The following is a 288,358-nucleotide window of genomic DNA, read 5'->3' as shown; positions in this document are numbered from 1 at the left end:
CCCAACCTCCTCCCTTCACTTGTCACCCATCCCCATGACCAACCCTCTCACACACCCCAAATCCCTAGGACTAATCAATCCCCCCTTTATCCCCTGATTATCTTACTCAGCTACTATGGCAATTCATACAATGGTGAAAATATAGAACATGCTGCTTGGAGGTTGGTAGAGAAAGGTATTCTTGCAACATTTAAGAAACATGGATGAGCTCTTAAAATGTGAGGGCATAGGAGACTATGGCCTAAGTGCAGGTAAATGGGATCAGTGCAATTTGGTCGAAGATTGCTGGGGCCTTGACAGAGATTTTTAATACTTCACTGGCCACATATGAAGAGCCAGAGGATTGGAAGTAGCTAACATGATTCTTTTGTTCATTAAGGGAAGCAGGGCAAAGCTAAATGATTACAGACCAGTTAGTCAGACATCAGTGGTAAGAAAGTTAATGGAAAATATTCGGAGGCATGGTGGCTCAGTTGTGGGGGGTGGGGGTGGGGGGGGGTGGTTGGTTGCCATACGGTGGCTCAGTGGTTAGCATTGCTGCCTCAGAGTGTCAGGGACCTGGGTTCGATTCCAACCTCTAGCAATTGTCTGTGTGGAGTTTGCACATTGTCAGGATTGGAAGACCCGGCCAGAAATATGGAATTTAATGGTAGTCTGAAAAGGTAGAACCTAATTGAGATTACTAAATCCTCAATAACAGATACTGAGAGTACAGCCTTCACTTGGCCATCCTTTTCTATTTATATGTGTACATTATGTATTGGACCTGTCACCTGTCCGATGCACTTACCCAGTCTGTAGCTGAGCCCTGTGACAGTCTACCATCCCCCATTGGGGGATTCATTATTTGTTTTCTCTTATCAACTTGCGACTGTGTTCTGGACATAAATCATAAAACACAGTTAGTTACTTTTACTTTCACATTTATTTATAGATGTTCAATTTTTTTACATTTAAGTCATTGAAATAATATGATCCTCAAAACATCAGTACACTAGGGAAATACTAAGCAGGGAAAGCTCCCCTAATTAATCCAGCCTGTCTATATATCTCTGCTGAATTCAGAAGTGCGGTATATAGACTTTTCTGATGGTCTCTCACATTAATGCTTGGAGACTTGAAGAAACAGATCAATTTCAGGGAAAGTAGCTCTTGTAATTATGTTCCTGAACTTTTCAAGCGATTGAAAATGTATCAGGACATCACTCTGATTCTAAGTCCATGTAATATGCATTAGTTACTTTTCCATTCTGACCTTGCAGACACCAACTGAACAGAGAGCAGTGGATCCTGGTTTCCAAAATTCGCTGGTCCAGATCTGGACCTTTATCTCCTTTCCAACATTCATTGTTGATTTGAGACCTGTGGGTATGTTTTCCAGATTCCCATGTCAGTGTCATTATATTTTTGACAAAAACTGTTCAAATTTAGTTTTTAAGGTGCCAGTCATAACATCCTTTAATTCACTGGGATTTGATCCCACTTTAATTTTGTGTATATGACCTTTGTGGTTATGCTTCTGGATTCATTTATCATCCAGGGGCCTGGTGACTTGATTTCAGTTCCCATAATGGCATTTTGCAAATTTGAATTCCACTAATTAAACAGATATTGGGATAATGTTCTGTGTCAGTAATGTTCACCTTGGAGTTTAAAGATTGTTGCGAAAGCCCTCTGATTAATGAATCTCCTTTAGGGAAAGAAACATGCATTTGATCCAATCTATTCTATGTGTGACTGGAGACCCACTCTAAGAGCTAAGGAATCCACACTATCATACAAAAACCTACTTGTGGAAGTGATAAAGAAATAATATTGCCTGAACCACTCAGCCTTCAACTGGGTATCAGATTTGGACACCATAAAAGTATGCACAATTTGGTTGACCTTGAAAGTCCTCCTCTCAAATAGCAGCCTGCCAAACCTGGGAGAGCAACAAACATCCTGACAGTCAGATTTATACACACTGAAAACAATGAATGCTGGGAATCACAGCGGGTCAGACAGCTGCTCTGATGAAGAGTCATCTAGACCCAAAACATTAGCATGCTCTCTCTCCATGGATGCTGTCTGACCCAGTGTAACCTCCAACATCTGTTGCTTTCAGTACAGATTTCATCATCTGCAGTAATTTGTTCCTACAGATTTATTTACATATGGCTCCTAGGAACAGGAGTAGGCCATTCAATCCCTCAAGCCTGTTCTGCCATACAATGAGATCAAGGCTGATCTGTGGCCTAACTCCTTTGACCTACTTTTGACCCATAACCTTCATTCAATACCTTTGCTTAACAAAAAAATTATCTCAGAGTTACAATTAACCTATCGAAATTAAACTTATTAAATTGACCTAGCATCAACGACCATTTGTTGAGGAGAGCTCCAAACCTCTACCACCATCTGTGTGTAGAAGTGCTTCCTAACATCTCTCCAGAATTGTCTCGTCCTAATTTTCAGATTATACCCCCATGTTATGGTCCTGTAGGGTCAGCATAGTGTCACACAGTCAGGAGGAATGACCCCAGAAGATGTTAACATTGATTTTGTACCTCGTGATAGGATTGAGAACCTAGATAATTGAAGAGGTTTTCTGAGCTGTAAACAGCAGAATATGATACTGTGCCATGACTTTGTGAGACTGTGTTCAAATAACGACCAAAATCGGTGAGTGGTGAAAAAAGCCTTCTTTATTCAGCAACGAGAAGTAGCACAAGTTCAAGAGGGCAATAGAATCCTGAAATACAATTCGTTCACTACCTTTTTTGTACAAAGTTCTTACATATATTAAAATTCCAATATTACGGAGTTACATTGTTTTAACTATAGTACACAAAGGTTTGAGGGGTGTCTGTCCTGGGAAACAGGGGTTGGGTTAACACATGTGCTCAGTGCTGGCTGCTACTCCTGATAGGATTAAGCATGTCTGTCCGGTCTTAAAAGGTGTCGGTCCCTTTGTCTTTTAAGTTAGTGAATGTTAGTAAAAAATACTAGGCCTATATGCTCTAAGTAAGTGAAAATTTGTACCTGTACTTAAAAGAATAAAGGGTATTAAACTGATTAACGCAGCTGGTTTGTGAGATTTGTTTACTATGCGCCAAAGTGAGTTTCATTTATTCATGCAATTTCACATAAGTGTTGTTTTGACAGTTTCTTAAAGGGATAACGGTCCAGTTAAAGGTATTTAATAAGTACATGATAATTGGGGAAACTGTTTGGTGTTCTGTAATGTATTCACGTCTGAGAGATGGTTGCTAAGGGCTCATTAATATTATAATGTTTTGTGGATGCTTGATGGGCATGGTATTGTTTATGATATTGACATCAATTCAGAGGTAGTTTTGATGTAGAAATAGGCCTGAGGTTGAAAGAGATGTATTAATTGTTGTCTATGTTGTAATAGTAAAATATATTACAAAACATTGTCTTTGTAAATGAATGAATGAAACCATGTTATCGTAAATAACAGGTTAGTAAAGAGTTATGAATGAATGAATGAATGAATGAATGGAACCCGGTATTAATGAATATAGTGAGCTGATGAGTTAGTAAAGATAATCTAAAACACAATATCCAACAACTTCACGATCACACATATCTGGAAGCTGCATAATAATGGTATCACGTGGCATTCGACTTTTCACCAATGCTCAATGTGGGTTCTGCAAGGATGATTTGGGCTGAGGTCTTATGAAAGATTTGCTTCAAACATGGACATAAAAAGCTGAACTCCAAAGGTGGTGAGAGTTGCTGCCCTTAATAGCAAGGTAGCATTTGCTCAAATTTGGCAGCAAGGAATTGGCAAAACTAGAGTAAGCGGGAATCAGGGAAAAGATCTCCACTGGCTGGAGTGAGAGCAAGTATGCCCGACTCCAAAACATTGTTCCAGCAACTCCTCAGGGCAGAAAGTGGGATGTTACTGATAATTGCAGTGTTCAATTCCAAGTTCAATTCCATAGATATTGTAGCAGTCCATGCCTCCATCAGCAAGCCCAGGAACATATCCAGGCTCAGACTGATAATTGCACCTAACATTAAATCATGGAATATCTAGCCAATTACTATCTTTAACAAAAAAAAACTATCTCTTTTCCCTTGACATTCATAAGCATTATCTGACTTCACTAAATTCTCCCTCAAGAACTAGTAATAGCAACAAGTAAGAGACTAAGTATTCTGGAGTGACTGATATAGCTTCAGACTGCGCTGAGTCTGTTCAACAAGAGGGCACTTCAGAAATGCTCTCTAAACATGCCTGGATGAATGCAATTTCTACAACATGCAAGAAGCTTATCACTATTTGACACAAAGCAGTCATCTTGATTGGTATCATATCCACGCCTTCAACGATTCACTCCACTCCCAGACCTGATGCAACATGGCAGCAGTATAAACAATTGAGAAGATAACCTGCCTCAGCATTTTACAGTTAAGGTTTAATTGAAAGTATCTTGCAAACCTGCAAACTCAATCAATAGAAGGAGAGGGGTTGCAGTTTCAGGACTACAATTATTTCCTGCTTTCCCTCAATGCAAAATGCCACTGAAATTGGAAATATATCTTAGTGCCTTCATCAGGAATGATTAAAAATCTATGAATATTCAGAGTAAACACCATATTCCGAAGGACAACTACAAGGCAGGCAATAATTGCAGACTTGCTCATAGCTCAATATTCCGTGATGAAAAAGAGTCATTTGCTGCTGCAACATATGGACTATCTCATTGTGGATTCTCCTGCCTGTTGTGTTCCCAACTATACTCAATATGGTATAACATGAATCTTTTGTTCAAGAACCAATTGGAAGCATTCTGGGAAAAGTTATCTAAATCACCTCGGGACAGGGTGGAGTTGGGAACCTGCTTGATTCAATTCCGATACGGTGGTTCAGTGGTTTGCATGGCTGCCTCACAGTGCCAGGAACCCAGGTTCTATTCCACCCATGGGTGATTGCCTGTGTGGAGTTTGTACATTGTCCCTGTGTCTATGTGGGCTTCCTCTGGGTGGCCCTGTTTTCCTCCCAAAGCCCAAAGATGTGCAGGTTAGGTGGAGTGGCCATGCTAAATTGCCTGTGGGTGTCCAGGGATGTGCAGGCTAGGTGGGTTAGCCATGGGAATTTCAAGCTGTTAGGGTAGGGTGTGGATCTGATTGGGATGCTGCTTGAGGTGTCGATATGGGCTGAATAGTCTGCTTCCATGGAATGGATTTTGCACTGGCTGTTTAACTCAGCCGTGACATTAACCACCTGACAGACATTTCCTGACCACTCAATCAAGTTGGCCAGATTGATGCACTGAATTTGTCAAATATTTCTCAGGAATCCTTCACGTCAGGTCATTGCTGAAACCTGCAGCAGCTGGACGTCCATGCAGCCTGTCTGAGTTTAGAATGACTGAACCATTGATTCCTGAGTCTGCAGCCATCACAAGAATGAAGACAAGAACAAGGCAGTTGTCTCATGGTACACAGCTGGAGGTTCTGCTGTGGGACCTGAGTGAAAGGATTGAGTTTATGTTTGCCAAGGACAGGAGGAAAAGGCAGCTTACGACAACGAGCAGCAAGAATGTCCTCCCAGTGGAGAGAACAGAACTGAAGAGAGAGGTTGACAGCCTGGGACAGGCTGAGTAGTGACAGACTCACTTGTCCATTGGGAAGGAGGTCTTGCACTTGGAGGCTGCAGATGTCAGCACCGAATAGCCATAGAAGACTGAGCCTCCTGACATAGTGGGAATCAGAAATGTTGAGATAGCTGACCCTCTGCATGGAAGCCCTGTTTTGGAGATCTTGCCTCTGGCCAGCAGGATTTCATCAGCTCTGCACTGTAGAGTCCCACGTGGCTGAGGAAGAGTCAGTTAATGCTGCTGCTAGACTTGTTCCTACTGCTGCTGGTGCTGCTGGCCTTGTCGCTGCTTCTCTTGTTCCTCGTCAGAAGTTCAATGTGGAGCTGCTGAAGCTGTTTCATGCGGTGGTGAAAGCTGACAGCAAGGAAGGCCATATCCCAATGAGTGAAGTGCAAGTCAGGGGAACAGAAGTTGGAGAACTGGGATTAAGCTATCAGGTAATGGAAGGTCACTTGGAGAAGAAGGAAACTTCAGCAGTGTAACACTACATTGTGAGGCTTATTCATTAGACGTAGTGGTAAAACTGACCTCAGGAAATTCTCCAAATCATTACCTTACTTTCAAAACCAAATTCTGCAAATATTCGTAATCTGATCGGGATTACGTGTTTCCCAACCATACTGTATTTTGATCACTTTTAGGGTTTAGCACAATTTAGGGCACCCATCATTGATACATCCATATTGCTACAATGAGAACATATGTAAAGCAACCACACCCCCAAGGCCCAGGAGACACACGTGACACCAAAACACTGTTTTGTTTGGACAATATACAGACATTTGCAATGGATCACCTAATACAGGATTGGGACTCCACATTCAGAATCAATGATGCACTGAACTAAAGATTTATTGCTGTGGTGACAAATGGTGAAGACAGATATATTAGAATGAAGAATAAAATTAACAGAACTAACATACTGAAGTGAACATAATCCAAGAATAACAGGTTACTAATGGTATCTACTGGAGATATGAGGATAAAATTACATTGCCATTGATATTAAATGCATAACATGTTACTTACCTCATGATAACCTAATAACTATTCCAACTCTACCACATGGACAGAATCATGTACTTGCAAGTTACAGCTCTAATATAAGAAAAACAATTGGCTCATCATTAGCTAAGTAGACCATCGTACTGTTACTTAATATGTTAGTCAAGCAGGACCAGCCATCATAAACAGGAATAAAAGTTGGTCATGTGCTAGGGAAAATTAAAATCATTCCTGAAGAAGGGCTCATGCCCGAAACATCGATTCACCTGTTCCTTGGATGCTACCTGACCTGCTGCGCTTTTCCAGCAACACATCTTCAGCAAAATTAAAATCATGTAGATTCTACGTCAAGAGACAAGGTTTTCTCCAATGTGCCCTGACTTTAGACTGGCAACATTCAACATGAGGGAATTCTGAGAAACACGGTGTGCAAGGCCAGTAAATTATCAACTGCTGAAATGAATGATAGTACTGGACTACCTCACTGTGGATCATCCACAGGTCTGGATGGATTACAGAACCATGATTCTGCTGACTGTAGAGTTCCTCACTCTGACCCAGTATGACAGCAGGAATCTCATTCCATGATTCAAGCACCAATGGGAAGGATTCCTGTGGCTCTTTACCTCAGTCTCAAGTATACGGCCAAACTCATCCATGCCAACCAGGTTTCCTCAATTGTACTAATTCCAGTTACCTGGCCCATATCCATCCAACTCTTTCATATTTGTACCTGGCCAAACGCCCTGCAAATATTATAATTGCACCTGCCTCTACCTCCTGGCAGCTCATTCCATAAATGAACCACCCTCTGCATTAAAAAGATCTGTCTTAAATATTTCCCCTCTCACTTTAAACCCATGCCCTCTAGTTATGGATTCCCCTATCCTGGGGAGAATGACCTTGGCTTTTCATCTAATTATGCCCCTTGTGATTTTATAAACATCTGTAAGGTCACACACAGCCTCCAATGCTCCAGGGTCAAAAGGCCAAGTCTATCCAGTCTCTCCTTATAACTCAAACCTTCTAGTCTCAGTAACAACTTCGTCAATCCCTTTCTTGTACTTTTTCTATTTGAATAACATCCTTGCTACAGCTGGGTGACCAGAAATGTACACAGTACTCCACATGCGGCCTTATTCATGTCTTGTATAGATGTAACATTACATCTAAACTCCTGTTCTCAATCCTCTCACTGATGAAGGCACTATTTTGTTTAATTGTGATGCCACTTTCAAAGAAATATGCACCTGCACCCATAGGTCTTTCAGTTCAACAACACTCTTCAGGGCCCTATTATTAACTGTTTAAGTCCTGCACTGATTTGTCTTACCAAATTCATAATCTCACATTTATCTGAAGTAAACTCTATCCGTCATTCCTTGGTCAACTGGCATAGTTGATCAAGATCCCATTGTACTCTTAGATAACCGTCTTCACTGTCCACTATGGCACCAAGTTTGGTTTCATCCACAAACTTACTAACCATGCTTCCAATATTCTCAACCAAATCATTTATAGATATAATCAACAAAAGTAGACCAAGCACTGATCCTTGCAGTATATCGCTGCTCACAGGCCTCCCCAGTCTGAGAAACAACCCTCGATCATGACCGTCCACCTCCTACTGTCAAGCAAATTTTGTATCTAATTGGCTGGCTCTCCTTCGATTCATTGTCACTTAACATTACTAACCAGTACTTACCTTGTCAAATTCCTTGCTAAAGTAGATGTAGACAAAGTCTACTCTTTGTCTTTATCTATCTTCTTGGCCACCTCTTCAAGCTCTCAATAAAATTTATGAGATACGATTCCCCTTGCACAAAACTGTGTTGACTATCCCTAAGCAGCTGTTGTCTGTTGAGTTCCGCACTCTGACTCAGTGTGGCATGGTAGCAGGAATCTCACTCCATGATTCAAGTACAAATGGGGCGCATGTGTGGAATATTTTCCCGGAAGACGTGCAGGCAGTGGGGAAGTCGATAACTGTTTAGGAACCTGTTTAATTCAATGAGTGCATTTTGCTGTGGCTTTTTACCTCAACCTCGGGCCTTTGGTCCAACTCCTGCACACGAACAAGGTTTCCTCAACTGAACTAAACACATTTACCTGCATTTGGCCCATATCCCTGAAAGGTAAAAACAACGACTGTAGATGCTGGAAACCAGATTCTGGGTTAGAGTGGTGCTGGAAAAGCATTGCAGGTCAGGGAGCACCCAAGGAGCAGGAAAATCGGCGTTTCAGGCAAAAGCCCTTCATCAGGAATATAGGCAGAGTGCCTGAAGGGTGGAGAGATAAATGAGAGGACGGTGTGGATGGGGAGAAAGTAGCATAGAGCACAATAGGTGAATGGGGGTGGGGATGGAGATGATAGGTCAGGGAGGAGGGTGGGGGAAGGTAGCAAAGAGTACAATGGGTGGATGGGGGTGGGGATGAAGGTGACAGGTCAGAGAGGAGGGTGGAGTGGATAGGTGGAAAGGAAGATAGGCAGGTAGGACAAGTCATGGAGACAGTGCTGAGCTGGAATTTGGAGCTGGGGTGAGGTGGAGGGAGGGGAAATGAGGAAACTGGTGAGGTCCACATTGATGCCCAAGAGTTGAAGTGTTCCGAGGCAGAGGATGAGGTGTTCTTCCTCCAGGCGTCAGGTGGTGAGGGTGTGGCGGTGGAGGAGGCCCAGGACCTCCATGTCTTCGGCTGAGTGGGAGGGGGAGTTGAAATGTTGGGCCACGGGGCAGTGTGGTTGATTGGTGCGGGTGTCCCAGAGATGTTCCATAAAGCGCTCTGCTAGGCGTCCAGTCTCCCCAATGGAGAGGAGGCCACACTGGGAGCAACGGATACAATAAATGATATTGGTGGATGTGCAGGTGAAACTTTGATGGATGTGGAAGGCTCCTTTTGGGCCTTGGATGGAGGTGAGGGAGAAGGTGTTGGTGCAGGTTTTGCAATTCCTGCGGTGGCAGGGGAAGGTGCCAGGATGGGAGGGTGGGTTATTGGGGGCATGGACCTGACCAGGTAGTCACGGAGGGAACGGTTTTTGCGGAAGGTGGAAAGGGGTGGGGAGGGAAATATATCCCTGCTGGTGGGGTCCGTTTGGAGGTGGTGGAAATGTCGGTGGATGTTTTGGTTTATGTGAAGGTTGGTAGGGTGGAAGGTGAGCACCAGGAAGGTTCTGTCCTTGTTATGGTTGGAGGGGTGGGGTCTGAGGGTGGAAGTGCGGGATGTGGATGAGATGCTTTGGAGGCATCTTTAACCACATGGGAAGGGAAATTGCGGTCTATAAAGAAGGAGGCCATCTGGTGTGTTCTGTGGTGGAAATGGTCCTCCTGGGAGCAGATACGGCGGAGGAATTGGGAATACGGGATAGCATTTTTGCAGGAGGTAGGGTGGGAAGAGGTGTAATCCAGGTAGCTGTGGGAGTCTATGGGTTTGTAAAAAATGTTGGTGTCAAGTCGGTCGTCATTAATGGAGTTGGAGAGGTCCAGGAAGGGGAGGGAGGTGTCAGAGATGGTCCAGGTAAATTTAAGGTCAGGGTAGAATGTGTTGGTGAAGTTGATGAATTGCTCAACCTCCTCGCGGGAGCACGAAATGGCGCCGATGCAGTCATCAGTGTAGCGGAGGAAGAGGTAGGGAGTGGTGCTGGTGTAATTATGGAGGATGGACTGTTCTACGTAGCCAACAAAGAGACAGGCATAGCTGGGGCTCATACGGGTACCCATGGCTATCCCTTTGGTCTGGAGGCAGTGGGAGAATTCAAAGGAGAAATTGTTAAGGGTGAGGACCAGTTCAGCCAAACAAATGAGAGTGCTGGTGGAAGGGTACTGTTGGGGACATCAGGAAAGGAAGAAACGGAGGGCTTGGAGGCCAAGGTCATGGCGGATGGGATTGGATATCCATTGTGAAGATGAGGCGTTGGGTACTAGAGAAACGGAAGTCTTGGAGGAGGTGGGGGGCATGGGTGGTGTCTCGAACGTATGTGGGGAGTTCCTGGACTCAGGGGGGATCGGACAGTGTCGAGGTAGGTAGAGATGTGTTCAGTGGGGCAGGAGCATGCTGAAACAATGGGTCGGCCAGGGTGGTCAGGCTTGTGGATCTTGGGAAGGAGGTAGAACCGGGCAGTGCGGGGTTCCCGGACTATGAGGTTGTAAGCTGTGGGTGGGAGATCTCCTGAGGTGATGAGGTTCTGTATGGTCTGGGAGATGATGGTTTGGTGATGGGGGGTGGGGTCATGGTTGAGGGGGCAGTAGGAGAAGGTATCCTCGAGTTTGCGTCTGGCTTCAGTGGTATAGAGGTCAGTGAGCCAGACTACCACTGCACCCCCTTTATCTGCTGGCTTGATGGTGAGGTCGGGATTGGAGCAGAGCGAGTGGAGGGCAGCGTGTTGTGAGGGTGAGAGGTTAGAGTGGGGGAGGGGTAGACAGGTTGAGGCGGTTAATGTCCCGGTGGCAGTTGAAAATGAAGTGTTTGAGAGTGGGTAATAGGCCAGCATGGGGTGTCCAGGTGGATGCAGTGTGTTGGAGGCGGGAGAAGGGGCCCTCAGAAGGTGGGCGGGAATCCTGATTGTGAAAGTAAGCTCGGAGGCGGAGGCGGTGGAAGAAGTGTTCGACGTCAGTGCATGTATTAAATTCATTGATGCGTGGGCGGAGGGGGATGAAGGTGAGTCCTTTGCTGAGGACTGATCTTTTGTCCTCAGTGAGTGGGAGGTCTGGAGGGATGGTGAACACTCGGCAGGGCTGGGATCTGGGATCTGGTGTGGGTGTCAAGCTGGGAGTAGGGGCGGAGCCTGTAACTAGAGTAGGTGTGATGTTGGGGGAATGGGGATGGAGTCATGAGCAGGGGTGGTGATCCCCTCAGAGTTCTGGGGGCCGGGGATGGTGACAGTGGGACCTGTGGAGGGCATGTCAGCAGAATGCAAGTGAGTGGCGTTGGTGGGGGTGGAAGTGGTGTCAAACACAGCAGTGGGGGGGGGGCGGAAGTCACTGAACGTGTGACATCGGCGATGATGTTAGGGGCGGAAGTGATGTCATATGAGGTGCATGAGGAATTGTGAGGGGCGGAAGCGGCTGTGATGTGGGCGGAAGTGACGTCATCCATCACCATGGGATGGTAGCTGCAGCAGCTGCATGGCTAATAGCGTCCGAGCAGTTCCAGAGGCTGGGGGAATCTTCTGGAATGTTTGAGGAGTGCTGGTTATGGAGATGGGTAGATAAAAGTTTGTTGTACTTACAGTTTTTGATGTTTGAGACGGAGTTGAAATACTGTTTGTTGAGAGTTGAATTCTCCTGAGGATATAGTACAGAAAGGGTCCTTTGCAATTCTGAGAGAGTGTGGCCCTCAGCTGAGGTAGGGCTGACTGTAGAGTGGTTAGGTGTCGGCGCATTGCTGTGAGCGTGGAGTGGAGGATCTTGAAGGAGAACCGTTGCTGGTGGTTTTGAATCTATAGTCTGTACTGTTTGTCCTGTTCGGGTCCGAACTCTGCTGGTTTAAAGGTGGTCCGGAGTCCCTGTGGGATGAGTTGGTTGCGGAGGCAGGCACTGAGAAAGCAAATGTGGATGTGGTAGCGATTCTGTTTCAGGACATGGTTGAAGAGCTTCAGAACAGAGGAAATTACCTGGGAGTTGCAGTGGGAGAGGGACTCCCTGAGATTCTTGTAGAGAGAGGAGGAAAACTTCTTCAAGGCAGGCATCCTTGCAAGAGGATTCGCAGTAGGGTTACAACTGTAAGTACAACACACTTTTTACCTACCCACCTCCATAACCAGCACTCCTCAAACATTCCAGAAGATTTCCCCAGCTTCTGGAACTGCTCGGACACCATTAGCCTTGTGGCTGCTGCAGCTACCATCCCCACTGAGAATTGGTAGTCTGGTGCACTGACCTCACCCTTAACAATTTCTCCTTTGAATTCTCCCACTTCCTCCAGACCAAAGGGGTAGCCATGGGCACCCGTATGTGTCCCAGCTATACCTGTCTCTTTGTTGGCTATGTAGAGCAGTCCATCTTCCATAAGTACACCGGCGCCACTCCCCACCTCTTCCTCCGCTACACTGATGACTGCTTCGGCGCCATTTCGTGCTCCCGCGAGGAGGTTGAGCAATTCATCAACTTCACCAACACATTCCACCCTGACCTTAGATTTACCTGGACCATCTCTGACACCTCCCTCCCCTTCCTGGACCTCTCCATCTCCATTAATGACGACCGACTTGACACTGACATTTTTTACAAACCCACAGACTCCCACATCTACCTGGATTACAACTCTTCCCACCCTACTTCCTGCAAAAATGTCATCCTGTATTCCGAATTCCTCCACCTCCACCGTATCTGCTTCCAGGAGGACCATTTCCACCACAGAACACACCAGATGGCCTCCCTCTTCAGAGACCATAATTTCCCTTCCCACGTGGTGAAAGATGTCCTCCAACACATCTCATCTACATCCCACACCTCTGCCCTCAGACCCCACGCTTCCAACCGTACAAGGACAGAACCCCCCTGGTGCTCACCTTCCACCCTACCAACCTTCGCATAAACCAAATCATCCTCCAACATTTCCGCCACCTCCAAACGGACCCCACCACCAGAGATATATTTGCCTCACCATCCCTTTCCACTTTCCGCAAAGACCGTTCCCTCCGTGGCTACCTGGTCAGGTCCATGCCCCCCCAACAACCCACCCTCCCGTCCTGGCACCTTCCCCTGCCACCGCAGGAATTGCAAAACCTGCACCAACACCTCCTCCCTCACCTCCATCCAAGGCCCAAAAAGTGCCTTCCACATCCATCAAAGTTTCACCTGCACATCCACCAATATCATTTATTGTATCCGTTGTTCCCGATGCGGTCTCCTCTACATTGGGGAGACTGGACGCCACCTAGCAGAGCACTTTAGGGAACATCTCTGGGACACCCGCACCAATCAACCACACCGCCCTGTGGCCTAACATTTCAACTGCCCCTCCCACTCTGCCAAGGACATGGAGGTCCTGGGCCTCCTTCACCGCCACTCCCTCACACCTGACGCCTGGAGGAAGAACGCCTCATCTTCTGCCTTGGAACACTTCATCTCCAAGGCATCAATATGGACTTCACCAGTTTCCTCATTTCCCCTCCCTCCACCTCACCCCAGCTCCAAACTTCCAGCTCAGCACTGCCCTCATGACTTGTCCTACCTGCTTATCTTCCTTTCCACCTATCCACTCCACCCTCCTCTCTGACCTATCACCTTCATCCCCACCCCTACCCACCCATTGTACTCTTTCTATTTTCCTCCACCCTCCTCACCAATCTATTACCTCCATCCCTACCCCCATTCACTATTGTACTCTATGCTACTTTCTCCCCATTCCCACCCTCCTGTCTTTTATCTCTCCACCCTTCAGGCACTCTGCCTGTATTCCTGATGAAGGGCTTTTGCCTGAAACATCAATTTTCCTGGTCCTTGGATACTGCCTGAACTGCTTTGCTTTTCCAGCACCACTCTATCCCATATCCCTGAAAATCTTCCCTATCCATGTACCTGTTTAGACATATACTCCTATACCATTTCCTCTGGCAGCTCATTTCATATATGCACCAACCTCTGTGTTAAAAAAAGATTCCCTCAGATTCATTTCCAATCTTTACCCTCTCACGTTAAACTTATATCCTCTTGTTAAGGACTGTCCTACTCTGGGAATAGACATTTGCTTTACACCTTATCCGTGCCCCTCAGGATATTATAAACGGCCATAAGATGCCCGTCAGCCTCCAATGCTCCACGACAAAAAGTCCCTGTCTAACTAGCCACTCCTTATCACTCAAACTTTCCAGACTTAGTAACATCCTTGTAAATCCTTTTTTTAGAACATTTCTTGCTTAATAACATCCTTGCCATAGCAGGGCAATCAGGATTGTGTGCAGGACGCCAAATGTGGCCTTATCAATGTCTTGCAAAATGACCTCCCAAATCCTGTAACCCATGTTCTGAACAACGAAGGGAAGTGTGCCAAATCCCTTCATCACCACCCCCTCTTTTGAGGAAATATGCACCTGCACCCTTAGGTCTCTCTATTGGATAACACTCTTCCAGGCCCTAACATTAATTGTCCTGCCTTGATTTGTCTTATCAAAATGCAAAACCTCATATTTACCTGAATTGAAATCCATCTGCCATTTCTTAGCAGACTGGCCCAGTTGATCAAGATCCTATTGTACTCTTAGATAACCATTTTTACTCTCCAATATACCACTGATTTTGATGTCATCCACGACATCAACATGTCTCCAGTACTCTTATTCAAATCCTTTATATGCATGATGAACAACAGTGAACCCACAGGCGCAACACTGGTCACAGGCCACCAGATGGAAAAACAACCCTCTACCACCATCATACTGTCAGGCCAAATTTGTATCTAATTGGCTAACTTTCCCAGGACCCCATGTCATTTGAACTTACCATTCATCATACTTTGTTCCTCTGTTTGACAATACCCTTCGATGCTGGCCATTAACTCTGTAACTCCTCCCCTTGTTTGCCTTACCAAAATTCAAAACCCTGTAACTTATCTGAATTAAATTCCATCTGTCATTTCATGTCACAATGGAGCAGTTGATCAAAATCGTGTGTACTCTTAGATAGCCTTCTTCTCTGTCCTATATACTAACAATTTTTGTGTCATCTACAAACTTAATAACCATGCCTCCAATATTCTCATCCAAATCCTTTATATAAATGATGAAATAAGTAGTCCCAGCACCGATCCTTGTGACATTCCGCTGATCATAGGCCTCCAATCTGAAAAATACTCCTCCACTACTTCCCTCCATCTCCTACAGTCAAGTCAATTGTGTATCCATTTGTCCTGAACTCCCAAGATGCCATGTCATCTAATTTTACTAATCAGTACTTACCTTTTCAGAGTCCTTGCTAAAGTCCACAAAGACAATGTCTACTGCTCTGCCTTCACCTTTCTTCATTAGTTGCTTCTTCAAAATGCAATCAGATTTTTAAGACACGATTTCCCATGCACAAAGCCAAGCTGGTTATCTCTTGGCAGTCCTCACCATTCCAAATGCATGTAGATCCTATCTCTTAGAAATACCGACACCACCCCCCCCCCCAACCAACAACTTACCCATCACTGACATTAGGCTCATTGGTCCTTTGTTCTCTGGCTTTTCCTTGCTAATTGTACAACATTAGCCACTCTCCAGTCTTCTGGCTCCTCATCAGTGGCTGTTGATAACTGGCATGGTGGCTCAGTAGTTAGCACTGCTGTCTCACAACACCAGGGACCTAGCTTTGATTCCAGCCTTCGGTGAGTTTGTGTGGAGTTTGCACATTCGGCTTGTGTCTGTGTGGCTTTCCTCTGGGTGCTCCAGTTTCCTCCCACAGTCCAAATCTGTGCAGGTTAGATGGATTGGCCATGTTGAATTGTCATCCAGGGGTGTTTAGGGTAAGTGGGTTCGCCATGGGAAATGCCTTACTGGATGGGTAGGTGGGTGGGTCTGGGTGGGATGCTCTTCGTAGGGTTGGTGTGGACACAATGGGCCAAATGGCCTGCTTCCATACTATGTGGATTCTATTCTATGAAAAATTTCTGCTTGAGGTTCCATTATTTCTTCCCTAGCTTACCACCATTTGCTGGGATACTCTTGATTAGGTTCTGTGACTATAGCTAACTTGATATGTTTTAAGATCTCCATCACCTCCTCTTTTGTAATGTGGACTTGTTTCAAGTCATCACTATTTACTTCCCCAAGAGCCCTAGTTTCTATGTCTTTCTCCATGGCAAATACAGACAAGATATATTTGTTTAGGCTCTCACCCACTTCCTGCGGTTCCACTCAGATGGCCTACTTGATCTGTAAGGGGCTCTGTTCTCTCCCTTGTTACTCTTTTGCCCTTAATATACTCAGATATATATTTGGATTCTAATTTATCCATTGCCATCTCATGGTCCTTTTGGGCACTCCTGATTTCCTTCTTAAAGAACTCCTACACCTCTTATACTCATCAAGCGATTCACTTGATCTCAGCTGTCTATATGACATATGCCTCTTTCTTTTTCTTGACCACTGCCTCAAAATCTCCAGTCATTCAGCATTCTCTATCCCTGCCAATCTTGCCCTTCAGACTAGCAGGAACATACCATCCCTGAACCCTCTTTCTCTCACTTTGAAAGCCTCCCACCTTTGGAGTCCCATTAGGAAGATCTGCTTCCAAATAAAAGTTGAAAATTCCTGCCTGAAATCATTAAAATTAGCCTTGCCCCAGTTATGAACTAGATCTATTGGAATTGACTTATCCTTTTACTTAATTTTAAAACTGATAGAATTGTGGTCACTGGTCCCAAAGTGGTTCTTGACTAACACCTTAGTTAATCCTTCAGTTATATTTCACAAGAAGAGATTGAAGTTTAGCCCTTCTCTCATACATATATCTTCATATTGATTGAGAAAATTTTCCTGAACACACTTAATAAATTCCACCCCAAACACACCCTTAACTCTTTGGCAGTCCTGGTCTATGTTTGGAAAGTTAAAATTCCCTGCTATTATATCCCTTGATTTGATTGTGAGGCTGATTCATGGGTGCGTTGGCAGAACTGACCTAAATATTTTCTCCGAAGCATCAACTCACTTGCAAATTCTGTTAACATCCACAATACAAGAGAGATGACATGTTTTCCAACCACAAGGTATTCTGTTCATTTTTTTTAACATTTAGCATACAGTAGTGCACCAAGTATTGAGATATTAGCATATGCTATAATGAGAAACAGTGTAAAGCAACTACAAGTCCACAAGAACACCTAACTCCAGAATGCTGTGTTGCTCAGAAACTATATTTTGCATGCATCTCTTTATAAAGGGTCAGTGCTAGATTTCAGCAATCATTTTGCCTCCTCACTCTCCATGGGAGTCGTACCAGAGGATTGGAAGGAGGGGAATGTTGTTCCTTTTTTTCAAGAAGGGTAATAGGGAAATCCCTAGCAATTACAGACCAGTCAGTCTTACGTCTGTGATCAGCAAAGTTTTGCAAAGAATTCTGAAGGATAGGATCTATGACTATTTGGCAAAGCATAGCATGATTAAAGGCAGTCAGCATGGCTTTGCGAGGGGCAGGTCATGCCTCACAAATCTTATTGAGTTCTTCGAGGAGGTGACAAGACAGGTCAATGAAGGTTGAGCAGTGGATGTGGTGTATATGGACTTCAGCAAGGCATTTGATAAGGTTCCCCATGGTAGGCTTATTCATAAAGTCAGGAAGTATGGGATACAGGGAGATTTGGCTATCTGGATTCAGAATTAGTTGGCTGACAGAAGGCAGAGAGTGGTTGTACATGAAAATTGTTCTGCCTGAATGTCTGTGTTGAGTGGGGTCCCGCAGGGCTCTGATCTTGGCCCTCTGCTCTTTGTAGTTTTTATAAATGACTTGGATGAGGAGGTTGAGGGGTGGGCAGATGTCACAAAGGTAACAGGTGTCGTTGATTGAGGGCTACTGCAGGCTGCTGTGTGACATAGACAGGATGCAGAGCTGGGCTGAGAAATGGCAGATGGAGTTCAACCTGGATAAATGCGAAGTGATGCATTTTGGAAGGTCGAACTTGAATGCTGAATATAGGGATTAAAGACAGGATTCTTGGTAGTGTGGAGGAACAGAGGAATCTGGGTTTGCAAGTACTTAGATCCCTCAAAGTTGCCACCCAAGTGGATAGGGTTGTTAAGAAAGCATATGGTGTTTTGGCTTACATTAACAGGGAGAATGAGTTTAAGAGCTGCGAGGTTTTGCTACAGCTCTACAAGTCCCTGGTGAGACCACATTTGGAGTATTGCGTTTAGTTTTGGTCACCCTACTATAGGAAAGATACAGAGGCTTTGGAGAGGGTGCAATGAAGGTTTACCAGGATGTTGCCTGGACTGGAGGGCTTGCCTTTTGAAGAAAGATTGAAAAAGCTCAAACTTTTCTCTCTGGAAAGAAGGAGGAAGAGAGGAGACCTGATCGAGATGTACAAAATAATGAGAGCAATAGATAGAGTCAATAGCCAGAAACTTTTCCCCAGGGCAGGATTGACGGGTACGAGGGGTCATAGTTTTAAGACATTAGGGGAAAGGTATAGAGGAGACGTAAGAGGTAGGTTCTTTACGCAGAAAGTTGTGAATGCATGGAATGCGTTGCTAGCGATGGTGGTAGAAGCAGAGTCATTAGGGACATTTAAGCGCCTGCTAGACATGCACATGGAGAGCAGTGAGTTGAGGGCTGCATACGTTAAGTTATTATATTTTACAATAGGATTAAACCTTGGCACAACATTGTGGGCCAAAGGATCTGTTCTGTGCTGTACTTTTCTATGTTCTACAATACAAACTAACCCTCTTTTGCTGTGGTGACAACTGACAAAGGCATTTGTGCCAGAATGAAGAATAAAATGAACAGAACTTACATACTAAGTGAGCATAATCCACGAATAGCAGGTCACTAATATCATCCACTAACTAATCCAGCTCTACCACTTGGCTAGCATCATGTACTCGCAAGTTACAGCTCCAATATAAGACAAATCATTCACTTCTCGTTAACTGAACAGACCATCATACAGCTAAAAACCTTTTAGCCAAGCAGGGCCAGCCATTAACATGACTTAAAGTTGGGCATGTATTAGGGTAAATTAAAGTCATGGAAATTTCATATCAAAAGGCAATCTAAACTCTAATGTGCCCCTGTGTTCAGACTGGCAGTTTGCAACACCAAGGTGTCTAAGAAGCACAGTTTACAGGGTCAGTAAATGATGAACTCAAACAACATGCTGGTGCAATGAGTGATAGCATCAGGACAGCCTCAGTATAGATCACTCACTGGACTGGTTGGATTACACAGCCACTGATGCTATTGACTGTTGAGTTCCTCACTCTGATTTGGCATGGCAACAAGAATCTCACTCCATGATTCAAACGCCAACATGAAGCATTGTGTGAAATCTGATCCTGAAAGACCTGCCGTGAGGAGGTCAAGAACCGTTCCGGAACCTGTTCGAATTTGGAATTAATTTGCTGTGACCTTTTACATTGGCCTTGGACCATCAGTCAAACTTATCCATGCCAATCAGATTTCTTCAGCTGAATTAAACCCATTTGCTGTGTCTTACTGACATCCCTTCAAGTTTTTCCTATCGATGTACTCGTCGAAACGTCTTGTAAATATTGTAATTTGGACCCTCCTATACTACTTCCTTTGGCAACTTCTTCCATAAACGTACCATTCTCTGTGTTAAAAAAGGCCCTCAGATTCCTTTCAAATCTTTACCCTGTGACTTTAAACCTATGCCCTCTCGTTATGGACTCCCCTAATCTGTAGAAAGGACATCGACTTTTCACCTTATTCTATGCCCCTAATTATTTTATAAATCCCCATAGAGTCAATCCAAAGCTCCAGGGTAAAACATCTCAGTCAAACCAATTTCTCCTCATAATGCAAACCTTCCAGTCTCAGTGACATCTTTGTTGATTTTTTTTGCCCCTTTTCTTACTTAATAACATCTTTGTTATTGAAGCTCGACCAGAATTGTGCACAATACTCCAAGTGTGGCCTTATTTACGTCTTGTAGAGCTGCAACATGACATCTCAAATCTTATACTCAATTCTCAGAATGAGAAAGGGAAATGTGCCAAATGCCTTCTTTGCCACCCTGTCTAACTATGAGGCCATTATCAAGGAAATATGCACCTGCATCCCAAGGTCTTTCAGTTTGACAACACTCCTCAGGGACCACAAATTAAGTGCATGAGTCCTACCTTGGTTTGTCTTATCAAAGTACAAAACCTTGTATTTATCTGAATTAAACTCAATCTGCCATTCCTTAACCCACTGACCCAGTTGATCATGATCCAATTGTTCTCTTAGATAACCATCTTCACTCCACTATGCTACCAATTTTGGTGTCATGCACAAACTTACTAACCATGCCTCTAATATTCTCATCCATATCCTTTATATAAGGTGCCAAATAAGTAGACCCAGTACTGATCCTTGCAGCACTCCATTGGTCACAGGCCTCCAGTTTGAAAAACAAACCTCCACCGTCTCCTTCTGTTTCCTACTGTCAGGATAATTTTGTATGCAATTGGCTAGCACTCCCTGGACTACATATCATTGAACTTTAATAAGCTGTACTTACCTTGTCAAAGTCTTTGCTAAAGTCTGTGTAGACAAATTCTATTGCTCTCCCTTCATCCTTCTTCATTGGTCACATTTTCAAAATACAACCAAATTTGTAAGACATGATTTTCCATGCACAAAGCCATACTGAATATTCTCAATCAGGCCCTGACTTTCCAAATACATGTCTCTGAATCCCCTACCACAATGTTCCTACTAGTGACATTAGGTGCACTAGAATGTGGTTCCCTGGCTTGTTCTTGCAACCTTTCGTAAACAATAGCACAAATTTAGCCATCCTCCAGTCTTCTGGCACCTCATCTGTGGCTGTTGATGAAACAAATATTTCTGCTTGGGGGCCCTGCTATTTTTTCCCTAGCTTACAACAAATAGCTGGGATGCACTTGAGTTGAGCTGGAAAAGCACAGTAGATCAGGCAGCATCCAACGATCAGGAGCATTGATGGTTCAGGCAAAATCCCTTAATCAGGAATGAGGCTGTGAGCTGAGGGGGTGGAGGGATAAATGGAAGGGGGTGGGGCTGTGGGAAAGGTAGCTGTAAGTGCCATAGGTAGATGGAGGTGGCGGTAATAGTGATAGGTCAGAGAGGAGGGTGGAGTGGATAGGTGGGAAGGAAGGTGGACAGGTAGGACAGGTCATGAGGGCAGAGCTGAGTTGGGAGGTTGGATCTGGGAGAAAGTGGGGGTAGGGGAAATGAGGAAATTGGTGAAATCCACATTGATGCTGTGTGGTTGGAGGGTGCTGAGGCGGAAGATGAGGTGTTCTTCCTCCAGGCATTGGGTGGTTAGGGAGTGGCGATGGAGGAAGCCTAGGACCTACATGTCCTTGGCAGAGTGGAAGGGGGAGTTAATCTGCTTCTGGGGATTTATCTAACTTTATGCATTTTAAGACCTCTATCACCTTCTCTTTTGTAATGTGAACACTTTTCAAGACATTATATTTATTTCCCCAAGATCCCTAGTTTGCATGACTTTCTCCATAGTGAAAACTGATGAGATATATTTATTTAGAATCTCATCCACCTCTTATGGCTCCACACACAGGTTGCCTCGTTGATCTTTAAGGGGCCCTATTCTCTCTCTAGTTACTCTTTTGCTCTTATTATACTGTAGATTTTTTTTGATTCTCCATTGCCTTATCTGCCAAAGCTATCACATGTCCCCTTTTAGCCCTCATGACTTCCAACTTAAGTGTTCTCCTATGCACTTTATACTCATCAATTGATTCATTTGATCCCAGATGTCTATACCTGACATATGCCTCCTTCTTTTTCTTGACGAGTGCATCAATATCTATAGTTTTCCAATGTTTCATGCTCTTTCCAGCATTGCTCTCCACACCAACAGGAACATGCTAGCCCTGAACTCTCATTATCTAAATTTTGAAAACCTCCCACTAAGTTGACATCTCATTACCTGCAAACACCTTCTCCCAAATAAATGTTGCAAGTTCCTGTCTAATGCCATCAAAATTGGCCTTGCCCCAATATTCAACTAGAACTCAACAGATCTATTCTTTTACATAATTGTTTTGAAACTAACAGAATTATGGTCACTGGTCCCAGAGTACCCACCTCAATAACTCCTCAGTCACTTCCCCTGCCATATTTTCCAAGAGGAGATTGAGTTTTGCCTTTCTCCAACAGGGCAACTACATATTAATTGAAAAAGTTTACCTGGACACACTGAACAAGTTCAACTGCATCTAACCTTTCCCTACCCCAGCATATTCTGATCATTTTTAACATTTAGCCCACTGTAGATCATCAATTATTGACACATCAGTATAAGTTACAAAGAGAACCTACAGAAAGCAACTGGACTGCACAATGTCCAGGAGACACATGATGCCAAAATTCAGTGTTAGTTGGAAAATATACAGATATTCACAATGGACCTCTTCATAAGGGGTCAGTGAAGAATGACAAATGAAATGAACAGTAGCAACATGTTATAGTGAGCACAATCCATGAATAATAGGTTAGCAATGATATCCACTGGAGATACGAGGAATAAATTACATTGTCAATGTCCATAACAGTGATTTTCAATGCCCAACAAATTGCTTATCTCAGTTCTATGTTATAACCTCATTAATATTCCAGCTCTACAACCCAGCTAGCATCATGTACTCGCAAGTTCTAGTGCCAATATAAGACAAACTAATCACTCATCATTAGTTGGATAGACTGTCTATAAAGCTATTCACCAATTTAGCCAAGTAGGAACATCCATTATTACCAGGAAGAAAAGTGCATGTGTTAGCGAAAATTAAAATTGTGTAAATTCCACATCAAGAGACAAGGCATTCTTCAGTGTGCCATGGAGTTTGGACTTGTCACATTCAACATCAAAGGTATCTGAGAAGCATGGTTTGCAGGGCCAGCAAATAATGAACTAAAAGCACTTTGCTACTGCAATGAATGATAGTATTAACATGACCTCAGTGTCGATCACCCACTTGCCTGAGTGGATTACAGAGCAGCTGATTCTACTGACTGTTGAGTTCCTCATTCTGACTCAGCGTTGAAGCAGGAATCTTACTCAATGATTCAATGGGAAGCATTGTATGGAATCATATCCTGAAACACCTGCTGGCAGTGGAGAGATCGTTAACTGTTTAAGAACCTCTTTAATTCTGGAGTGGATTTTGCCTTGGCTTTTTACCTCAGCCTCAGGCCTTCAGTCCAACTTGTCCACACGAACCAAGTTTCTTCAACTGAAATAAACAGATTTACCTATGTTTGGCCCATATCCTTCCAAATCTTTCCTATCAACGTACCTGTCCAAATGCCTTGCAAATATTGTAATTGGACCTGCTGGCACCATTTCCTCGGGTAGCTCATCCGATAAATACACCACCTTCTGTTAAAAAGATACCTTCAAGTTCCTTTTAAATATTTACCCTTTCACTTTAAACCTATGCCCTCTCATTTTGGATTCTCTGACACGAGAAAATAACTTGGCCTTCTGGGTAAAGAACCATCTGTCTTTATAACTTAAACATTGCAGTCTCAGTAACATCCTTGTCAATCTTTTTGTGCACCCTTGCTAGTTTAATAACATCCTTGCTACAGCAGGGCAATCAGAATTGCACTCAGTACTCCAAAATTGGCTTTACAGGAGTCTTGTACAGTCGAAACATTGATGTCCCAGATCCTGTACTCATTGCTCCGAATGACTAAAGGGAAGAGTGCCAAACTTCTTCTTCACCACCCTGTCTACCTGTGATGCCACTTTCAAGGAAATATGTGCTTGCACCCCTCAGTGGTTCTGTGTGAGAACACTCCTCAGATCACTACTATTAACTGTATAAATTCTGCCTTGGTTTGTCTTATCAAAACACAAAACATCATATTTATCTGAAGTAAACTTCATCTACCATTCCTTAGTCCACTTGCCGAGTAGATCAAAATTCTATTGTACTCTTAGATAACCATATTCACTGTCCACTATATGACCAATTTTGGTGTCATCCACAAACTTACAAAACATGCCTCCAATATTCTCATCCAAATAATTTAGATAAATGATGAACATAAGTTGACCCAGCAGCACACTGCTGGTCACAGGCCTCCAGACTAAAAAATAACCCTTACCATCACTCTCTTTCTTCTACTGTTAAGGCAATTTATATAAAAATGGCTAACTCTCCCTGGATCCCAAGTCAACTAACCTCAGGAATCAGTACTTAACTTGTCTCTTTGTTCGACAATATTCTTCAGTGCCCTACCATTAACTGCACAAATCCTACCCTGGTTTGCCTTGTCAAAATGCAATACCTCACATTTATCTGAATTAAATTCTCTTTGCCATTCCCTAGCCCACTAGCTCAGTTAATCAAGATCCCATTGTACACTTAGATGACCGTCTTCACTGTCCGCTATACCATCAATTTTGGTGTCATCTGTAAACTCACTCTGTAAATGCCTCCAATATTCTCATTGAAATTATTTATCTAAATGACAAACAAAATTTGACCAAGCACAGATTGTTGCAGCACACTGCTGGTCATCGGCCTCCAGACTAAAAAACAGCCCTCTATCACCACTCTCTGTTTCCTACTGTCAAACCTTTTCTGTATTCAATTGGCCAGCTCTCCCCGAATCCCATGTTTAGATTAGATTAATTACAGTGTGGAAACAGGCCCTTCAGCCCATCAAGTCCACACCGACCCTCTGAAGAGCAACCCACCCAGACCCATTCCCCTACATTTACCCCTTCACCTAACACTACAGGCAGTTTAGCATGGCCAATTCACCTAACCTGCACATTTTTGGACTATGGGAGGAAACCAGAGCACCCGGAGGAAACCCACACAGACACAGGGAGAATGTGCAAACTCCACACAGACAGTTGCCTGAGGTGGGAATTGAACCCAGGTCTCTGCCACTGTGAGGCAGCAGTGCTAGCCACTGTGCCACCATGCCACCCAAAAGCATTTTATCTTACTAAGCAATACTGGCCACGTCAAAGTCAATGTAGTCAAAGTCCACTGCTCTGGCTTCATCTATTGTTTTGGTCACTTCTTCAAAACTCAATCAAATTTGTAAGGCACAATTACTCATGCACAAAGCCACGCAAACTAACCCTAATCTTTGCCTTTCCAAATGCATGCAGATTCTGTCTTTCAGAATCCACTACAACAACTTACTTACCCACTGATATTAGACTCATTGGTTTCTTGATGCCTGGCTTTTCTTTGCAGCTTTCCTTCAATAGCCACCCCTCCAGTCCTCTGGCTTCTCACCCATGGCTTTTAATGATAACAAATATTTATGCCAGGAACCCCACTATTTCCTCCTTAGCTTTCCCAATATGCTGGGATACAATTAATGACATCTAGGATTTTTATCTACCTTTATGCATTTTAAGCAGTTCCTCTTCTATAATGAGGACTCTTTTCAAGAGTCCGATTCTACCTCCTACCCAAGATGCACAAACCTGACTGCAACCATCGACCCATTGTCTCAGCCTGCTCCTGCCCCACCAAATACATCTCTGCTTACCTTAACATCGTCCTGTTCCCCCTTAGTCCAGGAACTCCCCACCTATGTTCCAAACACCACCCATGCCCTTCACCTCCCCCAAGACTTTCATTTCCCTGGCCCCCCATGCCTTATCTTCACCATGGATATCCAGTCCCTGTACACATCCATCTGTCATGATGAAGGTCTCCAAGCCCTCCATTTTTTCTTCTCACGCGATCCAACCAGTACGCTTCCACCGACACTCTCATCCGCCTCGCCAGACTGGTCCTTACCTTCTCCTTCCAGTCCTCCCACTTCCTCCAAATCAGAGGGGTAGCCATGGGCACCCAAGTGGGTCCCAGCCAAGCCTGCCTCTTCGTCGGGAACATGGAACAGTTCATTTTCCGCAGCTACACTGGCACCATTCCCTACCTTTCCCTCAGCGACATCGATGACTATATTGGCATTACCTCGTGTTCCCATGAGGAAGTTGAACAATTCATAAACTTCACAAACACCTTCCACCCCGACCTCAAATTCACCTGGACCATCTCAGACACTTCTCTCCCCTTCCTGGATCTCTCCATCTCCATCTCCAGCGACTGATTAAATACGACATTTACTACAAACCCACCAATTCCCACAGCTCCCTGGTCTACACATTCTCCCATCCTGCCTCCTGTAAAATTGCTATCTGTTATTACTAATTCTTCCACCTCTGCCGCCTCTGCTCCCAGGAGGACCAAATCCACCATAGAACATCCCAGATGGCCTCCTTCTTCAAAGACTGCAATTTCCCCTCCCACATGGTCGATGATGCCCTCTAGCACATCTCCTCCACTTCCCGCCCCTCTGCCTTTGAACCCCACTGTTCCAACTGCAACAAGGACAGAATCTCCCTGGTCCTCACCTTCCACCCCACCAACCTCCAGATACATCGCAATCCTCCATCATTTCCGTCACCTGTGTACAGACCCCACCACGAGGGATATATTTCCCTCCCCACCCCATCTGCATTTCGGAGAGACCATTCACTCCGCAACTGCCTTGTCAGATCCAAGCCGCCCACCAGCCCATCCCCCAATCCTGGTACTTGCCCCTGCCACCACAAGAAGTGCAAAACCTGCGCCCACACCTCCCCAAAGGATCTTTCTGCATCCGACAGAAATTTACTTGTACTTCCACACATGTCATCGATTGTATCAACTGCGCCAAATGTGATCTTGACTACATCAGGGAATCAGAACGCTAACATGCGGACTTTTCAGAGAACATTTCTGAGACTCTTGCACCAACCAATCCCACTGCCCCATGGTTGGACACTTCAACTCTCCTCCCACTCTACCAAGGACATACAGGTCCTGGGCCTCCTCCATCGCCAAACCCTAACCACCTGATGCTTGGAGGGAGAACGACTCACCTTTTGCCTTGTGACCCTGCAACCACACCGGGCCAATGTGGATTTCACCAGTTTCCTCATTTCCCCTCCCCCCACCTTATCCCAGTCTCAAGCCTCCAACGTGGCAGCGCCCTCTTGACCCGTTTCTCTTCCTTCATACCTGTCTGCACCACCCTCCGCTCGGACCTATCACCCATACATTCATCTACCTACCACATTCCCAGTTACATTCTCCCCAGCCTTCCTGGCCCACAAGCTTCTTTCCTGATGGAGGGATTATGCCCAAAACATCGATTCTCCTGCTCCTTGAATGCTGCCTGGCTGCCTGTGCGTGTCCAGCACCACACTCTTAACTCTTTTCAAGACATCATGATATGCTTCTCCGAGTTCCCTCGAATCTACGCCTTCCTCCATGGTAAATACGGAGGAGAAATGGTGTTCAGGATCTCTCTGATCTCTTGTGGTTCCACACATAGACATTCCCGTTCATCTTTAAGAGGTTCTATTTTCTCTCACATTTCTTTTTTGCCCTTAACATACTTGTAGAATCTCTTTGGATTCTCCTTTAACTTTTCTGCCAAAGTCATCTCATATCCCCTTTTTGTTCTCTTGATTTCCCACTAAGGTGTCCTCCTACACCCTATATACTCCTCAAGGGATTCACTTACACTCAGCTGTCTATATGTAACATATGATTCTGTCTTTTTCTTGAGCAGAGTCTCAATATCTCTAGTCATCCAGTGTTGCCAATGCCTTCCAGACTTACTCTTCACACTAGCAGGAATATGCCAGACCTGAATTCTCTTTATCTCACTTTTGAAAGCCTGACACTTGCCAGATATCATCCTCTCCCAATCAACTGTTGAAAGTTTCTGTCTGATATCATCAAAATTGGCCTTGCCCAAATTTACAACTATAACTGGTGGGCAAGACCTATCCTTTTCCATAACTATTTTAGAAGTAACTGAATTATGGTCAGTGATCCCAAAGTGCTCCCCCACTAACACCTCAGTCACTGCCCCTGCCTTATCGCCCAAGAGGACGATTGAGTTTTGCCCCTTCTCGAGTGGGGCCATCTACATACTGATTGAGAAATGTTTCCTGAACACAACAAATTTCACCCCATCCAAGCCCTTCACACTATGGCAGTCTCAGTCTCTGCTTGGAAAGTTAAATTCCCTCTATTATTACAACACTTTAATTGATTGTGAGGCATACTCGCCGGATGCAGTGGCACAACTGACCGGAGGAAATTCTCCACAGCAAAGCAGGCGGCACAGTGGCACAGCGGTTAGCGCTGCTGCCTCACATGCCAGAGACCTGGGTTCGATTCCTGCCTCAGACAACTGTCTGTGTGGAGTTTGCATGTTCTCCCCGTGACTGCATGGGCTTCCTCCAGGTGCTCTGGTTTCCTTCCACAGTCCAAAAATGTGCAGGTTAGGTGAATTGGCCATGCTAAATTGCCCATAGTGTTAGGTGTAGGGAATGGGTCTGGGTGAGTTGTTCTTCGGAGGGTCGGTGTGGACTTGTTGGGCTGAAGGGCCTGTTTCCACACAGTAATTAACCTAATCTAAAACCTCACTTTCCAATTCTGAAAATAACCACAATATGAGAGCGATGACATGTTGCCCAATCACACTGTATTCTGATCATTTTTAACATTTAGCACCAATTGTTGACACATCAGTATATCCTCCAATGAGAAACTACATAAAGTAACTGCACCCAACAATAAACAGGAGTCAAATGTGGCTCCAAAATCCTATCTTGCTTGGACAATATACAGCAGTTTGCAATGGATAACTTTATAAGGAATCTGAGCCATCATTCAGGAATCACTGCAGAAACTCAGAATTAAACAATTATTGCTGTGATGACAAATTGAGCAAATTCGAGCTGCATTCAATTCTGACTCCATTATTATCCATGCTGTTTATTTGAATATTTTCCAACAAGTCAGTGCACAAGAGACAAGCAATGATTGATAAACCAGTTTCTTTAAAATCTCTAAATTCCTTTAAATGATTTGGATGTGAATGTAAGAGGTATGGTGAATAAGTTTGCAGATGACATCAAGACAGGTGGTGTAGTTGTGGAGTTTAATTTAGATAAATGTGAGGTTTTGCATTTTTGTAAGGCAGACCAGGGCAAGACTTATATAATTAATGGTAGGCCGTGGGGAGTGTTGCCAAACAAAGAGACCTACGGGTGCTGGTATATAGTTCCTTGAATGTGGAATCACAGGTAGACAGGATAGTGAAGAAGGTATTTGGCATGCTTGCTTTCACTGATCATAAAACTGAGCATAGGAGTTGGAATGTTATGTTGCAACTGTGCAGGACATTGTTGAAGCCACTTATGGAATATTGTGAATAATTCTGATTGCCCTTCTATAAGTGAGTTGTTGTTAAAGATGGTACAGAAAAGATTTACAGAGATGTTGCCAGGACTGGAGGGTTTGAGGTATTGGAAGAGGCTGAATAGGCTGGGGCTTTTTTTCCTTGGAGCATCGGAGGCTGAGGTGTGATCTTTTTGAGTTTAAAAAATAATAAGGGGCATGGATAGAGTGAATAGCCACAATGTTTTTCCTCGGGTTGGGGTAGGTCCAATACTAGAGAATATAGGTTTAAGGTGAGAGGGGAAAGATGTAAAAAAGACCTGAGGGGGAACTTTTTCATACAGAGGGTGGTGCATGTATGGAATCTGTACCATCTTGAACAACAATTTACTTATAGAAGGGCAATCAGAGTTATTCACAATATTCCATAAGTGGCTTCAACAATATCCTGCACAGTTACAACATAACATCCCAACTCCTCTTCTCAATTTTATGACTAATGAAGGCAAGCATTCCAAACACCTTCTTCACTATCCTGTCTACCTGTGATTCCACGTTCAAGGAACTCTATACCAGCAGGAAATGGTGGAGGCTGGTACAATTACAAGGCATCTAGATAGGAATATGAATAGGAAGAGTTTAGAGGGATATGAGCAAAATGCTGGCAAATTGAACTAGGTCAGATTAGAATGCCTGGTTGGTGCAGATGAACATAGAACATAGAACATAGAACATTACAGCGCGGTACAGGCCCTTCAGCCCTCGATGTTGCGCTGACCTGTCATACCAATCTGAAGCCCATCTAACCTACATTATTCCATGTACGTCCATATGCTTGTCCAATGACAAAATAATTGTACTTAAAGTTGGTGAATCTACTACCGTTGCAAGCAAAGCATTCCATACCCTTACTACTCTCTGAGTAAAGAAACTACCTCTGACATCTGTCCGATACCTAACACCCCTCAATTTAAAGCTATGCCCCCTTGTGCTCACCATCACCATTCTTGGAAAAAGGCTCTCTCTGTATGCCCTATCTAAACCTCTGATTATCTTATATGTCTCTATTAAGTCACCTCTCAACCTTCTTCTCTCTAACGAAAACAGCCTCAAGTCCCTCAGCCTTTCCTCATAAGACCTTCCCTTCATACCAGGCAACATCCTCATAAATCTCCTCTGAACCCTTTCCAAAGTTTTCACCTCCTTCTTGTAATACGGTGACCAGAACTGTACACAATACTCCAAGGGCGGCCACACTAGAGTTTGGTACAGCTGTAGCATAATCTCATGGTTCCAGAACTTGATCCCTCTATTAATAAAAGCTAAAACACTGTACGCCTTGTTAACAACCCTGTCGACCTGGGTGGCAACTTTCAAGGATCTGTGTACCTGAACATCGAGATCTCTCTGCTCATCTACACTACCAAGAATCTTACCATTAGCTCAGTACTTTGCATTCCGGTTACTCCGACCAAAGTGAATCACCTCACACTTGTCCGCATTAAACTCCATTTGCACCTCTCAGCCCAGCTCTGCAGCTTATCTATGTCTCTCTGTAACCAACATCCTTCGTCATGATCCACAACTCCACCGACCTTAGTGTTGTCTGCAAATTTACTAACCCACCCTTCTACGCTCTCATCCAGGTCGTTTATAAAAATGACGAACAACAGTGGACCCAACACCGACCCTTGCGGTACACCACTGGTAACTGGACTCGAGGATGAACATTTCCCATCAACCACCACCCTCTGTCTTCTTTCAGCAAACCAATTACTAATCCAAACTGCTATATCTCCCACAATCCTATCTCTCCCCATTTTGTACAATAGCCTACTGTGGGGAACCTTATCGAATGCCTTGCTGAAATTCATATATACCACATCAACCGGTTTACTCTTATCTACCTGTTTGGTCACCTTCTCATAGAACTCAATAAGATTTGTGAGGCACGACCTACCCTTCACAAAACCGTGCTGACTATCCCTAATCAAATTATTCTTTTCTAGATGATTATAAATCCTATCTCTTATAACCTTTTCCAACACTTTACCAACAACTGAAGTAAGGCTCTCTGGTTTATAATTACCAGGATTGTCTCTACTCCCCTTCTTGAACAGGGAACCACATTTGTTATCCCTCAGTCTTCTGGCACTATTCCTGTAGAGAATGATGATTTAAAGATCAATGCCAAAGGCTCGGCAATCTCCTCCCTGGCTTCCCAGAGGATCCTAGGATAAATCCCGTCCGGCCCAGGGGACTTATCTATTTTTACACTCTGATTTTCACAACTCTGATGAGTTGAATCTAAGGGCCTGTTTCCATGCTGTATAACTCTCTAACTCTAAGATTGCATCTAATCTGTGGAATATTCTACACTGAACCGTGGTAGATCTACCAATGATCTAAAGCAGCTGTATCCAGTTACAGATCAGGGCATGAGCTCAAAGTCAGATTGACACTGAGACAGTATTTTCAAAGAGAATGGGGCTCATTCATAAAGAAAAATCAGACACCCTCATTCCTGATAAAGAGCTTATGCTCAAAACATCGATTCTCTTGTTCCTTGGATGTTGCCTGACTGGCTGTGCTTTTCCAGCACCACACTCTTGACTCTGATCTCCAGCATCTGCAGTCTTCACTTTCTCCTGGACACCAGGGATTGGCTATCTGAGCAATGGGTTGGAAGATTTACAACTTTTCCACCTTAACATGCAGCTGTATTACTGAGTCTGTTATGAGTCTCATTACAATACAAAATAATCATGTTCAGACAAACCTTTCTCGAACCCAATGATTGATTATGCAGTCATTTTTCAGTCTCTCTTCACAAAGTAAACTTGATTAAATCTTCTAGGCGAAAGTGAGGACTGCAGATGCTGGAGATCAGAGTCGAGATTAGAGTGGTGCTAGAAAAGCACAGCAGGTCAGGCAGCATCCATGGAGCAGGAAAATCGACGTTTCGGGCAAAAGCCCTTCATCAGGAATGTTCAGATCTTCTAGTCAACCACATTCATTCCTAGTTAGATCAGCAAATGAGTCACAGTTAATGCACCTCAGCTGCATCATTTACACTGCTTATGAAATCTGCTGCCTCAAAATTACTGTTTACAAACTGTTGTGATGTCTGTTATCGTTGAGATCTTCATTGTGAGGGAGACAGCTGGACTGTAACATAAAAGCTGACCCCTCAGCTCTTGCTTAAACAGGAACTTTGTTTTATGGGAACTAATCAAACAAAACAAGTCTAACAGACAGTAATGTTGCATTGTGAGTGGACTTAACAGTGTGACAGTGGGATGTCTGCCCTGCAGTATTATTTCACTAATTTTCCAACAAATTGCACTTTGCACAAATTTCCATAAACTTCTGTTTTCAATAATCTCCTTTGTGAAAACATAAATTCCTGATATAGTCCAAATAGGTAACATCTATAGACACATCCCCTCTCCACCATTGCTAATGATGAGCTCAAATGTCTTTATGAGACTGCTCTGATATGATCTGTCATTTACAAAGTCAAGCTGATTTGACCAGATGGTTTGACTTCTTGTCTCCACTGTGTCAACTTACCTTGTGTGCACATATGCAGTGCCATGGAAGATCTAATCATGAACAGAATTTCAGTAAATGGATTGCTGAGAGAGTGAGCACCAAACCCGGAGCCCAGCAGTAGCTGAATAGGGATATAGATGTGCAGACACAAATCCAAACCACTAGGCCAAGGCAGGTGCATTCTCCCTGACCTGTCAAAGGACAGCTTTAACTCGACCAAAGATATCCAGCAGATCCTGAAAGAAGACCGAATGAATAGAGGTGAAGATGCTTTCTGACTATTCTATGGAGACAAGAAGTCATACAGTTTGGTGTCCAAACCAATGTGTTTGTCTACTGGACAAAACTGTGACAACAGTTATTATTTCTGGCTTTTGAATGCCTATTTCAGCAAGAAGATATATAAAGTATTGAGATCTGTGGAAGATGGGAATCACAACAAATGCCATTGGATGAGAAAGTGTTTTGGGGCAGGTGGGCAATGCGCTAACTAGTCTCTGTCTCGCTAATGAGGAACATTGCAGCACTCTGCTGAATGTATAAAACCTCGAGCACAATAGCAATCGGTGTTGGTCCTTACGGTCAATCTCCTTCTTTGTTAAATTCACAAAAACCTGTCCTATTGGTTCTTTTAAGATTGTACTGCATCAACGGTTAAATACTCACTCTACTGGCAATTATTTCCTTTTCAAAACACAAAAATGTTGCAGTCAAATGGGGAGAGGACAAAGGGAGAGTAATTTGACCTCTACCCACCTGGTTTGTTGTAATAAAATGGATAGCAGCTGCTTGCAGCATCGAGCCCCGATCATCCCCCAGGACTCTTCACAATATGTTGGTACAGATTGTTGTATTGCTGTCACAGGCTGCATATTCTTATGTATACCAGTACCTGCAGCCATGTTGGCAGCAATCTGATTGCCTTAAAGCCATTTAGAACCTGAATGTTCCAACACCTTCCACCACACTATCAGAAAGAGGGTTCCAAAGATTCATGGCCCTCTGAGAGAAGAATTTTGCCTCATCTCTGTTTTGAATAAGCAAAGCTTAATTTTAAACAGTGATAGCAACTGAAAGGATCCTTGTGGCTAACTTTCTCTCAAAAGAGGAAACAACTTCTCCCACATCTATGCTGTCAAGACTCATTGGAATTTACATGTTTCAATCAAGTTGTCTCTTACTCTTCTAAACTCCAGCAGATACAAGTCTATCCTGTCTGATCTTTCCTCCTAAGGCAACTGTATCACTCCAGACATTAGTCAAGTAAACTTTCTTGGGATTGCTTCTTATACATTTACATCCTTCCTTCAAAAAAGGTGACCAATATTGTAGACAGTACTCCAGATAGTCTCACTGATGCCCTGTACTGCAGTGTTCGGTATCTCACTTTTATGCTCAACTGACCTCATGATTTATATTCACTTTCTGTACCTGTATACCTGTTCTAACCTTCTGTGATTCATGCATTAGGACAGCCATATGCCTCTGATTCGTAGAGCTCTACAATCTCTCATATTTAAATAATATACTTCTCCATGTTCTTCCATTCAAAATGAACAATCTCACATTTCCCATATTTATACTCCATTTGTCACATCTTTGTCCACTCACTTAACCTAAGTATATGTTTTGTAGACTCCTTATGTGCTCTTCATAATTTCTGTTTCATGTTAGCCAACAAACCTTCTATTCATGTTAACGTGCCAGTCCCTACACCATGACCTTTTACTTTCACAATAACCTTTCATAAGACACTTTAATAAATGTCTTCTTGAAATCTAAGTACAGAATAGCCACTGGTTTCCCTTTATCTGTAGCACATGTTACCTCCTCAAAGAACTTGAACAGATTTCTCAAACATGATTTCCCTTTCATAACACCATGTTGACTCTGTCCAATTGCACTTGATTATCAAAGTGCACTGCCGTAAATTCTGTAAAAGTACAGAATAGCCACTGGTTTCCCCTTATCTGTAGCACATGTTACCTCCACGATGAGAGATGTTAAACTGACTGGCCTGTAGTTTCCTGCTTTTTGTCTCTCTCCCTCTTTGAATGAAGGAGTTAGATTCTAGAAGAACACAAGCAATAAGGCTGAAAGACTAGATTGTTTGTTTTATGTTATTCAAATGGTCATTAAAGAGTTGGGAGATAGACAAAGAAACTATAGATCAGACAATTTAACATTGGTAGTAGGTAAGTTATTCAAAGTATTATTAGAAAGAAAGTAGACTTTCATTTGGAAAAGTATGGTTAATCACCAGCAGCAGGAAGAAGTTGTTAAAGAAATATTATGTTTGAACAACTGGATTGAATTATTCAATAAGTTAGCAGAGAACCTTGATCAAAGTAATGCAGTAGATGTTATATAATTTGGACTTTCAGAACTCACTCAACAAGATACCACCGAAGAAGATTAATTGGCAGGTATAAAGTAGTCAGTGATACAATACTGGCACAGTGACAGGAAACTGGTAGGTGGACTTTTTAACGTTGGGTTATAGTTTTCAGTAGTGTTTCCCAACGATCAGTCCAGTTTTATCAATGACTCAAGCTAATGTTTAGAAAATATCATTACAAGCTTTCAAGATGATTGAAAACTTGGCAATGTAGCAGATAATGATGAGGATGGTTGGAGGCTTCGAATTCTTGGCTTCCAGACTAGCGCTAAGATGTATAACTAAGCCTGACTATTTTTTGAAAGAGGCAGTGAGGTCTGCAGATGCTTGATATCAGAGTTAAGAGTGTGCTGCTGGAAAAGCACAGCAGGTCAGGCAGCATCCAAGGAGCAGGAAAATCGATGTTTCAGGCCGAAGCCCTTCATCAGGATGCCCTGAGGATGGGCTCTGGCCCAAAACATTGATTTTCCTGCTCCTCGAATGTTGCCTGACCTACTGTGCTTTTCCAGCAACACACTCTCAACACTGTTTTTTGAAACAGCCAGTACAGATATAGCAAGAAAAATGGACTCATTCTGTGTTGTAATTTCCTATGTTTCTACGACTTCAGCAGAAATTAAAATGGAACAGTAAATCAGGCAGCTGTTCTGATCATGGCAGGTTTTTGCTGGGAAATTAGAATCAATTAGACCGAGGAAGTCAATGATAACTTTTATGACAAAAATATTTGCATACAAGTGATAGATGATTTTTTTAAAGCCTGGAAATGATCTGATATGCCATTCCTTATTAATATTTATTCTAGTTACACAACTGAAATTCATGAACATCTCACACAATTAGTTGATTTATCTGATAGTTTAGTTGAAATATTCTGATGACTCCAGTTTGAACACATTTTAAAAGGAACAGAATTCAATTTTGGTTTTAATGCAACAAAAGCTATACAGAATTATCAACCAATACACCCAGTTTTAACAAGATGTCATTGACTTGGAACATTAACTCTGACCTCTTTTCTGCACAGAAGCAACATACCAGCAGAGAGGTGATAGTGTCGTGGCAATGTCAGCAGACTAGTAATCTAAAATTTCATGACAATGTTCTGAGAATATTGATTAAAATCCACCATGGCAATTGGTGAAACCTGAATTTAGTGAAAACTTGGAATAAAGAGTTAGCCGAATGGTGACAGTGTAACTAATGCCAATTGGCCACACAAAAAAAAAATTAGTTCACTTTAGGAAAGCAAATCTGGCATCCTAATATGATTTAGTCAACATGTGACTCCAGATCAATGTGAGTAACTCTTAATTGCTGTCTGGGTAATTAAGGATGGGCAATAAATGCTGATCTAGTCAGTGACACCCTCATCTCACAAGTAAATGAAAATAAACTTCCATTCTTTGTTTCCACATCTATTGCATTTGACTCTGATGTACTTGTTTTATATTTGTACCATAGCTCAAATTATGTGAAAATGTCAGTGGGTCATAAATCCAATTTATCATCAGTTCACTTTCCTTCCATGTGCTGAATAAAATTCACAAACATTATGAAGTTTGTAGATGGTCAGCAGATGGCCCTTACAGGCAATATGATTTAAAGGGTCAGTTAACAAACAAATGATGTTACCTTCCTTTCATTTGAAGGAGTTTTGGATTTGATTCTTATTCACTGAACAGCAAATATAGGCATAACTAAATAGCTTCACCGAAGCAACTTGTAGCCAGTCCACTAACTTCAAAAACAGCATGGGTAAAGGTTAACTGTTGTTGAAATGATCGTTTGCTCATTCCTTTTGCAGCCCAGATAAACTCCAAGCTCATATTTCCCCCATGTGGATGGAAAGACTGCAGTGGATGATAACCTAAAGCTGGTGGAGCAGAAGTAATTGGTGTGCCCTTTCCTGTGCCCAGCAGCATACCACTAGCCCTATAGCGAACCAAAACTGTGGATTGTGCTTTGATTGCATTTGAGAAATTGTAAAGTTAAAATGACGGAAATGACCCTAGTGCACGGATTGCTTCCAATATTTATTTCATGTCTTTCCTTCGCAATCACACACACTCCTCTATTTCCAGTGACATTCCAATATACTCAGTTTTGCTATAAAATTTATAACTTTGCTTGTCTCAGGCAGTTAGAATAATTGGTAAAAACCATACAACTCCATTTCCCAAAGAGCTTTATCAATATAGCAGAATGATTATAGAATCAACATAAAGCATCTCCAGACTATTACATAAAAACTGTGTTTAGCCAGCAGTTCTGGGCTCTGCACAGAAATTATAGTTCAGGGGAGTCTGCAATCCTGGAAACATTAATAAGTGAGTCCAGTCAGAATGATTTGAGCAAATCACTGTAAGCCACAGGAGTGCCAAGTTGATGCTGTTTTCCAGCCGTAGAGACATGCCCCTTTTCAAAATCACAACGAGATTGACATTGGCTTAACTGTAGTACATTAAATGCTATAAATCTGACAGTTGAAAATTATGATCTTCCATTCCCTGAAAATACAGGCAACAGGGGGTTGTTGCATTTTATGAGAGGCCAGTATGTGGTAAATTCACTAGGTTTAAAGGTGGACTTTATTTCCAGTCAGGGCTTGTTTTAGGAGGGCTAGCACAATACCTAGTCTGATTCAGCTACCAAGTAATAAAACTATAACTGAGAGGGGCAAAACAGCTAAGGTTTCTCACTGACTATGATTCTGACTTGAAACTATATTGCTGTTCTTTCACTGCCGTGTAATGACATGTAACTGAATACACACAGGGTGACTACCTACATTTGTCAAGCAGGCAATGTCAAAGACAGCTGAGGTGCCATGCCAGTAAATCACTGACCTATGTCAAGCCCAGCAGGAAGACCTATAGCTCTTGGAACAGGAGGCATTTTTTTTCAAATCAACATCATCTTGTATTTCTGCACAACTGGGTTGTTCAGGGAGCACAAACAGATACAGATTGGGAATGCATCAATGTCATGTTCGAAAACCTAATTTTAACTCTAAAAGGGTCCCTGATTTCAAATGATTCATCGCAGACTCTGAGAGCCAGAAAGCCAGAGCTGTGGGATTCTGTTCCATTGCTGGATTTTCACAGGTACAAGGGACAATTGACAGGCAGCAGAAAAGCCAACGGCATTCACAAACCAAATCATTCCATTAATGTGCATTGAGTTTGTTGGGATCAAAAGCAGATCCTGCAGCTGGGCACTTGGTTTCCAGTGAGCTCTCATTTCTTGTACATTCTCATCCACTCAGGTGCCACTCTGTTTCCTCCCCCTGAATCACTGCCTGGGGATGATTCCTGCATGACAAGAATTGCCTTCAACATTCTGTATAAAACCTACAAAGCTGACTCAAGGAGACGTCCAGTGCCACCCATTCCTTAGCAAGGGCAACAATGGAATAGATGATTAGGATGCTAAAGGTGAAAGCCTGTCGTTCAGGCAAAATACTGCAATATGAGCCACACAGAGTTTCAGGGATCATAGTGATCTAGTGTCCCCTACTGGGAAGGTGGATGAGTCAAATTCTTCCCCAGGCCAGGGTGAAGGTGAGAGATCAGCAGACAATAAGGTTCCCCATGGTAGGCGCATTCAGAAAGTAAGGAGGCATGGGATACAGGGAAATCTAGCTATCTGGATACAAAATTGCCTGGGTCGTAGCAGAGCGAGCATGGTAGTAGATGGAAAGCCTGGAGCTCGGTAACCAGTGGTGTTCTGCAGGGATCTGTTCTAGGACTTCTGCTCTTTGTGATTTTTATAAGTGACTTGGATGAGAAAGTGGAAGGGCGGGTTAGTAAGTTTGCCGATGACATGAAGGTTGGTGGAGTTCTGGATGGTGTGGAGGGCTGTTGTATGTTGCAACAAGACATTGACAGGATGCAGAGCTGGGCTGATAAGGGGCAGATGGAGTTCAACCTGGAAAAGTGCGAAGAGATTCATTTTGGAAGGTCAAAGTTGAATGCAGAATACAAAGTTAAAGGCAGGATTCTTAGCAGTATGGAGGAACAGAGGGGTCTTGGTGTCCATGTCCATAGATCCCTCAAAGTTGCCATCTAAATTGATAGGGTTGTTAAGAAGGCATATGGCATGTTGGCTTTCATTAACAGGGGGATTAAATTTAAGAGCCATGAGGTTATGCTGCAGGTCTAGTTAGATGACAATTGGCATATTGAGTTCAAATCTGGCTGCCTCATTATAGGAAGGATAAAGAAGCTTTAGAGAAGTTACAGAGGTAATTTAGCAGAATGCTGCCTGGATTGGAGGACATGTCTTATTTAGAAAGGTTGAGGGAGCTAGGGCTTTTCTCAGTGAAGTGAAGAAGGATGAGAGGTGACTTGATAGAGGTATACAAGATTATGAGAGGCATAGATAGAATGGATAGCCAGAGACTTTTTCCCATGGTAGAAATGGCGATCATTAGGGGGCCTAATTTTAAGGTGATTGGAGGAAAGTTTAAGGGAGATGTCAGAGGTATGATCTTACCACAGAGAGTAATGGGTGCGTGAAATGCACTACCAGTGGTGGTGGTAGAGTCAGATATATTAGGGGCATTTAAGTGGTTCTTGGATAGGCACATGGAAGGTAGTACAATGAAGGGTACGTCGGCTAGTTTGATCTTAGAGTAGGACTAAAGGTCGGTTCAATATTGACGGCTGAAGGGCCTGTACTGTGCTGTACTGTTCTATATTTTATGTTTTATGTTCATAATCATGTGGCATTTTTTCCTTGAGTACATCACCATCATTATGCATTCTCTTGATGTCTCATAACTCTATATTTCTCACCAAGTCTTTATTCTCCTTATGACTATGTTCTCCTAAAAGACTCAGACTTTACAGGATCAGTCTTCATGGTGTTTTTGTCAATCTCTTGATCTATTTCCTGTCGCATCTTGACTGCTAGGATGTTGTGCACTCTTTCTGTCTTTGTCCTGAACACTTCTGTTCCTAATAGTTTTGGAACATTCTTGTTCCTCTTTGGTTTCTGAGAAATAGTTCCATATTTCCATTGATTCCCTGTTCAATTAGATCAGTTCATTATGATTTTGCATATTCCATACTTGTTTTGGAAGGTCCTATGATGCACTGAGTAATACTTCTGATTCTGAGACTGAGGTTTCGGGTTCAAGTCCCACTCCAATCTTGCAGCCCATGCAGGATGCATTTGTAATATGACCAAACAGTTTGACTGTCAACCTGTGAAATCCTTCATACACACCTCTGGTAAGAGACGGAGGTTCCTTAGATTGCATGCATGTACAATATCTGTTAGCTGGTAAGGATTATTCACAAATAAATCCATGCTTTCCTCAGGACTCTGATTTCTTTGAAAACTCTCGTACATATTGAATAGTAATACTTCTGCATCTGATGCAGTGCTTTCTCAACGCTTGATTTTGCAAATATTCGCGATGGTCCCCATTGCATATAATGTACTGACATCATCCTTTTTCAATGTTTTTATCTAAGTCTGAAGCTATTCTATACCTTGCATATATTTTCTTCCAAATCTCATATTCCTGAGTCTGATGCCATCCCTTAATCACCCAGAATTGCTTTGGAGGTGGAAGATTAGTGTTAGGGCTGCATATGACTGAGCAGCACAAAATGGCCAGCAGTTGCCCATGGCTAATGCAGCAAAACTTGGCTGACAGCAATTAGAGAGCTTAGGAAAATATTTGCTTAATGTAGTCTTCACAAGTAGAACAATAGTAGCTCTGTAGACTTAAGGTCACCAAACTGCGATAGAATATGCAGCTGCAGTTTCTTTCAGAAGACATAGATAAGAACATTTCACACTACCTCTCTTGAATTATTTGATGAATCTGTTACAATATTAAGAGTAGGTTTTAGTTAAGATCTTTAAAATAATCATAGATATCGGTTCCAAAGTAGTTTTAGATTCACCTATATACAAAAAAATCACTAAAAGCATTAGAGGAAACAATTCAAACCAGTCTCAGACAGTAAAAGCAGGGACAGGATCATTACAGGGAGATAATAGAGTCTGATAACATCATGAAACCATGAAGAATCAGGAGTGGACCACAAGCCTGCCCATCTCTGTCGTTCAGTGAGATGATTAGCTTATGGAAAACCATTGAAATTACTGAATGTGGCAGTACCTCTTTCAGGTTAAGGACTATCAGCAGTTACACTGTGTACACGCCAGCAAATAAATTGCTGAGGCAAGCTTGAACGGTCTACGATACTGTACCACAGATCCAATTACAAAGTGATAACTTGGTGTTGCTGACCAATAGTAAACAAAGTGAGGGCACATGCACTCTAAGCTTGATCTGTATAAGTTAGGACATTTCAAAACTTCTTGTGTGCCTTATTGCTCAGGAGAAATGAAGCTGTACTGAAAATAAACCTGCAATTAAAGTTACCTCAAACCACCCCATGTCTCGGATCCTCATTAGAAACTATGAGATTTAACAATTAGTCTCCATGCCTTGCCTGAGAGCTGGAGATGCTCCTTTGTCTGTGATTGTGCTGGCCCCACTACTCAATATTATAGGCGATGCTTAGTGTTTTTTGCTCTTCAGGTCCATATTTAAGCCATAATGCCCCACCATTCTAATCATTCTTGAAAATGTTCTCTTTTTCTTCTTGACCATAAGGTTCACTTCAATAGCTGCATTTGATGCCTTGTGTATTATTTTATCAAGACATTTTCCACGTTCACTGTGTTTTATCATTCTAACTAGATTTAGTCTTCCAAAGTGCTCTGCCTTGCTGCCTGGACCTCTCTTTATCCATTGTCTACTGCATACACACTCTCTTTAGACTCTGGTAGAGCTTTTGGTCTCTTTCAGTTCTCTCTACATAATCACGAGTCTCTATACATCATTATACATGATTATCATTATTCATTCTACTCCAGTCTCATTACTCTACACTCACTCAAGATGGTTTGTAGCAGGGTTTCTGGCAGCCGTTCCCACCTGCTTGGGGCTTGGCATGAGCCATGTCTCCAACAGTCCTCCACTTGTCAGAAACCTGGTCTGTTATATCCTCCATCAGCTGCCTAGACAGTTTTGATATTGTGACCCCAAGCCTAATCATGTATGTACATTCATGGAAGTGACTATTTCTCTGCACTAATGGAAGGTAACAGTGCATCCATAGAGTATAAACATTCAGAGATGAAAAAGATGGGACATGGAGTACTGTGGGATGCATGCCTTCCAGTTACAAGGACTCACAGTGAAAAACATTCAGAATTAACTTACGGGTTATGCAGTATTCCATATCCCAGTGTAATGCCCTGTGTGTCTCCTAGTTCTCAACACTAAGTTGAAGATTTCTTACTCTGTTGTCTTGACAGATAGACCTTGCCAAAAACTGAATGTTTGGCCTGCTCCTCAGCTGAGTAGTCCACCTCCTTCTCTTCAGAGTGGATGTCAGATCAGTGAAACTAGGCTTTGAACACTCTCTGATATTATGCATGCTTTTGCCCTGCAGGCAGACAGAAGGGTTGAGTATCAATTTAATTGACAGCAAACCCCTTGAAAAGCATGCTTGATTATGACAACGAATACCATCTCCCATTCTATGCTACAATCTCCTGCAACTTGTGCAACATTCACAGCATAAATTGTCTTCCACACATTCAATCCACATCTTACATTAGGTTCAAGTTCTGAAGAAAGAGTTTTGTCCTCACACATTATTTCTCTCTCTCTCATGCACTCACACATAAGCTACCTGGACTATTCCTAACATTTGTACCCTTCAAGGGTCCAATGGAGGCTCCTCCAAAAAGAAACAAATTTTACTTCCTTTAAGAAATTGTGTGACTGAGAAACAATCCATATTCAGTTCATAGGAACACCTTCTGGTGTGCTGTAAGGTCATTCTGGTCCTTCACCAACATTCACTAATGTCTCTAACAAGGCTTATCTGACACACGGCTGAGAGCACCAGCTGGAGAACGTGTTGCATTGGTAAAGTAGTGAACAGCAGTGGAATTATCTGTCCATGGCCCTCTATGGAAGTGAGTGCAGCAGAACACTCAATTCCAGAGAAATGTTCCCCTGATCACAAAACGCATAATTCTGTTTGTCTCTTCGTAGATTCTGCCAGATCTATTGAGTCTCTTCTGCACACTCTGTGTTTTTGTTAATGCAATGGAATGTAGAGTGGGTACCACTGGTGCATTGCCAAGTAGAGAATGTCCCGTTTGAACTTTGTGGAATGGAAATGTAAAAGGTCTTTTTTCTCACAAAATACAAATCCTGACCATTTCCCCCAATGATCTATGTGAAAAATGCAACGACAGTAGTGGAGCATCAACAGATAATTTATATTAACTTTGCATATTGTGCTAAGATGAGGAACAATATCATTACAGGTCATTTTGCTATAATGCACGTTTTGTTAATGTGAATTCACTATAATGCAAATGATGAATTGGGACACTGTTTTTAAAGTAAAAACTTTTCAAACATGTGTTGGCTGTGATGCGATTACATTGGCAACACTTTACTTGCTGTTTTGAAAATGCAAATTTTTCTACAACATGATGTTGCACAAGAACACAACTATCACATTATAGAAGAATTACCCGTACAGCATTCATAAACTGTGAACATAAAACTAGAGAATTTTTTAAACGTTCAGTTGATGAACTGAACTCACACAATAGGGTTGAGTCTCCAAAGCATATTCTTTGATGTTTGTTATTTTATGAAGTATTATTATAATGCACATAGCATGTGGAATTTCCAACTATGTTCTTTTACAACTTTTATTATCAGCGTGGGGCCACTTGCAAATTTTTTTGGCCACTCTGGAGTCTGAGAATGTGGCTGATACATTCCCATAAGACTATTAAATTGCTTCATTGTTAATATTTTTACTGTAGATGTAGTGGAAAACAAATTACAAGAGATTACAGAAAAATTCAACAACTGCACCACTTCCTACTCTGCTAATAATTAAAGGGTTTGTGCTTTGACATACAGAACCTGAGGGCTTTCACTAGCTTGTGCTGGTACAATTTTGGAAATATGTCTGAAATTAGCAAGACCAGTAGAAGTGATCAAGGAACTGTATAGTCAAATTGCATAGCTGAAGTGTATCAGTCACAAATCGATTTTCTGCAAAATATCACTCAAAAAAATGACCAGACCATAGATTGCATTAATCACCATGATGTGTTTCCTGAAGTTGCCCCATTTCTGGGGCCCTCATGAGCCTCTAAGCCTTTTTTTAGATGCAAGGAGTTAAATGGTTAGCACTGTCGCCTCACAGAGCCAGGGACCTGGGTTCAATTCCACCCTCAGGTGACTGTCTGTGTGGAATTTGTACATTCTCCATGCGTCTGTGTGGGTTTCCTCTGGGTGCTCTGATTTCCTCCCACAGTCCAAAGATGGATTGGTGAATTGGCCATGCTAAATTGCCTATAGTGTCCAGGTTTGTGTGGATTAGCCATGTGGGGTTTCAGGGGTAATGTAGGGGTCTGGGTGGGATGCCACCACACTTTAGGGATTCTATGAAACAGTTAGGCACTTTTGAAAGCTTTCCCATTTTTAAAAATTATCTAAACAGCCGAGTAATGCACTGCACAATGACTAGCGAAAGGTTCTCCATAGACTTGCAAAATTATACACAATTATTTGAAATCGGGTCACCTACTCGTGATGGATGCACTCCACACTCACATGGAATGTGCATCCTTGCAACAAATATACTTTCTACTATATTCAACGCTGAGCATCAGATTAACACATAAAAGAATAACTTCAGTATAAAGATAAATCAAATTCTAGAACATTGTTATATTGCGCTGGTTCATTTTAGGTTTGCCAATGGGTTTGAGCAGAAACTTGAGCAAAGTTCCATGTTGTGTGACTCTGTGCACTTCTGAGCAGCTGATTATGCCTAAACCACAAAGTGTTGGATTAATATCTGTTAAGGTAGGCACACGAGAACCAGACTTCTCCTTCAGTCATGAGGTAGGAAGATGGATCCTGCTCGAAGGGTTAGAAGTGGTGCTTGATTTAAGGATGCTGCTCATTAGATTTATTCCATTCCCAATACCAACTTCATTTTCCAAATATTTTTAATTAACTGAATGTAAGCTCACCTGCAGCTCTGGTGGAATTTTATTTTATGCCTCTGGATCATTTGTCCAAGCCCTTTGGATTACTAGTCCAGTAATCTTGTCACCATCTTGCCAAACACATATTTCACGATATTATGGAATTGCAACGATTTCAAAAAAGCCCATTACAGTGGTAATACTCAGGAACTTGTGTATGGAAACAAAATTAATCTGTTTCTTCATGATACATAGGAATTACATTTAGTAAAATGTTTTATTTTACTGGCTGCAACTCACATTACAAACAAAAACAAACTGCTGTACGCTTTCATCCAGGAAATGAGGAAAACAAATCCCCCGTACAATGCCGTTACTTCTTTTACATGTTGCCTCCTTTCAATAAACACATTACCTTCAAATAATTACATTAGTATCAACACTAGATTGCTCAAAGTGAGTAGTTTGTTATTCAATCTGCAAAAATGGGTCAGATTTTCCATTAAAAATACTGAAATAATGTAGTCTACAACATACAGTTTGCAGAGAGGAAATTTGTTTGTCTGCCTGGCTTTTTCTCTTTTGTTCTGCCCAACCAACCATTCACCCATCCATCGCAGTTTCATCTCTATTGTCCATATTAGGATTGCCAAGCAGTTAGAGAATTGTTAAAAAGTTGCCCTGCTTTTCTCATTCGTAATTAGGGTTGAATAGGTGAGTTGTGGGCTAAAGATTGGATCGACTGGGCTTGTATTCACTGGAATTTAGAAGAATGAGGAGGGATCTCATTGAAATATATAAACTCCTGATGGGACTGGACAGTCTAGCGGCAATACCAATGTTCCCAATGTCGGGAATGTCCAGAGCAAGGGGTCACAACTAAGAATAAGGGGTAAGCCATTTAAGATTGAGATGAGAAAAATGTTCTTCATTTAGAGAATTGTGAAGCAATGGGATTTTGTCTCACAGGAAGCTGTTGGGGCCAGTTCATTTGATATATTCAAGAGGGAGCTGGATGTGACCCTTGCCGTTAAAGGGATCAAGGGGTAAGGGGAGTGGGTGGGAATGGGATACTGAGATTGCATGATTGTATTGAATGGTGCAGGCTCGAAGGCCCAAATTACCTCCTCCTGCATCTATTTTCTATGTTTCTAAACAGATATTCGAAAGGCTTGCTCAATCAGTTACAGCAATTAAAAGTAGAATATAGGGCATGGATAAGGTAGCCAGGAAGAAACCTGTTCCCTTCGTGGAGTGATCAATGACTGGGGGCACAGATTGAAGTTTAGGTGCAGAAGGGCAAGAGGAGATTTCAGGGAAACCGTTTTCCCCAGAGGTTGGTGGGACTCAGAACTCTGTATGGGTGGGAGAGGCAGAGAACTTCATAACATTTAAGAAGTAATTAGGTGTGCACTTGCAATGCCAAGACATTGAAGACAATGGGCTAAGTGCTTGAAAATGGAAATGAAATATGAGATGGTTGTTTCGGACCAGTGCAGATGCGATGGGCTAAGGAGTCTTTTTCTGTGCTGTAGATCTATGATCCAGGATTCTAATATGTCTTTCAGCTATTTGATTTGTGATGGTGTGGGTACATAGAACATAGAACACTACAGCGCAATACAAGCCCTTCGGCTCTCGATGTTGCACCGACGCGTGGAACCAATCTGAATCCCATCTATTCTACACTATTCCATTTTCATCCATATGTTTATCCAATGACCATTTAAATGGGCTTAAAGGTGGTGAGTCAACTGCAGTTGCAGACCAGGCATTCCACGTCCCTACTATTCTCTGAGTAAAGAAACTACCTCTGACATCTGTCCTATATCTATCATCCCTCCATTTAAAGCTATGTCCCCTCATGCTAGCCATCACCATCGGAGGAAAAAGGCTCTTACTGTCCACCCTAACTAACCCTTTGATTATCTTATATGTCTCAATTTGATTATCTTATACCTCTCAGCCTACTTCTCTCGAATGAAAGCAGCCTCAAGTCCCTCAACCTTTCCTCATAAGACCTTCCCTCCTTACCAGACAACATCCTAGTAAATTGCCTCTGAACCCTTTCTAAAGCTTCCACATCCTTCCAATAATACGGTGATCAGAACTGTACACAATACTCCAAGTGTGGCTGCACCAGAGGTTTTTACAGCTGCAACATGACCTTGTGGTTCCAAAACTTGATCCCTCTACCAATAAAAGCAACACACTGTATGCCTTCTTAACAACCCTATCAAACTGGGTGGCAACTTTCAGGGATCTATGTATATGCACACCAAGATCTGTCTGCTCATCTACACTGCTCATCATCAGCCTAGTACCCTTTATTCCTGTTGTTCCTTCCAAAGCGAATCACCTCACACTTTTCCACATTAAACTCCATTTGCCATCTCTCAGCTCAGCTCTGCAGCTTATCTATGTCCCTCTGTAACCTGCAACTTCCTTCTGCACTGTCCACAACTCCACCAACCTTAGCGTCATCCACAAATTAGATTAGATTACTTACAGTGTGGAAACAGGCCCTTCGGCCCAACAAGTCCACACCGACCTGCCGAAGCGCAACCCACCCATACCCCTACATGTACCCCTTTTTACCTAACACTACGGGCAATTTAGCATGGCCAATTCACCTGACCTGCACATCTTTGGACTGTGTACGAACCCATCTTTCTATGACCTCATCCAGGTCATTAATAAAAATGACAGTGTACCCAAAATAGATCCTTGCAGTACACTACTCGTAACTGAAATCCAGGATGAACAGTTCCCATCAACCACCACTCTCTATCTTCTGTCAACTAGCCAATTTGTGATCCAAACCACTAAATCACCATCAAACCCATGCCTCCATATTTTGTGCAATATCTTACAGTGGCAAACCTTATCAAATGCCTTACTGAAATCTATATACAATACATCAACATCTTTACCCTCATCCACCTGCTTGGTCACCTTATTAAAGAACTCAATAAGATTTGTGAGGCACGACCTACCCTTCATAAAACTATCCCTAATCAACTTATTCCTCTTTAGACGATTATAATCCTATCTCTTACAGCAAGACTTTATCCATAACAGAAGTAAGGCTCACTGGGGTCTACAATTACCAGGGTTGTCTCTATTCCCCTTCTTGAACAAGGGGACAACATTTTCTATCCTCCAGTCTTCTGGCACCATTCCAGTAGACAATGATGACATAAAAATCAAAGCCAAGGGCTCTGCAATCTATTCCCTGGCTTCCTAGAGAATCCTAGGATAAATCCCATCCGGCCAGGGCACTTATTCATTTTCACACTTTCCAGAATTGCTAATTGAAAATTGCTGAAAAATGACACATTTTATCAAAGCTTTCATCTTGAATGCATCAGGACAATTTGCAAGAATGACCAACCAAAAGGCAAAATGGAAATTTTATTTTCAAAGAAGTGAGGGTTGATTAGTTGCCAAGTGAAGGCATTGCCATGGAGAATAAACCAGTTGAATGGCAGTTAACTGTCCAAGCTCTGTTTAAATTTTAAACCAGATAAGTTGATTCTTATTGGTCAAAACACTGCCACACAGAATTAACCCAAACAATGGCGTTCACATATTTTGTTGAGTTGATGCAGTGTGCATACATGTTCTTTCTGCCTGTAAAGAACAGGGTCTTCTGTATTAATACATGTACCTTCCAATAAGCACTAATGTGCTACACTGTCAGACTGTCAATCCTAATTAGTTGGTCTCTTGTCAGCAGTACTCAAATTCTGTACTACCAAATGATTATATATAAAGTTTGTACATAGTCTGACTATATCTTTATCTCAACATTTATCAGCTCTCAGGCTGTCTAGTCCAGACTTGTCCTATCCTCCCATTCATTTCAATCTCTGGGACCACACTAACTTCCAAATGTTTTATTCATTTCATTATTGCTTGTTAATGGCTTGGCCTGTTTATGACGCCCACGAACAAGAATTCACAATGAGTGAGTGCACCTGTTTTTACCCTTTACCAGCCCGATGAACTAGCCTATTGTTTATTGCAGTTGTGTGTGATGTTCCCATATACTAATATATATATGTATTTCACAAAACATCTTGGTTAATCCAAATTAAATGAAAAGCCTAGCATAGCTTCATTCTTCTTGCTATCTCTTTTAATAATGGATTTTTGTTCAAACAAACCAACCTCATGATTTCTTCAGCTTGGTTTCCTTGCCGGAGAAACATTAAGCAATTTCCCATAAAAATGAATTTAAAACCCACGAATGTTAAATAAAGTACACTTCTTCGCCTATTGCAAACTAATGTTATACGTACAGATATTCTAACTTCTAATAAAGTTACTTTTTCTAACTAATTCTAATTTCTAACAACCTCATACACACCACTTGTATCTGAACCAAATAGAGAGCATTGGGTGTTACTTTAGCTATACCATTTAATAGCTAGCCCTGCAAACTCAGCACACTTTTGCGGTCATACCTATTCACATGGAGGCATTAGATGTTCGACTAGCTAAAGATTTGCATCATGTACGCAAATTGTAATTGTTAATAGATCTGTAGTATTTAAATTCAGACAGATCTCTTAAAAATGATTCAGAACAGTAACATCTGGCATACTTAGGCTCTGCAGGACAGACATGAAAATGAGATACACATTGCTGGGTCAATTACAAAACAACCTTTAACCTTTCCTTCTCCATTTATGTAATTCAGTATCACCAAAAAAAATGATGCTGGGTCGAAGGAATATAATAATCCCTGCTGAGAAGAAACAATAAATTCCACTTTTCCCTGACAGATTAAAACCAGCTGTCTGAAAAACTCTAAGGCTTAACTGTTCATTTCTGAGGAAAGACAATCACTGTAATTTGGTGCTGGGAAATATAACCTCTAAAAATTGGTTATTTCTTAGATATTAAGGCTTCAGATAGACATGCTATTAGCTATCATAGAATATTTCATGCTTGTAGCTGTATAGTGGGTTAGTGATGTGCTTTTTTGGCCATTGATCATTAATTTCCATGTTGCATTCACCAGAAGTATTTTTGTGTTTGGTGGTGCCTGGGCACACCTTTTTCTCCTGACATAGTGTGAATCCTGGTGAAATCACAACTGGATCTCCCAGGGCAAGAGTTTAGTCTATGGTCAGACAATGGTCAAACATGGATGACCCACAGTCGGAATCTGAGGTGTTCCTTATTTTCCACTTGTGGAGCAAGAGGCCACACTGTCCCTGGGATCTTATAAGTGGTCAAGAGTAATCTGCGCCATGGAATGTATTTTGTTATCTGTCAGTTGGTGGTGTTCTTTGAGGAGGATGTTTCTGCTATGGCGATCACAAGGTTCAATGTGTGCTAGCATGAGAAATCTCTCATGCTGTGTTGGTTTCATGACCCATAAATAATCCTCATGGCTTCCATGAAGTAGTTAATTAATAGGGTTGTGTTGCAGCTCTAGAGCTTTGACATTGAGTAAAATACTCTGGATAGTTCAAGCTGTGTGTGCTGCTTCAAGTGCCTGGTAGTTTCTGTAAGCGATTCACTCTTGCTTTGACTTTAGCTCCTGTATTCTGGAGCCATTGCAATAGATCAATGCATGGTTAAGAGTGATGCCAAGATGGTTCAGATTGGGTCATGTGTGAATGGTTTGCCAAAAAAAATTCTTCTCTGACCTTTAGGTAGCTCAGGTAAAATATTGAAACTGCTATCTCAGCAGTATCTGGTTGAAGTCTCCATTTTCTGAAGTAGGTTTTCTGATGATGCTGAAGACCTAACATCAGATTCACAAAGAGAAATTACTGGAGAAACTCAGCAGACCTGGCCGCACCTGGAGAGAGAAAACAAAGTTAACATTTCAGCTCTAGTGGCCCTTTCCCAGAACTGATAGCAGCTCAGAAAAGATAGTGTAAGTGCAAAGAGAGAGGGCATGTGGTGCAGGGAATAAAGGAGCAAGTGGATTGGCAGTGATCGAGCCCAGAGAGAGAACATCAATTAGGTAGGCCAAGGCATGGATGATAGTATGCCAGGGAGAAAGCGTAGGTGATAATGGGAATCATAAGTAGTTGAGAATGGGTTGGCCGTGCTGAAAGCAGCTCATGCGTTGGCTCTGCTGCAAAAACACCAAACAGAGAATGAGATGCTGTTTTTCCAGGTTGCGCTGAGTCTTCCTGAAACATTGCAGCAAGCCTGAAACATAGATGTTGGCCAGGGAATATAATGGTGTGTTCAAGTGGCAGCTTGGGTCATTTTTGTGGACAGATCATAGGTGTTCCATAAAGCTGTCACTTAGACTGCACTTCATCTCCCCAGTGGAGAAAAGATCCCACTGTAAGCAGTACATACAGTAAATTAGATTGAGTGCAGATAAATCATTGCTTTACCTGGAAGTTGTGTCTGGAACCTTGGCCAGTGAAGAGGGGGTTGGTAAACCACTGAGCATTGTACCTTCTGTGATTGAATGGGAAGGTGCTGTTAAGGTGTGGGGAGATGTTGGGAATGAAGAGGGAGTGGGGGAGGAGTGGACCAGGGTATCCTGGAGAGAATGGTCCCCACAAAATACTGATATGGGAGGAAAAGGGACAATGTGTCTTGATGATGGAATCCCACAGGAGGTGATGGAAATGATGGCTTTTGATTCTTTGGATGTGGATGCTGGTGGGGTGGAAAGTAAGAACTGGGAGCTCTATCAATTCCCCCTGTGGAAGGGAAGAGAAGGGGCGATGGCTGGTCAAGCACAGTGGTGGGGGATCCTCAGTTGAGGATAAAGGTCAACATTTCTGAGGCTCACCCTGTGAAAGGTGGCTTCATCAGAACAGATGCAAGGGAGATGGAGAAAATGGGAGGATGGAATAGAGTCTTTACAGGAACTAATTTGTGAAGATGCACAGTCCAGGTTAATACGTGTTTCTCGTGTATATCAATGGACAGGCTATCCCCAGACATGGAAACAGAGATGTCAAGGAAGGGAAGGGAGGGGTCAAGGATAGAAGAGGTGAAGGTTAAGGCAGGGTAGAAATTGGAAGCAGCATTGATTCTTTTTTTCCAAGTCTGAATGAGAGAAGGAAGTAGCATTGACCATGTCATCGATGTACTGGAGAAAGAGTTGTAGGAGAAACCCAAAAAGGATTGGAACAAGGAATGTCCCACTTATCCCACAAAGAGACAGGCATAGCATGGCTATATGCAGGTACTCATGGCAACATCTTCGACCTGAAAAAGTAAAAGGAGTTAAAAAGAGAAGCTGCACAAAGTGAGGATGAGGCAGGCGGAGGAGGAGGGTGGTGGATGGGATGGTTCAGACCTTCTTTCCAGCAAGATGTAGAGGGCCCTGAGACTATCCTGATGGGGATGTAGAGGGACTGGAAGTCCATGGTGAAGAGGAGGCATCTGGTGCCTGTGAACTGTCACTTCTGAAAATAACGTAAAGTATCAGAAGAATTGTGGATCTAAGTGGGAAAGGACAGGATAAGGGGAGAAAAAATTGAGTCAAAGTAGAAGTTCAGTGGGATGGGAACAGGCAGAAACACTGAATCTGCCCAGGGAGTGATGGCTGAATTGTGAGAGATGGGTCAGACTGGGCTGAGTAGGTGACAGACACTTTCTTCCATGTCCTTACCCACCCCCCATACACCAGGCCTTGTTAACACATGGTCTACTATTACACACTACCCATTGTTAGCCACTAATAGTCGCCATTAGCAGGTATTTATTCTCCTTTATCTTATGCGATTTACCAGCAATTTCATAGAATCATAGAAATCCTACAGTGTGGAAATAGGCCATGTGACTCAACAAATCCACACTGACCCTCCGAAGAGTTACCCAGCAAGTTTTGAGAAGATTTGTAGCTTAGGTTGAACCTCACAGCTCAGCGAGCAAACCTATATCCAAAAGAGTAACTCACCCAGACCCATTCCCCTACCCTATACTCTGCATCCTCCCTGACTAATGCAACAAGCCTATACATCCCTGAACACGATGGGCAATTTAGTGTGGCCAATTCACCTAATCTGTACATTTTTGGACTGTGGGAGGAAGCCGGATACATAGAGGCTACCCACATGGGGACAATGTACAAACTTCACGAAGACAGTCGCCTGAGGTTGGAATTAACCTGAGTCCCTGGCGCTGTGAAGCAGCAATGTTAGCCACTGAGGTACCATACCACCCAATTTCTATTTTTGTTTGCAAAGTTAACAATTTGGGATTTGCCAAGCTCATACACTCAAATGCCCAAGTATATTTACAAAAACTGGTCAAGCCATTTTCATTTCCATTTCCTTGGTCTCTGATCTGCAGTCTTTTGCTCCCTGATGAATCAAGAGTGTGAACTTTTTGAAATGATTTGAAAAGTCCAGACTCATTCGTAGTTAGTGGGCCTATAACTGGATAGAGATTTCCACTGGGCTGTGCATGTAGTCAAGCTTCTAACATATTTATAAAAATACATTTATGACCTTGCTCCAAATACCATCGGGGGAAATCATTCTACATCCACTTAGAATCAGGTTTCCTCAGTTAATTAGCTGTGTTCCTGTTTCTCTTTTGTTGACGTGGCAAAGATGTCTTCCTTACTCCCCCACCTTCCATCAATGCAGGATTTAATTCATTGAGATTATGTCATCTCTACTTGGTCATGAGAACATAGATCACACAAATTATAAGCAGTAATAGGCCATTAAGACCCCCAAGCCTGTTCTGCTATTCAATGTGATCATGCCTGACCTGATTCATTTTAATTCCACATTCCCATCTGCCTCCCATAGCTCTTGACTCCTTTATCTACCTAACTCTGTCTTAAATAATTTTAATGACGACTTATAAATAAAATTCCACAAACTCATAAAGCTATGAGAGAGAAAAAAAACAATTCCTGACTTAAAAGAAAAACATTTTTAGTTTTAAATTGTGTCCTCTAGTTTCAGTCTCCCTAGAAGAGGAAACATTCTCCAGCTAGCCACATTATGTCCCCTCAAAATCATGTTATGTTGTCTTTGTTGTTTTGTCAGTTGTAAAATAAAACATAATATTTTTAAACTCGTAGAATTTCCTGTTACTGTTGTCTGCAAGAACATTATGAACTCTTTATAAGGACTGAGATTTTGATGTTCTTACAGTAAATGCACAATCTTTCCCCAAAGAGGTGAGAACGGTTTTGAATGCTGCACTTGGTAACAGGATGGTAACATAGGTCACAAAGATTTCTTCCATTTCATGTTATTGTCAAAATCATTAAGATATTACAAAGAATATGCATAATTTAGGTTTGGATATGCAGATCATCTTGCAATGTCTAATTCCAAACATTGAACAGAAATGCTAAATCACCAAAATAAGCACTTTGGAGATGCCATAGGATATGATCTGATTAAAATTTACAGAAAATTGAATGGCCTGGACAGAGTGGATGTTGGCAAGATGTTTCCATTGGCAGGAGAGACGAGGACCAGAGGGCACAGCGTTAGAGTAAAGAGAAGACCCTTTAGAACAGAGATAAGGAGAAACTCCTTTAGCTGAAGAGGGGTGAACCTATGGAATTCTTTGCTACAGAAAGCTATGGAGGCCAGGTCATTGAATATATTTAAAACAGAGGTACATTAGTTCTTGATTGCCAAGGGGATCAAAGGCTAAGGGGAGAAAGCGGGGAGAATGGGGTTGAAAAACCTATCAGCCATGATTGAATGGTGGAGCAGACTCGATGGACCGAATGGCCTAATTTCTGCTTCTATGTGTTATAGTCTTATGAGTTTCGGATAGAACTGTCCTCAGCCTGAAAGAGTCTTGGTTGTTCTTGGTAGTAGCAGAAGGAGGGATGAGGATTTGTGTCCCTTCAAGTAAATGCTATTTTTGAATTTAATTTTTGAATTCACCATCTCCTCCTGTATTTGGAACTGTACCTTGTTCCTCATACTCCTGATGAAGGTTTATGATGGCTGTATTCTGATACCTATTTGCCATTTTTGTTTCTTTTTTTCATTTCAGAGGTGTAAGCATAGGCAAAAAGTGAAAGCGATACGCGGTAGGGCCATGATTTAGCGTGGGGAAGTGGAGGAGAGATTAATGAAAGCATGCAATTACATCTCATCCTTACCAAAAAATAAATGTGTTTTATCAACCTAATTGGACATAACAAAATACATTTCTGTGCTGGAACTTGAACCCATAGACTCTTTGACCCAGAGGTCAGGACACTACAATATGCATTTGCATGACATCTCTCATTCCTACCAGATAGTGACGCATCCATTTGCACAATCCAATAGTTTTACATCAGTTTTACTTCCCAACTGATGATTATTCTTGACCAGCTTCAGCTATTCTACAAGTAGTGTCCCAAACTGCCAACTAAAGAGTTAACCAGCAATTTTCACTCTTTTTCATATTTGTTTATTTTATTCGTTTGTGGGACATGGGAAACGCTGGCGGGCCAGCACTAATGCCCTTCCCTAGCTTTCCCTGAGAAGGTGCTGTTGAGCTTCCTTCATGTGCTGTAGGTAGACCCACAATGCTGTTAGGGAGGGAATTCCAGCATTTTGACTCAGTGACACTGAAGAAAAAATGATCTATTTCCAAATCAGGATTGTGAGTAGCTTGGAATAGAACTTGCAGGCTGGTGTTATAATGTATCTGCTGCTCTTTCTAGAGGGTAGTGTTTCTTGATTTGAATTGAATTAGCTTTATTGTCACATATATTGAATAAATACAATAAAAAATTTATACATCACCACTTACAGTGCCATCTTTTGTACAAAGGTACCTAAGTATAGCTTCTTTAGTTACGGGATCTTAGAAAATAGAGAAATAAAGTGTCATCATTGCAGAAATAAAAGTTCAGAACAGCAGTTTTCCAACTTATACCAAGCTGGCACCAAGCTGGAAGGTGCTATCTAAAGATCTGACAAATTCTGGAGAGTAGCAACTAGTGTGTATATGCAGAATAATGAGACTTCAGCAGAATATATAATGATGATGATGACAATTTCACACCATAATGTAGAAAAAACTGGAAAGAGTAGAGGTTCTACCAGGATTTGAGAGAATGTGTGTTTGCACAAGAGACAAATCTGTAAATAAAGCCCTTGAAGAAAATACAATAGAGTCAGGCAGCAATGCTTGTGGGATCAATTAGAGTTATACACATGACAAGAGTCATAGAAATAAGAAATATTGATAAGAAACTGATCTTAATAATTAAAAGGTTGAGAATCTCTGCCAATGAAATTCAAAGGCTTGAGATCACTACAATCCAGCTCCATACTTCTCAAAGGACACATTTTCCATTTTTGTTGGATTTCTGTTTACTTTACTTTCTATTTATGCTCTTGACTTGCCCCTCATCTGTATTGCAGCATTTTAACAAGCTCTCCCTGCTAATTAGGACAACTGGAGGTTTTACAAGTTTTTTTCACATATGCAGATTTTTAAGGCAGGCTACAAATCTGTCATCTCATTTGAGTCTATTGCAAAAAACCTGAAAGCAACAGCTTCATACTTCTGCTTTTCTAGTCAATTGTCACTGAAAGCTCTCGGACAATATCGTGACACAATTTGACTCAATTCCCTTGATGATTCTTTGAGCTAAATTGCCTTCACTTTATATTTTTTGTTATCATGATGTAATTTTTAGCGCACTGTCAAAGTCTTATGTTAGAACAATGTGTAGTAATATCAGGCAGAATTGAATCCCCTCCTCAGGGCGACCGGGGCTTAAAATCTGGCATCAGGGTTCATGGGTTGGGACTCTGATGCCTTTCTAAAACCATTCCAATTAAGCCCAAGGTAGGAAAGTCTCTGAATACCCTTCATTCCCCATTGCCAATTAAAGCTCTGAAATGGAAAATTAATGTCCACATACAGTCCTCATCCTGCCTCCACTAGTATTAACTGAGGTGCAGGCCAGGGACTCATCATATCAGGAAGCATGACAACTAAATCCATACAGGCTTTGTTGTGGTATCTCAGTGGCTGATTGAGTGACAAGGAAGTGATAAGGAGGAGCTCAATGAGAGACATCCCCAGTCCTTACTGTTGACACCACTCACCACTCTTTATGACCCCTTTCTACCATCACTCCTCAATGGCCTCCAATCCAGCAATGATACTAGCCCTAGGGACAGGGCATTTGTGGTGCAGTGGTTGTGTCTCTACTTATGACCCCAGAGCCTGACGATAAGTCCCATCTGCTCCAGAGGTTTCTCATACCATCTCTGAATTGACTGAGATTCAGAGGCCTCAGATACATTCCATACTAGCACCAGCCACTTCTTCCAGAGGGCATGGCACTCATAGATGTACTACCTAATTCTTGGCAGCTGTGACTTCAGCTCTTGGGGTCCTTGATCCTTGGAAGTCGTGTCAGTGCCCAGTTAAGAACCTGATTGGAAATTAAATCTGGTGAGCCTTGTCAAAAAGAGAACACAGAGCTCTTTTTGGATCTCCAGTTGATTACCAAGATCCTCATTAAATATAGCACATCAATTCCATCATGTTATGAACACTGCTACTACTTACCTCTATGGGTGGTGAGCCGTGCTGCTTCAGTTGGTTTCACTGGCTTCATGCTGAGTTTACTTTGTGCTCTTTCCTCTTATTCCACGGTAAAATTGTGACTTGGTCACTTTTTCACATTTGTTTCTGCTCCCAGAAACATTCCATTAGCAGTCATTTGTCATATGTTTAGTCAGATTAATTTATTACCATTTTGTGCTAATGTGGAACCACCGCTTAAGCTCATGTCTTGTGATAGGCAGATTTTTAATTAGCAACGGGTTAAATCGCTACAGGCAGCAAGCAAGAAGGTGGAGTTGAGAGGTGAAAATGAGATTAACTATGATCATCTTGAAAGGGTAGTTGATGAATGGCCTATCCTGCTCCAAGTTCTTACATTCTTATGCTCTTCTTCGAGATACTATAGAATTACTGCGTGGAAGATAGGATGGGAATGGTGATTTCAAGTTGCAAGATTTTAATTTTTGATATTATTGGATGTTTTGTGACATTTCCCATTTTCGTTTTCCTGGCTGTTTGAACAGTGGTTCTGGTTTCAAATAGCTAGTAATGGATATTGCTTTGGTTTATAATATCTGGCTGCTCTGCTGGTGCTAATTAAAATTACGCTGTGTAAATTTTGTGCTTTGCGGGTGGGGAAAGGGAATGCCCTGTTTTTCATTAAAATATACTTCTGACTGGAATAATACACCTCCCCCGGCTGTATGTGTGCTATGCATTAGTTTTATTGAATATTTTGGCACTGACTTTACTGATTCAGATTTATATAAAAAAATTCTTTACCCAGACACAATGGTTTAAATAGTATATATTGCATAATTGGCTTGTGATTATGTGTCCTTAGGGATCTGTGGGCTTTATGATATTTGGCAACTCTGACATTGATTGGACAGGACTGACAGGATTAAATGCAGTGATTTGCACATTGGGATGAAACAAGAGCAGATGTGAAAGAGAATGGCATCATGTCGTTACAGTTGCTGTCACATCCTGCAGCTTTAATGTCTCTTTGAATCAACAATCCTATTTATTTTCAGGGAAAAAAAAACAGCTGTAAGAGGCTCAGAAAGCCCATTGTACTTTCTTCGATCAATTGAACTGCTTGAATTATCATATTTTCTTCACCAAAAAAATTGAATCTTAAATGCTTGTTGACCCGCACAGGTTCAGGCAATCACAGACATCATTCCTTAAAGGCAATTGCTGTCTTTCCAATTATTCCTTTGTACCTTTATTTTCTTTTTTTTTTCATTTTAAGTCAGTCCACCTACACGGTTTACTAACCACACATACAGCAAGCTACCAGTGTAAGTGTCTTCAGTACCAACCAACATGGAAGGATGAAAAGAAAAGGCAGAGTAGAAAAAGATCATTGGATCCCTCAGTGAGCAAAGTTAAAGATTCACAACAGTGACAGTTCTGATATTTGCTTGCTGATCATTGCTTCATATTGAGTTTTCATTTTAAGTGTTGAATTGCTTGTGTCTCTAACACTGACATTTTAATTGGGAAGTTCTAACATTAGGAAAAAACAGACTTTCAAGCTGACAATTCTGATCGATTTGTTCTGTGTACAGAAAAGAGCTCATACTAAGCACTGACCCAGATTCCACCTCACAACTCAGCAGTGTACAAAGTTGAAAATGTCATCATACATAATTATTATCAACACAAGTTTACACAATCTTCAATTTCTTTGCTTCAATTAATTGTATCCATAGGATAGGAATTTTCACCATAAATGAACCAGGACAGCTTTCAGATATGGGGGAGAATTGAATTCAAAATTTTTAATTGTGAAGGATTGAAATTTTATATAGTAACTTCTTTATGAAAGCTGTGGTGTTAACACTTATGTCTCAGCCCCTCTGAAAAGGGCCACAGGGTACAAACATACTGATACCATCTTGGTCAGTACCAACAAAACACATGTCATCTTGGGCTGTAAAAGGTTGCCATAAATGCTTCCTTCCCTAAACCCTTACTTGCAAGATGATGATATAGGGGCATACACTGTCTGAGGCAAAACTTCTATTCACTGTTTTAGCCTGGCAATGAATCCTTCGCAAATCTGACAGCTGGTCCCAATAGAAGTTTAGTGTGGTACTTTATTGTTTTAATGCTGAACACAATAAATCAGATTGATCAAAAAATACACTTAATTTTTAGAAGATTTCAATCTTGAGGGTGCTGTCCCAGACAGGAATCAATTTCCCTGGAATTGTTTTCCATTAAATTCCACAGTGGAACCTATTTAAGCCCAAAGCTAGAATAACAACTGCACTCTGCAGACATCAGGACCTGTCAGTGTATTGGCAGCAGAGTTTGCAGAGAAGTTCGAAAGCAAACATCAAAATGTCACCAAAATATTAAGAGCATAATTAGAAGCAGTATCCAATCTCAATTATTCAAACTATTGTCATTCTTCTTGAATGGGGCAGAAAATCAGGTTACACGTTGTCTTCTGACCCCTACCACAACTACACTAGTATTCAACGTTGTAGGTAAGATGTATAAGTGCATTAAGCATTCTAGCATCTAGACTAAATCCTTCTTCAATATGCCTTTTAAATTTGGATTAGTACCATAAGCAAAATCTTAAAATAGTACACAAATAAGGGGGTTGTTCAGCTGATTTACAAGGCAAAGTAATGGTAACAACATGGGTTCAATTCCTACACTAGCTGAGATTACCTTTCAACCTTTCAACCTCATACTTGCCTGAGGCATGATGACCCTCAGGTCAAACCACCACCAGTCATCTCTCTGGGGCAGCACGGTGGCTCAGTGGTTAGCACTACTGCCTCACAGCACCAGCACTGGGCGACTGTCTGTGTGGAGTTTGCACATTGTCCCTCTGTCTGTGTGGGTTTCCTTGGTGCTCTGGTTTCCTCCCACAGTCCAAAGAAGTGCAGGTCAGGTGAATTGGCCATGTTAAATTGCCCATAGTGCAAGATGCATTAGTGAGAGGGAAATGGGTCTGGGTGGGTTACTCTTCAGAGCGTCGGTGTGGACTGGTTGGGCCGAAGGGCCTGTTTCCACACTGTAGGGAATCTCATCTAAAAAAATGTTCTTTCCCTTCAGCTGAAAATCCAGACATCTTTTAGTCTGCTGATACAGCTGAGACCCTAGGGAAAACATTGCTTGAATAACAGGTCTTTAAAGAGCTGTCACATGCTTGCAGTTTTCGCTGATACTTTAGATGGTATGATTGACTGACACTTAGATAACAACTGAAGTAAAGGCACATTTTTAAAGAAAGCAGATGATGCTGTTGGTTTCATTCATTCATTTTGTACAGAATGACGATGGGTGTAGAAGTGCCATCAGTTGGCATGGACTGAATAAAGGTCCAGAGTGGAGTGGGGTGGGTTAGTGAAGGGTCATATCTAGCCATGGAGAGCTAAAGTGGTCAAGAGCGTTGGGGGGCACAGGTTGGGCATGAAGGATATGAGATGCCACGTGATGGTGAGTGGGAGAGCAAAGGAGAATTTAGACAAAGTAAAGCCAATAGATGGAATCTATTTGGATTTCCAGAAAATCTTTTCCAAGGTGCTGCACAGGAGGACTCTAAACAAGAACTCAAGGTGTTAGGGTATGGTACAGGCATGGATAAAGGACTGGCTGACTGGCAGAAGGCAGAGAGAAGAGATAAAGTGGTCTTTTTCAGGATGGCAGTTGAAGACTAGTGGAGTTCCACAGAGGTCTATGCTGAGGCTACAGCTATTCATTTTATACATTGATGATCTGGGCAAAGGAACTGAGGGCATTGTTGCTAATTTTGCACATAACACAAAGATAGGTGGAGGGACAGGTCATGTTGAGGAAGCAAGGAAGTTACAGAAGGATTTGGACAGGCTCGTAGAATGGGTAAAGAAGTGGCAGGTGAAAAACAATATGGGGAAGTGTGAGCTTATGCACTTGGTGGGAAGAATAGAGGAATAGACTATTTTCTAAATGAGAAGAGGCTTTGGAAATCTGAAGCACAAACAGCCTTGGGAGTCCTAGATCAGGATACTCTCAAGGTTAAAGGAAGGCTTAGTTGTCTGTTATGAAGGCAAATGCACTGTTAGCATTCATTTCAAAAGAGTTAGAATTTAAGAGCAGAAATGCACTTCTGAGGCTGTATAAGGCTCTGGTCAGATCGCCTTTTGAATATTGTGAGCAGTTTAGGGCCCCTTATCTAAGGATGGATGTGCTGGCCTTGGAGGGAGTCCAGAGATTTATGAGAATGATCTGGAAAATGAAGGGCTTGTTATAAGAGCAGTGGTTAACAACTCTGGGTCTGTACTTAATGAAGTTCAGAAGAATGAAAGGGGGATCTCATTCACACTTCAAGAATATTGAGAGGTCTGGATACAGTGGATGTGGAGAAGATGTTTCCACTGTTAGGAGAGATTAGGTGTTTTCACAGTAGGAGAGACTGTGCCAAGGACACAGGTTCAGAATGAAGGGTTGACCCTTGAGGACTTAGATGAAGAGGAATTTCTTCAGCCACAGGGCGTTAATATGTGAAATACATTGCCACAAAGGATTATGGAGGCCAACAAATTGAGTGCATTTAAGACAGAGACAGATAAAAGTTCTTGATTGGCAAGTGAATTAAGGGTTACCGGAAGAGGAATGGGCTTGAGAAACATATTAGCCATGATTGAATGGTTGGAGACAAAATAACTACAGATGCAGGAATCCAAGGTAGACAAGCAGGAGGCTGGAAGAACACAGCGAGTCAGGCAACATCAGGAGGTGGAGAAATTGACGTTTTGAGTGTAAACCTTCTCTCGGGCTGGAGGTGGGGTAAAGGGAGCTGCAGATAAAGGGGGTGGCTGGGAAAGGGTAGTGAAATGGGGATAAGTGAAGACAAGTAGAGGATACCACCTGATTGTTGAATGAGAGGAATGAATCCTGTAGGTGGCTGGGAGGAGTGAGTTGAGGGTGGTGGTGTTGTGGCTGGGAAGGGAGTCAGGGGAAGGAAAGGGAGGTTATGTGAAATTGGAGAACTCAATGTTGAGTCCTTCAGGCTGGAGGCTGCCCAGGCAGAAGATGAAGTGTTGTTTCTCCAATTTGCAGTTTGGTTTGTTGTGGCAATGGAGGAGGCTAAGGATAGTCATGTCAGAAAGGGGAGTGGGAAGGGGAATTAAAATGGGTGGCGACTGGGAGGACCAGTCAGCCCCTATGGGCCTGGATGAGATGCTTGTTAGACTGTTCCTGAAGTTTACGTTTGGTCTCCCCAATGTAGAGAAGACCACACAGGGAGCATCTGCTGGAGTAAACTAGGTTGGAAGAGAACCTCTGTCTCACCTAGAAGGACTGTTTGGGGGCCTGGATGGAGGTGAGGAGTTTGCTGTACCAGCAGGTTTTACATTTTTCTGGCTGCAGGGGAAGGTACCTGGGGGTTGAGGATGTTGGTGAGGAGAGTGGTGCAAATCAAGGATTGGCGAAGGGAACAGTCCTTGTGGAAGGCAGCGAGGGTTGGGGAGGGGAAGATTTTCTTGGTGGTGGGGTCTAATTGGAGTTGGCAGAAGTGGCTACTGATGATGTGTTGGATATGGAGACTGACAGGGTGGTAGGTGAGGACAACAGGGATGTGTCTTTATTGCATTTGGGGGGGATGGAGTTTAGAGCAGTGGAACCGGGAGTGGAGGTGGTGTGGTGGGGGGCTGCCTGGATAACAGAGGGAGGAAAAGCACGTTGTTTGAAATAGGTGGACATCTAGGATGCTTGGGAGTGGAATGTTTCCTTGTTCGAACAGATATGGCTGAGGAATTGGGAGAACGGGATGGAGTTCTTGCAGGATACTGGGTGGGAGGAGGAGTAGTCCAGTTAGTTGTGAGAATCTGTGGATTTGTACTAAATGTCTATCTGGAGACTAGAATTATAGGGGGTCAACTTTGAACAGAAATGAGGAGACATTTCTTCAGCCAGAGAGTGATGGGCTTGTGGAATTCATTGCCATGGAGCGCAGTGGAGGCCGGATGTTAAATGTCTTCAAGGCAGAAATTGAAAAGTTCTTGATTTTGCAAAGAGTTAAGGGCGACAGGAAGAGTGCGGGTAAGTGGAGTTGCAATGTCCATCAGCCATGATCAAATGGCGGAGTATGTCTTATGGTGTGATGGTCTTATGGACTGTCACCGGAGATGGAAATGGAGAGTTCAAATGGGAGGGGTTAAAGGAAAAAACGATTAAGGGTGAGGACCAGTTCGGCAAGATGGAGGCGGGCATTGGTGGTGGGGGACTGGGTGAGTCTGCTGAACAGGAAGAAGTAGAGGGCCTGGAGACCATCTTGGTGGGGTATGATTGAATGATTGAGCAGACTCGATAGGCTGAATGGTTGAATTCTGCTCCTATGTCTTATGGCTTGGCATGGAAAATATGAAGGATGGAATTGTAGAAATTGAATTTTATATAGAAGGCTTTTTAAATTATAGGAACAGCATGTAAAGATTTCTGCTATGATTAACTTTGTTGTCCTTGTTAATTCTCTGCCAGCCAAATGCAGGCAGACTGGTATGTGTTCCATATCAGTCACAAAGGTAACTGTTTGGAATTAGATTATGCTTTCGACAACACAGTGAATCCTTAGAGAAGTGTAATACAAAAACTTCTGAATCACACAAAATACACCCAATGGCCTATTAAAGGAACTCCAGTGAAATTGACTTCATTTTGTAGAACAATGATTCATCAAAGGTTAACAGAACAGCCATCTTAAATTTGATTTTTATAAGACTGTGAAACACCATATTAAAAATGAAATTCTCCAGAAGGTCTGAGACAACATGCTCAGAGAGAAAAGTTCACAGTTCAAGACAAAAAGGTCAAGAAATCAGAAATCAATCTGCTGAAAGAGTTAAGGCAATCTGCAAGTGTTGTAAACATAGAACTGATGAGGAATAAAAAAAACCTTCTCTCTCTTAAAAATCTGCTCTATTCACTAAGTGTATGTGTGCAAATATTTGTCAACTATTCAACTACAAAAGCCATCACAGCTGCTGAATTCTGAATTCAAGTCTTCAATCTCTTCACCTCTGAAAGATAAAGTTTTAAGCAAGAAATGCTTCTGCAATGCCAATAGACTAAACTGACCTTAATCTTTATAAATGTCTTTTATACACAAATATATTTGATTTTTGCATCTATACTTAATCAGTGGTTCAGTGGTTAGCTCTGCTACCTCACAGTTTTAGGGACCTGGGTTCAATTCTACTCTTGGGTGACTGTGCGGAGTATACACATTCTCCCCATGTCTGTGTGGGTTTCCTCCCACAGTCCAAAGATGTGCAGGTTAAATGGATTGCCCATTCTAAATTGCCCATATTGTCCAGGAAAGTGCAGGATAGGTAGGTTAGCATAGGAAATGCTGGATTATAGATATAGAGTGGGTCTTGGTGGAATGCTCTTCAAAGAGTCGATGTGAATTTGATGGACTGAATGGCCTCCTTCCACACTGTTGGGTTCTTTGATTCTATTTTATAACATTCAGCAATAGATGTGGAATAAACTAATCTTTGACCTTGTTTGAAGTTTTGCTATAGTTTTTTGCTATAGTTTCCAGCCTTGGGTGACTGTCTGTGTAGAGTTTGCACATTCTCCCTGTGTCTGCATGGGTTTCCCCCGGGTGCTCCGGTTTCCTCTCACTCTCCAAAGATGTACAAGCCAGATGAATTGGCCATGCTAAATTGCCCATAGTGTTAGGACAATTAGTCAGAGGGAAATGGGTCTGGGTGGGTTACTCTTCGGTGGGTCGGTGTGGATTGGTTGGGTCAAAGGACCTGTTTCCACACTGTAGGGAATCTAATCTAATCTATTGCTATTTTTTAAAAAATGGATTAACAGGGACACTGAAGTGTGTCTTTAATAAAGCTAAAGTAAAGAGAGAAATCTCTGGTTACTTAACAGACAAAGATTAATTGGTTTCAGTTTTGGTGATACGAAAACAATGTTATCAACTCATGGAGTGATGCTACCATTAGATACACTTTAAATGTTCATCTGGCTATGCATCATAATTCTTCAATATTATATATATTTATTTCCTCAATTTTTTTGTTTACTTGTCGGCTGTGGGCATCACTGGCTGGGTCAGCATTTATTGCTTATCTCTAGCTGCCCTTAAGAAAGTAGTGGTGGGCTGGCTTCTTGAAATGCTTAAGTTTACATGCTGTAAGTAGACTCACAATGCCATTAGGGAGGGAATTCCTCTATTTTTTTAACCAGTGTCACTGAAGAAATTGTGAAATATTTCCAGTGAAGATGGTGAGTGTCTTGGAGGGAAACTTGCGGGTGGTAGCATTCCCATGAACCTGCAGCTCTCATCCTGCTAAATGGTCGTGATTATGGATTTTGAAGATGGTGTCCAAGGACCTTTGGTGAATTTCTGCTGTATATAGTACATACTGCTGCTACTGAGCAAAGGTGGTAGAGGCAGTGAATATTTCTAAATCTGGCACCAATCAAGCAAGCCACTTGGCCTTGAATGGAGTTAAGTTTTTGAGTGTTGTTGGGAGTTGCCCTCATCTAGGAAACTGAGGGGGATTTCATCATACTCCTGACTTGTGCCTTGTGGATGGCATATGGGTTTTGGGGAGTCAGGACCGGAGTTACTTGTTACAGGATTCCTGGCCTCTCTCCTGCTCTTGGAGCCACTGTATTTATATGACTAGTCTAGTTTAGTTTCTGGTCAGTGGTAACCCCCAAGTTATTGATAGTGGGGGAGTTAAAGATATTTTTTCTGTCCATATCTGTGCTTTCTCTGATCCATCTGAAATAGTTCCTTCTTTATCCAAAGGAATTGTGCTATTATTTTGTTTAGAAAAAACATTGGGTAGCAATTCTGAAGTATTTCAGGGCTGGGGGCTATTCCAGAAATATTTCTAAACATGGTTCCAAAAGTATGGAAAGAACCAGGGAGCTTCACTTGCCAGTTCGAAAACTGCATCATTGTGTAAAGAGTAGCCTGTTCCTAAAGGGGGAGATCTTTCAGTTACCCATCAAGATGGGAAAAGAAATGTTCATGAATTAGGACATTATATTTCTCAGGCATAACCAAATTATTCATATCATACATCACTGTTGAACAACTTGTGACTTTTTACCAGCATGAATGTCTGTGTCTCAATTATCGGGCAAGATGTAACTCCCAATTAATGCAGGCTGCTGAGCAAAACTGCAGTTATTCTTGTGGAATAAAAGACAATATGACTGTCATTTTGGGACAATTATAAACATTTTTATTTCAAACTGAAAACAAATAAAGAGTTAAGTGTTGCAAGCATACAAATCATTTTGGGCCTACTGAAAAGCCTAAGTGAATTCTTCCTCCACTCTCAATTTCATTAATGGCATACATTGACACTATATGCTCCACAGGATGTGTACTAAACTAAGCACATAGTACTGCAATCAGATTTTAGCTACAAAAAAGTTCAAGAAAGAGCAGTGCTTTTATTTCACAATTAGCTCAAATGATGAATGAAACTGGAGAATGGAAGGAGAGCTGCCATCAATGGAACAGTGCAAAGGCAGGAGATAAAGGCAACATTGCAGAAAAAAAATCAAGGTAATGATGATGTTAGTACTCCTTTTACAAACCATAGCAAGTTGGCAATATTGAGAGAAGACAATGAGGCAGTGGAATTGTGACTGGACTAGTGATCCATGGGTTTAAAGTACATGCTCTGGAGGACACACCCGTTTAGATCTTACCTTGGCAGCTGGTGTAATTTGAATTCAAATTAAATCAAAATTAAATTGAATTTAAATTAAATCGAGAGTTGAAAGCATATTTCATTATTGGTATTTACGGCAAACATCATCAACTGTTGTAAAAACCCATCTGGTTCACTAATGCCATTTTCTGAGGTATATCTGCCATCCTTACTTGGTCTGACCTACATGTGACTCCGGACACATAGCAATTTTCTTGGGTCACAGAGTGTATCCAAACCGTTCCTTTGGATTCAGTTAAATGTAATTAAGAGAAGGCTCGAGAACATCAATTTGTTGAATATGAACATGAATTGAGTAATAATAAAAGATGAAAAAAAAGCAAGGAACATTTATTAAGTAAATAAAAGGAATGAAAAAAAGAGAGAGAGAAATGATAAGCCTCATGGCTTTCTGCCCACCGGTACCCCTTGATTGATGACTGGTGTGCAGCCTGAAGTTGTTCCTGGTACTGTTTGTGATTCCAGTCCAAGATGAAGTCCAATGACCTGGAATGAAACTCTCTCTCTTATACAGTGTAACAAACAGCAAGGCACAGAATACAGGAACAGAAGACAAAACTGCTAACTCATACAGAAAACACAGCTACAGAAAAACAAGCTGCAGCTGCCATCTGCAGCACATCAAGGAGCGTTCACAGGACTCATTCAAGGTCATGCAGCTTATCACATATTTTAGCCCTTCAGCCCATCCTATACAATCTATTTTCCCATGAAGCTGTCGAATATCATCATTAACTTTAGCCCTTCGGCCCATCCTACATAGTAAACTGCTCCCTAAATCATGTAGCAATTGTATTTAGGAATAGACAGTTCAATAGTATTTAGGAATAGATATCAAAACCACATCCTATGAAATAATAGAGTGCTGCAGGGAGGAAAAAGGGGCATGGGACTGCCAACCTAGAAGGAAAATAAACTAAAACTGGCAATTGAGATAAATTTGCCTGAACCATCTTATGTTCTTCAAAATTGGCCTCCAGTTTGATTGTACTGTTAATTTCCATATATCTTTTTAAACTTTTTTTTCTTCTGTGGTAGGTTAGCATGGAAGGTATAAGAAGCCCTGGGGGACATGAGATAGCATGAGTTAGCATGAATGAAATATTGTGAGTATGTGTGTAGGGGGTAAGAATAGGAAGATATTTCTTGTTTGGATTTTGTTGCAGCTGGAGTGAAATCACAGAGCATTGAGATAGGTCATTTTGGGTCTTTTAAATGGCCAAATTCAACACTCAGTAGCCCCAGTGGCTGCCTCTGAACTCTCCTCAGGGAAAGTGGGCCTGACTCCCACCAGTCTTTCATACCACTGCCAACACTCCCAACCAAATAAACAAAAATCCTGCCTTTGTTGGCATTTGCACACCAACTCCTCCCAGTCCTCCGCAGGTGAGTATGTGTTGAGTCCAGAAATTTGTTAACTCCCACTTCCTGTCTCTTGGAGGAAAGTCCAGCCCGTTGGTGTAAATTTCCCTACCATGCACTCGGTTTACTTTCCTTGACAGTTGTTTCCCTTTGCTGCCTAACCCTATGCTCTCTACATTTACTTTACCTCTTTTGCTTTCCTTTAATGTTGACAGTGTTCAGATGCATGTCAAACAGGCTAGTTCTTGATGAAGCAATGATTGAGGTCATTAATCTGCATTGGGCACAGATCAAGGACTGCAGTCTTGAAATGAGAGCCATATATGTATATAAAAATCAAGGCTAACTCACACTTCAATATCACAGACCATACATGCACACAATGTAGATTAATGGTCCTTGTTATTACCTAATCAAAACCTAGCCTGTTAATCATTCAGCTGTACATTATATATAAAAGGAACAGTCTGCTGTAAGAATAAATGTCATGTTTCAAATGACTATACATTGAAATGAGGCGTATATTTAACAGGGATAGAGGCAGGCTGTAAAAATTTGAAGTAAAACAGCAAATGTTGCAAACATGAGCCTTGTTGAAGTTACATCAGAAACACTGGTCAGCTCTTTCTATTTTAGACACTGATTGACATGTTTCACCTCATTTTGTTCTTACTGTGCTCTTTTTTTCTGTATTGGGATTATCACAACACCAAACTGTTTGTTCCTGTTTTCACTTTAATCTTACTTTACATGTGCAGATTTTTGCTCGCCTTATAAATGTCTTACTTCTTGTACACTATTTTAATTTGCCAAACCCTGAACCTACACATATCTGAAGTGCTGACCTTTGCAGTCTCGGAGCAGAATACTAAAGGAAAAATCAGTTCATTAGTGACAGCACCTCTGTAGTCTCATTCCTCATCCTTGGAAACATGCAAACCACCTGCTGAGTACAAACATAGTGTTGACAGTTTTGAACTGCAAAGTGCCAATGAAGTCTTGTACTGATTACTCTGCATATTGTTATGGCAGAGCAAGTATGTGTCAAAATCCCCAGTAGAAAACCACTCAATCCTCAAAATTGTAACGTAACACTATTGCCAGACCACAACACTATATTATTCTACTTTTTTTAAGTGCTTGTCGAGGTTTAAAGGCATTCATGAATTGCCAAAGGAGTCAGTTCGGCATTTTGCAGTATGTATACCAAGACATTATTGTCCGAGAGCAGTGATATTTCTTTCAACGATAGCACCCATTTCCCAAATCTGAGAACATGTTGGGCTTGAATAATGGAATCCTTTTACTACCAAGTTGTCTTGATAGCATGTCAATTTTTTCCCTTCCTGAAAATGGCTCCTGACTGGACAAGGTCATGGGGTGGAATATTTATTTGAGTCATCCAACCCCAACCCTCAATCCAAGCGCATTCCTGCCTCTTTTTGATTTTAACATTGTTATAATCCCAGGCTAAATTATGTTATGATCTGGCAAGGATATTTTACTTTTAAAATAACTAAAGATGAGACCCAGGGATCTTATGTAGGGACTAAAGCTCCAAGATTCCATGGTTTTGAACAAACAACAGGAATTCAGTTAGGAAAGTTAAAATAGTCGCACAATTGACAATACATGTACAATTTTCTTCTAACACCCAGAATTGATATGTGGTAATTATGAGTAATAGACTGTGATCAAGCACTCACAGCACATATCAAATAGATAATGCCAGTAGATTGCACGGATTTCTCATTAACTCCCCCCGCTAAATGTAATCACACAGTGATCATCAAATCTCATTCAGGACATGATTCTTTACTTTCGCTGACCCAACTTTGAAATCTTCACCGAAGAGCCATTCCGTTATGGATTGCCTCAATGACTGCTCCCATTCTGACTGATCACTTCCTGTCCTGGGTGCCTTCTCCCTACATTCTGAAAACTAGTCTCACAGACAGAACTTCACCAGCAATTTCCACCTTGATCATTTGCGCCAATAATTACTGTTTATGGGCTTTTCAAGTTTCACTCTCAGCTGCACTGACCTATTAGTGACATCCAGCTTCTTGTGAGCTACCAGAACTTCCAAACCCTGACTACCGCAGCTCACTATCTAACAATTCTTAGAACTTGACCTGATTCTAATACTATGGAGATATCTAATTGCTCTTGGGGTTTAACCTACTGACCCCTAAACAGAACCCATTTACTTTGGTTAAGTAAGTGTTAATAGCAAAATAGAAGCCACCTCTGCTGACAGCAAACAAACAAACACACAAGAAACTGGAGTCTTGCGGGTGGGATCAGAGTTCAGAGTCTGAAGTTACCAAACTCAATATTGAGTCTTGAAGATGGAATAGTGCCTAAATGGAAGAATGAGCTTGCAGAAGTTTTACTGGAATACTGCAGAGGCCTGGAACAGAATGGTTAGCATCAGAGAAGGATAGTGCATCATGGAAACTGACCAGTAGGATGTGGTTATACTTGTGGACTTTTCTGCCAAGTGGTCACCCAATTTATATTTGTTTCCCCAGTGTAAAGAAGACCACATTGTGAGCAGTGAATGCAGTTGACTAGATTGAAGGAAGGACAAGTAAATCACTGCTTCATATGGAAGATATGTTTGGGGATGAGCTAGTTTATATTGTGCTATTAACACCTATTATTAACCCCCTATCCGACAAAGAGGAGTTAACTTGTCTTCACCCAATATGTCTTTTTCAGAGTGCGACAAGTAAACTCGTCCAAAACATATAATTTCAAAAACAGCCACAGACAAGTTTATACGTCAATTCTCGGCATTTCTGGGCCCTTCTCAGCTAGAAACGAGTATACTCGGTGACTCATACATCTGATAGCTGTGTCTCTTCCGCCTCAGGCATTGCAAGAAGCGTCGACACACCGCTTTTGGGCACACACTGTCATTCAGTTTTTTCTGTTTTTTTTTACAAATTACACCCAGGTGTTGAGCTCAGAAGATGAAATGAGTATGACCTTCTATTAGAAGCTTGGATACATCAGATGAGAATGCAAGCTTGTCTGATAATGGCTATTCTCTCTCAAGTGAAGAGGAGGAGGAGGATGGACGAATTTGGTGTCGACATGTGGTGTGCATGCTTCCTCCACCACCGCGCTTCCCATTCACTGGAAATCCTGGAATATCAATTGATCAAGACACAGCTGATATGACTCCTTTGGATTCTTTTAGTCTTTTATGTGACAGCAGAAGTATTGATCGAGTTATGGACAAAACTAATCGCTTTGCTGAACAAACTGAAGAAAGAGATTGTATGTGGCGCCCTGTAACAAAGGCAGAAATTTGTGCGTTTTTTGCCTTGAAAATGCTTGGGGGTATTGTGAAAATGCCATATCAAGAAATGAACTAGTCGAAAGATGAACTACTTGAAAGACCAATTTTTCTTTGCCGAAAATGGTATCTTCAGAATAAAATTTCAAGTAAAATTTTGCAAATACATAAAAACAAAAGTTATTTCCATAATCAGCATTAAAAATACTATAAAAAAATTTAAAAATTCGTCTGAAAATGAAACGTTTTCTCCAAAATAAGTCGCCGGGGAAGGGGTTAAGAGCCACACCAGGTCATTATCTTTCCTCTACAACCATTGCCACTGTCTTTGCATTTCTATCATGTCTTTCCCTCACCTTCCCTTTTGTTCATGTGTTCTTCCCTATCTTTCTCCACAGTATAAAACCCATCACTCATCATCCTTCAATTTTGAAAAGCAGTCATATTGAAGTCAGAATGTTAACTCTGTTTCTCTCTTCATAGGTCGTGCCAAACCTGCTGAGTTTCTCCAGCATTCTGGGTTTTTATTCAAGAGACCTCAGTCCTGCTTCTTAATGCTTTGGTTACTTGCATCCACATCTGTTTGGTTAAGAATCTGACCTCTGTCTATCTATCTTCCCAACTATCCGGGAACAGGGTGATGTGTTGAAGTGGCAGGCAACTGAAAACTAGACACTTGAGCTTTCTGTTGCTTGCCACTTCAACACATCACCCTGTTCCCTCACCAATATGTCTGTCTCGGGCTTGCTGCAGTGTTCCAGTGAAGCTCAGCATGAGCCGGAAGAAAAACACCTCATTTTCCACTTGGGCACCCTGCAGCCTTCTGGATTCAAAATTAGGTTCAATAACGTTAGGGTTGGAATTCTCCTATGTCCTAGCCCCCACCCCCACATAGCAGGGCCTTATTATCACATAATCTGCTATTACAGAGGAATCTTGATTATCCGAAAGACATGGGCAGGCACTATTTCGTTCGGCTAATTGATTATTCGGACAATCAAATTTAACCTTAAACAAGGGAAGCCATGCTGATCTAATGCTGTGCTCTACGGAGAATTTGTTTAAATCTATAATTTTGATGTATCGATCGCAAGAGGACACAGATGTCACATGATGAACATAGTAAAACAATGATAACATGAGGAATTATTTTTAAAATGCAGCAGTAGTTAGCATTTGGCAAGGAGTGGTGAAGACAGCATTAAACAAGGACCCAAACAACTTCTATGATCGCAAGAGCAGTTGTCAGTTTGCAGGAACTTAGCCTCGCAATAAAAAGACAGAAGCACTGCCTCACGCATGCCTTTATATTCTCAGCCACTTTTTTCATGAATGACCTGGTAAAGTGATGGGAATACAGTACTGAACTGAAAAACACTTACTTTTGCAAAGGGCTGTTTTGCAACCCTTACCGAAAAATATCTAATTGCTGATGCTTGAGCTGCTTGTGTTCCTTTGTTTTTACCAGCGTTTTTACATTCTTCAGTACAGGTAAACCAAATACACTTACCTCTTTAATGTAATGTTTTTGTGGGAGCTTGCAATCCTTTTCGGTAAATCCGAAATTCGAATAATCAATATTCAGATAATCGAGGTTCCTCTGCACTCATTGCTAGCCACTAACAGTTTCCACTGATAGCTTTCACCCACCTAGCCAGGTCATTATCCACGCCTTTGTCGGTCTAACTGTTTTTCTCCCTCTTTGAATTCTATCCCCACCTATCATTTATTCCTGACCCTCTATCTCCACCCAACCTTCTGCATAACAACCAACATTTTCGTAGCTACTATCACTTCTGGGTAAGGGTCACTGAACCTGAAACATTAACTCTGACTTCTCTTCAGATGCTGCCAGACCTGCTGAGCTTTTCCAGCAATTTATGCTTTGTTCTGATTTACAGCAGCCACAGTTCTTTTTTTCTGATCAAACAACTATCAGGTTCCTAACCCTCTTCTAGCTACAGAACCTCACCTCCACTGTGCACAGTTTTCTCAAAATGAAATACCATCCGGTATTCTGTAATAGATTTAACAGTTTGGTTAATGCTTTTGAGAAACTGGTTTGGATTAATATAATGGAGGTTAGGAATGTTTCATTGAATAACTCCTCTTGTCAATGTGTGTAGCCAAATTGTAACGTTTTTAAAACATGCGTAAGGTTAATCTCCACATCGATGATTCTGGTATACAGGGCAACCAGAGTACCCTTCTATCTTGATGACAGCAAAAGCAATCTCCTTAAAAACCCAGATCACAAGGCAATGGAGAAAAGAAAATGATAGGCTCCCTGAGGTTGAATTTCAGTAGTTTTTTGTTAACTTTCTGTAAGCAGCTAACTGGCATGGCAACATCCATTGTCATTTTAGCAACATAAAAAGCATCTAGAGCATATTCTGGTCTGTTTGATATGGTAGCTGTCAACATTCTGATGGTTCTGTCAATACTAACCAGGCAATGATGCAGCAGGCAAGTACATTACAGTATACGAGTATGACTGCCATTCTCTGAAATCAGACTCAGGAGTTTGCCCACAATTTAATTGAGTCTAAAATGATCAACTTATGAATGTGGCGTTTGTGAAAAGCATAATTGTAAGTAAATACACAGCAAAAATATTTCAGTTTATAATGCTATTCTACACTATTGTTCAAAACTCTGAGATAATTTCTCACTGTTAAATAAAAGCAAGGCTGAAATTAACTTAAAATATCATTTGTATTGTTCTGGTATTGGAATGGAAGGTGTATCATTGTCCATGAATCTATACATGTATATTGTTAACATAAACAGCGAAAGTAGGGATGCAGCAGGAATTGCATTTTTAATGTCATCAGGCCATCTCAGGAGATGATGGATTGCACCCAGAGTCTATGACAGGCTTGAATGGACACCATCTGTTGCAGCTCTAGAAGCTACTTCATGAGTGGCAGTCCCTCCTGCAGCTGATCCAGATGAATACTGTCAGCCCGGGTGGACTAATATTTTTATACCACAATAGTCTCTCTCTTCTGCCCTCTGGTCATATGTTCTTCACAGCATTTCTTACCGGCCACTACAGTGGACAGCTCGAACTGACAACCGGAAGCGGCAGAGACAGGCCAGTATAAATGCCGGAGGAAACAGCACAGAAGCGCTTCACAGGAGGCTCCCAAGCACTGAGGATGTCACCTAGACAGGGGACGAAACGTTTGCAAGACAAATTCCCAGCTTGGCGAACAGAACCACAACAACGAGCACCCGAGCTACAAATCTTCTCCCAAACTTTGAGCATTTCTTACTGCTTATGTCTAGACACTTCATTCAGTAGCTAAGACTCGCCATCCCTTGACTCAGACCCTAGTCAACTTCAGGTCTCGCTTACTGACATCCTTGTACAGGTAGAAGATCTTTTATCTGAACATCCAAAAACCAAAAAATTCTGAAATCCGAAGGTTTTTTTTGTGAAGTTTTTTTTCTCATTAACAAGTTTGTTTGGCGTGCAAACAGTTAACCCAAGTCGCTACCCACTCGATGCGTGTCGCTCAGATGTGATGTGAGGGAGCGTGGCCAGGCACCGACCGTCCTGTTCTTACTTAGAAGTCTGCTCCTCCGGTAAGAGTATTAAAAATTTCACCATTAAACTGTCATTTATTCTGAAAACAAAAACATTCGAAATTCCAAAAAAACAGCTGGCCTTGAGCATTTCTGATAATGGATCAGAAACCTGTATCACAAACGTGGGCAGCCTGTTGGCCTTACAGCTATAGCAAGCTCACCAGGGAGCATGTTTTTGGGGATGAAATTGTCATTCATTCAGTTCTCATAACATCTTTAACACAGGGCTGAGTTTACCCATTTTTAGGCTTTGTTATTTTTGAGGACTATTAATGGTGGGGTGACCTATCATGGCTGATGGTAACTTCTCTCACATTGTCTTCCAATCCTCACCTTTTTAACTATACAACTGGCCGATTTGGCATCCTTCATGTACAATTATGTGACAGAGGAGGCTAAATTCCTGCTGCTCATAGAGTCATTGAGAGTAATAGAGTCCTACAGCATGGAGACAGGCCCTTCGGCCCAAACTGGTCAATGCCAACCAAAATGTCCATCCACGCTAACCCCATTTCCCTGCACTTGGCCCATATCCTTCTAAACATTTCCTATCTATATATTTTTCCAAACGCCTTTTAAATATTGTAAATGTACCTACTTCAACCACTCTCACTGGCAGCTCATTCTATATGTGTACCACCCTCTGTGTAAAAAAGCTGCCCCTCAGGTTCCCTTTTATTCCTTCCCCTCTAATCTTAACTGATGCCCTCTAGTCCCTGATTCCCCAACCCTGGGAAAAAGACGGAGTGCATCACACTATCCATACCTCTCATGATGGCTAATTAATTGGAATAAGACAGAAAGTGCTGGAGAAACTTAGTGACTCTGGTAGCATCTGTGGAGAGATAGAGAGGGGGGAGAGAGAGAATGCACAAGAGAGAAAGAGAAAAACAGAGTTGATATCTTCAGAGCAATATGACTCTCTATCAATTTGTTGTGAGTCTCAGGGCACCTGTGTCGTGAAAGATTGATACCCCCTTCTTGTAATTTCCCACCAATCTCACACACACACACACACTCACATACACACACACACACACACACACACACACACACACACACACAAAAATCCTGCCCAACCTTTCACCCTTCTTGAAACCTTCCGTAAGCATCCCAATTCCCTCCTGTTCAATATGTGCATCCTGGATCCACTTTGGTTTCTTTCTGAGGCCTACCTGCTGTCTCAGTGGTGTCCACCACTGAGTTCTGACAATGTTTGGATTGGCAGAGTTGTTGGTCATTTGGCTCCTTAGGGCAACTCCAACAGAGTATGTTCTTGTTGATGGTTAGATTTGTTAAACTTCAGTCACTTTGTCACGGGCTTTCTGTTGGATGGGGGAGAGAAGTGAGCAGTACACAGCCCCCAGTACAATTCAGCTCTTGGGTTTTCCCCAATGGATATCCGCTTTGCTGTGTTACTGGAAGAAAGAGAGATTGATAGAAGGGTTACATCAGGTTGCAGCAGAGATATTCTGCACTCATTCATGTGTAGTTACCTCCAACACCACCGACAGAGGTGCAGTGTCTGTGGAGATTTTGATTTACTTGAGACGTACTGATTGTGCTTCAAGCTAATCCTCTGACATTGCACTGTCATTGGCTGTCACAATCACAAATGCTCTCGTTCTCTGGGTACACTTCAGGCTATCATTGAGAACAGCAGCAAAAGAAATTAAATGGCCATGCATTGATGGCTAAAGCGAGTGACTGATAGTTTGTTTGCTTAAGCGAGCAATTTAATTTATCTCCTCATAGAAAATCAATATGTGTATGAAAGAGCTGTGCAATTTTTCAGAGGATTTCAAAAATGTAAGAGATCCAGGTAGTCCCTGACTACCTATATGAATAAGAAAATAAAAATCACCATTTAATACTCAGTGTCCATTACATAACTGACATTCTACCAAATCCTTCTTTCTCTTCAATTTCCTCTAGTCACAACCTTTCACCTAGTCCCTCCCCTTGCTTTGTATTCACAATACTCTTGTACCTTTATTGCTTCATTTTGAACAATTTGTACTTGGCAAAGGCTTCAATTTCATCCCTTTTTCCACCACCTCAATGTATTCCACAAATTGCTGAGTTCTTCTCCTGTAACCTTTATAACTATGCATTTCTTTTGACCAGGAGTCTTGACCCCCTACACAGCAAACCTTTTAATCCATCTCCAATATCCTCAGTCCACCTAACCAGTCTTACCTTCTTCTGATCTTTTCATTAAGACTACATTCTTGATTTCAGCCAGTACAATTTCTCTTCTCCTCTCACTCACCCTAATCTGTCTCTCTCTCTCTGAACTGACAGCAGTGTTCTCAGGTACAATCCTAACATCCTTATCAACCACGTCTTATGGGAGTGCTTCAGGTCTTTGAAGCAACTTTATGATGATGTCACAGAGCTGCACATTATTGTACAGTGTGAGTGGGGTTAGAACAGATGAGGTTAGCCTACAAACCACACTGTACAAGTAATTATTCTACTCTCTAGAATGAGGAAGAATATTAAGAACGCATGATCATGAACACACACAGAAGATGGATTGTGTTAACCAAATATAACTAGCAGTCAGAGGCTGGTACATCTAAGGTTACCATATACAAGAGAGCTTAATAATAATTTTTAATAAAAATTGCAATTTTGAAGTCTAAGCCTGAAGACAATGATTGATTTGCCTTCTCTTGAGTAGACTCATAGTTGTGGAATGAAACTGCATAATAAACACTGTTTGACAAGGGTGGCACTATTGTTGACTGTTATGCCAACCAGTAACTAGTCAACTCTCTGACACTGCCTCCAGTACTCCCCATTGGAGCATGGTATCATTATTGAACAACAAACTATTGTTGCCAGACTTGTCACTGACTTAATCTCCTTTGAGGACCATCTCTGCATAAGGTCTTCAAGTTCATAGTCTCCCAAACACAAATCATCCTCATCAATCGACTTCCAAAGATCTAAAGATCATGGTTTTCTTAGCATGCTCTTGTCTGATTGAATTGATTTATTCTTATCTCAAGTCCTTTTTTTTCTCTCTGTCCAGTCTTTTTCCACTTACATCGATGACCCTTCAAATGCACTTTGTAACTTTATAAGTTTCCAATTTCCTTTCACCATGGATGTCCAATCCCTATCCAAATCCATTTCCCACCCACGGAGTTCTTTCTTAAATAAAAGGCAAACCGATACTCATCCATCTGCCTCTCTACCTGGCTGTGTTTGTTCTGACATTGAACTTATTCAACAGCACTCACTTTGTCAACTTCTTTGTTCCAGTCTCATTCAGAACCTTCGTCTCCCACCTCTTTTCCTGGTACATTAATGACTGCAATGGGATCAAATCCTGCCCTCTTTATCAATTGGAAAACTCAATCAACTCTGCTTCCAAATGTACACTTCTCTCAGTTTCATATTATCCATCTCCAACACTTCTCCTCCTTTACATTCACTTCTGGAAATAGTCTGTCAACAAGTATTCATATAGGTTCACTGACTCACAGAGTTATCTTGACTACCCAAAATCCTGGCATTAACATTCACACGCCACAAGTGCCAGGCAATGACCATCTCTAACAAGTGAGTTTCAGCCATTGTCCCTTGATGTTCTAATGGTATTCCCATCACTTAATCCCTCACAATCAATATTGTGGTGGTTACCATTGATCAGAAACTGAACTGGACCAACCATATAAGTGCTATGCCTCTAAGTGCAGGTCAGAAGTTGCCCCTAGTTAGAGTTCTGTGGTGAACCATTCACTCTTGTTTCCTCAAAACCTGTATACTATCGACAAGATATAAGTCGGGAGTGGAATATTCTCCAGATAAAACAAGACTCAAGAAGCTTGACATCATCTTGGACAAAGCAACCTGTTAAGTTGGCACTCCATCCTGAACCTTCAACATTCAGTCCCTTCACCATTGACATTCAGCGACAACAATGTGTGCCAGCTACAAGAATTTAGATTAGAGTGGTGCTGGAAAAGCACAGCAGTTCATGCAGCATCCAAGGAGCAGGAAAATTGACATTTTGGGCAAAAGCCCTTCATCAGGAATAGAGGCAGAGTGCCTGCAGGGTGGAGAGATAGATGGGTGGAGGGTGGGGGTGGGGAGAAAGTAGCATAGAGTACAATAGGTGAATGGGGGTGGGGATGGAGGTGATAGGTCAGGGAGGAGAGTGGAGTGGATAGGTGGAAAGGAAGATAGGTAGGTAGGACAAGTCCTGGGGACAGTGCTGAGCTGAGCCATCTACAAGAAGCACTGCTATAGATCACCAAGGACCTTTTAACAGAATTTTCCAAATCTGTGACCCCAACCACTGGGAAGGAAAGAGCAACAGGTGCATGGGAGCATCAACCCTGTAAGTTCCCCTCCAAGCCACTTACTATCCAGACTTGGAAACATATGGCCATTCCTTTACTGTTGCTAGATTGAGATCCTAGAACTCCCTTCCTACTGTCACTGTGGACATCACTATACCCCAGGACTACAGCAATTCAAGAATGCAGCTCTGGACCACCTTTCTCAGGGCAACTAGAGATGGGTAATAAATACTGGTGTGCCCAGTGATGCCTATATTGCATGAACAAATATAAAAAAGTTGCAAGTGATGCATGTCGAGAATATTTTCAAAATGCTTTTCAAAAGACAGGCTTTTATTTGCAAGCTTTAGGGTGTGGCTGCATTTCACTGCAGAATCTATCATTAGTGTGATGGCTGACAATGACACTCAGCGGTTATTCTCTATACCTGCTAATGTTTCTCATTTTTACAGCAAACTAGGTGGAATCACAGAATTATATCCCTCAAACCACGTGTCAAAATCTATTGACATTAAATTTGATATAATTGACTTGGTAAGTCAGTGGCTCTGCAGAGCACTAGGACAGAGGCTGAAGGCTGCCCTGGGTTGAGTTGAAAAATGCGTCAATATGCCACAGTACAAGAGGCAACAAACTCCATTGTTGACCATGTCAGCCAATGAGGGGCTTTTAACACAGAAAGTTCAGTGTCTTATGCAGTAACTGACAGTTTTGCCACATGTTGCAAAGCTGAGAATAAGCTCTAACAGTTGTTCCCTGGCAGCCATCTATTTAAATTCAGTAACTATTTTCATGTAATCTCACAGGCTCACTGATAAGTCTCTACCCATACCTGGGGCTTTGTGAATCTCACTTTGAGAATCAGTGGTATGTTCTTCACAGTTGTTATTATAGTTGGAGAATTATACAATTCTTATCGTTGGAGAATTATTATGCTTTTGTATGTGCAAGAAAGAGATATACAAAACGGTTATCGGTGCACACTTGAGTACAGAGTATACTCTCGGAGAAAATGAGGACAGCAAATGTAGGAGCATCAGAGTCGAAAAGTGCCACACTACACAATATACTCTATATCATTACAGCACATGGGGATTCAAGATTGTGCATCTACACGTTAGAATTGACGTACTTTCCAGATTGACTAGTGGCTAGGCCCCAGAGTTGCCAGATCTAAGGGAGACAGTAGGTAAGGGAGACCCAGGTGATAATTCGGAGGCACAGGCTAGAGCTGTGAGGACATTGGTTCAAAACACACTCCAGCAGCTGGTAGAATCCAAATTCAGTTCAGAAATAAAGTCTGGAACTGGAAGTTAGTATCAGTAATGGTGATCATAAAACCATTATAGATTGTTGTAGAAACTCATCTAGTTCACTAATGGCCTTTAGAGAAGCAAAACTGTTGTACCAGAATATGATGCAGTTAATACTGAAGAGTGCCTTAAGCATAGAGATTTCATATAAGCCTGGTGTGAGAACAGCTTAGGATTTTACAGGAGTAAGTACAGAGAGGCGATGACCTAATGACATTATCGCTAGGTGATTAATCTAAAAACCCAAGTAACGTTCTCAGGACCCAGATTAGAATGCCACCATGGCAGATGGTGGAATTTGAATTCAATCGAATCTGGAATTAACTGTCTAATGATGACCATGATACCATTGCTGGAAAATGTATCTGATTCACTAATACCCTTGAAGGGAGGAAATTACTGTCCTTACCTTGTCTGGCCTACATGTGTGACTCCATGTCCACAGCAATATGGTTGCCATTAACTGTCCTCTGGATAATTAGGGATTCACAATAAATACTCGCCGATGATACCCAAATACAATGAATGACTAAAGTAAAAAAATCTTATGCTTATTCAGTATGGGTGTTCCTCATAGTTTCTGGAACAAAGTCTATTATATGAATGTAACTTATACGTAAGGATTATCATGTAATAAACTGTATCTTATTTAAGATAGCAGCCTTTTCTCACTAGTGGTTTTCCAAGTGGTTTTCCTCTTCCACACTAAGCCAAGCTACTCCCATAGATCCCTACCAGGAAAGAGGGTAGCTCAGAAAGTTCATGCAGTGTGGCAAGCAGTGGAATACATTGCTCATACAATACTGTCCTTACTTGTATGGCCTAACTATGTGTCACTCTATGCCCACCATAATGTGGTTGACTTTTAACTTCTCTCTGAAAGGGGGGGGCTCTCAGATGTCCAAGAGTAATCAGAGATGAGTGATAAATGCTGGTGTTGCTAACAATGCCCACATCACATGAAAGAATAAAGAAAATGTCTACTGTGACTGGGCCAAACCTGTGACTGCTGAAGGACAGTGGTGTTCTATGGGGATCAGTTCGGGGACCTCTTTTACTTGTCATTAATATAAATGATTGGAATGAGAATATAGAAGGCCTGTTCGTAATTTTGCAGATGACACCAAAATTAGTGGCTTGGTAGACAATGAAGAAGGTTTTCCAAGATTACAAACGGATCTTGATCAAATGGGTCCAAGTGTTAGAAATGGCTGATGGAGTTCAATCTGGATAAATGTGCGATATTGCATTTTGGTACAACAAACAAGGGTAGGGCTTATAAAATTAGTGATAGACCTTGTGTAGTATGTAGAACAAAGTGATCTCGGGGTGCAGGTACATAATCATTTGACTTTTTCATCACATACAGACAGAGTGGCTTGCCTTCATTGCTCAGTCATTTGAGTATAGGAGTTGGGAAGTTATGTTAAGGTTGTACAGGACATTGCTGAGGCCTCTTCTGGAATACTGTGTCCAGTCTGGTCACCCAGTTATAGGAAAGGTATTATTAAGGTAGAGAAGGCCCAGAAGAGATTTACCAGGATATTGCTGGGTATGGAAAGTTTAAGTTATAAAGAAAGGCTAGATAAGCTGGGACTCTCTTCACTGGAGTGAAGGAGGTTGAGATTTGACTTGATAGAAGTTTATAAAATAATGTTAATGGTAGTTGTCTTTTCCCTAGAACGGGATATTTCAAGACTAGGGTGCTCATTTTTAAGGTGAGAGATGAGAGATTTAAAAAAGACATGAGAGGCAAATTTTTGACACACAGGATGATTTGTGTGTGGAATGAACTTCCTGAGGAAATGGTAGATGTGGGTGTGGTTACAATGTTTAAAAGATAGTTGGGTAGGTACATGATTAGGAAAAGTTTGGAGGGATATGGACTAGGAGCAGGCAGGTGGGGCTAGTATAGTTTATGATTATATTTGGATGGACCAGTTCCATGCTGTATGACTCTATAGTAGTTGGTATTATGAGGTGCACTAAACATGGAAGGAACAGGGGTGGAGATATAGAGGCTTTCCATACCCCAGCATTAATGTTTGGGATGAATCTGTCTCCGGTTGGCCGATTGACCTTTAATTATCATGAGGCAAAAATTTTATAATGAATTTATGTCTCCAAGAGTATCCTCCAGATCTCTGGCCTACCTCAGCAGTGACCACCTCTCCTGGCAGAATTGTCAGTGTTATAAAGCAGCTGCCTTTGAGATTGATTCGGCAGTATCAGGAGACCACCTGCCTCTTACCAAATATAGGTGAGCGCAGATGTGGCCAATCGGAGGCTGCCTCCGGGAAAATAGGTCCCTTGAGTCTGGCTTCCTCCATATTTGCATTCTGAATAGATGCCAAGAACTCAGATTTCCAGGACAATCTTTTCTGAGATCTTTGCTTAGAAGAAGCTAGCTCCCACCAAAAAAACTTATATTGCCTTATAGCTCTGGTAGCTGCAGCAATCATTCATTTTAGCTTTCCTGGGGTCAGTGGCACTCAGTGAGAAATGGTGTACAGGCTGCATTATAAAAACAATGATTTTAACTTGGCAGTGATTCAGTTAGTTAATAAAGAATCTTATTCTCCAGATTTATCTTGTCCCTCACTAACAGTTAGTCATGTTCCATCCATATCATCACATGCACACTGCTTTATGTTGCCCTGCTTCTCCAGTCGACATTAGGTCTGTACTAATGCACACATAAGTTTATAGTCTCCATTAGGTAAAAACAATGACTGCAGATGCTGAAACCAGAGTTTAGATTAGAGTGGTGCTGAAAAAGCACAGCAGTTCAGGCAGCATCCGAGGAGCAGTAAAATCAAAGTTTTGGGCAAAAGCCCTTCAGGAATACAGGCAGAGTGCCTGAAGGGTGGAGAGATAAATGAGAGGAGGGTGAGGGTGGGGAGAAAGTAGCATAGCTCTATGCTACTTTCTCCCACCCCGACCCTCCTCTCATTTATCTCTCCACCCTTCAGGCATTCTGCCTGTATTCTTGATGATGGGCTTTTGCCCGAAACATCGTTTTTACTGCTCCTCGGATGCTGCCTGAATTTATAGTCTCCATTGCTTGATGCAGGCATTTCTGTACCAACACAATGTCTGGTGTTACGAGTTATAAAAGTCATCTTATTGACACCTCTCATTGACACCACAGCTTTTATCTTCTTTTGTTTTCACTGGAGACAATTGCCAAGGAGAATCTTTGAAACAAGCACCATGTTAAAAGTCTTTGAGAAGGTGTCCGATTTATGGAAGGAGTGCCTATGAGCCCCAACTCCTGTCCAGCTCTGACCTCAGGCAAATTGTGCAGGATAGGTGACGGGTGTGTGTGTGTGTGAGAGAGAGAGAGAGAGAGGGAGAAAGAGAGAGAAAGAGAACTAGCTTAAGGCAAAGTCCCACTTGGAGGAATCTGCATTCTGACATCAATAATTGGTTCATTTTTTCAATAAAACACTGGCCTCCAGCTGCTTCTGGCTGAAATCAATGGCTTACCTAAAACATTACAACCAGCAAGTTTGAAATTGATGTTTGTGCAAATGATTATGGGTTTTGACCTTTTGGGACAAATAAGTGACTGATGTTGATAAAGATGGACATTTTAAAAAGTGTGTAATGTACTGTGTAGAATTACTGCAGGAAAAAATAATCAATGAATCATTTTTTAGAAGTCAAGGTGTTAATTTTAACTTTTGGGAGACTGACTACACAGCATCACTTATTCTGACAAGAAATATTCCTCACTATTTTGAGACCAATTTGTTCCCCTAACTAAATAAAAATATGCTGTCTTTTTGTAACACTGGGTAAAGGATCAACTTTTTGCTGGTCATGTTTCATGAGGTAGTGTTCCAGCCTCTACGTCAGTGGTTTCAGGTCCCACTTCTGAAAATGGTAATAATCTAGACCAACGCTCATTGCAAAGTGTAGGATTGAGCAAAAATCCCCGTCATCCAAAATACTGGACAAGACCCAGGACTTTTCCAATATCTAAAATGCTGGACAAAATCCTGGACTCAGACTGCATCAAACACATAACAAAGCCAGAGTGATTTCTGGCTGGGACCATTACTCAGCCTGGAATTCCAATTTACATCTCCATTCTAAGAAAATAATCAACCAAACCTAATACTCTAGACCGAAACTAACTTTCACACCTTAGGCTACCCAGCTCAGACAGTATTGGGACCTTACGGAGATACCAAACATTTCAACTTCAATCAAAATCCATTCACTGAGATATCGGGCATTCCACTTCAATCAAAATACATTCAAACATTCTCTTAATAATCATAAAACCAATTAACTTCACAAGAAACACCAGAAACATAATGGAACACACATAATCGGTGTGAAGATAAGGAGCCCACAATCAATATAATTGCAGGCCTCAATCTTACCTGAGACAATTATCCAAAGAGCCACTCCTAGCTGAGTTCCAAACAGCTATCTCGAGAAGAAGAATTCCAACAGCTATTTCCAAGAGCTATCTCCAGAAGGGGGATCCCAAGAGCAATTCCAAAAGCTACCAACACAGGCTTGCTCTAAACCAAGAGAACTAATGTCCACCGATCATGACCAGCAGACCTAAGAACTCCCAAACTCTGAAAACCATCAAAGCAACTGATAGCACAATGCCTCAGACACATCCTGAGGTGAAAACCAGGTCCTGCAAGACCAAGCATCTACCCAATAGATCCACTACGCACCTTACTGCATCAGCAGACTGGACCCAAACTGAAAAAACCTATGCAGCCCAAAGTCTTCTTCCAGGCTCCTGGGTATGGCAAGTGGGACCAGCCAACAGTACTTCAAAACTGTGTTTCCTCAGTGGTGACCTGAAACTCCCTAGACACCGAAGTTTCCAACCTAGCTAGCAGGGAGGGGAAGGCAAGTGGAGACAGTGCATTGGGACCCTAAGGGCAGGAAGCCTGCCTAAACGATTCTGCAATTAAAACTGTTGTCCTTAGATTCTAATAGTATTTAATCTAGCTAATAGTATACTTAATAGTATTATTGTCCTCTGTATAGCTGATTCTGTTAATTTCCCTGTTTATTGCAGTTATCTATATTTCTTGTGTTATACTTACCTTTTGTGTTGTAAATAAATGCAGCGTTTTTTGCACTGAAATAGCTATCTACTACCTTCTTCATTTCACATAAATAGCTGCAGAGTCTAGAACCAGCAATGCAGGGGCGATTTGAACCACTTAAAAAGCAGAAAATTACTGATTGCAAATCAAAATCCTACAAATGCTGAGGGAATGCGGCATTGTTGCAGATATTATCTTTCAGGTGCCAAGTTAGGTATTTGCTTTCTGTCTTAGTTTAAAGTCATGTGATTATTTGAAAGGGAAAGTATCACTCAAACAGCATTTTATAAAGTCTATCTGGTCATTATCACAGTCGTGGGAGTTTGCTATGTGCACATGAACTGCTGCATTTCATACATTTCAATGGGAACTACATTTGAAAAATATTTCACTGGTTGTAAAGTGCATTGGAATGTCATATGGTCATGAAAGGTGTGGTGTACATGCAAGATCTCTCTGTTCCTTTTTTCTATTAATGTTTTACAAGTTTAGGCCAGTTTAGTTCTAAATGGCTGAGAGCAATATCATTGGAGAGTGACAGAAGAGCAGAAAGAGGCCACAGTGCCCATATTTTCACCTTCAGTTTCTCTGAATGCACAATTTTTTCACGCCATTTTCTTGCCTTTTTGCCACAACAATGCATTTGTTTTTCTTTTGCAAAACATAACAATGGGACAAAGGCAAACTCTGGCAATAATTGCAGGGAATTTATTGCTTTTGGCATTGGATGCGTTATTGTGACAAGAGGAAGGCCAGATGGGAGAGGCAGATGATAATGTTAACCAGTGCAACACCTATTTGCAAAGCTTGAAATAGATGTGAAGGATGCTTTGATGATTAACTTTATTAGACAAGACCTGGGTAAACATTTAATTAACAAGCATACTGACGTTAATAAGGATAAGTACAAACATACATGATCAAACACTTTCTAGGACACTGTGGGTTCTAGCCCTGTTGGAAGTTGGAATTGTGGAATGTGATTGGACATGGTGAGTTGAATGGCAAAGTCACATTCTCCAGAAATACCTCAACATGAAAGGTTTGTGTGTATGCCCTGGCTGTTGATGCTCTGCAGCAAGAAAATAACAGTATATGCATGAGTGTTGGTTTATATGATTAGCCCACACACAGCCAGGAGAGACTGATGCCTTTTGACACTCTGTATCAGTCACAATGCAGAATGAATGGATTTCTTCTGCTGTGGTCTCTTGCATTGTCAGCAGCATCCTATTCGCATTACAGCACTGCTACTGAAGGTAGGGCTGCTGGTGCTCTTGGAAAGATGCAGCTGCAATTGTAACAAAGCACAGCAAAACCAATAATTTCACTTCATTGCTTCAGTGGTAATTATGAATTTGTACCTCTTGACAGGTTTTACCTGTTGTCACTTGCCTTTACTCAGAAGTGGGGTAGAATCTGCAATAGGAAAATTGAAGATAATGTATTGGAAGTAGCAGCTTCAATTGACCAGAAAGTTTTGTGTCATTCATTGATTAAATCAAGGGGGATGCAGTGCTGAATGAGTGAGCTGGGCCTAACAGGACTGAAAAATACCTCTGCGCCCTTAGACATTGAGCTTAGACAATTTCTTAACATGTTTTAAGTTTTAAAGGAAGGTTAATTCAAATTTTGCAATTTTGATATGAATTCCTTTTTGCGCAGAAAAAAATAGTTTGCAGTTGAGTTGCTGGTAAGAGGCTGTACTGTAATGGATGCACAGTGGTTGTAAACTCATTGAATGCACACAGAAGGAAGTTATTCAGTCCATTGTACCTATGTCATTTCACTTTCCAGTACCTGGGGCTTTACCATCATGGGTATGAAATTCAGACGCTGGTGTTACTGATCCTCCTATTGCGCCGGTCCGTTTATGTTCTCCTGAAGTCTGCTAGTATCCTCATTTGTTACACTCCTACTTTTAAGTCATCTGTAACCTTTGAAATTATGCCTTGTCCATCCAGTTCAATAGCTTGTCAGCAGGTCTCCTCATACTAACCCCCATGTTGAATTACGTTTATTGTCACGTGCACTCTAGTACAGAAGTACAGGACTACAGTGAAAATAATACAAAGTCACCACTCCCAGCGCCATCTTAGATACAAAGGTACCTAGGTATAAAATCTTATGTACAAAATAGAAAAATAAAGAAAAAACTTAAAAGTTCAACATTATGGTTCTTCTATAGCCATTGACCTGCCATTGCTCCATGCTGTGTTTTCCCATGAGGGATTGCACTCCCCTCACTGGGCATGCACTCCCCATGAGGGCACACTCTCCCTCACTGACTTGGGCTGCATTCCTCACCACCGGCTGCCTTCCAGTCTTGCCAGCTGCCTCATAGTTGACTGCCATCAGGCTTGCCATCCATTTTGCACAGGCTCATGCAGAACAGCTTCAGAATTGATTGAAGAAGTGAAACTCATTGAACTTTGAATTTGCCTGCTCCAAAAGGGTGTAATGACATCTCTAAACTTTTTGATTCGAACACTTCTAAAAAGTTGAGCTATGTTGGACTCTTGTGGTGCAGTGGCAATGTCCCTATCGCTGGGTCAATTGGCCTAAATTCAGAAGCCATTTGCTCTAGAGGGATGTAATAACATCTCTGAATAAGTTAATTAGGAAAATAAACAGAAAAGGAAAAAGCTGAGTTTGCTGCAGTGGCTTCGACTTGATTTTAATTTAAATTCCGTTCCTCCCTTCCGACCATCCTCTGTATTTATTATTGTTACGCTGCCCCTAATGTGCAGTGCTTGTTAATTGCTAATGTTTAATTAGATACACAGGTAATTTGGTGGAGGTTTAATTAAAAAAGAAAGAGCTGCTCAAAACTTTAAAGACAGGCACATACCATTGGAGCTGGGTGCATTATTTCCCTAAATGCCATTATTTTAATTTAGTTTCCTCCCTTACTTTTCCCTTTTGCATTTCATTCATGTTATATTGCCCTCGGTGAGCAGCATTTGTAGTTTGATTAATTGGAGAATTGTTTAATTTGCAGAGTGTTTATTTTACATCAAGGTAAAGCTTTCCCAGTGAAATATGTGGATTCTGGGCTGGGAGAGGGTCTGGGGGAAAGGTGAAGATTGATGTTTGTGCTAAACTATAGATTTACAACGAAATGCTTGTAAATCTCTCCAAGTCTTTTCCGCCTGAAATCAATTATGAATATCGATGTGTAAAACAGAGAATTCAGAAGACGGATGAGATACAAAATTCCCTGCATCCATTTTCCAAATGTTCCGTGAAAGTGCTGGGGTTGATTGTGGGAATGTTGGGGTGGGTGGGAGCATGGAAAACGTGCGTGTCAGGGGGAACTCCTGAGTATAGCAGGGAGTGCGAGACAGCTGGCTTCTGCTCGGTGCTTTCTGCTCAGTACTGGAGCACACAAACCTGAGAAAATATTATGGGATAACACATGCCCAAAATTGTGATGGAAGATTTAAGGGCAAGGTTTTATGGATCAGTGCTCCCAACAGGAAGCTTTTGTCAGCAAGTATGCAGGTCAGACAGTGGCTACGGTTGGGCCACCACAGGATTTACAGCCCATTAATGCCTGCTCCACAGAATTCCTTGTATGTCTACTAAATATAAGCTGTACATAAAACCTTCCCTTTAATATATAACTGTGAATTATTCAATGGGACGCTTGTCACATTTTAAGGTACTTTTCCTTTTCAAATTCCAGTGTGTGGACTCATAGCTCAGGGTTTTAAGCTGGTGGTGAGTGACATGAACTATAATTTCTCACATTGTGACTTCTTTTTATTCTCATTCTGTGAGTGAAGAAATACACGTTTTCACAGTATTATCAAAAAGCACAGCAGACAGTTTCCAATTCCAACACTGAACATCAATTTTTCTTTACTTGTATGTATACACATAAAAAATATGTATTACATACAGTTGTGAATATTTAGTTTATTGTTCACTTTGCATGTTAGAGCTAATCTTTGTTCTGCGATGATTAAAGTTATGAAATTAAGGAAATTAAATGGGCTTTACCAATTACTAGATGTCCAAAACTAAAAAAAAAGGTTGCTGTAAAAGGTGATCCTGTTGTTTAATAAATTAGAATGGGAGAGATAGAGCTATTAAACAGCAAGCATTTAAACAATGCATGTTTTAAATGAAAGTAGAAACTGAAATAGAAACAGAAGAAGGAAATATAAGAAGGAAATTGACTTTCTCTGTTTCTAAGCAAACAGAAACTGAACCTGAAGTTTGAAACCAAAATCTGAGAGCAGACTAAATCTAATTGGAAGTTATAAAAGGACACAGTTCAAAGCAAGCAGGAATTGCAGTGTGGACCTCACTTAGATAGCTAAAGTCAATTAAATTTAAGTAGACTTGCATTGTAAGCAGACTAGAAGACTACTTTTATAACTGACTGTGGAATTTTTGAGGTATCAGAAACTTAAAGATTGCCTGGATTAAAACTGCTAGAAGAACCGACGTGATTAGATTGGCAGTATCAGGAAAGTAAACCAAATAAAAGATTAAGCCACCTACATGCATGATATAAAAATAAAAATTTTACTTGGGATTAGTAGCTTTGAAGAAGCAAATAATTTTAAGATTGTGGTGTCTTCAAAGTGAAGTCATGGAAGAAGTATGAAGTAAACCTGAACACATAACATATGTAGTTACATTCACAAATTATTAAGTTAATAATGCTTGTGTTTATCATGAACATACAACATAAAATATGTTATGTTGTTCTTAAATTGCAGTTTTATTTGTTATGAAAACATATTTAGACTTCTCTTTAAATTTTAATAGTCTCTAAATAAAGTGTAAAACATAGATATGTAAGCTGGTATATGGAATATATCTACCATTATCTGGATAGAAAATTTCCCAATACGATCTCCAAAGGAGAGGAGAAATAAGAATAGGAATATTTGGAGAAGTTAATCTGGGTCATGGCTGGAGAATGTAGGTGGATGGTATCATGACTATTTGAAAAATTATGTTACAATATCAGAAAAAAAAATATTAATCTAGCGAGAGTTATTAATGTGAACATGCGACTTTCAATAACAACAACACTTACAGTGCCTGCAAGATTCTCCTCCCCCAGTTCCCGTTATTAATCAGTAGTCACTACATGACACTGCTTCTTAACATATTTACATAATCACACCATTATTAAAATCCTTATTTAGCCAAATCGCACATGTCACACACATGATAATCAGCCACTCCACTGTGATAGCCACATTCCCCAAACACAAGATTCCCATTTAAGCCATTCTATCCTTCCTGGCAAGAGGATGTGGTATAGAAATCAAATCTACAGATTGGCATTGGTGGAGGAACAGCTTCTTTGCACACCCACAATTCCTGTAATAACTGTAGGAAATCTTAAAAAAAAATTTAAAATGTTCAGTTCATTATGGAGAGGGCTACTGTATGGGAATCATCACACACATTACATTTGTGTCATCCCCTGCACCCTATATTGTAATCTCTTCTCTCACTCTTTTTGCTGACCCTGCACCATAAATTAACACTTTCTCCTTTCATTCATATTAACTACTGAGAATGCATAAGTCTCTGTTCTCGAATATAGGTGGCCCCAGAAAGATACTTGGTTACAGGTTAAGTTCAAAAACCTGCCTTGATCTCAAAGAAAAAACAATCAACTGGGTCTTTCTCACATTTTCTGTAACAATGTGCCTATCACTTCATTGTAACTTGCACACAGTTGCTATTATACAACAAGCTATAGATTGAGTATTGCTAAGAAGACACTCATCAAGGCGATTTGCAAAAATGTAAGGGGGAAAACAGCATTTATGTAATATGACACAGAGTACTATTCAGCTGCTAAGTGGTCTCTGATTGATAGAGGCAGTGCCAGACAGTGTACTAAAACCAAGGTTGTGCCAGTTATCAATACCAAATGTGTTGATAATGCTAAATTGAGAACAGCTTACAATTAAATGGATGTTTATGTGAGATGATATTGAACAGATTGTTAATAGGTTCACTGCATTATGTTCTACCCTATGCTGCTCTTGGTTTGACATGCACAAATTCCTCTCATATTTCAATTTGATCCATTTATGTTGCTGTATTGTTTCAACAGATGACCATACCATTAACAGTATCAGTTTAAAACATGCCTGCACCAGGAATCCAACTAAGCAAAATTGGTTTGGCAAAGCAATTAACAATGCCATTAAACGTGTAATATATCTTTCAACATACAATCAGAAAATGAGGAGCTTGTTTTTGCACATGATTTCAATTTTGATGTGTCTTCATCCACATTTAATGGAAAGAGGTATTTGCTGAGTTCCAACTCCTCTAACTATCACACCACAAACCAAGATAGCGAAGGGTCTACTTCTTGTCACCCATAGCTAGCCACTAGTGTCCTATTTGCAACAAAGATAGCACAGGTGGACTTGCACAGATGAAAATCTGACTGTTGCCAGAATAATGGCTGTAGACCTGTATGATGCACTATGTGTGGTTGCAAATGGACTGTATGTTGAAGCAGTAGAAAATGTTTCGATGGATAAAGATGCCAACATGCAAAATTCAAGGTAGTGAGTGAGAAGCTTATGGCACCTTACAATCTAGGGAAGCTTACACTGTGGGTAAAAGCTAATGTGTTTCTTTATTCTATCTGCAGAGGTAAATATTCCTTGTGACATAGACAGAACTCCTTGATATAATGGTGTACTGGGAGATGTGGATTATGGCGCCCGTTGCACTCTGAAAAGACTCCTAAGCCTATAAAAAGCAACAAGGACCTTGATAGTGCAGACAATAATGTCAGTAATATAACCTCAGGACTACATGAAGTTTAGGTTAGATTCCCTACATTATGGGAACAGGCCCTTCAGCCCAACAAGTCCACACCGACCTTCCGAAGAGTAATCCATACAGACCCATTCCCCTATCCTATATTTACCCCTGACTAATGCACCTAACACATGGGCAATTTAGCATGGCCAATTCACCCTGACCTACACATCTTTGGATTGTGAGAGGAAACTGGAGCACACAGAGGAAGCCCACACAGACTCTGGGAGAATGTACAAACTCCACACAGACAGTCACCCGAGGCAGGGATCGAACCCGGTCCCTGGCATTGTGAGGTAGCAGTGCTAACCACTGCACCACCGTACCACCCCTTAGTTTTGATTTACTAATGAAGGAGGCTAATCCATTGCCCTTGGGTAAAATGAATGTGGGAGAGATGCTCCCTAATTACCCTCTGGAGAATTCTCCCCTGTTTAGCTCCCTTATTTTCTTCTGTTTCCTGGCAACTGCTTTCTGGTGTTTTCCTTCTTTGCTGCTTCCCTTTATCCTTCAAATTCAATGACAGTAACAGTAACTGGAGCCAAATTTCTTCTTAAGCCCTAATTTGTAAACCTTAATGGCTGAAATAGTAATGAAATCAAAAGCATAGTGCTATGGCTGGAAGAAACATATAAACAACTGGTAAAAAAAATCATGAACTTTTGGCACTGAGAACATAAACAGGTGTATTCAAAGCAAATGTTTTAATCTTGTGGTTCAGACAGGAAGTGTTAGCTGGCTGAGTTCGCTTTCCTAATTTATGATTTAATCTGAAACCCTCAATTAGTGGAGTATTTTTAAAACTTGCTAGCAGAAATGCACTACACAGTATGAGTAAATCTATCATCTAAGAGTACCATTTGAATGCCTTTTTAGCTTATCATATGGAGCATTTATTCTTTGTATGACAAACACATTAAGAAAAATTATTGATTGTGTTTTAAAGAGTTTACAAAAATCTGAAATAATGCTTACAGGGACCATCAAGTTTCCACAGTGTGATTGCCTGAGCACTTGGAGAGATGTAGGTTCAAGCATAGAGGTAAGCTGCTTATTCTTGGCCTGTAGCACTCAGGCTGCTGTAGGATGGCTTTGCTGCTTTTGCATGTGATTATATTTGGTGCTACTCTCCTCTCTGCTCTGGAGAAATGCTTTCCTGACTTAAACTTTTACCTTTCTATTTTCAACAAATATAAATGATCAAAAATTATTTTTGTGTCACTCAGTTAGAGAGGAAAGTTGTCATAATCTTGCCAGACCAAAGGGCTGCACATTAATTGGAGAGATACAACTGGTGGTAGTTTAACCTGAGGGTCACCACACCCCAGGCAAGGGAAAGATTGAGAAGGTGAGCTCTTCATGGTAACCTCAGTCACTGTAGGAATTATCTGCATTGTTGGCATTACTCTACATTGCAAACAAGCTGTCCAGGCAACTAAACTAATCAACCCCATAGCCTTACTTGGAACTTGTTGAAACTGGGTACAACTCGGTGACTGCCTCAATTTGGAGTTTTACCTCAGCTCGAACAATTGAATTTTTTGTGTCACAACTTGCTAGATGTATAAGGTATCTGAGATGTTAGTGAACTGATAGGGCCAACAATCTATCTCCTTAAACATTACACATAAGAATAGATAATAAAGCAGATCAAATAACGAGAAGGAATTCAAATGAATTAGAATCAATTTGTTGGGAAAGAGGTGAATTTAGGACAGAAGGAGAAAGGAATCTGAAAGAAAACAAGACTTTTATAGTTATAGAAGCTTTTACAAGCTTTTCAAGAGTGAGGGTTTGCTGTCCAATTGTTTCCTTTCTCCACCACTGAGATAGCAGCACGTTTGAAACCATATATTACATAATTAACAGGTTTCTTGCTCTGTGAATTACCAGTTCTAACTTTCTGCTGGAATTTAAATTATATTTACTGTAGAAATGCAGGCATGTCTTGCCACTCACTGGGAGGTTGGCAGTGAATGTTGATTTTTGTGAGACTAATAATTGAACAGCACAAAATGTTGAGCTAGTTGCGGTAATTAAGATCTCATGGTGCTTATCTTCCATGTTCCACAGTCCTGTTTTTATTTCACTTCATGCCAAGTACATTTAACACACTATTAATTTTTTCAGCAAATGTTTGGTCAATTTTGTGTCTTCATAATAAAGATACAAAAAGCAAAGGATGACAATATAGACTATGGAATTCATTTCCTCCACGTAAAAGTTCCCTCCAGGGAAGTAGTTGCTAATTTATGTCAAACTGTCCTATATACATTGAAGAGATCGTGTCTTTGTTTGTCCTGCATTTTTGATTGTTGATTGAAATGAGAAAAAAACTTTTAAAACGCTGAATGCTTGATTGATTGATGTATTATTGTCACATGTACCGAGATACAGTCATTTTGCATGTTATATAGGCAAATTGTATCATACAAAGTGCATGAGGGTAGCAGAATAGAGTGCAGGATACAGTGTTATAGCCATAGAGAAGGTGCAGAAAGATTTGAAAGGTTCATTCAAAAGTCTGATAACAACAAGAAGGAAGCTGTTCTTGAAACCGTTTGTATGAGTATTCAAGCTTTTACATCTTCTGCCCAATGGAAGAGGGTTGAAGAGGGTGGGAGGAGTCTTTGATTATTTTAGTTGAATCCCCAAGGCTGTGGGAAGTATACATGGAGCCAATGGATGGACGGCTGGTTCATGTGATGGATTGGGCTATGTTCACAACTCTCTGTAGTTTCTCACAGTCTTTGCAAAAGCAGTCGTCATAACGTTGTGATAAATTCAGATAGGGTGCATCTATAAAAATTGATAAGAGTCTTTGTGGATTTACCAAAGTAGAGAGATTGTTGTGCTTTCTTGACCATCACAACAATGTGAATGGACCAGGACAGATTGTTGGCAATCGTCCCTCACAGGAACTTTATTTCCACCTAAAAGCATTAATGCAGACAGGGCTGTGTCCTCCACTCCACTTCTTGAAATCAATGACCAGCTCCTTCTTTTTGATGATGTTGATGGAGAGATAGCTGCTCATACATCATGCTGCTAAGTACTCAATCACTTTCTTGTATCCTGTCTGGTCATGGATTGAGACCTGATCTACAATGGTGCTTTCATCAGCAAACTTGTAAATGCAGCTGGGGTGGAACTTGGCCACACAGTCATGAATGTATAAGGAGCATCAGGATTTCTGGATGATCACTACATGCTTCTGAAAGCAAGTAACCTGATATATATTCTAACTACTGTAGCTGATAGTTTGTAGACTCATGACCAGTACCGATATCAAAGGCCTTCTGCTAACAATGGTGTGATTGGATCTTAGGTAGCTGACAGCTAAAGGTTGTGAATAAGATAGGGAGAGGCCACCATACCTCTGCCAGGCCAGGAGCTGTCCAACTTCTCTGCAGTGAAATCCACTTAAAGCCTGAAGAAAACCTGTTTATGTTTTCTTTGGCATTTGCTGTAAGCTACATGGTCATGGGATCTTTCATAAATGTAAACCAGTCACCCTGTGCCTCTGGCAAACCAGTAAAAGCTTCCAGGCAAGGAAGACTGAGAAGCAAAATTTTCAACAGTATAGTTCAACAGTATATCTCAACAGATCCTGTGAACAGGGATCACTGAACTGTTTTCTTAATATTTCTCTTTGACCCGTCCGTGTGTGAGTATAAGGGGAATGTTCATAAGGAGTTAGAGGTTTAATTAGTAGAGTTGTTTTCCTTGTGGTTTATGTTATTTAGATGTAGCTAAAGTCTATTCACTTGTAATAAATTGTAATTCGTGTTGTATACAAAAACCTGCTCTGTGCTTTCTATCAACCAAGGATAAAAAGTCAGGAAATTGGGGAATTCAGTGTATTTTTAGAAATTGTTAACTTTTGTGATAAGTCAGGATTAGTAATGATTGGTAACCAGCAAGCTATTACAGTGAGGCATAACAATATATCAGATAATTAGTGCTCCAAGAAAAGAAGCCATTGACTGGAAGTATTGCATGATATTGCCATCCTAATGTTTAAAATGCTGTATGAAATCTTCCTGCTCTCTTAATCAACAAGTTAACCTTTTTTATTTGAAATGGATTATTGACTCCATTAACATAGAGGAGAAGGGAATTGAATACAAACATATTATTCAGATGATAACATTCCTCAGGATCATTCTCACATTTGTATTTATTATCATGTGCAACACCAGAAGGGACAATTACTGTTTTTTTTTATGGAACTCCGACATGCTATATTAAAACAGGGATACCCATTTTCTGGCTACAATTTGAAGTTCATCTTTCTTTTAAATGATTTTTCATGGGACATGAATTTTGCTGGTTCAGCTAGGATTTGTTGTCCAATCCCAATTGCCTTTGAACTGGGTTATTTTAGAGGGCAGTAAAGAGTCAACCACATTGCTGTGGTCTGGAATCACATATAAGCCAAACTAGGCTTATTGGACAGTTGATTGCCCTATCCAAAAGGAATTAGTGAATGAAATAGGCTTTCACAAGTTTCACATGGTTACTATTTATGAGTCTAGCTTTCTATTCCAGATTGATCCAGCTTGGGTTTCAGGACTACTAATCCACTAACATTACCAATGTACTAATATGTGCTCTGTTTTTGGGTGGAAATGCAGGAACTTTAGTTTCTTCTTGAAATTGTTGCCTTTTCATGCCTCACCAGAATCCAGGTGGAGTGGCAGCTGCCCCACTGACTCAAACTTCAAAGGAAAATGATTGACCAAACTATCTTGCTAGAAGAAAGTGAGGACTGCAGATGCTGGTGATCAGAGTCGAGAGTGTGTTGCTGGAAAAGCACAGCAAGTCAGGCATATTTCCGAGGAGCAGGAGAATTTATTTTTTGGGTATGAGCCCTTAATCAGGCATGAGGCTTGTGGGTCGGGGGGAGCTGAGAGATAAATGAGAGGGGGTGGGGCTGGAGCTTGCTAGACAATATAGTCAGTGTGCAATTTCTTCAATTTTACACACAACAAAATGTCTTTCAGCTTGTGAAGCTCACTGTCTGCAGTGAGCTATTATTGTTACAATGCTGATGGGCACCACATGAACTAAACTCCACCTCTAACTTTATCACTTCACCCAATTCCTCCGAATCATTTGTTCCACCAGTGCAGAATACAATGTCTTATTGACAAAATGTTGGAAAGGCTATTTTCTCTGCAATTATTCAACTTTTTCATAGTGAATAGATAAATTCTGACATACAAATAATTATTCACCAGAAATCAGTAAGAAGATTTTGACATCCTAATTATTTAGGAGACAAATTATATTTCAATATTAAGAGCTCATCAGATACAGTAAATGAAAAAGCTATGGTATCGGTGTATGGCAAAGGGGTGAGTGGGAAAGCAGTGGGCGGGTTGCCTAGAAATCCTGAGATTGTGATCTTTATTATCCATTATCTTGTTTTGGGGAGATGGAGGGGTGAACAATCCGGAGGCAGAAAGAAGGAAAGCTCAGGAATTAAAATAGGACACATTGGAAATACTCAGCCTTGCCTGGAAGCTGCTGTGGAGGGAGAAACCTTTCATGCAGGTGGAGAGGCTTTCTTTCTGAGTGTGAATTGTGACAGAGGCCTGAATCTGGAAGTCCCGCCCCAGAACCTCGCTCCAACCATTTTTGCACGAGGAGACGAATGAATGTGGGATCTAATCTACAAATGCTTACAAAGACATCTGCTCATGTTGAAGTGCGACTGCCTCAGTCAGTTCTGTTTTGTCAAGTGGGTTATCTAAAACCTGATGTGTACTTTAAACCAGTCAGAACTTTATAGACATCTGAGTTCTTTGGAAAGAAACAGTAAACTTTTGGAGAGGTAAGATAGTGTTTTGGATAATGTCCCAAGACACCTGTGGGACTGGCTAACTGTCCTTTTGGAGGCTGAAGCAGCCCATTCAGAGAGTTAAGGACCTCTTTAGGATTTTAAAAAATAGACATAAATGTGCATAAAATGTGCATTAACTCATTGGAATTGTAAAATTAATTGGAACTGCCAAGAGAGCTGAAAAAGAGAGCATTTAAAACTCTTGTCATTTACATATTCGAAAACTTTGGCTGCAGTTGTACAGTCATAGAGTCATCGAGATGTAAAGCATGGAAACACACCCTTTGGTCCAACTTGTCTGTGCTAACCAGATATCCTGGATAAATCTAGTCCCATTTGCCAGCATTTAGCCCATATCCCACTAAACCCTTCCGATTCATATACCCATCCAGATGCCTTTTAAATGCTAGAATTGTACCAGCCTCCACCACTTCCTCTGGCAACCCATTCCCTACATGCACCACTCTCTGCATGAATAAGTTGTCCCTTAGCTCCCTTTTAAATCTTTCTTCTTTCATCTTAAACATGTGCCCTCTAGTTTTTGACTCTCCCATCCCAGGGAAAAGACCATGTCTATTTACTCCATTCATGCCCCTCATGATTTTATAAACATCTCAAAAGTTCCCCTTCAGCCTCCAATGCTCCAGGGAAAACAGCCCCAGCCTATTCAGCCTCTCCCTATTGCTCAAACCCTCCATCCCCGGCAACATCCTCGTAAATCTTTTCTGAACCCTTTCAATTTTCACAATATCCTTCCTCTAGTAGGGAGACCAGAATTGAAACCAGTGTTCCAAAAGTGGTCCAACAAATGTTCTGTACAGCCGTAACAATGCACAAACCAATAAAGATAAGTATATAAGTCCTGACCTGATTTGCCTTTCTAAAATGCAGCACCTCATGTTTATCTAAATTAAACTCCATCTGCCACTCCTCAGCCCATTGACCCATGATCAAGATGCTGTTGTACTCTGCAGTAACCTTCTCTGCTGTCCACTACACCTTCAATTTTGGTGTCATCTGCAAACTTACTAACCGTTCCTCCTTATGTTCATATCCAAATCATTTATATAAATGACAAAAAACAGTGCACTGAGCACCGAACCTCATGGGACACCATAGGCTTGCTATTTCATTCTGTCTATTGACATTTGCTTTAGGGCTTGCATTACTAGATTGCATGACTAATTTCACAATCTTTCATTATCATAGTCAGAGGTCACATGACAATAGGTTATAGTCCAATGTTTATTTGAAATCGCAAGCTTTTGGAGAGCTGCTCCTTTGTCAGGTAACCAAATCTGTTCTTCTCCAAATGTGAGTCAATACCATCTTTAAGAATCTTCTCCAATAATTTCCCTACCGCTGACATGAGGCTCACCAGCCTATCATTTCCTCGATTATCCCTATTGCCCTTCTTAAACATAGGAATAACATTGACTATTCTCAGTTTTCTAGGGCCTGGCTAAAGAGGATACAAAGATGTCTGTCAAGGTCTCAGAAACTCTTCCCTTACTTCCTTCAGTACCATGTGATAGATCCCATCAGGGCCTGGGGACCTATCTGCCTTAAATATTTTTCAATACCCCCAACACCATCTTCTTCTTAATATCAACATGCCCTTGCCTAATCTTACCATCATCGAATTCTGTGTACTCACTTACTTCACCTATTTGTATCCCTTTTTAAGCTCTTACATCATCTTCACAATTTACTTTATTACATATCATTGTGCCATCAGTAAATTTGTTGCCATTTGTTTCCTTTCATGAAAGTCCTTAATATAGATTGTAAATAATTAGGGTCCCAGGACTGGTCTTTGTGACAATCCATTAATTACAGTTTTCCAACCTGAAAATGACTCATCCATATGATCCCACAATTTCCTGAGAGTTAGTCAATCTTTTCATGGTAATAAATTACCTTCAATACCTCTTATCTTGAGATCCCTTTTGAATGCTGTTTTGGAGACATAAATGTGCTACTTCTTTAACCACTCCATTTGCTATCTACTCAAAGATCTCTAACAGGTGTGTCAAAAACAATTCACTTTTTATAAAACCTTGTTGATTCTGCTTGATCGAACTATGATTTTCTAAATGTGTGCCACTACTTTATTAGAAATGGTGGCCTAGCACATTTCACAAACAAATAAAACAAAATCGATCACAGCATCTCCCCAGTGACAGATAGTAGACTAATTGGCCCTACAGTTTCCTGTTTTTCATGTCTTTTTCTGTGGTATTTCACTTAGAATGTTCCAAAGTGCAGCATGGTGGCTCAATGGTTGGCACGCACCAGGGTTCATATCCAGGCCTCATGTGACAGTTTGTGTGGAGTTTTCATATTCTCCCCCTATCTGCATGAACTTCCTCTCACAGTTCAAAGATGATTGGGTGGATTAGTCACAGGAAATACAGGGTAGGGGGATGTGTCTGGGTGATATGCTGTATAGTGGGTCAATGCAGGGATTCTATAGTTGGGACCTTTCCAACAATGGAATTTTATTAGATAACTACCAACTAATCCATTATTGTCAGCCAACTCCTTTAACAGACTAGGATGCAAGGCAATAGGTCCCAAGACTTATCAGACTTTAGATTAGATTCCCTACAGTGTGGAAACAGGTCCTTCGGCCCAACCAATCCACACCGACCATTAGCTTTCCTCATACTTTTTGTCTCATGGTATTTACAAATGCTAGTGAGTATTTTAAGGTTCCTCTAACTTTTACCCCTTGTTTCTCCACTATTCTTGCTTGCTTGTGCATGTGCTGTGATATAAACACTGCTCAAATTCTTTGCCATTTCCTTGCTTTCCATTATTATTACTCCAATCTCAGGGACCAAGACATCCTTTAGCAGCTCATTTCCTTTTTTGTATGCATCAACATTTACACTGTCTTTCAATATTTCTAACTAGTTTACTTCCAGGGTCTAATTTCTCCCTCTAACTTTTAGGTCATCATCTAAATGTTTTCTAAACATTTCCCAGTTCCCTGGGCTACCCCTAATTTTTGCAGCATTGTATTTCAGTTCAGTACTAAAGTGATTTCCTTCATTAACCATTCCTATATCGCCTTCCTTTGTGAATTGAATATACCTTTTTTGAGAGTTATGAAATATCTCCTTCAATGTCTGGTGTTGTCATGACCAAGGTTGCTGGACTACTGCACTGTTTCTCTCCAATCCACTAGGCACAACACAAATTCAGATGATCTACCCAGTTACCTATATGGCTAATTATATACTCCATCTATATTAGGTTTAGAATTTTTAAAAAAATCCATTAACCAGGTTTCTTGAATAAACAACTAAATTATTTACTTATTGTGCAAACAGAATTTAATGGCAAAATTGTAAAGTTGCTTAACACAGTGTGAAACGGGAAAGTATAAATATTTATCTTTCTAAATAACCTAACAAATATATACAAACACCAATTAAGAGGTTTATAATTGCTGACACAGAAGAGCATGTATAGCAGCAGCAGTGAAATCTGGAATAAATTAAAATAAGCATAAAAACCTAACAAATCCTTTTAAAAAAGTACAGGGGTGATGTAGAAACAACAGAAATAAAGCTTTTTTTAAAAATAAAATTATGCATTCACCTGTTTAATAAAAATTGGAGATGAACATGCACAGCTGGAATTTAGAGTCAGATGGTTGGTATTAGCAGTCACTCTCTAAAAATGAATGAAAAATTTCTCTGCTGGTTTTAAGTTTGTAAAACCACTTTGTAGAATAATTGTTAGTAAATGATGAAAAATTATGATAAGGTAAAAAAGATATAAAATGACATTCAATCTGTGTCTGGCACATGTAGATGAATATCACTAAATAGGTAATCCTCTGTGGTCCTTTAGCTTGTTCTGGAAATCTCAAGAATTCAGAGGCGTTTCAGGGGAACAATTGTATCAGTTTTCAGGTGCCATATTGGACTCTCTAATGGAGTTTTCTCTGAACAACTAGCTGTTGTCTCTTTCTCTCCCTTAGCACTCTTCATCCCAACAGCACTCTAACGAATATGCAAAACAAAGCCATAAACCCAGGCATGTGATTTCCAGAAAATTGATTCAAGTTATTAGTTTTCACCATGTGATTTCTAAAGTTCTTTTCAGCAAGTCCCAATATCTCTTTAGTTAGTCCTTTTAAAAAAGATCTGTGTATCTCAGTCTTTTCAAATGAACCAATGTTCACAAAAAGCATGAAGTGTTTTTATCAAAACTACTTCTCTAATGTTTTACAATTGAACCTATTTCCCACTTCCATGATAGCCAACTTTCTTCAAATCCTGGTTATTTCCTTTACTTAAGTTTAAGGCACCAATTTGAAACCAAAATGTTCATCCTTCAACTGAATGTTTATTTTACCATGAAATGATCACTTTTTTTTACATCTCCTTTACTATAATTAATTGTCAATTAATTAACTAAGAAATACTTCTTACACATTAGCAGGTCAACCACCCCATGAGGCATCAGAATTGGCTTGTGAGTGGCATAGTGGCTCAGTGACTAGCACAATGCCAAGGATCTAGGTTCAATTCCAGCCTTGGGTAGCTGTCTGTGTGAAGTTTGCATATCTTCATTTTGTCTGCATGGGTTTCCAGCAGGTCCTCCAGTTTCCTTCCACAGTCCACAGAGATACAGTTTATGTGGATTGGCCATGCTAAATTGTCTGTAGTGTGCAGGCTGAGTGGGGTTATGGGTATAGGATAGGGTGCTGGCCGGGATGCTCTTCAGAGGGATGATACAGATTTTATGGCCGAATGGCGTCTTTCCGTATTGTAGAGATTCAATATAAATCTATCTTAAATTAGATATTTCCTTGTCAATTGTAAATTAAGTTGGTATAAAAGTAGAGAGGGACATAAAGTGAATGAAAAGCATCCATTTTCTGAGATTCCAAGGTGAGGACTCTCTTACAATTGTTCCAGCCTCTGTGATGATTGGTTTGATAAATAAGAACAGAAGAATTATGAACGAGAGCAGTTAATTCAGTCCCTTGAGCCTGCTCCACCATTCAATACGACCATGGCTGATCTTACCTCAGTCTCAAAACGACCCATTATTCGTTAAAAGTCTGTCTATCTCCTCCTTAAATTTACTCACTGTTCCAGCATCCAGTGGGATAGTGAATTTTGGGATAGTGAATTCCGCAGATTTATGATTCTTTGAGAGAAATAATTGCTCCTCATCTGTTTTAAATCTGCTACTCTTTATCTGAAAACTCTGACTCCTTGTTCTAGATTGGCCCACGAGAGGAAACATCCTCTCTCCCTTTACTTTGTCAATGGTAATGTTATTAATGTTAGGAGTCATGAGTGCATTCATATTTTATTATTCACTCTATTGAGTCTGATAAATATCCCATTTAAGCACTGGCAGTTTTTGTGTTTTTTTTCTTTAAATTGCAGTGAAATAACACCTTGCGATTAGATTGGCTACACATCCACAACTTACTGACTGTTTCTTCACAGTTGTTGTGGGGAGTGCTAAAATAACTTTGCTTCATCAATGATTGTGATGTCTTCTGGATTTTTTTTCTATATCCTGATGGAGCTGCTGTCTCAAAATATTCACTAATCTGTTAATTATACGAGGCCAGAAAGTGTTTCAATAATCCACGTACTAACTCATTAACTGAATATGCAACCTATGGCATAATTTTAATTGCAATGTGGTTTTGATAATAATACTTTAGGTTTAATGCTTTCCGTGATTTGTCAATATAACTCCACATTGTTGTACAGGGAACTCTGTGGCCATTGTTTCTCTATATAAGACCTGCAAATAGATTTTGAACAATACCCTGAATAGCCTTGGGTAAAGAACTGCTGGAATAATTATCGCAGAATATAATAGCCACCTGGTTTGTTGAAGTCAGGGTTCAAACTATTGAGCAGAAAAAAAGCTTGTATCAAGGGACAGAATGATTATCTGTGTAATCAGCTACTAATGAGTAAAGCTCTTGCAAACCTTCAATAGGAATTAGAAGTGACAGCCCTGCACAACAAAGGAAAGTAGAGAAAGAAAAAAGGTCATCAACCTATTGAACACGTGCATGTTTCTTTAAATGGAATATCTCTACTTTGCACTATTGTTAGCTCTCTCTAATTTGCTTAAACATATAGCCTGTAAAATTGTCATTGTTTAGTTTCTTGTCACAAGGCAATTACAGTTCCAACTTTCCATTCTCCCAGCACTTATGTCTTATGTTCAAGGTGATAGAAACAAATCCATAAATAGATAAGAACAATGTTATGCAATTTCCTCACCTTATGTACTCCACCAGCAAAAATTAGCAGCTAAGATTATAACATATGTTGGAATGCACAAAACATCTTCAGCCAAATGCCATATGAGAATGTAGGCCTTGACACAAACCAATTTCTTTGACTGCATTTATTGTTAAAAACGTCAAAATAGAAGATTATATTACAGAAATATATTGAAATAATCATCATTTTGTCCAGTAAAGTAGACAAGCAACTTCATATTTAGAGATACATCAGATCCATTACCAAGAGTGGAGGTTCATGTGAATGTTCCTTTAGATTTTTGCACAAAAGAAATATGAGTCAGTTAGCACAACTGGCTGGATGGCTGTTTTGTGAAGCAGCATGAGGCCAACAGTGTGGGTTTAATTTCTGCACTGGCTGAAGTTCCCACTAAAATCCCTCTGTTGTCTCAGAGATGGGGCAGTATTGTGAGGTTGTGCAGGATTTTGGTGAGGATTCTTCTGGAGTACTGTGTCCAGTTCTGGTCTCCCTGTTATAGGAAAGATATTATTAAGCTGAAGGGAGTTCAGAAGAGATTTACCATGTAATTGCCAGAAATGAAGAGGTTGAGTTATAAGGAGAGGTGGGATAGGCTGGAATCTTTTTCACTGGAGCATAGGAGGGGCATAGATAAAATGAATAGTGGGTGAAGATAGGGGAGAAAGATTTTAAAAAGACATGAGGTGCAATTTCAAAAATGGTTTTAAAACAGGAAGGTTTGGAATGTGGACACAGTTACTATATTTAACAAACATTTAGATAAGTACAAGAATAAGAAACATTTGGAGAGATATGGACCAAGCACAGGCAGGTGGAACTAGTTTAGTTTGGGATCATGGACAGCATAGACTGGTTGCATTGAAGGGTCTGTTTCAATGCTATATGACTCTGTGACTGTATGACTATGACTCTCCTCTTGCCTGAGGTGTGGTGATTGTCAGGTTGAATCATCACCCCAGTGTCTCTTACTCATGGGACTATGGCAATTTTATTCTAGAAATGCATTGCTGGCGGTTATTTTACTGCTCCATTTCATAACGTTAAACTGTGGTTTAATTTCCAGTATTGTATCTGTAAAGATTATATGCATGTTGCCTCTAAAACATGTTGATTACATGCAGCAAAGTCATTTCCTAATATAAAAAAGAGCTAAAATATAAGTGCTGAAGTAGAAAAGAAACCATGTGGCATATAAGGATCTATGGCTTTCTGTAATTCACCGGTAAAGTTATATTTTGACTAAAATTATATCCAAAGCGTCAGAAATTCAGGTTGCTGACAAAAAAATCTTAAGAGCAGCTGGGGATGAACTAAGGCTGCCTCATTTAAAGCTACGGACAGAATTTAATCAAGAGACGCCAAAGCAGATAGCAATGTTACTCAAATCACTGACGGAACCAAGGAAGGAATTGCACTAAAATAGAAAAACTCAGTTGTAGCCAGTAACTAAACTAGTGTGATGTGAAGAAGAATGTGTGTGTTTGAATAATAAATTAAAATCTGAAAATTACAAAGTGTTTGATCTTAAATAAAAAAGTAGACAAAGCTTGTGCTGAGTGGGAAGATTAAAAAAAACAAAAAAAAATTGTGAACTGACTAAAGTATTGAGATTTTTGTCTGATCGCCAATGTAATCTTAAGAAGTTCTTTAAGCAAGCTAAGGAAGATTTTTTTGAAGAATGAGCTGCTTGTGCAATAGGTGGCAGCATTAAACCTGCATATCCTGCAAACAAAAATGAAAAGTTTAAACTATGGGATCAAACTTAAAACTAATGGTGGATTTAAACAGGACGAAGACAATTTCAATTTGTGGTTGCTTTAGGTTTTTACAGATATGGACATTAAAAATATCAGAGAATGGAGATCAGGAGTTAAAACCCAAACAGAGTAGTGTAAAGACTCTGTTAAATAGTGACCATCCTGACAATAATGCACTGTCAAATCATAAAGAACAAAGGAAATGATTGAATCCAGACAGTAAACAGGTGTCAGAACAAAAGGATTTCTTCTTTTTACTCACACTTGGAATAAGGTGGAATTAACGTCAGGTAACATGGCTTTTGTGTGGGGAAGGTCATGTCTCAAAAACTTGATTGAGGTTTTTGAGGAAGTGACAAAGCTGATTGATGAGGGCAGTGTGTCAGATGTTGTCTTATATGGAATTTATCAAGGCCTTTGACAAGGTCTGTCATGGCATGCTGATATAAAATGTGAAATCACATAGAATCCACGGTTAGCTGATAAGTTGGATGCAGAACTGGCATAGTCAAAGAAGACAGGGAGTAAGGCTGGAAGGGTATTTTTCAGATTGGAAATCTGTGACCAGAGATATTCTGCAGGGATCAGTGCTAGGACCCCTGTTGTTTGTAATATATATAAATGACTGAGGAGAATATAAGTAGCCTGATTAGAATGCCTGTGGATGACACAAAGATTGGGGGAGCTGCTGATGTGAGGAGGATTGCCAGAGGATACAGCAGGTTGTAGATCGGCTAGAGATTTGGTTAGAGTTGAATCAGAGGTAATATATTTCAGAAGATCTACTGCAGAAGGGAAGTATACAGTAAATGGCAGAACTTTAATAGAACCAGAGGGAAACTGAGAACAACCTAGCACTTAATGCCGACAAAATCAAAGAACTCATTATTGACTTTTGGCGGGATGTCACTTAGGCCCCCTACACGTTAACAGCACAGAGGTGGAACGAGTGGAGAGTGTCAAGCTCCTGGGAGTGGTCATCAAAAACAAGCTTTCTTGGACTCTTCACGTGGACACACTGGTCTCAAAGACCCAACAACATCTCTTCTTCCTCAGGCAGCTGAGAAAATTTGGCTTGACGGCGAATACCCTTGCCAACTTTTATAGGTGCGCCATCGAGAGCATTCTGTCTGGATGTGTCACTACCTGGTGTGGCAACAGAGGTGGCTACCAAGAGTGGTGAACTTGGCCCGGACAATCACAAAGGCTAACCTCCCATCTATAAAATCAGGCCCTCTGTCAGGGAAAGGCTGCCAGCATTCTCAAAGATCCATCCCACCCTGGCAATGCTTTTCTACAATCTCTACCATCGGGGAGAAGGTACAGAAGCCTGAACATACGCACCAGCTGGTTTCGAAACGGTTTCTACCCGACTGTTGTTAGAATACTGAATGGACTCACAAACTCTTAGCATTCACCTGTGCCTGTGTTTTTTTGTTTTTGTTGCTGTTTATCTTCTATTTACTTATCTATGCTATTTAGCCATGTGGTCTGCTGGTATTGCTCGCAAGACAAAGCTTTTCACTGTGCCTTGGTACACATGAGAATAAATTCAATTCAATTCAATTCAATCTAGGTATACAGGTTGACAGTTCTCAGAAAATGGTAACACAAGTGGATAAGATGGCCAAGAAGGCATATAGCATGCTTGTATTCATTGTTTGGGGTATGATTTGGAGATGTATTGTACAGGGGATCTCCAGCTTCTGTTGCGACACTACAGATTTCTTACAGAAACTCAGCACCCACGGACCAGTCGAACGGGGAACATTCCGCGTCACAATGGATGTTTCCGCACTCTACACCAGCATCCCCCACAATGACGTCATCGCGGCAACAGCCTCAGTACTCAACACCAACAACTGCCAGCCTCCAAACACCATTCTACAACTCATCCGCTTTATCATTGATCACAATGTCTTCACCTTTGACAACCAGTTCTTCATCCAGACACACATACAGCCATGGGGACCAAATTTGCACCCCAATATGCCAACATTTTTATGCACAGGTTTGAACAAGACTTCTTCTCTATGCAGGATCTCCAACCAACATTGTACACCAGGTACATTGATGACATTTTCTTCCTCTGGCCCCATGGCGAGGAGTCACTGATAAAACTACACAATGACATCAACAAGTTTCATCCCACCATCAAACTCACCATGGACTATTCTCGACTATCTGTCTCATTCTTGGACACATGCGTCTCCATCAAGGATGGACACCTCAGCACCACACTCTACCGCAAACCCACCAACAACCTCACAATGCTACACTTCTCCAGCTTCCATACAAAAAATATTTAAAAAGCCATTTCCTATGGACAAGCCCAATGCATACACCGGATCTGCTCAGATGAGTAGGAACGTGACAGACACCTGGAAGTACTCAGGGATGCCCTCACAAGAATGGGGTATGATGCTCAACTCATCGACTGCCAGTTCCGACGTGCCACAGCAAGGAACTGTAATGACCTCCTCAGGAGACAGATACGTGCTGCAATTGACAGGGTACCCTTCGTTGTTCAGTATTTCCCAGGAGCTGAAAAATTACGCCATGTTCTTCATGACCTGCAACACATTATCAATGAGGATGCACACCTCAACAAGACTTTCCCTACACCTCCACTACTTGCCTTTAAACAACCGCCAAACCTCAAACATATCGTTCATAGCAAGCTGCCCGGCTCTCAGGACAACTCCATACAACCCTGTCACAGTAGACACTGCAAGACATGTCAGAGTGTGGACATAGATACCACCATTACATGTGGGGACACCTCCCACCATGTACATGGCAGGTACTCATGTGACTCAGCCAACGTTGTCTATCTTATACGTTGTAGGCAAGGATGCCTGGAGGCATGGTACATTGGGGAAACCGAGCAAAGGCTACGACAACGGATGGGCACCGCACAACAATCAACAGATAGGAGCGTTCCCTCCCAGTTGGGGAACACTTCAGTTGTCCAGGACATTCAGCCTCAGATCTTCGGGTGACCATCCTCCAAGGTGGTCTTCGGGACAGGCAGCAGAGAAAAGTGGCCAAGCAGAGGCTGATAGCTAAGTTTGGTACCCATAGGGAGGGCCTTAACCTGGACCTTGGGTTCATGTCACATCACAGGTGACCACCATTGTACTATACACACACATAGACACTCCTACACTCACACACTGTCACACACACACAGGCACTCCTATACACACACATACACATGGACACACATACACACAGATGCGCACACAGACACCCATACACACCCTTACAGACACACATACTCACACATGCACCCCCTCACAGACTTAAGACACTCTGCACTCGCTACACACACATATACACTTTCTCACACTCACAACCCCCAACCCAGACACACACACACACACACACAAAGACCCACATGCACACATATATTTTGTGGGGTGAATTTGTACTTTCATGGTTACATTGAACTTTGCTCAAAAACTGCATGCATTCATGTAGAACTCTGAGCTCAAAAACTGCATGAATTTATGTACAACTCCGTTATCTCACTTTTTAGATTAGAATCAATCTAAACATCAGGTCATAGACAGAGAACACAGGGGGCTAACACCTTCAACATATTGTCTAGCTATCACCATTGTTAACAGCTAACCCGAGAACGCAACTTTTAAAAAAAATGTTTTGTGATTTACACATGAAAGAAGCGAAACTATCATGGTATTCAAACAGATGAAAGGCTTAACAGACAATCAATTTTTCAATGTATAATTTCAGTTATATCACACTGTAAATTTTTGCTATAAATTCTGTGTTAGGATGAGCCCTCCACTATCACCTGATGAAGGACCGTCGCTCCGAAAGCTAGTGTGCTTCCAATTAAACCTGTTGGACTATAACCTGGTGTTGTGTGATTTTTAACTTTGTTTGGGGTATAAAGTATAAAAATTGGCAAGTCATGTTGCAGCTGTATCAAACATTAGTTAGGCCACATTCAGAATACTGTGTAGGATTCTGGTTGCCAGATCATCAGAACGACGTGGAGACTTTGGAGACGGTACAGAAACAGTTTGGTGGGATGTTGCCTGGCTTGGAGGGTATGAGCTATGAGGAGAGATTGGACAAACTTAGTTTGTTTTCACTTGAATGATGAAAAATAAGAGGTGACTTGATAGAAGTTTACAAAATTATGACAGAATGGATAGTCAATTTTTTCCCAGGGTAGAAAAGTCAAATACTAGGGCACATAGGTTTAAGGTAAAAGGGGGTATGTTTGAAAGGAAATGTAAGAGATAAGGTGTTTTTTTTATATAGAGTGATAAGTATATGGAATGCATAGCCACAGGAGGTGGTGGAGGCAGAAACAATCGCAATGTTTAAGAGTAATCTTGACAGACATATGAATAGGCAGGGAATAGAGAATACAGACAGTGTAGAGGCAAAGGGTTTTTAGTTGAGTCAGCACAATCTTGGTGTGTCAAAGGGCCTGTTCATGTAATGTACTTTCTTTGATCTTATACAATTCACATTCAGCAGTCCGGAAAAGTCAGAGGGATCATGATAAATCGGTAATACTCTTCTTGACTGAATTAACCAGAAAAAATCAAGCAGACAACTTTTTAATCCATAACATGGGACATTTCTAAAAAAAAATGTGAATTAAGAAAGAGGTTTTGCTGCAGTGGGTCGTGGAAAGTGAAGACACCCCAAAACTCTAATTCACAAGATTGTTAATATTCAAAGAACTGGTGCAAAGTGAGCTTTAAATTCTGACTACACGCACAATTGTTTGTAAGGATAAGCCTGTACTTTACAGAATTCTTTCGGTTGTGACCTCTTTTTAATGATGGACACTTGCTGCAAACCCAGAATGAAAATTTCACAGGGGAAGGGGAACTGAGGAGTGGGGTGTGGGATGTTCAAACAGCAGGGTTTCAGTACAAAAACAAGCAAGATGCTGAGCATTTTGCAGGATCTGCTGGAGTCAGTAATCAGACTTCTGAGCCCATTAGTTCAGACTAGACATATACTGCAAGCAAGAAAGAATACACAGACAAACATTGCTGAGGCCATCTAGGGACAGACAATACGTGCTGGCCAGTGAGTAATACCTACATCCCACAAATGAATGAAAGAAAGGGCTTTTTTAAAGGTAAACTCTGGACTGTCAGATCTCATTTTGAAGTGTTGTGGATAGTGACGAAGAAGGTTACAGAGAGACATAGATAAGCTGCAGACCTGGGCTGAGAGGTGGCAAATAGAGTTTAATGTGGAAAAGTGTGAAGTGATTCACTTTGGAAGGAGTAACAGGAATACAGAGTATTAGGCTAATGGTAAGATTCTTGGTAGTGTAGATGAGCAGAGAGATCTCAGTGTCCAGGTACCTAGATCACTGAAAGTTGCCACCCAGGTTGATAGGGTTGTTATTGAAGGCATACGGTGTGTTAGCTTTTATTGGTAGAAGGATTGAGTTTTGGACCATGAGATCATGCTGCAGCTGTACAAAACTCTGATGCGGCCACATTTGGAGTATTGTGTACAGTTCTGGTCACCACATTATAGGGAGGATGTGGAAGCTTTGGAAAGGGTTCAGATGAAATTTACTTGGATATTGTCTGGTATGGAGGGAAGGTCTTACGAAGAACGGCTGAGGGACTTGAGGCTGTTTTTGTTAGAGAGAAGAAGATTGAGAGGTGACTTAATAGAGACATATAAGATAATCAGCGGGTTAGATAGAGTGGACAGTGAGAGTCTTTTTCCTCAGATGGTGATGGCTAGCACAAAGGTGACATAGCTTCAAATTGAGGGGTGGTAGATATAGGACAGATGTCAGAGGTAGTTTCTTTACTCAGAGAGTAGGAGGGACGTGGAACGCACTGTCTGCAACAGTCATCAACTCGCCAACTTTAAGAGCATTTAAATGGTCATTGGATAGGCATATGGATGAAAATGGAACAGTAGAGGTTAGATCATCTTCCGATTGGTTCTACAGGTTGGTGCAACATTGAGGGCCAAAGGGCCTGTACCGCACTGTAATGTTGTATGTTTATGTTCTATCTTCCGTCCCTGCTCCATTGCCATAGCTGCCTCAGAATTTGTGACCCAATTTCTTGTCCATGACTCCATGAGTGCAGTTTGGGAACCTATGGGTTAAATATTATAATGTTGCCATGATAAAACTTTTAATGTCGAAATGAATTAACGAGAGAGAGAGAGACGAATTACTTGTGCTTTATTAAATGTTAAAGGGACGTTAAGAATTTCATTTTTAGGGAACATTTATATGAATGCAGGGATATATTAGATATTTATATTTTAAACTGTCTCTATTAATTCACAGTAAAATGGATTAGTGGAGAATGCTATGTCATTTGGCACTGGTTCTGCCTGATTGTAAGTTTATGTGACCTGGTTAAGGACTCTTGTGTCATGCTATTAGTGTCCCTATCTTTGAGTCAGGAGGCCCAAATTCACTTCCACACATTCCAGAGGTGTATACTAACATAAACAGAAAGTGCTGAAGAGAGTCAACAGGTGTATAGAGAGAAAAACAAAATTAATATTTCAAGTCCACTGACCTTTTGTCAGATAACATGTATAATAATTTGTGTATAATACATAACAATATATGATAACATTTCTGAAAAGGTTGACTTGAAAAAGAAAATCTATGTGAGCTGGTCACCTTGGAACTGGGGGCTCAGATTAAGTCTTATTGAAGTACACGGGGCAGTTTCCACACCCAGATGCAATTAAATATTAGCTTTCTTTGTGATGCATTGGCTTCCAGATTCTGAGATTTACTAAAAGAGAGACCGTGCATGAGAAGGAAGGAGAGTCTCAGAGAGGGAGATAGGGAAAAGTCATTGTTCTGAGCAGTAGGGAAATGGGTCTTCTCTGTACTCACTGGGGAAAATTTAGATGGGAGCTCATTCATTGTTTAAAGAAATGGAACATGTGGAGATTTCAGGACCTTGTAAAATTCATCTTGTGTGGTTAGGTGAAAGATTTTCTGGTATGGAACTTACTCCTAGAATTTAGTTCAGGGATTCCCAACGGAAGAAAGAAAATGACCTTTGGCTCAGCAAAATGCGAGGAAGCAAGGCTGTTGGAAGTCTTGAGTAACTTTGGATTAGGTCTTGTAAAGATTCTATCTAGGTGGAGAATGTGGAATAGTGTGTCAATGTGGTATGGGGTTTTCACTTGTTTTTATGAGGTTAAAGGGGAAGTATCTATTGTGTACTGGTAGTGCACTAAATAATGGGCTGGATTTCCCAAGGAGTGACAATCACACTATAGAATCACCCACCTTCTTTCAGACAAACTAAAGAGGGCTCCTTCAGAAATGAAGAGCCATATTTTCATTCTGATAGGTCTCTGGTAGTGCAGAACAGTCTGGGGAAGGCACACTATGCCCACTTCCCTCAAGTTTACAACAGTCAGTTGCACTATTCTATGCTTTAAAGGTCCAGCATCACAAACACCCATTTTGACAGCTCCTGTAAAAGGTTAAGTATGTAAGGTAAGTGTGAGGTTAAGATCCTAGGAAGATAGAGTGCCAGCTTCGTACAGATTAGGGTGTGAGCTCTGTAGGGTGGCAGGTGGGTAAGGGTAAGTCCCAGTGTCAGCTCCTGTGAGTATTGATAGATGGATTGTAACTGGGGATGAGGGAAATCAGGTCTGGTGGTAGTGGTTTCCATGTTGTAGGCAGACAGATGTATATCAGGTCACAAGGGTCAAATAGTGTGGTTGTTGGATCTGGTAGAGGGTCAGGTCATTGGACAAAATGAGTACTGGGTCAGTTTCTGGGGGGGGGGGGGAAGGGTCTTAGGGATGGAGATGTGGGAAGGTGTAGTTGTGTGTGTGTGTGTGTGTGTGTGTGTGGTAAGTTGGGGGATTCATTAATACTCAGTTAGGTATATATTTGATAGTCTGACTTTTCCTGAGTAGGTATTTATGTAATTGTACTGGAACCATTCAAACTTTCTGATTAAAATGGAGATGTTTAGTGGGTTCTTCATGGCGGGGAATTTTCAGTTTCCAGTCAATTCCTTCAAAATCTGTTACATCAGGGATTCCACAGGTCTCCATACGCAACTCCCTTCTACAGTGCAGAAAAACTACCTACCCGTTGGAATACCCGTGATAATGTTTAGTCATAGTGGATTTTTTTTTGTTTGTTTATTGTAGTGAGTGTTAAAACATGACATTTTGTGGTCCTTTGAGTCAGTCATTGGCAATGAAAGTCATTGTAAATGTTATTACTTTAAATTGGGATCGTAACAGTGTAGAATTGGCTAAGGGTATTAAGTGATTACTTCAGTGTAATCATACCCTTTCATTATTGTTCAATGTTAAGTCATTCAAACATTATTTAATCACCAGCTTCCAAAAATAAACTAATAGATATTAAGATTCTCAAATGAGAAAAAAGTTCTCAAAATCATGCCCATGTGAACAAGTGAACAAGATGATGAATAATCTTATTGTGACTCACAAACTATATCTGGTAAAGATATGAACTTTGCACCTTGCCAGTAAAGTGCTAGCCAGGCAAAACCTTGTAACTGATTTAAACATAATCTATTTTGTTGATCACATCAGCATCCAAATGTTTTCTGATTAATATTGGCTTTCAGGTTGTTCCAATAGATTATATGAAATGAAGCAAACTAATGTTTTTTTCTCAGATGCGTCTCTATTACTGTAAGTTTGCCAACAGCTGAGTACTCACCAAGGAGCCTGTGAGGTTGGGGCAGGGGAACAGAATTAGGGTTGTTGAGTGGATGATGCCTGCACTTGATTTCTTTTAATGTGGGATGATCATTGTATACAGACAACCTCTCTGTCCCAGTATTAGAGTGGGGCCTTGGTCTAATTGCAAGGGCATTGCAAGACAAATGGAGGCTGGGCTATGATGTGATTCATTAACGGATTCTGTACACGATCATGTGCAGAGATGTATATTAACTCTGTGCTGAAGCTGAAAAAGAAAACACAGCATCAGACATAGGCTCAAGAGCAAGTCTGGCAGGAGACTGCTGTTTGTCCTATCTCTAGTTACTCACTAGTAAGGGGCACAGACAGGCATTTCTGTGGCCGTGTTCGAGACTCCAAAATGGTGTATTGTCTCCTTGGTGCCAGGGTCAAGGACATCTAATCTAATCTAATCTAAAAAGTAATCTAATCTCTGAATGGTTGCATCAAATTCTTAAGCCGGGGGGGGGGGCGGTGAGCGGCCGAGGTTGTTATGCAGACTGATACCATCGACATCGATGGCAAGAGGGATGAGGTCCTGCGGCATGGGTACAGGGAATTAGGAAAGAGGCCAAAAAGCAAGACCTCGAGGGTAGTAATCTCTGGGTTACTACCAGTGCCACATGCTAGTGAGGCAAGGAATAGATAGATAGGATGGATGAACGTGTGGCTAAGGAGCTGGAGCAGGGGGCAGGGTTTCAGGTTTTTGGATCATTTGGACTTTTTCTGGGGCAGGGTTAACTTGTACAAGAGGGACAGGTTGCAACTAAACTGGAGGGGAACCTATATCCTTGCCTGCAGGTTCACTTGTGCTACTTGAGAGGGCTTAAACTAGAGTGACAGGGGGCTGGGAACCAGAGCAGCAGCTCAGCAAATGGAGGGATTGAGAGGAAGATATATGTTAGGACCAGTAAATCAAAAAGAAAGGACAGTCAGACAGGTAAATGAACATGATGGTACAAATGAGCTGAATTGTGTTTATTTCAACACAAGGAGTATTATAGGTAAGGCAGATGAGATTAGACCCTGGATCAGTACATGATGTACATGATGTTGTGACCATTATAGAAACTTGATTGAGAGAGGGATGGGACTGACTGGTCAAAGTTCCAGGGTTTTGTTGTTTTAGGCGAGATAGGCAGGAAGGTAAAATTGGAGGAGCTGTATTACTAATCAGGGAGAATGTTACATCTGCACTCAGAGAGGACTTACTGGAGGGCTCATCCACTGACGGAACATGGGTAGAGCTCATTAATAAGATGGGTACAATCACTCTGATAGGACTATACTACAGACCCCTCAACAGCCACTGAGACGTCAAGGAACAAATATGTTGGCAGATTTCGGAAAGATGTAATAAAAAGAGTTCTCATAGTGGGTGACTTTAACTTCCCCAGTTTTGACTGGGACTTCCTTAAAGCAAGAGGTGTAGACGGGACAGTATTTGTTAAGTGTGTCCTAGAGAGTTTCTTGAAGTAGTATGTGGGTAGTCCAACTAGAGCAGGGGCCTTACTGGACTTTGTACTGGCTAATGAGCCTGGCCAGGTTTCTGACCTTTCACTGGGAGAGCATTTTGAAAACAGTGATCAAAACTCCTTAAATTTTAAGACAGCTATGAATAAGGATTAGTCAGGAACTTGTGGCATGGCACTAAATTAGGGAGGGCAAGTTAAATCAGTAGTAGGTAGGAGCTAGGAAGTGTTAATTGGGAGGATCTGTTATCAGGCAAGTCCACATTTGACATGTGGGAGTTGTTTAAAGACCTGCTGATCAGAGTTCAGGACCAGCATGTATCAGTAAGGAACATGGACAAGGATAACAAGGTAAGGGGCCCTTGGATAATGAAAGAGGTTATGAATTTAGTCAATAGGTAAAAAGAAGCATATGTAAGGTTTAAAAATCTAAAACTGGACAGGGTCCATGGAGAATATAAAGAAAGCAGGAAAGAACTCAAGCAAGGAATTAGGACAACAAGAAGGGGCCATGAAATGACCTTGGCAATTAGGGTTAAAGAGAATTCCAAGGCATTTTATACATACATTAAAAAAACAAGAGAATAACAATGGAGAATGTAGAACCACTCATGGATAAAAGAGGGAACTAGTGCTTGAAGGCAGAGGATGTGGGTGTGATCTTAAAAGAGTACTTTATGTCAGTATTCTCTCAGGACAAGGATAGTGTGATTTGTGTGGAGGCTACTACTATGCTAAAGCATATTGAGATCAAGAAAGAAATGGTGCTGAGTCTCTGGCAGAGCATTAAGGTGAATAAGTCCCCAGAGCTCCATGGTTTCTATCACAGGTTATTGATAGAGGCAAGAGAGGAGATTGCTGGGGCCTTGACCATGATCCTTGTATTCTTATTAACCTCTAGAGAGGTCCCGGAGGACTGACAAGTAGCTAATGTTGTTCCTCTGTTCAAGAAGGGAAATGTGAATAATCCAGGAAACTATAGACCGGTGAGTTTCACATCGGAGATTGAGAAGTTGTTGGAGAGAATTTTTAGGAATAGAATTTACGTGCATTTGGAAAAACATGGCCTGTCTTACTAACTTGATTGAATTTTTTGAGGAGGTGACAAAGGTTACCAATGAGAGTAGAGCAGTGATGTTGTCTACTTGGATTTTAGTGAGGCTTTGACAATGTCCTTCATAGTAGGGTCATCCAGAAAATTAAGATGGATGGGATCCACAGTAATTTGGCTCCATGGATTCAGAATTGGCTTGCCCATAGGGGACAGAAGATAGTGGTGGAAGGTCATTTTTCAGACTGGAGGTCCGTGACTATTGGTGTTCTGCAGAGATCCCTGCTGTTTGTGGTAGGTGAAAATGTAGATGTGTGGGTTAGTAGGTTTGCGGACAATACAAAGTTCGGTGGAGTTGTGGATGATGTAGAAGGTTGTCAAAGGATACTGCAGGATATAGATCAGTTGCAGGTATGGGCAGAGAAATGGTAGATGAAGTTTAATCCATGTAAGTGTGAGATACTGCACTTCGGGAGATTAAATGTAAAGAAAAGTATACTGTTAATGGCATGACCCTTGAATAACATTGATGAACAGAAGGATCTCAGGGTTCAAGTCCATATCACCCTGAGAGTAGCCATGCAAGTAAATAGGGTGGTGAAGAAGGCATATGGCATGCTTACCTTTCTTGGTTGGGGAATTGAGTACAAGAGTCAGGATGTCATGTTCCAGATTTTTCAGACTTTGGATGGCCACACTTAGAGTAGTACATTCATTTCTGATTGCCACATTACAGGGAAGATGTGGAGGCTTTGGAGAGGGTGCAGAATAGGTTATAAGGATGCTGACTGAATTAGAGGGTACGAGCTACAAGAAAAGGCTAGAAAAACCTGGGTTGTTCTCTATGGAGGGATAGAGGCTGAGGGAAGACTTGATGGAAGTCTATAAAATTATGAGGTGCATAAATAGGGGTTGACAGTCAAAATTCTTCTTTCCCAGAATTGAAATGTCTAATACTAAGGTGCATTTAAGGTGAGAAGGAGAAAGTTCCAAGAAGATGTGAGGGGCAACTTTTTTACACAGAGAACGGTAGGAGTGTGGAATGTGCTGCTAGGGGTGATGGTAGAGGCAGAGATGATAGAGGCATTTAAGGACCAAGAGCAGGTAAAAGGGATTATTTTCATTTGGCACAATGTTCAGCGCAACATTATGGGCTAAAGGATTTGGTCAACAAGGTGGGTGCTCTGTGGTCAATGGAAATTGTGGAAATCTTATCACACTGAAGCCTTCACCCTGGCTTTTCTGGGGGAAAGAATTGCAGAGTGGGTCTTGCTTAATTCTGGAAGTCAGCTCAGGGATTTTCAGCAGACCTGATGAACATGACTTCTGATGGATACTGAGTATATCAACAAAGTAAGGTAGCAGAAACAAACTGTAGGAGGTGTTGAGTAACTGGTTCTTGTTAAATGTGTAGAGTGTGATGTTATGTATAACATAGCATGGAGAATTTGGATGCATTATGAATTAAAAAAGGAAATATCTTTCCCGTAGTCTTATTCATTACAGTGGGGAAGGGATGTGGGTGGCAGCAAATTGACACAAGTGTTATAAACATGTCACAGGGGATTAGCAAGAAAGACTTAATTGAGGTTCTACAATGTAGTCAGTGTCATCCAGAACAAAAATATCTACTTGATGTCGAGAAGGCACCTAGTTTTGAAGCCAATCTTGAAAGATGATGGAGATTTAAGTTTTACCACATTGCAGGTTGGAGAAAAAAAACCAAAACTGATTTTGGACAGAAGCAGAGTCTTACATTTTTAAATGAAAGTGAAGTACTGTAAATATAGGTGATCCTAAATGAAAATAAGGAGAAACTCAGCCAATCTGGAATAATCTGTGCAGAAAGCAACAAAGTTAATATTTTAAGGCCAACATGACTGTTCCATGGAATCCAAACTCTTATATGAGTCCTAAATGACAATACGGTCTTGCCAATATAGCTGTTTGACAGTAACCAGTGTCTCATTGCTGGGATGTTGGCCTGAGAGAGGCCACTAATGTAAGAGTTCCCATCCCACACTTAGATTTGGATGATTTTGCAGAGGCATCACTATGGTGTCTCAGTGGTTAGCACTGCTGCCTCACAGCACCAGGGACCTGGGTTTGATTCCAGCCTCAGATGGCTGTCAGTGTAGAGTTTGCCCATTCTCCCTTTGTCTGTGTGGGTTTTCTCCAGGTGCTCCAGTTTCCTCCCACAATCCAAAGATGTGTAGGTTAGGTGAATTGGCTATGCTAAATTACCCATAGTGTTCAGGGATATGTAGGTTAGGTGCAATAGTCAGGGTAGGGGAATGGGTTTGGGTGAGTTACTCTTCAGAGAGTTGGTGTGGACTTGTTGGGCCTAATGACCTGTTTATACTCTGTAGTGATTCTATGGTTCCTCAAGGTATTTGAGACATTTGCTGCACTTTGCGTTTTTGATGAATATAAGAGAATAGCTAACACTGCTGTGCTGTCGACAAGCTTGGTGCCAAGTTTAAGGTTTTGTTTTAATTAAAAGCCCACTTCCCAACATTAGGAGGTTTCACTTGGCCCTCATGATGTCCAGTGTTTCTGGGTCAGGAGGTGTTTATTTTGTCCCTCGTCTTGATTCTGTTTATGGCCATCCACCCACACGTCATCTTCAGAAGAGGAGTCACTGGTACGTCTTTCAGACAACTGTCTCTTTCCCTTCTGCTGCTGGCCTGTGGTAGTCCTCTGTAATTGAAGGGTTTTCAGCACTACTAGGCACACACGTCCCTGTTTGTGCACTGTTTCCTCCTCCTGCATTCACTTTGTTTTCTCAGGTAGAGTTCAGTTGATTCAGTTGATACTCTGGAGCATCTTCCTTCCTCTTTCTATAAGTCTTCCCTTACTTCTGACTGTTTTGTCAGTTGTTTTATTGGAGGGTGGAGTCTTACTGTCTTTTTGGTGTCCACTGCTTGTATTGCCCATCCCCACACCCCACCACCGTCTTGAGCATGCCTTGTAGAGGTGACCTGCTTCCCCACAAAGGCTGATATTTTGGTCTCTTTATAGTCCTTAGTCAGATGCCCCTTCTGTTCCTAAAGGTCCTGCAGAGGGTCACTTTTCAGTCTGCTGCCAGGTGCCCTGACTTTCCACAGGTTCAGCACACTTTAGGCTGATCCTCATATGCCCCTCGCCTCCCTCCCATCACAAAGCTGGAGAGCAAGTGGAGAAAGTGCCCAATGGCTAACATTCTTCCTTCAACTTGGAGCAACAAAAAATAGTCCCAAGTGACCATTTGGTATTCTCTTCCTGTGGATAAGCAACCTCTTTCACTTCCCTGCCAAAAGAAAGTTACTGGATTGTTGTGAGATGATAGCAATATTTTATATTTGCTAGTTAGGGATAACATAGAAGAGACAACCCCATGTTCCAACTCACACAAGACAAGGGGACAATGCTACAGCACATTACAGTAAGAATAATGCCTATATATTCTTGCATTCGGAAAACCAACAGAAAGTTTCATTTCAGTATTGTAACTGGTAGATTAATGAAAACACAACTTATTTGACAACTAACAATGGGGTTCAGGGGAGTTGGGAAAGAAGAAATAGGAAGAAGAAATCAAACTACTTAGTTTGTGCCCCTAGCTAAAGAAAACTGGGCAACTTCAGTTAAATGTTTGTTGAGGGTTTGGAATTCTTTCCAAGTTGCAGAAAGGTTCACGCACAGATCTCAAGGGGAGAGAAATGAAATGGTCAGGCTCATATGCATCTTTCAATAGTGCTGTGTGCAGGATGCAACATACTATCATCAATCAACCAACTTGCTGTGGGTCATTTAGCTAGGCATTCTTAATGGTCCGAGCACATTCTAGGAAGTCAAAGGTTTAATGGTCACATGTGCCACTACAAAAACAGCTGTCCAAATGTGGTAGGATGTCTTTTTCCATTGAGTGACAAAGATTTTACGAATTCATTGTCCAAACATAAAATAATCTTTCATATTATCGTTGATATTATCACACATGCTGCTCTTCAGGAGTTCGACAATATATTAAGTTGATTTTGTGTAATCACGCAAGGCTGAATAATTTGGCATATCATTGTTGTGGCCCCAACACAGTGCCTCCTTATGCTTGATATGCAGCAGCATCCGGAGATCTTAGTAATCTTAGCAATTTTTAAAACTTGGTTTGACCTCCAGGGACAGGAGCAAAATAGAGCAAGACGCAAGGTAGATTAGATTACTTACAGTGTGGAAACAGGCCCTTCAGCCCAACAAGTCCACACCACCCCTTCGAAGCACAACCCACCCATACCCCTTACCTAACACTACAGGCAATTTAGCATGGCCAATTCACCTGACCTGCACATCTTTGGACTGTGGGAGGAAACTGGAGCACCCGGAGGAAACCCACGCAGACACGGGGCGAATGTGCAAACTCCACACAGTCAGTCGCCTGAGGCGGGAATTGAACCAAGGGTCTCTGGTGCTGTGAGGCAGCAGTGCTAACCACTGTGCCATCGTGCCATCCACTATGAGAACTTTTCATTCAAGTGAGGTATTAATTTCTAGTGAAGAACAAAATGGATGGAGTTGGTTCCTGTATCAGCTGGTGAAGACAGAGAATGAGGAAGACATTTTCTTGAGTACTGGCTGCTATCTTATAATACCTTATAGATTGGGTCCTGATGCTGATCATAAAGTCATCTGATCCAAAGAAAAAAAAAGATGATTCTCCATATCATGTGTAATTAAACTAAAGGGAAAGCTGGATAGTCTGTTCCATGAGATGGATGAAACGAAGAAATGATTGGCAAAGTTACAAAGCCTACAGATTGGATTAATTCCATTGTCGTGGGACAGAAGGAAGTGGATGAGTATGAATTTGTCTGCACATTAATGATCTGAACTAAACAATAACAAGGAATCACTATCTCTTTCACAGCTGGGAGATATCACACTATTATTGACTTGGAGAAAAAGTTCTCACTGGTCTCAATGCTAGGAATGGTTACTGGTATGTGAAGCATGATGACAAATCCTTCCTGTTCCCATTATTCAATATCTGTTTGGATGGTACAAATTCATGTATCTGCCCTTCATTCTTGAAATGAGTTAGGATATCTTCCAGTACAGCAAATTATATAAATGTATAAGGGACACAAAAGAGCAATGATTTCCAAGTCCGTGGTGAAAATGGAACAGATCAGGATCACAGCACATGAACTTAAGAAGAAAATAGGAAAGCTGATCTAACTTTAAGGCAGACAAATTCACTGTGAAGGTCCCAGAATTTCAGTTCACTGCAATAGCCAATTGACAGAGTCAAGCTGCGTCCTAAAAAATTCATAGCTAACTGAGATGAAAGCTCCAAGAGGCAAGAAAATTCAGAGGTTTCCTTGGCTTGATCCAGTTGGTGAGCTCTTTTACACCTCACTTTTAAGAACACACAGCAAACCTACAAGAGCTAATGGAAGAAAATGGTGAGCACCAGTAGTCAGAGACATATGAGATGAGTTTGAACAAATGTAAAGAAGGAATGCAAAGACACAGGTCTGTCATAATTCAATTCAGCAAAACCCTTCACTTGGTAAGGAGACATTTTCACAATGTATCTGGGAGCAATTCTGGTATAAATCGAAGGACAATTGCAAAGATAATTTTTTTTAAAATAATAATAATTAAATAATTACAACCTCAGTGGAAACCAATACTTTTTGCTTAAAAATTAGATGTAATTGGAAATGCCTATTTTTATAAAGCCTGAAGATTACATTGCTAAAGATTAACATTTTACTACGTAAGAGCAAACAAAGCAAACACTGAGCACAACACACCATGAGCAGCGAGCCCTAGTCCAGTTTATGGGCTATAAGATTAGCAATGCGAGGACTGGAACAGTGCAGGCGGGTGATGAGGGAGTGGTGGTGAAGGAGGCCCAGGACCTGCATGTCCTCAGCAGAGTGGGAGGGGGAGTTGAAATGTTGTGCCACGGGACAGTGGGTTTGATTGGTGCGGGTGGCTCGGAGATGTTCCCTAAAGTGCTCTGCGAGAAGGGGTCCAGTCTCCCCAGTGTAAAGGAGACCGCATCGAAAGCAATGGATATTATAAATGGCATTGGTGGATGTGCAGGTGAAACTTTGATGGATGTGGAAGATCCTTTGAGGCCTTGGATGGAAGCGAGAGGGGAGGTGTGGGCCCAGATTTTACAATTCCTGTGGTGGCACAGGAAGGTGCTAGGAGGGGAGAGTGGGTTGTTGGGTGGGTGTGGCCCTGGAACTGTGCAAACAGCGAGCCCTGGAACAGTGCGGGCTGCGAGCTCTGGAACAGTGTGGGATGCATGCCCAAGAGCAGCATAGGGAAACATCTCTAGAGCAGTGTGCACACAACAAGTCAAGCTGTGAGCCCTGGAACAGTGCAGGCAGTGAGCCCTGGAATAGTGTGGGCTGTGAGCACTGGAACTGTGCAAACAGCAAGCCCTGCACAGTGCAAGCAGCGAGCCTTGGAACAGTGTGGGCTGCATGCCCGAAAGCAGCATGGGGAAGCAGCCCTAGAGCACACAACAAGTCCGGGACTAAGACCAGAGTGGAGGCTGTGGACTGGGTCCGGCACGGCTGGTCAGATCATGTGTGGAAGCCCTGTGCTGAGCTGTTATACTGTAATGTCTATTTGAAATCTCCTACATTACTTTAATATCAATCCTTTAATGATGTCCTTTTTTTAAAGCGTACTTTTCAACTTTGCAAACTAATGCAACTACTTTTCTTCCTCTGCTGTATCTAAGAATTGTACCTAGGCACCTGTACCCTCAGATGTTACCATACAAAGGCAGAAGTTGTAAAAGCTTTTAACTGTACTTCTACAATGGAACACAAGTGATACTAAAAGGATATTCTATGTACAGTATTCTAACAAAATAATGTTTTGTGGTGCTACCATCATGTTGAATGGAATAGATTTCAAACAGATCAACAACTCAAAACTGGGCAAGTATGAGGCACCAATTTGAGTTGAATTGTATAAAACCATAAGCACAACTTCTTGGCCCAGCATGTTCCACTCAACCATGACCATCAAGACCACCAACCTGGTTCAACAATAAACACAGAAGAGCAATGTATCACCAGCATAATGCAAACATAAAAATTTGGTGTAAACCTGGTGAAGCAGAAGCAGCATAAAAGAATCAAGGCTAAGCAATCTCACAACCGACAGATCAGATATAAGCTCAGCAGTGCTGTCATATCCATTTGTGAATGGTGTTTGACAACCGAATAGCCAATGGGAGAAAACTCCACAAATACCCCATCCTCAATACTGTGTGTGCATGCTTGTGTGCGTGTGTGTGGGTGGGTGGTTGGGGATGAAAGAGTACATCACTACAATTGACAAAGGTAAAGCATTTGCAACAATCTCTGAGATCCTGAGCAGTATAAAATGTTAGTCTCAATCAATTTGGTTCATTCCATGTGATCTCTAGAAATGGCTGAAGGCTTGCAAACTGTAAAGATGCTGACGACATTCCAGTGTTCGTACTGAAGTTTTTGTATTCTTGAATTATCTATACCCTTTTTGAACCGTTTTAATAAAGCTACATCACTGATAAATATCTGACAATGTGAAAGTTGCCTAGATGTGTCCTATCTCCAAAAAGCAGTACAAATCTAACTGTGCCACTTATCACCCCATCAGTCTACACTCAATACTAGGTAAAATGATGGAAGGTGTCATCAACAATATTATTAAGTACCACTTTCCTCAGCAATTATATGCATACTAATGCTCAGTTTAGGTTCCACCAGGTCACTCAGCTCCTAACCTCATAGTTTTGGATCCAAATGTTTCCAGCACTTCTAATGTCATGGCTGTGTCCATCTATCATGAGGGACTCACTGCCATTAATTCTTCTTATTGATATTGGTCTAAATTACTGCTATCTTGTGGGGAAGTATGCCTACATGAAATCTTCTGCAGAAGATAAGCTAACTATTGGTAAACAATAAAGTTGTATTGCATGTAAATGCATAGCTAGTTATGTTACACTCAAGATAAATGAAACTCCATGGTAAGACTTCAGGCTATACTTGAGAATAAGTAGATTACTGCGACTAAAATATCCTCACATGAATTTGGTGTGCATGATGTGGAGGGCGGATGTTGGTCTGGGGTGGACAAACGATCCAGGTCTTTTTCAATATAGAATTTCAGTTACATCACACTGTAAACTTTGGCTATAAGTTCTGTGTCTTATACTCCACAATCACCTGATGAAGGAGCAGTGCTCCAAAAGCTAGTGCTTCCAAATAAATCTGTTGGACTATAACCTGGTGTTGTGTGATTTTTAACTTTGTAACTCCGGTCCAACACCGGCATCTCCAAATCATGACATCAGAAGTGCACATTGTGCAAGATAGAGTACTTATGGTAGATCATAAGAAGAGATAGACAAGAAATGAGATCCTACAGATAAAAAAAGACAGTCAATGAAATTTAAACTCTTTAGGAAAAGTCAAACAAATGGAGGAGTTAATCCCAAATCTGTTTACAATCACACAACCTCTCCAAGAGATTTTGAGAAAAGGTCGATGACATTGGATTCTGGAGCAGACCACAACATTTCACAACCAAAAAAAAAACTTTTGCCAGATTGTGAGATAACTACTGAAATAATTCCACAGAGGTCAGTATCCTGTCACCAAGTTACTGTTTATTTACACTTGGAAAGTCCGTGATACTGATCCAGCTCCCTCAGAGCCAGCTCTCAGAGTGACAGGATGTCCTACATTCCTGCTTACATCTGTCAGCTAGGGCTCCCAGATTGGACCAGATTAACTGCCCCAATCAGGAACCTCATGTTATGAAGTCCACCTGGCAATGATAACAATCACTACATACCTCCCCCTCTGAGTCCGAGGACATATGCCATTTCTTTACTGTCTCTGATTTGGATGGCGTGAAACACATGGTAGCTTGCCTCTTATACCCAAAGCATCTCAGAAGAAATTAATTATCTTCCCAAGGCAGCAAAGGCATCAATGTCACGACATCAGCTATGTCCATCTCAAATTCTGAGGTCTCTTCAATACTTGAGGGACAGGGAGACTTGACTGTCCTAAGGAACTGGGTATGCTTTGCTCCCAACCTGTATGCAAATTTGCAGCTTTCATATGGTCCACATGCTTGTTCAGGGCCATTGCACCTACTCAAACATTATACATCACTGATGTTGACCTCAGGTTGACCATACATCTTACACTTACAGGGCCATTCCCCATGGTTCCTACACCAAACTTTGTCCCCTGAAGTAAACTGTCTCTCTCGATTAGCAGAATCATGTTTCCTTCACTGGCATTCCTGATGCCATTTCACCCTAACCCCAGATCCAGGAAGACCTCATTTAACCTGGTGCAAAGTGTTCTCTCCATTAGCAACTCTGCTGGAGCGATACTTGTAGTTGCATGAGGAGTGCAAAGAGAAACCAGGACAGTTTGGTATCTAGTGAAGTTGTAGGCTGATTCTTTAAGCCTGTCTTAAAAGTTTGGACTGCTCTTTCTACCAGACAATTGCAAATTGGATGGTAGGGAGCAGTCCTTATATGTTAAATGCCAGCAGGTACAGTTAAAATGTTTAAAAGATATTTGGATAATGCAAAAAATAGGAAAGGTTTGCAGAGATATGGGCCAAACGCACATAGATGGGATTAGTTTAGTTTGGGAACATGGTCAGCGTGGACATTTTGAACCAAAGGGTCTGTTTCCATGCTGTTTGATTCTATGACTCTATGAAATACTCAAATTCCCTTCTGATAAATGATGGCTTGGTAACGGCTACCAACACTTTCAGGAGTCTGTGTATTTCAAAAGATGAACGCAGTTTTTCTATCATCATGACTCAGACCATTGACCCCATTAAAGGACCTGCATAATAGATGTGTAATCGAATCCAGGATGTACTTAGGCAATCCATGGCTGCAGGAAGCTGCTGGTGGTAATTTTTGTCCTTGTTGGCACTTTGGGCAATGCTCCACCATTATGGCTATGTCTGCATCCAATTCTGGCTACCAGACATACTTCTCGCCAACGTCTTCATTTTGGAAACCCTGGTGGTGATTATGCAGTATCTGGTGACAACCTTTGCTCAGGACAAACACTTCCATAATAATATGCTGCCCTCTACAGTACTGTGACCCTGTCTCTCTGGTCCAATTTTGCTTTCCTTTGGTTTCCTCCATCACCACCAGCTATTTCAGTTTATCCAGGACCAGATCTTTCTGCGTCCAAAGTCTGATATTGTCAGTTGTGATTGGAAGAGTGTTCAGAAAATTTTGAACCATTACATACTCTTCCAGTGGTGGTGCCCTTGATGGTAAATCTACGAGTGTGCGATGGCTCAATGCATCCATGTTTACTGCTTGGCTTCCTGGAAGGTGTTCCAACTTTTAATTATACGCACTTAGTATTAGAGCCCATTGTTGAATTCAGCCTGAAGCTGTGGGCGGCACTGCCTAGTCCTTGTTAAGTAGACCTAGCAGGGGACTCATCACCCATTATTATTACAAATTTATCCCTGTAAAGACATTGGAGGAACTTTCTGACTCCAAACATGATTTCCAAAATGATTGTTAAACCTTCCTTCTCTATCTGGGCATATTTATGCTCTGCATTAGCCAAAGTCCTGGATGCATTTGCTATTGGGTGTTCCTCTCCATTGGGCCACACATGATTTCATATTACCTAATGCTATTGGGAAGGTATCACATAACAATACCAAATCCCAATTGGTATCATACCGTGCCAAAACTTTCGTGAATAATAGCTGTTTTCTCACTTCTCTGAAAGTGATATCTTGACTGTGCGACCATTTCCAAGGCTGACAATTTTTAAGAGTTGATGCAAAAGTGCCAAGAAGGAGGCCAGGTTTTGTATGAACTTTCTGTAATAATTCATCAGCCCAAAGGAAGATCTAAGCTCCAGTACAAATGATCACTTTCCCTTTTTCTTCCAAAGGGTGTAATTCTTCTAAATATCTGTCTTATTAACTCTGGAGCACAAGTACATCACTTGGGGTGCCTGGAACACATATCATTCCCTTCTAAGACATACACCCTCATGGGAGAAACATCTAAGGACTATGTCAAAGTTTGCTAAGTGCTGCTTATTGGTCTTTCCCTCTATTAGCATGTCAGCACATCATCTAGATAAAGGCTCCAGGGTAGACCTTGTAAAATATGATTTGATTTGATTTATTGTCACGTGTACCTAAGTACAGTGAAAAGCTTTATTTACGAGCATGTTCAGATCATAGTGTAATGTTAAAAAATTAAATTGTACTATCTCTCTGGACATTAATGTAATGTTAAAGGGCTAAACTGTACTGTCTTTCTCCAAGAGGTGGAACATCCTGGAAGTGGATGGGGGCGACATTCTGTCTCCCAGACAGCATGCAGGAATGTGGATGACTATCCATTGTAATCCACATTCCATTGGGGCAGCCTTTTACTATTATTCTCTTGCTATTATCAAATTAAACTATCATTCAGTCCCTTCCATTCAGAAATGCTTTCATTGCTATCCCCAGCCAATCAAATTCATTTGCGTGATCATCCCCCAATATTGAAACATATCACACCTACATTGTCTTGGGGAATCATGGAGTCAGGAAATTGTTTGTATAATGATTCCCCAGGATTAGGGCATTTTCATTTACATTACCTCTGAGGATGACCTCATCCTACCACTGTACCTGGGATAACATGTGGTTGTGGGGGTGGAGTGGCCAGAATATCTATGAGCATTACAAACTGACCTGTATAAAGGGGACGTGTTTCCTTTGTTCTGGGTCTCTAACTCGACTTCGCATGACTTTTGGGGGGTGTGGGGTGGGAGTCAAAAGGATCACCTAGCTTGTAAAGGCTTTAATAAACTTTAACAGTTTGCAGAAGTTGGTGTGCGAATTACTTCTCATGTGAAACCTTGGGATAAGAACCAAACAATAGTAAGCAAGGATATACAGATAATAGCGTGAAAAAAAAACTTAGAAAGAGGCATACAGATTACATTGCACAGTGCATGTGCTAGGTAAGATCAACATTAGCAAGATCAACATTATTTGAGGTTACACAGCCCATTCATCAATCTAATAACAGCAGGGAAGAAGCTGTTCTTGAAGCTGCTACTGAGTGTGTTCAAGCTTCTATGTCTTTTGCCTTATGGAAGAGGTTGCAGGAGAGCATTCTGGGGTGGGATAAGGTTAGCAGCCTTTCCGTGGCAATGAGCTGTGTAAGTGGAGTACATGGATGGAAAGTTGGCTTCTGTGATGGTATGGGCTGTGCACACAACCTTCTGTAATTTCTTACAGTTCTGGCAGGGCAGTTGCCATATCAGGCTGTTATGCACGAGATAGTATGCCTTCAATGGTGCACCTGTAAACGTTGGTCAGGGTCCTTGTATACATGCCAAATTTCCTGAACCACCTGAGGAAGAAGAAGCGTTGTTCTCTATCATCTGCTGAAAAATTGCACAAACTGACAATACCCAAATATTGGTATAAACCCTTATGGGTATTAATTGTTGCTTCCTTCTGGGAATTCTCATCTAACCACAATTGCAAGTATGCATGGCTCAGTTTTGTGAAGGCAGCTCTCCTTCCAGCTTTGTGCATAAATCCTCTGAGGTATTGGGTATTTATCCAGCTGCAAAAAAAGCTGTTTACCATTTATTTAAAAAACCCACAAATGTGAATCATCCTGTTGGGCTTCAGAATTGGTATAACTGGTGCTGCCCATTCTGCAAACCGCACTGATTTGATAATTCCATCACTTCCAGCATCCTGATTTCTGCCTTTTCTTTTGCCTATAAAGCAACTGGCACTGGGCAGGTCTTACAGAATCATGGACTTACTTCCTTGTCAACATGCAAGGTAGCCTGGGCTCTGTTGCTAACCCTTAGACCTTCCTGAAAAGCTTCCAGATATTTAACTAAGACTTTGCTCAGGTAGCCATTTTCTAACTGAAAAATGTTGAGCCAATCTAGGTGAATCTTTCTCAACCAATTTCACCCCATCAACCTTGGGCCCCAGCTTTTTGCTACAATCAGAAGTAACTGATTTTACTACAAACAGCTGTTTCTCATGACAGCTGAACTAAATTTGTACCCTTAATCTGTAAAGGTTCCCCAGTGTAGGTTCTCAATCTAGCCGAGGTCTTGAGCAACTGTAAGTGTTTGAGTCCAGAGTGGATTTTACTGATTCTGTAATCACTGGAATAGACTGCCTCTGTTCATGATATGTCCTACGTGAGGCTGTGCAATTGCCTTCACTCAAGTGGTGTTTTCCAAGCTCCTCCGGGTTGGCAAGAGTGTCCACTTCCATCAAATACCCTGCATCTCATGTGCTCCACTTGCCACATTTTCATAATAAAGACAGTTGTAGTGCCTGTTTGAAGTCTAGTTGGGCTTCAGCTAGTAAGCTCTTCTGCACGGTCACATCATTATTCCCACATACCAAACTGTCTCTCAGCATCTCATTAAGGGTTAAACCGAAATTGCATGCCTCTATAGTTGTCTTCACCTAATCAAAAGTCCCAATACAGATTCTCCTGCTTCTGAAACTGCTGAGTAAAACCAATAGTGCCTCATAATTAGAGAAGGGTTGGGGTCGTGATATTGCTCAACTAAAGCTATCTACTCTTGAAAGGTTTTTGTATCTGGTGCTTCAGGGAAAATTAGTCTCCTATTAACCAAAAAAGCTGCAAGTTCACAAACTGTCAGGAGAAATACTCCTTGCTTTTCATTTGCCCTAATGTCATTTTCACAGAAAAAAACCCACGTTTTCTCCACATATTGGGCACAGTCTTTGACAGCAGGATCGAATGAGTCAAGTGTGCCAAATAACATCATGATGCCAGTAACATTTACCCAACTCAAAGATGACTGTTGCCAGTGAATTTCTTCAGGAGTGTCCCCTTGTGCTATCACCATTGAAATAAATCCACAGAGGCCAGTATCCTGTCATCAAGCCACCTTTATTTTCATGTGAAAAGTTTTTGACACAATGCCAGCTCCCTCCGAGCCAACTATCAGAGTGACAGGATGCCTGAGACTCCAGTTTTTTCTGTTAGGCAGACCTTCCTGATTGGAGCTGTTAATCTATTCCAATCAGGGATCTCATATTCAATGATCTCCACTTGTCTGACTTCATTACTATCACGACAACTACAATCCCAGATTACCCACAATGGTTACAGATACACCTTCCACAAGATTAGGCATGGTCCACATTCAGGTGCAGGAATGATGGCATGAGGAAGACAGTCTCCCTCATCTAGGTTTCCAATGGAAACAGAACAACACAACACATTTTCTCATTGAAAAATGTTGAGCCAATCTAGGTGAATCTTTCTTAACCAATTTCACCCCATCAATCTTGAGCCCCAGCTTTTTACAACAATCAGTGGTAACTACTGAGAAAGAAACTTTAACAGTTACTTGGGGATACAAATGCTTCTCACATTATCTGATGGAATTAAAGTTTCATGTGAAAACAGACCACAGCTATGGGATTACACTATGAAATAGTCAAAATATCACCAACAATCCAGCAGTTGAGACTCAGATTATTGAGGTATGACCACTTAACAGTCTAAGTCTCAACTACGACTCAGAATACAGAAGATTTACTCCTATTCGAGGAAGTAGGAATATGTTTTGACAGGAATTCTTTTGTGCTCTCAGAGAGGAGGTTACAGGAAATTTGTGAAGATCAAAAGACAGATGTTGAATGCACAAAATTTAGACAATTCTATCTAGACAGTTGGTTTAGATACAGGTAGACAGACCAGGTTTTGTGCAAATTTATGATCTACTAGTTTTTGATCATAGGCTGGTAATACCAAAATTCAAGTGAGAAGAAAATTGAAGAATGATTCAAGGCCAGCACTTAGGAATCACTGAGTGTGGGTTAATATGCAACATTTTCTATGGTGATGAGACATCTTAAAAGAAATAGAGAATTCCATATGATTGTACTATATCCATGCCACCATTAGTCAACACTAACAGAGCTGTCATATCCTCTAGTCTCCCAGTTCTGCCTTGGAAAAGACTGGGACCAGATATTTTCAACTTTCAAAAGGAAAGCATACTTGATACTGGTGGATTATTATTCCAGGAGGATGGTCATTTCTAGACTTCACACAATCACAGCTGATTTGGTCATCAAAGCACCAAAGAATATCTTCTCCCATATGAGATTGTTTCAGATAATGGTCTGCAATTTGTGCATGAGGAGTTTAAGAAGTTCACAACACAATCAGTAACATCATGTCACAAGTTCTTGTTCACATCCACAGGTCGATAGAAAAGCTGAGAAAGCTGTAATGACCATAAAATTGCTAAATGGTCAGCTACATTGGTTGGAATGGAGTTTGATTGAATCATGAACTGTTAAGTAATGGATACATGGTCCAGCAGAGCTGCTCCTGGACCAAAGGTTGAATGGAAAGTCTCAATTGCTACAGCAAAAACATTGGACCAAGTATAATGTCTCAAGACCTTGAGTGAATAGAAGAAATTGAGAATGGTCACAAGAGGAAACAGCAAAACAGCAGTACAATTCTGCACACAGACTGAAAACATTGTCAGTTTGAGGACGAGACAGAAAGTTTAGATCACGTATAAGCAATCAGAAAGTGCCATTTTCAAAAGTAAATAAAATAGCCATATTCTTATGCTGTTTGTTTATCAGTAGGAAAGGAACGAAAAAAACATTGATTTTACTTGAATCAGTGAGAACAAGTGAGTATAATTATCTTGGAATTTAGGATAATGAGAACAGAGCTACATCAACTACATACTGAATGGTACTGATGGAATAATGGAATGATCCTCATTCAGCAAGCATATAAACCAGATCAGGATGAGCAGGGAAGTGAATATTCTACCCAGACTTGACTTCTGATAATTGGACTTTGAGAGCAGGGAGAATGGATAGATGGAGAGCAGGTGAGAATGTAAAAGAATTGTTGAAATTATTTTAAAATGAAAGTTGGGAGAAACTTGGGGAGGGGTCGAGAGATGTACTATTAATGGTATTCAAACGATATGATGATGTAAAATTAACATTCAAATATTATCGATGCCCTGACAGAAGAGAGGAATAAAACAAGTAGAGATCTCAAATAGAAATTACATGACTGTGTAAATAAACAAGTTTGTTGGAACACTATATTATCAAGGCAAAGAACCCAATTGTCCAGACCTAATGAAAGGCAGAATCCATGAGGACTCATCAACATTGGATCACACTGACACCATTGTTAGAACACTATGTTATGATCAGATCCAGGGAGGATCACCAAGTTATTACAGTTTTAGATAGAATACCTCAAATCGTCAAGCTCCTGGGTAAGGAGTGATGAACTAGATTGACTTCCTTCTATCAACACATTTAAAGAACTAGGTCTAAGGATCCATCACATTGTCAACTTAACACCACCAAAACTGAGCCAAATTAGAGATGAAAGCAGCAAAGAAGACATTTGTAGATACTCTCAAACCTATTGATCTCGGGATTGGCTGATAAAATATGACAAACAGACTGCAATGTGGCAGAATTGTTCTTTCAGAGGTAAACTCTCACAAGAAGATGGGCTAGGAATTATGGAATGGTGGGGTTCCCTTCGCTAGCTTTGGTGAATACATTGCTGTTGATACTGACTACTCAGCCCATTTATTACTCGAAGATGCATTAATTGTCTGGAGATGGGACGCTGCACTCTTGACTGAAAGTTCTGCCTCAGAGAGCTGCTATTCTCTCTGATTGGCTGATAAACCTGGAGTCTCAGCAATGTCAGAAGAAGCATTGGATGGGATTGGTTCAGAAGGAAACCTTAAATTTAGGTCTCTGGAACCCAGGATCAGGGAAGTGAGAGAAGAGGGGATTCTCAGGGCTGTGAGACTAATGGAATTTTAGCCAGACAGGTAGTGGGGTTATTGGTGGAAATGTCAGACTGTCAGATGTCGGGATCCAGACCTTTTGAATTGGGGAGGGGCGGGGGGGGGGAATGTGGTGCACCTGATGTTGAAGGGAGTAGGGAGGTTATTGAAGAGTTACATCCCTCACCCGATCCTTAGGCCTAAGACAGGAGCTAAATAACTTTCTGACTTTCCCCTATCATCCTGAACTCCCCCTGCCAGCCTGAAAACTGAGGCTGGGTCAGAAATGGTCTGTTAGTAGTAACAATTGGCCACTTATAAGAGCCTGAAATGGGGCAATGATGGGTTGGCAGGGATGGTGGGTAAAGTCTGACTGGCCCAGGCTTTGCCCTTCCCACCATAAAACCTACAGAGATGGTGGGAAATATAAAATTCCGCTGATGACGTGCTACCAGTCAGATCCAGATTAATTGTACCCTCGACAATGTAGAAATAACTTCTCCAGCAGAAAGGTGAAAGTCACATGAGGAGGAGAAGTGCAAATCCAGAGCTAGGTCAGCTGTGTACTGGATAAGCATCTGCAAAGACATCAAAGAATGTACATACATCGCGTGCCAGAATTAGGAAAGCACAAGGCTAAAAAAGGAGATAATAGCTACTGAAGGGCCAGTTAGAACATGGCATACGGTGTGAGCCAATCTATTGACGTACAATCAAGATCAACATTTCAAGTCAACAGGCTATTATGTAAAGTTTCCTTTTTACAGAAAAGTGAATGATTTGAAAGTGGTAGTAGTCGCCTCAGCTTCACAAGTTTTATTTGCTGAGTAAGGGATTTCTGAATAAATAATCTGAAATAATGAGATGCAATTAATGCCCAGAAGTTATAGAATCATGGAGTAATACAGTGTGGAAACAGGCTCTTCAGCCCAAACTGGTCCATGCTGACCATAGTGCCCACTCAGCTAGGTTCCAATTGCCCCCATTTGGTCCATATTCATCTAAACCCTTCCCATCTATGTAACTATCCAAATGTTTTTTAAATGCTGCTATTGTACCTGTCTCAATCATTTTCTCTGGCAGCCCATTCCATGTACACATCACTCTCTGCATGAAGAAGGTGCCATCAGGTCCTTCTTAAACCTTTCCGCTCTCGCCTTAAACCTATGCCAGTTTTCAATTCCCCATCCCTGGGAAAAAAGACTATATGTATTCACCGTATCTATGCCCCTCATGATTTTATATGGCTCAATAAGGTCACTCTTCATTCTCCTACATTAGAAGGAATAAAGTCCTATCCTGGCCAACTTCTCCCTATAACTCAGGCTTACCAGCCTGGCAACATCCTCATAAATCTTTGCACTCATTCCCGTTAAACTATGTCTTTCCTATGAGAAAGTGAGGACTGCAGATGCTGGAAATCAGAGTCAAAATGTGTGGCGCTAGAAAAGCACAGTAGGTCAGGCAGCATCCGAGGAGCAGGAGAGTCGACTTTTTGGGCATAAACCCTTCATATTTTTTAAATTTCAAAAATATACTTTATTCATAAAATAATTTGATGGTTTGTACAGTTGGTCATGCCATACACACGTAAACGTTTGCATACAGAGATCAGAATTTATCATTTTTATATACAGGTCTGTACATTTATCAATAATATATCCATATATTTAGCTGAGGCGTCAGCAGAGCCCAAATGACTGCGTGGGCTCCCTGTTCTTCTCAGACAGGCAGATGTTACATGGTGGTCTTTCCCCACCACGCCTTGGCGGCAGCTGCCCCAAGCTTTAGCGCGTCCCTCAACACAGTCCTGGACCTTGGAATGTGCCAGTCTGCAACACTCAGTCAGGGTCAACTCCTTCAGCTGGAAGATCAACAGGTTTCGGACCACCCAGAGAGCAACCTCCAGAGGTTGATGATCCTCCAGGCACAGTTGATGTTCATCTCAGTGTGCGTCCCGGGGAACAGGCCGTAGAGCACTGAGTCCCGCGTCACGGCGCTGCTCAGGACGAACCTTGACAAACCCCACTGCATTCCTCTGCAGACTTCTTCTGCGTAGGCACATTCCAGAAGGAGGTGTGTGACAGTCTTGTCCCCCTCGCAACCGCTTCGAGGGCAGCGTGCGGTGCTGCTGAGAGTGCATGCATAAAGGATCTCACAGGCAGAGCCCTTCTCACCACCAGCCAAGCCATGTCTTGGTGCTTGTTGGAAAGTTCTGGCGATGAGGCATTCTGCCAAATGGCTTTGACAGTCTGCTCAGGGAACTACTCGATAGGATCCACCCTGTCCTTTTCCCGAAGGGTCTCAAGGACACTATGTGCCAACCACTTCCTGATGGACTTGTGGTCAAAAGTGTTTTTCTTCATAAACTTCTCCACGAAGGACAGGTGATATGGAACGGTCCAACTACTCGGAACGTTCCGCGGCAGCGAGGCCAGGCCCATCCTTCGCTACACCGGGGACAGGTAGAACCTCAGTACGTAGTGACACTTGGTGTTTGCGTACCAGGGATCCACGCACAGCTTGATGCAGCCACACACAAAGGTGGCCATCAGGGTGAGGGTGGCATTGGGTGTGTTTTTTCCCCCGTTGCCCTGATCTTTATATATCGAGTCCCTTTGGACTTGGTCCATCTTTGATCTCCATATAAATTGGAAGATGGCCCAGGTGACTGCAACGGCAACAGGTTCTGGGAATAGGCCAGACCTGTGCTGTGTATAACAGCAATCACAGTGCCTCACACCTGATGACCAGGTTTTTTCCCGTGATGGAGAGTGACCGTAGTTTCCACCTGCCCAGTTTCTGCCTCACTTTGCTGATACACTCCTCCGAAGAATTGACGCACACCCCAGCCCCCCTGAACCAAATACTCAGCACCTTTAGGTAGTTGTTCCTGATGGTGAAGGGGATCGAGGATTGGTCGGCCCAGTTCCCGAAGAGCATGGCCTCGCTCTTGCCTCGGTTTACCTTGGCCCCTGAGGCCCGTTCGAACTGTTCACTTATGCACATGGGTCTGCGCACGGACAGCAGATCTGAGCAGAAAATGGCAACGTCATCCATGTACAGGGAGGCCTTAACCTGCAGGCCCCCGCTGCCAGGAATAGTCACCCGTCTCAGGCTCGCATCCTTCCTGATGGACTCGGCAAATGGCTCTATGCAGCACACAAACAAGGCAGGAGAGAGAGGGCAGCCCTGCCTGACTCCAGATCTGACTGGAAAGCTATCTGATTCCCACCCATTGATTGAGACTACACTGACAATGTTGGTGTAGAGCAGTCTGATCCAATTGCAGATTCCCTCCCCAAAGCCCATTTTGGAGAGAACATCTCTCATATACCTGTGTGGTATCCTGTCAAAGGCTTTCTCCTGGTCCAGGCTGATCAGGCAGGTGTCCAACCCTCTGTCCTGCACATAAGCGATCATATCCCTGAGGAGTGCGAGACTCTCCACAATCTTCCTGCCCGGTACAACACAGGTTTGGTCAGGGTGAATCATTGACCCAAGAGCAGACCTGACCCGGTTGGCGACTACCTTTGACAGAATTATGTAATCCACATTCAATAGTGAGATTGGTCTCCAATTTTTGAGTTCCTCCCTCTCCCCCTTCTGCTTGTAGATGAGGGTGATGATGCCTTTTCTCATGGATTCACTCATGGTACCTGCCCGAAGCATACTGACATACACCTCCAGCAGGTCTGGGCCAATCAAGCCCCACAGAGCAGAATAGAGCTCGACCGGTAAGCTGTCGCTTCCGGGAGTTTTATTCTTTTCAAAGGACTCGAGGGCCTTGGTCACCTCGTCCAGAGATAGCGGCTGGTCCAGCCTCTCCTGTGTTCTGTCATCCAAGACCTCAGTGATAGAGGACAGGAATGACTGGGAGGCCATGCTGTCGGTCAGCTTCGCGTCATACATGGCATAGAAGGATTTGCTGATCCTCGTGACGTCAGCCTGAGATGACGTTATCGAGCCATCTTCTTCCTTCAGGCTGCTGAGCACGGAGCTCTCTTTGTGCACCTTCTGGAAGAAGAAACATGAGCACGTCTCCTCCTGCTCCACCGAGCAGACCCTGGACTGGAAGATTATCTTGGAGGCCTCCGAGGCAAAGAGCGAGGCTTGCTGGCCCTTCACCTCCTTGAGGTCCTCCGTGACATCGACCCCCATCGTCTGCAGCAGGAGCAGGTTCCGCATACTTTCTGGAGCTGGGACAGTTTTCGCTACCTCTCTCTTACCTCCTGAACACCTTTGAGGATGAAGAACCTCTTGATGTTCCCTTTTACTGTTTCCCACCAGTCTGCTGGGGACTCAAAGTGGGGCTTCACGGTTCTCCAACCTGTGAAGCCCCTCTTGAGCTCCTTAATGTTTCCCGGGGTCAACAGCTTTGTGTTCAGCTTCCACGTTCCCTTACCAGCCCGCTGCTCGTCCTGTAGGTGACAGTCGGCCAGCAGGAGGCAGTGGTCAGAGAAGAACACCGGCTTGACGTCAGTGGATCTGACCGAGAGCGATCGGGACACAAACAGGTAATCTATCCTTGAGCGGGTAGACCCGTCTGCCCGTGACCAGGTGTATCTATGCTGTGCTCCATCTGCAGGAGTGTTTAAAACGTCATGCAGCTTGGTATCTTTTACCGTGTCCATCAGGGCTCTGGACATGGTGTCCAGTTTATTGTCCCTCTTGCCGGAGCGTCCATCTGCATCAATGATACAGTTGAAGTCTCCGGCCAGAATGACCGGCCTGGATGTAGCCAGCAACAGTGGAAGCTGCTGCAGGACGGCCAACCGTTCACTCTTACCCACTGGGGCGTACACATTAATCAGTCTCAGGAGAGCATTCCTGTACATGACGTCGGTGACGAGGAGGCGCCCATCCACCACCTCCTTAACCTCAGAGATGGTGAAATTGCCTCCTCGCAACAGGATACCCAGGCTGGAGGCGCGGCTATCGCTGCCCCCCGACCAAACTGACGGTGCATGGGCCCACAAACTCGACCATCCCACACTCCTGCAGAAACAGGACATTGGCTTTAACGTTGGCCAGGAAGGCCATCATAGAAACACATCGCATTCCCGATGAAGGGCTTATGCCCAAAAAGTTGACTGTCCTGCTCCTCAGATGCTGCCTGACCTACTGGGCTTTTCCAGTGCCACACTTTTCAACTATGCCTTTCCCATAACAGGGCTGTACGCTTTATTAGAAATTGCTGAGTAGTATGGATTTCATATCATCTCATCACCACACTCTCCAAGCGGCTCACAAATTTATGTGCAGACACATAAGAAAGCCCTCATGAAATGTAAAGGAACAAAAGATCAACCAAACATTACCTTGTTGTAATTCTGAGCTACTCCTGTGCAGTATGAAGTGAAAAAGCCAGCAAAGCTATTCAATGGTAGAAAGCATAAGACAGTTTTTACAAAATACATTTTCTAAATGACCAAGTGCATGTAAGACAACAAATCCTCTGTGCACAGGTCTATGGAAGTCAACACCTCAACAAGCATACAAGTTTCTTACCTGAGCTGATGAAAGGGCAAACAATATATGCACCCAGGATCCAATCTCATGAACTTGAAACCCACCTAATGTTATTGCTGACACTGAAATTCTGAAGTCAAACACCGCTGAGACTAAAACCAGCAAGTTAATGGGAAGGAAGAGTCCATATTTGACCTATACCTAAACTGCCAAAGCTAAACATCAGCAACATTAAACATAATTTCTGCAATGTGAGGAGAAATACACACAATCACAGAGCAGTATACTTATTGAGCAATGCATTCCAAAACTATTAGATCTGAGAACAGAAAACATGCTATAAAAAAGACTTGTAAGCGATTTAGTATATAAAAGCATATTGCTAATCTTCTTTGGGTTACCAATATTATAATAGAAATGTTAGTAACCCGAATCTTCCAATCAGTACCGGAACAATTGTGTCCAAAGCTGGTCATCAGGAAACTGGACACTTGCCTGATTATGTTTGGAGGTGTGATTTCTGATGCAGCAGCCTGAATCCTGCAAAGAAAATCAGCACAGATGAAACCTCCACTTCCTCCCCATCCCAACACACATACACATACACATACACTCCGTTTTACAGTCATAGCCGCGGTCTGATAAGCTTAAATGTGAATGTTAACAAACAGACAAAGGATGAGTGAGTGAGTGAGTAGATGAATACGTAATGGTACTGGGATTGGGTGTAGGTGGCTGATATTCATGGGGGAGGGGACGGAAGATAGAATGGTAAATTAATTGAGTTCTAAGTGAGTAATATGGTAGGGGTGAGTTGGGGGTGATCAACTCAGGGGCTAGTCAGGTCCAGTGACAGAGTAGTCAGAGGGTTGGGCTACATCAAGTGAAGAGAGGTGTTGGGTTTAGACTGGGAGTGTTATATGGTTAGATCTGATCAGGGTGAGTTTGGGGGTTGGGGTAGTGAGGGAGTCAGAGAGGTAGTAGAGGAGTTGAAGGATGGACAGTCAGTGTGAATGGGGGAGATTCAGATATATAGTTAGGCAAGAGTTAGATTAGGATTTTTCTGTCTAAAATTTCCTGGGCAACCACTTATGAAAATATTTCAGAACTGGCCAAAGTTTTCAACAAGTACTCAGAGTCTGAAACTACTTTGTGAGTTCAAACTTTCTGGATAATTCCCACAGAGATCAGTGCATCAGAACTTCCAAGTGGTCCCGAAGCGTAGGTTGGGTTGTACATTTAGTCTTTGGTTGTCCGCAGTCTGGAAGGACAGTGTCAATTTTGGAAAACAGTCATATTAGTTTTGAAACATTAGACCTGCACCACAGATGATAACAGTTCTGTTGACATAAAGAACATTTCTATTTTTCTAAAAAAACAATAATTATTTGAAAAGAATTTAAATTTATGTTGTTGTGTGCATGTTTACGCAAGTAAATAAAATGCCATTTCACTTAGTTTCACACTCCAACCTATTTACTGACCTAAATAATGCATCCTTCCATTGCACACAGTGAGATTTGAGACACACATTCAATGTCAGTTTTAGCATTTGTGGCTTCAGGTATAATCATTTTGAACTTCCTGGAACCATAAGACATAACATTCAGCCTGTTGTCACGAAGATATGCTTATCTCTAATACTGATTTCTATCCATTAAGAAACAGGAATGAAACCTTTAAAAAGGCAAATCTTTTGATGCAGACTCCATCCGAGGAAATAGCCTCCATTGCAGCATGTTGACAAAATCGCCTTCGGTATTCAACAGCTGAGGATCAGCCATTCAGAAGTTAATTAGTTGGACAAAAAAAAACATGATTTTTAAGACAGCTCTCCAGAGGAGCTAATTGAGTTATAATTGGAGTGTATAATTATTCTAGAACTACTAACTGTTGGAGAGATTACATGACAAGCCTAACTCTTTTGTAAGCTTAACCACGTGGGTTTCTGAACAGAGCAGAACCAGTTGTTGAGCTAATTGGAGCTCTTGCTTCTTTCTCTCTTTTCATCCAACTAACAAGCTTGGGACCTTGCTATTGATTTGACTTTGTCTCCATTCTGCTGTAGACAGATTTTTTTAAAGAGAGAATTCAATTTCACAGTTCAAGTTACATTTTGCAGAAATTTTCATCTGAGCAAATCCCAGATTTTAGAAAAAGCTGCAGATGTTATGTCCCATGGATTTTTAGGGTCACTAAAGGCCCTCAGCATGGGCCTTTTACCATAGTTAGGATTCCTTCACACTTTAATGGCTGTTTTGTAAGTAAAATGGGAAGAATTGTATTTGGTTATATTTATGTTATATTTAGCATCTGTACTGGAGTTCTTCAATTCTTTTCCATGACCAGATACATACTCCCCTCCCCTCACCTGTCAGCAGTCTGCAGGGATCTTTCCATCTGGTCCATCCTCCTCTATTCCCAACATTTCCCCACACACCCACAGCACCTTCTGATGCAATCGCAGGAGGTGTAATAGCTGCCTGTTTACCTTCTCCCTCCTCACTATCCAAGGCCCAGACATACCTTCCAGATGAAGTAGCAATTTATCTGTACTTCATTCAATCTAGTCTATTATAATCCTTGTTCATAATGTGGTTTTTCCCATGTTGGGGAGACAATAAGCAGATTAGGTGACCACTTTGCTAAACACCTATGCATTGTCTACAAAACTGACCCCAACTTTCAGTTGCTTGCCACTTCCCTATGTAATCATGTTTCCATGCCAACATTTCTCTTTCAGGCCTGTTGCATTGTTCCAACAAACCTTGCTGCAAGATCAAAGAACAACATCTCATTTTCCATTTTGGAATCCTGCACCTTCTAGGACTAAACTTTGAGTTCAATAACTCTAGAACCCGACTCCATCCTCCTATCCCAAACACAGTCCTGTTAGTACATATATTGCTTTTAACATTGTCACTCATTCTTGTGTTCTCCAAGGCACATTATCACATCATGGGTTGAATTCAGCACAGCTCAATCATTTACTCTTAGCTCTTACTATCACTTATTCAGCTTTGCTTCTGTTCTGGCCTGATATCCATAATCTCCTTGTTTCATTACCTCCTTCATATCTCCAACTCCACCTGTCTGCTCACCTCTTCCTCTCTCTCCCTGCCCCAATTTCAACTTCAGCATAAATACCACTTATTTTCTAGCTGCTAACAGTTCTGATGAAGAGTTACTGGACTTGAAACGTTGACTCTGCTTTTAGATGCTGCCAGACTTGCTGAGTTTCTCCAGCAATGTCTGTTTTTGTTTCAGATCTCCAGCATCCATAGTTCTTTGTTTCATCAAATATAAGCCTCTCTTTGAAATTCCCAAATAATTATAATGATGGCCGAGAATTTGCTAGGCACCAAAAGTGTTAAAGCTTGAAACAAAGGTACTAGTGGCATGGATTTTTGCAATGTTACGAAGAATGCTTTGAAATAGATTGAACTTCAATTCAAACGTTATTTTGTTCATTCTTACATCAAATATAAAAATTATTAGTCAGTTATGAATTTGGCATTAGTCATATCTCATGACAATACTCGTCAGTCAATCTTCTAAACAAAAACTGCAGAACTGCTTCTACACCATTACACTATCCATGTTCATGTCATAAAACATTGCATCATGTTGTTCTTCATCAGAAACAAAGAGAAACTTCTCATTGAAGAGGACACATGGTCAGCTGGTAGGAGATACTAGTGATGCTGAAACTCTGATGAATCTCAGTGTCACTCCATGACTTGCAAATAAAAAGCAGCAGAATGAAAGTTCTGACTGTGACAGACTATTACCCAAATCTTACAGCAGATTATTGTCCCCTTTGAGAAAATGTCACCAGGTAATAAATTTGACAACATATGCGCTGAAGGGATTACGATGTTGTACTTTCAAGTTGGGAAAACTTTAATTGTTATGAGCTTATTTACCTTTTTGCTATCATTAGAATAACATTAGCAGATTTCAAAGAGGGTGGTGAGTTTTTTAGATCTGCTGAAATTCGTTTCAGCTAGACTTACTTTTGCAGTGTGTGATTGTGTGCTTTTTAATGGCTTGGTATTTTCGATTCTAGATGATGAATTTTCACAAGTCAGATTAGTACCTAGCTGTGGTTTTATTGGATATTCCTGTGCAGAGATGGGAAGAGTTTAATCCAATCTCAAAAGCAGTACAGTCGAGAACACAATGCTGCAGTCGCAGCCTCTCAGTTTTTGTCTGATTGTTATGGTGACATACGAGTTGAACATTTGCAGTTAAGCAGCCTTGTTGCAGTCATATTGATATCAAGAGATATATATTTAGATTTAACAACATTTTCCTGACTTTACAAGCTTCATGGATCTCTCTGTAGCAAAATTAATTAATGAAACAGCTCTGAAGACTGATATGAGCTGGAGTAGGCCATTTGTTCCTTGAACCTACTCTATCATTCTAGATTATGACTGATCATCAATTTTGACACTTTTTTCCCTACACACTAACTCCATGATGTTATTATTGATTACTTGATCTATTGATTTCTGTCTTGAATACATTCAATAACTGATCCTCTACTCCCTCAGGAACAAAGAATTACAAAGACTCACTACTCTCTGAGTGAAGAAATTCTTCCTCATCTCAGTCCTAAAGGATCTGTCTGGCGTTGGATTATCTCTTTGATTCCACTGTATTATTATGGTTAATCAGCGAGCTTTGAATGGTCAGAGAGGACACATCTAGAGTGATACATAGGCCAAATGTGTACATAGTTCGGGGATTTTGGAGGTATCATGGGAATTCAGTGCAGAGGGAAAAGATACTATTTTGTTTGCTCTTTGACACATAATTTGTAATTTTTTTTAAACAGGATAAATTGAAGCACAGGATCAGTACATAACAGTGACAGAACAGGTAAATTGTAAGTTAATTGGTTGATAGTAGCTGCTAATTTGACTATTTATTATAGGTTACTTTCAGTTTGAGGGTAAATATGAGAAATATTTACAGGTTACAAACTAAAAGACCAGAAGAAAATGCTTAAATAAAATCAAATTAAAAACTAATTAAAGAAAAAAAAGTGATATGGGGCCAGGCGATGTGCATGATATGGAAGTTGGTGGAGCCCATTGTGACTCACAGTGACCACATCTGTAGCAAGTGTTGGTTGCCTGAGGAACTCAAGTTAATGAGCTGGAGTCTGAGGTTAGAACACTGCCATACATCAGGGAGCAGGAGAGTCACTAGTCAGTGACAGGAGCGTGTCAGTATGAATGATGCAGGTAAAGGGATCCAGGAGATAGTGATGAAGGAGCCTCAGTCCTTGAGTGTGTGCAACAAGCTTGAAATACTTCCTCCCTGTGTGAATGAGAGTGGGGGCTGTAGGGAGGATAAGCAAACTGACTAGGGAGCCATTCAAACCGGACGAAATGAGAAATGCAATTGTAATCAGAGATGTTATACTCAGTGGAAAGACACTGTTTCTGTGGGCAGGAGTGAGAGTTCTGAAGGCTTTGAGGGCAGAGCAGTAGATGTGATCCATATGGATCTTAGTAAGGTGTTCGACAAGATTCCCCATGGGAGACTGATTAGCAAGGTTAGATCTCATGGAATACAGGGAGAACTAGCCATTTGGATACAGAACTGGCTCAAAGGTAGAAGACAGAAGGTGGTTGTGGAGGGTTGTTTTTCAGACTGGAGGCCTGTGACTAGTGGAGTGCCACAAGGTTCCATGCTGGGTGCTCTACTTTTTGTCATTTACATAAATGATTTGGATGTGAGTATAAGAGGTACAGTTGGTAAGTTTGCAGATGACACCAAAATTGGAGGTGAAGTGGACAGCGAAGAGGGTTACCTCAGATTACAACAGGATCTGGACCAGATGGGCCAATGGGCTGAGAAGTGGCAGATGGAGTTTAATTCAGATAAATGCGAGGTGCTGCGTTTTGGGAAAGCAAATCTTAGCAGGACTTATACACTTAATGGTCAGGTCCTAGGGAGTGTTACTGAACAAAGTTCATAGCTCCTTGAAAGTGGAGTCACAGGTAGATAGGATAGTGAAGTAGGAGTTTGGTATGCTTTCCTTTATTGGTCAGAGAACTGAGTACAGGAGTTGGGAGGTCATGTTGCGGCTGTACAGGACATTCGTTAGGCCACTGTTGGAATATTGCGTGCAATTCTGGTCTCCTTCCTATCAGAAAGATGTTGTGAAACTTGAAAGGGTTCAGAAAAGATTTATAAGGATGTTGCCAGGGTTGGAGGATTTGAGCTATAGGGAGAGGCTGAACAGGCTGGGGCTGTTTTCCCTAGAGCATCGGAGGCTGAGGGGTGACCTTATAGAGGTTTGCAAAATTATGAGGGGCATGGATAGGATAAATAGATGAAGTCTTTTCCCTGGGGTGTGGGAGTCCAGAACTAGAGGGCATAGGTTTAGGGTGAGAGGAGAAAGATATAAAAGAGACATAAGGGGCAACTTTTTCATGCAGAGGGTGGTATGTGTATGGAATGAGCTGCCAGGGAATGTGGTGGAGGCTGATACAATTGCAACATTTAAGAGGCATTTGGATGTGTATATGAATAGGAAGGGTTTGGAGGGTGCTGGCAGGTGGGACTAGATTGGGTTGGGATATCTGGTCGGTGTGGACTGGTTGGACCAAAGAGTCTTTTTCCATGCTGTACATCTCTATGACTCTATCATGGTCTGCATAGTATAGGTAATGGGAGGAAAGAGGTTCTGCTGAAGGAATATGAGGAGTTAGGGGCTGAGTTAAAAAAGCAGAACCAAATAGGTAATAATATCTGGATTAGTCTTTGAACCATGAACTAATTGGAGGAGGGTCAACAAAATTGAAGAGGTAAACCTGTGACTCAGAGATTGGTAGAGGAGAAATAAGTTTGAATTAATGGGGCATTGGCACCTGCACTGGGGAAGGAGGAAGCTGTTCCACTGGGATGGGCTCCAGCTGAATCATGCTGGCACTAGAGTGTTGGCTAATCACATAACTAGGGTTGTAGGTCGGCTTTAAACTAAATACAGTGCGACTGCCATATCCGGGGAATCAGTTTCCGCAGTTTCAGTTACTCGTGGTTTACTGTGGCCTGAACATATGAGAGGGACCGTTCCAGAACCAGGGACCGGGGCTGTCGAGAAGGTATGTTTCCCATTTAAGTGAATGGAGTCGAACCTCTCTGCAGTTTTGGGCTTCTGCGGTAGATCTTGGAACATATCCCCTGTGGGTACGGGGTGACGACTGGACTGGGGGAGTGGTTTCAATTGCATAGAAAATTATAAAATCAGAGGTAAAGGAGAAGATAGGCTTGCTGATCAATGATGAGTTTGACTGTTACCAGAAAAAAAAGGAAGGGACAGAAGATGTGAATGTAAATATGTATTAAGGAATCATAAAAGTGTCGGGAAACTCGATAATAGAACAAGCCTAAAGACTTTTTATCTTAATACACATAGAATTCAGAGTTAGTTAGACAAACTACTGGTGCAAATTGAAGTCACAAGGGTTTAAATGCATTAAAGATAGTGTTATGACACGGGGTAAACCCTCCTGCTTAATTTAAAGCCAGCAACACAGAAAATATTTATCCCATGCAGTATTCTGTAAATGTTAGAGTGGCCAAGACCTATATAAAATAAAAATTAATAACTTTATTTCTTAAAGTATAACAGAGAACAATTAACTAACAACTATGTACAAGTCCTTCCTCTAACCTATCTTTTACCTTCCCTTCTATAATACTAGTTCGATAAAACTCCCAGTTAAGATTGACAAAACAACACTTCTTATCTCAGACCAGGCAGCTTTCAGTTTTTCTATTTGGATCTTCCTGTGTTTTCTTTTCTCCTTTTTAGGGACTTCTGCATCACAGGTTACTGATCGGAAAGGTACATTTTAGGAGAGTTATTTTTCAGGTAGTCTGTTTACATGCTGGGGCTTGACAGTTCTCCCCTCAACTGTTCAATTTTCCTCAGTCTTATACCCCATAGCATTGGATTGTGTCATTGGTATTTAAGATTGTCAATTTACTCAATTCAAACTGGATTGCAGTTTGGTATTTTTCAGGATATAATTTAAATTAATTGGCTGAATTTGAATTTGTTTTGTCTCCAGGCAACGAGTTTGACCAAATGTTACCTTGTTACCTTATTGAGAACATTTGGTGCTGTGTACGGTAGTCGTGCTGCTTTTAACTCTCTCAAAGTACACCCACATCTTCATAACAATAGGCAGGGCTCAAGAGAGGTTATTAAAATTTCCAAAACAAGTAATGAAACAGAGACTATGGAAAGGGTCAGGCATCCAACTTTGGGCATACAGTATATGAAACAAGGTAAATGAGCTTGTGGCACAGATTAAAATTAATAGGTATGATGCTGTGAGTATCACAGAGATGTGATCGGGGATCAGGGCTGGGAACTAAATATTCAAGGATATACATTCTAATGAAAGGGCAGGCCGATAGGCAGAGAGAACAGGATGGCTTGTTAGTAAGAAATTAAGTTAAAGCACCTTTAGTAGGTCTGGCTTAGCATGACACAAAATTGGAACAATTATACTAAGTGAATGAACCTCAGGAGCAAGTGTTAACAGCATCAGGTGGTAAGAATTAGAGAAACTAAATTGTCTTGAAATTATATAGGCAATATGCTCACACTGCTTTAACAGATTAAGAATCCTTCCAACACATTCAGGCATCGATGATGTAGACTACATTAGCCTAATAGAAGAGATTCTGACGAAAACATTTTGAAAGACCTTGGCCTGTCCCATTGCAAACTTATAATTGGTTTCTGATGAGACACTTGCTAGAGATTTAAAGAAAATGATATTTCAGTTCCACATAGAGTCATAGAAATGTACGGCACGGAAACAGACTCTTCAGTCCAACTCGTCCACGCTGACCAGATATCCTAACCTAATCTAGTCCCATTTGCCAGCACTTGGCCCATATCCCTCCAAACCCTTCCAGATGTCTTTTAAATGGTCTAATTATACCAGCCTCCACCACTTCCCCTGGCAGCTTATTCCATACATGCACACACCCTCTGCATGAAAAAGTTGCCTTTTAGGTCCCTTTTATATCTTTCCCCTCTCACCTTAAACCTATGCCTTTCAGTTCTGGACTCCCCCACCCCAGGTAAAAGACCTTGTCCATTTACCCTATCCGTGCTCCTCATGATTTTATAAACCTCTATAAGGTCACTCTTCAGCCTCCAACACTCCTGGGAAAACAACCCCAGCCTATTCAGCCTCTCCCTATAGCTCAAATCCTCCAACCCTGGCAAAACCATTGTAAATCTTTTCTGAATCCTTTCAAGTTTCACAACATCCTTCTGATAGGATGGAGACCAGAATTGCATGCAATATTCCAAATGTGGCCTAACCAATGTCTTTATGGATGCAACATGAGTTCCCAACTCCCAGACACAATGCTCTGACCAATAAAGGAAAGCATGCCAAATACCTCCTTCACTATTATATCTTAGAGATCTGGCACTCAGATTTAAACCTAATGTTTTACTCCTGAGTTGAGAGTGCGGATTTGGGAAATTTCCCAAGTCCAGAGACCTGAGAATGAGAAAATGTCCCAGATGTTCTAATTTTGGTCCTGGTGAGGCAGATCTTAACAGCCTATTATTCCTGGAAACAGCTGAAGTGGCTACCAAGAGCTGAGGCAGGTTGTGTAACAAGCCTATCTTTCTTTTCCAGGCCTTTGTTCTGGCTGTGAAAACTAACAATGGAGCAAAAGTAGTTCTCCAGTGCTGAAACCTCACAACCCTTTACTCCCTGTCTCCCAACATACTCCTTGTTCCCTTTGTATAGCGACCCACGCCAGCACACAACCAAGGCCTACCTGCCCAGTCTGTAATTCCCTGTATGCAACAAATGTCCTCTACCCACCCCAAGGACCATTATGGCCCTATGAAAACTCAATGATAACTCATGCCAACCTATGCTCATCTATCCACCACCCTTTGACCTTATACACTGCATGACAGCAGTGTGCTGACTTCAGAACCCATGCTGAGATGAAACAAAGTAGTAAATATCCCTAAAAAAGCAATCACCTTCTTAATGCTCTTATTAATAAAAAACAATTCACAACATTTAACTCCCTTCAACTACTTAACCCCTCATTTCAAAAAGAGCGTTTGCATTCATAGCACCACATCAAAGACAACTGTGAATTGACTGTGATGATGATGAGTTGAGGAATAAGTCATGCAGGACAAATCCTATAATGATAACCCTCAAGCTTTGCTCAACCATCAGAGTGAAGTAATAAACATTATTTCTTTTAAACTGCGAACAGCTGTTTCTAAATTTAAATGCAAGGTAATATATATATATATAATATAAAAAAATATATATATACACCATGACATCTTGATAGTTCAAATTAATTTATCAACGTTTCATATATAACCATACATACAATTACTAATCTCAAAGGATATTTGATCTCTTCCAAAGGCCACTTTATCTTCCCAAAGGAATCAAAACAATACCTTAGCTTGTCAAAAGGGTATCACACCTTTCCACCAAAATTAGATACGTTTAGTCCTTTTCCTGTGTTTTGGACATAATACTTATGAACCATTAGATCTGACTAAAGTAGCTATATTTTACACATGCATTTATGCCCATGAACTGTAGGTATTCAAAATACAAACCAACCCCATTCCAACGCCAAATTCTCTTAACTGAAGTTCCTCAGCCCTGGAAATATTCTTGTAAATCACTTCAACACTGTCACCAACAAGTTCACATCCTTCCTATAATGTGGCACCCATAACTGTACACATTATTCTTGCTGAGGTCTAACAAGTATCTTGTACAAACTCAACACCTATTGCTCACTATTACTGTAACACACTAATGCAAGGCTTCTAGTTTTGTTCATTTTTAAAGAGCAAATTCGGTGAAACAGATGCTAGAATAGAGCTGGAAAAGTTATCTTGAAAATCCTTCTTTTAGCTCTTTTGGCCCCATATTCATAGGAGTGTAGATCAATCAACATAAAGCCGCATTTCTGCAGGCTAACAGTTTTCAAAGAGAAATGTTTCTGAAACCACCCAAAGATGTAGTAAGAAAACTATGGAAACTAAACAAATGTATCATGGCTGAATGATGCCTCCTGGGGATGATATTTTTCAATGTGAGCTGCTTGTAGCGGAAGATAGGTTGTATTCAGCTAAAAGCAGATCCTACCATGTTTTATTGGTATCATAAAGTGAAACCTACAGGTAGCCTCATGATGCACATCAATGATTTCTTAAGCGGTGGTATTGCAGAATTTGAGATCTATGTTGTTAATAAGATTAGCGTAGAAAAGAAAAAGTTGAAGTCAGGCTTCTGGATCTTTCAAATGTCTTGGTTTCGATAGTTAGCAAAATTAATAAAGGTAATCCTCTTTTAAAAGTGCTACCATTCTTATTTTGATGTATTGGAAATAAGAGCTACAGTGCAACATCTAAAAAATAGAGCATTTGGTAAGGACAAATGAAACATTAAGAAGTGAATTCTGGATAAATGCATTTCCATCCCTCAGTGATTCAAAGAACAGGAAGATAGTGATTTTTGCTTCACATGAAGAGCCTTCCAATGCAGCTGGTTTCTAATATTTTGATGTGTGAGAATGGCGATTGAGGTCCTTTATCTTAGGGTTGTTTTTCTTAAGATATGTTGTTACAACTGCTTTGGCTACTGAAGTGCTGGATGTTATGTAGGTTGTGGATTTAGGATTATGTTTACCAAATATTGTAAATGAAATTTTGTGCAATAGAAGTGTGAAAGATAGTATAGTCATTGAATATTACAAAATTAATTGTCCCTTTTGCAAAATAAAATGTATGCTATGAAATGTATGAGTGATAAGAGTTTACAGATTAATTCTCTTGGTTTGAAACAAAGGCTGACGTGAAAGGAAACATCTAAAATTAAATTACTACAGGGTCTTGAGGAGAAACAATGTAATAGTTTGTACAGAATTTGGAGATTTTTAATTAGGTTGAAATTTTAGGTCAATATATGAACTCTACTTTTATTTACAAAAATACAGTGGAAACTGCTAATTCTGTATTAATTGTTTTAATTGCATGTGGATAGTGGGCATTAGCCAGGAATTCATTGTGTTCTTACAAAGTGGAATGAACTGAAATTGTGCTCACTGGGTGAAGGTGAGGTGTGTAATTCATAATTCTGGAAATAAATACTTACAAAAATGTATAAAATTTGAGCCCCAGTTTATCATTCATCACTTGGCTTTCTGGAGATTATTAACTAATCCTGAAAATGTTTACAAGTTTTTGGAATTCCTTCTTGCAGCTCTTAATATTTTATCTGCACTCTTTTGTCGCTTTCTGTGTTTCTCTCAAACCTTGTGAGACCTTACTTCTATCTTTACATGTTATTTTAAAACATCTGATTTTCTTCTGCAAGCAGATGTAATCGAACCTGACATTAAACAAAAACAAGGACAATGAGATCATTTGTAACAATACGCTCAAGGCAATCACCCTGATAAAATCACACAACTCCAGAAAAATGCACTGTTGAATTGCCAATTGAACTTTAACTAATTTTGTGACTGATCAAACAGCATTGCTAAATAGCAATATTGTAAAGAAAACTAAGCATGCTTCACTGAACAAATTAGGTGAGACATTCATTTAAGATGCTGTCACATGCTTGTTCATGTATCCTGGCATTAAGTTTCCTCCTCATTTATTTCTAGTATTGGGATAAACGCGAGACTGCATTGATGTGCTCTACCACCACCATCCATTTTATTCTGGTTGTGCTATTGGTGACCCTCTTCCCCAATGAAATTGCCAATGCAATTTATGATCATTGAACAGTGACTTTCTAAACCTAGCCTCTGATGATTGGTCGATAAGAATTCTAGCTTTAAGACCAGTTACTTAAGAGCTATTATGATGGGAATGCTGCTTCCACCAGCTTGACAAACTCTTAATGAGCGATATACTAGATACAGTAGGGCAGATTAAACCATGTGGATAAACTGAACCTTCTTGATGAAATGAGATTGATTTGTTTGTGTTTGGTATTTGGAAGACCTCAACAGCGCTATTCACAATAATATTGCACAGGAACTACATCATAAAATGTTGCTTCACACTTACCTGGAGTCACTGTCTGCTTCCATACATCGATGAATTATCCGGTATATTGTCACAAAGAACTCAGTTTGTTGTAAGAATTATTTCCTGGTGGACCATATGAATTCAAATAAATTAAAAGTACAAAGAATGGATACACATGTAAATCTAATGCAAGATGCAAACAGCAAGTAAGAATATTTATGATTATGAGAAGATTCTCGAGGTGCTCTAGAGCAGAGAATGCTAAGAGGAAATTTACTAGAGGTTTTCAAAGTACAAAGAGCTCAGACAGAGAAAAGGTATTTTCTCTGGTTAGGGTTGTGGAGTCATTTAAACCTATCTTTAAAAGAGTGAGGTGAGAACTTAGAGGAAATTCTTGATTCAGCTTATTGGTAGATGAATGTGTGCTTTTCTTGGAGCATGTAGTTATGATTCAATTCATCTTCTAAGGGCAAAGAAGATAAACATTTAGAAAAGAGGAGGTTACAGGCAGATCAGGTGAGTTCAGGGCATTAGTTTTCAATTACTTTTGCAATGAGCAGATATAATGAACTGAATAGTCTCCTTTTGTGCTGCCTGGTTCTGTAATCTTAATTGAAATTCTTGAATAAAGAGATTTCTTCAACACAAAGCCCAAAATTCATAAGCGTAGTCACAATCAAAGTAATTGGACCTCTGCTTTTTTTTCAACAATATCAAATGCAAGTGGTTTATTAAAAAGTTCTAAATAACGATCTTGCCAGAAATAATCTATTTTACACTATCTTTCAGTCTCTTTGGAGACTATATTCAGGTTTGAATAAGAATATTGTAAATTCTATACTGCATCTTGTGATATATGATAAAGATGAAATGGTATCCTGCATAGAAAGTTTTAAGAAATTGTCAACTTTGCACTAACTCCAAGAAATTCAAATTCTAGTTAGTTTAAATCACTTCAGATTCGGATGAACTCAAATTACCGTTTTCAGGTGATTTTCCTGCAGGAGCTTGTTAAAATAATACTGTAATCAAGTTATTGTTTTGGTAAAAATAATGATATTTTAGCTTGATCAGTTTTAACTCAGGTATTTCCTAATTATTTTGAAAATGCCCTTCTACTTTTTCCCCACCTCTGCATGGCCCTGCCAAGTGAACTCCTCTAAGCTAAAATCACTCTCCTGACTTCAGGACAGACAACATCAATAAGGAACTGCCAGATCCCTTCCTCCAAAAGGGTTGAAATTTCTTATAAGTCTCTCACTGTCTGATAACAAGTAAATCTTTCATTTCCTCTATCAGCTCCATTCCTTTTTGTCAGTTCTCTGCATTACTGATAGCTAGTTGCTATCAGCCAAAATATACAAAGAAAATTGAACTGCCAGGAAATGAGCCAGGATTTGCTGCCATTCTGTTCAGCTTGTGTAGGCAGCAGAACAGTATCTGGCAAAGAGATAGATATGAAGCTAAACTAGGATGTGCAAAAGTTACTATCCAAATTGCACTGGACATTTTTATGAAAATGGAATTTTGTGGTCTGGCTTGAATATTGAAATACATTGAAAAGGGTGATTTTTTTTCTGGCATTTGCAGGTTAGAACAAATTAAGTCACAACAAACAGTAGAGATTTACCTATTTAATCTTAAGAAATTACAGACTGCCAACTTATTTGGTATTGAAAATTTCCAATTACAAATGTGCTGCATTGTTCAGGTATTAATTTTTGCAGAGGTTTTAAGAATGAAAAAAAAATTAAGTTCAAAGATAATGTCTATTCTTACTTTGTTCTTAAACCTAATCGTTCCTCCTTTTTTTTCTGTTTCTGTACTCCCTATAACATATACTTAGTTCTCAGCCCTGGCACAGTTGGCTTCCTAATTTTTCACTTTACTTGGTTCAGGAGATAAACAATTGCTTGCCTTCTTTTTCTCAATGTGTTATTATTAATTTGCATTTCCAGTATTTTGCATACATAAAAATTCAAAAACTGTAATTGGACAAGAACCAGTTTAATTAATGGCTAATGTTGTCAGCTGACAAACTGTAGAAAAATTATGTTCTCTCATGTTCAGGAAATGAAGATACTTTTTGGTTCTTCTGACATCCCAGTCCATTAGTGGGTGACTACCAGATATGGATTTCTGTCAAGATTAGAATGATGCTGGAAAAGCAAAGCAGGTTAGGTAGCATCCGAGGAGAAGGAAAATTGACGTTTCAGGCAGGAGCCCTTCATCAGGAATCAGGAATCAGATATGGATTTCTACCCACCAAATGATGGCCTTCTGCTTTCCTAAGCTCCATCTATTTCTGTAAGTGTTAGTGATCTGCCATCAATGACTGATTGCAAATGTCTTTTGGGGTGGAGGCTCAGATGGTGAAATTGAATTTTCTTGGTTAAATGAGGTGCAAGGCATGTAGGACACTTTAGTCCATGGGGAAAGAGACAATCTAAGGCCATTATTGGTAGCTAAAGCATTTAGTGTCAAATTTACAATGATTCACAGCTACAATGGTGGCAGGTTCATCTGCATTTCCTCTAACCTGATTTAACTGTTGTCCCTGATGCAATCTCCTTTACATCAGAAAGACTGAGCGCAAACTTGGGAACCATTTAATTAGATTATTGACAGTGTGGAAACAGGCCCTTCGGCCCAACAAGTCCACACCAACCCGCCGAAGCGCAACCCACCCAGACCCATTCCCCTACATTTACCCCTTCACTTAACACTATGGGCAATTTAGTGTGGCCAATCCACCTAACCTGCACATTTTTGGATTGTGGGATGAAACCGGAGCACCCGGAGGAAACCCACGCAGACACAGGGAGAATGTGCAAACTCCACACAGAGAGTCGCTTGAGGCAGGAATTGAACCTTGGTCTCTGGCGCTGTGAGGCAGTAGTGCTAACCACTGTGCCACTGTGCCACCGTGCCACCCACTAAAAGACAGCATTTATATTTCTGGGAATACCTATGGTTCATATGTTCCAATCATACTCCACCTCCCGGTGGCCAGCCATTTCAACTACCCCTCCCACTCCCTCAATGACATGTCCATCCTGGGCGTCATCCACAGTCAAAATAAGGCCACATACAAACTGGAGAAAGAACACCTTATCTTATGCCTTGGGAGCTGACAACCTTGTGGCCTTAATATCGAATTCACCAGCTTCCAAATCTCCCCATCCCCCACCTCATCCATGGTCCAGCCCTCCCTCTCTGCCCCACCCCCTTGACTTGACCTAACTTGTCCATCTTCCTTCCCATCTATCAACTTCACCCTTCCCTCTGACCAATCTCAATCACCTCCTACCTGCATCCATCTATCACTTACCTTTCCCCCAACCTCTTCCCCCTTCCCCGTCCCCAGTCCTGATGTATCATCCTGCCAGAAACCTCGAATCTCCTGCTCTTCTGATGGTCCATGTCCTGCTGGGCTTTTTCTAGCTCTGTATTTTATCGACTCACCTGCTTGGGGATCACTCCAAATCATTATCCAGGATTCAGAGAAGTGTTACTTCTTGGTTGACTGGACATGAAAATTTTGCCTCCTGCTTTCAATATCAAATTAGCTTAACATAACATTTAACCAATATAATGTGATCACCATATAGGGACAAAGGAAATACCTGCTTTGCATTGCAATTGGAATTACTGCAGCAGTTGAAAAATGGCCCAAAAATGATTGCAAACCACTGCTTTATAATTATGCCTGTGGAGTTGGGCACCAATTAAAATCTGCAGGTTCATTTACTTCATTGAGGCTGTTAATAGTCCGAAGCATCTTCTGGTCAAAACACCAGTAACAATAATGCCTCCAAACTGTTTGAAGTATCTGGATTACCTTGCTACACATTAAAGTAACTGTTTGAAGTTTTAGTATAACATAGTAGATTACTTTAGTAATATAGGAGCCATCTTTATATTGAACTTCAATAAGTTCCATTGCTGTTTAAATTGGCACCTTTAAATTCATGTCACCATTAGCTACCTGTCTGTCCCCAGGTGATAACGGTGAATGGGTGTGGCTCTTGACATCCTCCTCACAGATAAATTTGCTTTGAAAGACTGTTCTGAATGATGTCTTAATATTGCTGTTGGTTGACATGCTTCTCTCCCTCTTTCTATGTGCCTCTCCAATAGCTGTTTCCTTTAACATCTCTCCATCTTGCTTCGCTTCTTGCTCTTTCTCTCCCTCTGAATCTCCCCAACGCTCCCTACCCCTCTCCATTAGCACCTCTCCTTAACACTGTCTTCTCCTCTCCCTCATACCTCTTCCCAACACTCTCTCCTCCTCTCTCTCAGTGCCTATTTTACAAACTCTTTCTCCCTCTCTCTCAGCACCTCTCCCCAACTCTCTCTCAGCACCTCTCTCCAACACTCTCTGAGAAGATACAATGACCTTTGTAAGCCACCATTGTCTTGTGGAGTCTGCTTTTTCTGCATCTGTTCTACTTGGGAGGATCAGGGCTAATCCAGTTATAGTTTTGAACCAAAGAAATTTGATTTACCTCATGTTATTTTCACATTTTTTATTGTTGAAATATGTAAGTCCAAGTTGCATCAATTTATCAGACAGAATCTCTCTATGAGACCTCAATTTCTCACTATATATTACCAAATACATTAGGATAATAGTCAACACCACCCTAATTGCATCCCTCATATCTAATTTCCAGCACACTTAATATGCACTGATCCCAGAAGACCTCAGTTCTCAGCTGATATCTGTCCTAAAACCAGCATCCCTTGCAGCCACACAGTCAATGAAAGCCCCCTGAGTACCTAAAGGAGCCGTAGCATCTGAAAGACGCCTTGGCCGGTTTTGAAGAATGAGGAGAGGTGACTGAGAGGGCAAGTTGGCACTGTATATTTCCAACAGGATCCTTGAAGTCCTTGTCAATGAGGGTGGTGCAATGAAGAGCAGTCTTCTTCCTGGAGGATTATCAGAGTAGGCCGCACCACCAAATGATACCAACTTGGTCAGATATTGGCACACAGGTCAGTGCTGCCTCGAAGGTGAGGAGCTGAAAGAAGGTCAGTGGTGTTTTGAAGAATGAAAGGAAATCTAATTGAGGTATCTCAGATACTCATGGGGATTAGATTAGATTAGATTACTTACAGTGTGGAAACAGGCCCTCCGGCCCAACAAGTCCACACCGCCCCGCCGAAGCGTAACCCACCCATACCCCTACATCTACATCTAGATCTACCCCTTACCTAACACTACGGGCAATTTAGCATGGCCAATTCACCTGACCTGCACATCTTTGGACTGTGGGAGGAAACCGGAGCACCCGGAGGAAACCCACGCAGACACAGGGAGAACGTGCAAACTCCACACAGTCAGTCGCCTGAGGCGGGAATTGAACCCGGGACTCCGGCGCTGCAAGGCAGCAGTGCTAACCACTGTGCCACCGTGCCGCCCACAATTGACAGTGTAGAGGATGTTTTCTGACATGGGGCAATCTAGAAGGAGAGGTTATAGTTTTAGGGCATGGAATAGTAGATTTAAAATAGAGATGAGAAGAAATTATTTATCTTGAAGGATCATAAATCTATAGAAGTTACTGCCCCAGAGTGTGGTGGATACTAAGACATTGAGTAAATTTGAGGACAGATAGATTTTTAATTAGTAATGGATTGAAGAATTATGGAGATCGGGCAGGAAAGTGGAGTTGAGGCAGAGATGATGTTTGCCATGAAAATGTTGAATGGTGAGCAGGATCGAGGAGATGAATTGCCTACTCCTGCTCCAGGTTTTTTTGTTCTCTGCTCTACCTGGTTCTACCATTGCCCACCAGGCTCTACTCCGCTGTTTACTCCATCACACTGACTGTACTTCTGTCACTGCAGCTACCTCTCACCAATGCTTATACTTTGATACCCCTTGTATTGCATGCAACACCTCACCTCAGTAACTCTCATTGCTCCTTAACCTCCCCCATCCTCTCAGACCACCAGTATATATACCCTCCACACTGCCTCCTCACACTCTCGGAATAGCTGAACACATTTCCCGCATATGCACTAACACATACAGACATGCTAGCCATTGAAGCATTAATCATTTGCTTGCTTGATGTCATTGTACCAGACGATATTGCATAACAGGGCAGAGAGACACCACAGAGGTAGTGAGTGCCTGATATCTGATTCCTCAACTTCTGCAAGCAGAGAATCCTAGTGGAGAAGACCAGGATTGCTCCTATGGGGATGTAGAGACATCCATGTCTTGGCAAATCAATAAGTACTACCAGATATTCCACTGTAACACTGACTTTAACCGAGCAGTCAGTATCATGCATTAAACACCACTCCTGACCACTGGTCACATTGCCTTCTGCTTCTTACTTCTTATAAGTGCAGCCAACCTCCTAAATGCGTTCGCAGAGAGTCACCAATCTCTCTCAGAAGCTGACAGTGACCTGAGGAAGCATCAACTAGACTACTCCTATAGTGCTTATCCGCTGTTATATTAATACGTCAGTGAAGTTGATTGTTGCACACTGTGGGATTGGAGTCTGGTGAGCAGCGCACAGTGACTGTTCCACACATAGGTGAAAGAGAAGCAACCCAGGCTACTGGCACTCAGAGAACTGCCAGAGGTCAGGCACCTGCTGAATGTCAGGAAGGAGAAGACCATTAGACTTGGTACTGAAGGACTCTGTCCAAATTCACAGAGTTTGTCTAACTATTGTCCAAATTAGGTGTTCAATGGTTAGAATCTCCTTTGTTAGAGATGGTCATTGGCTGGTACTTATCATGCAAATGTTAGTTACAATTTGTCAGTCCAAGCTTGGATATTGTCCAGGTTTTGTAACATCTGGGCATGGATTGCTTCATTATCTGAGGAATTGCGAATGGTGCTGAATATTGTGCAATCATCAGCAACCATTCCCATTTCTGAACCTATGATGGGGAGGATGTCATTAATGAAGCAGCTGAAGATGATTGAAGCTTAGATACTACCCTGATGAATCCCTGCAGAGCTATTCTGGGACTAAGATGATGGAGCTCCACAACCATCTTCCTTTGCAATTAGATGTGACTCCAAACAGTGGAGAGCTTTCCTTATGAGTCCCATTGACTTCAATTTTGATAGGGCACCTTGATACCCCTGCATTAGAGTGGTCTAACTATTGTCTGGCTCATGCTGACATGGACATGGTGGAATGGATGGGCATTGGTACATTTATATGATCATCCTGAGAGTAAGCAACAAGTGCCTTTCCCAGGGAACCTCATACGCCACTTCATAATACACAAATACCTATGCATGAGAACAGTGTGTAAGAGTAATGTTCAGAACTGCCTGTTATCATAGCTCCCCAATGCATGGTGGTTTGGATTGTGGATGAGTAGTGGTCAACCTTCAGCACCTAAGGGTAATTTCAACACTTTCTGTATCCGCAGTGGAAGCAAGGGACAAGGTTAGCTTGTGATGTAAGGGGAAATTGAAGAGAGGTGGGTGCCTTCTGAGAACATTTGTATGTTGTCATACAGAGTTTGGAAAGGGATAAAAGTAAAAAGGGAAAAAGAGCATCAGGTTGTGAAGAAAATTGATAGGACACCTTGACACTACACAGTCAAATGCAGCCTTGATATCAAAGTCAGTCACTCTCACCTCACCTCTGCATTAGGGTTGTCCAACTATCTACCTGGTTAATACTATACAGCTTGTCTACAGCCATGACATTGATAGTTATCAGGTTTCATTAAGGAAGACGGTGTCAGATTCAACCTTCTCCACTTGCAGTTTCCTGGTACTCCTCAAAAGCTGCACATCATCTTTCCTGATCTCAGGATGTTCCAATGTGTAATTTCTGTTAAAATATGTGAAGAAAGTGGAGACTGGTGGTGACCATTCTTGTGGTGTTTACAGGATTGTTGAATAGATTGTCTATATGATGAGAATTAGGGAAGTGTAGGTTAGAATAATAGTGCGCACGTACCTATGAGGAAGAGGTGTAATGAAGTGTGAAGCAGTAATTGCATGGGGTGAGATGGGGGCATTGCTAGCAGGATGTCATTAGAGTTAAGCTTCTAGTGTTGAGTTCCACTGTGTTGTGTTCCCACAGAGACCAATGATGTTACCTGAAGGGTTTTCTGCTTATTTGTGGGTAAGTGAAGGGGAGGGGGGAAGGGTGTAAGCAGGATCACTGTCATCCTGTACAATATCTGTGAGAAAATGTAGCCCCAACAGCATGTCTTCTAGTCATTTTAGTATTGAGAAGCCTTTTCCAGTTGCTTAGAGCAGGAACACATTGCACCTCTGCAGAAAGATGAGATCTGTGCTCCAGTGCACAAACATCAACAGGGTTTTACTGAACATAACTATACATGGACGATAGGAAGAGAGGACATCTTTGTTTGGAATTCTGCAGACCCAAGCTCCAGTTTCCTGTGATCTGACATCACATGCTCAACAGTTATACTTAGAGTAAAGGCACGATCCCTTTTTAATGTATATCTGCCTATGTTCTTTTATGGGATCCCTGCTTTACCAACAACATTTAAAATCTTCTGCATTTCTACACTTCTGCACTATCTCGAAAAGTGCTGAAGAATCTCATCTCCAGCAGAGCTCTCAGTCTGACTTCTGGACCCCAAAACAAGCAAACAGCTAACAGGCACCATGCTCTATTTTAATGAGATCCCTGTATGAACTTAGCGTGCTGATTGGGAGCAGCTAAAGAAGCACATGCAAACTTCCAGAGAGCACTCCACTTTGGATAGGAGTATAGCTGAAGACCTGAAAGGTCAGCTGTAAGTCACATGAGCTTGTTATGGACTTTACTGCTAGCTTTCTCAGTATGATGTGAGAGATAGAACCTTCATTTACCCCAAAGGTAAGGCCAGAGAGGACATGATCAGAGAGAAGGGGCTCTCAAGTCAGGACTAATTAAATGTCACATTGGGTTAAATTAGTGCCAGCTGGAGGATTTGGGACTCACCTGGGAATCCAGGCTGTGTTTCAGGTTCTGTTGTTTGCTGCACCCTGATGCCAGTAGGTCATGATTCCTACCTCATTCTTCTATCAGAGCTTATACATGCAGGGCCATGGACAACTGGAATATACATTTAGACTGGGGAGTCTTCCTGGTTTGTTTCTGGAGTAATACTTCCCAGATGGTGCATTCTGGTTCTCCAAATGAGGAGCCAGTCTTGTTGAGTTTCTCCAGCATTTCCTATGTTAAGGATGCATGGAAGGTTGGAGTCAGATGAACAGTGGAATTCAGAGAAGCTAAAAGACATTTGAGAGATAGTGTGAAACATAGCCAAAGATTATATGAGTTTTAAATACAATGTGATTTTGACAGGGAACTAGTGTAGAAGCATGATGATACCTTGATCAATTAGTCAGACTGACTGATGTAGGCAGAATGCAGAAGAGCTTTGGAGGAATTGGAGTTTCTGTTTATCCCGTGGAATGGAATAGTTGAGTAATAAAATCACATCTAAAACTTTCAGCAACTCAAGAGAGCGAGATAGAATGACATGCCATCCAGCATCTTAAACATTTACTCACTAAACTACACTTTACACCATTTAAAAGGTGTGTTGTCGAAACTCCCTAAGGTTCCTTTGACTGTATTCTGCAAACCAGTGTCTGTTGTCATTCAGGACAAGTGTAGCCAAACTTTGCAGACATCACCAGTTACACGTTTCCCTCAAAGTCATGCATCATTCTGACTTGGAACTATAATGGTGGTTTGTTTCACAGTCACCAGGTCAAAATGCTTGAAATCCTTCCCTTGCAGCCCTGTGGGTTGCTGCACAGTTAGCTTGTTGCACTGCATGGTCTGTTTAAGATTGACATCCAGATGTCTTAAAGGAATTGTTGCTCATGCATTCCCATGTATTCGCTGTGCATCAGCTTTCTGACTGTTGCGCAATTGCAGCTTCACGCAGCTCAGAAGGAAATATTACCTTTCAATTTCAATAAGGGCTCTCCTAATCTTCAAACATTACATCAGTGGTGGAATCCCTGGAGGAATGGGATTAAAATGGTCACATTTAGCCAATTATTTTATATCTCTGATGGTTTTGACATTCTTCTGTCAAAGAGACCAGTAACGAAGTTCAGCTGCAATGGTTAAGAGCCAACTTTGAGAGCTATTTAACAAATAGCATGCAAGCAGTGAAGTGCAACAGCTTTTCTACATTCTATTTTGGGATGGTTGAATTCCATCAACTGTATTTGGGAGCTGTGTATTCTTAGCCTGTTGTAATGTTTTTAATAAAATGCAAAGGTGCTGAATTTCATGAGAAGAGTCAGACCTGACTTCAAATTAAATCTAGTGCTCATATGAAGCTCATTATCACAGCAGAGATTCAGATCATGCACAATTTACAAAGGACTTTTACTCTTGTAGAAAGAGATGAGAAACACAAAAATGACATTTACACAGGTTAATGCATAAGGTTCTGAGATTAAAGCACAATCAAGCTGGCTGTGTATTACTCCAAGGTATATTAAACATGAAGGATAATTTGTTTTTCCCATTCTGTTGTTTGGTCAGGAATGGTGAAAACCATGAGAGTTTCAAAGATATTTTGATGGAGCTTTATATAATAGCTTTCAATTAAAAAATGTGTCTGGAGATTCTGAATAACGTTTGCAAGGAGTATAATACCAGCTGCCTTTGACTTATAGTGAATTAGCAGGAAAAGCAAATTCAATCAATTAATTTGAAAAGCTGGAGGGTATGATATGATTAAATCATCAAGATATTGGCTGACTGCTTTTATCGTCAATTAACAAGTTATTTATCAAGTAACTGATGCATATGTAAAGAAGAAATGCAAAATGAGACTGCAATTCAAATTACAGGCAACGTTTTTTGAATGTAATGGCTAGTGATTTATTGTGTGGGACCTGAACTGTCAGACACTGTCATGCAGCAGGAAATGCTGATCTCATCACATCTTTTGTCCTTGTAAAGTGGATGAGTCACTGATTCCTGAGATCTACATTACAACTGCAAGTGTCAACTTTGATGTACAAAGGTTCAAGGAATAGGTAATTCATGCTTGTTTTGATCATGTGTGTAACAAAAAAATGTCTTGGGGTAGTGACGAGACAAAACACTGCTTTCTGATTCTAATCCAAGTGCTGGATTGTTGTGTTTGTTTCTATTTATTCTTGAGATGTGGATGTCACTGGCGAGGTGAGCATTTATAGTCCATGCATAGCTGTACTTGAAAAGCTGATGGTCAGTCACTTTCTTGAATCTCTACAGTCCATGTTGTTTATGGATACCAAGGTTGCTGTTCGAGAGTTTCACCTGGAGACAGTGAAGGAATGGCAACACGTTTCTAAGTCTGGATGGCAAGTGTCTCAGTGGGGAAATTGCAAATGATGGCATTCCCATGTGTCACTGCCCCCCTTCTTCTGGATGATAGAGATCACAGGTCTGGAAAGTGCTGTCAAAGGAGACTTGGTGAGTTCCTGCAGTGCATTTTCTAGATGGTCCACAGCTTTCACTGTGCACTGATGGTGAAGGGAATGAATGATGAAGCCAGTGAATGGGTGGTAAGCAAGCAGGATGTTGTGTTCTGGATGGTGTCTTGAGTGTTTTTGGAGTTACACTCATCCTAGAAAATGGAGAGCATTCCATCACACCCCTGTCCTTTGTTTCCTCCAAGTTTTCTTGCCACTCTGCAAACTTACAAAGTCCATGTCTGACAGTGGCTTCTCAAAGCAAAGTTCAAAGCGTCTGCACACTGCTCAATGTTTGCAGGCCCTTCAAGTGTTCCTGTAATCATACAGCTTAGAGGTGACATGCTCCTGGCTTGTACCTTGCAGATGGTGTAGGCAGGCATTGGGGAGACAGGGGATGGGTTGCTCGCTGCAGGATTCATTATCTCTGGGTTGTTCTGGTAGCCACAGTACTTGCATGGCTGGTCCATTTTAGTTTCTGATCATTAGTAATTTAGAATGCTGTTGTTGGTGTTTTAGCGATGGTATTGCAGTTATTCATCATGGGGAGATGGTTAGGTTTTATCTTGTTAGAAATAGTCATTGCTGGAATGTGTGATGAGAATGTTACTAGCATTGTCATGTTGTACCTAAGAAACATAAAGTGATTTTCATTTTGTTACGACAACATTTAAGCCTTATTAAAGCCAGCAATAGTTCCATGATCACACCTTCTTGCTGGAGCTCCACTTGATTGTGGTTGTAGGCAGAGCTTGATTTAAATTTCCAGAGAACATAGGCAGGATTAATTAATGTGTGCAAATTGGGATGAAATAGTGCAGTTATGAACATAATACCATTTTTGTCTTCAGGCATGCTATATTGACAGTCTCTCAATTGTCCCACAAGCCATAGAACAGGAAGCAGCCGTTTCAAGCTGGATTTATAGGGCTCTTCACTCAATCAGCTACAATAGTACTAATGTTTGGGAGATATTCTCCAGTGTAAGATAATGATTTCAGCCACTTGGCCAATTTTAAAAGTTTGACAGTGTTGCTAAACTCCTAAGAGACTTATTGCAAAACATATGTATCATTAATGGTGTTCTTTCTGTCAACTCCATTTTAGCTGGTAGATGTAGAGGATGAATAGAAATAAGAAAACAAGGAAATAACTAACAACTACCGCTGCTCTGCACAGAACAGACAGAAGAAGTTATGTTCATAGCACCAAAGAAAGCATAAGTTCAGAGTAATATAACTGCAGCCTTCCAAGGAGTATTGCAGGCATGGCTTCACTTCTCCAGGGAGACTGTGTTTGAGTTGTGCCATTTCCTATAACAAGCATTTGTAATCAGTCAGATATAAAACTCCATGGTTCAGTAGTAACACTCTTGCCTCTGACTCTGAAAGTCAGAGCTTCAGATCACAATGTGCAATGAGAACAACTCCCATGATGACTTAGGTGAAAGTGATGTTGGTAATGTATCCAGGTTTGCTGACAATACAGAACTAAATGGGGCAGTCCTTTGAAGGCACAAAGGACTAGAGACAGGTTAGGAAAATAGACAACAGGATGACTGATGGAGTATAATGTGGAGAAACATGACATTCTTATTTTAGTGGGAAGAATAGAAAAGCAAAAAATGTATTCAATTATGAGGTACCTTACTCTTCAAAAGGATTTGGATGTCCTGAATAAGAAAAAATTAAAAGGATAAATTTAAGATGTTTCCTCAAAGTTGTCTGTGGTCAATGTATTCAAATGTGGATGTGTGTATCTCTTACTCTTGGAGCAAGTGAGTCAATTATAGACAATCCAGCAATGACGCCCTCTGTATTTATCAGAATCACAGAACTTTTACAGAGTAGAAGGAAGAGATTTGGCCCACAGTGCCTGGACTTGCTCTGTTAATCTAGTTAGGCTGTATTATCTAGTGCCAATTTCCTTCCCTTTTCCCAAATCTCTACACACCATTTTTATCTAAATAATCATTGACTGCCCTCACGCATGTTCATATTTCCAAGCAGTGCATTCCATACCTTAACTGCTTACTACGTGAAAAGTTTTTTCTCATGACATTCTTACTTTGTTTGTACATCATATTATATCTATGTCCTGTTGTTCTTGTTTATTGTACAAGTGGAAACAGCTTCTCTCTATCAACTCTGTCCAGCCCACTCATGATTTTATGTAAAAAGGAAAGAATTGTTTATATATAAAATGAGATAAAACCAGGAATTAGAGAAATGGATTTTTGATGCAGGCCTGTTTTATGAAGGAGTGAGATTTAATGCTGTATAAAGTAAAGGGTTGGAGTTATAGAATCAGCTCAGCAACTGCGATGGTTTTCACAGTTGGCTTTCCATGGATAGCTTGTGTAGGAACATTATTAGAGACAGAAAGGCTTGTTTCTTTTCAGCTTCTTCAGAGAAGGCAATATTAGCTGCCCAAGTAAATAAAGGAGAACACTAGATATTTCTATTTGTCTCTGTCTTTCCTCCAGAGTTAAAACTGTTGCAATCATATGAAGTTCAAGATAGCTCGCTCATGACATTTTCACTTTTCAACAGCTTTCCCTGCCTTTTTGATAGTTTTGGCAGATGTCAAATGACCTGGAAAAACTGTTAATCATGTTCCAAATAAAGCAAGCAAGAATCCAATTTCCAGTTTTAAATTCCCAGTTCCTTTCAAGTCTGTTGTTATTGAGGTGGCCCATGACAATGGCAGCTGTGAAATTCTACAGGAGTGCCAACCAAAAATGATCATCTGTCATGTATTTGGATTGCTCTAAAAGCTTGACAAATATTGCTTTAGTAAAAGGTTAGGTGCCCCTTGGCATCCATTTTGAAAGTCTCTGAATTCCATCAAATTTTGTAGACTTGTGCTCCAGAATTAAGCATGTCCCTAGACAAGCTCTTCTAGTACAACTGCAACATCATTTGCAAAAGATGGAAAATTGCTCAAGTTTGCTTCTGCCAGAAATTGCAAGACAAATCTAATCTAGCCAGCCATAGGCCATCAATGTACTCTTAATCATCTGCAAAGTGATGGAAGGTGTCATCATGGCACATTAAGTAACATTTAGTCAAAGCTTAGCTGTGTTCCCTCAGGACCTTTTGTCTCCAGACTGCATTAAAGGTTGAATTTCCAGACATGGTGTTAGAGTGACTGCCCTTGGAATCAATGATCCTGAGCAATACTAAAGTCAATGGGAAACAGTGACATAACTTTCCACTGGATGGAGTCATGGCTGGTTTTTAAAAAAACAGTTGTGTTTGTGGGAAGTCAGTCATTTCCGTTCAGGCCAATGCTGCAAGAGTTTCTAATGGCAGTGTACTAGGACTATTCATTTTCATTAATGGCCTTCCCTCCACTGTAAGATCAGAAGTACTGATGATTGCTGTGTGTACAACCATCCACAACTTCTCACATTCTCAAAGAATTTGCATCCACATGCAGCAAGACCTGGACAATGTTCAGACTTGGATTGATAGTGACCCAGAACATTCATGCTACGTGAGTGTCAAGCAATAACTCTCTCCAACAACAGACAATCTAAGCATTTCTGCTTAACTTTCATGCCTGAATTATCATCGCTAAATCCCTTAGCATCAATCTCCTACAGGTTATTATCAGCCAACAACTTAGCTGGACCATTCCGCTACACATTGTGGAGACCAGAAATAGTTGAAAGCTAGGAAGTTTGCAGCGAGCAACTCACTGTCTGGCTTCTCAAAGTTAGTCCAAGAGATAGAAAAAGATACAAGTTACAACTCAAGGAGCGTGGGAGCACAGAATATTTGGTAAATGGAGTATTAAGTCAGAAGTTTGGCGCAGATGGGAATTTGGTACAGAAGGGGAAATTAGTGCAGTTTTCCAGTAACATGTGAGTTTTAAAATTTTGTCTCTAAGCTGAGAGACTGTACATTGTGAATACTTAACAAAATTTGTAAATTGTGAAATACCAAATTAAATCACTGAGGTGAGATAGAAATGTGATATAACTACAACTCCCGGGAATTTAGAGGATGCATCGCAGTCCTGGACCACCGTATCTGTGATAAGTCTCCACAGCACTTTGGCTCACAATTGCTGAGCTGGGGTCCAAGTTGCAAACAGTGCATGGCATCAGGAAAGAGAATAATTACCTGGATGCTTTATTCTGGGTGACACCCAGTCCTGGAGGAAGTAAAACTTGAGAGTTGATGAATGTTTAGGGACAGGAAACTGTGATTGTGATTCAGGACAGAATGGGGATCCAGTGTGTCATATGATATTAAGAGTGGAATCTTTTAGGAGTCTGAATGAAGTAGGCTATGGTAAGATATGTGGCAGAATCGGGTGACAAATGCAATGAGGCAAGACTCAACATTGAGATGATCTTGTTTCATCTTGTATGCTGTGCTGAGATACTCATTATGCAGAAGAGAATGAGAGTGGATGGGGATTAGAGGTAAGAACTAATTAAGGATAGTCAGCATGGCGTAGTGTGTGGGAAATCATGTTGGGCAAACTTGATTGAATTTTTTGAGGATGTTATTAAGAAGATAAATGAGGACAGAGTGATAGACATTGTCTGCATGGACTTTAGCAAGGCATTTGACGAGGTTCTGTATGGTGGACAGGTTAGTAAAGTTTAGATCACATGGGATCCAGAGAGAGCTAGCCAGTTGGATACAAAATTGACTAGACAGTAGGAGACAGCAAGTCTTAGTACAGGTTTGTTTTTTGGACTAGAGACCTGTGACTAGAGAGCAGTGTTCCTCAAGGATTGGTGCAGAGACACTGTTGTTTGTCATTCATATAAACAATTTGGAAGAGAATATAAGAAGCATTGTTAGTAAGTTTGTGGAGGACCCTAAATTTGGAAAAGTGGACAGTGAAGAAGATTTCTAAGAGGACAACGGGATCTTGATCGGCTGGGCAATGAGTCAAGGAATGGCAGGTGGAGTTTAATTTAAATAAATGCAAGATATTGCATTTTGGTAAGACAAACTAGGGCAGGACTTATTCAATTAATGGTAGGGCCCTAGGAGGCATTATCAAAAAGAGAGCTGTCAGGGCTCAGGTACAATGTTCCACGAAAGTAGTGCCACAGGTAGACAGGGTAGTGAAGAGGGCATTTGGCATGCTTGCCTTCATTGCTCAGCCCATTTGAGTGTCAGAGATGGGATGCAACATTGTGGCTGTACAAGACATTGGTGAAGCCAGTCTTGGAGTGCTGTTTACAGTTCTGGTCACCCAGCTATAGGAAGAATATCATTAAATTGGAAAGAGTCAGAGAAGATTTACAAGGTTGTTACTGGCACTGGAGAGGCTGAGGCATTTTTCCCTGGAATGTAGGAAGTTGAGGGGTGACATTATAGAGCTGCTCAAAACTAGAAGGCATAATTTTAAGGTGAAAGGTAAACTTTTATACTGAGGGGCAACGTTTTCACCAGAAAGTGATGTTTATGTGGAATGAACTGGCAGAGGAAGTGCCAGATGCAGGTACAGGTTATAACCTTTAAAAGACACATACATGAATAGGAAAGGTTTAGAGGGATATGCACCAAACGCAGGCAAATGGGACTAGGTTTGTCAACCTGGTCAGCATGGACGAGTTAGATAGAAGGGACTGTTTCCATGCTGTATGAATTGGTGAGCTTGTTAACACCACAACTTTACCAAACAAACTAGTCACTGGCAAAATTCAACAAGGAAACAGAGCAGGTACCTGGCAAAAGCAGCTGACTGCTCAGAATAACTTCCATGTTTGACACTGGATACTAACGTTTCAGCATACGCTTCGTGGATAGTAGCTATGTTCGCCCCACATCCACAGACATTGTCATTCGAGATGTGCCAGCCTCTAAGAACTCTCATGGCATATCTCCAATCTCTTTACATGATGCATCTGCATCTCAATACCATACTTTGAGCTGCACAGGCAACGAAGGAAGGATACTGTGCACTCAGGGACACATACCCAACTCATGGACTACAGCAGGTTACATATTGCTCACGTTATAGTCGTTGCTCACTCTGAACCTGCTTCGATGCTCACAGCATTCCTGCCTCTCAATCTTTTTATGCTTTTCTTCCTCAGCCAGAGAAACCAGGTTTACAGTACTTCTGACATGCCTTGCTGTTCAGCACAGACACAGAGCCAGAAAGGTTGACATGATGTCAACAGGCCCCAGTCAATGGAGAAAGCATTTGTTTCAGGGTACTCTGCACAATGACTTAAAGGCAGCGTCTGGTAACAGGCCAGGGTTTGCTTAGGATGCTCTCCATATAAGGGGTGAGGAGCTGAATGCCGGGCAGCCCAACACATTTTCTGCCCCATGGTGAGCTGTTTTCCTCATAGAATGAGACAATGGCAGGGATTAAGCAAGGTGAAAGTAAATGGTAAACTATTACTTTTTGTGCAGGAGGGAAGGTGTCTGGAGTGAATGAGTAGGCAGCACAGAGGGTGTGCAGGTTAGTGGTGTTGGGGCTGAAATGAATGACAGCAAATGAGGGAAGATGCCACAGGTAACAGTGAGAGTGGTAGAACATGAGTCTAGGTGGAAGGTGGGTGCAGTAGCAGAGAAAGAGTGACTGTGAGATATTACAGGATGGTGGCAATTACACAAGTGAAGTGGAAAATGAAATTGCTGTTCTTTATCCAGACAGCTAGGATTGTTTTAACTGGGTGACAACTTTGGACCAGACTTGTGACATGGCCTTCACTGGAAGACTTGTGGGAGGGGAAGTCCCAGGTTCTGCATTGTCACTGTCTCCACCAACAGAACTCTTTGACCCCATCTGCAAATCCGTACATTGATTTCTCGTTGTCTGTCATCGCCAGTGCAAATGGCTGAGCCTTGCTGGACATTTCCAGGCTGACAGTACTTGTCCTTTAGGGTTTTAAGAAAAAAGGTGTTGGTTATAATTTTCCAAAACTCACTAGATTCGGGAAAGTTTTGTTTAGATTGGAAAATAGCTAATGTAACTCCTTTATGCAAAATGGGAAGGAATCAGAAATCAGGAAACTACAGGCCAGTTAGTTTGAGGCCTGTTATAGAGAAAATGTTAGAAATATTATTAAAGACCTAATAAGAGGACACTCAGATAAATTCATGATAATCAGGCAGAGCCAATATGGTTTTGTCAAAAGGAAATTATTTTAAATGAACATATTGAAATTCTTTGAAGAAGCAACTAGTGATAAAGGGGAACCAGCGGATTTATTCTGCTTAGATTTCCTGAAGACATTTGATAAGGTGCCACATCAAAGATTATTGTGGAATAGGAAGCTCATGGTGTTCTGGATAACATATTGGCGTGGAGAAAAGATTGACTTGCTAACAAGAAGCAGAGACTAGGAGTAACTGAGTGTTTTAAAGGCTGGCAGAATATTATGAGTGGTGTGCCACTGTGGTCACTGGCTTCAACTCTTTATAATTTATATAAATGATTTGTTTAAAGATATGATAATGAAATTTGTGAATAATGCAGAGATAGTTTGGAAGGTGACTTGAAGAGGACGTAAGGACCCAACAAAGGAACGTAAATAGGATAAGTTAGTGGGCAAAGACATGGCAAATTAAGTTTACCAGAAAGAAATTAAAAATTATCTAAGTGCTAAGATTTTGCAGAGCTCTGAGATGCAGAGAGATATAGATGTGGTAGTATATGAATTGCACAGTATTTGAATATGCTTAAAAAGCATACAACTGCAGGCCGTCAATGCAGGCAGTTAATCCATAGAACATTTTATAACTTTCTACTTTGGAAATAGAGCTAATCTGACTCAAGACTGGGATACATACAGACTCTAACCTCACAACTTTAATACATTGTCTGAGCTGAGATGTCACTTTTTTTTAAATAAAATCTTAAGTTATCTCAAGAATGTGACATAAAAGAAGTTCTGGGATTTACATATTAATAAATTGAAACCTGCAACCCATTCTAACAGATGGAAGACTTAACAGCAATCTAGGTTTGTTCAATATATCCTTTTAATTGCACGATCTTTCGCTACAAATTCTGTGTCTTATAATCCTGCTCCACGAGTTAACTGATGAAGAAGCAGCACTCTGAAAGCTCGTACTGCTTGGACTATAACCTGGAGTTGTGTGATTTTTAACTTTGTCCATCCTAGTCCACACCAGCATCTCCACATTTTAGTATAAGAAGTTCGTGATATTTGTGGATCGGAAGTGTGCAATAAATCCTAATGAGGACTTGAAACTGAGTTTGTTTAAACTTAGAACTATGATTCTTCCAGGAGAAAACTCTCAAATGTTGCAATCTTGGAGTTAAAGTCACAATTAATTTAAACTTATCAAGTTATTAGAGAAAAGACTTCTGGTATGAGTACTGTACAATGGATTTTTTAAAAATCTTGTACAGGAGTGTTTTAGAATTATTGGGACTATACTTTTACTATGTGTTCAAACTCTTCGAAGTAGTGTTATATGAAAATAGGCTGGTTTATTCTTATATCTTAATTTATTTCCTTAATACATTTCTGTTCTATTGATAAAACAAAATCTGCAACAACGTGTGCTTACGTTTCAGTGAGAGGCCATCCCATTAAAACCAATGTTAAAATGTGACCTGTCAAACCAGGTTTCAGTCTGGGATTTGACTTATCCAGTCTTGGATCATAATTGTCGTGATGCAGGAAACTCAGCCCTCGACTTGTGCTAATAGATACAAGGTGCTGCTACCTGCGTGGGTTAGAAAACAAGTTGTAATCTGGAAGAACAAACTCACCATGGCATAAAGGTACATTATGCCAATTAATTGGGCTGACTAAAATGGAATATGGTGATAATTGAGGATAGTATAATCAGCGGGTGGTTAGTTTCTTTGGAGCCACAACTAGAAACTCCAGTAGTTGTGTTGACTGCCTGATACCTGGTTCAGGTGAAGGGAAATTTAGAAATCTAAAGGGGAATGCTGAAACACTAGAGAACTACAGCATTTCAGGGGAAAGTGAGCAGACCTGAATAGAAATGGTGAGAATGTTTGAAACTAATACAGCATCAGTGGCTAAGGTCCTTACAAATAATAGTTGGGAAACGAATGAAATCTACTTGTGCAAAGCCTTCACAATAAAAAAGGTAAACCACTGGCATAAATAGAGGTAAAAGTACAAACAGTGTGCGGTGGATAAATAGATCTGGCAACATTTCCGGAGAAACAAACAGTTATTGCTTTGAGTTCGATATTATTGTTTTTTTGAGCTTGAATGGTTTAAATCTAATTGCCTTTCCAGAGATTATACAGATGGACTCGATGGGCTGGCAAAGACAATGTCCTCCAACTAGAATATTAGAGGTAACACTACTTGCATTGGTCATAAGATCCTTCTCTGAATTTAATGCTGACAAATGGTTAAGTGTTTACTGTCATGGATTCTGCCCCTCCAAGGAAATATAGGCCAAAGTGAGGACTGCAGATGCTGGAAACCAGAGTCTAGATTAGAGTGGTGCTGGAAAGCATAGCAGGTCAGGCAGCATCCAAGGAGCAGGAAAATCGACGTTTTGGGCAAAAGCCCTTCATCAGGAATGGAGGCAGGGAGCCTCCAGGGTCTCTACCACTCTAATCTAGACTCCAAGGTAATATGTCTAACACTCAAAATGTGCCAACCAGAGCAGATCTCCATTTCCAGCAGCACCAAGCCATGCCTTTTTGAGAGGGGTTGGAAGGTAGAGGCCACTGTGGAATCAGGGTACCAATCACACATGGTTCTCATCCATTCTTGGAGAAAAGGAGTCAGAATACCTGACAGTCTTACTAAGTGGCTAGGTGCCCACCCAGAACAGGCAAAATATCAGGGCAGCAGGAACTGGTCTTTAGCATCCTCTATGTTGTCTGGGACTCCCTCACAGCAAGAGACTTAGACAGGATAGAATTTGTTCAGTGCATCCAAGAGGGTTTCTTAAAACAGTACGTGAACAGTCCAATGAGAGGAGGGGGCATTCTGAACCTTGTATTGGCTAATGAGCCTGGCCAGATGACTGACCTTTCAGTGGGAGAGCATTTTGGAAACAGTAATCACAACTCCTTAACTTTTGAGATAATTATGAATAAGGGTTAGTCAGGAACTTGCGGTAAGCTGCTAAATTGGGGGAGGACAGTTATGCCAGTAGGAGGCAGGAGTTAGGGAATGGTTCTTGGGAGGAGCTGTTATCAGGTGAGTCCACATTTGACGTGTGGGAACTGTTTAAAGACCTGCTGATGAGAGTTCAGCACAGGCGTGTTCCAGTAAGGAGGAAGGAAAAAGAAGGCAAGATATAAGACCCTTGGATAACAAGGGTGATTATAAATATAGTCAAAAAGGAAAAAGAAGCATAAGAAGCATAAGTCCCTGGTGACTTGTCTGCATGGATTCAGAATTGGTTTATGAAGCTAAAATCAGACAGGGCCCATGAGGAGTATAAAGAAGGTAGGAAGGAACTTAAGCAGGGAATTAAGACAGCAAGAAGGGACCATGAAATGACCTCGGCAAGTAGGGATAAAGAGAATCCCAAAGCATTCTATACATACCTTAAAAACAAGAGAATAACTAGGGAGAAGGTAGGACCACTCAAGGATAAAGGAGGGGACTTCCGCTTGGAGACAGAGGGTGTGGGTGAGATCCTAAATAAGTACTTTGTATCAGTATTCACCCAGGAGAAGGATATGCAGAATAGTGAGATTTGTGTGCAGCATGCTAATATGCTCGAACATTTTGAACTCATGAAAGAAGTGGGGTTGGGTCCCTTGAAGACCATTAAGGTGGATAAGTCCCCAGAGTCCAATGGTATCTACACCAGGTTATTGAGAGATGGAAGGCAAGAAATCGCTGGAACCTTGACCAAGATCTTTGCATCCTCGCTAGTCATTGGAGAGTTCTGGAGGACTGGCGAGTAGATAATGTTGTTTATCTGTTCAAGAAGGGAAATAGGCAGGAATCTATAGACTGGAGAGTGTCATATCGGTGGTTGGAAAGCTATTGGAGAAAATTCCTAGGTACAGGATTTGAATGCATTTGGAATGGTATGGCCTAATTAGGGACAGTCAGCATGGCTTTGTGCAGGGTGGTGAGGGTAGAGCAGTGGATGTTGTTTATATGGATTTTAGTAAGACTTTTTACAAGGTCTCTCATGGTAGACTCATCCAGAAGAGTAAGATGTATGGGATCCCCGGTGACTTGTCCGCATGGATTCAGAATTGGCTTGTCCATAGAAGGCAGACTATAGTAGTGGAAGAGCTGAAAATGTGTTGCTGGAAAAGCGCAGCAGGTCAGGCAGCATCCAAGGAGCAGGATGCTCCTGCTCCTTGGATGCTGCCTGACCTGCTGAGCTTTTCCAGCAACACATTTCCAGCTCTGATTTCCAGCATCTGCAGTCCTCACTTTCGCCTATAGTAGTGGAAGGGTGTATTTCAGGCTGGAGGTCTGTGACTAGGATGGGTACTGGGATGTCTGCTGTTTGTGACATAAATAAATAACTTGGATGAAAATATAGATGGGTAGGTTAGTAATTTTGCAGGATACGAAGATTGATGGCGTTGTGGATAGTGTAGAAGGTTGCTAAAGACTACAGCGGGATATAGATCAGTTGCAGACGAGTGGAGAAATGACAAATGGAGTTGAATCTGTGTAAGTATAAGATGCTGCACTTTGGGAAATCAAATGTTAAAAGAATACAGTTATTGGCAGAACCCTGAATAGCACTGATTATAGAGGGATCTTGGGGTTCAAATCCATAGCTACCTGAAAGTGGCCAGTAGATGGTGTGATAAAGAAGGTGTATGGTATGCTTGGCTTTATTGGTTGGTGAATTGAATACAAGAGTCAGGATGACATGTTGCAGATTTATAAGACTTTGGTTGGGCCACATTCAGAGTATTGCATTCAATTCTGGGCACCACATTACAGTAAGAATGTGGAGGATTTGGAGAGGGTGAAGAAGAGGTTTACAAGAAAGCTGCTTGGATTAGAGGGTCTTAGCTATAAGGAGACGCTAGAAAAAAATGTGGTTGTTTTCTGTGGAGAGGAGACTTGATAGAAATCTATAAAATTATGAGATGCATAGATAAGATTGATAGTCAGAATATTTTTCTCAGAGTTGAAATGGCTAATACTAGCCGTCATGCATTTAAGGTGAGGTGGAGAAAGTTCAAAAGAGACATGAGGGGCAAGTTTTTTTTTTACATAGAGAGTGGACAGAATCTGGAACAGGCTGGCAGGGCTGGTGGTGGAGGCAGATATGATAACAGGGTTTAAGGGACTTTCAGATAAGCACATGAAAGAAATGGAGGGATATAGACTAGACAGAAGAGATTGGTTTAATTTTGCATCATGTTCAGCACAACATCATGGACTGAAGGACCAGTTCCTGTGCTGTCCAGTTCTAAGTGTCTCTTAAGTAATGTGGGTGGCACGGTGGCACAGTGGTTAGCACTGCTGCCTCACAGCACCAGAGAACCGGGTTCAATTCCCACCTCAGGCGACTGTCTGTGTGGAGTTTGCACGTTCTCCCCGTGTCTGCGTGGGTTTCCTCCAGGTGCTCCAGTTTCCTCCCACAGTCCAAAAATGTGCAGGTTAGGTGAATTGACCATGCTAAATTGCCCGTAGTGTTAGGTGAAGGGGTAAATGTAGGGGTCTGTGTGGGTTGCGCTTTGGCGGGTCGGTGTGGACTTGTTGGGCCGAAGGGCCTGTTTCCACACTGTAAGTAATCTAAACTATCTAAACATATAGCGAGTGAGAAAAGATCTTGACTCAGAAGATCAGGAAGTAGAATCAATATGGGTGAAGGTGAGGAATAATAAGGATCAGGATAGGTGGTAGGGTATATGATAGAATCATAGAATCCCTGCAGCATGGAAGCGGGCCAGTTGGTCCTTCAAATCCATGCCAATCCTCCGAACAGCATTCCAACCAGACCCAACACCCTACCCTATTCTTGTAACCCTGCATTCCCCATGGCTAATCCACCTAGCCAGCACATCACTGCATATCATGGGGAATTTAGCATGGCCAACCCATCTATCCTGCACGTCATTCGACTGTGGGAGGAAACTGGAGCACCCAGAAGAAACCCCAGCAGACACGGTGAGAATGTGCAAACTCCACACAGACAGTTGCCAGAGGTTGAAATTGAACTAGGGTCTCTGAGGCTGTGGGGAAGCAATGCTAACCACTGAGCTTATAGACTGCCAACTGTAATTATATTATTGGATTGGGTTAAACAAAAACACATTTGAAGCTGACAACAAAGGCAGTATAATAATTATTGAGGACTGGACCAACAAAATTTGCAGAGATGGCCTGCAAGATGAACCTGTAAGATAATATCATGACTGTTTTCTGGAACAATAACTGTGGAACCAGTGAAAGATAAATTTGAAAAAAATGATCACAATGGAATTTAGTTGCATATTAACTACGAAGGCGACAGACAAGGATCTTGAATGTAAATAAAGCTGATTAATAAGTAGGGGAAAGATCTGACTAACGTTGATTGTATAAATAGACTAAAAAATATGGCAATAAATAAACAGAGAAACATTTAGAGAAACAAATCAAAATGTTTAGCAAAAATGCATTCCATTGAAAAACAAAAACTCAACCAACATTCCATCTGTGGCACACTCAGGAAGTTAAAGTTAGCATAAGATTTAAAAAAGGCTTATAATGACAAGAGTAGTGGTACTGAATAATGAATAGTGATTATTGTGTTTTAGAAACCAGCAAATGCCTACCAGCATATTATTAATAATTCAAGATGAAACTGAGTCTGTGGGAAAAGTAGCTTTTGTGATTGGACAGTGATGTTTGCTGTGTTAGTTGCAGTGAATACCATTTGATCATTTTGAGGTTTAGCAAATTAAGCCAACACTTACTGGGGTTTAAATGAATCAGAATTGATCTTATTCAAACAATTATCATTCTGAGTAGTATTAAAATATATAAAAATTTACAAAATGTAGGACTTTTAACTAGAATATAAAATGGAGTGTAGCAAAATATTTACTCCTTAGAGACAAACGCAGTAGACATATTACTGGGAAATGAGAAAACAACACAGATGCTTAGATAATACTTTGTGGTCTGTCTTTACCACAGAAGACACAAATCACATACCAGGAATAGAAAGTAACCAAGAGGCTAACGAGACTTCAGATCTTATCATAATGAATATCAGCAGGGTGGAAGTACTGGAGAAACTTTAGGGACTAAAATTCAACAAATCCCCAAGAGTTGATGATTTACATCCTAATGTTCTAAAAGAGATAACAGTGTAGATAATGGATTGTTATGTTTTTCCAAAATCATGAGACCAAAACCTGGAATATTGAATGCAGTCTGGTCTCTTATCTTTGAAACTGGATATTGAAGTTCAGTGCATGAGTTACAGTGAATACCTTTTGATAATTAAGCATTGGGCCAATTGAGCCAACTCTCACTTGAGTTTAAATGAATGAGAATTGATCATTCTGAACAGGCATGAAAGGGTAGACATTGAGAGACTTTTACCATTAATTAGGAACTCGAGAACATGAGGGATGAAGGTACAATGTCAAATTAAAGTGTCAATTCCCAAGTTGAAATAAATGGTCATGAATCGTTGAGACTCCCTACCCTGGAGAGTTGAAGATGATGCATTGCTTAGTACTTCCTTCCTCTCTTACAGTGGTCCATAACATTCCCAAGGGAAATTAGGGATGGGCAATAAATGCTGACCTTACCAGCAATGCCCAAATCCTGTGAACCAATTAAAAGAACCAAATAAAATAAAAATTATGAAATTAATAATCCAGTGACCATGGCTGCCATTACTGTTCTTTGTAGCCAAAATCTACAACCATTTTGCTGCCTTTCCCTCTGTCATTTCTCATAGTCTCCACAGTCACAGTTGTCTAACTTTATGTTGCTGACAGGGACTGTTACTTTCTGAATGCACATATCAGGAAGTTAGAAACCATTGCAATCAATTTTCCAACTATGTAAAATAATGGACAGAAAATTATATTCCTTGTATCATAAGCCTTTGACAGCTACTGCTGCCAAGTGAGATCTCTCCTGTGAATCTTTAACAGAACAATCCCAAATGAAACTTATTAGTTGCTCTTTCCAGTAATCCTATATCTTTGTTTGCTTTTAATATCTGTTTATATAATTTCTCAGGAATGTGACTGTGGCTACATACAATTCTTATTTTCTCATTTGTCTTTAATACAGTTAATGTTATTTGTTTACCCACACATTCTATGGACCTCTTTATAGAGACAACTGGTATTTCCCTTTGCAGTTGCTGCTCTACACTCTGTAGGAACAAGTTTAAATCATCTCAGTGATTTTCTTTTTGACTTGCTTTATTCAATAAAACCTTCACTTTGTCATAATATTCTCTGCTATTATTATTAATATGCATCAGCTTGCATTCCTTATTTCTATTTATGATTCACCAGTCCAATTACTAAATCATTTTGACTAATTTATTTCCTTCAAAATATCCTAGTTTACCACATAACATGGGTACTATCTGAATATGCGTTTATAGTTGAGACACACATGGTGAGTGCTGTTAAGAGCGTATTGATCCAATCTGTCTTAACATTTAAGTGTTTTTTCCTTATTACAACAAGAATCAACACCATGCTGGCACTTGCTATCAGATCACAAACTTCTTAATGTTCCAGTAAAATTTGATTTTGTAACCACTAATTATGCTTATATTGCTATTGTTGTGCTTGTGGATTCTTGAATTATGTAGAATCTAAATGTTCATTGCAGTTACCATTAGTTGCATTATTAAATATTGTTCCTAGATTTTTGTTGTCTACAGGCAGTATTTTCACAGCCCTGAATGAAGTGGGGTAATGGCGAGTCAGTTGGGAAAATAAGATGGGAATGGAAGAATGAGATTCTCAATGTTAAGAAAAAAAAAGCCCAATTTTGTGCATAGGACAAGTTGACAATCTCACCAGTGAGCGGCGAGGGGCTGATTGGCATGCAGGCATCTGATTGTACCTAATCTCACCTCATTTATATGTAGTTTGCTATCTTCTCAGGCAGTGGAGATAAACTAGCAGGCAACAAATTTTGATATGACTTTATAGGGGTACTTGGCAGCAGCAACTTCTTCTCAAGTTACCTATCTTGGCCAGCAAGCATCCTCCATGGGCAGTGACTGTCTGTGTCCTTCATCTACTGAGGTTGGTACCACCCTCACCTCATCATCACATCATAGCACAGCTTACTTATAATACAGTTCACCATTTCAATTCTGCGCTTTGCAGCTCACCGACACCCTTCATGCCAATGCTGCTGCCAGGCCACCTTGGGTGCACAGGTAGGCTCTCATCCTATGAATCAGTAGATAGTACATTTCTAGGCTCTTAATTTGTTTTCTTTGCATTCACTTGCAACAGGCATACATGGATATTCACTGCATTTCTGCCTTGCCTTACCATTTTGCTCATTGGAATGTCATTGTGAGCTTACTTCACAGTAATTCTGTCTTTTTCTCAGTACAATATGATGTTTCATTTGGAGCTTGTGTCTTTGGTCATCACCATTATGCCCTCTGACATGATGTGCTTGATCAGCTCCCTGGCAGCAGTAGGCACATTGGTGGTCTGATCTTTCTGTAGACTAAGAAGAAGTTGCAAGTTGAGACCTCTTCAGTAACAGCTTTAATCATGCTTCTTATACATTTTTACTTAATCCTTCCCAAAACCGCAAATAATAGTCAGCATATTCTGTTAATCTATTCCACATTATCTTCTCATGATATCCTGGCAAGCTGTTCCTCACACCCTAACTACGAAATCTAGGTAACATTCTGTTGGTCTCATAATTCCAGATCTGCTTGGAATCAATCTCCTTAGTTTCCACTGCACCTGCAAGTCAGCTTTTTGCAATAGCGTTTGTAAATTTAGCCCTTGTTATGCTGTAGCTTAATCACACAATTTTCAATCTACTCCACACTTTGCCAAACAATAAGAGCACTAACCTTGTCAGCAGGCTTAATGGCAAAGTTAGAGTTGGATCTGAGTGTACAATCAGTTCAGAGGGAGATATGTTTGAATTGGTAAAGGGGGGGGGGTAGTGACATTAAGGCTCCATCTATCATTTACTCATCTTTCCTACCCCTCTCTATCTTCAGCACATAAACCAACTTTCAACCAGCTACAATCAGTTCTGAAGAAGAGTCACTGAAACATTATCTCTGCTTTCTCTCCACAGTTGCTGTCAAACCTGCTGAGTTTCACCAGCAAATTCTATTTTTGTTTCAGGTTGCCAGCATCTCCAGTTCTTTACTTTTGTTTCATTTGGAATCATGTGAGAATAGGAGCTCCTGATCTTGAATGTCATACAATGTATGAACTATCTTCTAGTGGGCTCTGTTGACTCCTTGGATGTCACTGTCTCACAAGCCAATTTAAAGTCAGCAATTAGATGATCAATGTCTCTAATGGATGAGATTAGTCCTAGTTTAGTTGTTAAAAAGTTTTATCCTTTCTGGTCTTGGGACCAACATCCTGTGTTTTAAACAAGGGCCCCCTTTTCCCAGAAATGGGATATTCCCTGGCTAAAATCTGGGATTAAAATAATCCTTCAGAAGTTCAGGAACTGCTCACTTCACATCTTGGGCTTGAAAATGAATACACTATCATCTAATGTGTGATGCTACCTTTTTTGAATAACATGGCTATGGAGAAGTTCTCATTCTTCCTACCACACTTACATCTCTGACTATGTGTTTGTGTGTGTGCGCACTAAATGGCTAGTGTAGCGTACACCTGAAACAGTTCTACAATGTAAAAGGTCCATGTAGAGACATCCCATTACCCTACTTGTTAGGGAACTTTGTGACTTAATGTTTGGAGGATGATACTTAAATGTCACTTGTGAGTGTTGTGACTGCAAAATGATCACAATACTGAGGACCTGCTTTGTTACTGCTCTTGCCCACAAAGGCTCATTCGCTCTGTCGTCAATTGATCTAATCACAAAAAAGTTGTTGTTTTCTCTATGGCTGCTGCGCCACAGTCATCTGACAACAGACTAATGATAAAGTTGAAGGCCAGCAGATTCCTCGAGTCAATCTCGACCAGTCTGTGGAGTTTTCAGGCAAAGATGCCTTATGATGTGGTTAGAGTGCAGGAGACAGATTGTTGTTCTTTTGTCATGGAACATTGTGCAGGTGAGTAGGGAACAGAGGTGCTCTGTATAGAGGTAAGGGTCAGAACATCATTGTTATGCAATGCAAACCTTTTTCTTTTGTCTCCTCACCATGAGGTTCCCATGCAAGTCGGTCCTGGGAATTTATTTGCAGTATAGTATAGATTGAAGGCACCACTTTATACTTGGATGCTTTGCTCCAAGAGAACTGGGGGAATTAATGAAGTAATGTGATTGACAATGTGGAGCTGTGAGATTTGCAGCATTTTACTGAATGTTATGGACCAGACCAGAACCTCTCAAACTATTTTAAGAATGTAGCCGAGAACCTAAATTTTTCTTCTTTAAAAGGTAGATGTGAATTGGGTATTCCAGATATGATGTGACTGGTCAAACAACTTGATGTTAAGCAAAACACAATTTACTTAAACTCTATAGTTAAATGACAAACAAAAGAAAGAGGAAGTTAGAATAACTTAAATATTGGAAAAGTTAACCGAATAATAGATACAGTACTAATTACCAATTAACTGTTCAATATAGCAACATCCAATAAACACGCCCCTTGGCAAAAAGGTAGATTCAGATACAAATTCTCACATGCCATCCAACATCAAGAGAAAGTCATTTTCTCTGCTATCATCTAGAACTTCCAGGTCTCTGTCAGCAAACCATAGTGCCAATCTGTTTGTGTAGGCCATGTCTGGAACAATACTTCCCACAATAGAATTGTGATGGGCTAATTTTAGCTGTAGAGTTTGAGTTAGTGAACAGCTAAGGTTTAAACTTTGGCAGTTGGATGAGTGTAAGTTCCTGGCAGCAATGATCATTACAATCACTGCTGAACAAAACAAGACTAGAGACAAAACAAAACTGCAGATGCTAGGTGCTCCGGTTTCCTCCCATAGTGGAAACATGTGCAGGTTAGGTGAATTGGTCATGCTAACTTACCCATAGTGTTCAGGGATGGGTTAGGTTAGGCGCATTAGTCAAGGTTAAATATAGAGTAGAGGGAATGGGTCTGGGTGGGTCACTCTTTGAAGGGTCAGTATGTACTTGTTGGGCTGAAGAGCCTGTTTCCACGTTGTAGTGATTCCATGATTTTATAGTTCTATGAACTTTCATAGAATCCAAAAGTTGACTAGAGGCACATGTTTACAGGAAAAGGGACAGCTGGAAAATGGGAAGCCTTCAAAAATTGTTGAAGGAAAGAGGAAAGGCAAGGCTGGTGAGTGTAGGGATTGTTAGATGACTAGATAATGCGGTTTTGGTTAAGAAAAAGAAGGAAGCACACATCAAGTATAGATAGCAGACATCGAGTCAATCCCGAGAAGAATATAAAAGCAGTATGAGTATGTTTAAGAGGGAAATCAGGAGGGCAAGAAGGGGACATGAGATATCTTTTACAAAAACAGTTAAGGAGAATCTAAAGGGAAATAAAAAATATATTAAGGAAAAAAGGGTAACTAGGGAGACAACAGGGCCCTTTAAAAATCAACTAGGAGAAAGTGAGGACTGCAGATGCTGGAGATCAGAGCTGAAAAATGTGTTGCTGGAAAAGCGCAGCAGGTCGGGCGGCATCAAAGGAGCAGGAGAATCGACGTTTCGGGCATAAGCCCTTCTTCCTGATGAAGGGCTTATGCCTGAAACGTTGATTCCCCTGCTCCTTTGATGCTGCCCGACCTGCTGCGCTTTTCCAGCAACACATTTTTCAGCCCTTTAAAAATCAGCATGGCACCCTATGTGTGGAATCACAGCAGATGGAGAAGATACTAAATGAGTATTTTGCATCAGTGTTTACTGTGGAAAAGGACGTGGAATATGTAGAATGTAGGGAGATAGACAGTGACATTTTGAAAAATTTACAGAGGTAGAGGTGTTGGATATCTTAAAATGCATAAAGATTAGTAAATCCCAGGACCTGATCAGGTGTACCCTAGAACTCTGTGGGAAGCTAGGCAAGTGATTGCTGGGCCCTTTGTTGAGATATTTGAATTGTCAATAGTCACAGATGAGGTGCCGAAAGACTGGAGGTTGGCTAACATGGTACCACTATTTAAGAAAGGTAATAAGGAAAAGCCAGGGAACAATAGACCAGTGAGCCTGACATTAGTGGTAGGCAAGTTGTTGGGGAGAATTCTGAGGGACAGGATTTGCATCCATTTGGAAAGGCAAGGACTTATTAGGGAATGTTAAAATGGGTTAAGAATTTGATTAAGTTTTTTGAAGAAGTAACAAGGACAATTGTTGAGGGCAGAGCGATGGACGTGACCTATATGGACTTAAGTAAGACATTCGACAAGATTCCCCATGGGAGACTGGTTAGGAAGGTTAGATCACATAGAATACAGTGAGAACTAGGTATTTGCATACAGAGCTGGCTTGAAGATAGAAGGCAGAGGCTGGTGGTGAAGGGTTGCTTTTCAGACTGGAGGCCTGTGACCAGTGGTTTGCCACAAGGATTGATACTGGGACAACTGCTTTTCGTCATTTATGTAAATGATTTAGATGTGAATATAGGAAGCATATATATAGTAAGTTTGCAGATGACACCAAAAATTGGAGGTGTAGTGGTTAACAAAGAAGGTTACCTCAGAGTACAGCAGAATCTTGATCAGGTGGGCCAATGGGGTGAGGAGTGGCAGATGGAGTTTAATTTAGATAAACGTGAGGTGCCACATTTTGGAAAGGCAAATCAGAGCAGGACTTATATACTTAATGATAAGGTCCTGGGGAGTGTTGCTGAACAAAGAGACCTTAGATTGCATGTTCATAGATCCTTGAAAGTGGAGCCGCAGGTAGATAGGTTAGTGAAGAAGGCATTTGGTATGCTTTCTTTTATTAGTCAGAGTATTAAGTATGGGAGTTGGGAGGTCATGTTGCAGCTGTACAGGATATTGGTTAGGCCATTTTTGAAATATTGTGAACAGTTCTGGTCTCCCTCATATTGGAAGAATGTTGTGAAACTTGAAAGTAGTCAGAAAAGAATTACAAGGATTTTGCCAGGGTTGGAGGATTTGAGCGACAGGGAGAGGCTGAACAGGCTGGGGCTGTTTTCCCTGGAGTGTCGAGACTGAGCAGTGACTTTATAGAGGTTTATAAAATCATGAGGGGCATGGATAAGATAACTAGACAAGGTCTTTTCCCTGGGGTGGTGGAGTCCAGAACTAGAGCAGATAGGTTTAAGGTGAGAGGGGAAAAATTTAAAAGGAATCTATGGGGCAAGCTTTTCAGGGTAGTGTGTATGTGGAATGAGTTGCCAGAGGAAGTGGTAGAGGCTGGGTACAATTACAACATTTAAAAGGCATGAATAGGAAGGGTTTAGAGGGATATGGGCCAAGTGCTGGTAAATGGGGCTAGATTATGTTAGGATATCTGGTTGTTATGTACCAGTTGGACTGAAGGGTCTGTTTCAGTGCTGTACATCTCTACGACTCTGTCTCAGACAGTTAAAATTCCTTGTTAGCTCCTTCTTAAATGGGAGGGCTCAATAACTGACATTATTAATGATAGCAAGTATAATATAATAGTAATAGAGCACCAGGAACTAAGGAATGTTAGAAACAAATCAAGTTTAAGACACTACATCAGAGCAAAGCATTCATAACAAACTCATCAAATCAATAACATAGGTGAAAATAAATGAGTTTAAATCAGATTGCCATCACTGAACCATGATTACAAAGTGACCAAGGTTGAGAAATAAATGTTGTGTGTTGTGACTTGGAAATGTGTATTTATTTGCAAAGGTTGTATGATGTCAACACTCTCATGCTTCCAGCTGCTTGTTTAGTTTCCAACTGTTTAGTTTCTCTTTCCCTCTAACCATACACAGGCCTGAATAGCAGTGTATAGAGAACAGTTAACAGATACCCACGAGCATTGAACAACTGAGTAAATAAATACGACACCAATACAAAATACTGAAGTACAGGATTGTTAAGGTGCGATGATAGTATCCCTGTCTGTGAGCTGGGGGCCTAGTTTCAAGTCCCACCTACTTCAGAGGTGTGTTATAAGATGTCGGAACAGGGTGACTAAAATTACCTGCAATCTTTTGAACCGATAGGCAAAATGGAATTATCATTGTGGTTATAAAGACAGTAGGCAGCATGGATAGGAAATAGGGAGTACTTAAAGTCAAGAAGCAGAATTATTTTTGCTGGAAAAAAGGAGAGACTGAAAACATTAATGACAGTTAAAGACAGTGTTGAAGTATAGGGCAGAGTATAAATCAGGAAATTAGAGGTATGCACTGCAGACTGTTGTGTCTTCAATTTGCACATGGACAGGACAACCCAGATTATGGTAATATTGTGGAGGACAAGTTTATGGAATATATAAATTAAATTAGAGTCTTAATGGTCAGTTTTATATCGAGTACTGTGCAACTAAGATTAATTAATAGCCTTGCGCATTAATAGGATATAATTTTCTATTCAGTAAACAATAGTTATTTAAACTTGAAAATCGGATGCAGAGAAATGAAAGGTGAATTTGCTAAAATAGATATGGAATTTATATTAAAAGATAAAAGCAATAGACAAGCAATGGCTTGTGCTTAAGGAATTAAAATATAATTGGCAACAGATGACATTCCATTAAGGACTACAAACTTCCAAAAAAAAAGATGATCCAACTCTGGCTAACATCGGTTCAAGATAGCATGAGATCAAAGGAAAAGGCTTATAATTATATGCTGCCAAAGACAAAGATTTGAGGAATTTAGAATTCAGCATAGAAGATTCAAGAAACTGAAAAGGAAAGTGAATAAAATATAATAGAGAAACAAGAGAAATAAAGCAGATTGTAAGCAATCTATTGGCGTGCAAACAGGAAGAGATGAGTGAAAATAAATGTGGCACATTAGAGGCAGTGGCTGGTGAAACTATAATGAGAAGTAAGGAAATGACAGACATTAAGCAAATAACATTGCATCTATCTTCATAGCAGAAGTCACAAACAAATCCAGAAATGATGGCAAACCTAGGGTATAATGTGAATGAGGAATTTAACAAAATCAGTGTAAGCAAAGAAATAACACAGAAAATCTATTGAGTGTAAATGGTGGCAAACACCTGATACCTGATGATCTGCATCCACTGAATTTTAGGAAGATAGCTGCAGAAGAGTGGACAATCTGTTCTGATCTTCAGGAATTTCTTGGATTTTAGAACAGTACCTAATCATTGGATATTAGTAGTCATAATGCTGCTATTTAGGAAAGGAAGAAGTGAGAAAATGGGGAACGATAGATCAGAAAGCATAAAGTCATTAGATGGAAAAATGTTACAATCACTAATTCAGGACATGATAACAGGGGACTTGAAAATGCGTTATATAATTTAATAGAATTAACACAGACTTGTAAAAGGGAAATCTTTGTGTTAGACAAATCTGAATAAAGACTGTAACTAAAAAGATGGGATAAATGAACATAGTATATTTGGATTTTCCAGAAGTTATTTGTAAGGGGCTACAAGGGACAATAATAAGAAAATAGAGTTCCTAGGATTGAGAGCCAAATATTGAGCCAGATTTTTATGATAACTGGCTTTGTCTTGCAGACTGCCATTCTGCCTCTTCATTTTTATAAAAGGAGAGAGCTCCACATTGCTGACTGGGGATTCCATTAGGTGCTCCTTCAGAAATTAGATTACTTACAGCATGGAAACAGGCCCTTCGGCCCAACAAGACCACACCGACCCGCCGAAGCACACCCACCCACACCCATTCCCCTACATTTACCCTGCACCTAACACTATGGGCAATTTAGCATGACCAATTCACCTGACCTGCACACATTTTTTGGACTGCGGGAGGAAACCGGAGCACCCGGAGGAAACCCACGCAGACACGGGGAGAACGTGCAAACTCCACACAGACAGTCGCCTGAGGCGGGAATTGAACCCGGGTCTCTAGCGCTGTGAGGCAGCAGTGCTAACTGCTGTGCCGCTGTGCCACCATGCCGCCCACTATGAGGTGCTGTACTTTTATTCTGACATTTCTTTCCTGGAGAAGAACCATTGGGAAAGACAAACTGCACACTATTTCTAGCTGTTTTATTTTGAAATGTAAAGGACCAGAATCACAGATCCCATTAACAGATGTGAGGCATACTTGTTCTGGAGGATAGGCGATGTAATTCATAGATTAGTTTCTAGAATTAAGGACTTTTCAAAGAGGAGACATTGAGTGGTCTAGACCTATGGTCCCTGGAGTTTGTGAAAATGAGTAGTGGACTAATTAAGCTTGAGAGGCTATTCTCCCTGGTTAGAGAGTCTAGTGTACAGTGTCACAATTTCAAAATTATTGCATAGCCATTTGGATCTAAGAGGAAGAGAAATAAATGTCTCCAATCAAACGTCTGTGAAACTTTGTAGTTCTGTACCCCAGATGGATGCTCAAGGGTTCAATATATTCAAGATTTGGATCAATTGATTTTTAGGAACTAAAGGTCTGGAGGACAGCGTAGGAAGGTGAAATGAAGGTTGAGGTACAGTTCTGATCTTATTGAATATTTGCAGTTTCAGAGGGCAAAATGACCAATTTGGCCCACATATCTTGAATTCTACTTTATGTTGATGTGTTTCAGGCATTTACAAAGAATTTGCTAAAGGACAAGGCAGGCTCAGTGCAAAATTCTCCAGCCTTTATTATGTTTTGAAAACCCTAAGCATTGTGTTTGCCATTTTTAAATATGCAGAGCTGGAAGGAAAATCTCCTCATCACTCTTAAAACTGACTCAGATTCTCCAAAGTTTGGTAACTGCACAAATGACTGTCTTCCTTTATTTTGCTTGCATACTGGCTCATATTTATTTGTAAAATGAAGTCAGTTTTATTAACCTTGCGACACATAATCAACAATACAGAAACTATTACGTACTGTGTTAACATTGATTTCAAACTCTATGAAATGGAATTGTTAAAGTATTGTTAATCAGATCTATTTCCTGCCTGCATTAAAAAAAATCAATTGCCCATCTGGCTGACAGATGCAAGTTTTGTTGTCAATTGAAGTGATCCCAGCAAAGGTCTGTAATTTACTTATCCAGGCATACCAGCCATTGCAAGTAGATTTTAACAGGGAGTGGAAGAGTATTGGCCCTTTCCCTTTCAAAGATAGAATTGTGTAGGGTTATGCCGAGCACAGAACTTAGGGGGAATGTGTAAATCAACGGGGTCTTTTTTGCCAATCCACTTCCAGTACAAAAGCATCTATTTTTCAGATGAAAGCAAACCAGAGAATAGTCGTGATTGCCGGTCATAATTTTGTTCAGAGAGGAAATGGTCCATAATTCTCGAGTTATATCTGAAATGGAAGAAATCTCCAGCAGGCTCTCCCTGGGGGCAATCATCAGCTGTAATGAAACCCTGAAAAGAAGAGCCCAGATGGTACCAATAAAATCTTTTGTTTCCATTTAATCAAGGTCACTGCAAACACTAACGCTCATGCAACGCAATGGAGTGTGAAGGTATTGGGCAAGAGGAGAGTCTTGCTGTTTCAAATAGGCACAAAAACATCTGGTTTACAGAAATGTACTCTATGACATCTTTTTCTTTTAAAAAAAACAGTACTTTCAATTAACTGCAGTCCTTTTCTTACAATGAAGAACAGAAAGGTTTGCTTCAGTAATTTTTTGCTCAGTTTGTGTTTTCTTCACGGCACATTGTTCTTACACAGCAAGACAGGCTGAGATAAAATGCTGTTGATCTTATTGCTAGTTCAGAAGCAAATGTGGCCATGTCTCATGCATGCAAAGCATGAATTCCTTCTTTACTTAAGATGACTTCACTTCCAGTGGACCTCCCTCCTGGAAGCACCATTACATCAGGTATAAACATGAGCTTTATTAGTTCCGGAGCACTACCTGTGGCCAAATACAATACTTCAGTTGTAGTACATCATCAAAGTGTATTCCACAGTGTAAACATTTGATTTCTTTGCTGCTGCACTTTTCCCTTCTGCCAGGAATTTGAGGAATCTAATGTGAGGTGATCCAGACCACTTGGGTTCAAATGTGGCCAAGAGATCAAAGTAAAAATATGACCCATGAGCAGATTGTTTGCAGTATTGTAATGGAAGACAAATGTCCTACACTTCCAACTGCATGCTATTGTATGGAAGTCACAGGCTGAAATCACCATGACTCTGTTCTGCTATCATAATTACAGTAGAGCAAATATCTACCCTGACCCTTACCCTGTGGTATTTTTAATGCTCTCCAGTCACTAGTAAACAGTTCAATTCTGTGTTCTATTTGTCCCATCTCTGCAAATAGAAGTACTTCTGACCCCATGTGTTTGTACACTTTGCTTGCTTACTGAATGGCACAGCTAATAGCATGGTGAGGCCACTGGCTGGGACTGAGCTGGTAGCTACTCTTGCCATCTTTGACATTGGGTGGCTGATGCCACAGAAGGTCTCACCCTATCCATACAGGTCAATGCAATGACCCTGCCCCCATTCAAAGCACTGATGTAAACAGTGCTACAAGAGCTTGGCCACTCTCTCAAAGAAAGACAAATACATGCAAATCCTTGAGTCATGACAGAGTGCAGACACTGTGTAAGCTCCTCCTTTAGTCTGCACATTGCTTCTCATTACTTCAGGGTGCTCCAAGTCTAAGGCACTTAGTGAGTGATTCTCCATGTTTGTGAAAACCAACTTCTGTTCGCTCGTGATGTGCTGCTCACCCAGGTCTTCCTCTTTAGAGGTATGCTGAGACTCACTGGAGGTGAGTGTATGTACACTGGGGGGTGGTGCAGAAGTAGGGATATGGCAGTGCTGACTCAGGAACATCTCACCCCACTGAGGGGACTGACAATGACTGGGCTGATAGATTCAAATCTTCCTCTTGCTGCAGGTCATGTGGGAAAACATGATAAACCTGTGTTCCTGATAACCTGAGTTACTCAATTGTTGCCTCAACACAACTCCATGGGTGACATTGATTAGAAGACCATCTTACATGTTAGGCAGGAATATCCCAAATATTCTTCACCAAAAAATAAAACAATCAAAATATCCTTCTCTCATGAATCTCCTGCACTCCTCCCCATCTCACCTCGAACTTGGTGCAATGGTATGCTTAAAGTCTCCACTGGTACCTTCTCTATTGGATTTGTGCTTGGAGATTGGCAGAGTGAGCCTTGCAATGGCAATGATTTAATTCTGTAGTTTAATCTTTCTATCAGGAAATTGACCTCTGGTTTCCTGCATAATTAAGAGCCGCCACCACCCATCTGCCTTCCTGTTCCACGGGAGCTTCATGGATTTCCAGCTACTATCTTGATGCATTTGCTAAAGCAGAGGCAGTTCTGAATTGAAGACTCGAGCTGACTGAGACATGGATCAAGGCGGGTCAAGTTCCTTTCCTTAATTTCTCAGACTGTATTATTTACTCCTGTGCTCTTTTCCCTTTTGTTTCTCTGAAAAACAAAGGCCTGCAGCAAAGAAATCTACCAAGGTTGGAACAATAGCAGAGACAATGAGATAAATCAAGAAGTAATGATAAAGTGAACTCAAGCTTGTAGGAGGAATAACAACGAAAGGTTGAAATAATGCTGAGTGCTATTTTTAACACACTAGATATTGCAATTGCATTTTTATGTGACTTTCCTTTGCAAATTTATTTTAAACAAGCTAATGATTAATTTATTGGTGTACAGAGGAACATCATCCAACCATCACCTTCTGAAGGGTAGTTATAGATAGCCAATAAATGTTGGCTCAACCAGTGACACTCACATTCTGTGAGTGAACAAACAAAAGAAAAACTGATTAAGAAGCCGGCTGCATCACTGAGCCATCAGTGATGCTAACAGGTGGGGCATAACTGAGAAGATGGCTTCGTGAAGGAACATGTGTAATTTATGGGGCTAGGAATACTGTAACGAGCCACTTATCTCCTGCTTCCCCAAAGGCTGTCCACTATCTACAAAGCACAAGTCAGCCGTATGGTGGAATACTCCCAACTTGCCTGGATGGGTGCAACACCCCATAAGAAGCTTGACACCATCCATGAGAAAGAAGCCCACTTAATTGGCACCACATCCACAAATATTCAGTCCCAATTTTCAAACCTACAACCACTTCCTCCAAGAAGGACAAGCACTGCAGATACATGAGAACACCACCACCTGCAAGTTCACCTCCAATCCACTTACCATCCTGACTTGGAAATGTATAATCCTTCCTTCAATGTCGCTGGATCAAAATCCTGGAACTTCCTCCCTAACATACTGTGGGTCTACTTGCCGCACATTGACTGCAAAGATTTAAGAATTGTGATTGAGGGGAGTTGCAGGGTGATGGCTTCAAGTTGCAGTGTCAAAGTGTAAGGTTCCATGGACATGCTATATCAATGAAGAAAAATTTTCAGCTATAAGCCCCCAGGATAGTGTGACCATGGTAGTTGGGGGTGGAGATTAGGTTGTGGTCAATGCTACATGTAGGGATTTCCATTGGCCCAGAAAGTATTCAGATAGGAGGGAGGGGCTCCTATTGCTTTCCCTGGCAATGAAGACATGTTAGACTCCCCAGAGGAAAATTTGCTGTGAGGTTGGACTGTGGGCCCTCTCATTGTCTACACTGTGATCGCAAGAGATAATTGGATGGGAGTTGACCTCCTGTTTGGACCATCACAGGATTTTCTGTGCTTCTCAACTACTTGTAAATAATTGTCAGCCCACTGATTGATCAGGTATGGCCAGTCATTCACGCTCCTCCTCTTGTGCTCCCCATCCTCCCACTGATAATCTCACTTCTAATAGCACAATACTCTCTATGATGGCTAAACCGGAAAGAGTTTTGTTCCTCAGCAGTAACCTCCCAACTCTGAAAAGTTGAACAATGAAATCTGATAACATGGACTAACAGACCATCAGAACATGAACAAAGCCTTTGCTGCTGAGGGAAAAAGATTAATGAAAACCAAGGTAAGGAAGTGTAACATTGCATTCCTTTCAGAGAGTGTGACAAGAAACAGATAATTTATTCCCACTGTTATTGTTCATGAATCACCCAATCTCATCTCACTTCTCTCATCTTCCATACCATTACTACTCATTGTTTTTCAAAAATTTGTTTAAGTTCCTTTTTAAAATGTTTACAAATAAAGTTTCTGCAACAATTTTGTGAATTATTTCACCAAAGCACCAGCATGCATAAAAATATTGGCACAGAATTACCCCTCCTTTATGTCGTAAATTATTGACATTCTGCCAAAGGAGGCAGTTTTTAGGGCAGAACACAATTTCTCTGAAAATTTCTAAGAATGAAATGAACAAGCATGAATGAGCACCTCACTTCTGAGATAAGTGATCTGACTGTACCTTGTACAGCTTTGTGGTCAGTAGTCTATATGTCCAGATGCAAAATCATGGTATTTACTTTTTGTCTGGTCTCATCTCAGTGTATTATACACATCAAAATAAAAACTGCAGATGCTGTAAACCAGGAACAAAAATCAAAGTTGCTGGAAAAGCTCAGCAGGTCTGCCAGCATCTATAAAGAAAAATCAGAGTTAAAAATTCAGGTCCAGTAACCCTTCCTCAGAACTGTTACTGTCACTCCTGGTGTTTGACCAAATACTTGCTCAAATTCATTTCCACAGCCATATCACATTCTTCAGTTACTGCATCCGGCTCAGACAGTTCGGAGGAAGGGTCACTATAGACCGAAACACTATCTCTGATTTTTCTTCATAAATGCTGCCAGACCTGCTGAGCTTTTTAGCAACCTCTGTTTTTATAAACACATCAAGTTCACCTTCAAGTCTTAAGGGCAAACTCACCACATTATTTTTTAGCTTTCTACCTTATAAACAAGCCAACCAAGCTAGATATGGGAATTCTGAACTTGGAAGCCAGAATGAAAACCTGGCAACTTCAGCTAGTGGATGATGGTAAAGAGCTTCCATGTCGTTCAGCACTAAATAACATCTCAGGGCATGATTCATTGGCATTAGCCACACACTCCCCTCATTCATGGAAATTGAAATCTAGCATTTGCGAATTCCTCATAATCCTCAGGGCACCTCTTTAATCTACTTGGAAGATACTTAAGAAATATGCATTGTAGGCATACAGCAACTAGCAGTAAAAAACTGCAGCAGGGGCACTTTGCACAGAGAGACAGATGCCCAGCTGACGGATTGAACTCGGCTGCATCTCAGAGTTGCTCACTTGCTCTCTAAATGTTCATTCACTTAAAGCATATCTGTGTGCTCATCACATCCGTTGCCCTACCTTGCTGTGCAATGTCTGTTAGCACATTGGTGCTTCAACCAGAGGCAAAGCCTATTCTCATATACACATGCTGTTTTGCATAGACACAAGACAGACTGCTTGTAATTTTGCTGTAAAGCACACTGAGAAATAAATCTAACACCTTCCGCATGTGTTGGCTGCCGATACAGAAAACATACTATATAGAGTCACAGAGTACAGCATGAAAACAGTCCATGACGACCAGATATCCTAACCTAATCTACCCCCATTTGCCAGCACCTGGCCCATATTTCTCTAAACCCTTACTATTTGAATACCCAGCCAAATGCCTGTTAAATGTTATAATTGTAACAGACTCCACCACTTCCTCTGGCAGCTCATTCCATACATGCACCACCCTCTGCATGAAAAAGTTGCCCCTAATGTCCCTTTTAAATTTTTCCCCTCTCCTCCTAAACCTATGCCCTCTACTTCTGGACACCCCCACCTTATGGAAAAGACTTTGCCTATTTATCCCATCCATGCCCCTTATGATTTTATAAACCTTTATGAGGTCACCCCTCATCCTCTGCCACTCCAGGGAAAACAGCCCGAGCCTATTCACCCTCTCCCTGTAATTGAAATCCTCCAACACTAGCAAAATCCTTGTAATTCTTTTCTGAGCCGTTTCAAGTTTCGCAATATCCTTCTAAAAGGAGACCAGAATTGCACGCAATATTCCAAAAGTGGCCTAGCCAATACCCTGTACAGCTGCAACATGACCTCCCAACTCCTATACTCAATGCTCTGACCAATAGAGGAAAGCATACCAAACGCCTTCTTCACTATCCTATCTACCGATGACTCCACTTTCAAGGAATTATGAACCTGCACTAAGGTCTCTTTGTTCAGCCACACTCCCCAGGACCTTCCCATTAGGTGTATAAGTCCTGCTCTGCTTTGCTTTTCCAAAATACAACACCTCACATTTATCTAAATTAGACTCCATCTGCCACTCCTCAACCCATTGGCCCATCTGATCCTGTTGTACTTTGAGGTAACCCTCTTTGCTGTCCACTACACCTCCAATTTTGATGTCATCTGTAAATGTTTATTCAACCAAATGATTATATTGGAAACTGGGTGGTGGCTAGTCCTTAGTCTGGCCATGAGAACCACTGTAGGTCAAGGGGTCCTGTAACAGTCCATTCATAGGCATATACTAAACATAGTTCAGGAACATGGTCATGGCCATTGGGGCTGGGTATAGTCGAGGTATCTATTCAACAACAGTCTAGGGAGTGGGCAATGGTTAGGTTTGTGTAGCCAGCAGCAGCAGTCAGGAGGATCACTTGTTATTTGTCAAGGAGCTGCAGAGACTTGGTCGATCATATCTAGGGACTGCTTGTCAAAGTCAGAGTTCTGGAGCAAATGCTATCCTGATGTGTTTGTTGAGGAAAATACAAGGGGTGCTTGTAAAAGAGGGCGTGAGGGGTTCAGGGCTTTGGAGGAAAGCAGAGGCATGTGTAGAGGTGGGGTCAAGGACAGTGGTGAGGGGAGACTCAAGGTGTATTGGGGGCATGCACTTCAGCATTGGAAGGAATGGTAGGTAACAGGAGGAGCAGCTGTTGACAGTGACTACCACTGTGGCCTCCACAGTGGGAGAGTAGAGGACTAAGTATGATTAAGGTGTAATGGCAGGGCTCAGAGACAGGGAGGATAGTTGAGGCAAATTTCAATGTGTTAGGTCTCCACATGGGAGGGGATGGATGAAAATGGACTGGCGAGCTAATGTAAGGTAAATGGTGAGACTCTTGACACTTTACCAAGAATCTGCCCATTCTTTCCAAATGTCACACCGGTAATTATTTCAATGATGTCACCAAAACTAGAACCCATTAGGCAGTTCACCCCACATCAAAACAACCAAAAAAACATGATGTAACTTCATTTAGTGACAAGTTAGGATATAGGGTGACCACTTGGCTATCACTTAACTCTGCGTTTCTCAAACGTTTAGGAGAAAGTGAGGACTGCAGATGCTGGAGATCAGAGCTGAAAAATGTGTTGCTGGAAAAGCGCAGCAGGCCAGGCAGCATCCAAGGAGCAGGAGAATCGACGTTTCGGGCATAATCCCTGTTTCAGGAATGGGGAGGTTTGTGCCAAGCAGGCTAAGATAAAAGGTAGAGAGGAGGGACTTGGGGGAGGGGCATTGGGAATGCAATAGGTGGAAGGAGGTTAAGGTGGGGGTGATAGGTGGGAGAGGGGGTGGGGGCGGAGAAGTCGGGAAGAAGATTGCAGGTCATGAAGGCAGTGCTGAGTCCAAGGGTTGGGATTGAGATAAGGTGGGGGGAGGGGAAATGAGGAAGTTGGAGAAATCGGTATTCATCCCTTGTGGTTGGAGGGTTCCTAGGCAGAAGATGAGGCGCTCTTCTCCAGGCGTCGTGTTGCCATGGTCTGGCGATGGAGGAGGCCAAGGACCTGCATGTCCTTGGCGGAGTGGGAGGGGGAGTTAAAGTGTTCAGCCACGGGGCAGTTGGGTTGGTTGGTGCGGGTGTCCCAGAGGTGTTCTCTGAAACGTTCCGCAAGTAGGCGGTCTGTCTCCCCAGTCTAGAGGAGGCCACATCGGGTGCAACGGATACAATAAATGATGTGTGTGGAGGTGCAGGTGAATTTGTGATGGATATGGAAGGATCCCTGGGGCCTTTGAGGGAAGTGAGGGGGAAGGTGTGGGCGCAAGTTTTGCATTTCTTGCGGTTGCAGGGGAAGGTGCCGGGAGTGGAGGTTGGGTTGGTGGGGAGTGTGGACCTGACGAGGCTCCTTTGTGGTCTTGGATGGTGGTGAGGGAGGAGGTGTCGGTGCAGGTTTTGCGATTCCTGCAGTGGCAGGGGAATATGCCAGGAAGGGAATGTGGTTTGTTGGGGGGCATGGACCTGACCAGGTAGTCACGGAGGGAACGGTTTTTTGCAGAAAGCGGAAAGGGGTGGGGAGGGAACTATATCTCTGGTGGTGGGGTCTTTTTGGAGGTGGCGGAAATGTCAGCAGATGATATGGTTAATGCGAAGGTTGGTAGGGTGGAAAGTGAGAACCAGGAGGGTTCTGTTCTTGTTACGTTTGAAGGGGTGGGGCTTAAGGACGGAGGTGTGGGATGTGGATGAGATGCGTTGGAGGGCATCTTCAACCACGTGAAATGGGAAATTGTGATCTCTAAAGAAGGAGGCCACCTGGTGTGTTCTGTGGTGGAACTGGTCCTCCTGGGAGCAGATATGGCGGAGGTGGAAGAATTGGAAATATGGGATGGCATTTTTGCCGGAGGTAGGGTGGGAAGCGGTGTAATGCAGGTAGCTGTGGGAGTCAGTGGGTTTGTAAAAAATGTCAGTGTCAAGTCGGTCGTCATTAATGGAGATGGAGAGGTCCAGGAAGGGGAGGGAGGTGTCAGAGATGGTCCAGGTGAATTTAAGGTCAAGGTGGAATGTGTTGGTGAAGTTGGTAAACTGCTCAATCTCTTCACGGGAGCACAAGGTGGCGCCGATGCAGTCATCAATGTAGCAGAGGAAGAGGTGGGGAGTGATGCCAGTGAAACTATGGAAGATGGACTGTTCTACATAGCCAACAAAGAGATAGGCATAGCTGGGGCCCATATGGGTGCCCATGGCTACCCCTTTGGTCTGGAGGAAGTGGGAGGATTCGAAGGAGAAATTCTTAAGGGTGAGGATCAGTTCTGCCAAACGAATGAGAGTGTCAGTGAAAGGGTACTGTTGGGGACGTCGGGAGGGGAAGAAACTCTTGGAGGCCCAGGTCATGGCAGATGGAGGTGTAGAGGGATTGGCTGTCCATGGTGAAGATGAGGCATTGACGGCCAGGGAAATGGAAGTCTTGGAGGAGGTGGAGGGTGTGGGTGGTGTCTTGAACATATGTGGGGAGTTCCTGGACTGGGAGGATAGGACAGTATCGAGGTAGGTGCAAATGAGTTCGGTGGGGCAGGAACAGGCTGAGACAATGGGTCAGCCAGGGTGGTCAGGCTTGTGGATCTTGGGAAGGAGGTAGAATCGAGTGGTGTGGGGTTCCCGGACTACGAGATTGGAAGCTGTGGGTGGGAGATCTCCTGAGGTAATGAGATTCTGTATGGTCTGGGAGATGATGGGGAGTGGGTTCATGGTTGAGGGGGCGGCAGGAGGAGGTGTCTTTGAGTTGACATTTGGTTTCAGTGGTGTAGAGGTCAGTGCGCCAAACTACTACTGCACCCCCTTTATCTGCTGGTTTGATGGGGAGGTTGGGATTGGAGCAGAGGGAGTGGAGGACTGCGCATTGTGAGGGTGAGAGGTTGGAGTGGGGGAGGGGGGTAGACAGTTTGAGGCGGTTACTGTCTCGGCGGCAGTTGGAAATAAAAAAGTCGAGGGTGGGTAATAGGGCAATGCGAGGTGACTAGGTGGATGGAGTGTGTTGGAGGCAAGTGAAGGAGTCCTCAGAAGATGGACGGGAGTCCTGATTGTAAAAGTAAGCTCAGAGGCGGAGGCGGTGGAAGAAGTGTACAACGTCACGATGTGTATTAAATTCATTGATGCATGGATGGAGGCACATAAAGGTAAAAGTGAGGGGAAGGTCTGGGGGGATGATGAAAACTCAGCAGGGCTGGGAGCTAGGACCTGGTGTAGGTGTGGAGGTGGGAGTGGGGGTGGAGCCTGTAACTGGAGTGGGTGTGATGGTGGGGAGAATAGGGTGGAGTCATGAGCAGACGTGGTGTGCCCCTCAGGGTGACAGCTGGATCTGAGGAGGGTGTGTCAGCAGAATGCAGGTGATTGGTGTTGGTGGGGGTGGAAGTGATGGTGAACATGGCAGTAGAGGGGGCGGAAGTCGCTGAACGTGTAACATCAGCAATGATGTGGGGGGGGGGGGCAGAAGTGATGTCACAGTGGTGCATGAGTAATCATGAGGGGGCGGAAGTGGCTGCGAAAGTGGCCATGATGGGGGCGGAAGTGTTGTCATCGATCTCCATGGGGATGGTAGCTGTACCAGCCACATGGCTAATGGACCAAGGGGTCCAGTCTCAGAATAAGGGGAAGACCATTTAGGACTGAGATAAGGAGGATCTGTCACATACAAATGGTGGTGAATCTTTGGAATTTTCTACTCTGCTAGTGGTCAGTCATCAAGCAGGTTCAAGACAAATTGATAAAGAGATTGTGCTGGAAAATAGCATTGGTGTAAAAGATCAACTGTGATCTAATTGAATGGTGATGCAGTCTTGAGGGGTTAAATGACCTACTTTTCCCTTATTTCTTAAATTTCAATGTTTCACGGGGCCAGCACCTCACAGTCACCCACATTGGTACACTCTAGCTCAAGGGATTTGGTTTGTCAGTTTAATTTAGATAAATTATTGACCAACAGCAATTGATGGAGTTGGAGCATGGATCTCCTTTATGTTGGTCCAACTTGCACCTCCCCGGCTCAAGAGTCCAAACTTCCTGATACTTCCTGATACTGGAAGTAAGTGATGTATACTATCTGTGTAACTATTTTCAGTTATTGCAGATTTTGCCAAATACTCTGCAAGGTCTGAGAGCAAAACTGACAGTTTACCAGCCCAGAAGTTATAAGTTTGTGCTCAAGGAAACTAAATTCAAGCAACTTTAAATAAATCTGCACCAAAGTCTCAAGGGTCAGAGGTGCTGAGCTCAGTGGCCATCGCTTTGTGATTGCTCAGGATGCAGTGGGATGGGTCCTGAGCTCCAATTCACATCAGACATGATTTTCTGATTTCAGCTGTATTACTGTGAAGCTGATTCACCATTGCCTGAATGTCTGTTGCCTCACATATCAACCTAACAGCCTGGAGTGACTAGAGTTTAGGACATGGTTTGTACATTTTGAAGAATGGGCAGAGATCAATAAAACTGATACTAATTTTATCCAAGATCGTACTACATTTCAGTTCAGCCCTATAAAATCATTCAAGTTAAAATACATTCAGATTTTGCGATGTGTGGATGCCCATTCATCCCTAGTGTGCTGCAAATGCTTTAACTTTCCTCATCATAAATCCTATCCAAGCAATGATGATTGATGATTATGGTAATGCTGATTAGCATTAGTCCTTTGAGAACTAAATTTCATTTTCAGCTATCAAAATACACTCTGCAGTCCTTGTGGCACTCGTCTTCATGTGGCAAACATGTTAAACATTATGATGAGATGCGGGTTCTTCTGAATGGTTCATAATGCAAAATAATGTGCAGCATAAAAAAGGTCTAGAGCTGGAGCCCAGCAAACATCCAACAGAGGTACAGCTTTCTCTTGAATGCTGTGATGTCAGATTCATATTGGCCATTTGTTGTCTATTATGCAGCATAAGCAGAAATTGTTACCACTAAACATCTGTTCTATTTCAAGTTAGATGAGAAAACAACAGAAAGTAAGTGGCCTTCTTAAAATATTGCCAGAGAAACCCTTCCAGGTTTAAATAATTTAGGCATATATGCAAAATAGAAAGGAAAAATTAAACACTAAGCGTGTGTTTAATTTAATAAGCCTGTAAGTCTTTATCGCTAATGGTTATATTACACGCAAATGAAAAAACTAAATCTAAAAACAATTTTCTCCTGTTTCTGTCTGATATGTACCAGTAGCTGAGTCAAATATTTTGACATCAATTAAAGCTGGACTTCATTAGAATTTCTGAAATCCAACATTTCTGTTTTGCTTGGGAAATAAAGGAAAGAATGATAAATCAGTTATTAATTATGTAAGTATTTAGTTAACAATTTAAGTTAAGACAAATATTTCACTCACCATGCCCTTTTAAACAGATTTACAATCCAATACTTGATCAATAATTGATTAAATAACTCAATGCAAATGAGGTATAATGTCAGAAATATTCATTTGACTTCATGCTTATGCATCCTTTATGATATCACCCCAGTTTTTCAGTGCCTATCAGTCACTTTGTATTGCCATTGCTGTCACCAAGGAAATGCACATTTTTATACTTTCAGGTTATCAAATAAATAATTATTTTCCAATTCCATCTATTGTCATTGTTCCTTCACTGTTGCAGGGCCAAAACCCTAGGACTTCTCCTGAAAATACTATGGTGCACCTACATCCCATGGACTGCAGTGGTTCAAGAAGGCAGTTCTTTACATTACAAAGGCAATTGGAATGAGCAATAAATGTTGGCTGAGCCAGTGAAACCATATCCTAAGAAAGAATAGGAAAAAAAAAAGAAAACAGCACAGATGAGCATGAGTACTACCTCGCAAAGGAAAGACATGACATTTCACATCTATTTTGAAAGACCAAACCAATGGGCTTAAACGTCATGGTGTAACATTCATAATCAATATCACTATCATCCATAGGAAATTGCTTTCTCTTCTATTTTTATCACAGCATTTACATATCAATATTGGTTAGTTTTATATTCCTATATAAGCATATGAATATATCTCTAGCTCTTATTTTGAGATAAATAAGATTATCTTTTGGGATCTTTTCTTTAAGTAAAGATGAAGAGGATATGTGTTCTGATCTGATGTCTTCCTGACAGCAAACCTGATTAGTTTGAGTGTTCGAGATTAAGAGAGTGTCTGAATTGTTTTACTGTGAAGAAGTGAAGAATGTGTTTATGCCTGGAGAAAATGGATTCAGTCAATATATCAACAAGGAAAAAACAGAGTCACAAAGTCCCATAAAAGTATTGATAAAATTGATTTATGAACAGTTCGATTTTAAACTGTCTATTTAATTTAAGACATTTGTGATCTTAAAGATAGTTAGTTATAATTTCTACCCAAATACGAGGCCCAAGAGACACAAACTGTGATGGTTTTGGGCTTTGAGATGACAAGGATACAGACAAGATCATTGTGATACTGAGTTTCAGAATATATTGCAGAATACCACAGACAGATGGATGAGCCTGGGACAAGAAGAGAGCAGGTAGAAACTTGAATCTCGCTGGGTCACCTCAGCAAGACATAACTCATACTCAAATTCAATGTAACAAATTCGTGGGATTTAAAACAAGACTGGAAGATTTGCCTAGCTTATGCTCCAGGTCTCCAGTAATACAGTACTCTCGCAGAGAAGGATATTTCAAGGTTTGGAAGTTTCCAAGCTGAAAAAGAAAAGGACAGAAGCAAACCCTCAGGAGTTAAGAAGCACTTTCAACCAATACAATTAAATGGCTACTTAAAGGACAGAATAATCTATAGCTGTGAAGTGTGTTTTTCCCTTTTGCAAGCAAAAGGACAATTCTGTTCTGGTGGTTAAACTGCCACCAAAAATAATGTTTCCACAAACAGCTTTTCGTCTTTTGTTACAGTCAGTGTTTTGAAATGTGAACTTTTCTTGTGCAATTCTTTCAACACGATGCTCAAGTTTCTTTTTAAACTTTTTAAGTCTTCATTGAGATTGTAACACCATAAATAATAATTTCAACAGTTAATAATAGTTTCAAACCATGAATGTGAATTCACGCAACAAGGTGATGTTAAAAATATTCAAATTTCAATGAATGTTTGAATTGGTTATCCATCTTTCAAGTGAATCAGTATTGTTTTAAATCATTTTTACATGGACATCATCCAACATAGGCTTTGCTGTACAAAATTGTATGATATATGAGCAGAACCACCTAATCGTGAAACAACTGAAGTGCGTTTGAAACGTGCTGTGAGCAGTATGACAGAGATAAAGGAGGAATGTAAATACAGGTTAAATAAGAGTCACAGACAAGTAAAGCATTTTAAAAAGCTTTGCAAAAACAAGCATTAAACTCAAAACTATAAAATTAAAGTTGTAACATAGACTTCAACCATGTCCATAGCAGAAAGGTAGAATAGATTAAAGAATAAACACATCTTTAGGAAACCAAATTGTTCAAGCAATTATAAGGTTCCTTTGACATCAGCTCATCACCTCTGGTGTCAGAGGAATGGTCCCCTTTATAAGGACATATTTTTCCATAAAATAAAAAATGACAGTGAAATGCAACCTAATGTAAACATTTTTAGAAGTTTGACTATATTTGGGTTTGACTATGATTGTCATGTTAAATGATACTTCTAATCTGAGAAGGATGGATATGATGAAGTGTGTGTGATTTATATTCCATTTTTGATGATCAAATTTAAAAACAATGGCATATGGATGTTAGTTACATTTGTGAAGTGTTCAAAAAAATGGTCAGAGCGCCCTCCTGGAATCATGGCCTAATCCAGTGTGCATCTGAGAGCAATTGTCAGCAAGTGTCATGGAGTGTTAATTGTTTGTTTATACTGTGGGGTTTATCACAGTTTAAATAACGCTTCAGAGGTTGTCATTCCATAACCAATTACCCTTTAATTACAAATGTGTGGCCTTTGACAATAGCACTACTCCTCACTAAGTCAAGCATTCAATGGGTTAATATCCCAGTCATTCCCCCTTTTATGTCAGCCAGGTCTCCCTGATTGGACCAGATTAACAGCCCCAATCAGAGAATTCAGATTCTATGTCGTTCAACTGGCCAACCTCATTACAATCAATTACAACAGGGGGTAAAACAATTAGCTTGCTTTTGGCTAGAAATAATCAAGATTTGATTTTAGCTTAGATCAAATTCAGAGATTGAACATTTTCGGGGAATTTTGAAGGAGACATGACAGGGTGAGAAGCAAATATAATTTCTGTCCAGGCAGAGTATCGAATAGTTTGTGGATAGCACTGTTACCCCAAATTAAAAGTTTAGGGCTGTATCGTTGCTCAGTGGTTATCACTGCTGTTTGCCAAAACCAGGGACATGGGTTTAATTCCATCCTCGAGAGACTGTCTGTGTAGAATTTGCAATTTTTCCGGTGTCTATGTGGGTTTCCTCCCATAGTCTAAAAAGATGTGCACATTAGATGGATTGGCCATGCTAAATTGACCACAGCGTCGGGCTAGGTGGATTAACAATGGGAAATATGGGGTTACAAGGATAGAGTAGGGGGATGGGTCTGGGTGGGATTCTCTTCAGTGGGTCAGTGTGGACTCAATGGGTTGAATGGCCTGCTTCCACACTGTAGGGAATCTATGATTCAGTTTATGAAACTTTCTGATCAGAAGTGTTTGGTTAGAAATCTGTAGATTATTAAAAGACCGCAAAACCCCAATCTTTCAGTTTAGTGAATATTCATGTTGGAAGAATTCATAATTCCCAGGAAATAACTGGGAAGAAGTGGTTAAACCAAACCTAAACATTTGATATTGAATGCTAACCTTTGGATTTGAATCGCTATAATGTGATATTTTCACAGAATGCATAAAACGTTACTTTGCTGTGATTTATGATCTTTCAAATTGTGTTCTACACTAATGCAACATCATTCGCGTGTTTTATTTTATACTTTTGTGGAATAAACATCTGTTTTATTAAATAAAATCTGCAACCTTGTGTGCCCATGTATTGTGAATGTGATATAATGTGATATTTTCATGGTATCTATGAAACTTTACTTTGCTGGGATTTATGATCTTTCAAATTGTGTTCTATACTAATGTAACGTCATTTGCGTGTTTTATTTTATACTTTTGTGGAATAAACATCTGTTTTATTAAATAAAATCTGCAACCTTGCGTGCCCATGTATAGTGAGTGACCACTATATTAAACAAAAAAAAATCTATCAAACCAGATTTCATTCTGCAATGTGACTTGTTCTGCACTTGTTCTGCTGGGAGCACAATAAAGATCATAGCTGACGGACTTGATTGAAGTTTTTGAAGAGGTGACTAAAGTATTGGATGGAGAATGATTATGCATATTATTTAAAAAGAGTTCCAGAAAGTATTCTATCAAGACCTTCATAAGTGAATATTATTGAAACTCATGGAACTGAAGGCAAATTACTGACCTAGTTTGGAAATTGATTAAGTGGCTAGAGATGGAAAGTAGGAGAAAAAGACAATTACTCAATTTGATAACATTTGAATAGTGGTGTCCTACAAGGATTTATTCTGGGGCCTTGATCTTTTGCCATATTTATTAATGACTTATATTCATGCAAGGAATGCTTTCTGTCCAAAGTTGCTAACAACTCATAGACAGTGGCATTGTAAGTAATATAGATGCAAGCATAAAATTATAGGGAGAACTTGATCGATGAAGTGAATGGATAACATTGTGGCAAATGGATTTCCATGAAGCCAATTGTGAGGCCATCCACTTTTGATCTAAAAAGGACAATGTAAAGTATGCTGTAAATGGCATGATATTAGAACCAGTAGCGGTCCAAATAGATGATGGGTTCCAGCTCCATAATTATTAGAATGTTATGAATATGTACAGAAAAGAATCAAAAGGTGTATGTAATGTTAGCTTTTATATTGAGGGGGTGAAACAAAAAAACTGCAAATGTTGGAATCTAAGATAGACAAGTAGGAAGCTGGGGTGTTGGTGGGGGGAGGTCTTCTTCCTGAAGAAGGATTACACACAAAACATTGACTTTTCCACTTCCTAACGCTGCCCGGTTTGTATTGTTCTCCCAGTCTCCTGCTTGTCTATCTTTATGTTGAAAGGACTAGAATACAATAAGTTGGACATCAAGCTATATAAAGCTTTGGTTCAATCACAACTGGGGATGCATTGTGTATTTCTAACTATTCTCATTACCCCAGGTCGTCATGTCATTGGTATTTCACCATCTTTAAACATGGCTGTCCTCCAACTATGTTATACTGGGTGTGATCCTAATGACAGCATAGAGTGACTTTCAAATCTCAAAAACAGAGTCCTATCCTTGAGAGCTGCTGACCAATCTCACTGGCTGGCAGTTCTGTGACCAATCTCACTGGCTGGCAGAACACAGTAGTGGCCTCTGTTGGACCAAAAGGTTTCTTGAGAACAAACGAATGTGCATCTCAACTTAAGGTACATCTAGACATCTTAGTCAGTTGGACAAGGTTTGCATAAAGATTTGTAGCTCAGGTGCCAGTTGCTATGGTTGTTGGTATGTTCGCCAAGCTGGGAAATTTATTTGCAGACATTTTGTCCCCTGTCTAGGTGACATCAGTGCTTTGGAGCTTCCTAAGAAGCACTGCTGTACTGAGTCTTCTGATCTGGAGATGCCGGTGTTGTACTGGGGTGTACAAAGTTAAAACTCACACAACACCAGATTATAGTCCAACAGGTTTAACTGGAAGTACTAGCTTTTGGAGCACTGCTCCTTCATTAGATGGTTGTGTTTTTATTTGTTTCCATTCCTGCTGCTCCCAGTTGCCGGTTCTGGTTGTTTGTTATAGTGGCTACTCTAGGTCTGTGTGTTTGTTCATGGAGTCTGTGGATGAGTACTATGTCTCTAGAAATCCTCTGACTGCCCTCTGTTTAATTTTTCCTTTGATCGTTGTGTTTTCCCAGTCGAATTTGTGGTTCTTGTTATCTGTGTGTATAGCTACTAGGGTCATGGCATTTAGTGGCTAGTTGGTGTTCGTGGATGCAGCTCGCTAGTTCTCTGCCTGTTTGTTCTATATAGTGTTTTATGCAGTCTTTGCATGGAATCCTGTAAATTACGTTTGTCTTGCAGATGATGGATATAGGGTCTTTTGTCCTGGAGAGTTATTGTCTGAGCATGCCTGTCGATTTATGGGCTGTCACGAATCCCAGTGGTCAAAGAAGTCTGGCTGTCGGTTTCCAGATGTTTCTTTATATAAGGTAGAATGATTAGTGTGTTGGGTTGTGGCATGTCCTCGTTGCATTGTTTGTCTGTTTGGCATCTGCTGGTGAGGTTGCAGGGTTATCTGTTCTTGGTGAAGACTCTGTAGAGGAGTTCTTTTTCTCTTCACAAGTCAGGGTGCTACAGTGTGTTGTAGCCCGTTTGAACATTATCCTAATGCAGTGTGTGTTTGGGTTGTTGCTGTTTTAGTTCAGGATCTGGTCCGTGTATGTGGCTTTTCTACACACTTGTGATGCATTCTTGTGTTCTTTCTACCATCACATCCAGCAATGAGAGTTGAAGGTTGTTTTCCTTGTCTCTCAAAATCTGACACCTGTGAGCACGGTGTTGATAATCGCTGTGTGTTCTCGATTTCTGTTGTCTTAATAATCACAAAAGTGTCATCCATATATCTGATCCAGAGTTTGGGTCGGATTTATGGGAGGGCTGTTTGTTCCAGTCTTTGCATGACTGCTTCTGCTCTGAGCCTGGAGATGGGGGAGCCCATTGGTGTTCCATTGGTCTGTTCATATATTTGGTCAGTTGGAAGCTCGACGGTCCAGACTGGGGGAGTGGGGAATGGTTGAGTTGTGACTGTGGTGTTTTGGTTCAGGTGGGGGCAAGAGATGGGAGGGTGTCAGATTTTAGAGGTTAAGGTGGGAGACAAAGAGGGAACCATCTAATCTCCATTGTCTGCCCAAAAATAGGTAGAGTCTCCTGCCTTTAGCCTATGCATTGAAACCTGCCAGGCTGGTGACCTACTTTCCACCTTGTTCTAAAAAATGTATTATAAAATTAGACCTAAAATAAGGTTAAAATGGTCACTTCAGTAATTTGATAGATGGAAAAATGGGAAGGTTTTGGATGCTTTCCCATCCCTGTAACGAGGGAAAGGTTGGGAGTGGGCAGGATGGCAGTGAGGTGGTAACTACTTTTATTTCACCAAATATGACAAGCAGTTTAAATTCACTCCCTGGGGTGCAGTGAGCAGTTTTAGGCACCAACCCTTAGGAAGAACATAGATGTCTTGGTGATAGTGAAAGGTAGGTTTACCAAAATGCTATATGAAGCCAAAACATTAAATATTGAAACAAGATTATGCAAAATACATTTATAGTCCCTGAAATTAAAAAGGGGAGGTTATGCACTCTGGCGGGAAGAATAGAGGAGCTGAAAATTACTTAAAAAGGAAGGACTGCAGAAAACTACAGAAAAGAAGGTTTTGAGGGACCTTGTCTATGAATCACAAAAGCTAGCATCTACATTCAGCAGGAGTAGGAAAGGCAAATGGAATGTTGGTCTTTACTTCAAAGGGAATGGAGTATAAGGTTCGGGAGGTTTTGCTACAACTTTAAAAGGCACACAGTTGGAATACTGTGAAGAGTTTTAGGCCTCTTATTTGAGGAAAGAAATTGGAGGCAGTCCAGAGAAGGTTCACTAAGCTGATATCAGGTATGGGAGGACTGCCTTGAGGAGAGGGTTGGGTCTATACTCATAGGAATATAGAAGAATGAGAGGCAACCTTATTGAAACATACAAGATACTTAGGGGACTTGACAGGGTTGATGTGGAATATTGCTTCCCCTTGTACGAGAGTCTAGAACCAGAAGGCACAATCTCAGATTAAGAGGCTGCAGAAATAAGAATGATTTATAATCTGTGAAATTCTTTATTGCAGGTGTCTGATGAGGTTGGGTTATTTTGTATATACAAGGCTGAGATAGACAGATATTTAATCATTATGGGAACCAAGAGCTACGGGGATAAGGCAACAAAGTGGAATTGAGGAATATCAAACATGATCTAATTGAATGGCAGAACTGACATAATGGGCTGAATGGCCTACTTCTGCTCCTATGTTTTATGGTCTTACTTGATCAGTCACCAAGGTAACAAGAGAAACAGTGGTTAGACCGAGCAAAATTATTTCTGTAAGAGTGAAACTCAGAAACACACGAGGATGATCATATAGTGAGAATGTTTCTTGTCTAGCAACGTAAAAGCTCAGACAAATCCTTCAGCAAAATGAATTCAAATGCCACCATGACCAAAAAAAAGAACAAATGAAAATCTAACCGGTTGCCCAGGATAAGATCAGCAAACAACTGCTAAGTACATAAGCAGGTAGGTGAATCAACAAACAATAATAATTCATATCTCTGATACCATTCTATATAAGCTCCAATGGATGTTCCAGTGAGGAAACAATTAGTTTTGAGAGAGTTAAGCAGCATCCTTTATATTTGCAATGCCAAAGTCAAATTCAAAACAAAGCCAGTGATTCAATGAGAGTTGTACGGAGATGAAGAAGCGGTTAAAGGTTCTGATAGATTTGATATCTTAACACAATTTCTAAAGATTCTATTTATTGATATGTTATGTTCTCATTGATTTGAAGGCTTTCTTTGGTAGAGCAGTCCTTTGAGAAAGTGTATGATAAGCTTTGAACAGCCATGGATGATGATAAACCACTTGAATATTTTACAATCTCTATTCATCCACCGCGTGACAGAAACTCATGATCCTGCATATCACTGCTAACACAAAAGTAAATCTGCCATTACTGCAGGGGCTGTTCAAATTCCCTTATTTGATCTAATACAAGTGCATCTAAGAATATCTGTGCCAATACAAATCCAAAACATTGGTTCGCTTTCCACCAAAGAAGGTCTCATCTGAACTCCTGAAGCAACATTGTGATTGACAGCAAAATACTTATCAGACCGTGCAAAATGTAAAACATAAGTCTGTGATTTTCTGTCATGGAAAAATCATTGAACAGCCAGTAACAATACAACTAACAGCAGTTAAAGTAGTATGCCCTATGGTAACTAAAAATCATGCCCTCTAGCTAAGTTTTATTGAGTAAATTTGAGCAAGAAGTAAGCAGTACTTTGTAATCTGACAATATACTGATATGTTTGTGCAATTATATTGTACACTTTATAACAAAGGCTAACTTGACTTTAAGATATTACAACTTGGCATAATTGTCTTTTAGCATCATGGTAGTATCCTTACTTCTGGGCCATGAGGCCTGAGCTTAAACTCTACCTGCTCCAGAGGTATGTATAATTAGATTGATTAAAATACCTATTTTAAAATGGTTACCAAAGGGGATATGGCTGTTTCGTGTTGGTTTACTTCATCTAACCAAACACAGATAAGAGTATTATGTTATTTCAACATCATTCACAAAGGGTGTCATTAAAGGTGTGAAAATTCAAAATGTCTAAGACAAGCTAGACATCGGAAGAAACCTCCAATGGAAATTTCAGGTTAATTGACATGACCTTATGGGGCAAGGATTCATCAACATTTCACATAATAGCTATCTTAGGTTTGATCTGTGAAGCTTAAATGTTAAAACCAGATCTCTCCAGGAAAGTGTGAAACAACTCCCTCAGAGAAGAGAGTTCTCAGCTCAAAAGAAAAGTTTCAGAAATCAACCAAAAGTACTGCCAAAAGTCAACATTGAAGATTGCTTTGTCTAAGCACAGAACTAGTGAGGAACAAGACACCTTCACTTTCTGCTCCACTTGAGTGTATCTGCACAAAAAAAAGTTCTTCAACTACAGTAATAATTGTAGCTGCTAGATCTGAGTCCAAGGGTCAAACTCTTTATTTCAGCAAGAAGGAACTAAAGTATTGGTTCTCAACAGTATACCACAGAGATTTTTTGGGATTCTCCTTTTTCTTTGTGTAATTAGCATTCAATGATAGTTGTAATTTTTTGATAATATCTTTATCTCTTCATCCCTTTCTTAGCATTTTTGGCTATAGTTTGCAGCAACATAATGTTTAAACCATTTTTTAAAAAATCTTGAACTTGCTTTAACTTGAATCATACAAAATAAGAAATATACCACACTAATTCACAGTTGACTGATTATGCAGAGACGTGCCTGGCATTCATGGCATTGAGGATTTTTTTAAGCATATTCCTAAAAATATTAGCTTTTCGTGAATAAACTTTCTGCAATGTCATTACAGTTTGATTTTTTTCAGCTTATTAACTTAAGTCAATTCATGAGCAAAGATTACGGTTCATGCTATTTTCTGAAGAAGGGTCATTTCAAACCTGAAACATCAACTCTGTTGTTTCTCTTTCTCCACAGATGTAGTCAGATTTGTAGAGTTTATCCTGTATTCTCTGCTGCATTTCAGATTTCTAGCATCCATAGTATTTTGCATTTATTCACATTTAATGTTGGAGGAGGTCCTGTTATTTAATGGGTAGTATCCCTACTTCAGGTCAGAGGCTCAGAGTTTGTGCCTCATGCCAGGAATTGTTGGCTATGGAATGTTTGTTCAGCCTGTAAATCCTTCCAATATACCAATGGTGGGTGGAAAAAGCAGGAGAGTCTCCAGGTCAGCCATCCTGCAGAAGGCAATGGCAATCCACTGCAATACTTCACCCATAAACACAGATTAATCCAATAGAGGACTGTGGCCCAACCCTCAGAAACCAGAATGGGAGAAAAGACAGACCAATAAACCATACGCCAGTTCACATTTTGATGAAACAGCCTATCATTTGTAATGTTATCGATCATTGACCTGTATCTAGTTTAAATAACTTGTGCAAAGACATAAGGCTTAATTTTAGAAGGGAAGTCAGGACACCTAATTCAGGGAGAAACCAAGACCCAAGACTGGACTCGCTGAAGGGCAAAATTTTACTACAGACTGACAGTTAATAAATTAACTGGGTTAGTGGTGCTGGAAGAGCACAGCAGTTCAGGCAGCATCCAACGAGCAGCGAAATCGATGTTTCGGGCAAGAGCCCTTCATGGCTTTTGCCCGAAACGTTGATTTCGCTGCTCGTTGGATGCTGCCTGAACTGCTGTGCTCTTCCAGCACCACTAATCCAGTATTTGGTTTTCAGCATCTGCAGTCATTGTTTTTACCTAGTTAATAAATTAAGACCAATTAAGGATGGCAGACGAACAAAACTAGAAATTGAGGGAGAAACTCAACAGGTCAGGCAGCAGCTGTGGAGAGAAAAAACAGAGTTAATGTTTTGAATCCAGTGACCCTTCTTCAGAACTGATGACTCTTGATGATGCCGCCCAAGCAGAGGGCGAGCAGTTCTGAAGCCTGGTCACCCCTGAGGCAGGCGAAGGACCAGGGTCTACAGGAAGTGGGACCTAGTGGGACATAAATAATGATGGCATTGTAAAGAGGTCCCTAGGGGAGCCTTTATTTATGGAAATTGGAGAGGGCAGCTTCTTTCCTCTAATCCCTTGATGTTAAAGTTCTCTGACAGTGGGGCAGTGTTGGCAAGCATCCCATGATTTTTCTGTTTACCCCCAGACCTGCTGGACCACTTTGCTGGAGATCTGTAAAATCCTGGCATCTCGTAATTCCAATGTATAAAATAGTAAATTTAAATGTAATTGTAATTGCTCTTGTAGGATAGTAGGAAGTCTATTAAGGTGAATTTTAACACCTCCTACCTGGCAAAGATGGTGTGCGGTAACCCAACCTTCTCCTCCACGTTCTTCGAAGATTAGACCTCTTTCAATGGCAAAGTTGTGAAAAAGGCAATCTTGAAAGTGCTGCTATGTCCATGTCAGACCCAGATATTTTGGCTGCACCCAAAGCATTGCTACAAGATGTCAATAGTTTATTCGACTACCTCATTACATCTGCACTCACCATCTGTCCATTGACTTTTCTAAGCATATCAGCAATGGTGGTAAGAGCAAGCATTGGTTGCCTAGGAGCTATGCTTCAAATCTGTCTTCTCCTTAAAATGAATTAAATGCATAAGATTTAGGTTGCCTTCAAAGAATTGTCACTACTGCTCAGGAGGTGGCATTAGCCTGAATGATCCTGCAATAATTGTCTGAGCATTGACGTGTTGAAAGCCTTTGCACTTCATGCGCCATGTTAAATCTATAGGTCCAGAGGCCTTGTGTTCTAATCAATCATAACTGGATTTTCAGGAATCCTTTGATAAAGAATAATTGTTGAGCCTCTTCACTTACTGCTGCTTTTTCAACAGGAATCTAATCAAGAAACATACATCCTGGTGAACAAATGTCAGTCACCTAGTTCATTACTTTAAGTTGTGTGCATTGGCAAATGTTGCACATGAAATGGAGACAGAGGAATTTAGTGTGGAGGTCACCACATGACTGAGGTTGTGAAATGGTCAGTCTCTAGTACACACCTTATTATCTGAAATTATCTCCCTTGTTAACCAGAGATTGTGAAAGAAACTCCATTTAAGTTTCTGCAGATATATTTATATAAGATATAGGAGCAGAATTAGGCAATGCACCCTCATGAGCCTGCTCCAGCATTCAATCATGGCTGATATATTTCTCAATTGCGAGTGGAGTGCTGGAAAAGCACAGAAGCTCAGGCAGCATCCGAAGAGCAGGAGAATCAACATTTTGGGCAAGAGCCCTTCATATTTCTCAACTCCATTCTCCTCATAACTTTTGGTCCCTTTATTAATCAAAAACCTATTTATCTCTATCTTAAATATCCTCAATGACTTGCGTCCACAGCCTTCTGTGGCATTGAGTTTTACAGATTCACCAACCTTTGACTGGTGTACTTGAGTTTCTAAACAAGGTGGAAGGTTACTGGGCAACTACCTCTGGCAGAGACAATGCCTTGTGGCATCAGATCTTTGTTAAGAAAAAAGACGGAAGTAGTGATGATCACTAAGTCCATCACTGATTTCAGCAACAGTAGAGAGAAAAAAAATCTTGGTATTAAACAACAACAATACTGCCCTAGTTTCTTTGACATATCAACAACAATAATAATAGACAGGATTTTCCAGAAATTATGACCTAGGCCACACACAGACTATAGTTTTCATCATGAAGCAATGGGAACGCACAAGAAATCAGAATTAGAGGAATGTAGATTACAGAGAGCTGTAAGATTGGAGGAAATTACAAAAAAAAAGGTAGCAGAGGAATTTGAAAGTATGGATGAGAATTTTAAAATCAAGAAAGTGCAGAGTAAGAAGCTACTTTCCGAAGGAAAATATAATCATAGGATTTTTATCACCAGTGATGGAAAAGCAACAAAGATCGCTATTTTGAATCTTGATCTTAGAACAACAATAACAAGGTAATATGATTTTAAAATGATTTTAAAAGCTATAATTCAAGAAAAATTCCTTTGATGCTTTGCATTGAGAAGCTGTTTATATTCAAAATGGAAATAAAATTTGATGAAAACTAACTTTCCCTATTCAGTAGGATGGAAATTCTTGTTTAAAATGAGGTCCTGATTTTAACTCCCTGAAAACCCATTCATCTAAACAGTTAAAATTCAACTCTAACTGTTAGGTTGTGTGCTATAAATTTGCCAAGTTGCAGAATGTTTACTGTACAAGGATCAATAATCAATATATATACACAGAGTCAATAGTCTATTAAGTAATTTTATGTGGAATTTTGCCATGTCTTTGACCTTGATGGATTCATTGCTCTTCATTCAGAGTCCATTACATGGAAATGAACAACGTACATTTTACTCTTGCCATGAACTTCCTCAGGCCAAAGCTTCTCCCAAACAGACATTTGTCAAAATAAAAAGCATGAACTTGGTTACGTGATTCACATGGAATTTCTGTCAACCTTTGAAATATGTTGAAGCAGCCAATTAAGCAAATGCCCAAGTACATTCCTGATCTGAGATCCTGGTGTCAAGGCCTGTGAACTGTTAATTGTCTAACTGACACATAATGGGTTGAGCTTTTTGGCATTGTAGATGGTGAATGATTTAAGCGCCTCATCTTCTGCCTCGGAACACTTCAACCCCAGGGCATCAATGTGGACTTCAACTGTTTCCTCATTTCCCCTTCCCCCACCTCACCCCAGTTCCAAACTTCCAGCTCAGCACTGTCCCCATGACTTGTCCTACCTGCCTATCTTCTTTTCCACGTATCCATTCCCCCCCCCAAACAACCTATCACTTGCATCCCCTCCCCCACTCACCTATTGTACTCTATGCTACTTTCTCCCCACTCCCAACCTCCTCTCACTTATCTCTCCACACTTCAGGCTCTCTGCCTGTATTCTTGATGAAGGGCTTTTGCCCGAAACGTCAATTTTACTGCTCCTTGGATGCTGCCTGAACTGCTGTGCTCTTCCAGCACCACTAATCCAGAATCTGGTTTCCAGCATCTGCAGTCATTGTTTTTACCTAATAATTTAACTGAGCATGCCCTCACCCCTCCAAAACAAAAACAAGATAATTGGAAATTATGGTTTTAACATCAAATAGATAATTTTCATTCTTCAATCTGCTTTGCATTGTGTGCTGAGCTACCCCATATAATAAAGAAAATGCTCCACATAGTCTTGAAGTGAAGGAAGTTTAAAAGGTATTTTGGATTTTTTTTCCCCCCTGTATTAACGTTTTCACTACCCTATTGCAATGGTTACCTTTTTTTGTGCAATTGTTTCTGCATTTTTTTAACCTACACTTTCTAAATCTAAATATCTGAAAATTACACTTAACATTTAGAATGTGGCTGATTCTCTGCATATTTCAGCTCAGTCAGATCTGAGAAGGAGAGCTAAATCTGTCTATATTAAGGATAAATTGCTCTTACCCAGTCAGGTCTACAGACGCAGACAAAGCAAACTAAAAACATTTGAGGGAATCTGTTTTTACAGAACATGATGATCAACAAAGTAACAGAGTTATGCCATATCCACAAGTGAGATCTACAGACCACATCAATCACAACGTAGATGTTGAGGGAGTTTCTTTCTCCTCCTTGGGGATTATAAAATCAAGGGACACAAATTCAAAATGAATGGTCTTCTATTAAAGACAGCGATGAGGAGGGATTCATTCTTTCAGATTTCATTCTTCTTGCTCAGAAATCTTTTCAACAGTGAGCATTGGAAGGTGGGTCATGGGATATTTCAAGGATGAGTTAGCCAGACTTGGGATCTATGAAGGAGTCAAGGGCTAAGGGAGGCAGACACGAAATTTGAGCCAAGGCCACATTCAGATCAGTAATGGAGAAAAATCTTGAGGACTGAATGGTCCACTTCTACTCCTATTTCTTCTGGTCTTATTAAGAACCACATTTCTGAAAAAGGCCGTCAAGCTGCTCACAACACTAAACTTTTATGCCTCTGGCTAATTCCAGGCTGGCACTGAGGATGCTCATTAATCATCAGTGCACTGACACATCACGCAATTCAAAAATGCTTTGTTTACTACAGATGCCTTGCCAAAAGATTCCTGCGTTAAGCCAGCACAATGTGGGTGGGTATTTCATTTTTGACATGCAACTACATTCTGTAACGTGCAAGGTATAATTAATGTGGTTATCTGAGACCCTATACTGAATGGCTTGACCTATAACATAGATTATAAGTGAAAAATGTGTTGGCTAACTGTGACTGTAACCATCAAATAATCCAAAAGTATCCAAAAGTCAAATCCAGTGGGCAGTCATTGTACATTCTTCGTGAGTAAATTATCTTATTATTTGAAGGAGAAAGCAGTATAAGGATGCCTGTAATAAAATATATTTAGCTCTGACTCATGGACCCTGTGAGATAGCCAGGAATGAAGACCCTGTGAGGTAACCAGGAATGGTAATAAAGTATAGCACATATGGTCACCAGGATAATCATGAAACACCCAGCTGGCAAGTTGAAGCAACTTTTAGACACATGGACACAACAGGGGTACATAGCAATCAAGATCTAAAATGATCTCACACAATAGTCTGCTGCATGTTTATATATCAAATCTAGCATTTGCATCAACTTCACTGTAAGATGTAGATCAAATAGAATTACAGTCTAAGTTAGGACAGCCAATCCATAAAGGACTTCCAGCTCCGAGTGGCTCCAAAAGTGCAAGGTTACGAGGGCATTTTCTCAAGCTTCACAGACTTTATCAAGATTACCACAACAAGTGAAACATCATGATATTTAGTAAGTGGCAGTGGTCAGTAGTCATGCTCTTAATGGAACATTATCCATTGCCTCTGGTTGACTGGTTGCATTATCTTCTCATTTAAACATATTTTCTGTCTTCTTCTTCTTGATGATAATGTGTGCTTAGTATCTCACACATTCTTATTTGATAGACTGTTCTCAGCCGGGCTGAGGACTATATCAACTAAAACCCTATTTCTCCAGCTGACTGGGGAGACATTATTTAACTTATTGCACCCCTAGTCAAGCTGTTTCAGCTACAAAGCTGGCATCTACCCAATGTGGAAAATTCCCCAGGTACACAAAAAATAAAACACATTCAACCGAGCTAATTACAACCCCATCAGTCTACTCTCAATCATCAGTAAAGTAATGGAGAGTATCATCAACAGTGCTATCAAGCAGCACTTGCTCATCAATAACCTGCTGATTGGTGCGCAGTTTGAGATCCCCCAGGACCACTCAGCTCCTGATCTCATTACAGCCTTGGTTCAAACATGACAATAAAGCTGAACTCCAGAGGAGAGGTGAGAGTGCCTGCTCTCAACATCAAGGCCGCATGTGATTAAGTAGGAGAACTTAAGTAGTCAAAGAGCCTAGCAAAACTGGATTCAATGGGATTCATGGGGAAAACTTTCCACTGGTTGGAGTCATACCTGGCACTTAGGAAGATGATTGTATTTGTTATAGGGTTGCTCATCTCAGATTCAAGAACTCTCTGCAGGAGTTCCTTATGGTGGTGTCCTTGGCCCAACCATCTTCCAATGACCATTCCTTCATGATAATGTTAGAACTGAATAGCATAGGATAGAATAGTAATATATTGTCACATGTATTTTTACCAGAAAAAGAGAAAGCTTTTATAATGCACTTAATGATAAGGTACGGGGGAGTGTTGCTGAACAAAGAGACTTTGCAGTGCGGGTTCATAGTTCCTTGAAAGTAGAGTCACAGATAGATAGGATAGTGAAAGCAGCTTTTGGTATGCTTTCCTTTATTGCTCAGTGCATTGAGTATAGGCATTGGGTGGTCATGTTGTGCTGTACAGGATATTGTAAGGCCACTTTTGAAATATTGCATGCAATTTTGGTCTTGTTCCTATTGGAATGATATTGTGAAACTTGCAAGGGTTCAGAAAAGATTTACAAGGTGTTGCCAGGGTTTGAGCTTAAGGGAGAGGCTAAATAGGCGAGGGCTATTTTCCTTGGAGCATTGGAGGCTGTGGGGTTACTTTATAGAGGTTTCTAAAATCATGAAGGGCATGGATAGGATAAACAAATGAAGTATTTTCCCTGAGGTGGGAGAGTACAGAACAAAAGGGAATAGGTTTAGGGTGTGGGGAGAAAGATATAAAGATTTATCCCATGCAGTAATTTGTAAACATTCAAGTCGCCAAGAACTATTTAAAATAAAAATTAACAACTTAATTTCTTAAAGTATAAGAGGGAAAAATTAATGAACAACTATTCACATGTCCTTACTCTAACCTCTCTTTTACCTTCCCTTCTATAGTACTAGTCTGATAGAACTCCCAATTAAGATTTACAAAACAAAACTTCTTATCTCAAAACCAGGCAGTTTTCGGTTCTTCTATTTGGATCTTCCTCTGTCTTCTTTTCTTCTTCTTAGGGATTCTGAATCATAGGATTCTGATCGGTAAAGTTAATTTCAAGAGAGCTATTTTTCAGGCAGTCTGTTGGGGCTTGGCAGTTGTCCTCCCAACTGTTCAATTTTCCCTGATCTTATACACCCAAAGCATCAGATTGTCAATATACTCAATTCAAACTTGATTGGAATTTGGTATTTTTGAGGGTATAATTTAAACTGATTGGCCTAATTCAATTTTTTTGTTGTTTCCAGGCAACCAGCTACTCTAGTAGTGGGAGCACATGTTATATTGTGTCTTATTGAGAACACTCGGTGCTGTCACTGCTAGCTTTTAACTCTGTTAAAAAGGTAGAGTTCACCCACATCTTCACAACAATATATTAATGATCTGGATGAGGGAACAAAATGTAACATCTCAAGGTTTGCAGATGATATCAAGTTGGGTGGGAGGGTGAACTGTGATGAGGATGCAGAGATCTTCCAGCATGATCTGGACAGTTTAGGTGAGTGTATAAATCAATGGCAGATGCAGTATGATAAATGTGAGGTAATTCATTTGGAAGCAAAAACAAGTCAACATATTATTACCCAAAAGGCTGTAAATTGGGAGAGGGGAGTGTGCAGGACTGAAGGTAAGCATGCAGGTGCAACAGGTGATATGTTGGCCTTCACTGAGAGAGGTTTTGAGTACAGTAGTGGGGATATGTTTTTGCAGTTATACAAGGTCTTGATGAGGCCACACCGTGAATATTGTGTGCAGTTTTGGTCTCCCTTTTCAAGGAAAAATATTCTTGTTCCAGAGAGAGTGCAGCAAAGGTCTATTAGGCTGCTTCTGGGCGGGGGGGTGGGATAAACATACAAGGAGAGATTGACTAGGTTAGGATTGTTTTTGCTGAAGTTCAGATGAATGAGGGGGATCTCGTAGAGACTTATAAAATTGTAACAGGGCCAGACAGGGTAGATGCAGGAGGATGTTCCCGATTGTGGGTATGTCCAGAACCAGGTGTCACACTCTGAGGATTCAAGATAGACCATTTAGAATGGAGATGAGGAGATATTTCTTCACCTAAAGAGTGGTGAGCCTATGAAATTCATTACCACAGGAAGTAGTTGATACCAAAATATTGAATGTATTCAAGAGGCAGCCAGATATCACTGAGGGCAAATGGGATCAAAGGTTTTGGGGAGAAAGCAGGATTAGGCTATTGAGTTGGACAATCAGCTATGATTGTGATAAATGGCAGAGCAGGCTCAAAGGGTTGAATGGCCTCCCCCTGCTCCTATCTTCTTTGTTTCTATGTTTCCATGTTTCTATGAGACCATCGCACCAGGAGACTTGGGGATGCTCACAGACTTGATAACATATAAGAACATGTCAAAGGCTAGGAAACCTGCTCAGAGTAACTCAACTCCTGACTCTCCAAAGCCTGGCCACCATCTACAAGGCACAAGTCAGGAATGATAGAATACTGCCTACTTACCCATCCCTAAATGCTTTTGAAAAGATGTCAGTGAGCTGCCTTTTTGAAATGTGGCAGAGCATGTGGTATAGGTAGACCCAGAGTTTGGAGGGTGTTCCAGGATGTGACACTGAAAGAACAGCGATGACTGCAGCTCCACTGACACTAAAAAAGCTTGACACCATCCTGCATGAAACAGCCCACTTGATTGGATGCAGTGTATTGCAGAAATTTGCCAAGGCTCCTTGGACAGAGCACCTCAGACTCATGACCGCTACAATCTGGAAGAATAAGGGCAGCAGATACATGGGAACAACACCACTTATAAACTACCCTCCAAGTCAGACACTATCTTAATTTGGAAATGTATCGCTGTTCTTTCAGTGTCACATCCTGGAACACCCTCCAAACTCTGGGTCTACCTATACCACATGCTCTGCCACATTTCAAAAAGGCAGCTCACTGACATCCCTTCAAAAGCATTTAGGGATGGGCATCCAAAGCAGCATTCACAACTCCTCGGAAAGTGAAGCAATTCACATCCAAGTACACAATATGCAGACCTGGAAAGTATCCAGACTTAGGCTGACAAGTGAAAAGTAACATTCAGGCCACTATAGTGCCAGCTAATGGCTAGCTCCTTAAAGAGAAAATCTTGTTGGATGGGCAATAAATGCTGGTCCAACCAGTAAGTGCCTTGGATTTGTTTCACAACTATTTGCTTGGACATGTTTGCATTCTTTACTGGTTAAAAGGCTAACAACTTTCCTAAGGTTACCTGTGACTGAATGTTATAAGGCCTGAAGAATGTGGGTGATATGGTATGAAATCTGGGACAATGACGTGAGAAGTCTAACGAGGATTTTCTTAATGTCAGGAGCAACAAATCTCACTTTTTAAAAGAAATTCCAGATATCAATGTGAGATTTTTGTTAGGGAATGTTGAGAAGCCTATTAATAGGACTTTGCTTGTCATTACATTGAAATTCAGTACCGTTCGGAAGTTGTGGGTGTACTTTAAGAGAATTAAAAGCAGTTGAACTACCAGACACAGCACCAGGTGTTCTCAATAAGGTAACAATGTAACACTTGGTCGAACAACTCAATTAGCTTGTTGCCTGGAGACAAAAACAAATTTGAATCCAACCGATCAGTTTAAATTATACCCTGAAAAATACCAAACTCCAAACCAGTTTGAATTGAGTATATTAACAATCTTAAAAGCAAATGACATAATCCGATGCTCCGGGGTATAAGACCGGGGAAAATTGAACAGTTGGGAGGAGAACTGCCAAGCCCCAGCATGTAAACATATGCCTGAAAAATAGCTCTCTTAAAAGTACCTTTTTGATCGGTAACCTGTGAAGCAGAAATCCTGAAGAAGAAAAGAAGACAGAGGAAGATCCAAATAAAAAAACCGAAAGCTGCCTAGTTTTGGGATAAGAAGTGTTGTTTTGTAAATCTTAATTGGGAGTTTTATCGGAGCAGTTTTATAGAAGGGAAGGTAAAAGAGAGGCTAGAGTAAGGACTTGTGAATAGTTGTTAGTTTATTTCTTAAAGTATAACAGGGAAAAATTAAGTTGTTAATTTTTATTTTAAATAGTTCTTGGTGACTTGAATTTTTACATATTACTACACAGGATAAATCTATTCTGTGTTGTTGGTTTTAAATTAAGCAGGAAGGTTTTATTCTATCATGTAACAGAATTGAAACTGGTCATTGAGACTTCCCAATATGAAAATCAGAGCTGGTACCTGGAGAGACTGCTGTTCGCCACTTGCTCTTCTGGCCTGCCATCATACTCACCTGGATATCAGCATCTTACATCATAAACCTGAGCAGTGGCCACAAGCATTCCATATATCAGCCTCACCATACCACCATGGCATATCTCCAATCCACTTATTATATGCTTCTGCATTGTGATGCATCACTTTGGATGCACCAGCAACTACTATTAGAATACTGCTGCCAGGACACTTTGCTCACAAAACAGGCACCCATCTCATGGCCTAGACCAGGTTGCAAATCAGGGCTATTCACTTATTGCCTTAGTGCTCAGTCACTATTTGTATGCTCATACATCTCTGCCTTGGCTTTCCTTTTTCAGCTTTGCCTCCAAGGTAGATCTTAAAAGCTCACAGAACTGCTGCATTTTGTTACCTTTCAGTGCGGACACACAGCTAGGCAGCTTATCATGGTTATCCACAATCATAATTCTTGGCAGTGAACATGTTGCCGTGCAGTACTGTGCTACATAAATGTCACAGTTGCAGAATGGGCCAGCAGGTTACATGGCAAACATACTTAATGTACTCCATACTCATGACGATGTGTCAAATACCTAGGAGATTAGTTCTCAGTCTATTCAAGGGACACACTTTCAGTCAAGGGGATTCTGGCACAGCAAACCAAGGGCAGCTTCCAATATCAATCCATCAACCCTGGGCAGAGTCATGCAACCAAATGAGGTGGTCACAGTCAGAAGGGCTACGCCTCGATAGTTTGGGGAGTGGGCTGCACTCAGTCCCATAGGTCCTGTTCAGCTACTCCTGGGAGATAGGAAGCTGTACACATATCAATCAGGGGCCAGTTGACTCATTATTCTGGGCTGTCCTGCTAAGTTACTGAAAGGAGTGGTGTGCTGTCAATTAGTAAGAGGCATTCCAGTAAAAGTCAAGTACTACAAAACGAAGCTTGTGGAACCTAAATCATGGGTATTGGAGTCAGAATGCCAGGCTGGTCTGCAGAGGGCTTATAATACTGAAGGGGAGGGTGGAAGTCAATAGGTAAGAAAAGGGTATTAGAGTAGAGCATGGGAGTAAAGTGATCATGCGGGAGAGGGTTTATCAATGGTAAGCAGCTTCCATGAGGAGACAATACAGTAGCAGACCCAGCATGGTTACCTGGAGTGGAAAAATGCAGGTGGGTGGTTGGGTGGGACGTGGAGAGGTGCAAAGACCATGGAGTTGAAAGGGATGGATTACAGGAAAGGGATATTTATGTTTGGGAGTTCCCCTACAGAGGTGGAGAGCCTGGATCATATTGCAAAGGAGTAGTCCCGTTGTTCTATAAGAAAAGGTCTGGAATGGAAACGAAAATGGCCATGACTCCTAATGGATGGGCAGATCAAAACCCCATTCTGTGAGGGAGGGATCTTTGAGTTCAAGCAAACCTTCAAAGGGCAACAGCCTTCCACACACACTCTACAATGAAGTAGAAAGAGCCCCATGAGCATTATCACCCTTGTGATCTTCAGCCATTAGATTCCTGTGTGCTGTGCAATGTCTTGCTCTAATCAATCAATCATATCATGCAAGATATTGAAGGAACATCACTAATGCCTGTGCTATCATAAAATGTTTGCCATATAAAATACCATAAAAACCATGAAAGATAGTTGCAAAGGCAGCAGTCACCTACCATTTAAACATTGCCTGCTCTTGGCCTTGGAGGTCTGGTAAGGCAATCCTGAGGATGTTTGTGTTCAGATGACCCAGACATCCTGTGTTCAGCATGCTGAGAAACTGGTGGGCCTTCCTCAGCTTGACCTCCCATAGAGATGAAGATGTCAAGTAGGGCAAGGGTGGAAGGTCTGGCCACCTCTGCAGTGTCCTGAGAGACTCCTTCCCCAGCTGGGTGCCTCCTGGCACCATCGTGTCTGTGTGCGGAAGGGGGATCTGGAATGAGCTCAAGATCCCTCATACCCTTGTCATCTTGGAGTTGGTGCTGAGGGTTAAACAAAATATATTCAATCATACACAGTTTTGACTCAGCGATAGGCTTTATTTCGGAACTGGTGGGTAAGGATGTCTAGTCAGACTAGCAGCTGACCAGGTCTCTGAGAATGAATTGAAAGACATTCTTGCTAATATTCATTTTCAATTAGGCTGCAAATTCAGCCCCAAATGTTTGACTATCTTGATATACAAACAGTTCTATTTGAGTGTGTCGTGACCCAAAATATCATTATTAATAATGTCCTCTGCACCATCTCAGCCACTACGTCATCTCTTTTATAATCTACTGTTACCTTACACCTTGTCAGCTGCGAACGCTTTGCATAACATTAATTTAAAATGTGAACAATTTTGTTGAAAATAATGGTTATTTCTGCCATTACTATTATCTATGATGGTGATGGCATAGAGATTGATGGTTGGTTGGCTCAATTAGCTTGAAGCCTGGGTTGCAAAAAAGAGTGGCACCAACAGGACAGATTCAATTCCTGTGCAGGCTGAGATTACCATGATGGACCCATGTTCTCAACTTCACCTCTTACCTAAAGTGATCCTGTCTAATGAGAGAACAGCCCTTTAGGAATATGACAACTTTACTGCATACTAGTGTGGGCCATTACAATGTAAACTAGTGCTTATTCCAGGTTTTATCCCAATGGAGAGAAATTGAGTTGACTAGCACTGGGAATGCCTACAACTTTGGTTTGGCATAGATCACTACCTGTTCCACATTCAATGTTTCAGTGGTTGGCTGCTCCGGTTTGTCTTTGGGTGCACTTTACTCACTTGGTGTGGAGAAAAAGAAAGATGGATAAGGATTGCAAGGACTGGATTTACATTACTATCTCCTTGCATTGTGATAACCAAGTAGCCAGCCTGTCTCCTAATATGCATGTCTAAATAAACATACATCATGCTCCATTGCCTTGTTGGAACTTGTTTTGTGGATACATTTTTATAGATTGACTGTGACATGTATTTCATTTTTTAGGAGCAGCTGCAAAAGTTGCCTTGCAGTCATGTGGGCAGGTGCCTGAATCCCCAAAAACGTTTTAAGGTGTACCTAAATGTTTGTGCATGCACTAATATTGTATCCTTATATTGCACAGATTTAATGATAAAGTCTTGGAAAATTATTTGGTCATGGCACATGTTGTGGGGAAGCTGATGCTCACAGGTAAGACCATATGAAATAGGAGTGGAAGTAAGACCATTCGACCGATTGAGTCCACTCTGCTATTCAATCATGGCTGATGGGCATTTCAACGCCACTTACTCACACTCTCCCCTTATCCCTTAAGTCCTTGTGAGATTAAGAATTTATTAATCTCTGCCTTGAAGACATTTAACATCCCGGCCTCCACTTTGCTCCGTGGCAGTAAATTCCACAGGCCCACCACTCTCTGGCTGAAGAAATGTCTCCTCATTTCTGTTCCCATCCCAAATATCATCTTCCCCTCTGTACTAGATTAAGGGAATGCCAGAACATTTCATCTTGAAGGATAAGCCACATTCTTTTCCTCTCGACCCTTTCTCTATTTTTTTCTTTTGTTTATCTGCCTAACATTGCGGGGAGGTTGGAGCTGTGGCACTAGTGAATCCTGATTTGTAGACCCAATGCATGGACTTCTGGAATGGCAGCAGGGGACAGCAGCTGTGATGGTAGAGCAGGGACTGTTGGCTGTAGTAGGCCCAGAATGTGGACTCTTACTGCAGTGGCGGGTTGTCGACTGCTGTGCTATTAGTGCCTGGAGCAGAAATTGCAGAAGTCCTGGAGCCGTGTTTGGGACCCCAGCTGATGAAGATGACTCTATTCAAGTACTTTCTTTTTATTCTTTTGTACCTCAAAGTGGCTGTAGATTGTGGCAGCAGAAAGCTTTTCACCATATTTCCCTAGATATGTGTGACAATAAACCATTCATTCATCCTCTAAGGTAGTTCTATCATATTGGTGAGAACGCTCCGATGTACGAGGTACCACAAACTGAACAATCATTTCACCCACTTCCTGATTTGTGAAAGGGCAGTATTGCATTGTAAACATTAGAATCACCTCTCTTAATTGGTAGCAGAGGGCTCTCTAGGGAGATGTGTCCTGCCTCTTCTCGCAAATGAGCAAGCTCCCTCCAGGATCTGAAATCTGACCATGAGTATGGAATGAGGCCAAGCTTTGACAATGATATTAGTTTGGCAATGGAAATATATGATGACTGCAAATCTTATAGTTCTTCAGTCCTATGCATCAGAAAAATTATCCAAACATCCACCCATCAGTGGCACAGATTTTATGATAAATTAAAGTCTTGGCAAATTATTTAATCAGTAAAGAATGCAAGATCTCAGCAACCTAGAAAGGTTGGAGTATTTTATGTGACATGCGCAAAAGCCTTAATTTTAGCAGATATGAGAAGACAATGTTATGGCAGGTCAGTCCTTTACTGAGAAAGATTCTGCATTTTGCAAGTGCAGCCCTCGGGCTATCTATCTCCTCGTGGGCTTCCAATAGAGCTCAGGAATTCTTCAATGCATCTTCTCAGACGTTAATGTGCCTCGAGCGTCCTTTTCCCTTTCTCTCTGATGGATATATTTAAATTGTTGTTTCTTCCAGAATGATTGTTGTGTGTGCAATGGAGCAGAGGACTTTACAGACTGGGGACTGTGAATTTAAGCCTTCGAAAAAAATGAATGAAGACTTAATATTTGTACTGTCAAAAAAAGTGATTTTCACAAACAGAAAATGGTTTATCAAGATAATTTACTTGGCGTTTAGCATTTTGCAATTGGTCAAAATTTCTGTGCATACACCGAGCAAAAAGCAAAAAAAAACATTTCTACTCTATTTATATATATTCAAAACTATAATAAGTTCAAGATAAATATGAAGATTTTTATTAGGTACCAATTTTTTAAATTCTGTGTATATTCCTGTCATGATTGACCCATTCCATTTTGAGACCCATTGCTCATTACCTTACAGCTGCAGAGCTGCCACCAAAAAGGTATTCCATGGCAGATTTTCGGCCTAACATGTAGTGGGGTGGCGGGTGATGGTACTGGGCAAAATTAGGATGCATTTGGAGGTATCCAACATGGCAGTATTCGTCTGGCATCTTACACTCTTGAGAATAAGTCGTTATTGTCCTAGTTTATGAAAACCGCAAACTGGAATGCAAAGTTTTCAGTTACCTATCAAGATGAAGGAGCAACAGAACAGTTACAAAATTTGCTTGATAGGCAATGAAAGAAACTTTTTTCACCACTGATTTGAATAAGCAGCAGCTCTTATTATTGATGTTGGGCTAATATTATTTGCCAGGCCCATGTATTGCTTTCACTTGTGATGTTTCATGTTTCACTCCAAAATAATTTCATGGAGGACTTCACCAAGTCACCCTTTATTTCCATGACACTGGTCCAGCTCCCTCAGTGCCAGCTCTCAGTGTGAGCAGGATATCTGACACAGAGAAAGTGAGGACCGCAGATGCTGGAGATCAGGGTCGAGAGTGTGGTGCTGGAAAAACACAGCAGGTCAGGCAGCATCCAAGGAGCAGGAGAATGGCTTTTCAGGCAAAAGCCCTTCGTCAGGAATGAGGCTTCTGAGCCAACGGGGTGGAGCCAGTATGTACCAGGATAAGGGCAGCAAAGCCAAACCCCAAACCCCACCATTCAACCAGTTTTTAGGGAGATAAGGACAAACCTCAAATCCTACTTCCATTCATCACAAAGATACCAGTAACAAATACAGGCAAGACAGTGCAGTCAAATTAGAAACAGTGCATGGAACACAGACATATTACAGCTTTAAAAAAAAAAAGCACATGACACCTTTCACACCATCTTTGACTAGCCTTCCTGGAGAACAGTCATTAGCCTTCCTGTCTCCAGCTGCACTGTGTACTGTCCGACTCTCCCCAGGCCTGTTTTCCTCCAGGCTGGTCATTGACCACCCAGCTCCAAGTTGCCCCGCGTACTGATTGGACTACCCCGGACTGCTTTCCTACGAGCTGGTTGTCGGCCTTCTGGTCTCTGACCACCCTGCAGACTGACTGACCCTCCCCAGACCTGCTTTCCTCCGGGTCAGACGTCAGCCACCGGCTCCCAGCCAACCTGCATACTAACCAAACTACCCCCGACCTGCTTTTCTATAGTTGGGTTGTTGACCTTCCAGCACCTGGCTGCCCCATGTAGTGCCTGATTCTTTCCCCTGGCCAATATTCCTATGGACCGGTCATTGGCTGTCCAGCTCCCAGTGTCGCTGCATACTGACTGGTTCTCCCCAGTCAGGCTTGCTATGGGCTGTCATCGGCCACTGGCTCAGCCTCCCCACGTACTGACCAGCCTGCCCTATACCGGCTTTCCTGCGAGGATGCTATAAGTTGCCTGGCCCCGCCCACTCCATGTACAGACATGCTCCTCCCGGACCACTTTCCTCCAGGTGGGGTCATCGAACCTCCGGCCCTCAGCCAACTTGTGTACTGGTTGCCCTTCCCTGACCAAATTTCCCATGGGCACGCTTTTGGCTGCCTAGCCCCCACAGCCACCTGTGTACTAATGGAGAACCACCCCCCCAGCCCGCTTTCCCCCAGGCCAACAATTGACCCTCCAGCTCCCAGCCACCCCATGTACTGACTAGTCCACTCTGGCCTGCACTCAAATGCAATTAATTACAAAACCCACAGATGTTAACAGAATTCACAGAATCCTCATAATGCAGTTTCCAGTACCAAGGCAGAGTCCACTCCAATAGGCAGTGAATGCACACCCCACAGCACACACACAGGTGTTCAATCTCCATAGAAGCCTGGCCCATCCATAGAGAACCAGGCCCACTTACAGGAACACTGTACATTGTGAAGCTGCAGTTAACTCACAGGGGTTTGGTCCACTCCCGAAGGCTGAGTCCACAGCACACACAGGTATTCAGTCTCCACAGAGGCCTGGTCCATCCAAACAACCAGGCCCACTCACAGGAACACAGTACATTTAACTCACAGGGGTTTGGTCCACTCCAGGATGCAACAATTGCTCACCTCCCAGCACACACACACGTTCAGTCTTTACAGAGGCCTAGTCCACAGACAAGGGCCAGGCCTACCCATAGGAATTGCTCATTTGGAAAGGTATATTTTCTCACAGGGGTTCAGTCCAAACACCAAAAAAGTGAAAACACATTTTAAAGAAAACAAAATGCGGGGGGTAAGCCCTGCCACAAAATCAACATTATCCTTTTCACAAAGTACAAGCTGAAACCAGCCAGTGAAACAACAGTTCCTTAATGAGAACTGAGTTACACCTGAAATATATTGACTATTTAAATCAGCCAGTTTAAAAATCAGTCCTCAATAAGAAAGGAATACCAGTTAACAAACTGGCTGTATAATTCAGCCAGTGCAGGAAGCCAAAACCTGACAGAAACCAACAGGAGCAGTACACACTGGGTGTGTACAGCAAGAACACAGTCAGTCCAGTTCCTGACACAAATGGAGAGGCCTGGACATTGATCCAGTTCTCTCAGGGCCAGCTCTCAATTTGAACAAGATATCTGACACGGAGAAAGCGAGAACTGCAGATGCTGGAGATCAGAGCCGAGAGTGTGGTGCTGGAAAAGCACAGCAGGTCAGGCAACATCTGAGGAGCAGGAGGATCAACATTTCAGGCAAAAGCCCTTCATCAGGAAAGAGGCTTGTGAGCCAAGGGGGTGGAGCCCCTTGGCTCACAGGCTTATTTCCTGATGAAGGACTTTTGACCAAAACGTCAATTCTCCTGGTCCTTGGATGCTGCCTGACTTCCAGCACAACGCTCTCAACTCGAGGATATCTGACAGTCTTGTTCTTACCTGTCAGGCAGGGCTCCCTGATTGGACCAGATTAACAAGGAACTCATTTCTATGAGGTCCACATGGCTGACCTCCCTACAATCTCTGCCTCCTCAATACCTATAAAAGCAAGATAATATGTGGAACTGACATTGCCATGATGGCTAGGACAGGAACTTAGCAAGCTGCAACCTGCAAGTGCCTTCTCTCCATTAATCATCTAGAATTTGTGCTGTCCAGTTTCTCAGTGGGGTATAAATGGGAAGAGATCCAAATGTATGAAAAAAAAGTCACTCACCATACAGAGATAAAAATCTGGTCTTGCCATTTACAACTTGAGGGGTAAATTGGGAGAATGCGTCTTGTCACAAATCTGACATTTTCATTCTCACCCTACTTTGTCACCCTACTTGTTATGATGCAAAAAAGAAAGGGGTTTTCACAAGGTGGCAGAGAGCATAGGTGAGGTACTAAATTAATTATTTACATCTGTCTATACCAGGAAAGACGTTGCAATTGCACTTGTCCATTGACTTGAAGGTTTCCATCAGCCAACTAGAAACTTGAAAGGGTTCAGAGAGACCTCAAGGGCAACTTTTCACTCAGACGGTGGTACGTTTATGGAATGAGCTGCCAGAGGAAGTGGTGGAGGCTGGTACAATTGCAACATTTAAGAAGCATTTGGATGGGTATATGAATAGGAAGGGTTTGGAGGGATATGGGCCAGGTGCTGACAGGTGGGACTAGATTGGGTTGGGATATCTCGTCAGCATGGACAGGTTGGACCGAAGGGTCTGTTTTCATGCTTGTACATCTCAATGACTCTATGACTCTAGTCAAGAATAACAAAATAATGTCCAGAGATAAACATGTGAATGTTGGAAATACCACTTATGGAATATCTGGTAGCTGCACAAGCAGAGCAAAAACCACAGATTCCCCTTGAAAAACTGGATTTAAAAGTTGTTCATGGACACCTTTGGAAACTCATTATGAAGTTAGGTATCTTGCTTGCCAGCTGGAGAGCTGGTGAGAGACCTACATTGCCTCTTTCAGGGAAGGCCCACTGAATGCCACCCGAATCAGGCAGTGGCAAGGCTGCTTGTGGTGGACAGGCAGTGGGTCTGGTCAGAAAGAGCTGCTCATCAATCTACCAAAGATCAGCAACTCTAGTGCTCAGCAGAGCCACTGTGGAGGCTGAGGAGGCTCAATGGCTGCTGCTGGAAGGACCCAGAGAACCAGGAGCATGGAGAAGTTAATGTGAGTAACAAATGTTGGGGGAATCACATTGTTCATGTACCCCAGAAGAATGAATCAGGAAATGAAAGCAATCACACGCAGAAATGAATGTACGGATAATACAGCAGCTCCATTTTGACGTATATGAAAACATGTCAGGCTAGAATGTCCCATTTGTCAATTTTACTGGAGTTCAGGTGTGGCAGCAACCAGCTAACCCCCCTAAATGCTCAGACTCACCACTAAAGAGAACTAAAGATTCCACCAGTACAGTTTGAAATTTCAGTGAGTCCATTGAATTCATTGTCAAACCAGTTGCATACAGTTGAATCTTTGGAATTTCCTTCTCAAAAGGGAGTACATGCACTATCTTACAATATATTTAAGATTTAGATTGTTGATTACCAGGGAATGTAGAGTTGAGGTGCTTGAAATAAAGAGATAGAATTGAAGATCACATTGATGGAGGGTGATAAGAGGCAGGAAGAAAAAGTTAAAAATTTTGGATTTTATTTCAAAATCTCCATTGTTACAATTGAATTTAAAGGAGCATGTTTACTTCCAATGGATACTGTAAATATCTAAATGTCAGGTAAATATCCAAATCTCATTATGCCCAATGTGGCTCAATATTTTGTTTCCTGTTTTAAGAGAATAATTACTTATTTTATATCAACTTCAACGTATTTTTTCTTATTCCCCAATAATGCTTTCCAACAGATCTAGAAATATGTTTTTACTTATTCATTTATGATTACAACTTTGTGATAAAATACAAGGAGATGCTGTCCATCTATCTGACTCTCTCTCTCTATATATATATGTGTGTGTGGAGAGTGGATTTCATTAAAAACAGATTTTGACATTTTTATTCTGAATCTTTCAACATTCCTCCCAAAGCTTCCTTACTATCGAAGTGTACATCATCATACTTTCTACCATTGAGTTAATATCATTCTTGATGTTTGATGAACACATGAAAAACAAAACATGAGTCACACATAGTCTTCAATACAATTTAAACATCAACTTCTGTGATCTTTGTTTTGCAGAAAATCCCTCAACCAGCTCTCACTTTGATGACCAGGTTTGGTCGAAAGATTAAAAGACAATCACAAGTCAACATATGGGCTTTTATCTTTCCCAGAATCGTATTTTAAAAGCAACCTTCACTTGTGTTGAAAACGCAAGATTATTGAAATAATTTCTGGCGATCCAAGGCTATCTTATTAACTTTTACTTACACCTTAGGCAAACCAAACTTTTTTTTTTATCTCCAGAGGAAAGGTATATAGAAAGCACATTTTATGCAAATTGATAGTGTGCAAACTGTAAATGCCACAGAACGAAATACATTCAAGTGTTTTCTGAAATCTGCTTCTGATTTTTCCATTTTCTGCATTAGTGTTAGTGTTGGCAAACTAGTCAGTCTTTAGTTCCAACAGAGCAAACTGAGATTGCAAGACATGTATGAGACCTAATGCTTTTAGTTTGAATATAACAAGAAACAGATGTGTTAAATTGTAAAGTATGAACAAGTTTCAGTAGAGAAAAATCACCTTGCTAATGGAAAAATTCAATGGCAAAAAATTTTAATGGCCTGAAATGTACAACTCAACTAAAGGCAATGACATGGTATTCTTAGTAGAATTTTAATCCTTAGGGCCAGTTAATGTTCTGGGGACCTAGGTTTGAATCTTGCCAAGACTAACGATGGAGTTTGAATTCAATAAAAGCGTGGAATTAAGTTTAGTGATGACCATGTAACCAGTGTTGACTGTCAGGAAAAGCCGATCTTATTCACTAATATCCTTTAGGATGGAAAAATGCTGCACCTACGTGGTCTGATCTACATGTGGCTCCAGATGCACAATAATATGGTTGACTCTTAACTATCCTCTAGTCAATTAGGGATGAGAGATAAATGCTGGCCAGCGATACTCGCGTCCTGTGAATGAATAAAATAAATTTCTCAAATAGACATAAAGCAGGATTTTCCTGTTTGAAGTTTAAGAAGGGAAGAGAACAAGGCTTATGGTGCCATTCCAATCATGGCCTGGATGAGCAATCATATGTTATTATTTATACAAGGGAGATAATTCATGTACTACTTGGCAAATCGCAGGAACAGCAAGACTGAACTGCCAGGATCTTTTGTCTTCAAAGTGTTTGGTGCCATATTTAAAGGTCAGCTGGATCCCAGTTCAAAGGTTGCCAGCCAGGAACTACCCTTCAGACTATGGTCCCACAACCAAATGAAGAGACCCAGGAAAGGTGGGGAATGGGTCTTCACTCCCATTGAGGAGAAGATAGCACAGTCAGCTGAGGAAGACCAGGACAGTTCAAATACTGATAGGGAGACAATAATGGACAACCAACAATGAGATGAGCTTCCCTTCAACTACCATCAGCATGAATACATTCTGATTCTGCACAGATATTTACCTATCTTGTCCATCTTATTCCTTCTCTTTGCTATTACAGGCAGAAACAGCAGCCAGGGAGCCTTCAGAATGAAAAGGTTGAATCATCAACCACTAAGCGACAGTTTCATTTCTGAGGTGAGGGCCTGTAAACTCGCAGAGCATGCATTGGCATGCATTGGCAAAGTGTTCACCTGTTCCCTCTACTAGCACAAAGGCAATCACTTTGGTAGGTACTCTATGTAGACTTTGCTAAAGGGCACAAGCTGGTGAGTACATCACTGGCACATCTCTACAAGTGGTGGAAGAAGAAATTACTAAGGCCTCTGACACTCATGGGACTACCAGAGAATAGTTCCTGCTCACTCTCAGGTAGAAGATATGCCACTGTTTTTGGTCATAAATGATTTGGTCAACCTGGAGAAACATGCACGGAAACGTTACGTAGGTTGGCCTGAAGCATTTGGTAGATGGGAACAAAAGATGGATGAATCCATCAATGTTCTCAACACTTGATGGCTTTGGCATATAGCGCTCAAATATCTCAATGAAAGAGGTGGTGACTGATTTGGGACTCAGGTGCAGTAGATTGCCAAATATCTGCTGATATGCACTGAGACCTGCCTGCACCACATTAGTGTATGTACACAGCATCAGTGGCAAGACAACAGGGGCACAAGGGACTTTGACCTAACTGCAGATGCTCCCTCCAGATGCTGGCAGAAATGCCCAACACCTCATTTCCCACTGCAAAGCATACAACAGTTTAAGCCAAGGACGGTGAGCCAGTGTCTCAGTAGGAAGCTCTCAACAGGCTCGGATCCTTCAGACGCAAAAACACAGAGGTACAGCTGCACAAATCGCTCAAGTCAATGGCACCAACCACAGAGCAGACTCCCTCCACCCTAGCTTTTGAAGTCTGACATGCACCACAAATGTCACAGGAAGAAGAGAAAGAAGAAAACATCCTGTGGACACATAGATGACATGGATGCTACTTCTTTGCAAATAACCCATTAATTTTTGATATATTTTCATTTGCACTGTTACAGTGTCTGCTACAGTCGTTTATTTTTCTCTATTGGATGTGGTTGATCAGGCCCATGTGAGAGATATTTGACATTGCAATCACTAACATAACTCATCCTTCACAAGCAACCAAATTTTTGAGGGCAGATAGACTCATCCATCAGGAATCTTTGAACCATGTTAAAATGGAGGACATTGAAGCTAAAGGCAATCTTTGAGTATGTACCAGTGTCCAGCTTGCACACATCTTCAACACTTAGACACAATGTGAGGGTGAGAATGCAAAATTTATTATGATTCCTTTGTGGGGAAATGTTGTTACTGTGTGTGAGATTTTTCAGGCAAGACAATGACATTTAAAACTGGGAGATGCTTGATGGGAACTCACACATTCACTATCCTTCATAGTACAGCGTTACAGAGAGGGACACTACACAAAATGCTACCTCTCTCAGGTTAAACAATGTCATGGAGATTGTTCAAGCACACCAGACAATGTTGCAACATTTGCGAGCTTGAAAGCAGAGAAGAGGTACAGATGAAGGCAGGTTCAAAAAGAGATTAGAATTCATGCCAGCCTATCCATTCTCAAGTGGGACTCGACAGCACACGACTCAGTTGTCATATCATTATGGATGCTTTCAGAGCAACACAAGTTCAGCACCATGTGATGTTTTTGTCCTGACGGTGCTATAGGGCAAGTTATATGTAAATGTATTGATTCAAATGAAGAAACCAGTCCAAAGATGTGCAGGTTAGGTGAATTGGCCATGCTAAGTTGCCCATAGTGTTAGGTGAAAGGGTGAATGTAGGGGAATGGGTCTGGGTGGGTTGCTCTCGGAGGGTCGGTGTGGACTTGTTGGGCCGAAGGGCCTGTTTCCACACTATAAGTAATCTAAATTAACTAAATTACACATTAGCAGAGGTAATGTTATGTTTAATCTGCAAGACAAAACATGCAGAACACTTTGCAGGTGTTTGTCTACAAGATGAGCAATTTAGAAATGCAAACAAGTTCTGACTCAGCTCAGTCAACCTGGAAGCCACGAGAATAATGCTGTTCCTGACCTCTCAACCTCTCTGAAACATTCTGGATTAGTGGTGCTGGAAGAGCACAACAGTTCAGGCAGCATCCAAGTAGCTTCGAAATCGACGTTTCGGGCAAAAGCCTTTCATCTTTCATCTCATCCTGAGATTGCTAATAACAAAGGTGACAGTCTTCGAACAATTTGATTCACTCCATCCAATGTCAAGAAATCTGTGAAGACGTTAGATATAGGAAAAGCCTGACAAGCCTGACTTCATAGTATTGAAGATGTGTGCTCCACAAACTGCCAATCTTTTAATTGAGTTGTTCCAACAGCCACAACACTGGTACCTACTTGACAATGTGGAAAATTGTCTAGATATGTCCTGTCCACAAAAGCAAGACAAATACAACCCAGCAAATTACTGTCTGACCAGTTGACTCTCAAATCATCAGCAAAGTGATGAAAACTGAACTAGTGCAGCCATATACATAGTAACTACAAGAGCATGTCAGAGGCTGTGAATCTTGCAGCAAGTAACTCACCTCCTGACTCCCAAAGCCTATCCACCATTTATAAGGCACAAGTCAGAGCATGATGCAACACTCCCCACTTGTTTGGATGAGTGCACCTCCAACAACACTCAAGAGGTTCAACATAATCCATTTCTTTTTGCTGAAACCCCTTCTCAATGAGTCATGAGTCTTTGGAACTCTCTTCCTCAAAAGTGGTGGAAACAGAGTTTCTGAACTTTTTTTAAAGCAGAGACAGCGATTCATAATAAGCAACGGGTGAAAGGTTATTGGAAATAGTCAGAAGTATGAAGTTATCAGATTAGCCATAAATTTATTGAATGCCAAAGTCCAGTCAAGGGGCTGAATGGCCTCCTTCTGATTTTATTCTTCATGTTTATACGTTTACCAACACAATGGCTTGTGCTAAATAAAAGTTATACCAAGATTTCAGTTCAAAGTGCTTATTTGGCACTTGAACTTGGTGTCAAAACTGATGCTCTGAAACTCTTAAAAGAAATGTTTTGAAATGTGTTGGCTAATATGATCAAAATAAGCATTTCATAAATTGGACCACATTTTAAAGGAAATATGGGGTGAAGTTTTCTCTTACTTTTGGGAATTCCAATACCTTGCAATATCTGTATAGAATGAAAGGCATAAAAATTTCTCATCCACATGGAATTGGTAGAAGGAAATATGCATGATTGCTCCATTAATAAGTTTTTAGTAAATGGCTTTGACCTTAACATTCAGACATTTGGAGGGATGTATGGACCGAATACTGGTGTATGCAACATTGGATATATTACGTTTTTCCCCAGTGGACTAAAGGGAGCTGATTAATGGATGTGTAACATTACAATACATTCAGATTGATTAGCCTACTTGGTGGAAGCAAACTGTAGCCAGTGACCCCTCATGCTTTAAATTTTCACCAGTGGTATAAAAAAACCATATACATGTCACCTCTGTTGAAAAAAAAATGTTTAACTTTAAACTGGTCAAAAACTAGACGAAAAGATAAATCGGGGTCAGGTTAATGCAACACAAGGTCAGAGAAAATGCAACAACTTCTCAGAGGGATATGGGGAGAACAAAAATCAGTGTTTCCTTGTTGTTGAACTGAATAATTTAGGGGAATTTTTTTTAGGTTTCTTCATTATTAGTGATGTGGTTGCTGTAGAACCATAATTTGAAATGATACTGTGTCTTTAGTGTAAAGAAACATTCAAAGGTAACTCCTAAGTAGACATGAGCAGGAAGATGCAAGCACTGAAGGAGAGACAAGGGATTATTGAAAGGGATACATATTGTTGAGGTTTTGAATGCTGGAGGTTTTTCTGAATGGATTTCTAGAAAGTAGGATTGAAGCAGTGGAAGGGTCCATCACTCATTGTAATAAAATGCCTGGAATGTTGATGTTATATTTAAAAATACATTCACATTATGTCTTTCCTGAAATAAACCATCATAAGTCACTGATTTCTTGATCTTGAGACCCAGGCTAAAAATCTTGGGATATGGGTTCGAATTCCTTCCTGGCTGTTGATAGAGTTGTTGTTCGATTGATAAACAATTGAAAGGCAATCTCAGTAATGGTGAAAACAATAATGATCATTTTTTAAAAGAGTTTGGTTCACTAAAGCTGGCTCTTCAGGGAAGAACATCTGCCCTTCTGGTCTGATATACATGTGATTCTGGACACACAGCAGTGCCACTGACTCTAAACTTCCCTCTGGCAAGCCATCCATTTCATGGTTTATTTGGGATAAACTACAATCACTGATGCTCCCATATCCCAAAGATGAATAAATACATTGAAAATATCACAATGAGCCACACAGGGACATTTTATGTCAGATGAATAAAAGCTTGGTTAAGAAATTGATTTTAAGGACCATCTTGAAGGAGGAGAGATTACGCTTGAAATACGAGAAATAATGCAAAACTAAATTAAGTTACCATGGAGAAATTATGAGGATTTTAAGGTTAATTAAGAACATAACCAAATAAAAACAGGAGTAGATCATTCCCCTTAAATCTACTGCATCATTCAATACGATGACAGTGGATGTTTTGCCTCAATTCTGCTTTCCTGTTCACTCCCAATATCCCTTGATTTTTGAAAAATCAAAAATCTGTCTATCTCAGCCTTGAGGCTTTTCAATGCTAGTGCATTTACGTACCTCTGAGACAGATAGATGATTCACAAGTTTTTTTGCATAATTTCTCCCCAATTGTTCCCACTTAATAGGCCTTTTTCTCCACCAATTTTCCAGATTCCCCAGCCAGAAATCTCCACCCTGCAATCTATCAACCTTCCTCAGACGTTGGTATGTTTCAATGAAATCACTTCTTATCCTTGTAAACTCTAGATAATAGGTTTTCAATGTACTCAGCCTCTCATCATCGGACAAGCCCTTCATCCCAGGAAACATTACAAACCTGTGCACTACCACCATGATCAGTGCTAGGACCTCATCATAACCTATGTTATACATTTAGACGCAGGGACCTAAAATAATAAATATGATTTCTTGACAATTCAAAGCTAGGTGGGAGTGTAGGCTGTAGGAGGACTCAAAGGTTGCAAAATTGAATGGGCAACAAGTGCAACTGGGATAGTGTGAGGGTATTCACTTCAGCAGCAAGAACAGAAAGAATATCTATAAAAGATGAGAAACCTTTAATTATTAGTGATCAGACCAGTTTTGGTATATTTGGACAAGGAATACAGTAAATTCACAATAAAATAGAAGGTGCTAGAAATGCTCAGGAGATCTAGCAGCATCTGCAGAGAGAGAGAAACAGTTTTGTGTTGACTACGACCCTTTTTTGGAACAGAAATTTAGGAATCAGGACACAAATAATGAGGAAAGCACTTGGCATATTAATGATAATTGGAAAGGAAATGATGTTCAAAAGCACAGAGGTCCAGCAACAATAGTCATAGGCGTTGATACAGGGTTACCTGGTGTATTGCATGCAGTTTTGATCTCCATACCTAAGGAAAGATAAACATGCTTTATCACCTTGAAAATATCCCAATTATCCCTACTGTTTGTTTCCTGTCAACTAAGAAAGGCTCTTTTCATACTAATGTATTACTCCAGTATCTAACTGTCCTTATCTTAGATATGGGGCCTATCGTTTTAAAGGTCATACAGCCACAGAAACAGGTCCTTTGTTCCAACATCTCTATGCTGACCAACAAACACCAAACTACACTAATCCTATTTATCTGCACTTTATCCATAGCCTACTATACTTTGGCATTTGAAGTGCTCATCCAGATAATGCTTAAAGTATTTGACTCCTCCTCCACTCAGGCAGCATGTTTCACATTTCCACCACCCTTAGGATGAATATTTTTTCCTCAGATATCTTCACAATCACTTACTCCTCTCCATAAACGTGTGCCCTCTGGTCTTAGACACATCTGCCATAGGGAAAATATTCTCTTGATCTACCTTGTCTGTTTTCCTCATAATTTTGCATGCTTCATTCTGTTCGCCCTTCTGCTTCCTCTACTCCAGGGAAAACAAATCTAGCCTTTCCATAATTGAGACTTTCCATCCTTGACAACATCCTGATGAATCTCCTTTGCACCTGCTTGAGCGCAATCACGTCCTTCTGATGGTGTGGTAACCAGAACTGCACACAGTATTCCATCTGTGCCATAACCAAAGTTTTATAAAGTTGTAAGAAGACTTCCTTGCTCCTTATTCCTGATGAAGGGCTTTAGCCCGAAATAGCGATTCTCCTGCTCCACAGATGCTGCCTGACCTGCTGTGCTTTTCCAGCAGCACACTCTCGACTCTGATCTCCAGCATCTGCAGTCCTCACTTTCTCCTAGTAGATTTATTTCTTCTTTGCTCCTATATCCATCTTCTCATTATCAACAATGCCATCAACTTTTGTGACAGCTACAACCTTACTAATTACACCTTCTACATTCACTTTCAAGTTGTTAATGTACATAACAAACAACAAAGGTCCTAGAATTTAACCCCCTGATATACCACTGGCCACTGACATCCAATCACAAAACAACCATTCATCATCATCCATTATGTCCTGATTACAAGCCAATTTTGGATCCAGTTTACCAACTTGCTTTGGATTCCATAAGCACTTATCTTCCAGACAATCTTCCATATGAGACCTTGACCCTTCTAAAGTCCATGTACAGAGGAACCTCAAATATCCAAATGGTTAAAGGTGGATAAATCCCCAGGACCTGATCAGGTGTACCGAGAACTCTATTGGAAGCTAGAGAAGTGATTGCTGGGCCTCTTGCTGAGATATTTGTATAATCGATAGTCACAGGTGAGGTGCCAGAAGACTGGAGGTTGGCAAATGTGGTGCCACTGTTTAAGAAGGGCAGTAAAGACAAACTAGGGAACTATAGACCGGTGAACCTGACCTCAGTGGTGGCATGTTGTTGGAGGGAATCCTGAGGGACAGGATGTACATGTATTTGGAAAGGCAAGAACTGATTCAGCATAGTCAACATGGCTTTGTGCATGGGAAATCATGTCTCACAAACTTGATTGAGATTTTGAAGAAGTAACAAAGAAGATTGATGAGGGCAGAGCAGTAGATGTGATCTATATGGACTTCAGTAAGGCGTTCGACAAGGTTCCCCATGGGAGACTGATTAGCAAGATTAGATCTCATGGAATACAGGGAGAACTCGCCATTTGGATACAGAACTGGCTCAAAGGTAGAAGACAGAGGGTGGTGGTGGAGGGTTGTTTTTCAGACTGGAGGCCTGTGACCAGCGGAGTGCCACAAGGATCAGTGCTGGGCCCTCTATTTCTTGTAATTTACATAAATGATTTAGATGCGAGCATAAGAGGTACAGTTAATAAGTTTGCAGATGACACCAAATTTGGAGATGTAGTGGACAGCAAAGAGGGTTACCTCAGATTACAACAGGATCTGGACCAGATGGGCCAATGGGCTGAGAAGTGGCAGATGGAGTTTAATTCAGATAAATGCGAGGCGCTGCATTTTGAGAAAGCAAATCTTAGCAGGGCTTATATACTTAATGGTAAGGTCCTAGGGAGTGTTGCAGAACAAAGAGACCTTGGAGTGCAGGTTCATTGCTCCTTGAAAGTGGAGTCGCAGGTAGATAGGATAGTGAAGAAGGCGTTTGGTATGCTTTCCTTTATTGGTCAGAATATTGAGTACAGGGATTTGGAGGTCATGTTACGGCTGCACAGGACATTGGTTAGGCCACTTTTGGAATATTGCGTACAATTCTGGTCTCCTTCCTATCGGAAAGATGTTGTGAAACTTGAAAGGGTTCAGAAAAGATTTACAAGGATGTTACCAGGGTTGGAGTTTCTGAGCTACAGGGAGAGGCCAAACAGGCTGGGGCTGTTTTCCCTGGAGCATTGGAGGCTGAGGTTTACAAAATTATGAGGGGCATGGATATAGGATAAATAAACAAAGTCTTTTCCCTGGGGTTGGGGAGTCCAGAACTAGAGGGCATAAGTTTAGGGTGAGAGGGGAAAGATATAAAAGAGACCTACGGGGCAACTTTTTCACACAGAGGGTGGTATGTGTACGGAATGAGCTGCCAGAGGATGTGGTGGAGGTTGGTACAATTGCAACATTTAAGAGGCATTAGGATATGTATATGAATAGGAAGGGTTTGGAGGGATACGGGCCGGGTGCTGGCAGGTGGGACTAGATTGGGTTGGGATATCTGGTTGGCATGGATGGGTTGGACCGAAGGGTCTGTCTCCATGCTGTGCATCTCTATGACTCTATGACTCTATGACTCTATGACTCTATGACATGTTCGGTTAATCAAATTCTGGATAATCAAACCTTGTGATCTTGCCGGATAATGATATTCGGATAATCAAATGCTGGATATTCGAAGTTCCTCTGTAAAACCCATCAACTACAGTATCCTTATCAAATGATTTAATCACTGTTTAAATTAAATTAGTTATAAAGGATTTCCCTACACCAAATCTGATTAATCCCTGTCTTTCCAAGTGTTGATTAATCCTAGCCCTCAGAATTTTTTTCCAGTAGTTACTCCACCACTGACTAACTGGTCTTTAATTACCTGGTCTATCCCGACTGCCCTTCTTGAAAAAGGAACCGTATTAGCTATCCTCCAATCACCTGGCACTTCACTTGTGGCCAGTGAAATACTAAATTATCTGCACCAGAGCCCAAGCAATCTCCTCCCTTACCTCCTATAGCAGCCTGGGATACATCTCATCAGGCCCTAACACCTCCTCCTTATTAATCTTAACATGCTGTAGAACCTCACCATGCCAGCTGAAAAATACAGCTACCATGCCTTGTGAATGCAGATGAGAAATATTCATTTAAGAACTCACCCATATCTTTGGACCCCATGCACAGATTGTCCCTTAGGACTGTAATATGCCCACTCTTTCATTTCTTTTCATCTTGGTCTTCGAATACTTATAAAGTACATTACGATTTTCTTTAATCCTATGTGCCATGGATATTTTATGACTCCTCTTTGTCCCCCTAATTTGTTTTTAAGCACCTCCCTATACTCTTTATACTTATGAAGGGCCTCCCCTGATTTTAATACTCTATAGCTAACATATCCTTCCTTCTTTTTCTTCATCAAACACTTGATATCCCTTGATATCCATGGTTCCTTGGACTTGCTGAATGCAACTGTTTGAAATCCAAGTATACTACATCCAGTAGACTATAACTTTCCCCTTATTTACTGTACTATTCACATTTTCAAAATCTTTAAGAAGTTTATGAAACACAACTTTATTTGAGTAAAATCTTGTAGAATATCATATTATAATCGTACAAAAAATTATCTAAATTAAACCTTCTTTCCAATTGATGCCAGCACTTTTCTGATGACTGATGTCAGCAAAGATTAGTGGTAAGCTGGAGGTTTGGGAGAATTTTAAAAGTGAACAAAAGATGACCAAAAATAATAAAATGGGAGAAAATAACATTGAGAGTAAACATGCAGGTAATATCAGTTGGACAGCAACAGCTTCTTTAAAGATATAAAAAGAGACGACCCAAATTTAGGGCAGTACAGTGGCTCAGCGCACTGTTGCCTCACAGCACCAGGGGCTCTGGTTCGATTCCAGCCTCTGTGTGGAGCTTACACATTCTCCCGAGTCTGTGTGGGTTTCTTCTGGGTGCTCCGGTTTCGTCCAACACTCCAAATAAGTACAGTTAGGTGAATTGGCCATGCTAAATTGCAAATAGTGTTCAGGGATGTGCATGTTAGATGCATTAGTCATGGGGGTCATAGGGCAGGAGAATGGGTCTGGGTGGGATACTCTTCGGAGGGTCGATGTGGACTTGTTGTGCCTAATAGCCTGTTTTCACACTGTGAGATTCTATGAAAAAGTGAACATGGATCCCTTAGAGAATGAGGCTGAGGTTATCCTAAAGGGAAACCAAGAAATGGCAGAGCAGTTCAAAAAGTACTTTGCATTAAGCTTTTTAGTGGAATCTAGTGACGGCATACCAAAATTTCTAAATGTTCAAAGGAGCAGAGGAAATAAATCCAACACCTATCACTAAAGAAAAAGTGCTAGGGAAACTAATGTGTCCAGAAACTAATATCTGATGGGATATTAAGAGAAGTGCCTACAGAGATAACGGATGTACTATCAGTAATCTGACAAGAATCGTTAGATTCTGGAAAAGTTCCAGAGGATTGGAAAAACTGCCAGGGTTTATTTAAAAAGGGAAGGAGGTTAAAAAACAGGTAACTATAACAGATAACAAGTAGCTTAACAGCTGTTATTGGGAAACTGTTCAGAGTCTATTGCAAAGAATGTAACAGCAGAACATTTAGAAACACATACAATCATCAAACAGAGTCTGTATGGCTTTGTGAAGGGGAGATCAGGTCCAACAAATTTACCAGAATTCTTTGAGGAGGTGACAAGCAGGATAGATAAAGAGATAATCATGGATGCACTATATTTTGATTTTTGGAGGGCATTTGAAAAGGTGCCACACATTAGGCTATTTAATAAAATAAAACTCATGGTGTTGGAGGTAGTATATTAACATCAGCAGATGATTGGCTAACTGATAGAAAGAGAGTTGGGGTGCATTTTCAGGATGGCAACCTATAACTCGTGGGGCACCACCAAGATCAGTGTGGAGGCCACAATTATTCACAATATATCTTCATGACTTGGATGAGGAAAGTGAATGCACTATAGCCAGGGATTGCGCAAAAATAAATGGGAAGGCAAATTATGATGACACAAAGAGTCTGTAGTAGGATGTATCTAGGTTAAGCAAGTGGGCAAAATGTTGGCAGATGGAATATAATGTGCAGAAACAAGACATTATGAACAATGCCAGGAAAAACTGAAGAGCTGACACTTGTTTAAATGGAGAAAGATGACAGAAATATTCTTGAACGATTTGAACAGAGGAACTTGGGACACCTCATCCATGAATCCTAAAAAGCTAGCGTCCAAGTTCAGCATGTAATAGGGCAAGCAAATTGAATGTTTGCCTTTATTTCAAAGGGAGTGGAATATAAAAGTAGGAACATACTTAGATCCTATACAAGGAACTAGTCAGACCTCAGCTGGAATACTATGAATAGTTTAGGGCCTGTTGTTTAAAGGAAGATATACTGGTATTACATATGGTCCAGAGAAGGTTTACTCGGCTGATAATAAATATGGATGCACTGACCAACGAGGAGAGATTGAGTGGATTGGACAACTGTTGGAAGACTGAGAGGTGACCATATTGAAATATATAAAATACTTAGGGGACTTGATAAAATAGATGCAGAAAGGTTTTTTCCCCTATTGGGAAAATGCATAATTTCAGAATAACAGTCACACATTTAAGATAAGGATGAGAAAGAATTTCTTCTTTCAGAGGGCAGAGTTCTTTTTCATAGAGGGCTTTAGAGGTTAGGTTATTAATTGTACTCAAGGCTGCATCATCAGATTTTTAATCAGCAATGGATTCAAAAGTTCTGGGGTAAAGTTAGGAAAGTGTTGAAGATTATCAGATGGCCAATATATCTGTGAATGGCAGAGCACGTGCAATGGACAGAATTGCTTATTCCTGCTCCTACATCTCAAGTTCTTAATTGGCCCGTACATCCCTATTTTCTCCATTTCTGTCTTGAATATCAGTGTTGCACTTTCTAAAATCCAAACCACTGGACCTGTTTGAGGATCTTCGAATGTTTGATCATCATAACCAGTGGATCCACTATCCCCACAGTTCTCATATTTAGAACCTTAGGATTTAGGGCATCTGGCTGCAGACAGATTCAGCCAAACATCCTTTAGATTTCTCTAATGCTCAGGAGTATGAGGAAGAGGGGAACAAATTGCAATATTGTAGATTTAAGTGAGAAAGTCAGGAGGCAGCTTGACAACAGCTTAATCTGGCCGGGACAGTTGAATCAAAGGTCTGTTTCTGTGTTGTATATCATATGCAATTCATTTAATACTTTTCTATTTCCTGATATTAAAATTATTACTTTAAGTTATTCTTATTATCATTTTTGTCACGCTTTACATCTTGTACATATATAATTTCTATCTCCGATGCTGAAAACCGAGACAAAGTGTTTGTTCGGTATTTCTGCCTTTTTCTCATTCCCCATGATAATTTCCTGTGACTGAACCTGTAGGGGACCAATACTTACTTTAGTTATTCTCCTTTTTATATTCTTATAAAAGCTCTGATATTCCATTTTTATATCCTGGGTTGGTTTGTTGTAATGTTTCTGCTTTTTTTTATCAACTTTTTTGTTCTAATTTGCTTTTTCTAAAACTTAGCCATTATGTTTATTACTATTCTTCTCAACATTATAACTCTTTTCTCTTAATCAAATACTCTCCTTAACTTCCCTACTAAACAACAGGAGGACCTTTCTTGCTAAGCTTTTTGTCTGTAATGTAACATATATTTCTTGAATATTTTGAATAATTTCTTCAAATTTTTTCCCATTACTGTGATCATTTAGTACTTTATTTTTAAATCAATTTAAATGGCTTTGTTTAAGTTGAAGAATTGTATTCTGGAATTGAGTATGTCACTCTGAAATCATATAGAATTTAATTGTATTGTGATGGTTTATCCCCATATGTTCATTTATGATAGTATTATTGATTAACCTTTCCTCAGTAGGACCATATTAGATCTAGAAAAGCTTTGTCAGACATTGGTTCCACAATATATCATTCCAGGTAATTGTCATGACAGCATCTTTCGATTTGTTTTATTATTGTCATATATATTGCGATACAGTGAAAAGTTATAGGAGTAAATCACTTCAGATGCTGGATCCTGCACAGAAAACAGAAAATGCTGGAAATCACAGCAAGTCAGGCAGCATTCATGGAGAGAGAGAGCAAGCTAATGTTTCATGTCTAGATGACATCATAGTTTTGTTTTGGGAGCAGGACAGGTAGATAACACCGTATAAAGTGCATTAGAAAAACAGAACAGAGCAAATCTTACAATGTTACTGCTGCAGAGAAAATGCACAAAGAGTAAGATCAATATTAAATTTAAAATTTGAGAGGTCTATTCAGAAGGAATATTCAGAAAGAATTCCTGAAGAAGGGATTATGCCCGAAACGGCGATTCTCCTGCTCCTTGGATGCTGCCTGACCTGCTGCGCTTTTCCAGCAACACATTTTTCAGCTCTGATCTCCAGCATCTGCAGTCCTCACTTTCTCCTAGGTCTATTCAGAAGTCTACTAACAGTGGGGAAGAAGCAGTTCTTGATTATGATCATCTTACAAATATGTTTTCCACGTTACCATTGCTTTTTTGAAATTTCCAGCATACAGAAAGATTGAATTACACAGGATCATTAAATTGCCTTGCTACAATTTATAAATATTTGCTTTGCCCAACAATATGTTATTATTGGGATAGCAAGGTGCTCTCTGTTAAATCAATTAGTATTTTCTGACCCTTGGTATTTCTCCACTCCTTCTGATTCCTCTTTCTGATTTTTTGAGTCACAATCTATTTCTTACATTCTTATCATCAATGTTGCTCCACTGCATTTTCCATTTTACATGTCTTTTTGAAATGTTGCATACTCTGGAATATTTAATTCTTAATCTTAGTAACCTTGTAGTCATGCCTCTGCAATAATGGTTATATTATACTTCTATTTGTACTGCTATTATTTCTGTCGTAACATGACTTAACCTGGAAGACTACACAAATAATTATGCCCCACTGTCCTAAAAACCATCACAAAATGTATAAATTCCTAAAGACACCACCAAGATGACCAGTTCGTCTGACAGCTATTTAGAGAGAAGTAATTCACACCAGGTTCTTCATTAATAGAAAATAACTCTATCTATTGTAATTCACTTAATTTTAAACAAAGGTAGAAGAAATAAAAGATTCCTAATCTACTATCATGCAATTTAAACTCTACCTTTTAAAAAACCACAAATAAACACACATAATTTCACAATTAAAATGGACAAAAGATAGATCTCTTAACATAGATATTATTGGTAGAAAATATCTATAGACCGGGAACAAAGTTCTGAAGATCAGAAGCTCAAGTCACAAGACTGGGTTAAGTTGTCAGTCACATTTTGTTTTGATTTTAGCAATACTGACATACTATTGTTTGTAAAGCAATAATTGTTCTTCACTTCCACAGTTGATCTGGTCAGTCTAGATTTTTTCTTGTTCGGATCCTCTCTTTTGAGCTTTCTTTATTTTCTTCCCTTTTCACCCAGATGGACAGAGAGATTGTGAGAAAGAAAGATGTTTTCAGTTTGTAGGCTCTGAATGTCTCTGACTGTCTTGCACCTATAGATTTGCAACATACTATAGCCCAACTTATCTGACTACTGTTGCCAGTCTTTTGTTAGCTCTTGGTACCACTTGTATGCTCCCTCACTGCTTCAAAATGCAGCACTGCCTTGCACAGCTAAATACATGCATCACTTGAGTTTCCAAATTGCAAATTTCTCCTGGAATTTCAGTTATAGAGCTGGCAAACTTCTAGTTCAGCTTATAGACTTAACAAAAAAAAATGTGAACTGTTACAGTTGTTATAAATGCTTTGTGCACTTACATTTAAAAGAAATATTTATTTGATGCTACTTTGCACGAACCTTACTCATTGATGTACTATTCTGCACAGTCTTTTGTCCCTTTCTTTCCAATTTGCTTATCTTTGTTATCCAAATTGCTTCACTGCTCTCTTTAGATTTCTACATCTTCCTTCATCTTACCACCCCTTCTGTCTTTTTAGTGTAAAGTTTTTAAACTGTGGAAGAACTGCATGGTCAGGAGTGACATGCATGTGTGAATTTTGGAGTATTGGATGGTAGCGCCTTGGATAAGCTACAAATAATGGTAAATAATAAAGATGTACTTGACAAGGAGAACATTGAATAGTTAATGCTCAAGGTGGTAAAGGTAAGCATCTGGATTTCACCAACAGAGTTATGGAGACATGTGGAACTACACTGTCTTAGTGATGAATGAATGAAGGAACTTAAACTTGAGCTCAGGGTGAAATACCTGTTAGGATTGCAAAGAATTTTATTAATTCTGAGGGACCTCAGAGAAGAGAATGGATTTAGAAAGAAAAGAGCAGAATTCGTGATAGAAATCAGAGACAAAGCCTCTGGTTGTTTTCATTTTCATCCAGATTAAGATATAACTCACAAGATTTACAGTTAGTAAAATGATGGAAAATTCCAGGTCAAAAGAGATTGGGATTGTTGGATCTGGATATTATCAATACACATGTTAAAACTTGTCCAGACTTACAGATACTATAAGAACAAACGAATGAGGAACAAAAGTTGACAATTCATGCCCTTGAGCTTGTTCCATGATTTTATTACAATTATGGCTGATCTCATCTTGGTCTTAACTCCACTTCTTGCCCCTTGCCCACAAGCCTTTAATGCATTGCTGATTAAAAATCTGTCTTTCTACTTTTTAAACATATTCAGAGTCTCGGCATCCACCGCAATCTGGGAAATTGAATTCCCATGTTGAAGCTCTTTGAGGGAAGAAATTCCTCATCATCTCTGTTTTAAATTTGCCACCTCTTAACCTAAAATTATGACCTTTCATTCTAGATTACCACACAAGGGGAATCATCCTCTTTGCATTACTTTGAAAATCCCCTTTAGCATCTTATATACCTCAATTAGATTGCCTGTTATCCTTCAAAACCCTAACCCAAACAAAGGCCTAAGCTGCTAAATCTCTCCTTATAAAATAAGCCTTTCTTCTCTGGAAGAAAGACTTTCTTTTTGGTGATGACTCTGTCATGACAGCAAGCAGAGAAGGAAGTGAAAGACTCTGGAACAGATCCTTCAGGGACTCCTGAAGCAGCACAGCAGAAGAAAGAGAAAGACCGTTGCTTGAGATTCATTATCTTCCAATTGGTAGGAATATAACTGAGCAAGGAGAACGCCACAGTGATAGATGATTTGGATAAGCTACATTTAATGGTAGGTTGGTAAGCGTAACTTGATAAGGAGAATATCAAATGTTGTGGAAAGATTGAGGAAAGATAATGTGCCACTTTCACATTTACATGGGTTAAGTTGGATTTACACCCTTGTCATATCCTGTGAAAATGTGCAGAGGTAGACTGAAGGACTCAAACAGGAAACTTTGAGAGATGCACAAACCATTGAGTGAAACCACATGAATAGAATACCCAAAGCTCTTGCATGCAAACATATCACATGTTCTTGTATTCACATGGAACAGCAACCTAATTATTTCATGGCAGATGTTGCTTGTCCATAGAGTGGTACATAGAATATAGAACATAGAACGTTACAGCACATAATTACTATAATCCTAAAATTTAGTAGATTAGTGTGGTTGAGGACTAATGAGACTAAGAATGATTATTACTCCAGCAGTAAAGGACATATCGCTGCACTCTAGTGAGCTTGGCTTTTCCATGCAGAAGCCTCAAATGCATTTCAGCTTAGTTTTATAAAAATCCTTGGTATATTCCAGTGCCTCACTTCAGTAATATATTCTTCCAGTGAGTACTGAACTTCAGAGCTCAGAGATCGTGAGGACTGCAGAGACCAGAATCATCCTTGATTTGTCCAAGTTAAATGCTTTTGTCATGGTGATAACAGGAACTTCAACAGGCCTCAGTGTGTCTAAACTAGTGAGAACATGATAACAGTTAGTTATAACATCATTTTTGCTGGGTATCCAGTGACCCTTGGTGGAAGTGATCTGTCTTATGGTTATGTTTGAATGAAAAGATGACTTTGCTCAGACCAACTGTCATCAAATGGTCAACCGATGAGTACCACGAGACGGAATATGTCTCACAGTGTCTCAAAAGTATTAGAGTCCCTAAAATGTTTAATTGGAAACAAGATAAATCTGAAATTGATGCTGTGAATTTAGATGGAATGAGAAGAAACTGTACAGTATATCCCCAAAACTGGTCTTTTTCAGTGATAGGGCAAAATACACTGAATCATATTCGTTGCCTGTTATCATTAGCAGTTGATATTTCGCTCCATAAAGGAGTAGAACATTGATGGGATGCATAAAAAACTGCCAACTCATTATCACATGTTTGACCGACCAATTAATTGAAATTTCAGTTCCATTTTATCTCCTGATAGATGCCTGTGGTTGTAGAAGATGGTTGTAAAGGTTTGGACATCAAACTAAACTGTCAGCAAAACAACTCAAATAAAAATTAAATAAACATCTAGACTTGGGATGCTGTTCATAGAAGCAACTAATTTTTTATTAGGTTCCTACGGATTGCAGCATACTTTGTGTTCAATGAATGCAATATTTCACCAGGGAGAAAAAGTTGATGGGACTGCTGCAGTGACAGCTGGTGCTCCATATTAGAAGATCTGGAGGCTAGTTACATTGACAGGCTCTTTTGGAGCCTTGCCTGATACATAATCTGGCTGCACAATGTTGTACAGTCCAAATCACCTGGAGTGCATCCTGTTGAAGGGTGGCGTGATAGCATTTCCTGAACCATTATCGTGAACCTAGAACAAAGCAAGTAGTCACTATGGATGTGGCCTGTGACCCAGCATTCATATTCTGATTGACTTCTGGAGTGTGAGCACATTACATAGTACAAGGCGGCAAACGTGAGCATGTTTTTGTCATAGCCAAAAGAATCAATAGATAATTAAATCTATGGAACCTTGAACTCTTTTTTCATTGTGTTTTACACATCAATCTGTACATAAGCCGGAAAGAAAATAAACAATACATTCTTAACTATTAGAAATCTTGTGCTGAATTTGTGAAGGATAAATTCTTTTCGAAACCAGAATTGTGATATTTTGCTGTATCAGTCTCATTTGAATAATTAAAATTTTAATGCTTAATAAACTGTAACGTGTGTAGTTTTTCTAAGCAGTGTAGCAGAAATGTTTTAATTTAGTTTAAATTTACCCTGATATTTAACACACAAACAATCACAACACATGGGAAAAAATGTCCTACGCCTCTTGACTGATATGCATGATTTGTAGGTTATATATTGTGGTTTTGCAGTGAGACAGCCAGTCAGTAAATTCCTCTTTGTTAAGAATCTTGGAACAGATGGACTACGTGACTGATGATTCAATAATTGCACTCATTAAAAATCTGCCAGCTTTTAATTTTTCTTGCGTTCACCTAAAAAATTAGGAATGAGCCGGTTTTGTCACTGTCAGCATGCAGTTAATTAAGTTTGTGTTGATTTCCTGTGACTGTCTCTTATAAAGTATCATTTTTAAAAATTTAGCAGAGCTGTTAAATAATTTCTTCCCCAATCAATAAGGGTGACAAATATCACAGCTGGGTCAACTTCAGACCCCAGCAATAATGCATTATGTTTGCTGTAAAACAAGGTTATCAGCAGTTGCCAGTTTTTTCTCTTTCATTTTCTCTGCTAGATGAAAAACTTACTGAGATGACATGCATGGATTATAACTATATGCTACAATTATAACGAGTTAACTAAGACTATATGACTAAAACTGCATGGTTATAATTCGGAGATACCAGTGTTGGACTGGGGTGTACAAAGTTAAAAATCACACAACACCAGGTTATAGTCCAACAGGTTTAATTGGAAGCACACTAGCTTTCGGAGCGACGAAGATGAAGGAGCGTCGCTCTGAAAGCTAGTGTGCTTCCAATTAAACCTGTTGGACTATAACCTGGTGTTGTGTGATTTTTAACTTTGCACGGTTTTAGATAGGGATTACTCCCAATTCCAGCTGATTATGAATTGTGAGGTCACAATAGATTAGAAGCTCTTTAGGTACAGAATAAAATTCAAACTTATTTAACTTTTACACGTGCCTTATATTAACTTAACTAAAATGATCTATCAAGAGACTGGTGTCATTTCCATTCATTATAGCCAGTCAGTGTCTGAGCACAGGATGTAGAAAATTGCAAAGAAAATCTCAGAGGGATTTTGCAAAACTAGAGAGGGAAGGTTTGGCAACACTGGGATCTTGGAGTTCGGAGTGTAGGGTGAGTGTTCCTGGGGTTTGACTCAACACAATTGGGGCCACTAGGAAGGGTAATTGTCCAATTTGCTGTATAAGTGCATAACATTTGTTGCATGTATGATTGCATTTACGTGCATGCCTGCTTTTGTTTTTGTACACATGTTAATGTTTGCATGTTTGTACACTAATATTTTTGCATAGGGAATGAATCACAAGGTTTATCAGCTCTGAAGAGGGGAAGCCTTCTTCTTGGTAAAACTAAGAAAGGCAGAGAATGGATTTTTGATTCATGTATTGCAAACTGAGGTTTGTCAGCACTGCAGAGTGAAGAGGTTAGCAGCATAGCTATGAACATTTGGGAAGACATTTTTCCAGAGTGAATTGAACAAAGTATTTTGTTGACTGATTCTTGGACATATAAAAACTATTTCTGGGAGGAACAAGTATAACAGCTTACAAAAAAAGAGAAAAATCCTATTTTTGTAACTCTTACCTTAAAGTTGGCAGACTTTGTGCAATGTGTATCAAAAACAGACCAAACTGAATTTATGCCCATGATTCAACACAAACAAGTTCATATGATCAGTATAATAGAGCTTGGTCAATCTGTGAATATAACTGAGCCAATGGAGCTACAATGTGGTATACAAGAAAGTGAAGGCATAAACTATTTCCTGCAGATTCAGGCTACAGACCATAAAATAAGCTGCACATTTCTCTGTCCTGCAAACTTTTACAAAAATTGATTCAAATTGTTGTCAATGGAGTGCAAAGTATTTTTAACCTTACCCCTCCCTGCAAATGATGGTCAAAAGAAGAGTCATGTTCACATTTGTAAAAGGATTTGGCATTCTGTATCACTTAAGCCTTCTAGTTACTTTAATTTGCTATGTCTTTTAGGAAAGGAAATCTGCCATCTTTATCTGGTCTGGCTTACTCCAGGCCCCAGAATAATGTGGTCGACTCTTAACTTCCCTCTGGGCAGTTAGGCTTGGACATTAAAACTGTTGCTGGCCACTTGATATATCCTGAATTTACATAAGTACACATATTTCTGTTGAAAGGTAACAAATCCACCCAAATGTTTAGAAAAAAAACTAAATAAAAACTGAAAGAACTGCGGGGATGCTGTAAGTCAGAAACAAAAACATAAGTTGCTGGAAAAGCTCAGCAGGTCTGGCAGCATTTGTGAAGAGAAATCAATGTTAATGTTTCGGGTCCAGTGACTCTTCCTCAGAATTGGAAAAAAAAATCATGTTTTGTTCCTGACGTCATGTCCAACTCAATTGAAACTTGGACAGAGCAAACGAGTAGGACTAATTTAGTCGATCTTTCATCAAAAAATCAGCACGGAAACAATGACCTCCCTCTGTGCTGTATGATTCTATGGCAATGCTGAAGCCCAAAAGTACAGTATATACTAACATAAGACTGAACAGCACAGGAGCCCTCAGTGGCCTGGACTCCAACTGCAAGAACATTTAAAAGAGATAAACTTTACCAGCATTAACTGAAATAGTTTACTTTGTAACTGTTTACATATGCGTAAAGCAGCTCAAATCATGAATGACAACGTGGCAGAGTCTTTGAACTCTGTCACATGAAAACTCTAAGACCAAAGGGAGACTGCTAAAGATCACTGACCTTTCCAAGTTTTGGTGATTTGACTAATTTTAAATGCCATATTTCTTTGGGCAGTTTCCAGAGAATAACTGGATAGGGATTCAGTGATATTTGCTGCATTATGACAGAATATTTCAATGCTCTTGGTTGTTAGCATCATTTTACGACTGATATTTCCAGTGGTACAGGTTGTGACATCTTGACTTAATATTAAGATAGAATTTTTTTGTGCAGTCACGTAGCTTTTTCAGTGTTGGGAAATAACAGATTGTCCACAATAGAATAAAGAATTTCCCTTGTATGTTTTCTTTGGATTATTCCTTGTGAAGAAAATTGTGAGTCTACCACAACTCGAAGGAAATGTTGGTGTTATACATCAATAACACATATTAAATTAATGAAATTTATTTGATTCATAAAAAAAACAGAATGGTGATCCCAATCATTTTGAAATCTTGCTCCAGTTTTAAAAGAACAGCAGTCATCTACAAAACCCTTATGACAGATATCTAGATTTGGCACATGTGATTCTGCAGCTTATATCCATTCCATACAGACATCAATGCTTTCAGTATATTTTAATATATTGCTCAGAAGACTACAAGTAGAGGAAATGCTTTAAAGATATTCCCCTGTATAACTACATGGTCGCAATATTGGCTACTGATCTATGCTGAACTCACAGACTTCAGTTTGAAAAAGTAACTGGGGTACTTCATCACCATTAGAATAACAGTTGGGTGAAGAATTAATGACTAGCAATCTTACCCTTGACAGCTATTCTGTCATATCACTAAGGTTGCACTTGATGCTAAATATAAACTGGATGCAATAGTAGACTAGTAGACTGGACCAGTGTAGGCTGGCTGTGATGCATCAATATCCATGGTCACACATTAAGCATTGTAACTTAGCTGGAGTTTCAAACAATAGCCAGATCCTACAATATTATCTCGTCATGAGACAGAAGAGTCAGGAAAGGATGAAGCTGTAAGATTATGGAGTGGGAAAGGTGGACTAGTGAGAAGAGAAGAATAACAATGAAACTTGAATTTTCCAAATTCATTTTGGAGGTTAGCTTCGGATGCTCTGTTAAATTTTGGATCATCAGTCCCTTGTTCTGTCGATAGTGCTTTCTCCAGTTTGATATGTGCTATTGTGAGAATTTGGCTAAGAACCAAATACCACACTAGAAAATTGTAAAAATGGCCATTTAATCCGATAACAGCAATTGAAAATTCTACTACTAGAGGATTTATGGTTTTTTTTCTTAAAGTTACTCCTCAAAATGATTAGGTTCCAACATTAAAGGTGGATATCTGCAGATTTATTAATCACATAGTAATAAATACTACTGACAAGAATTGAACATATACTTAATCACAATGCTTACAATAAAGCCATGCAAGATTTGGCTTGGAAATTTAAAACATATTGCACTTCCAGGTGCAATGTGCTTAGTTGGTTAACTAAATTTGAATTCCAAAATATCTGTCCTGACATTAAGTTTTTATAATTGGTACATAAGAATTCACAGGGTTCATATCGATACCTTGTAATTTTCATTCAGCATTAATATTTTTCTTTTTTATCCATTTCACTGTTTGTGGGCATTATTGGCAAGGCTAGCATTTATTGCCCTTATTGCTCAGTGGCAGTTAATGGTTAACTATATTGTTATGGATTTGGAGTCACATGTCAGTCAGACCAGGTAATGATGGCAGATTTCCTTCCCTAAAGGGTGTTTGTGAACCAAATGGGTTTTCCAGACTATTGGCAATGGTTTCATTCTTGTCATTAGATTCTTAATTCCAGATTTTTATTGATTTTAGACTCCACCATCTTCAATGGCAGGATTTGAACCCCTACCCAGAACGTTACCTGAGTCTCTGAATAGTAAAAAAGTAATACCATGAGGCCTTTGTCTCCATATTCTCATGTCCTGTTCACTGATATCCCTAACTTTCTGAATTTATCATATTAAATATGGGCTGAGATGCATGACAGGAATGGAGGGGGTCTCCCAATAATAGGTTTCACTTTGGTCCTACTAAATCTAAAGAGAGGAAGTTATTGGATTGAATGTTTGAAAGTCATGATGGTAAAACCGTCAGTGTTTTTAAAAATATATTAATGGGATGTCGGCATCAGGTTTGTAGTAATTTCCCCCTCTGAAACTGACAGCAACATCTGAGGTCCTTAAACACAAAAGTAAATGCAGAAGCTGCTGTCAGTGGTTCCAAATAAATTAGGTCACTTGCTTTGAAGCATGCAGCATTATTTAGCATTCAATATTTAGGTAATGAAACCATCTCCTACAAAATGTTACTTAGCCAAACTTGTGTCATCTCTGTTAAAATCAGAGTTTGGCAGATTGGGGCCAGGACGAAGGCACTTTCTTGACATGACCCAGAGTAAAGGCTTTTTAAATTGCTCTTATATTGATTTTAAATAAGTGTTTATTTACACAACTGATGTGAATAAAGGATGCTATTTTGCCTATTCTGTGCTTGCTTCTATTAAAATAAAGCTCCAGAGAGATAAAAAATATAAGCTGTCAATAAATTGTCGCCTATGCAGCAATATTGCAGATCATTGAAAATATAGTCCAGACTTGTCAGGATGCCCTTTACTTTCCAACAATGACAAAGCATTATTAAAGGTAGATTTAAAACTTTCAATGACCACAAATTGTTGTGGGCCATTATGCTTACTAAACATGTTCTAAACATTTTTTTACAGCCCCTTGTCAACTGAAGTAAGGGGAAAAGTAATCAATCCCATTGTTAGGCAGAGGTTGATTTCCATTCAAAGAATCTGTCTAATTCTCAACAGAAGTGCACAAAAATATTACAATTCTCATTGATGAATGGTGTTTAAAATAACGTCAGAAGATTGATTTCCCTTCTCAAACAAAAACAAAAGCTTTGCTTTGAAATTGTAGAATCACAATTGATGCATGCATCCATCTACATTCACACCCATAATTCACTCAAAGTACAGGCTAATGCTTTTCTCATTGCTGGATTTGAATAAAGCACAATCTCTGAAAGATTAAAACTGCTTCGTTATACACAGCAAAATGCTAATAAACAATTTAAGTGCTTCAAACTGCATTCAGCAGGAAAAAAAAGCTCTCTCTCTGGCTAAAAATAGAAAATAAGAATACTGTGTCATCTAATAGTCTCAGCTACCTTTAATCAAGCCTGTTTTTCGTTTAATTAATAGTCATTTCTACACAGACAATATCCCCTTCACAGTGACACATCTTTACATTTGTTACATGTTTGTTTTACTTATGCAATAACATAGAGAGAAAAAGAAATGGTCTTCAGGCTGAGGCATTTAGTAAAGATGGTTGACAAAATTGCATCTTGTATCCAGGCTATAATTAGGCAAACAAAACCAACCAGAATATGCACAAGATAGATTTCTTCAGCTAAACTGCCCGACAAACATTTGCCTTCCAAGTTTTATGAACTCAGTAGACTCCAGTAACTGCTGCATTATCAGCTTTTAGAAGTAGCTTCCTTTATGGGAATTTACTCCTCACTGTTTGTTTCTGCTGCACCTTTTAGTAAGTGACTTGGTTAATGCAGGTGTATTTCAGACATTAGTGAAATAATTAACACTTCTAATCAAAGATGACATGTCACAAACACCAATTCAAAGTCTGTCCTTTTGACAATATGACTTTATTCAAATGTTGAGTTGCAATGACACGCACAAGTAAATAGTCTGAATAGATGCATTAATATTGGAAGTAAATGTATCACACATTAGTTCAAGAGCAATTTATGACAGCTGGATTTTGGGTTAAATAAAGCAGTTTTGCTTCTTGAAATTTAGCTGCAAGCTCTCCTTGTTGTTTATATGTTTATTAGCATTCTCTGCAGTCTGAAACAATTGGGGTGTCACCAAACTGAGAACTGCACGCACCGCATCTGAAGAAGAAGACATCTACAATCAAGTAATGTCTGAAAAAAATCTTTTCCTGATTTGAGATATGGGTTATAAAAGAGGCTCCATTCATACATCCTTCTAAAGCTCTTCAGCCATAAAGTATCAAAGCAGAATTTTGCCATGTAGCCCGTCAAGTCTTATGCAGTGACTACAATAAATGAGCTGGTAATGCAGGCTCCAGTTCACAGATACATGTTGAGACCAATGTTTAGGTGCAGATCTAGTGAATCAGCTGAGTTGCAGCACAAAATAAATCAACAAGCCAATGTGCTTTCCACAAAAATGGCTTCCAAACTTTTGTATTATCATCAGTCACAGATTAAGACCTCTATATATTCATTTCATTGTTTAAAAAATGTTCCCTGCTCTCCAGTGAGAAATTTCTCTCATTTTTCTCCTAAATGGCCTTCTTTCATGTCAAAATGCTTGTACTTTCATGTTTTTATCTTCTCTTTTCTCTTAACGACAGTGAAAGATGCTGAGCTGCAATTTCAATTAAGATGAGCAGTCTTTAGTCACTCTCTCAACCATTCTTTTTCATGCTTGTCCATATGGCAACTGTTGACAGGCTTATATGAACAAGCAGCATCCACTGATTCTGGCCTTCATGATAATTTTGACATGATTTTTTGACTTGAATTATTTCTCCTCACACCATTAATTAAAAGTAGGACATTCTTCTTTCGATGGTTTTGTACAGTACTGGGAGTCAAATTACCTCACTAGTATTCATTTTCTCCAAAAGATGAATTGGCATAGAAAGTTAGCTCCAGCAGTGGTTTATATTGTATTAGCTCTCATTATAAACAGGACATTATAAACTAGATATTCAGTTCCATTGCAGTCAAAAATGTCTAGCTTATTCTCTTTCTCCAACATGCTCCACAGTCTGCACTGTTTCCATCCTACATTCTCCTGACTCTCCATACTCTTTCCACTCTCCATTCTCCATACTCTCCCTGACCAACAATCATCCCACTACCCACATCCGCCATCTCACTGACTCCACACTCTTCCACCCCACACTCCCTACTCTTCATATTTCCCCCACTGCCCTCACTCAAATATTTTCCCCTCTCCCACATCCCATCCTCTCCCTGACCCCACCCTCTCTCTACACTCTACATTCTGCCTGACCCCACATTCTCCTATTCACCACACTCTCCTCAATCCCAGACTCTTCTTGATCCCACAGTCTGCATAATCCTATTTGTCATGCTCGCTGTGACTCTACATGCTCCCATCCTTAAAATCCCCTTCGTCCCTTCACTGTCCCTACTCCAACACCTTTCCTAACCCACAGTCACATATAATAACACAAACCCATATTTTGCCCATTCCCTACTGTCCCTGACCCACATTTCACTTTGACCCCACACTCTCCCCACTTTTCACTCTCCCCACCCCAAAAGCTGCCTGAGCCTACACTTTCCCTAAACCCACAGTCTCCTTGACCCATATCTCCCATTCCCTCCTCTCCCCAACCACATTCTCCCTATTCCCCACTCTTGCTGACCCCAATCTCTCTCTGACACCACATTCTCCCCTTTCTTTACTGTCCCTGACCCCACAATCTCCTTGACTCCATATTCTCCCCACTCTGCCCTCTCCCTGACCCCACACTGTCCCTCACCCTCCATTCTCCACATTCCCTACTGTTCCTGACCCCACACACTCCCAATTCCCCACTCTCCTCGCCACAGACTCTCTTCATGCCACATCTCAGCACTTGTAACAAATCATCATCTGAAGTGCACTCAGCCTGATTATAACATGATGTTGTCTCAATTTTAACATTACATAAAACATTACAATCTCCATCTAACAGAGAAAGACCCATTAATGTATCCAGTCTGTACCACACACATGTCCTTGGCAATCCCAATGCATCCACCATGTTCCATTAAAATGTAACTGTTATGCTGTAACCTGCAATGTTCTGATGGTACAGGCTGTATGTGGTGCCTTTCACGTTGCTGTATCCCTGTGCAGAGCTGAGAAGTAGTGTCACACCCATGTCATCAGGAGATTCATGTAAGCCAGACTCTCCCTGCACAACTTCAACAATAGGATGTCTACTACAGCAGTAATGGAGATTGGCTTAAAGTGCTTCTGAGTGCTGCCCAGAAGCTTCCAGTCATCAAAATTCACTCCACTTGCAAAATTAAGGTTTTCTGAGCCTTTAAATGCCTTTCTGCCCATCTCATCCGGCCCCTCCTGTCGAAAAGACCTACTGTCTTCTTCTAGATCTTCCATGGAAATGCATACTTTCCTCTCTTGGCATAAACAATTGGGCAAAGAAAGGTGTAGGGGTGCAAGATCCAGTCATCAAGGATTCCAACTCACTTTCCTTTTTTACCTGCTAGAATTTTAGATTTATCATTCAAATAGAAAAAGAAAACTGGTCCAAATACCTGAATTTGTCAGTTGACTGTTTTGACCAGTTACCCTGGATCGATCGATTATGTAGTGTGAATGGTACATTTTTCATTTTTTTCACATTATATATTTAAAATATTGTGACTTGCTGATCCAGAGTTTAGCCTCCATCAGATGAATATTTGTCAAAAAAACAAGCAGTTTAAAGAGATGACCCTTACAATCTTATTCATCATACAATGATACATTGCCAACATTTACATCATCTCCGAATTTCGATGTGAGGGAAAATATGCGTTTCGTTAGACCATAGCTCAGATTGTATACCAAGATCAGTTTATTGAATATGAACTAGTGCTCAACATATTTACATTAATTAAAATTTTGTACCAATCTGTACAATGTCTGGAAAACGGTCTCCTAACCACTCAGACTAATCACACAGATACATGTCAACTGTGGCAAAGCTTACACAATATAACAAGCTACAAATAAAAGTTTAGTAGAATTGCTGACAACAATGCATCCCTCCCCAATGAGCTCAATGCATTCTTTGTGCATTTTGAACAGACAGTCAGTGAAATTATGTCATTTGCCCCAACAGCCTCGGATGCAGCTGTACCCACAGTCACCACTGCAGATGTCAGATTCTTGAGGGTGAACCCATGGTAAGCTCCTGGCTGAGATGAAGTCTCCAGTCATGCACCCAAATCTTGCACAGACCATCTGGCGCTGGTATTCACAGACATCGTTAACCTTTCCTCATTATGATGTGAGTTCCCACCAGATTCAACAAGGCCACAATCGTCCTAGAGCCAAAGAAAAATCAGACAACATGCCTTAATGACTACCATCCGATGGCTCTGATATCCATAATTATGAAGTGCTACAAGAGGTTAGTTATGGCATACATCAACTCCAGCCTGCAAGATTGCCTTGACTGATCCAAGTCACCTATTGTCATAGGGATGGCACAGTGGCTCAGTGGTTACTGTCCCAGATTCAATTCCACTCTCAGGAGACTGTGTGGAGTTTGAACATTGTCCTCATGTTTGGGTGGGTTTCTTCCGGGTGCTCTGGTCTCCTCGCACGGTCAAAATGTGTGTAGATTAGGTGAATTGGCTTTGGGAAATGCAGAGTTACAGGAATAGGTTTGGGAGTTGCATCTGGGTGAACTGCTGTTCGGAGGGTCAGTGTGGACTTGCTGAATGGAATAACCTGGTTACACGTGATATGGATTTTATGATTCTTTTATGATTCTATGACAATAGGTCTGTGGTAGACATCATCTCCCTGGCCCTACACCCATTCCTGGAACATCTGGATAACAAGAACACCTACATCAGAGTTCCATTTATTGATTTTAGCTCTGCCTTCAACACTTTTAATTCCAACAAGACTGATTTGCAAACTCTGAGACCTAGGACACTGGTCACCCCTCTGCAACTGGAGACTTGACTTCTTGACCCCAGACAACAATTAGTAAGGAGAAGCTATAACACCTTCTCCATAATAATCTTCAACACCAGTGCCCCACAAGTCTGCGTACTCATCCCCTTACTATATTCCTTATATACTCACAAATGTGTGGCCAAATTCAACTCAAATTCCATTTACAGATTTGCTGATGACGCCACTGTAGGGGGTCGGATCTCAAACAGTGATGGGCTGGAGTACAGGAAAGAGATAGGCAGCTTATTGGCATGGTGTGAAGTCACCAATCTCTCCCCGAAAGTCAGCAAAATGAAGGAGCTGGTCATTGACTTCAGGAAGTGACATGGAGGACAGGCCCCATCTGTATCAATAGTACTGCAGTGGAGGTGATCAAGAGATTCAAGTTCTTAGGAGTAAATATCATCAATGATCTATCCTGATCCACATTGATGCTACAATGAAGAGAGCACACCAACACCTCTACTTCCTCAGAAGGCTAAGGAAATTCAGCCTGTCCATAATGACTCTGACCTAGCTTTATAGATACCATAGAAAGCATCCTATCCAGATGCATCACAGCTTGGCATGGCAACTGCTCTGCCCAAGACTACAATAAATTACAAAAAGTTGTGAACGCAGCTTAATCCATCATGAAAACCAGCTTCCCTTCCATTGACTTTGTCTGTACTTCTCACTGCCTGAGGGAAGCAGCCAATAGAATCGGAGAACCCTTCCACCCTGGCTATAGCGCCTTCTTCCATCGGGCAGAAAATACAAAAGTTTGAAAACACGTACCAACAGATTTAAGATTGGCTTCTTCCTCGCTGCTATCAGACTTCAGAATAGACCTCTCATATATTAAAGTTGATCTTTCTCTGCACTTTCTGTCTCGCTGTAACACTATAGTCTGCATGCTGTTCTGTTTTCCTGATGTATCTATGTAAGGTACGATTTGTCTGGTGAGCACACAAAACAATACTTTTCACTGTAACTCAGTGCGTGTGAGGATAATAAATTAAATCAAATCCTCAAACATGGTCATTAGCACCTACGTGGTTCAGCTACCAGAGTTTTCAGACTGTGCTCAACCATGCTGTTGGCTTCAGAATGGCTTTTCACGGACTAATTTAGCCAAAATAGAGAATTGTGCGATTGTTCAGTAGACAATGACACCATTCACTTCATATAGTCGAGAAGGAGGACATACAGCCCATCTTGAATGAACTTGATTGACTTCAGTGGTATGTTCATTAATACCAGTATCTGGGTTGTCACCTGCCTCTATGACTGATATTGGGTATTAGTTGGCTGTCTGGGATTCTCAGTAAATACTCCTACTGGTGCAATCTGTCTCAACATAGCAGGGTTTTAAGATGAGGATGGCTCATGGCAGGGAGCTGATGTCTCTAAGCTGATAAGGCACATGTATTCAATGAAAGTGTCAAGCATGCATTGTGAAGGCTTGTGGCGCAGTGATGGTGTCTCTACCTCAGAGCCAGTAGGTCATAACTTATCTGAACCGGTTGATTAAAAATATCTGCTGTCAGTAGTCAATCGTAATGTCAGTAAATTTCCAAAGAGCATTTCTGCAACTGCTCAAAATACAAATTTCAATAATTCACATCTAATTCAACAGCTTGTTACCCCCTTGACAGATCTGAAGGCAAGATAGTGTTGTTCATCTTTTGGCTGGTGCTATTAGCAAATTTAAGAGGCACCTAGAGGAAGAAATCAAAAAGAATGAGGCAATTTCATTAAAATGCGATACTCCCAAATAGAAACGAATGAACTTTAGCAAGCATTTCTAAAGGAGGAAAATATAGACTATGTAGACTCACAATGCCTCATGGCAGCAATTTGTTTTACTAGTATATATGATTGCATGCTCATTTATTCTGCTGTAACAGGGATTGATTATTTGCTCTACACTGGTAAATCAATTTTCTGTAAAACTGCAAAGTTTAAATCATTCAATTTGAATGATATTGGCCAGTTTGTTATTCCCTCCACTGTATTCTGTCAGTTGTTGAAAAGCTGAAAAAAAACATTGTTTCAGGTTTGCAAAGATTACTCAAAAGGAATTTCTTGCTCTTTGGTGAGAGAAAAGTATCATTGGGCTATTAATGCAGCATTTTATGCAGAAGCCATGGTAATTACCAGCTACAGTAAGATAGAGCCTTCTAATGGAACGCAAGCAGCAATAATGCAAATTAACATATAAATAATTGGAAATGACCTACTTAGCATTTGTTAACGACTATGACTTATTTTCATCTGGCAGTAATAAATGCTGGAAAACATTGTGCAAAACACACAAGGTATCTATCCGGGACTATGATCTGCATGTTTGGCGAAGAAAATTTATTTTGAAAAGGTGGTAATATGAAATTACTCTGGGTGAAACTGTATCTAGTTGGAGTTGTCAAGAGGATTGAAAAAGGTAACTTCTGTTAAAAAAAATGACATGGCTTAAATCCATAGTTTAACATTCAACGAGGAGGAGGTTCAGATTAAAACTCCAGGCTGCTGGCAACCAGCCCTCAACTGCCTTTCTGATTGCCTTTGCTTCAGATCCTGCCTTCCCTTCATGCTGCGTCATGTCTGGAAACAACACAAGAATTCAGAGGTCGCAGGTACTAACTTAATGTTGTAATGAGGCTGACAGAGTAGTTTACCATGATGGTCTCACCATCAGTCTGTTCAGAGGTGATCCAATACCCAGTTTCCCATTCCACTGTTTTTACCTTCAGCAGCATCTGGGATGTTACCTAATACCTAATCTTATGGAGGCAATATTGGGGAAGGGGTGGTGGGGAACCAACACCAATCATTCAGAGCTGCTTGAGTTCAATTAAAGGGATTTTCCAGTCAGCTTATAGGGTCCTGCAGGTGGTGGGGTCTTTTTAGATGACTGCAGGCAATCTCCTGATTGTAATTTGGGGAGGGAGGGTGCTGGGGGGGGCAACATCTAGATGCCTGGGTGTTGGAGCTGCCACAGACCACTATGTAAGAGGATCCCACCTTCTACCACACCATTTAAATAGTTCCCCTCCACACCACCATCCCACAGTGGTGGCATGGCTGCAAAGCCTTTATGTTAACTTGAAGTTTAAAACCTTTGGAGTGGCAGGTTGCCCTAATTTCAACGCACTCTCTCTCTCACTACCAACATAATCTGCTGTTGTTGCTTTCCAGTCTGATGTCTCTGATGAGGCGTCCCACTTTACGAGGGTCCATGCTGCCCTCAGTTCAATGCCAAGCAGTCCCCAAAAGGGTGCCCTCCCCAACAAAGCCATGACATGTGACTGATTCCCTCCCAGAGGGAATATTGAATGCAGTCAGTTCTGCTATAGCACGTTTCTTCCCTGTGAATTGGCTATAATGCGATTGAATAATTTAGACTATTATTTGTAGAACATTCTTTATCTGTATTGGCTATAATGTGATTCTGGTCCCATTGTTTTAAATGGTGCTGTTACTATGTGATTTTCTTATATCTCAGGATTGCACAAGAACTGAACTATGGTGTTATGGAAGAACAGACCTTTTCTTCTTGTGGCTGGAGAGAAAATCCAACCTTGGATTTTGGTTAGTGTAGATTCAGTATTGGCCAATCATTCTTTTGAATTGATTTGCCAGCTTCAATGTGATCCATCGAATATGATCAATATCCAGTAGAGGATGAAATGATGTGAGCTCCAGACAAAGGAATTAGACAGGCATGTAAATTCTTCAGCTGGACACTGGTAAATACCAGAGCATGAGAAAAGTTCAGCACAGAAACATGGAGGATTAAAGAAGCCTTCTTCCATTTTGCCAATGACCTTGAATGGTTACAGGTTTTCTCAAGACATGTTTGCTGATGAGCCATTTGAATTTGGTAAAAAGTATTGGGTATCACTGGAGGTGGAGGGGAGAATTTTGTCTCATCTATGATTTGGATACAGAAAAGAACACTTCATTAAATGTAGCAATCACACTTGTCATGAGCCTATGGCCTAGCTATCTTGCAAAAGCTAAAACAGAAACGTTTAACCCTATTCAGCTAATGAAAACATACCCTCCAGGATCCTGTATTCTTCTTCTATTATCGCCGCTCAAATGCAACAATATCCTCTTGAAGCCAATGAGGTCTTTCTTTAAATATGCAGACTTCAGTGATTCGCTGCAATCATCTTTAATTCCTCTCTGGCCACAGGAGAAATGTCAGTGGACTAGAGGACAGCCAATATGCTACTGTTGTAATAAACAGGAGCAAGAGAACTATAGGCCTATCAATCTAAACTTGGTGGTGGGGAAATTATTGGATGCAATTCTGAAGAACAGAACAAATCTGCACTTGAAGAGACAGGGCTTAATCAACGACAGTCAGTGTGTTTTTTTCTAAGGAGAGGTCTGACCAAGTTGATTGAATGTTTCCTGTGTGCAGCGGGGTTCCACAGGTATCAATGTTGGGGCTCTTACTGTTTAAGGTATATATAAACAACTTAGGCTTTGATTTAGCAGGGCTGATTAATAAATTTACAGATGATATGAAAACTGTTTTGGTGAGGAGGGGGGCCTTAGATTACAGGAATATATAGCTGTGCACAATAGAATGGCTGGTCAATGCAAATGGAATTCAATCTGGATAATTACAGGATAATGCACTTGGGCAGGATAAACAATGCAAAGGAACACATGATGGACAGTTTGACCCTGAGAAGCACTGTGGATCAGAGGGAGCTTGGTGTGTCCAAATCCTGGTTCCTTAAGGTATTAGGACAGGTGAATAATGTGGTTAAGAAGGTATATGGTATACTTGCCTTAATTAGCTGAGGCACAGAGTTTAAGAGCAGTGAGATAATGCTGAAAGTGTATAAAACATTGGAGCAGCCACAGCTAGAGTATTGTTTGCAGTTCTAGACTTCACACTGCGGGAGGGATGTGATTGCACTGGAGAGGATACAAAGGAGATTTAGCAGGATATTGCCTGGGCTAGAAAGTTTTTAGCTTTAATGAAATTGGATGAGATTGTTTTCCTTTGAGTAAAGGAGACTGAGAGAAGTAATGATTGAGATGTTTTAAATTATCAGGAGGGCCTTGACAGGAAGGACAGGAAGAATTTTTTCCCCTTGATGTAGGAATCAATGGCCAGGGGCATTGATTTAAGGTAAGGGGCAGGAGGTGTGAAGGAGACATGAGGAAATTTTTTTTTCACCCAGAAGCTGTTGGGAATCTAGAACTCACTGCCTCTAAAGATGGTGGAGGTAGAAATCCTCATAACATTTAAGAACTATTTAGATTGCATTTGTAATGCCAAAGCATTCAAGGTTACAGGCCAAGTGATGGAAAATAGGATTAGAATAGCTATGTAGCTGTTTTGTCTGGCACAGACTCAATGGGCTGAAAGGTCTTTTTATTTGCTGTATATCTCTATGACTCTATGCTGGGAATACTTATTAAGTTGGTGCCCAATGTGTTCATATTACAGCTTTCAGGAAACTGTTTATTTCAGCACTCTAATTCAATTTATTACAACTATACATTTGAAAAGTCATTTTTAAAAAAGGATTTTTGCTATACCTAACACCTTTCAGAGGCATTTTCCACAGTACAGATATTTAGCCTGGTTACAACTCTCTTGAATTGGGTTTTATTGAGAAATCTTAAAACTTACTGCAACAAATGGTGTGATGCAACTGTAGTGAAACCTTTATTAAAAATGTGAAGGGGCCCTGGATGTAAGATATTATGCAACTTGCAGCAATCTAACTATGATGGGTCTGGAAAGGAGTCCTGACTCCCTATAAGGCTTTTGACCTTAGTTGATCGGGTTCTGGAGAAACAGTGTCAAACAAGCTCCCCTTGCATGACCCTCTCTGATTTAATATTGTGATTTGGTCATAAGTCTATAGCAAACTGCTTCATAAACTGGCGACTCAGTTTTCTACACATGCCTGGAGATTTTAAAAGCATCAATGTTTAAATTAAGCTTTGATCCCTTTCACTGTAGTCACAAAATTAGTGTTCCCAAAACTTCATTGTTTTACTGGTTCATTCTGCAGTAGCTTCCCTTTTTGCATCATTCCAGAAATGGGTGGTTAGAATCTCTGTCTGCTTCAGATGGAAAATCATGTTTCATGGTCTAATAAAGGTTGTGTGCTCACTCCATTATTATACACCAGCCAGTTTTAATACTTGCAATTGGCAACAGCCAAAGATGAGCAATTACAAGAGTTGAAAATGTGTTGCTGGAAAAGCGCAGCAGGCCAGGCAGCATCCAAGGAGCAGGAGAATCGACGTTTTGGGCTGAAGAAGGGCTCATGCCCGAAACGTCGATTTTCCTGCTCCTTTGATGCTGCCTGACCTGCTGTGCTTTTCCAGCAACACATTTTCAGCTCTGATCTCCAGCATCTGCAGTCCTCACTTTCTCCTCCAATTACAAGAGTTGCAAAAGATCATAATCCCTGCCAGTATTAAAGAAATACCTGAGAAGGTTTGTTCACTTCAGCTATGCAGAAGCAGATTTGGTTTACAATGACAAGTCATTTTCAAGGGCAAAAAAGTCCTCAAACCAGAAGCACAATGCCAAGTTATCATGATCCAAAACACATGTATATTGAATGCAGACGACAGAGAACACAAGTCAATGCACTGACAGAATGGTGCTAATAGTGTGAGCGTGGTTTCCACACCAATTCAAATTAACATGAAGGCCTCTCCTCTCAATCACTCCCTTTGCTTAAGGCATGGTAATACTCTCTAATGAGACAGCAGCACTATGGTCCAAAAGGATTTTGGTGACTTTATCTTTAAATGGGGAATGACTCATATCACATGGTCACCACTGCACCCACACTCGAACAGTCCAGCAAAACATATGGTACATGCTATCCAGTCAATGATCATTATGTTTCGAATAACAAAGAGGAACTTTATGTTGTATTGCTGCATTTTCATGGAATATAAATGGAGAAAGTATTACTATCGCGAACACAATACTATCTCCATTCATATTTCACAAAAATGCAGCACTGTAACAAAAAGGTGAGAGGCGAAAGATTTAAAAGGGACTAGAGGGGCAACTTTTTCACACAGAAGGTGGTTTGTGTGTGGAATGAACCATCAGAGGAAGTGGTAAATGCAGGTACTTTTACAATATTTAATAGACATTTGGATAGGTACATGAATAGAAAGATTCAGAACATAGAACATAGAACATTATAGGCCTCGATGTTGCGCCGACCTGTAAAACCAATCTGAAGCTTATCTATCCTACACTATTCCATTTTCATCCATATGTTTATCTAATGACCATTTAAATGCCCTTAAATTTGGCGCGTCTCCTACTGTCGCAGGCAGTGCGTTCCATGCCCCTACTACTCTCTGAGTAAAGAAACTACCTCTGACGTCTGTCCTATATCTATCACCCCTCACATTAAAGCTATGTCCCCTCATGTTAGCCATCACAATTCAAGGTAAAAGGCTCTCATTGTCCACCCTATCAAACCCTCTGATTATTTTACATGTCTCAATTAAATCAACCCTAAACCTTCTCTCTAACGAAAACAGCCTCAAGTCCATCAGCCTTTCCTCATAAGATCTTCCTTCCATACCAGGGCAACATCCTAGTAAATCTCCTTTGAACCCTTTCTAAAGCTTCCATATCCTTCCTATAATGCAGTGACCAGAACTGTATACAATACTCCAAGTGCAGCTGTAACAGAGTTTTGTACAGCTGCAGCATGACCTCATGGCTCTGAAATTCAATCCCTCTACCAATAAAAACTAACACACCATATGCCTTCTTAACAACCCTATTAACCTGGCTGGTAACTTTCAGGGATCTATTGCATGGATACTGTGAATTATCTCTCTGCTCATCTACACTACCAAGAATCTTACCATTACCCCAACACTGTATTCCTATTGCTCCTTCCAAAGTGAATCACCTCACATGTTTCCACATTAAATTGCATTTGCCACCTCTCAGCCCAGCTCTGCAGCTTGTTTATGTCCCTCTGTAATCTGCAACATCCTTCAGCGCTATCCACAACTCCACTGACCTTAGTGTCATCCATGTTTAAAGGGATATGGACCAAAAACAGGCAAGTGAGACTGTTTAGTTTGGAAAATTTGATCAGAATGGACTAGTTGGACTGAAGGATCTGTTTCTATGCTTTATGACTCTATGACTCTCCATGCTCAAAGGCGAGTGCAAACAATCAGCAGCCTACTGAGAGACAGAAGAGAATGAAAGAGATATATGATGAGTGACAGATGGAAAACTATTAAAACTGTGCACTGGGCAGAAGGTGTGAGTTAGAAATACAAATACAAATACAAATACCTGGATACCAGCAAACATTTCTAAAATGTGTAAGCAGCCCAGAACATACTAAGTCCTTCTTGACCATGGTCGTCCATTTCAAAGAAATAAAAGCCAGCTCAATGTATTATATACCATCATGCATGAGGAGAGTTGGGGAGAACACTTTAACAATGGTAATGGTTGTGAGGTGATGTTCAATGACAGCAACTAGATGCAAGACAACCAAGTTGCCATGTGAGTGCAACCGAGAATTGCTCAAAGTCAATCATTAGATCAGGATGGTTTGTCAAACCTCTGAATTATTACACTAAAGTTTCAGATGTTAATCTTATTTTGTCTGTTTCATAATAATTGAATTGACAACATGTGTCCAATTACAACCACATATATATGTTTAGGATCATTATTTTTCTTTGAACGAAAGGGGATACTAAGTTAACTAATATTCCTTTCAGAGAAACAGTACTACAGTATAACTTTAAGAAACATGCTCATGATATCTTCACTCTATCATGGCATGTAATCTGACGGTATGAAAGTCTCATACTCCACCCTGTCAGGCATCATTTGAAACATGTTATTGTATTTGCTCATTTGCAATCTAATGTTTGCATAATCATTAGCTGTATTAAACATCTGTTGGGTTCTTCAATCTCATGATATCAATCTCAGATGCAGTTTCTTATGTTATGAGGGATTGCCCCATCAGTAAAAAATATCCTGCTGGTGTCAATCTCAGACCAGCAGATTTCCCATCATCCCAACTCTAGGATCTGGAAACAGCATTCCAGAAAGAAACGCTTCAATGATTTTGTTAAGTAATTGTAAGCAGAGTAAATCTTCGGCAATGTTTTCAACATCAGTGACATATTACAGCCAAATAACAATTATTTTCAGTGATAGGAGGGGCAACTGCACCAACCTTTTTGAAAATGTTAAGGGTTTAATTCAATTTTAATTTTTAAAAAGCATTGCTAGATCCAAGGTTCTAGGGTGATGAGGGTAGACATAGAGGTCAGGAACATATTCTCACCTGTGAATGACAGGGTAAGTGCCTTGTGATGGTTAGAAAGGTTCAAGTACCAACGCTAAACTCAAGGCAACATTGAGCTATTTTGCTTAATGGAGGGGGATTTGATGACTTCAGATACCCCATGGTAGGCTACTACAAAAATTACGGACCCCCATGGTAGGCTACTGCAAACATTACGGAGGTATGGCATTGAGGGTGCATTAGAGGTTTGGATTAGGAATTGGCTGGCTGGAAGGAGACAGAGGGTAGTAGTTGATGGTAAAGGTTCATCTTGGAGTGCAGTTACTAGCGGTGTTCCACAAGGATCTGTTTTGGGACCATTGCTGTTTGTCAATTTTATAAATGACCTGGAGGAGGGGCTTGAAAGCTGGGTGAGCAAGTTTGCGGATGATACGAAAGTTGGGGGAGTGGTGGATAGCGAAGAAAGATGTGGCAGGTTACAGCGGGATATAGATAAGTTGCAGAGCTGGGCAGAAAGGTGGCAAATGGAATTCAATGTCGCTAAGTGTGAAGTCATTCACTTTGGTAGGAGTAACAAGAAGATGGATTACTGGGCTAATGGTAGGCTACTTGGTAGTGTGGATGAGCAGAGGGATCTTGGTGTCCATGTATACAGATCTCTGAAAGTTGCCACCCAGGTAAATAGTGCTGTGAAGAAGGCATATGGCATACTGGGCTTTATTGGTAGAGGAATTGAGTTCCAGAGTCCTGAGGTCATGTTGCAGTTGTATAAGACTCTGGTGCGGCCTTATCTGGAGTATTGTGTACAGTTTTGGTCGCCATACTATAGGAAGGATGTGGAGGCACTGGAACGGGTGCAGAGGAGGTTTACCAGGATGTTGCCTGGCATGGTAGGAAGATCGTATGAGGAGAGGCTGAGGCACTTGGGCCTGTTCTCATTGGAGAAAAGAAGGTTTAGGGGAGATTTGATAGAGGTGCACAAGATGACTAGGGGTTTAGATAGGGTTGACAGTGAGAACCTTTTTCTGCTTATGGAGTCAGCTGTTACTAGGGGACGCAGCTTTAAATTAAGGGGAGGTTGGTATAGGACAGATGTTAGGGGTAGATTCTTTACTCAGCGGGTTGTGAGTTCATGGAATGCCCTGCCAGTATCAGTGGTGGACTCTCCCTCTTTATGGTCATTCAAGTGGGCATTGGATAAGCATGTGGAGGTTATTGGGCTAGTGTAGGTTAGGTAGGCTTCGGTCGGCGCAACATTGAGGGCCGAAGGGCCTGTACTGCGCTGTATTTTTCTATGTTCTATGTTCTATGTTCTATACATTCATATCGTAAATGAAGCCAAAAGGCAGAATATGTCTGTAAGATGGTAGCACACTTTGCCACTGTGATACATATTTTTTATCAGGAATGTAAAAGACAATGCGTTTGGACTCTTTTCTTCAATGCAATACCATATGAACTGTATAAAAGGTTGCTAAAATATTCACATTCTAGTGAGATAGCACATTTTAAGCATATTAAATCTTTGAATACCATGTCTATGTGTTATATTTGTAATCATTTGTATGTTTTTGTTATATTTTTCTACCAATGGGAAGAGCTTGAAAAAAGCTAAGGCTCCCTCAGAATGAATCTTCACTCACTAATAGAACGTGAGCTTCCATTTTCCATGAGAAAAATTAAATGACTACAACAGCAAGCAATTGCAGTTTAATTTCTATTTTGTCTGTGTAACAAGAGAGAATGTAGCCTGGAGCAGGAGTCTCAGTGTCACCACAAATTTGTTCACACTGTCATTACTGAAATGGAAATTTGCAAGACTCAGAGAATGCTATCATCTATATACTAAGGAAGGATATTGATGAATGACACTAATTAGGTATAATTTACATATGTGGGTTAGGTTAATTATGAATTAGACCTTTCTATGCAGTAACTGACCTAACTTCTTAAACAAATTTTCAGCTCTCCATTAATGCTAATTTATTAAAAGAAAGTAAACTTCTGCATGTCACTTTGTCAAACCAGAAGAATCTTTTTACATGCCTGTAGTACAAAGTACCATTGTATTGCTACCATTTGCTAAATTTTAACCAACTGTCTAAGCTGATTTTTGCTTATTGTTTACTGATTTTACAGGCCAGTATTTTTCTCCTTGTCCACTTCTAAGAGTTTTTATTGATTTGTAATTCCACCATACCAGCTACCTTAAGTACTGATTATTTTTGCTATTTGATGTGCTTTTGTTAGTTGATATGTAACCTCAGGTAACATATCAAAAACAAACAGAAGTATAAACCTCAAGCTCTACGCATGAGTCTGATATGGTCTCATGCCTGATGAAGGGCTTTTGCCTGAAATGTCAACTTTCCTGCTTCTCGGATGCTGCCTGACTTGCCGTGCTTTTCCAGCACCATTCTAATATAGACTCTGATTTCCAGCATCTGCAGTCCTCACTTTTGCCTAGCTTTCCTTTTGGAGTCTAGTCAAGATGGTCTTTGGGTTAAAGAGAAAAAATGAACTTGTCCTGAATTTGTGGGCAATATCTCTCAGGGTCAACATGGATGAAGAATAGAAAAAGGTCATGGATAGATCTTTGGCCTCTCCAAGATCATGATTTAGAGAGAAAAGTTAAGCAATTATTGTACACTGGGTAAGTTCGGATATAATGTGGAGGACGTGGTGTCGGACTGATGTAAACAAAGTTAAATATCACACAACACCAGGTCATAGTCCAACAGATTTATTTGGAATTACAAACTTTTGGACCGCTGGTCCTTCATTAGGAAGGAACCTGATGAAGGAGCAGCACTCTGAAAGCTAGTGCTTCCAAATAAACTTGTTGGACAACAACCTGGTGTTATGTAAATTTTAACTAGGTTTAGGTAGGTTGAAGTGAGAGCACACAGCTGAATAGAAGGGGAATAACACAGGAGAGGCAGTCAAGATGAATGGGAAAGCTGCAGAGAGGTCAAGGTGGAAAAAGAGGCATAATACATAAAGGCATAAAGAGCGATAGAGAATGCCAATTATCACTTTGGCAAATAATGTTGTGAAAAGGTATCTGGCAGGACAGTAACAGAAGTTGTAAGAAAGATGAGCACAGAGCTTGGATGCGATTATACATCGGAGGACCTTGGGAAGAAAGGGCAAAAATTGAAGATGTGTCATGAATGGCATTAAGGGGATGAGTGATGGTGGCAGCCTTGGAAAAGGAGAATGTTCTTGAGGAAAATAACCCACTAAATATGTCAATCAACCCACTGGAAATGTGAAGGATCACCCAACCACGTGATGGTTTGTAATTCATTACATAAAGAATTTCATGTAATTACATAATTACATAAAGACCAATGATATGACTCCCATGTGTTTCCCTAGCATTTCTTCCATCTTGTGCTTACTCATCTTATTTTCCATATTAACTGGACACATATATTGTGAATGAATTATTTACAGAATAACATCGAATGGAACAAAAGTAAGGTTTATATATCTGCATTTTGAGATGAGTGGGATATCTTTTCTTCAACTAATTTGATTTCTTCTCTGATTCCACTTACGTTTTTGGAGCGTGTGTATCTCATGATCTGATACTGACATGCTTTTGCACAATCATAATAGGAGACTTCTCTTCAAGTGACCATATTAATTTAAAACTATAGCAAGGATTATGTAGGCCCCTAATAGGTTTCCAATAGCCACATTATAAAGGATACCAGACAAATTTCAAAGTCAATGAGCCAACTAATGAAGAAATTGATGAGAATAATATGCCACCTGAGAAACACTGGTTTTGAGGCTCAATTGGAAAATCTATCCTAACATGTTTAATTTAGTCTGTCACGAAATTCATCTTATCCAGTCAATCTTGGATAGAAAATCTTTAGATATGTATCTAAATTTGCAAAGGAAATCAATCAGAACTCTAGGTGTAACCAATATCCTACATTTCTATTCCTAAACTATAATATGGTCTCTTAAACAGGCAATGTGGTCCTATACAGAATTTGATAATCTTACATTGTGCTTACTTACTTAATCACTGATTCTGTTCCCAATCACAAATACATCTGGCTTTGTCTAAAAGATTGAATTATTCTAATTATCTCTACCAAGTATTTGTCCTCTGTATCCAAAAATCCATCAGGAAAATATGTTCCAATCACTGGTTTTGTTTCAAGCTTATTAATTTTAAACCTGTGATTTTAAATACTATTCTCACTTAGGTAGTTTCCTTACCATAAAACATCACTGCCAATATGATATGCTTTGAGTACTTCCCTATATGTTAGCCCATGTAACACTTGTGAAGAAAACTGAATTCTTGTTGAGACAGATGCCTTGACATTTACTAACAAAACTAACTGTGTACAACTATATAATATCTCAGAATTACATATAGAGTCATAGACACCTACAGCATAGAAAAAGGTCCTTTGGTCCATAGCATTCACACCAACAATCTAATTCCATTTTCCAGCACTTGGCCCATAGCCTTGTATGCCAGATATATGAATAGGAAGGGATTGGAGGAATATGGGCCGGGTGCTGGCAGGTGGGACTAGATTGGGTTGGGATATCTGGTTGGCATGGATGGGTTGGACCGAATGGTCTGTTTCTATGCTATACATCTTTATGACTTCTTAAATGTTTTGAGGGTTTTTGCTTCAACCATCTTGACAGGCAGTGAGTTCCTCATTCCCATCACCCTTTGGTTGAAAACGTTGTCCTTGCATCTCCTCTGAACTATTTGCCCCTTACCTTCAACTTGCGTCCCCAGTCATTGATCCCTCCATTACGGGGAAACATTTCTTTCCATCTACATATTTGTGCCCCTAACAATTTTATACATCTCTCTCAATTTCCTCCACTCTGAGGAAAATAATCTCAATCTGTCCAGTTTATCTTTATAATTGAAACTCTTCAGCCTTGGCAATATCCTGGTAAATCATTTTGCACCCTCCATAACGCTATTACATCCCTTCTATAGGGTGGATTCCATATAGTCTGGGTTTATGCTTACTTAACTTCTACTCCATAAGGTCATAAAACATAGAAGCAGATATAGGCCATTCATCCACAGAACCTGTTCACAATTCAATGAGGTCATGGCTGATCTGATAACCCTTGACTCTATTTTCCTTTTTTATTCCCATAACCCTTGATTTTCTTGCTGATTAAACAGTGGTCAATCTCAACTTTAAATGTATTTAATGACCCAACTTTGACATCTCTCTGTGGTAAAGAATTCCACAGAATCACTAACCTCTGAGGGAAGAAATTCCTTCTCATCTCTGTTTCAAATATGAGACCTCTAATTCTAAGATTATGTCATCTGACCCTGGATTCCACCACAAAGGGATAAAATTCAACCACATTGTTTTTCCCTCCTACAGGACATTAATAACAAGATGGATTCTTAACAATAATGTCACCATTGGACTATTTTGTAATCCCAGGTTTCTACTGAATTCAAATTTCATCAGCTGCCACATCTCCAGAGCAGTAGTTTGGAGTCTATTCTGGATTATTAATCCATTGATATTATCACAACACCTTCACCTCCTACCTCATTTAGTACTGCATTCAGTGGGATGCATAGGATTATCCCTTGACTGAAACTTGATTCCCTGACACTGTCAATCAAAGTAGTGAGCCAAGACGCACAGGATGCAATTTCCAGTTTGCTAGCAGCAAAATTTGTGGGAGTTGGTCCATTTAATTAGACAGGAGGATAAGAATTGGTCCACTGCTTTATTCTGTCAGGAAGTTGTAAAAGATCTCATGGCCTCCTGTCCATATTTATCCTTCAATCAAAATCACAATCAAAAAAAGATTATCTGGTTGTTATCTCGTTATTGGTTGTGGGACTTTGCTGGGTCAATAATAGTTGTTGTGATTCTGTATGTTATCATAGAAGGTTTCCTCTTCACAAGCATTTCTCTCTCAACTATCTGGCTCTATTTCTCCAAGGTTCTGCACATGCCAATTGACACACCAATGTATTGACCTCCAGGTTTAGAAGTTGCTGCCATGCACAGACATTAGAGGGTCACCACTAAGAAAATAAAACTGGAGGGAGTATTGGTTGCATCATATACATAATGGGCAGCACGGTGGCACAGTGGTTAGCACTGTTGCCTCACAGCACCAGAGTCCAGAGTTCAATTCCCACCTCAGGCGACTGACTGTGTGGAGTTTGCACATTCTCCCTGTGTCTGTGTGGGTCCGCTCCAGGTGCTCTGGTTTCCTCCCACAGTCCAAAAATGTGCAGGTCAGGTAAATTGGCCATGCTAAATTGCCCGTAGTGTTAGGTGTAGGGGTATAGGTGGGTTGTGCTTCGGCGGATCGGTGTAGACTTGTTTGGCCGAAGGGCCTGTTTCCACACTGTAAGTAATATAATCTAAATAACTGCTCAATTGACTAACTGATTAACAGACCACTGCTTTACTGACCTATTGAAAATAAGGTAAAGAATTTTATACTTGAGTGGCCCAAATCATGGTTGCGTAAAGCTGTCCTAAATTGCCTTTCTGAAATCTGTGTAATAGCATAACAGCCACAAGCCTATTTACATTGTTTATCTGTTTCTTTCTAAATCTGAAAGGTCTGAATGCATCAATCACTCTTATCATTGTGCTTTTCTTTTCCGCAACCCATTAACACACATCATAGGCAGCATTTAATGTTCTGAATGAGGATCTTACCCATCAGCTGGAGAAAACTCAAGCTGATGGGTGAGATCATCAAGTATTGGTGGCCAGCATTAGACCTTTCTTGGGATTAAGAAGCCTGAGAGTGGAAATCATGACTCTGCCTAAGAGGTGTTGACTAATCAGAAGTGGCAGCTTTCCGTTGTCTGCTTGCAGCACCAGGACCTGTGGGGGTTGCTGCTCATGCACCTACTAGAGGCTCAGGATCCATAACAGACCCCAGCCCAAAGGTAAGTAAGGATGGAATAGGGATCGCACAAGTGGGATTTCAAGTCAAGGGCAGAGGGCTGGTTTTTCAGTCGGTCAGGCAGTGAGCTTCTTTGAACAAGGTAACATTCCCAACTCCCAATCTCAGCCTAGAAGCCTGCAAGAAAACCCAATAAGGTTTGCGCTTTGTGTTTCCTATATGGCATCATCCCCCTGGTATGCAACCAGTGGCATTGAAATGGCACCCTTACTGGATCCAAATTACAAATCAGAGCCTCAGTTAACATCTGGGCAACAAGACTGTCCACATCTTTCCTGCCCAAAACTTAATCAAGTGGGGCCAAAGGCAGAATCAGGCCAGTTCATGACAAAAAGCATCTCCTCATCACAAAAATTTAGTGTCATCTTAGATTCTGTGCTGAATTTACACCTGGTTTTAAACCATTCAAGGGCCGTTTACTTGATCAGAATTAATAGTAGTTCTAAATTCAGACTCAATTTCTGGACTGAGGCTTGATTCCTTGACACTATCAATCAAAGTATTGAGCTAAACCATACACGGTGCAATTTCCTGTCTTCCCCACAGCAAAATTAGCAAGAGTTGATACATTTAATTGAACAGGAGGATATACAGTCATAGAGATGTACAGCATGGAAACAGACCCTTCGATCCAACCCGTCCATGCCGACCAGATATCCCAACCCAATCTAGTCTCACCTGCCAGCACCCGGCCCATTTCCCTCCAAACCCTTCCTATTCATATACCCATCCAGATGCCTTTTAAATGTTGCAGTTGTACCAGCCTCCACCACATCCTCTGGCAGCTCATTCCATACACGTACCACACTGCGTGAAAAAGTTGTCCCTTAGGTCTCTTTTATATCATTCCCCTCTCACCCTAAACCTATGCCCTCTAGTTCTGGATTCCTCAACTCCAGGGAAAAGACTTTGTCTATTTATCCTATCCATGCCCCTCATAATTTTATAAACTTTTATAAGGTCACCCCTCAACCTCCGATGTTCCAGGGAAAACAGCCCCAGCCTGTTCAGCCTCTCTCTAAAGCTCAAATCCTCCAACCCTGGCAACATCCTTGTAAATCCTTTCTGAACCCTTTCAAGTTTCACAACATTTTTCCAATAGGAAGGAGACCAGAACTGCACGCAATATTCCAACAGTGGCCTAACCAATGTCCTGTACAGTCACAACATGACCTCCCAACTCCTGTACTCAATACTCTGACCAATAAAAGAAAGCATACCAAACGCCTTCTTCACTATCCTATCTACCTGCGACTCCACTTTCAAGGAGCTATGAACCTGCACTCCAAGGTCTCTTTGTTCAGCAACACTCCCAATGACCTTACCATTAAATGTATAAGTCCTGCTAAGATTTGCTTTCCTAAAATGCAGCACCTCGTAGTTATCTGAATTAAACTCCGTCTGCCACTTCTTAGCCCATTGGCCTATCTGGTCAAATCCTGTTGTAACCTGAGGTAACCTCCTTTGCTGTCCACTACACCTCCAATTTTGTTGTCATCTGCAAACTTACTAACTGTACCTATGAATTGGTCCACAGCCCCATTCTCTCAGGTAGTTGTAAAAAAACACATGTTGTCCAGCTCCATATTTATCTCTCAATCAAAGTCACAATAAAAAAGATTATCTGGTTGTTATCTCATCACTGGCTGTGGGACTTTGCTGGGTCAATATTGGCTGTTGTTTTTCCCTACATTATCATAGAGGATCTCCACTTCAAAAAGATTGCCCAAACTGTAAAGCATTTTGAAACATTCTGAGATCATGAATGGAGCTGTATGAATGCAAAACTGTCCTGTAAAAGTAAATGATCTCAAAACTACATAACATTTTCTGAAATAAGAGCTCACTCATGATCAGTGGAAATGATTAGTGAACATTAATGATTTACTGATGCTTTCTAAATCAGAACAAATTCTTTTGTGGTTGAAGCTACATAAAACATTTATAATCTATTGTTAATTACTCAGCACATGGGCAGGAAATGTTCGAATTTGATTTTAGTGTGTATATACTCTGTGTGTGTAAAATATGGGGAACATTATAGCTTGGTTTATTTTAATAAGCTCTATGCATAATAATTAGTTTGTGCACTAAGCCATTAAGCCATTTTGGATCAGTTTAATTCAATATGGGCAAGAAATCGTGACATGCAATAAGTATTGCTGCCAAAGGAAACATACCATTCTAAGTGGAAGATTATAAGATCGATAAGGTTGAAGACTGCTATTTGGTTCAGCTTGTCTATCTAAAAACAGTCAACCATACTCCCAGTAGAACATTAAATGCTTCATTCCTGGATGTTCACCCCAAGCATTAATCTCCTTAGATTATTGCTGAGAGGATAATTTGACAAGTCAAATCCAAAATTCGATGGTTTTAGCAACAACATTGCATACTTACATAGCATCTCCAATATATTTAAGGGTGTATTTTTGCCTCCCTAGAGGGGAGAGCTAGGTAGCAAGACCAGAAATAATGGGGTGTGTTGCCCTGGGGAGAAACTCATCGCTTCTCACCTACCTCAGTGATTAAATGTTGGGTGAGAAAATCTACTGTAGTCTTTCTTGACTCACCAGAAGTTAAAGCTCTTAAGTAGTGAATTAATGGCCATTGAAAAACCTCGACTTACTACCTCCTCAACCACCTGCCTCCCCACAGGCAAGATAAGTGACTAATTTCAATCTGGGTGAGCGGCCTGCTGAGTTGGATCGAGGAGATGTTCCAAAATTGCCCCAAACTGGGGACTATTTGAGATACTAATATGAGAAACAGTCCCTCTGAAACCCTCTAAATGTTCACAGATGCCACGTTGGAGAATTTTCAAACGGTATCAATGTGTAGGTTAACATGGTTGTCTTACAAAGAGAGACTGGACAAACGACAGCTATAGTTTCTAAAGTTTCGAAGAATGAGAGGCGATCTCATTGAAATGTACAAATTACGAAACAGACTAAATAGGGTAGATGCAGATCAAATATTTATTTGGGGAGTATAGAATTAGGAGCTGCAGCTTAATTGTAAGGAGATTGTCATTTAGGACTGAGATGAATAGACTTTATTTTTACCTAAAGAATTGCGAATCTTTGGAATTCTCCACCTCAGAAAACTTGAGAATAAATATTTGATCAATGCTGTAAATCATTATGAGGATAATGTGAGTAAGAAGCATTAAAGTAGTCAATCAGCCATGATAGAATTAAATGGTGGAACAGGGTCAATGGGCTGAATGGCCTATTCCTGTCCCTATATTCTTATGGATGATAGAACATAGGAGGCTAACTAGCTTAACATTACCATTCTAGAAATAACAAAGACATAGATACGTTATTCAGAAGCAGATGATCTGTGGCAAGGGTGGAGTCAAGGTATTTATTGGCTTGTGTTATGGACCACTTAATTTTAGGGAAAATTACCTGAGATTTCAAAGGTAGGCAATATATTTTATGTAGAATTTTTTATCCTTTTCAGAGATAGCTTCTCTGGAAGATGATTTATTGTAAAAAGCATATTGCTTCCAGTATCTGATTATGTGATCAAGCTGCTAAGAAGGCCACTAATAATAAATGAAAATGTTAAAAAAAAGTTGATAACAGGGATGAGTGGATTCCTGTCTGAGGTTCTGTTTTGAAGTGGTCTTAATTGAGAACAGCTGGCTGCAGGGAACATTTCTTTCAAGCTGAATTGGGTTAAAATTCTGTGTGCCAGCTAAAATGGTCTGGAACACTTAACAAAGAATGACTCTACTGTTAATGAGTTGCATTTCTGTAATAACCAAGTTAAGAAGAAGGAAAAAGAAACACAAGACTCCAGAGTTAAGGAACATTCAAACCAAGAGCATTCTGACACCAGTTGTCGATGCTAAAAATGCTAATGTTGTCAATGTTGAAATGGGAGACTACAACTGTGAGATGATTCGTGAGCATTTAAAGGAGCAAGTTGACTGGAGGTCAGTGGAATGGCCAATATATTTCAGAAACAAAAACAGAAATTGCTTGGAAAGCTCAGCAGGTCTCGCAGCATTTGTGGCAAGAAGTCAGAGTTAATGTTTTGGGTCCAATGACCCTTCATCAGAAACGAGCTGAGCGTTTCCAGCAATTTCTGTTTTCATTTCTGATTTCCAGCATCTGCAGATATTTTGGTTTTTATTTAGCCAATATATTTCAACTTTTTCATGAAACTTTGAGACAGAACTTAGACTAAATGCTTAATTTTCCAATTTCTACATGTTTAGCTTTTAAGGTGTAAGACAAAGGGTGTAGAAAGAAATCCGATTTAAGAAGTTCAATTGGAGAATGAATAATTTTTCTGATTGTATTTTTAATATCTTTAACACAATTGTATAGTTAATACAGCTTTATTGGGGATGCCATTAGCATAGTGGTGATGTGGTTGACCTTTCAGCCCTCTGAAATACGCAGCAAGTCATTTTGCTCAAGGGCAGTTAAGCATAGGCAACAAATGTTGACCTCACTGCCAGTGATGCCCACATCCCACAGCATAATTTTGTAAAAATGTATTAATAATATACATTTGCTTTTTGAGCAGTAAAATACTTTTATTTTAAACAATGACCATTATTTTAGAAAAGCCTTTTAGAAAATGCCTGGGTTTTAATTTTCCCAAAAGAAATTTCTATATAAGATAATCAGTGGAAATATGTCTTTATGTTGGCGTGGATATGTTAACAGAAATTTAAGGATGCAAACAAACTGATTCATCTTCAAATAGTAGCCAAGCAGTGAGATGAATTTAATAGTTAGATTTCAGAGTTTGTGGTAGGGACTGAAAACAATGATTCCTGTCTTCCCATTACTAAACTGCAGCAAAATATATGAACATACAGACATTGAAGAACAATCACCCACTCATACTCTCTAGCCTGCTCCACCGTTCAATAAGATCATGTCTGATCTGATTTTAACCTCAATTCGATATTTGTACTTATCCTTGATAATCTTTCATCCCTTTGGTAATCAAGAATGCATCTACTTCTGCCTTAAAAAAATATATAAAATGTTCTTGATTCCCACAAGAGGAAATATCCTTTCAACATCCATGCAGTCAAAATGTCTGTTACAATTAATCTGATTCTTCTAAACTCCAGAGAATACATGCCTAGCCTGTCTATTCTTTCCTCTCAGAAGGCAATCCATTTATTCCAGATAATAGTCCACTTAGGGGGAGGTGATGGCCTACTGGTATTGTCACTGGGCTGTTAATCCAGAGACCCAGGTAATGTTCTGGGAATCTGGGTTCTTTAGATAGTAGAATTTGAATTCATTAAAAAAAATCTGCAATTAAGAGTCTAATGATGGGGAAAAATCCATCTGATTCACTACTGCCTTTTCCAGGTGGATCATCTGACCACCCTCACTCGATCTGGTCTACATTTGACTCCAGACCCACAGTAACATGGTTGACTCATAACTATCCTCTGGCCTAGCCAGCGATGCCCTCATCCCATGAATTAATAAAAGAACGTTTTTGAACTGCTTTCAGTATACTAACATCCATCCTTAAGTATAGCGACCAGATGCAGTCTCACCAAAGCCTGTATAACTGAAGCACAGCCTTCCTACTCTTGCATTCAATTCTGTTCATAATAAAACATAGCTTTCTGTTAGATTTCCTTTGTTTATCTGATATTAATCTTTTGTAATTCATGTACTGGCATTCCCAGATCTCTCTGCATCTCACAACTCTGAGACCTCTCACTGTTTAGATAATATTCTTCTTTTTCATCCTTTCTGCAAAAATAGACAATTTCACCTTTTCCCACATTGTATTCTACTTTGCCAGATGTTTGTGCACTCACCTAAAGTACTATATCCCTGTTAGGCTCCTTTTGTCCTCTTCACACTCACTTTCCTACCTATTTTTGCGTAATCAGCAAATTTAGCATCAAGCCTTCAATCCTTTCATCCAAATCATTTATATAAGTTGTAAAGAGTTGTGGGTCCAGCATTGATTCCTGTGGCACACCATTCTTGATATCCTGCCAGCCTGAAAAAGACCCTTTTGTTCCTACTGTTTGCTACCTGTTACCTAGCCAATCTTCTATCCATACCAATATGTTGCCCCCTATGATAAGAATAACAGGAAGATGTATTTTGTCAACAAAACATGCAAGACTGACAGCAACAGGAAAATACTGGATTACTGGTGCTGGAAGAGCACAGCAGTTCAGGCAGCATCCAACGAGCAGCGAAATTGATGTTTCGGGCCCGAAACGTCGATTTCGCTGCTTGTTGGATGCTGCCTGAATTGCTGTGCTCTTCCAGCACCACTAATCCAGTATTTGCTTTCCAGCATCTGCAGTCATTGTTTTTACCTAGCAACAGGAAAATGTTGAAAGGTTGGGGTAGGGTTTTGAAAAGGCAGAATGCATCAGATAGGAGAAGTAAGGAAGGTATGATAACAGGAGAGAGGGGTTTAAGAGGGGTAGAAAGTAAAGAGTGAAAAAGGAACAACAAAGCCAGAAATTGGAGCAGTAGCCAAAACATACATGTGAATGGATTATATAAGCTATAGGCTATTTTAGCAGCAACTATGAGGTTACATATGCAATAGTACTAACTTCTTGATTACGAATGATCATTATTTCTGCCTTTGGAATGTAAGAGTCCCTGACTACCTATTCACTTCATCACAAAGGGTCCTCATCATTGTCATAAAAATCAACAAATTCTGTTGCAGGTTTCATTAGTAATGACACATTTCATAAAATTTATAACTCAATTGAACATCAACAAAGGCTGTGAAGCAATTAACTTTCCACTAACTAAGTATGAAGATGACAAATTGTGACTTTCACATAACTAACATAAAGAATTGGAGGTGTTAGACAATCTAAAATCATTTCCCTATTCAAAATATATTTGTATAAAATATGAATTGAATCAAGTATCCTTAAAAGTTAAAACGTATTGATGTTACTGTGACCTAGCAAATAAAGATCTGAAATTTTACTTTGTGGGATGCCAATTAATGGCTGCCTATTTCATTCTAACTTCAGTTCAGAGCCCTTTGCTCATGTTGGTGTACTTTCTCTGTCCTTTGAACAGTTCTATTGCAGTCATGGATGGTCTGTCTATGTGAGATATACTAAGTAAGTCGAGCTTGTTGGGAGAAAAACATTGATTTAGGACGTATGGTCAATAAAAGGATCCCTCATTGGTATTCCTCTCTTGTCTTTTCTGGCTCTGCTGATAGCTTTTGATTCATCAATAGGATGCGGACATTGCTGGCTGGGCCAACATTTATAGCCCAGAGTCACATGACCAAATAAGGATGGTATCTTTTCCATCTCTGAACAGCATTAGTGAATCAATGGGTTTTTACAACAGTCGACAGTGGTTGTATCATCAACATTAGTCCATCCTTTCACTGAAGACAAATTTCATTGACTGCCATAGTTGTGTTCAATCCCATATTCCCAGAACATTAGCCTTGATTTCTAACTACTAGGGGTTAATGGCATTACCACTAACACCCTTGGTTGATAGAGATTGACTGCTCTGATTAATCAACAAGTCCAGTTACACCAGGCTAGTAGAAAACAAAATATATGGAGCTTGAAATTTTGTACTTAGCAATCGTTATATTCCTAATTCAATTAAAATAATGAAGTTTTACCCTGTTTTGTAATAATTGAATCAATGGTAGGCAATGTAGAACAGAGGAATCTGCCTGACCTATTTTCTTGACCATTTAGAGGAGATGAATGATAGAAAGTCTCAGCTTTCAGAATTGAACTTAAAGCTGCAACAAATCAATGTAAAACTGGAAACAAACAAATAATCTGGTAAAGAGGTTGAGGGAGAGTGCTGAGCATTGTGACTCGAGAATGGGTTCTGAAAAAAGATAACTGAAAGTTGAGGTTATAAATATTTTTAGGTGAGTAAAACTGTCCTTATCAGCTCAGTGATAGCCCCTTTCATCCCTGAGTAAGAAGGTCATGTGATGGCCACTTAAGAGACTTGAAAGTTCAGTTCAGTGGAGGTCTAAAGGATTGTTGCACTGTCAAAGATGCCATCTTAGGTTAAAAATGTTAAACCAAATGCTGCCCTTTCACATAAACATTATAAGCTCTATGGCACTTGTTGTACCTCACTGGGATAAGACACTGGAAATCAAAGCTTGCTGTTTCTTGAGTCATCACAAAAGTTAAAGATTTTATAAAAGTATGCAGAATTTCCCAATTTACCTATCTTTTTTGACTCAGGTCAACAGAAAACATAAACCAGGTTTCTGAAATTAACAAGGTTAAAAATCACACAATACCAGGTTATAATCCAACAGGTTTATTTGAAAGCCCTAGCTTGTGGATTCTTCATTAGGTGGTTGTGGAGTATAAGATCATAAGACACAGAAATTATAGCAAAAGTATGCAGTGTGATGCAACTGAAATTACGTCTCTCATCTTTTAGAATGTCCATGTTGCTTTTAGTTTTTTCATATGTAAATCTCAGAGCCTTTTTTAAAGTTACATTCTCAGTGAACTTTAACAATAGGTTCCATATCAGCTCAGATAATGCATTAAAGGTGTGAGGTGCCCTGTGTAAGGCTGTCTGTACCCCAATGTTCAGACTGATTCTATTTCTAAAAAAGAGATTTACAGATTTACTTGGCTGATAGCCAAGTTCGGTACCCATGGGGGTGGCCTCAACTGGATCTTGGGTTCACGTCACACTGCATTATACACTCCCACAGACACACACACGAGCGTGCGCAACACACACTCCTACAGACCCAGACACTCATGCCAACTCTCTCTC

General features: G+C 40.8%; 1 long non-coding RNA gene across 1 annotated transcript; it reads left to right on the top strand.

Annotated features, from left to right (window-relative positions):
* The first annotated feature begins 75,470 nt into the window (after positions 1-75,470).
* On the top strand, positions 75,471-203,320 carry LOC140493451 (uncharacterized). The gene is made up of 3 exons (XR_011963681.1): positions 75,471-75,780; positions 75,890-75,994; positions 202,992-203,320. It is a non-coding gene; the product is annotated as an uncharacterized lncRNA (long non-coding RNA).
* Positions 203,321-288,358: the final 85,038 nt, after the last annotated feature.

This window comes from Chiloscyllium punctatum, chromosome 2, assembly GCF_047496795.1.
Source record: "Chiloscyllium punctatum isolate Juve2018m chromosome 2, sChiPun1.3, whole genome shotgun sequence".
Classification (NCBI taxonomy): domain Eukaryota; kingdom Metazoa; phylum Chordata; class Chondrichthyes; order Orectolobiformes; family Hemiscylliidae; genus Chiloscyllium; species Chiloscyllium punctatum.
The sequence above is the reverse complement of the archived record's forward strand: the minus strand, read 5'-3'. Positions and strand labels throughout refer to the sequence as shown.